General features: G+C 47.1%; 10 protein-coding genes, 2 long non-coding RNA genes and 1 other non-coding gene across 37 annotated transcripts; 6 read left to right on the top strand and 7 right to left on the bottom strand.

The window, feature by feature from the left end:
• Nucleotides 1-98,030: 98,030 nt before the first annotated feature.
• On the bottom strand, nt 98,031-131,333 carry LOC141929153 (uncharacterized). Of its 7 annotated transcripts, XR_012624969.1 has the most exons (13): nt 131,263-131,333; nt 129,415-130,924; nt 129,000-129,206; nt 126,590-126,687; nt 126,053-126,177; nt 124,505-124,734; nt 121,965-122,068; nt 117,696-117,846; nt 105,854-106,029; nt 104,304-104,432; nt 103,201-103,297; nt 100,880-101,110; nt 98,031-100,242 (listed from the first exon to the last, which is right to left on the bottom strand). It is a non-coding gene; the product is annotated as an uncharacterized LOC141929153 (long non-coding RNA). The 7 variants fall into 7 exon arrangements; XR_012624968.1 differs by lacking the exon at nt 131,263-131,333 and having other exon boundaries at nt 129,415-131,210; XR_012624974.1 differs by lacking the exon at nt 131,263-131,333 and having other exon boundaries at nt 98,031-100,239; nt 129,415-131,210.
• Nucleotides 131,334-137,205: 5,872 nt separating this feature from the next.
• On the top strand, nt 137,206-157,403 carry DELE1 (DAP3 binding cell death enhancer 1). Its single transcript, XM_074838318.1, has 12 exons — nt 137,206-137,505; nt 137,644-137,755; nt 137,984-138,104; nt 138,487-138,630; nt 145,221-145,276; nt 146,859-146,952; nt 147,657-147,799; nt 148,562-148,720; nt 149,621-149,713; nt 153,183-153,339; nt 153,590-153,854; nt 157,265-157,403. The coding sequence occupies exons 1-11, from the start codon at nt 137,399-137,401 to the stop codon at nt 153,844-153,846; spliced, it is 1,443 nt and encodes a 480-aa protein (XP_074694419.1). The 5' UTR covers nt 137,206-137,398; the 3' UTR covers nt 153,847-153,854; nt 157,265-157,403.
• Nucleotides 157,277-167,016, bottom strand: PCDH12 (protocadherin 12). Its single transcript, XM_074838317.1, has 4 exons — nt 164,104-167,016; nt 163,480-163,574; nt 162,140-162,291; nt 157,277-157,641 (listed from the first exon to the last, which is right to left on the bottom strand). Exons 1-4 carry the CDS (start codon nt 166,978-166,980, stop codon nt 157,277-157,279), a joined length of 3,489 nt encoding a protein of 1,162 aa, XP_074694418.1. The 5' UTR covers nt 166,981-167,016.
• A 7,241-nt stretch (nt 167,017-174,257) lies between these two features.
• Nucleotides 174,258-177,910, bottom strand: SMIM33 (small integral membrane protein 33). Of its 4 annotated transcripts, none has more exons than XM_074838556.1 (2): nt 177,793-177,910; nt 174,258-176,345 (listed from the first exon to the last, which is right to left on the bottom strand). In XM_074838556.1, exons 1-2 carry the CDS (start codon nt 177,849-177,851, stop codon nt 175,907-175,909), a joined length of 498 nt encoding a protein of 165 aa, XP_074694657.1. In that variant the 5' UTR covers nt 177,852-177,910; the 3' UTR covers nt 174,258-175,906. The 4 variants fall into 4 exon arrangements, with proteins under 4 accessions (XP_074694657.1, XP_074694659.1, XP_074694658.1 ...); XM_074838558.1 differs by lacking the exon at nt 177,793-177,910 and adding an exon at nt 177,111-177,767; XM_074838557.1 differs by lacking the exon at nt 177,793-177,910 and adding an exon at nt 176,883-177,099.
• Nucleotides 177,514-200,251, top strand: ECSCR (endothelial cell surface expressed chemotaxis and apoptosis regulator). Of its 7 annotated transcripts, XM_074838555.1 has the most exons (11): nt 185,537-185,817; nt 189,703-189,738; nt 190,303-190,353; nt 192,332-192,445; nt 192,966-193,013; nt 194,894-194,941; nt 195,518-195,616; nt 196,872-196,970; nt 197,563-197,599; nt 198,965-199,064; nt 199,614-200,251. In XM_074838555.1, the coding sequence occupies exons 1-11, from the start codon at nt 185,751-185,753 to the stop codon at nt 199,620-199,622; spliced, it is 708 nt and encodes a 235-aa protein (XP_074694656.1). In that variant the 5' UTR covers nt 185,537-185,750; the 3' UTR covers nt 199,623-200,251. The 7 variants fall into 7 exon arrangements, with proteins under 7 accessions (XP_074694651.1, XP_074694650.1, XP_074694652.1 ...); XM_074838554.1 differs by lacking the exon at nt 199,614-200,251 and having other exon boundaries at nt 185,532-185,817; nt 198,965-199,604; XM_074838550.1 differs by lacking the exons at nt 185,537-185,817; nt 196,872-196,970; nt 197,563-197,599; nt 198,965-199,064; nt 199,614-200,251 and adding exons at nt 177,514-177,574; nt 179,245-179,411 and having other exon boundaries at nt 195,518-196,859.
• A 2,264-nt stretch (nt 200,252-202,515) lies between these two features.
• Nucleotides 202,516-217,841, top strand: DNAJC18 (DnaJ heat shock protein family (Hsp40) member C18). Of its 2 annotated transcripts, XM_074838142.1 has the most exons (8): nt 202,516-202,650; nt 202,840-202,985; nt 204,155-204,340; nt 207,704-207,816; nt 209,147-209,256; nt 211,294-211,466; nt 212,021-212,105; nt 215,587-217,841. In XM_074838142.1, exons 1-7 carry the CDS (start codon nt 202,613-202,615, stop codon nt 212,065-212,067), a joined length of 813 nt encoding a protein of 270 aa, XP_074694243.1. In that variant the 5' UTR covers nt 202,516-202,612; the 3' UTR covers nt 212,068-212,105; nt 215,587-217,841. The 2 variants fall into 2 exon arrangements, with proteins under 2 accessions (XP_074694243.1, XP_074694242.1); XM_074838141.1 differs by lacking the exon at nt 212,021-212,105.
• Nucleotides 217,842-221,681: 3,840 nt separating this feature from the next.
• Nucleotides 221,682-227,083, top strand: PROB1 (proline rich basic protein 1). Its single transcript, XM_074838296.1, has one exon. The coding sequence runs from the start codon at nt 221,954-221,956 to the stop codon at nt 226,667-226,669; it is 4,716 nt and encodes a 1,571-aa protein (XP_074694397.1). The 5' UTR covers nt 221,682-221,953; the 3' UTR covers nt 226,670-227,083.
• Nucleotides 227,084-227,630: 547 nt separating this feature from the next.
• On the top strand, nt 227,631-229,035 carry MZB1 (marginal zone B and B1 cell specific protein). Its single transcript, XM_074838541.1, has 4 exons — nt 227,631-227,822; nt 228,123-228,229; nt 228,339-228,443; nt 228,546-229,035. Exons 1-4 carry the CDS (start codon nt 227,631-227,633, stop codon nt 228,721-228,723), a joined length of 582 nt encoding a protein of 193 aa, XP_074694642.1. The 3' UTR covers nt 228,724-229,035.
• A 34-nt stretch (nt 229,036-229,069) lies between these two features.
• SLC23A1 (solute carrier family 23 member 1) lies at nt 229,070-233,741 on the top strand. The gene is given in 17 exon segments (XM_074838234.1): nt 229,070-229,107; nt 229,109-229,152; nt 229,155-229,234; nt 229,708-229,779; nt 230,003-230,104; nt 230,221-230,378; nt 230,458-230,546; nt 230,628-230,695; nt 230,776-230,957; nt 231,055-231,175; nt 231,278-231,434; nt 231,630-231,777; nt 231,897-232,002; nt 232,085-232,214; nt 232,453-232,596; nt 232,751-232,846; nt 233,003-233,741. Coding segments are annotated over 17 exon segments (1,971 nt in total). The 5' UTR covers nt 229,070-229,081; the 3' UTR covers nt 233,251-233,741.
• A 1,801-nt stretch (nt 233,742-235,542) lies between these two features.
• PAIP2 (poly(A) binding protein interacting protein 2) lies at nt 235,543-245,172 on the bottom strand. The gene is made up of 4 exons (XM_074838236.1): nt 245,025-245,172; nt 240,479-240,638; nt 237,890-238,069; nt 235,543-236,631 (listed from the first exon to the last, which is right to left on the bottom strand). The coding sequence occupies exons 2-4, from the start codon at nt 240,614-240,616 to the stop codon at nt 236,566-236,568; spliced, it is 384 nt and encodes a 127-aa protein (XP_074694337.1). The 5' UTR covers nt 240,617-240,638; nt 245,025-245,172; the 3' UTR covers nt 235,543-236,565.
• Nucleotides 245,173-248,799: 3,627 nt separating this feature from the next.
• On the bottom strand, nt 248,800-276,996 carry MATR3 (matrin 3). Of its 9 annotated transcripts, none has more exons than XM_074838817.1 (15): nt 276,924-276,944; nt 267,292-268,366; nt 262,722-262,783; nt 262,165-262,206; nt 261,801-261,904; nt 259,966-260,018; nt 259,382-259,507; nt 258,683-258,808; nt 258,342-258,512; nt 256,941-257,072; nt 255,085-255,128; nt 254,221-254,611; nt 252,177-252,570; nt 251,456-251,577; nt 248,800-249,868 (listed from the first exon to the last, which is right to left on the bottom strand). In XM_074838817.1, the coding sequence occupies exons 2-15, from the start codon at nt 268,180-268,182 to the stop codon at nt 249,818-249,820; spliced, it is 2,709 nt and encodes a 902-aa protein (XP_074694918.1). In that variant the 5' UTR covers nt 268,183-268,366; nt 276,924-276,944; the 3' UTR covers nt 248,800-249,817. The 9 variants fall into 9 exon arrangements, with proteins under 9 accessions (XP_074694918.1, XP_074694915.1, XP_074694916.1 ...); XM_074838814.1 differs by lacking the exon at nt 276,924-276,944 and adding an exon at nt 276,751-276,856; XM_074838815.1 differs by lacking the exon at nt 276,924-276,944 and adding an exon at nt 276,747-276,826.
• A 3,367-nt stretch (nt 276,997-280,363) lies between these two features.
• On the bottom strand, nt 280,364-282,106 carry LOC141929413 (uncharacterized). The gene is made up of 3 exons (XR_012625017.1): nt 281,806-282,106; nt 281,324-281,550; nt 280,364-280,653 (listed from the first exon to the last, which is right to left on the bottom strand). It is a non-coding gene; the product is annotated as an uncharacterized LOC141929413 (long non-coding RNA).
• LOC141929542 (small nucleolar RNA SNORA74) lies at nt 280,822-281,026 on the bottom strand. The gene has a single exon (XR_012625056.1). It is a non-coding gene; the product is annotated as a small nucleolar RNA SNORA74 (small nucleolar RNA).
• Nucleotides 282,107-283,359: the final 1,253 nt, after the last annotated feature.

Raw genomic sequence — 283,359 nt, 5'->3', positions numbered from 1 at the left:
CCCTCACCCTCAGTGCAGTTTCTCAGTAGTACCAGCAATGGGCTGGGTATCATTCACAGCTGCCTTTGCCTAAGCATGAGCTGTCCTATGCATAACTAGCATTTAGATTGAAGTTTGACTACATCAGAAGCTATGTTAAAAACCCTTTATCACTTAGTAAATAAGTTGAGATCACTGTGTAATACTGCTGCAGTCCTATTTCATTTTCCTGCTCTTGCACAAAGCCATCAGACTAATGGTTTACAGCCAACTAGCGGGAGATACCCTGTTTATTCCTCCATGACCCTTACACTTTGAAACACTTGGGTGCCTTGAGGGCTCTGAGCAACTCATTAGCATAGTCTTAGTGGAGAATCACTACTCTGGAAATTGCAACCCAAATTAATATTACAGTGGTGTAACAGTAGCAGTTGGAGTGTTCTTGGCATCCCATTTTCCAAAGCCAGATTAGAGATTAGGCCTTTATGTTCCTGAGGTTGATACAGTCTAACACACCAGTGTCTTTCAAGTTCAAATAGATATAAGTTCATCCTTTTTGATAATCTTAGCATCATTCCTATAAAAAGGTTTCACAGCCTCTAGAAAGTCCAAGCAGCAAAAGTACCTATATGGTCAAATAGCATCTTTCTGTGGCCTTATAAGCCCACCAGCTGTACTGCCTTCCTCCACAGCCTAAGCCCTTCATAATGGTGGGACAGGGTCCCTTCATCTAGCATGCAGGTAACAAGAAAACCCAGTTTCTTCCCTACCCCTGTAAACACTCTCCAAAAACTTTCAGCCTTACCCTTTCACTTGTAGGTCCTTCCTCACTCCCCATTCCTTCCTCCAGGTTACAAGTCTAAGAGAAGTCAGATGAGGAGACCCTACTAACCCAATACCTCCTCCCACTCAGGGTTTACTCCCTGCTCCTGCCCCAGATCTTAAGTCAAGAGACATACCCTGGTTAACAACCACCTGGAAGCACCCTAGACCATAATAACACGCACCCTCCCAAAAGACCAGATCTCCAATGTGCCATCACCTTTTACAGAGCTCAAATAGCTGCTCATTAGTAGGGCCTCGGCATTATAAGCTTCCCCTCTCCACCCCCAGCTTTCCTCTCTCTTTCTAGCAGGCAGCTATTATGGTTCACAACGACAAGGTTGCTGTCACCTACAGGTGGTTTCCAACACTGCCCTAAGCCCACCAGGAGCGGGGAAGCAGCAGTGAAGCTCCCACCTAGCTTCCAAAACAAGTGGGAGTTGGTGGCTGTTCTCCTTCTTCTCTGAATATGTGCTACTGGAATTTTAAACAGATTATGTAAGTGGCTCTCATTTAATCCATCTGAACTATCCTCTTTTAATCACATATGAGATCAAAGCAGCTGACTGTGAAATGAGTAGGGAGCAGCACAGGCTCTCCCCTGTGCAAGCTGGCCTGAAACGGGTGAGGAGGGGACAGGTTGTGGGAACACATGCCAGGGCATGATGCTTTTCCGTTTTTTAAAAAAATGCTCCATAGCAATATGGGAAACACAAGTGCTACTGTCACTTTACATGTATTTCTTGTGGCCCTTCCTTTGTGCCTCTGCATTTCGGAGATGCAGAAGGACATGCCTCTGCCATGGATGTGGGGGCATGGTAGCTTGGCTGGGAAGCTTCTCTTCAAAGAGAGAGCAGCTCTCTCTCTGAGATTTATATAGTTTACCTTTTTCATTTCTTCTCCTGAAGCCTGACATTTAAAAATGTGTAATTGTGTTTATCCCTGGCAAGCTGTGAATGGCTCCCCGGGCTGCCCGTGCCTCCTGCACTGCTGTATAAATTACACTGACAACCCCTTATTACAAAGGGAAAAATAAGTTAATGGAAAAGCAAAGCAGAAATAGATGCATAAAAATCCCAAAGTGCCCAAGTCAGCAGAATTGCCCCCACGTGACAGTCATTGCCAGTATTTAATTAAACAGAGATCGATCGCGTGGGTGAGTGTGAGTTGGTGTATATGCATGTGCAGGGGAGGAATTGGTACATTTATACTGTATTTATTTTTTGATAGTAAAGAGTTATTGATATTACACTGAAGGCTACCCTGGCAGGGTGACGAGCAGTGTGGCTTGGGGAGGGAGGGGTATGCACAGCCGGCCTCAGGCAGGTGTCCCATCTCTCTGTTCATCTGAGGGAGCCCCTCCTGGCTGGTGGGGAGCCAAAATGCCTGGCTGCCTCTCGGGAAGAGAGCTTGGGTGCTGCAGAAATGCCAGGACCATCAAGGCTGTGTTCCCTCCGTGCAGGCAGGGCTCTGTGAACTGCAGCGCAGGCGAGGCTTGAAATCCGCCTGCCCCAAGGCACGAGCAACAAATCTGCGCAGCAGCACTGAGAAATAGAAATCACATTGCCTCCTGGAGCAATCCGTGATGCTTTGGGGAAATGGCACATTTAGATGGAGGCTCAGGGAGATGCGTGAAGAGCCATGAGGGTCAGCCGCCCCAAGTCTCTCCTGCAGGATGGTGAACTGGATATTTGGAGAGAAATATTAAGCAACACAAGCTGAGGTGTGGGACCTGCAGACCAGGACCCGAGGAGCTTCAGCGATCCCAGACATCCTGCGGATGCTATAAATAAATGGGCACTGCAGCAGCAAGCTGCTCTGGACCCCCAGGGGTATGTGCAACCCATCACGGCTAATCACCTCCATGGCATGTTGGAGCTGACCCAGGCAACACAGACAGCAGCCCCAGAGCTGGATCAGAGCTGGGGAGCTCTGAAGGGACCCTGCAGGACGGCTATGGGGGGAGAGGGTTGGGAGCAGGGGAAAGCTGTCTGGCTCTGCCTAAGCTTCCTAATTCAGATTATAAGAAAATGCTGGGATCTCAAAAGCTGCTGCTTATGGGATTGGATATTTCCTGTTACTCATGGACAATTTGGGTCTCCCCTGAAAACCAGGGACTTCTGACAAGATTCTGCTCCCTGTGTTTCCCCACTTAGTCGCACAAAACATAACCTCTGGGATAAAATGCCAACTACAGTCCATACCTGAGCAGGCTGCTGGTGAAAATCAGAAACAGATTTAGAAAAAGTGGTATCTTTCAATCAAAATGACTGGGCAGAGGTGGAAATGTTTGGTTGGAAATGCTCACCTCTGCCAGCAGAAGCTGGAAATGTTTCCTCCTGGGACACTGCTGAGTCCTCACCTCGCTCCTCTGACCCTGACAGTCCCCCCATCACTCGCATGGGCAGTGGTCCTTGGCCTTTGGGTTTTGGACAAAATGGTGTGTAAAGCATTAAGTGAAGATGTGCAGATTTTAGCGTGGGCTCCACAGCCAGATCGATTCAAATTCAACCATCTTGGGAGCAGAGCAAAGAAGTTAACAGCTGCTGGAAATTGCACACGGCTCCTTTCATTTCCACACATTTTTCTTGCCTAATTGGAGCGAGCCGAGCGGTCGGGTAGGAGCTGTGAGAGGCTGGGGAGCTGGACACCAGCTCTCTGTGACTCATTCCTGTGGGAGGAAGGGAAGGATTGTTTGCTCCCTGGGGTACCAGTTGCACCAGTCTGCTCTTACTGGGTCTAGAGTCAGAAGAAACCCCTTATCTCATGGCACCCACACATGTCATTTAGAGCACATGGGATAAAAACTACTGGTCTTTCTGATCTCCAGCCCTTCCTCTGGCCATGTGTTCTTGGTATAGCACTGCTGCTCTGATTTTTCTTACCTCCCCCTCTGCAGCAACATCCAGATTTGACTCCTGTAAATGTTAACCAAGAATTCAATGCAAAGCAAATAAAAACCCCCAAACAAAACAAGAGGAATAATTTCTAATTTTGTTCAGTTTTAAGATCAGTCTCATGGCCCTGACATCTTCCAGATAATGACTGAAAATCCCTTCTCCCTGCAGTCTGGACACCAATCAATACTCCACAAGCAATTTCCAGTGCTCTGCTCACTTGTTAAAGATCTGACATTCCCTTTCCTCGAGAAGTGGGTGGCACAGTGAGTCACAGAAAGCTCAGCAGAATGCTGCTTCTACCTGATGCAATGCTTAAGCCAGGATCGAAATCAGAAATCATCCAGAAAAGCTGTTTTCTCAGCCTAGGGCTGAATGTCAGTGCTAGACTAGAGAGGTCTGAGGAGTCTTGCTGCTCAGCAGGTCTTGGAAGGTCCTGATGGTGCCACCCTTCCTGGTCCAGCACCAGCAGCAGAGACAGGATCACAAGCGATGGGGAACCCATCCTGATCTCCAGGGGTTTTGAAATATGCTGGTGACACATGTCCATTGCAAGTGACCACTCCTGCCCCTTCCAGCAGAGCAACGCTGCACACAGCCATCTGCTCCATGCAGAGGCATGTTGAGGATGTATGCAAGATTTAGCAGGGCTGAGGCTCCAGCAGCATCCGTCCATCAGCCTGACAGCCCTGCATGAATTCTGGCCCACTTTGTCGCCCCCACGCTGCCGTGGCGGATGGAGAACTGTGATAAGGCCCTTTGCAGGAGGAGGCACCAAGCTGCCACAGGATCCTAATCCTCCTATCAAGTACAGTGGGTTCATTGGCTGCTGAAGGGGCTTTTCCAGTACCCAGAGCCTGGCCCTGGCAGACAGCCTTTCAGCTAGGATATGGCTGTGGCAGGGAGCTTGTAAAATGCCTGTCTTCCTGCCATAATAAGGCTAACCTTCTCCACAGCAAGGAAGCCCCCAAGGGAGCTCCTCAGGCTGACAAAATGCCTTTCTTTTAAAGTTGCTTTGCTTAATTACTCTGGGACATGTTTAAAAATATGATGTGCCATGAGCCTTTGAAGTTCAGAGAGACTTTAGCAGGTGCAGTAATCCCCTTATTCTAATCCTGATGACCAAGATATGTTGGCTGCCCTTTCTCATGGTCTAGCGGGACTCAGGCAGTTTAAAGCCGGAGTCTTTGTCTGCTTTCCTTGGATGAGACTTTCAGAATTGCGCTGGCCTGTCTTCACCTTTGGGTGGACCAAACACCTTGCTAATGTGTTTATGCACAGCTGTGTCTTATTTATATCTTCCTAAAAATACTCGTGTAAGCATCCAGGAAAACAGTGGTTGTGCACTTTGTTCTTCCAGCTGTGCTTGTACCAGGCTGATTTTGCTGAAGGAGGAGAAAGGCTTAATCCACCCCTTCAAGTGGCCGGACGCGTGCAGCTGGAGTGGGTTGGAGGCTGCAGACTGTAGCATGCAGAGATGCAAGGACCCTCTTGCTCCATAAGCGGTCAGGGAGAGCACTGCAAAAGCTGGGTGTTGCTGCCATCCTTCAGTCAGAGCAAGCAGGGAAATAATTCATTTCTCTTATGCAACCAACAGGAGCTATTGCCCAAAGCACTGGCTGAGTGTAAGACTAATTAAGAGCTGCGCTATGTGCATTAAAGAGCTAAATGGATGTTGCTTTGTTAGAGAGGTCTATGGGCCTGCCTGTCTGAGGGTGGGGAGGCACAACAGAAATAGTCAGAAGCAATCATCAGAAAGCCCAGGGTGGCCAAAGAAACACTTTGCAGCCTTATGTTCAGAGAAAGCAAAGACTGAGATTTTGGGCAGCGCATTGGCTGGGGAAAGAGGTTTGGGAAGTCTGGTGGCATCAGTATCTCCTGCTGCACCAGTACTCATCTCAAGCAAAGTGTAATTTACAGCAATATTTTTGCATATAAAATGAGTTCCACCAGAAATACCTGGCTCTCTCGCAAGCTGCCTCCATATTGGAAATAGCTGCCAAAAGTCAAGTCTGAATATTAGCTAACTACTTCAATCAAATTACATAACAACATGATGTTGAATAAGCTGAGAAATAAAGTCAATTGTGGAGTAACAAATGATGTATTTACTGCAATAGAGGTGCTTGAGCTTTCAAAGCTTACAAAATGTCTTCTCTTTTTTTCAAAATTAAATTTCCTTGAAATCAATGTATTCCCATGGAAATTCTTTATTACAACAAAATGCCATTTAAATGCCATTTTCTGGTGGAAATGCTCTGTTGGTGTATTATTGACACGGTTCAATTACTGCACTCGCACTCGCAGTAGCAATGTGCCAGACAAACAGCACCCAGGGCACATTCCTGTTTTCCTGCAGACAGTCTTTTGTGTCCCCATGGATTCAATGGCTGGACTCCAGGCCAGGCTGGGAGGATTCATCTGACACGTCCTGACACATCCTGGCTTCAGAAGTCCCTCTCTGGGGCAGCTTTCCAGACTCCTGTACCCTCTTGGGTTCATCCAGGACCATTCGCATGATGAGGTCAGATCCTCTCCCAGGACTGGCTCTGCCCAAGTTGGAGCCCATGAGAGATACAAGGGCTCAACACAGCCATTATGTGTGTTGCAGCCTGCTTAAGGAGAGGTACCCAGACCTGTTGAGTTTCTTCTCCAGGCATGGGAGTCATTCATTTGACTCCCATCTCATGCTCCTCTGGCAACGGATTTGCATCTTCTGTGAATGCAAAGGCATTTCAACCATGTGATTTCTCATGCTCTGAGGATCCCACATGCCCAGTAAGGTTGTTACCAGGCTTGTTTATACCCAGCCTGTCTGGTTTTGTCCCAAAATGCCCTGGACCTGTTGGAATCACAACCCTTGTGCATGCTTGGCAGCTTCAAGCTTAAGGCAGCTGCTGTTTGTATTCTTTAATCTAGTAAACCTGGATAAACATCATACCTTCTTTGAAAGGGATCACACCAGCTCCCACCCCATCAGGCACCCACCATTTGAAGCCATGTTGTAGCCATGCAGGCAGAAAACATCTCCAGTATGGTCACTGTCTCCTTAGTATGTGAACTGTTGCATTCCTGGCTAGGAAGAATAGGTGCAGTGTTGCAGAAGTTGCCTGCTCCCCATCTCTAGTGTGTGCTCTGTGGAAATGAGGCAGCATCTTCCCTCTCATACTTGGAAAGTCATTTCTCACCTCCTTCTGCCTGGTCCAGCTCAGACAGTGACATGGCTTGACCCCCACAGGAGAATTTGGGTGTCAGCTCCTGCTGCCTGCTCAAAGTCAGAGTGTTGGAGCTGGATGATGGGACCAAGTGCATCCACCTGGAAGATGGGACAGATGCACCCTCAACAAATTTGCAGATGATATAAAACTGGGGAGTGATTGATACATCTGATGGGTATGCTGCCCTACAGAGGGACCTCTACAGGTCCTCCAATGGACTGATGGGACCCTTGTGGAGTTCAGTAAATGTTCACAGTGGTGCGCAGTGACAGGACAAGAGGCAAGAGGCACAAACTGAAAGACAGGAAATTTTGTCTGAATGCAAGAAGCCATTTTTTACTGTAAGGGTGGTTGAACACTTGGAGTTCACAGGTTGCCCCGAGAGGTTGTCATTTCTCCATCTTTGGAGATATACAAAACCCACCTGGATGTGGCCCTGGGCAACCTGCTCTGGGTGACCCTGCTTGTGCAAGGGTTGGACTAGACAATCTCCAGAGCTGCCTTCCAACCTCAGCTATTCTGGGATTTAGGGATTCTGGGCTTCTGAGTGCTCTGTGACAACCCCTTGGGCAAAGCATGGCCCCAGCAAGGTGTCATCTGGGCTGCTCTTGCCTGTGGCTGCCCTCCTGCCTCCCCAGGCCTCTGTACAGAGAAAAGCTTTTCCCAGCTACCCTGCACTTGAGCAAACACTGCCAACCATCTCAGTACCCCATGTACTGAATTGGACGATATTTGGAAGGAAAATGTGGATCTGTTACCCTGTATCAAATGGGGTAGAATGGGGCTGACCTTGACCTCCCTGCTGAGACCAGGACCCTTGAGTGCAGCAGTGGGGGGCTGCTCAGGGGTGTCCCTTCCTCAGCTGTACTCCTCCTTGCTTTGCTGTGGAAGTATCCAGGGAAGTGGAATAACATTATCTTCTTTTTTCCACTCAGATCATTAAAGTGGAGCACCCTATTTCCTTCCTGAATTAAGCTGATGTACAGTTTGGTGGCCTGGATAATCTCCTAAACACTCCTGACAGGCTGCATGACCCATCCTGTGCTTCCCCATCAGCAGGGGCTCCCCAGGAACAGGGGCTGCAGTGTTTATCCCTTGAAACATTTATTCTGGAAATGCAATGCGTGTTCTCCTGCAAGCCTCCGCTGCTGCTGAGTTGCTCTGGCCCCTCAGGGTGCCACAAGCCCTGCAAGGTGCCAGCCCTTCACTTAAGCTGCCGTTCCTCCCTGCTGCAGAAACCTGCCCAGCCTCCTCTCTGCAAATGCACGTCGCAGCCACCGAGACCCGAATCCAGCCCTGCAGCCATCCCTCCGGAGCCAGGGCAGATGCAGAAGGGATTAATTTTACCCACTTCAAAAATTTGCTTGAAATGGGCAAAACTTTTTTTTAATTTCCATTTGCTATATCTCACCCTGATTCTCTGCTGCAGCATCTCTTTTTCTTGGCCACGGCTCACGCTGGACAGCAAGGGTCTTGAAGTTTGTTCTCACAAATAAACCAAGTAACCTGTAGACCTACGGCAAATTAAAAGAAGCTATTTAGCTATGCAGACACACTTGGCTTCATTTTTTTTTTCAGGTTTGGCAGTTCATTAATAACAGCCCACTGGTACAGAGAAAAATATCACACCAAGCAATCAGCAGCACACAGCTAGGATCCTCGGGATGTTGGCGGTTTTGCTGAAAGGAAAAGGAAACAAAAAAAGCACACTGGGCCACAGAAATGCAGCCTTGCAGTTGCAGGCAGCCAAGCAAGTCACAGCAAACACTTTATTCGATTCATTTAGCACTTTCTCTTCTTATGAAATATTTGCAGTCTTCCTTTTGATCCACATGTATTTGTTGATGAACCAGCTCTGTTAATCATTCGTGTCAAACTACTTCAGCCTATGTGTTCTTAGCCCACTGTTTGCTCTGTTGCTTCAAGAATTGGAAATTCAGCTTCGCAGGCTGCGGGTGACTTACAGTTTCCTTTGTACATTCGTGTGCAGAAAAATGGTCTTGAATCATTACTTGAGGGACCGAAATGAAAAGGAGTCAAAGGAAAAGATTACAGCAGAAAGATTACAGTATGAAATGACTGATTTTTATTTAACGCATTAACCAATATACTTTTTCAAATATAGGCTCAAGCCTACTTAAGGCAAAGTTCAAGTTAATATTGATATTTGAAGGAAGAAGCACTTTCATATTAATCACCTAACTATTAAATATCTGTTATGAGACAGAGCTTATGGGCTACGTCTCCAGACACATTTTCAAATGGTTCAGGCTAACTTTGATCCTTCTTAATGATGGAGAGCAATTATATAATGGGTTCAGAAACACTTTTACTGTGCAACTTGCACGAGGGTTTTTTTACAGAGTTGTCAGATAATATCTCAATAACATTTCTGGGAAGCAAAAATGACCATCCTTAGTTCACCCTTCATTTTTGCTTTGCAGTCTCAGATTTGCAGCCTAATTTGCAGCAGGCCAGAGTCTGAATATGAAATAGCTGAGTGGCCAAAGCATAAGATGTTGCAGTGGTGCAAAGCCCTGCAGGCTTCTCCTTCAGCCAGGGATGCACAGAGTGTCCATCACAGATGGGGAAGGAGCTGGAGAGCGTTATCCTCCACAGGACGGCTGCCGGGTGGTCCAGGCCCTAGGCTCCCACATTGCCATGGCAACCGTATCCACCAGGGCAGCAGAGATGGTGAGAAAACCCAGCTCCAGGACAGCAGCACGGAAAAGCTCGCTCACACCAAACCTGGCACAGGCTGGGCATGCAGCAGGGCCTGTTGCCATGGCCAGGGTGGGAAAGGCAACTCGGCAGCCTGGTGTTGGGTGCAGGAAGGTGGATTTACTCCCAGAGGGGGCTGGGAGGGACCATGCACTTGGGGGTGGGGGTGGCTGTTGGCACATGGAAGGGTCGTAGTTGGAGCCAGGGATGAGCAAGAGCAGAACTGCCCATGGGGAAACCTCTGTGTGTGTGTGTGTGTGTACATGTATGCACGTGGGCACGTGTATTTGTGTGTGCATGTATATGTTCATGTGCGTGTGCATGTTTGTGTACATGTGCATGTGCAACCGTATGGGTGCATGTGTACATTTACGCATGCACACACGTACCTGGGCATGCAGGGGCACAGCTGGGCATGAATCTCCGTGCGTGTGCAGTCCCACACTCCTGTGTGCCCTGCAGGGTGCATGGCTGCGCATCTGCATATGTCTGCAGAGAGGTCAGGGGGTGTCGAAGCCACGCCTGAGCTCTGTCTAACCAGAGGATGATCAAGCACATGTGTTCATGTTTAAAAAAAAAAAAAAGGCAATAGATATTCCTTTCATTCTCAGTGGGGAAAGGCTGCCAACACTGCAAGCAGAGCACAGGGCATCATCATAGAGGGTCAGGCTCGCACTTGTTTTTTTCATATTCCATCATTCCTGTGTTTTCTAGCTGACCTGTGTCTGTGAGTGGGGTGGTGGGAGCCAGTGCCTGCAGGGAATACGGAGAAATGGCACACCCACAGCCTGGGCATGAAAATGTCCGTCCAGGTATGCAAGAGCTGGTGTGCTTTTGAGAAGCTGAAGCATACAGAGAGTGGCAACATCCCCCACCTGCCCTCCTCCGTTTAGCAAACCTAAACATGAAAAGCTGCTGCTCGCCTGTGGGCTGTGGCTAGACCGAGCGTCATGGGTCTGGGAGACACTGCAGTCCAAGGTGTGCATCCTGGCTATATCTCATCCCAATACTGCACTAACATGCTGGGACGCGTCAGCTCTCCCTGTCCTTGGGTTTCCAAAGGGATAAAGCCCAGTGGCAGGGGCTGGGGGACAGCAGTGATGTGAGGGAACCATGGCTGCTGGGGGTACCCCAATGCACATTCAATGTCCACCTAACTGAGGCAGCTCCCTTCTTCCATAAGCCTCTTTCTTTATCTGTCCCTCTTTGCCACAATAGCTGCTCTGCGGTGATCAGGTCCCCATCATACAAGGCATCCACCCAGAAGGTCTGTCTGCATTTGGCTGCATGCACAAGCTGCAGCTACCCGGTCACATCCTGCACCCCTGCAAGCCTCTGGCATAATTTTCAGCTTTGAAGGCAGAATCAGCATAAAGCCTCAGCACCACAAAATAAGTAGGGATGGGTTAAAACAGCATTTCACAGTTCTTGGCCCTGCCCGTCCTCAAGGTAAATGCTGAATGAAGGGAGGTTGTGCAGTGAGTAGGTTGGTACCCAGAAAATTACCTCCCGCTGGGTCAGAGAGCATCTAGGAGGTGAAGTACAGCTGCACAGGGTCCTTCTCTGCTGAGGGTGAGGCTGAACCACAGCTGGTGGCTAAGGCATCATTAGAGTGGCTGTACATCCAAGCAGCATCCTCTTCCTCTGACAAGATCTCTCTTGTCCAACACACGGTGTCACAGGAAGCCTGTGACTATAACATGCAGAGGTGATGGTTGGCTAGATGCGCAGGAAAGTGGAAAGCTTTGGGGGCAAAGCTGCTTGTAAGCAGGAAGACGTCAGAGCTTCCCAGAGCTGACTGCTGCACTTTATCTGTTTACATCTAGCAGCAAGTGTAGCGGTGAACAGAGTAACACGCAGCTTTCACCTGAAAAATGCTGTAGCACATTTGCACGAATCATCTCTAAGGAAGAGGATATGAGAGCTGGGGATGTGCTTCTGGTCCAGAGGCAGACACTAAATGCTGGGATGCCCAGCAAAGAGATCTCCCACAGAGACACACAAATTCTGCATTTACACATGTGTCTGTATGTATTTCTGCTTTTACAACTGCGGAGGTAAGCCTTTCCAGTTAGGGAAACTCATCTCGGTGAATCCTGCGTGCAGGGCAGGTTCCCAGGACTGGCTGGGATTCACAAGAGGGGAAAGAGAAGTGGGTCTGAGTGGAGGGTGGAGGCATCAGGAAGGATACAGAGCACACCAGAGTGGGAGAAAGGTCCATCAAAATCTCTGGCATGGCGCTGTGATGTCCTGGGGCTGAATCCTCCTGCAGGTCCCTCAATCTCCAGTTGGTCCCTAAAGATACCTCTGTGCAGCAAGTGGTGTGTGGGGTGAAACTTGTACAGAAAAACACAGGCACCTGGAAAAACATCTCACCAGGATCGTTGGGACTTAGTGGGGACTCCCGTGCAGCACCATCCTTGCTCTCCTCTACAGCAAGAGCACAGGGACAGCCTGTCTCAGAGCGCATCTGTTCATCAGATTTGGGTCCCAGCTAGCTCATCTCTGGCAGTTACATCACAGAAATGACATAAAACAGGCTGGAAGTACCTCAGGAAGCCACACCATCTAATCTACCCCCTACTCCTTTCCCAGATCTCCAGGTCCACATCTCCCGCTTCTCAAGAGAGGGAGAAGCTGGGCTTACAGCAGCTTTTGGTGAGACATGATGTACAGTTAGATGTGTGGAAAGAAAGGGAAAGTTTTGTAGAGCTGATCACATGAAGTCCTTCCATGTCTGTTCTGTTGAGTCCTTCCAAATTTTTCCTCTTTGAAAATAAGAGCATTTCATTCTGCTCAGTTTCGGTATCTTATTAGTCTCAGGTTTCCTTATCTTGCTGGGTGGCTCACTAGGGAGTGGATAATGAGCTTTCTCTGCCCACTGCTGATAGTGGTTGGTACAAGATCTTTAACAGATATATTGTTTTTTCAAGTATTTCTCAAGGATTTGGTTTAAATTAGTGTTAACATAACAGAACAGGGGAGATGATGGTTTAAAGAATTCAAATACTCATAAAGACTCTTTGTTAAGCAGTGTTTGCCACCGTGGTGTCAGAGACACCTCACTGCACCACCAAGGAAATTTGCAGAGGTACAAATGGTACATAGGTGGCCAGATCCTGCTGAGAAACACCACAACTCATGTGCTTAATGGAAAGCGGTCTCCTGTCCTAAAAATCCATTGGGTTCAGCCAGACCCACTGAAAGTACAAGAATTAAAATCACAGGAGCCTGAACTCCATCCACACTGAGGCACCTGAACAAGCAATCTGGTTGGCAGAAATTTTGAGTGAGCCAGGTCTCCTAGCGCAGCCTCTGCCACTGCTGAAGGCACAAGAGCTGCTCATTTCAACTGGCCAAATTTGCAGAGTGAAGGGAAAATTATGTTTATTAGACATCCTTTTTTGCCTGAAATGCAGCCTTTTATTTAGATAACAAAGAATTCTTATATTATGGGCACTTTCAAGTGTAGCTGTTTGGATAGTGACATCGAGAACAGAATCCCAGCATGAAAAATGCAAAATATGAGATCCTCCATGTGTCATGGGTGTGCACCTCACAGTTCAATTAATTTAAAGCCAGCTCTAACCAATCCGGACCTGACTCAGCTATCCCTCTCAGGACTGCGTGATAGCACAGCTGGTCTGCCTGGGTTGAGAGCTTCATGCTCAAATTCCATACGCAGTATAAATAGACATGTAGAAAAAAATACGTTGCGTTTGTCAGGGGCATCCACTTGCTTCACCTGCTGTAATAGCAAACAACTTTTTTGCCAGGTGCAAATTTGCAAGCCCCAGTTTCTGTGATCTCATCTGAAAAAGCAGGGCTTGGGAATGCATTTTAAGCAATTTTGTTTTACAGCTGCTCTGTTTCTATACCTTGGTCACTTCTCTTTTAGTAGGAAGGACAGAGGAATGCCAAATTAACAAACTCACCCACTGCCTTTAGAAAAACAGGAAAATTAGAAGGTGTCTTGAATTTATGAAAATGTTGTACCCTCTATGGAGTTCAGAACTGTACAAAATGAAGGAAAGCAACATCCAGCCTGTACAACAGCTAACCCATACTCAGACAGGCACTGGAGAGGTGCATGGGCGTTTTTGCCAGTGGAGTTTTCACTCTGAGGGCTGTTCAGGCTGCAGTGTTTCATGCCCATATCCCAAATAGCTGGTTGCAGTGTTTGCAGTCCTTTGAGCCCAGCATTACAATGCAGGGAGCTCTCTCCAGTTGCAAAACCAGATGCTTTCTACAGTGACTAGCAAGTGGATACATTAATGCCATTAACTGTCTGAAAGCATCGGGTGGACATGCCAAGGGTGGACATGCCAAGGGTAGACACAGATACTCTGGGAAGGCCACAAAATGGACAGAGGTTGTCTGATGGTGTCCCAGCACATGGTCACTCCTCTGGTCCCTCACTGCGCTGTCAGTTTGGGGCAGACGTCAGCTTCAGGCACAAGCATCTGCCCACAAAGTCCGAGAGAGTGGAGCAGCAGTAACAGCCCTGTCTGCTGTAACATAAATACAGCTCACGCCTGAGTCCTGGGGGTGTGTGATTCAGACAAGAGGAGCAAGGCAGGATTGCTGCAAGGGCCTGGACACAGAGGCATGCGGGAGTGCTGGCAGCCCTTCAGCTGAACTTGCTAAACTGGCATGGATGTGATCTGTGCAAGACACCAGTGAACTAGGGCCAAGCATGTGATGACTACAGGCTTGACTCGATTACACTAAATACAACAGACTTGCCACTTAGTGTACATTGCTGCAGGGATGTGAGGTGGAAACTGTGGATGCTCTCTGATGGATATCACCAAGCTTTGGACCCAGACTCCTCAAGCAGTCGATTTGCATCTTAGCCTGAACGTCTCATCTGACTTTTTAAGAGAGGAGGAACCAAACCAGTGAGTAATCCTCATGCTGTCAGCGTCCGCCAAGCAGCCACGCATTGGAACCAGCATATGTCACCTCAACAAAAGTAACTTCTTGGGTCCCACTGCTTCTCATGCTACTTGAAGGTGTTCAGATTTAGATATCCTAGTGTGTGCAATGTTATTGGTTGCATTAATCCATCTTTACAAGATGCTGCATCCCGAAGCAGTCCCCCAGCATTAATGTAGCTCCTTAGGAGGGTCTGGAGATGTCTGTACATTAATGAAAGAAAAGTTGCAGTCATTGTGAGGTGCAAGAAGTCCCTGAGCTGCAGGTAGATCAGCCAGCCTGGCCACTGACACCCTCACTCATGGCCTGACCCAGGTGGTGTGCTTCCTCCTGAGCTCATGCGGCCGGGGATCAGCTCACTGGCTCTGCATCGAAGCTGACACCTGCCATCTCTGATGTCTGGCGAGACAGTGCAGAACACTGAGTGTGATGTTGGCCTCCACTCCCAGATTGGCCCTGGAGCTTGCTCTGCCCATGCATCTCCACTGATGGAGCCAGCACCTGCTCCTGTCGTGACCTGAACTGAGACCAGATGGTGGGTAAAACCTTTTGCAACACTGATCCTGCCAGGGCTGGGGTAGAGGAATTCCTGGGGATGCATTGGATCCAGAAAACCTCAGGTGATGCTCTCCATCACCAGTGGCAGTGAGGTGTAGGTCCCCCAGGTGAGACCACCATCCTCATCTCTTAACAGGCACTTTGTGTTCGGAGCTCATGATGCTGACTTTAGGTAGAAGGCTTTGAGGAGCCGAAGCTGCCATTTTCCTCCCATGCTGCTGTGTGCTAGTGGCCGAGATGGGAATGATATGGTCAGGGGAGCGAGACACCAAAGGTTGCGCCTGTGGGGACCTTCCTGGGTGGCACCACTGGAGCAAAGCCCTTGCTGTGTGAGTGATGCACTGCCATCCCTCTGACTTGTACCAGGAGTGCTCTGTGTCCCACATGAAAGGTGAGAGAGCATTTAAGCCACTTTTAAAGCTGTGTAAGACCTTAAACCCTTAGTGTCACATAAGGACTTAAACGCCTTAAAACTGTAACATGTTATAAGAGAGTTAAAGCAACATAAGCCTGCTTTAGCCTCTGTGGTCCTTGAAGGGCAGTCTTACAGCATCCCAAGGACTCCTATTTTAAAGGCCCCACAAAACCAGGCTGTCAGAGAGCTGTACCTTCTGCTAGGCTGCTCTGAAGGTTCCCGTTTCGCCCTGGCTGCATCAGGCTGTGTGCATGTAGATCTCTTCTCCTTCCTTCACCAGGTTTGGATGCCTCATTAAGACAAAGGGCCAGAGCTTCTGGAGCTTGTCAAACTGAGCTGGTTTTTCCCGTTTCCTTGGTTGTGGTTTTGAAGAAGAAAGTCCTTCTGGTGCATCTGGTGTGTCTGGAAGAGGAAGAGGATACTGTAAGATAAAGCAAGAGCGTTCTCCAACTGGAACAGACAGAGCGGTCAGAGCGAAGAGGCAGGAACATGCATCTGATCAGCAGTGTGCAAGGTCAGAAAGAAACGCCTGTGAGGCAGGCAGATGAGCATGCCCTATGCAAACACACACACCCTGATCCATAGGGCTTATCACAGGCTATAAAGACACATTTTGTGGAAAACCCTGTTAAGATACTGGCTGCACATCACTGCTTTAAGCCCCTACAGCAACTTAAACTGGCTATAATGTTAAGCCTTTAGAGTATTTTAAACTGCTTAGATTGCTCAAAAGACCAGCTTAATCTTAAACTGCAGTGCAGCTGCTTAAACAGTTTAAGCTGATCTAAAAGCTCGCAGGAACACAGAGTGCTTGAACTATGCTTAGCCCTGTTTGTTGACTGAAGCACGGTACTGGCCCTGTCACACCCAATGTGACACTGAGGCTGACACATAAGCTGTTTTCCTAAATAGATCTTGCAGAGTCTGGGGGAGAAAAAAGACCTTCTATTATCCCTTCCCAGCACCAGGCACAGCTCCAGGTGTGCTCATCCTTCCCCTTAGCACCACGAGCAGCACCGGCTCCCCAGGGAGAGAAAGGTCTCCAGGCACAACGTCCTCAGCTAGGGAGGGCACTGGTGCTGCACAGCACGGTGGGAATTGTCACCTTTTTTTTGTGTCACACACTATTAGTCTTTGCAATCAGAGTTTTACAGGGAGAGGTACTCACTAGTTGGATTATTAATGGTGCTTTCTTGCAGAGCCCAGCAGGAGTGAATGTTGGATATCATCTTTCCCTAAAATAAGTAATTGCTAGAATCTCCAGCTATGAGGACAGAGGACAGTGCTCCATCCCTGAGCAGGATGAAGCCACATCTAAACCAACACCTTGTTTGCCACTGAGTCAGCCCAGTCGTGTGAATCTCTCCCCAACAGGGCCATTCCACAGAAAAAGCTCAGGGTTTTTTTCATTTGACTTTATTTTTCCAATTTCTTCGTGTTTTCTCTTTAACACCCATGAATGCCGCCAAAGACTTGTGCAATATGTGCATTGGCTTGGGGAAAAGGTGTAATTCTCCAATGTACCTGAAGTCTGGCTGGGAAGCCTACCCACGTATAAGAAAACAGGTAAATGTGGTGGTCAAAGTACAAATTATGTTAGGGTCAGCAAAAGCATTGCCTAGTGGATGAACTCACTTGGTAAGAGACATGTTGGTGATGATTTTGGTCTGCCATGTGAAATTGTCAGTTTTCACAGCAGCATGATATTAAGAAAAAAATGAAACAAAGCATTACCTGCCCAGTTGTACCAAGCACCTGTGGAAAACTGTGGAAACCCTGTGTAATAATCTTTGCCCTCTGGAATATTTAACAGTCATATTTATGTACGTGGATGTCAACAGTAGAGACTGTACAAGTTGCAAAGGAATTTGCACCTTTTTCTCCATGTGCAAATTTTACAACACACAAGCACACAATTTATAACCATTCTGACATACTTATCACTCAGGGAGTTTAAATTGAGCATACCTGTTATTTTGTTATATAATGTGTGTTATACCAGATCTGTGCAGTCTTGTTCCTCCTGATGGTGCTGTCTAACTGACCTGAATGGTCTTCTAGTGCTTTTGTGGCATTATCTATTTCCTAATAACTGGCTACAATACACTCAGCAGCACCATGGTATGGTGATTGTACATCACATGTTGACACACACACACAGACAGGCCATCGCTACTAAGAACAATTCTCCAACATGGGAAAGGTTGCGAAAGGCTGCAGGGCTCTGGGAAACCATCCCATTGTCTGTGTACTTACCCAGCTCTTGAAATGGACTGGAAGTCTAGGCCCATCTCTGGTAACATCTGAAGCTATTTCATAGAGTCTTGTTGAGATATGAAAATCTAAAAATAGGAATCGCGATCTGTGGAAAGGCCTGAAGATACTAGAGAAAAGGCCACCAGTGTCCCTGGTCCTGCTGATGAGCTCACCATGGATTAGATCTCAACACGGCGTCCTCCTGCCCTGCTGGCAGAATTCAGTGCTCATGTCAAACACCTCTGCTTGCACAGAGGGAGGTTGTGTCCTGTGGGAAGTGCCTTCCCCCCTTGTTTTCCTGCCTGCCGAGACACCAGCTACCAGACCCTGAGCTGGGCACCACAGCCCCAACACTCAGCACGGCCAAGATCCCTGTGTGTACTCTGGGAGCTCTCCCTCGTGTGCTGGGAGCATCTGGGACTCGTGAACTTGTTGGCTTTCTCACTCAGGAATCATCATCATTTATTGATAAGATGCCTTTTGCAAGCCTCAGGGCACTATTGCAGACTTTCAGGCTGTGCACATATGAATTCAGTTCACCCATCGCAGAGAAGCAGTTGCTGCATGCAGAGATGTTACAAAACTGTCTTGGCCAGGAAGCAAAAAGCAGTTTCTCAGCATGTGCGTAGCAACTGCAGTAGAATTACTGGCTCACCAGCTCTAACAACATGTGCAGGAACAACACACATTCCCAGGGCTGGGAGCAGGGCTCTTGGGAAACACCCTGGGCTCCTCTCCACTGTGCAGAGCATTAGTTCAACAGCATTATTCCGACCTTATCAACCCCATCCCCAACTCCTAGACACCTCCATCCCAGCCCACCCACACTTACCCTGTGCATTCACCTCCAGGCCAGCCACACCAGTCCTATCCCACACTCCCCGCACAACCCCAAGTGTCCCTAATGGAGCCTCTCCACCAGTTCTGTCAGTCTTCTTTCTACCCTCAACTACCACCACGGCCATAATGAGAGAAACTCATTTTATAATCCAAATTCCTCAGGTCTTTACCTCAAGGGAAGGACTAGGGGCTGTGGTGCATTTTGAGCAGGTTTTCTGGACAGTTTGTAGCCCCGGTATTAAGGCAGCATGGTCTTCATGTTTGATGGTTGGAGCAGAAATGCAACAGGCCTCCTTCTCACCTTGCCTTGATTTCTTCTACAAGAAGATATTGCAGTAGTCAGCAACCAGAAATGGAGTGACTTGGAGAAATGCAACATTTCCAATAAATGGGCAATGAAACAAGCTTGAGGTCAAAGAGAAGCTGCCAACTCTTTCTAATGGGTTGATCCAAAGTGCAGATTTGTCCTCAGGACTGAAGTTTTAAGGTCATTTCTGCCCACTGAAAGCTCTGGGGTGGAGGTGCCAAAGCTCTTGAGGCTTCTGAGATGCCTGATGGAAGCATTTGGACACACTGCAATGCTCATGACACTGGGATGGGTCACATGGAGATAGAGATGACACCCCCAGGTCAGCATGGGGCAACAAGGGCATGGATATGACCTGGAGGTAAGTCAGTACCAAAGGCTGATGAAAGATGTTCTCCTGAAGAATACCATCAAGTTGGCTTCATGTAACCAGTTTAGCCAGCACTTTCGGGAGAGTTTCCTTGAAGAGACTGGGACAGTAGCATGCTTATATTTATTGCAGCCAACACACATTTCTCTCACCCCTGAGAAACGTTTGCCTACCCTGCCACCAGCACGTCGTCTCCCAGGGCCCCAGCTCCTGCGTCTGAGCAGCACTGAGACGATGTCCTCCCCTAACTGGGTTATAGGAGATTGGATTAGCAATTTGTGAGTTAGTAAAAGTCTAAGAATGGAAGATAAAACAAAGTGTGACAGGCTAAGCAGCCCTTGTCACCGGGGATTGATCACAGTGCTAATAGCCAGCGACAGCCGCACATTAATAACACAATAACCCAGCTTTGGATATTGGCACTATCACAACCCTTTAACCTGGTAATAACTCATTGGGAAAATGCTAACAGTGTCATAGCCAACATGTCTCTGCTTCTTACATCCCCCTCTACCTGCCGGCCTGGCAGAGGCAGCAGGACCACCACGGGGTCATCAGCTCTGCCACGTGTACAGGTGTCAGGCGGCCCCACGGTGCCCTGTGCCTGGCTGGGGACATGGCACCAGGGTTCCCTCTGGGGCTGTGGCACACTTGTGTTGGGCGGGGAGAGGAGCTGGGCAGGCAGGGACCGGAGATGTTCAGGGGGGCACCCACAGTGATGGCACGCAGCAGGGATGGGGAAGAGCTGGGCTATGGGGTACTGGTGGAGTCAGGGGACATGGGACTGAGCTCCAGCTCACAGAGGTTAGTAGGGGCATCCGAGAGAACTTGACAAGTAATTTGGGGATTTTTTTTAATTTTTTTTTTTCAAATATTCCGTATTTTCACATGAACCATTCCCAATTTGCCTAGGAAGCCTTCTGCTGCTTCTTGTGGTTGTGATGGGAGAAGAGACACTGGGGAAGTTACAAAAAAATCAGGGTTATTTAGAAAATGGGAAATGAAATTAGAAATCGAGCTAAATCAAGGGAAAGTAAACCCTCTCTTAAGGCAGACAGCATTGCCTTGTTTACAAAGGCTCTTCTGAACACTGCTTGGTGTCACGGAGCACGGAGGGGGAGGAGAGATGGAGAAATATAGCTGCTGTTTCTCCACCTCCAAGCACGAGCAGCAAGAGGCATTTCCCTACCTTGGCTGGAGCCCAGGCTCTGCTTTGGCACCCACCCAGCAGTTGCATCTCTTGGTCGTGCTGGTCAGAGTAACGCTGAGAACAACCGATTTAAGGGATTCAAAGGTCAGCAAATCCTAAGTGCCAGATGCAGGACAGTGGGGCTGCGGCACCGGTGAGACATCCACAGAGGAGACCTTCCCCTCCCAGCAGGGATCAGCTTCTTGTCACTGCATGTGCCTAAAACCCAAGACTTCCCCAGGACAGGTGGGGGGTGCATCCAGGGCTGGGTCTACCAACATCTCTGCAGTAGCAAGAGTCCCAGCACAGGTGGAGTTAGACCTATGAAGTCCTGTCGCTGCCCCAATTCAGCCAGGTCAGCAATCTGGGATTACTTATGGCCTATTACACCCATTGGCTGTGTAGACCATCCTCTGTGTCGTCCTTTCCAGCAGACCCAACTGTCCTCATTTTTGGCTCAGACAATTGTGAGAATGTCCATGTGTGGCAGTGCAGCCCAGAAATGGAGATGGAGATGCTGGTGAAGGAGTGGGGTCCTGTGTCATAGTGCAAGGTCCTGTGTCCCCCGTGTTTCCAGGGGGAACACAGTGCCCCATCATCACTGCCAGCAGAAAGACAGATTAACCCACTCATTCTGTGTCAAGCAATGCAACTTAAGGGCAGATAAATCCCCAGCTTTTATAAAATGCATTCATTATTAGCATGGCATGCTCTGCTCCACCTCTCCATCGATGGCTGAGGTTTCTGTTCAAATCCTCCTTTGGAGTCGTGACCACTTATTGCCCAGAGCATCAAGTCACTACCAGCCAGCAAGGCGGCTGTGGGAGGCAGAGCAAAATCGTGGAGGTTACCTAGGGACACAGTGACATGGCTGTGCCCCAGGGGAGTGCAAACCCTTCCTAACCACGGCTTCCTTCAGCAGGCCAGGAGAGAGGTGACTTTTTCCTTCTTTCCCAGTGGGCTCCTGCCCACATGGTGCCATGTCCCATCTCTTTGGGGCAGAACACAGAGCTAAAAAAAAAAAAAAAAAAAGTGGAAATGCAATCTAGCTTTGAAGGATCCCTGACTAATTAGTTTTGGAGGCCAGGCTGGCTGACATCAGCCATCCTCGCCTGCAGTTATTCTCGCAAGAAAGGACCCCTTTGAGACTTGCTACCAAATGGGAGCATTTCCCCCTGCTGCCTAGCTAAGGGGGCGAGGACCAGAGAAGCAGTCGGGAAAGAAAACATCTTAATGCTCCTGAGCTGACTAGCTGCTTTTTTTTCTCCAAAGGTGCCCCAATGAGGGGGTTTGCTGCAGTGTAGCTCTGATGCATGCAAGGGACATGCATCAACAGTGAAAAAGGGAGGGCTCAGCTTGTTTGCCTTAATTAGAATAATGAAGCTGTGAGCCTAATAGGAGGAGGTTGGGAGTGCTGAGGCTGTAATTGGCAGAGATTGGGAAGCGTGAGGCTGTCGGCTGGCAGCCATATGGAAGCAGCAAAGTGAGGGTAGTGAGTGACAGCCCGAACCTGTGGCGCTCTCATTAATTCCAACAGCAGAGCTGTGATTGATGTGTCAGCTCCCTGCTGCTCTGCGATTCGGGCGGCTGATTCCACCTCACTTCTGGCGATACTGCTGCAGCCCTGGCTGGGGAAGGGAAACATGGAGAGGGGAGGAGAGGAGGAAAGGAGCGAAAGAGCAAGAGAGGAGAAATAGGAGAAAGGTTGTGCAGTGAGATGGATGGAGGGATGGGTAGATGGGTGGGTGGGTGGATGGATGGATGGATGGATGGATGGATGGATGGATGGATGGATGGATGGATGGATGTTATAACCTAGGCATTGCTAGCTGCCAAGCCTGGTCAGCCCCAAAGACAGGCTTCAATTCAGGCTTTTAATCCAGATTCAGGTTTTCAACCCAGGAGTCACTCTGTGTTGGAGTCAGAAGTGTTTCATAACCCCCAGGACCTGTACAACTTTTTTTCCTGCTTGTGCTCTTAGAGGTTTTGCCAGGCTGCAGGCAAATTGGCAGGGCCAAGCTACTCACCTTGGCCTCTCTGCCTGCACAGGAGGATGCACTGCTCCGTCCTCACATGCTCTTCCTGCTGAGAGGCACTCACTCCCACAGGTGCCTGACACATGGACACCCTGTGGGCATGTGCAGCAGCCCGCCAGCTCTCTGACTTTGCAGCATATCCAGTCCTAGGTTGAGACTCCAAAGCTCATGTGTCTGACGTGTGGGTATCTAGAGACCCACAAAGAGTTTACTGGGTAGAATCCTAAATTTGAGGCAGGAGACACTCACCCTCTCTCCCACCATAAGAAGGACAAGAGCAGCCCTTACAAAATGCACACTGAGAAGTAATATGCTGCTCAGATCCCCTTTCTTTTATTACCCTAATTCTTCTGCCATGATCCCGGCAGAGTTACAGTATTGCCAGTCCTCGGTGTGTAACCAGCTAACCAGATTTAGCTGCTTAATCTTTCTGCAATACTTCCACCTTCCCTTCAGCTCCAACCATATCTAAACAGGGCCAGTCCGTGTAGGATGCAAACAGGAGGCTTCACACCAGCAGCAGCTCACTCGTGCCGTTAAGACATATAACAGGCAGTGTCTGCCTGTGCATCCCACATGCCATGCTCCTCCAGACAGCTCATCCGGCTGAGGGTGCAGGGAGGAGAGGACAGTATGCCTGTCCCTGGGGAGGGAGCAGGTCTGCTCAGGGAAATGTATTTGCAGGACACAGCCTGTGGAAGGATGCTGCAAGAGCAGAGAGCATGGCTGGAAAGAGTTTGGATCAGATCAGAATCACGTTTCTGGTCTGCAAACACCAAGCCCGGTCATTCTGAATCTTTTCCATAGGAACAGCTCATTACTGTCGTTCTCCAAAAGCCAGGTTTAGTAGGTTAAATGTCCTTCTACTTCTCTTTAGGGAAGGGAAAACGTCTGGGCAGATCCAACTCAGTGCTATGACTAAATGGGTGTCTTGGCAGAGCATCCAAGCAGTTTTCCCTCATGGAGCAAGTCATGGCTGTGGGAGGTTGTAGGACAGAAGGCCAGGAGAATCCTGTCTGTGTTGCCATGATGTGATGTTTCATCTAGCATTGCTTGCCTGCATGAATCAAGACTTCTCGTCCCTCCCTCTGAGGAAGCAGCTACCCATGAAGGGGAACAGGGGATAAACTGCCAAGATGATAACTCATTTGGGTAAGGCTATCAAGGCTCATTTGTTTTGCCTTGTTGCCTTCGTGAAGGAGCATACGAAATGAAGTATTATCATGTGGAGATCAAAACTTCAGCTTTACCCTCTCCATACATTCCCATAGTCGCAGCTGGCGGGGAGCCGAGGTGATGCTTCACTCCAGGGCTAGCTCCTATACACTGCAAAGCTAATGGGAAAAATGGGTTGCCTTTTTCTCTGGGCAACTCCACTGAAAGCACACAGCTACTCCACCAATTTGAAAAAGCAAGAAAAGCGAGATGGAGAAGGAAAAATTGGGTTTGATTGCAGAGTTCCAGCCTGGAGTTCCTCTAGCAGGAAAAGAAGTAACAGTCGGGGTAGCCAGAAGCTTTGTATCCAGTACAGTCATTTTTTCTAGTAGGTATTCACTTGTACGATGAAGACCATTAGGTAAAGTATCTCAGAATAACTCTCATTTGCAGACTACATGGTGAGGAGGTGGTTTCTCAGCAACTGGTACCTCCTACACAACGACTGCGACTGTTCCTGGAGTAGGACGAGGCTTTTGCTCATGATGATGCTGAGATGTGCTTCATGCAGCTCCTCTCCAGTCTGGGTGGCTTCCTCAATATCTCTGTCATATCTGGACATGCAGAAGTCCAAATGGCAAGGGCTATAATTGAACTGAAGGAAAGGTCTTCTACCTGCTCCCTCTGCACAGAAAAGATGCCAGGCCAACCTTGCTTTCCTAATGCAGTGTCTGTAGCAGAGCCACAAAACCATGGCAAGGTAGTAAGCTTTTCTGTGAGTCTGGGTCAAGCAAGCTGTTCTGCAATCAGTTTGTTCTTCAATAAGTGGGTTTCCTAACAGCTAGTTATCACCTCACCTCCAAGTTGGGCAAAACAGACTGTCGCAAGCTGTTCTCACACCCGCTCTCACAACCTTGCCTGTGCATTTGCTATCAGGGACAGCACGGACCTCGTTACTCTTGGACTGATCATCAGTGCAAACTATGCACAATGTCCGATCCTACCTTGGATGACTACTGCAGGGGCAGGCATCTGAGCTGGACCATCAGCCCGCAGCTGGCTCTGCTCTCACCTGCGAGGGGCCAGGCTGTCTTACAGCCTTTGCACGTACACTGCTTTCTCTCAGATCATTTGGCCCAGAAAGCAGCACACAGGCTTGACTGATACTGGTGCAGAGCCAGGCATACCTTCAGATCCCCACTGGGAGCTCCAGGTCAGTGACACAGGAGTCACTGGGGTTCTCAGACCAAGTGAAAGCATGGCATGCATCCCAGTTCTGAGCAGTTTCAGCAGAAAGTAACACTGATCCTGGACAGGAGCTTTGCTTTGGAAGAGCAGTGAAGAAATTAATTAGAAATATGTGCCAGCAGCCAAACACAGCAACTCTGTCAGATTTTCCCACACATTTCCCTTCCTATAGGTATTTCCAGGGGCTGAAATGCAGAATTAACCTGGCTGAGAGTCTGTGATGCTGTTTCCAAGACTCTGTCCCTACAGCTCTGCATACAGTCAACCTGTCTTCTAGCTACCATAGCTGACCAGATGAGAGGAGTGCTGATGCTTAGGTCTCTGGAGCTTCACAGGTCCTGCATGGGTGGTAGACAACAGAAGGCAACATTTGTTGAGTAGTCAAGAGAATAGAAATAACTACACAACAGCCCATGATTTGTCCTCTGTGTCCATCTCAGCGTTTCTAAAGCTCATGAGCGAGCAGCAGGCTGATGTGCATGAAGAGATGGTTGGTTTGCATTGGCCAAGGCACAGCCGGCTCAGCAACTGCAGCAGCCCTTACATGGCTGGGATGCTCTGAGCTCCCTCTGTGGTCGGTCTGGGGCTGGAGAGTATATAAGGACTCATGGGCAGGGTCTAAAGAGCCCATCATTCATTGTGGCCAACATTAAGAATAATGAGACTGAAAACTACGAAGATGGTTCCAGCATCCCACATGCTGACTCAGTGACAAGCCCCACGTGCCTGGTGATGTCTCCCACATGGCTGCAGGCTCGACATGCACTAAGGGTGGACAGATATAGTGGCCAAGCTAGGACCCCCCTGCTCAGTGCCAGGGATGTGCAGCTGGGAGGTAACAGGTCCTCAAAACCACTGCTACAGCTGCTAAGTGCCAGTGCCAAGCCAAGCTGAGCTGGGGATCTGGCTGTGAGAAAGCTCTTACTTCACCCTTTTCCACCAGTGCCTTGCAGTGAAATGGGGTGGAGAAACAGCACCTGTACAGCAGCTGTGTCTCAGCTGGGAGCTGCAATCTGTGACAAGCAAGATGGAGCAGCTTCCTAAATTTCTGCTCACTGGTAGGAGTCCAGATTAATTCCTTGCTCTTGTCCCCATGCATCCATGAAGGGGAAATGGAGGCTCAGCACTGACATGCTTCCCCTGGCAATCCATCACCCTCGCTCCTGCTTCAGAGCATCCTGTGCCAGAGCTGTCACTGAGCTGCAAGCACTGCACAGTAGCAGACAGTACACACGCCCTGCAGACACTTAAATGCAGGGGACAGAGAAATGAGCACCTGGTACAGTTCAACCTACACAAATTTTGGATACCAGGCACTGGAACATGTTAGCATTGCTGAAGAACCCTGGGATCCTGTCCTGTTTCTGGCCCACGGTGCCCAGAAGCTGCAGATTCATGGGAACTACCACCCAGATGTAACCTGGATCCATTGAGGGACACAGAGCACACACCAGCCTCACTGACCAGGGACCTTCCAGGCAGCTCCAATGGCTTTAGCTAACATCAACGTTCTGCCATGGTTAGTTTCCCCATTTTAAGTTACAGACACAAAAGCACTGGCCTGATCTCCCTGGTCACTATTTCGCCTGGATCGTTTTCAGCAATATTTGTAAGAAGCACCATGTGTCCTCTTGGCAGAGCTCCCTGGAAAAGCTGCAGAGCAAATCCCTGCAGGGACGTCACGTCACGTTGTGTGGTTGTGTGCACTGCTTGGTGAAGGACACCAGGTACAGAGGAGTTCCTTATTCCTCTTGGGTGACCCTTCTTCCAGATATTAACTGGGTGTTGTCTTCTTCACAAAGACACCTTTCGCTGCCAAAATACCTAGACATTGCTAGCTGATCAAAGTGACCAAGAGAGAGACATTTCTTTTTCTACCAGAACAGTGGGGTCATTTTCTATGTTGGCTCAACCAGCACTGTGCTGCTGAATATTGCTTCTTTTTCTCTCCATCATTTATTCACAGCATGGTGTAGTTTCTTCTGCTTTGAGGGCTTCTACACCCAGATGTTCGGAGATAATGGTGCCTTTGTTGTAGCGTAGCTGAGATATGCTAAGAAAAGCCCTGAGGAGGGTCACCCTGGGGTCCAGGACTGGTCAGGGAGCTTAGATGAGAGCTGTCAGGGTGGGTTATGACAAGAAATCTCCATCCTACTTTTAAACCCAAGCATGATTATGGGAAACCATCACCACCTCATTGGGTCTTCCCCACCTTTTCCTCCAGGCACAGCATCCTACAGTGCTGTGATCATCTCTTCTGCAGGCAGAGAATTTAAAGCTTTCCTCTCCTCAGTCTAGGGTTTTATTAACCTCACCTCACTGTGCTGAATAACTTCTGCTCCACGCATCACACTGCCTGCTCGGCTGGCCCTGTTTGGTGAATAGATTAATGCCGAGGTGAATCTGGGTATGGGGACACACACCTCTGCCAGGAGTTGCTGGCCGACCACACTGGGGCTTAATGATTTTCATAATTCAGAATTGGAACTGTTTTGACTACAAACGAGCCATGTGATGTGGATCTGCTTCTTAATCACATCAGACTCCTCAGGTTTCCAGCGTGAATACTCATAAGTTCAAAATTCATGTCTGAAACACATGCTGCTGCATCTTTGTGTAGAAAACATTCCTGTTGGCAAGCTCTGCAGGAGTGCTTATAAAGAACAAATATCAAAGTGTGACAACCACGGCTGATTACAAATAGCAGGAACATTTGCAGAGCACTGCTCTGCAGAGCTGGCCTTGCACAAGAGGCTTCTCCGTCTGCCGTCGAAGCGGAGCCCAGGTGTTCCCCGGGGACAGTCTGACTCTCAGCCTTGCTACCCATGAGCTACAGAGCTGCTCTGACTCACCAAAGCCAGGAAAAATAATGTAAAAGGTGTGAGCAGGGTGGCAGAAATGGTCAAGGGAGAAATATGCACCAGAAAATGAATTCTGAAACCAGAAGTAATATTAGTGGGAAAGCAGAAGAATTCGGTTCCTGCTGTAGCCTGCACAAAGGCAGAATGATGGACGTGAAGAAGTTATTCTTGTGCTGCCTTTTTAGAGCTGGAATGAGGAACAGGTTAAGCAACCTTTTCACATCAGTGCTGCAGAACACACTGTCCCACTCCAGGACTGCAAATCCCACTTCAAAATACCAGAACATGTTCCTACAACAAAATAAAACACCTTATTGTGATTTTTCCGGGCATGTTGGCATGCTAACTTTTAATATATTTGTGAAGTATGCTGCCTGGGGTATTCTATTTGCATCCACGTCAGTATATCCATGATGAACACGGTCTTCCTTGCATCAGATTACATAATGGTCTGTGGGTTTTATGGGAATCATGAGGCAATCCAGAGAATTTCTTTCTGGATATCACCAATAAAGTGGTGGTGATCCAGTAATAGCACCACAGCCTGCTAGCAGTTAATGCTCTCAGATATTAAATAAATGTTCATGGACAATTTTCAGGGTACGTATTGTACCATCTGTCATAGCAGCACTGGTAGGTTTTAATTATGGTTTATACTCTGTCTTCAAGCACCTGGATTCATTTTTTCATACTGTCTATTATTCATGATGATCTGCTAAACAATTTCTTACTTCTGTTTTCTGCTACGCCCTTTCAACAGCTGGGACAGCAACATAAATGGGAAGGTGGCAAAGGTGTGCAATATGTGAGGACAATTCTTGCTCAGGCACTTCCCAGTGTGGGGGCCAATTCCATGACCATTTCCAGATTCATTTTTGGAATAATTTGCCTAGGGACTTACTTGAATAAATGATCTGCAGAGAGAAAATGGATCACAGCAGCTTCCTGAAGAGGAAGATGTCAGTATAGAAGAAACTTAGCCCAGCTCTGGTAATCCTACATGCAGCTAGGCAGCCCCCGCTAGTAGCAGAGCTGCTTGCTTTCTGTCTCCCTACAACCTGGATATTTCAGACCAATTTGCTCTCGTCAACTCAGCCATGAGACAGCTAGTGGTGGAGGTTTGCAGCTCTGTTATTAAAGTTACTGCCTGTGGGTTGTGAGCATCGAGGGATGGCTCTGAAATAATCGCTAAGTTACAGTGAATGATGTCTTCAAACTGCACTAAAGCCATTGATGCAGTGAAGCTGTGTTCAGTGGAGTAGCTGTAATGCTGCTACGGAAAGTACAGCAGGGGTATGGCACAGGTTGGAGAGGACCTGTTATTTTCATGTTGGGGCCAGGTGGGATGGCATCACCTTCCAGTGACTTTTCCAGCAACAAAGTGCAGCTCTGAGTTTTAGTAGACCATGTCCACCACCCTCCACGGCTCACAAAACAAAGGTGTGGCCTCACAGTGTCCACAGAAAATTCAAATCTGTCTTTAGCATGGGGTAAAATAGACACTCAGCCAATTTGCCTGATAAGAAAGTGTCCATGAAACAATAAGGGCATAGACCCAAAAGAGGTGGGGAAAACCCAGGCTGCCAGATATACTTGCATCCATGATATGGCACTTTCAATGAGTAATCACTTGCCAATACATATGGTGTTTTTGTAGATGTGAAATGTCATGGAACATAACGTACTGATATGTTTAAAAATAAATTGCTGGGATAGCTTAAAAAATAAATGACTGAAGTGAAGGGACTTATGGTGCATTTTGCTGTGGATTAATTTTGTCATTTGATTTGAGTAAAGCTTGATTCAGGTGTCAAACTAAGTATTGACTTAATAAACTGGGGGTTTTTTGCTTGCTCTCTGAGGAGTACTGGGGAACGAGGTCAGTCTCTTAATTAATTTATGCAAATTGCTGTTTTCTTCTAATCCGTTTAAATGTTAGTGATACCTGTCTTATCTCCTTATAGCTAATTGAACAGCAACAAATATGTAACCACACGCAGGACTTTAAGTAAGTTACAAGCAGGTACAATGAAAGTCTTAAAATCAGCCCAGAACATCTGCAAAGTGATCATAATAATTATATGTGTGCGGACACACACAGTTTTTAGAGCACTGATCAAAGCACAAGCCACCAAAGTCCCAAACCCATATCCAGTTGTTCAGCACCAGGAGGTGTTATCTAAGGGCGTTGAGACAGCGTATGTCCGCAGCCTGGGCTCCCTCCACAGACCTTGCTCTGTGCATGAAGTAGAGATACCCAGAGGCTATTTGCAGGAACCTCAGGCATCAGGCATGAGCTCCTGGCTGACTGTCACACTGACCCCACTCTTGGCAAGTCCACCCCACATCCCCTTTCTTGGTTTCCCCCATGTTTGTCCCACCTCTTCCTCCAACAACTGTATGATCCTTGCAAATCTAGAGCTTGCCTTCAAAGAGAACCTTCACAGTGCAATTCCTCCGTCCCTACAGCTGTGCTATAAATTGAGGGATTAATACAGGACGAGGAGCTATAAGATGCCATCCAGTCCCTGGGAGAAGCTGTTGAGAGTGGAGTATACAGAAGGGCAGGGTGCCATGGGATGGGCAGGGTGGCACTGCTGGGTTTCCAGCCTGCACCTGGCAGCAGTGTTGTGATCACTGAAATAATAGTGCAAATAGTGCAGATTCCTGCCCCACAGGGAGTAGGGGTAGGGAAATGGGTAGGACAAGGCTACAGGCACTTACCAGCTCCTGTTATTGCAATGGCAATGATGTACCCCACAGCCTGTCTCACGTCCTGGTTATTCCTCCTCCCACCCCCTACCTGTGGGTTATTTGTGGAAGAGGAAGTCTTCAAGATGCCCCCAAAAAATCACACCAGAGTTCATTTTGCTATTAAAACAATCCAGGTAGCATTTGGGTTTGGGTTTTTTTTTTTTTCCAAAAAAGTAATTTCACATGGTTTTGATTAAGGTGCAAGCAAGGAAACAAAGTTAGTACCGCAGGAAACACTCCCAGTGAAGGGAAGGGAGTTGAGGCGGTGTTAGTGCAGCTGCATAGAGCAACCATTGTGGTCTGAATGCCAATTTTGGGGGCTTCCTAATGATTTCATCACCCATAGACAGAGCAACCTGAACTGGCTGCAAGCTGCATGGAGTTGAGTCCATGTAGATACCCTAGGAAAATCTGCCTGTTTTCCTCATGGAAGATACCAGAAAACTGGTCAGCAAATGGAAAATGCTCATTTCCAGGCATTCTAGAGGATAATTTTTCACAATTTCTTTTGGGTCTTTTGTTTCTTTTGTGAGAAAAAAAAAGAGTTACAGGTTTCATTTTTCAAAAAAAACTATTTGGGCACAAAATAGCAGGGTTCTGCAAGAAACCATGTACAGATTTTAAAACTGAGTTCTAGGTTGCTTGTTTGTTCTGTGGGTTTTTTTGAAGAAAATATGTTTTGTACAACTACAAAGCCTCCAGCATTATTTCTAAGAGGTCTTCATGCTTTGTTCCCTTCTTTTTTATTCTTTTTAAGAGAAATATTTGAAAATTTGGCCAAGGTGAAAAAAAAATTAAAATCACAGGAGCCCTGTCTGGCATGAAAGTTACTTTTATTGGCAAAATCAAACCCAGATATGATGACAGCAACATAGCCTTGGCTGTGCAGAAGGGAAGCAGCCTCAGCCCAGAAGGAGAGCTGAAGGTAGGCCCATTACCACTTCTATGGCACAGCAAGTTTCCTACATCTCCATTGCTTTTTGATGAGTGGCATAAATAGCGAAGCTTTTTGATGAGTGGCATAAATAGCGAAGCCACTTTTCCCTATGAAAATGCTCTTTGTTTTTGCAAGTTGCTCTCCCAGACTACCCTCAGGGCTCTGCTCTTGAACCATTGCATTCTTCCCCTGTTTATTCCCAAAGTTCAGCCTGGCTATATTTCTCTCAAACCACCTTGCGTGGAGCTGAAGGTGGGGCTGCAAGTGAGCTTGCCCGCCTGCCTCCTTCCACATCACACCCACAGAGCATAAATAAAAGTCCCCACTCAGCCACGGGTGCTCTGGGCTGCAGAGGGATGTGCACTCTGGTGGCATGAGGATGAGGAGGAGTGACGCAGTTTAGGAAAGCTGTCCTTACCACTGTTAGTTCCCAGCCTGTGATAGGTCCTTACAGGCACCTAAAGGCCAGTGTCCCCACTGTGAGCTGGGGGTCTGGGCTCTCCTGATGGCCATCAGTGGTCCAGTCCTGCATGCAGGTGTTCTCACAAGTGGGTCTGGAGCTGTCGGAGATGCCCTGGTCTCCAGCTACAGCTTCAGGAGTCATGGTCTCTTGTTTGTCTGCCTCCTTGCAAGTGTCACAGGTGCCAGGGACTCTTTTATCAGGCTCTAGACCTCTCCATTTCAGTAATGTCAGCCTGTAAAGTCAGGGGACAGCCCACCTGAAAGCAGACGTGGTCTGGCCAGCCCTGCGGCTTGGCTGGGAGGCTGCCAGTACACCCAGACACCTACGGCTGGACTGCACTATGGAGGTGGCTTAGTCCGGAACAGCATCCCAGCCCCTGCTGCTGTCTGCCTGAGCACTTTGCATCTGCTCCAGAGCAAAGTCAAATGGGTTCACTTAAAATAACTCCCAGCACTGCTGCTGAGCCACTCGTGGATGCCTCTCCTCTGAGATGCGTGGAGAGGCTAAGCACATGCGGGTACCTCAAACATGTAAGAAAATTTGGTGTTCGAGCAAAGTGTGAGACTGTGGGAAGCGTCTGGACCCGTTGAGGCTCCACTGTGACTGGCGGCGAATCGCTACGTGCCAGCCTGGCAGCCAGCTGCCACCGTCCTTATGGCTCTGCCTACATGCATCCCCTCTGCAATGATTTCTAAATGTGCAATATCAACATTGCAGTAGCACAGGATTTTTGCATGTAATTATCCTAAGGTTTATTTGAATAAAAAGATGGTGGGGGGGTGGAAGAGCCCATCTATATCTTGCAGATCATGCAAAGTCTAGCAGCTCTGCTAGCAGAGCTTGGAAATGCCGATAGACAGTTAAGAGCACAGACACGGAGCCATATCTGTATTTGCTTTGAAGCGTGCTGCTAAAACATGTTGCCATTGAGATTCCTAAGCCCCACATTTTAAAATATTCATTGCCACAGCCCAGATTCTCTCCTGAGGAGCAGAAATCCAGGCAGAGACGAAAATCTATCTGGCATCCCCTTGTGGCTTTGCTTCTCCTTGCTGCAATGGGAGGACAAGTCATAAAACCAAAGGACACCCCAGATCTTCATGGATCATAGCCAGACCTCATGGTAGAGAAGAGAGTGTCCTCCTGTAGTTATCTCTTCAATATCTGTAACAAGGAGTTCTGGGATAAGGAATCAATAATGATGAATCCATGATAAGGGTCCTGTAAGGAATATCCATATTCCTATTAAGAGCTGCAACAAGGAACAACAACCAGGCAGTGTGGGTAGACTCCTTTAGTGATACCATCAGAGCCACCTGGGCAGCCCTAGAGACATCCGAGCCAGATGTGCTGCGTCCAGAGGCAGGATGGACACACAGATGTGACACTCCAGCACGGACCATCAGACCTGCTCTTCCTGCAGTTGGGTGCTTTGCTCTGATCCCCTGCATGCTCTGCTTGCCCTTTGGATCTCATTCACTGCCTCCACTGCTGCTGCTACCCAGAGATGTCATGACTGGCTTTACATAAGAAAAATACACACACTCTTTTATGACCTACAACAGTACTAGTCAAGTTCTATTCTTCCTGAGATTTCCCTAAGGTCTTGGTCACAAATACCACATTTTGGAAGGACTCGATGTATAGAGCGTGGCCCCAAGGCAACCACAGCTGCTTCAAAATGACCTTGCTTGGGGACAGGGGTCCTGTTTCAAAGATTCCAGGCGCTTTTCTGTATGCACAGGGACCAATTCAGCAGCAGCCCCATGAAAAGGCTAAGATTAGGAAGTGCCCTGGGGCTTCAAACTGCATCTACAAATTGCAAAGTGCAGATGTTCTTCCCACTCCCAGCAATCTGCAGACCAAGACATAATTTTTGTGGGTCAAATTTTGTTAAGGAAGGCCGGGTGCTTGTAAGACATTTAACATTTGTCTCTGGTTATTGTCCTGGTGATTTACATAATGGATTAGTACAGATTAGCCCAGCATTCGGAGAGTCACTGGGTTGCTTTGCATGCACCATAAGCAAAGGATTCAGGCTGTAAATGGGATGATCTAATAACAAGCATAATTGCTGTTTTATAGACTATAAGTACTGCCATGTCAGTAGCTCATCTAACTCTACAGTGAGGCCATTGTACAAATATAAATCCCTCAGTCACCGAACAGCTCTTCAGAGGCTCCTCCATGCAACAGCTACAGCGAGTGTCCTCACACTGACTTAGATGCACACAGGAAGCTGAATACCTGTGTTATGAGCCACCAGCAGCAAATTAATTGATCCAATCCTTTAAAGCTGGTAGGCTGAGCATCAGAAGATACAGGGCTCCTTTGGTGCAAACATTTCTGCTTTCCCAAGCCCCAGAGCATTAAAACTGAGGCAGGAGCATAGGAGGACCCTTTGGAAGCAGAGCACAGGGTATAGGGTGGGTTTTCCTTATCATACCCCAATCTCAGTGCTTTTCTCTCCAATTCACTGAGGTAAATTCAGGGATCAACAAATAATTTCTCTCAGGTGTTTTGCACCGCTCAGAAACAAACCAACTGGGATTAATATTGCAAAGCCTTTTAGAAAAGGAGAGACTGGCAATTGCGACAGCACTTTTGAATCATTCATAATTTTGCACGGGGGCAACTTCTGTAGGTGTCTTGTTTCCTCTATGTTTCTGTTTTAGAACTAAAAATAACAAGGAATCGCTGTTCAAAATGTAAGTGACGAATTAGAGTTGTGAAGAAACTTGAGAGTAAAACTGTAGTGGAGCACATCAGAGCTTTCCCACAGCCACAACTACAAACCCAATTAATCCTGGGTTAGGCAGAATGAAAATGTGCAGCTGGAGAGATTCGTAGTGAATGCTCTGAAACAGCTTTAACTTTCCATCCAAGCAATATGCAGATAGTGATGAGAAATTTTTCTGAAAATTAATTTGAGCTCATTTGTGACCACAAACACCAAAATGCTGTGATCCTAACCACATGGCTACCTGAGCACCTCTGCTGCGTCCCTGTGGCTTAGCCTATGCATTTCTCAGTAAAAAAGTGATGCTTTGGGGCATCAGAGCTGCACTCCTGCTCCTGCCACATGCTTCCCATGTGAGGCTGCCCCCATTGCTTGGACCAAAATACTGAAATGATTTTAAGCAGCTACTGCAGTTCTTGGATCCCCTCCTGCAGATGGGCTTAGGTCTCCTTGCTGGAGCTGCCTGGGTTCATTCAGTGGCGACAGCGTGGAGCCATGCAGCTGGACTGGGGGATGGGACCCAAGGCTGCATGGGGAGCATGGCCATTGCATGTGTGGAAGCACCGAAGCTTCGGGAAATCACTAGCAAGGCAGTGTGGAGAGATGGAAGTGGGGAAGGCCCTTGTGGTGACACAGGAACAGAGCATGGGGCTGACGACCATGCTCTAAGGATGCTTTCAAATACCTACAAGCAGGGCAGAGGGTGGCCGAGATCATCTTGGGGAGGTGGACAGAGAATTTGCAGGGGAGCATCAGCATGTCCCTGTGTGACCCTGCTCAGGGATCCTGAGATGAGCTGAGGTGGTCTGGGGAGGAAAACCCATCACTGACCCAGTGTCTATCACCAGTGTCCCTGTGCCTGATGTCCCCACTCACCAGGAACGGCACATAGCTTGAAGCCCACTCCAGCCCGGTCACTCTCTTCAAAGTTCATTTTGCTGGTTGCTCTGTGCTGGGCTGAGCCACGTAGATGCTCCTCACCACCTGCACTGGTCTGGCTGGATCACAAAGACCACCTGATCCACCCAACTGGTAGAACCGAGGACCTAAAATGAAGGCCACCCTCTGGCCTCCTGAAGGCCACCCTCTGGGATAAGTTTAGCTTTCTTTACAACAGGTCACTGCCTGTATTCTTCCCTGCGCTTCCTGAGTGCATTGCCATGCCCATCTCCTCTGAGCCCTCCTCCTTTGTAGGGGTCTGCTTAAACTCATTGCCTAATGATTTCCACGCTGAGCTCTCCTCTGAGCCGAGGGGATGAGAAGAATTCACGTCCTGGAAGTTTCAGCCTCTTATTTCAGAATTAATTTTGTAAGCTCCTCCTTGGACCGAGCTCTCTGCGGGCTCAGGCATAACAGGGCCAGTGAGAGGGGAAAGTCATGTTGCTGGTTAAATCTCCAAAGCAAAAATAATCCATTTTAATGAAGGTTCACAATCTGCAATGAATGTGAAACAATGTTGTCAGCTAAGCTGTTGCATTATTCACTTTTATTTGTACAAGGTCCTTCCATTAATATTTGACTACAAGAGAATGCAATTAAAAATTTTCTACTTGAATAAACCTCTCACCACTGTGTTAGTTAAAGGATAAAAACCTTTTACATTGCTGTAGAAGAGAATTTAGCACACTGGCTCTGTGCACGTGGGTCACACACCAACTCTTTTAGCTTCCTGCACCCCATATTTTGTTCTCTATTCCCATTTCTTCATGGTGTCTTCTCTTCAGCCCTCACCTCGTATCAGCTCCTGTGTGCTTCCCTTCTCTCCCTCCTTGTCATTTTGAGTATCCCAAAGCAATTTTTTCCTTCTGAGCAGAGCCAAAACAAACAGGAACATGGGAGATTTTGTGCAGGCAGGTGGGAAGCACCCACAGTCCGCAATTCCCATTAATTTCACAAAAATACTGGTAAGACTGTCTCAGACTGAGACATAGCCCCATTTTGCCAAAAAGAAGTGGGGCTTTGCATTCGTGTGCATGGATGTTTGCTGTCAAGAAGAGATGATTTATTATTTAAATTTTTGCATGCATGGATGGGCACTGAATTAGTTGTAATCTCCCAGAGAGGGAGGAAAAAACCTTCTAGGATCCTGGAAGACAGTTCAGAGAAGACACAAGGTCAGCTTGCAGACTAGTCACAAAAGGGAATACGTTAGTAACAAGGATGATACATAAAGCGTGGGTTTACATATATAAGCATTATGCACTATTTCCCTTTCCAGAGAATCCAAGAACAAAGGGAATTTGGTGAAAAGAAAGAAACAGAGTTTACGTGGGCACAGAAGTGAATATGGTTGGTTCGTAGAGCACAATACAACAAGGCACGGATGAAGAAATAGGTCCGTGTGTGTACAAATTAGTTGCAGAGAAGAGGTCAAACCATGTGTTCTGAGAAGAAGCAAGACTGAAGTATTGGCGCTTTTGAAAATACTTCCTTGCCTCCCAGGTTAATTCAAAGAGTTGTGATGTACCATGAGGAGACAAACAGTTTATCCCATTCTAATTCATCTCCTGGAGTCTCTGACACTACTTGCCTGAGACTCCAGCTTTTGGGAGAAGCAGCTGGTGGCAGAAGGAACCACCATGGTTTAGGAGACTGAAAGCCAGAACTGGATGGGATAGAAAGAGAAAGCATGTGTGCATATGTGGAAGAGGAGCCTCTGGTCTTAGAAAACTAAGGCCAGTAGAGGTTTGGAGCTTTTGGAGTAGAAATTCAGGGGCAAAGAGGGCCAACCTTGGAGGCAGGCATGTGGCAAGGTGCAGGTGACCAAAGTATTGGGTCAGACGCAGAAGAGACACTAGGACCAGGTGAATAACAGTACCTCAGTAAGTGGCTTTTAGGCAAAAAGGACTCCCATGAGAATTTTCACAGCCCCAGGGATCTCTGGACAAGCAGAGGAGCAAACAGAGCCGACTGTGGGGAACAGATGCTCTGGTTCAGCAGGTTCAGGTCCAGTATCCTGTAGATCACAATTGTTTTTCTGGAAGAAGATCTGCAGGGGCACACAGCAGACAACCAGCTGTTCTCAGAGGAGGTATATGATGCCAAAACCTCACTGGTCCCTGTGGGAAATTACACTGACCATTAAACACCACCCAGGAACACTTGTAGATCTGCATCTGCCTCCTTTCAGGACCAGGCAGGCACCCTACCGCTCGGCAACAAAATCCATGCCATGGTACAAGAAGCTACCCGTGCTCTCCGCCTCTTCCTATGATGAACATTTTCACATTTCTGTGACAAACACAGCTCCACAACTAGATCTCCTTCACTGAGCAACTGAGATCTGTTGCTAAGGTTGGAGCAGCCCATGTACATGGATTCAGGGACAGGGGGACACAGCAAACAACCAGTAGCAATTGCAAATGGTAATTAGGGAGTATTCTGCTCTTCCATCTTCTCCTGATCTCAGAGGTGGGGTCTTTCCTGTACATTGGGCAGTGATGTCCAGAGCTCATGGAGAAGCCACTGGCACCATCTGCGGGCTCTTCTGAGGTGCTCTGGCTGTATTCCTGGAGATCTCACATCCTGCAGCAGCTACCGCAAGTGGGGGAATTAAGCTCATCTAATGCTAAGTAATTCGTCCATTGAATACTTAAGCACCACCTAAAGCAGGTCCTCGGAGTCTCAGATTGCACAACCATATATAGAGGAATCTTTGGGCCTTAAATGCTCTATGCTTCAACTCTTCACTGATAAAATGAGGATTAAGAAGCCCATTCATCTCAGAGAGTGTTGTGAAAAATCAGTCCATTAGTTTGCGTCCCATTAATGTTATCTAGGCCAAGGAGATGAATAATTCTGTCCCCAGAAGAAGATTTGTATAGCAAGCAGCATATAAGACAAGGGACCATACCAAACAATAAAGCTAAAGCGAGGTATTGAGAAATGGTTCGTTAAGTGTATGCCATTCATCCCAGCACAGGGTCAGGCTGTGTCGTACAGAAGCAGTACGTGTTTATAAGCAGAGGCTGCAGTGTGGTGCAGGCACACAGGGGCTGCGTTAAAGCTTTGCAAAACACCTTAATTGGGATGTGTCCCACCTTGCCGGTAATCAATTTGCAACCTACTTATTGTTCTGTTTTTTTTAAATGCTGTGTTTTTCTGTCTAATAACTTCAAGAGCTCTAACCCTTGTTAAGTGCCAGCCGTTCACCAGGGAGCACAGGAACAAGCTCGTGGGGACCAGCCATCCTCGCCGGAGATCAGCTGTTCCTGGAATAGCTGAGGCAGCACAGAGCTGTGGTGGGAGCGAGTGCAGCTGCACACCAATCCCACCAAAATAATTTGCTTCCAGTGCTCAGAAATCTTACCATTATCACCCACCTCTGTCCTCTGAAGTGGGGTTGGTGTAACTCCTTCTTACCAAGGCTGCCTGTGAAGGCCACTTAAGTGCTGGAGCTCATGAAGAATACAAACATACAAATCTTTGCTTAAGTAAGGGTGGATGCTGCTAGCTGACTGCCTTCGACCCCATGGACCCAAACACGTCCATCTCAGGCACCCAGGCAGCTCATTACTGTGGTGGTCCTCTAGCCATTGTGAGCAGTTGAGCCCGGAGCCCTCTGTTCCTTGAGGAGGGGACCCTTCGAGCACCCAGGCGGGGGACAGGAGCATCTGCTTCATGGCCAGTGCTTGCTTTCCAACACAAACACAGAGCAGGAGGGGGATTTGAAAGAGGACAAGATCATTCAGTGAAGGGGACAGGTTTTCTGATGCTTCTCCAGGCTCCTGAGGGAGCTTGGTTGCTTTGCATGGCTCCTTGTACTCTCCCATCAGCAAAACCAAAGAGCAACAAAATCCATGGCTTCAAGACTTGTATTTAGAGGTGAAATGCTTAGATTTCTTCTTCTCTGTCCTGCATTAGTCTGTAGTCAGGGAGGACTTTCATTAAAATATCCCATTTTCTTTCCTTTCCCTCCTCAGCTCTGGAAATGTAGGCTTCAACAGCTGGGCTTATATACTAAGCCACAACCACATTTCAAATCCTCTGCACAGTGTGTAAACTCTTTGGGTTTCCAGCCATACCTACCAGAGCTTTTCTTCAATCAGAGGTAGCTGAAGTGCAGTCTCTGGGTGTCCAGGACATACAAGGCAACATGGAAAGACATCTCCACTTAAGCTGTTCAAGTGACATGCCCAGATATGCTCAGGGCTCCACAAATGAGCAACAAACACACCACTCACATTCGAATCTGTTAGTTTTAAACATGTACCTGCTGCTGCCCCAACCAGCTTTAGCATTTCCTGTGTTGTATAGAGTAAATGTAACATGAAATATCTGGCAGTCTCCAAGGTATTCATAGACAAGACTTCTGATGACATAAAGAAATATTTTCCTTTCATTCAAAATACCTCTACTGATTACTAGCTTGCCCTTTTAGCAGAGACTGATGTGGAGAAAATCTCAGTGTCAGAGAGTCAGCCTGAAAAAATTAAAAGCAAATGGAAAAGGCAGTGGCTGAACAGGAGCTGGCAACTAATCTTATCTTCAGTGAGCCCCTCTTGTCACAGGTACAGAGCTGCCTGGGAAGGACTAAAGGTGCTAAAATATGATGTTTATTGAATGATCAAGGAGTACTGCACTGGCTGTTCGGGAAGATTTATTCTCCATCTGTGCTTGTTTTTATTCTACTGGCATGCCTAATAAATATCAACTCTTTTAAACAAAAGCATCTCTATTTGCAAATGTGTTAGCAAACCTTTGGCATTTCCCAATGATTTTGCCTCAAACCTCCCTGCCTGGAGGCCCACGTGCTTATCCCCGTGACTTGCTGGGATTTCTCAGGCTGGAGGTCCCTGAGGTTCACTCCTCTGCTTGTTGCCTGAAAATAAAAAAGCAAAAATCTCTTTTTTTTCCGCGCACACACTTCCAGATGCATACACAGGTGACTACCAATAATCCAAGGAATCTGAGAAAGCAATTACGAAGTGAAAGGCCCATATTACACAAGTATACCAAGGCTCAAAAACCTTTGCTGTGCAACTAGAGAAGAAAAAAAATTGCTAAAAAATAAAAAAAATCACCAAATCCCAGGGCCCTGTGAGGCAGTAAGTAAAGTTTGGCAACTTCCACATGCATAACCCGTTGTTACAAGCTGTTCCATGTGGCTCCCCAGAGGGCTGGTCCATAAAGGATAACAACCTTTGCCTGCTGGGAGCTATTAGCTTAAATGGTAGCGGGCTGCTGCAGCATTTAAGCCTGATTATAATAGTGTCATTGGATTTGTATGCGTTGGGATCCATGCAGATGGATTTCACAAAAATTCTAAGAAATTACATCCAGGAAGGGAAGTTAAAGGGATGTCTCTATGTGTGGCAAGTGCTGGCTGATGAAAATTGCAAATAGAGGATCGCCAGGGAGAAAAAAAAAAAAAAACAAAAAAACCCCAGAAAACCCTGGGTAAGTTAAATGAGGTTCAACACTGTGATGGGGAAGCTAGAAGCAGAAACATTTTCCAGGCTCTGGAATCTGCTAGAATGGGCAGATATATTAATGATCAAAATGCTCACATCTCTCTTCTTCATTTTTGCATCGAATTAATTTTATTTTATTAAGACAGCCTATGGGTACCTGCACTTTCATTAGGTATGCGAGCACATTAAATCATTTGCTGTGTTACACATGACGTTGCACAAAATTTGGCAGGTATCGTAACCCTTCATGCAGGTGTTATCTGTAGATTAGCACTTCTGCCTTCCCATCATTTCTAGGGATTCAGAGGACAGACTTCAAGCCAGGCAATCTCATCAGATCAGATAGGAAAACCCGAATTTCCACAACCTGGAAACACGCTGGTAATTTATACCTGGCTAAAGTACATGACCCAGAAAGGCATAAATTCATGTGTCTGTCTTTGACTTGCAGACATCAGGGCACTTACACACTGCAATCAACTCACCTCAATCTCCCCATTGAGAAGGTAAAGGACTACACTTTTGCAGCACCTTCTGCTCAAGGTTTTTTGTTTCTGTTTTCTTTTTGGGTTGCACACTGAACTACTTAGTGGATCTTTTTGGCAGTTTTCTCACCCAGAGAGCTGCCATAGTGCCCATGCTGTTCCCCAGCTTGCTGGTGGGCCATCCTAGGGCTGCTGAGCTGCGGCCAATGAAGCTGGGCTTCCCCCAGCCATCATGGACGTGTCAGGTGATGCCACAGATGGTCACCTCATCAAACCCGAAAATGCCTGCCACGGTGCAGCTGGGAGGCAGCGAGCTTTCCAGCAGCTTCTTTGTTTACAGAGCCATTTATAAGCTTCCACTTAATTAAAATAATCACTAATAAGCCTGGCAGATTAGCAGAAGCAGTCTGAATTCTTCATGCTGTCGCAGAGGATCGCCTGTTCCCAGTGTCTAAAGCCATTGCCATTGCTCCATTGAGATTTACCAGGGATGTTGGAATGAAGAGAAAGACAAGCAAGAGACACAACTTTAGACTGCCTGAAACAACCTGATGATAATGCTCATTTTCAGAGTCAGAATCCCATCACGTGTCCATCCTTGCAAAGAGCCAGCTGTGGGGCACAGTACCCACAACCCATGCCCGCACACAAGCAGGCAGCCCTCTAATTTCACCCCCACTAGCAGGGTAACAATGATTGACTTTACAGCCTCAGTCAGGGTCACCTACCCAGCTTCAATAGCTTTAACCTCTCCAATCCTCCACCACTTGGATAAACAGTGCCTCCTTGTCCAATAACCATTTTTCAACATTTCACAAAATCTTTCCCTCCTTCTTAAGACTTAAGGAGAACAAAAAAATGAACATTCCTTATTTAGAAACATTCTTGTGATGTTTATTGGAACGGGCTGAAAGAGCTGAGGTTTGAAAATTAGTATCTGGTAAGGAAACAGTGTCCTCAGGGGCCAGAGAACAAGCCGCTCTGGGAGGAAAGTGATGGGACCGGCCTTTAAAGGCTGGAAAATTGCAAACTGAGTGTGCTCAGCAGTATTTTCCTTTATGCAGTTCTTTTATTCTTAAGATGAAAATTATTCAGGACAAAAGCATCGGCCTGATACCTGGGACATTCTGCTCCTTACTCTCCTTTTTCCTGTGAAAATATGTGGTTCTTTGAAGAGAAGAAATGTTCAGCAAGAAGCAAATGCCAATGTGACCATTTTTAATGCAAATTCTCCACGATCTCTCCCTGCTCCTCTAATACTGCATAGGAAATCTGCGACAGTGCCTTGGCAGCGCTGTCAGTCTCAACACCTCTGCACTGCCGGGAGAGGTACAGGGGCCTGTGGTAGTTTTACACTACGAGAAACTGCCTTGTTCATTTTCCAGCCTCTGATCCCACCTCAGCGCAATAGCGAGGGCCTCTTCCACTCCTCTCTGGCACTTGCCATCCAGTCGCTCAGAGGTTTTAATGAGTGGACAAAGCTGATGCTGGTGGTATTGCCATGAGGATGCTCCTGTGGGCAAGGGTGTCCACAGTGCTCCTTGCACAGGTAGGGGCAGGCACAGAGGAATGTCCTGCACCACCATTTCCAGCCTCATGCAGCATGCACAGAGTTAAACCCTGCTCTGGTATTCCCAGGGGGCTCATGCTTTAGCTGCTGCTCTGCTCCCTGCTCCGGGGGACATGGCTGTGACTTTCCCAGCAGTTCTTCCCACACTCGCCCTCCGTCGGGACCGAGCCTTGCTCCGCGGAGCGTCGCACCGACCCCTGACCCTGTGTGCGGGGCCCGGGCTGCCGCTGCTCACCGCCCCCGCCAACAGACAGAGAGGCCGGCAGTTCCCACAGCCCGCGCTAGGGACCAGGAGGCTCAGCCCCCCAAACACAACCCCTGGGAGCGACAAATCACGACAGCCCCCTGCCGCCACTGGTCACTGGCCCCAGCACGGGTGCATGCCCCAGCTGCGAATGCTGTGCTAGCAGCCGTTCTCCTGAGCCAACCCCACGTCTCTCTTGGGGTGTCTGCAGGATTGGATGCATGCAGAGCACATGTGCTTGCCAATGAGAGTGTCTACATTCCTATTCAATATACCCTCCAGCGCCCATCCTCCCCAGAACAGTCCCATGCTGATGGAACTCTGTCCACCCACTTTATTATCATCTCAACACCAGCGTGCAGCAGCACTCAGCATCCACAGCATCGCACGTCGATGCACACAAGTGCACACACCTATAAGGGGATCAGTGCCTTCAGCTGACTGGTCTTCTGACAAACAAATCACTCCCTAATTAACATTCCTCTGTCCATAAACACACAAACTCAGTCGCAGTCCTGACCTGCTCATCACCCGCACCACCACACTCACCACAGTGCAGCCCATCCCTACAGATGCTGGAGGAGCACGGGAGCTCATGCACCATCACTTGGGGGTCCAGACCAGTTTCTGCAAGGCCCTCATGCTAACTGGGGGTGACTCCTCTGCCCCAGAAATGTCTGTCTTGACTACAGCTGCAGAGGGAATACTAGGTGTAAGGGTTCAGCAAGTGACAATTCATCGTTTCCAAGTGCTTTAGTAGTATTAAGTAATTCATACTCATTAATTAGCACCATCTGGCTAGTGACTGAATGCTATAGTATGCATGCAGGAAAGGTCATTTCCACCAGGTGCCCATACACCCTGTCTTTCCCGTGGAGACAACACTCCCAAAGCAGGAAAGTGGTGGTGTGGAGAGAAACGAGCCTGTGAAGTGTCCACTGGTCAACCCAACCAGGAGAGAGTCCTTTCTGCGAGATGAGGTGACTCCATTGCAGACCAGGAAGACCCAAGCTGATTTTCCCACCCGAGATGCACAAGAGGTGCAAGAGAAGATGGGAGGAGAGCCCCGGAGACTACACCCAGTTGCCAGGATGCTCAAGCTGATGGGAAGGCAATAGAAACCTTCTGGAAGACCTCAGTGGTTGGGGAGCTGCCGAGCTGTAATCCAGCACGCTTGGCTATTTAATGCTGCTTATTGCAGCCCTCTATTCTTCCTCTCCCTGCAAGACAAATGTGATCACTGCTCCGTATGCTTCACTAGCCTTCCCCAGCAACATTCAATTCACCACTGAGTTTTGCTGGGGGGCAGGATAAGATTGTGCAGATATAATAACTCCATTCATCACCACCGAGCAGGGGTGGGCAAACAGCACTTTGTAAATGACTTGGGAAGTTTGGCAGCTCAGATCCCACCAATCTCCCTGACAGGCAATACCAGCATGCCCTCCAGCCCCAGAGCAGCGCAGCCGGAGGAGCCAGACCCGCTCCCACCGTGCCAGCGTGGGCCCTGCCACCCCACGGTGCACCAGCCTGGGTGCACGTGGGAGCTGTTGGAGGGGAAGGCTCTCACTGCCTGGCCTCTCTCAATGAAAACACTCAGAGCAGAAGGAGCACTAAGTCTGGGGGTGCCGGTACCCCAGCAGCGGTACCCCAGCCCTGAGGGATGGTCTGAGGCAGGCTGCTGCAGACAGTATGCCCATGGCTCCTGGGGCGGCGCATCTGCAGCCTCCTGTAGACTTTGGGAGCTTTGCGCTTGTAGCCATCAGGTTCCTGTGTCCCACTGTGGATGCTTTACCCATGACAGACTTGAGTATCAAAGGCTTTTGGTGCTTTCCCAGCACACTCACACACACGTGTACACACGAACACACGTGCACACACACGTACACACACAAACACACCATGTATTCACACACACAGCCTGGCTCTGCTGGCCAATGCATCCCCTCCTATTCTATCCTGTCTTAAAGAAATGGCTTCCACTAGCCAAAATATAAAAGAAAATAATGGGTATTTTTAAAATAGAGGGTGCAGACATACATGGCAGCCCCAGTTGCATCTCACACTGCCTGCTCATCTCAATGCCTGGGAAATGCAATCCTGCTGCTGACATGTGGCTTTGGTTCAGTAGCTGTATTAGCCCTAATTCCCTGTACCAATATCCTCTGCTGATCCAGGATCTGTGGGCAAGAAAGCCTGAGACGATATTGCTAATTTCCACAGCCATCCTACAACCTCTGTTGCACCCCAAACTGGAAATCTCTTTGTAAGCAGAAGCTGTTGGGAATTTGCTCCCCATGTGCTGGGCTCACACGGTCTACAGAGAAATCACTGCAGACACATAACTCAGTGAACTCCTGGGCAAGCTGGCTATTAAATGCCCATGGGCTGGGGAAATCGTCCTTTTTAAACTAAATTTTTGGCCTACATCTGTTTCTAAGTTTTTTTGTTTTTTATACTACCAAATTTGTAGCCCTTTGTAGAAATCTGTAGCAATGTATCAAATTTATAGAAGGAGCCCTTTGAAAACCACTAGTTTAGTGCAGGCTTGCTACTATCCAGGCTTTTCAATAGAAGGCTAACATCCGTTAAAGAAAATTCAAGGGGCTGACTTTTTCTTTCTTGACACAAAACAGCCTTTCCAGACCTTAATAGAAATTTGAGTAAGGCGCTTGCTGCCAAGGATGCAAAAAAATTGATTTAGTGCATTCAAGTTCATTCATTATTTTTTGCAAAATATTTTCGAGTGTGAAATTTCCTGTGTTTGTTTTCAGCAGAGTTTGCAGGAATGTGTTAAGATGCTTCTCAGTAGAACAGTGATTACCGATGTTCATTTTCAGGATTAAAAAAAGACCAGGTTCTTATGACTATTTTCATTTTACGAATTATTAGAAAACAGCTGCAGCTTCCTACACAAATGCTGTATTGTAAGTATCTCTCTACAAAATACATAGCACACCTCATCTTGTTTAAAGAGAGAATGAATAAATAAATAAATAAATGACATAAAAATTATCAAAATGCCTTTGAGCAGCATATATTCTGCCAGAGTAATGAAGTCAGGTACACATTGTACTATGTCAAACCAAACAACTCACTTTTAGTATTCCTCCTGTGCTTTCTTGCAAGTAAGCATTATATTTACTTCCTCCGCTTTTTGTATTTCAAGGAACTGGAGTTATGAGTACATTACATCAGGGAATGGAGAAGCATTATCCGGAACACGCAAGTCAACCCATGATTGGATCTACTCTGCAATGCCTGTTCCCATCATCCTGGGAGCACATAGTGAGGCTCTCCTGCCCGAGCATGGTCCTTTGATCTGAGCAACTCAGGCGTACAGCTAGCCGTGCTAGGGACAGTCTAAGTGTTTGGGTTGGCTTCCCTTCCTTAACGCATCAGAAGATTCACAAAGTAGTGAGTAGAGAGGAGAGGTTTTCAGGCACAGGAAGAGGAATTGGCAAGTTCTTCTTACAAACTACTGAAAAGTCAATTTATTGTTGCTATTCTTCTTCCCTGTACTGGAATGGGAGTGAATTACTCAAAAGAGATTAAAATAGGATAAGAGGTGCCATGCTCCTTCAGAGTGAGACCTTCCATGCCAGAAAGTGCTGAAAGTCCTCATCCTTCTGCTTGGCGATGAGTTGGGCGTGCAAACAGCTTGGATGAAGGTTCAGGGAAGAGATCTCATCAGCTGGAGCTAGAGGGTGACCAGCACGGTAAAGAGTGGAGCAGTAAGGGGACACAGCACATAGAGCTGTGTCTGGTCTGAACTGGGCAGACTGGGAGGAATAGCTCAACAGCAGTCAGGACTAGAGCAGAGCTCTAATAAGTCCACACAAAAAATGGCAGTGGCCACAGGACATGCACAGATATATCACATAACAACATGTCCATGAGCAATGAACAATTGGGAAAGGCACATAAAAATCCACATCCTGTGAGCATCCGTGGAAAACAGCAATGCACAGCAAGATACAAGATTCAGGTTACAAAATTCAAGGATGCTTGGCAGGGCAGCTTCATTTTTAAGAAAACTTTAGATCTTGATTTTTATATGGAGTGTACTATGTGCATTTATTGCTTGAAATAGATGAACGCTTCCCTAGGGGCTGTGGTCTCTCATGAGCAGACCAATAGATGCTGGGAACATCATTCTCATCCTGGCACCTTTGAGTCCTGGAGCAACCCGCAAGCAGAGCCTGAACCAGCTAAGGAGAAGTGAGATGGGATGACAACAGGGGAAAATTTGAGGGCCCAAAGGTGGTGTGATACCCAGGACCAACCTGGGGTTGCTCCATTCAGTCTTTGCAATTGTTTTTCCTCTCTTCTCTTCCAGATGCAGCTTCACTGGACATGTGGATGGCTCGTGGACTATTGGGAAGGAGACAGAGCAGCCTGGAAAATCCTTGGATGTGGAGATCTGGGCCAGCAATGGGGTATTCTGAGCAGCAAGGAGCAAGACCAGGCTTCTAAAAACTACATAAATTTAAACAGCCATAAACTGGAAAACAATCTTGTCTCTCTGATGGAAAAGATGAGAATCTCAGAGGCTGCAATGACGTTTTATGCCAATGTCCTAATGAAGCACAAGAAAAGACACATTTCTGACTATGGCTGTAAAAGAGACATTTGCATAATGTTTGTCTGCAGATTGGGGTGTTACGCTATGATAGCTTTAGAGGAAGGACAGGTTGTCCTCTTGAAAGTGTCACTGAAAAATGTGCTTCTCTCAGAGACTAAGGGACAGCATTTATATTCTTCAATCGGTGGGAAATAAGCAGCTCGGTGAGACATTAAACAGGTCACTGTGTGCTTTGGGACAACAGAGAGGGTGTAGAGGGGTGTCCACCACCTTCCCAAGCACATCCCAGTCTGGAAGGAGCTGGGGCCACTGTGCCAGTCTGGTCCCATGAGAAGTGGAAGCAGTCAGGGGGCACACGGTGACAAGCACAGCTGAAAACAGGAGCCATCAGCCCCAGGAAGACAACACTGGGGACAAACAGCCCCGATGCCTTGCATAATGAAACAGCTATTTCTGAATGAGCCTGGGTGTAGGGCAGGAAAGTTATTTGTCAGCCAGAAGCTGGGAGACAGGGAGACAGGCATGAGATGTCAGGAAACGACTAGGGCTGCTGAAAAGGTTGTACAGGTCACCAAGGTGGATGACCACCCATATGATGGCAATGTTGGTTTTGTGGTAAATGATCTTCAGATCGAATTTTACTTAATAAAACTGGATAGAAGCGGCTGGCATTTATGTGCTTGATTGAGGAGTGTAACAGAAAGAGAGCCAATTACTTATTACAACCTGGGGCTTAAAAAACAGCCAGAAAGTTGGTATTTGAAATGCTGCTTTCACTGGCCTGGCTGCTCCAATAGAGCATGGAAAAAGCCATGGCAATACCACCAAACCCATCCTTCCCCATGCTCAGGAAAGGGGACGTGTCCATCCCTGAGCTCTGTGAAACTGGAGGTGTACCCAGCTCCCACTTTTATCTGCTGAAACTGCAGGAGGGCTCATATTTACAAAACTTGAGCTTCCTCATAGATTCTAGCAACAGAAATATAGGAGCTGATAACGGACACCAAAATTGACTTTTTTTTTTAAATTTTTTAAAGACTTCTATACTTAGAAGTCTCCTGTTGGACCTCAAAGTGGACCTGTCACTCTCTGCTCTTTAGATGATTTATTAATTACAGGCAGAGTTACAGCAGAACTGCAGTTCCCTCAGTCCTGGTGATTTGTGTGAGACTGGAAAAAACTTCGCCCTTTGCAGGAATAAACCCCATGTGCACAGCCAAAAAAGGGAATGTAGTCCTTAAAAGACTACACACACACAGACACACACACAAACACACACAAATATCTTTTCATATATATATATATATATATATTGCTTTTGGTGATGTGTTTCATGCTTTAGGACTGAATCTATTTTTACGCTTTCATAAATGACCATGGAAGAGCATTTCAAATGAATCTCAAAGAATAACATCCTTTTGTTCACAGGCACAGATACACACAGAATGGACTTGGCTGAAAAATAAAATAAGACTTTGAAAGAAGAAGAAAGTTACCTGAATAACTACAGACTTAGAGTTTCTTGTCCTGTTGTCAAAGCATTAAATATTTCTCTAATTTGGAGAAAAAGCTCTGGATTCCCATCTTAGGAAGGATGCAAAGAACAGTATAAAACCTTCAAATTCTAAATGAAAATAGGCATTTGATACTGTTTTGGAAGTAGTTAAATGCTGTGAATGCTTATAGAGATGTGTTAACTATGGAGTACCCATTTCTGGCCACATGGATAGTCAGTCATGGAAGATATTTTAGTGCATTCAAGGAGACAGCGAGAGCAGACACACCAAAAACTGAATCAGTAAGTGGACCTTTAGGCTCTTTCTTAAACTTAAAGAGAGTCCAGACTTGGAGGAAAAAGCTGATATTGCTTCTTACTGACCAAACCAAACAGTAGATCCCAGGTTTATTTCTCCAGGAGAGCAGGTACACAGTGGTATGAACATAGCAGCAGGCATTGTGTTCAGGATGCTCACGGTGTGACATGAACATCAAACAGGCTGATGGAAGCAAAAGGTTGGGTTAGAGAATTTTTTTGGTGGTTGTCTTGAACAATTAATCCCCAGTGTGGTCTGTACCCCATCATGCACCATGACTGCTACATGTTGGGTGCAGACCGGGTGCTGAGCTGCACAAACTGCAGGTTGGGAAACGCTGGGGCTAATACAGCCTCAGGGTACCTCTGCACATCACTGTGCTTGGTACCTGCTGCTCCGGCTTCATCTGAGGAAACCGCTCCAGATAATGCATCTTTTTTTTTTTTTTTTTAAGGAATTAAATTTAAATTCCCAAAGAAGTTCAAGGAAACTACATAATAGACAGCACAAAGCCCACAAGCCCAAGTTCCACGTGCCTTCAGACCAGAACAAAATCCATCTTTTCAAACCTCAGGTATTACAAACTGGGAGAAAGCTTTTGTGAGAAAGTTGCCTGGGCTAGAGCCAGGTCTTGAAAGAACAAGGAGGCAGCCTGACCTGTTGTTCCTAAATAAGGATTTAGAAAATACAGTTTCTAACCAAGAAAGCTGCGAGACCCAGAACATTCATACATGAGATCCGAAGTTAGGATCTCAAATTCCTTTTCAAGAACATCAGCAGGAGGAGGACCAAATAAGAACTGTCACTGTTATTTTTCTTGTTGTCATTATATGGTTACAAGTGAAAGCAGAATGGGCCTTTTTGCATCAGAGGATATAATACAATCTGTAGGTGTTGCAGGAAGAAAGAGAAAAGAATAAGCAGAAGGGGAGGCAGGGAAGACAAGTGGAAAGTTACATAAAACTGCAAAGTTGAAGCCATTTTGGGCAATATGGTTATTAGGAAGCTGAAAAACCATGAAGGCTGGGAAGGCTGGGCTTGAGCTGCTGTGCTTGGTGGCATCCATATGGTGCGCTTAGTAACATGGAGAGAGCCTGCCCCTGAGGCTGTCCCAGAGTGGGCATCCTCACAGAGCCTGGCCAGGCATCGTGAGCAGGTTGGGTTGAATTTCTGACTTCCAACAGGAGATAACGAAGAGGATGGGAGCCCCTGACAGGTGCCTTCTGCCTGTCCGCGCTCTAGGAGCTTCAGAGCAACTGAGTCTGGCATAGGGTTTCCAATGCAGCAACAAAGCCAAGGGAAAAGGGGTGGGCTCCCTTCCCTCCAGGGGAAAATTTCTTGAACCCGGATGTGCTAACATCATCCACGTTGCCAGCTGCAATGTGGGACAAATCCTGCTGCCTCTGCAGTGCTCCTCAGCAGGTTGTCTTCTCCAGTGACACTGGGCAAAGAGATGAGTGTTGTCAGAGCCCACACAGCAAACGCTGTATCTTGTCTGTCAGGCAGGACAGGGTCGTGGGTGCTCACTTACGCAGCCAGCGTTGGGCATTAGGGCAGCAGCAGAGATAAAAGCCAGAGTTAAACCACGAAAGTGCAGAGCGTGGCTGAGCCGCGGGGCAGAAGGGAAAAGCACCACGCAAGAAATTGATTCCATTAAAAAGTAATCTCAAATTTAATAAAAGTTATGATTTGATTATAGCCGCAGAACCGGAGGGCAGGGAAGGGAGTGCAGAGAGAGAGCTGGGGGGAGGCACCGGGGAGGGGGAGAGCAGCTCTCAGGTCTGGCCAAGCCTCCCGAAAGGCTCTCACAGCCTGCCTGGGTGCACAGCCTGCCTGGCTACTGCCTGGCCTGTCCCCAAGCATCTCTGCTCCTGCCTCCATCCTCCTCGACCAGCAGCACAGCTCTCTATGCTGAGCTCTTCTGCCCTCTCTATGGGACTCAGGCATGAAAGGTGATGCAGCTGGGCAGGATGGAGAGCATCATGGGGGAGCTCATCTAAATAAAGTCAGCATTTATCAAATCAATGTCTCAACATGCTTGGATGAATGCAGAGAAACCCTTCTGCATCCCAGAAGATGTCCTTGCTTTTCTGAAGCCTGCTGGCACAGCTCCTCTGTGCAAACCCACCTGCTCCACTCCAACCTGGCTTCTCCAGCAAGGCAGCAGCAGCCCCTACCTTCCCCCGTAGATGTCTTATCTTCCCTCTGTGTGCTGGGACTGCCACAGGGGCAGGACAGATGCCACAGGGGCAGGACAGATGCCAGAGGGATCTGCCCACACCAGGACTAGCAGACACTGAACTGAACCAGGTGGCTGCTGGTAGAGCCCAAATGCCAAGGAGGAGCTGATGAGGCTGATACCTTGCATGCCCTCAGCTGTGACACACCTGCAGCCTTTAACAGCTGTCCTTGCCCCTAAGAACTGCTTGGTCTAGAAGCATCCCTGGTCACAGGGTGTCCACTCCTGGTAAGCTGAGGCTCCCCTTGGGGGCATGGTTGGGAGGGATGTGCCAGGGTAACACCGATGTGGGATATGGGGACAGGTGGGTACCAGCCTGGTGTTGATCCAGACCCCACATTGCCACAGGGGACATAAGTGGTTCCCATCATTTTTGCTGGGGGAGGAATGAATGGGCATGGCCTGGGGGGAGTGAGGGACCAGGGTGGGGAGATGCTGTACTGCTTTCTCATGACAACATTAGTGCTGAGCAAAACTGGTGGTGAAGGAAAACAGAGGAACTTGCTTGTTCCCAGAGAGGTTTTTCTTGCATGTTCAGTTAGATACCAAAGACCCATGATTCTGCTGTGCAAAATAAATTAAAAAATACAAATTTTTTCATGTTAGACTAATTCAAAAGCCCAACCCCTGTCCTGTCAAAAAGGAATAACTTGGTCTGTGTGTCAATACCTACACTGAAATCACTGGCTGCCCCATCTCCCATTTCTCTTTTTATATTGATAAGGTTGGCAGCTGGATGACTGCCAATGTCTTGACAGTAAATGTATATGAATGATATGTGTACATATATAATATTGTTACATGTTATAGGTAAAGATGTTTCTTTAAATGTAGGCGACAGGCAGTGGCTGTTAGTGCAGATATATATATGCATGCACATACATAAAGAAGGGAAGAGAGAATAATTAATTTAACACCAATTATCTGGGTTTTACCTTTTAAGATGAGCTATTATATTATTTGAAATTATGTGGTTAGGGAAGTAAAGAACAAAAGAAGAAATAATGTGTTAGGACTAAAAGAAGCCTGATATTAGGAATTAAAAGGAATCTAATGCTGGTATAAGGCCCCCTACTAAGTGGGCACGATAAAATTGATGGTAGCGTTACTGAAAACTCAGATATGTTCCAAAAGTATTTCTGCTTGGTAATTAAAAAAAAAAAACAAAACAAAAAACAAACAACCCAGGACAGCATATTGCAAGTTTACAGAGCTAATGAGATATTTCTCATTTTAAATTGTAACTATGATGGTTATTAAATTGTATTATTGAGTCAAATGCATTTAGATTAGAGATGTCATGCAATGGGCTTCCAAGGGTTTTGGAGAAACTCCTGGGGAACTTGTGGCTTAATAATAAGTACTGTGATAATGTGAAATACTGAGAAAACTTCAGAGGATGTGGAGAAGAGAACACTAGGCCAAAACAAAGAACAGAACTACACTGCTGAAGTTATTTTGCCAAACACTGATCCTACATAAAATAGCAGGACAGTTAGTAAAAGATATAGCTAATAATTAATTGAGAAGAAACCGTTATTATAATAGTATATTATGGCCACTCAGCAGGCTTTTCTGAGTGTTCCTGGTAAATGATTGTAAATCAGTAAGGATACCCATCGGAGCGATTTTTTTGGGTACTCAATCATGTGCGGTGTTGTGTAGCTGGTGAAACAGGAGGGTGGAGGACTGCATGGGGCCACTGTGAGCTCAGGCAACTCTGAAATAGAAATTAAATCCAGGGGTTCAGAGGAACATCCTGGAGCTTCAAAAGCCGCAGACAATCCTCCAACATACTTCAATGTACTTAACTCCCAAGTCTAAAATACTACAAATACTCCAAAACCAATGTGTCAGAGATAGAAAGCAGGAGAGACCGTGAATGTTGTCAGTGTCATGGGCTCCTGAAGCAACAGGGTATTTGCCCAATAAAAATGTCCAGGTGGCCTTTGATAGTGTAATGTCATCTTACAGAAGGTGAAAAATATGAAGGCATCCCTATGATCCTTGATTCAAGGAAAACCTTCTTCTTGATCCCGAACTTGGTGATCGGGTTAATCCTCAGCATGGGAGCAAGATGTATCTTCCCATGCCAAATCCACCTTTACCTCTGGCTGCTTGCTGATGCTGCAGAAGAAAAAAACAAACCCAGACCCCAAGTTACACATCAGGTGGCAGAAATAGTAAACTGTACACCCAAACCTTCATATCACAAGCGGCAATTTCTCACCGTGTCCTGTCTGGAGGAGGAGGAGGGGTGGTGTAGTATGAGCAGAGTTGTCTGGGGTGAGGTGGCATGGGTTTGGGTGCTGCCTGTCCTGCAGAAGTGCTGAGCAGATGAGAGTAGCCACTGAAGGGGAGCCTGGGGGCCACTCACACTGGTGGGAGCTGTGCTGATGCCCGACAGCCCCAACCTGCAGTCATGGTGTCTCAGAGGGAGGCAGGATGACTCACCTGGTGCCATGGTTGGTTTTACCAAGAAACCAGAGAGGGACTTGAAAAGCTTACTGCTGTGTTTCGGGAGAGGAGCAGCTGGTTGCTGCCTGTTCATCATCCCATTTTCTCTTCCTTCTTGATCTTCAGCACAGTGCTGCTCTGCAAAGCTGTCTGACTCACCGCTTGTGAGTGGGAAAGTGAAGCTCGCTGTGAACTCAGGCAGTTTAATTTTCAGATTTTGATCAGGACTCAGTTTATCAGGAAGGCTAGAAGCTGAAGCTGGCTTGTGGGTGCAAGCTGGGGGTGATAGCTGATGGGCATGTGCCCTTCTCCCAAGTCCTCCACACACTGAGCCAGCTCTGCTGCAAGAGTCATCAGCAATGCTCTTAAAGCAGCACAGCTCCTTTTTAAGTTGTGGGATTGTGGGGTTTTGGCATCATGTCAACTATTCTTGAGACTGTTCCCAATTATACTCCTTTTCTTTGTGATTCATTTTTTAAGATTTGTTGGTTTTCTCAGAGTTGGTGTGCAAGTGTTCTCAGTTGTGTGAAATGGGTTCTTACAAGGCTTCTAAGTAAATACTTGTCTGGATGGATTTACACTTTTCTGCTTGTAGCTGAGTCCATTGAAACTGTAAACTGTGGTCACAAAAAAAAGTTTGTTTCTGTTATTTTGTTTTTATCTGTGAAGGTGATGTCTGGTTTAGAGCTGGACATGGCACTCTTTGCATTCAGTGACAGCCCATAATAACTACAAATCCTGCAGTTACTTGAGCCCTGGCAGCAGAGAGTGCTTGGAGAGCAAGGTCTTGGCTCATGAATGTGGCTGGCAATTGAGCTCCATGTTCCTACTGGCCAAAATTAGGTTTGGTTATGTCTAAGCAAGACCCAAGATTAACCTCAGAAAATCAAAGGGCTTTTTCTAGAGAAGCAGGTCAGCCAGCGCAGGATAGCTCTGCCTTACGGTCCCAGAGAGGCACAAGGACCTTTGTGGACCTCCTAATAGTTTATGTACAGGCTATTCAGATGCGAATTGGAACAGTTCCTCCCCATGATACAAACTTTTCAGCCAGTGTGAGTGTTTCACAGAAGCTTTTTGGACTGCTATTTCTTATCATACCTGTTCTCCTTAGCTCTTTCAGGGAGTAAGTATTATTGGTTGCTATATTGGGACCTCTAAAGACAGGTGGAAGAGTTGAAATTTAGATGTGCATAAGCCACAAGTTGAAAATGCCTTTAGCAATTGACAATTAAGTCTTGGCATGTCCCCAAAATGCGGACAGCAGAATGGGTTGCACGTCAGAAGGTGGTTTAGGTGGTACAGGACCAGGGACGTCTGCTGCTGTTCTGCAGCAGAGATCCCATCTCTGGTTTCACCCCCAAGTGCTGCACCTGATGAACTGTAGTCCCATAATTTGCTAATACTCAGTCAGCTGAAGCTGCTGCCAGACACACTAGGGAGCATTTTCATGAACTCGCATGAAAATGCATGTCATCCTTATCTCAGCAGCCTTTGAGCGAAGATGAAGCTACCCTGGTCCTCAGCACAAGCTGTTTACTCCACCCACCCTTGCACCCATGTGCTAATGCAATGTTTTGTCTGCGCAGTGTAGCAACTCTGAGCCCAGGAGATAGCTTTTTATTCAAAAGCTGATCTGTCTTTGGGCTGTGCTGCAGAGCCCTTGTAGGGGGCGTTGAGTTTTTCCTCCTATTTTGCTGTACATTTTGAGTCCTAGGGAAATGCAATGTTTTATCAGGCACTGATTTTGCTACTGAAGCAAAATCTTTGCTGTCACTCACTTATGTGTCATGCTGTCACAACACTTCTGTGGACCTGACTTTTTTATTCATTATTGATCATGGGAAATTGTTTCTAGAAGTGGGATGTAATTTATTTATTACCAAGTCTTCCAGTGGAATGTGATTTGTGCTGAAGTCCTTTTTCCTGAATTGTGCTTTGGCAAATATGATAAGACTCTGGAAGTAGGACAGCTTTGATGCTGAAGAGTCATTCTTAACATCCCAAATACACTGTAGTAAATGTGGCTGTACCCTCCCTACTGTGCTTCATTTCTGCTGGTGCCAGAGGCTCCCCATCTCTTCCTTTTAAAATCTAAGCTGTCTTCCTCCGACATTGGTGCCAATAGGTAGGGCCTGAAGCATATTAGACCCTCTCACATCATATCACATCAATATTATTACCCCTCATAAACTCATAGGAAGTATTTTAGGCAGAATAAACTTTTTTATGGATTGAAATGAGTAAATGAAGTTATATATATGTAAGTTTTATATATATATATAATAAAGACTATTTGCTAGCCAATAAATAGATATTTTAAAGTTCAGACTCTGGTAGGTTATTCTGTTAGAACTATCCATGATTTTAGGATTCAGAATATTTTTATATGTCAGTGTGTTTATCTTCCCCATGAAGTGAGGGACAGTGAGTTCAGGGGAAAAATGGGATTTGAGTACTCCCAGTCAACTAATATTCGCTGACATCCACTGCTCTGAGAGCATCCACGAGAGCCTATTCCAGCTGCAGACGTGTTACGAGCTCCAAAGATAATCTGTGTGGAAGGTGAAAGCTCCTAAAATTGGTGTTATAATCTGTAACACCAGAAAAGCTTTCTTAGTCTAGCCTTGATCATATTTTTTTTTACATAGGGGAATGACATCTCTTTCATTTCCTCTGCTCTCCCTCTCTTATGATTTACTTTTTTCACCCATAAAAGTCTGAAATGTCCTCTTGCACTTCTGCTACTATTGTACCCAGGATTTTAGTGGGAACATTTGAAAAATAAATACTAGCCAAGGAGCACATTCATTTTTATTATAGCTATTCTCTCTGCATATGCAATGGTGAATTAACTCTATTTCTGCAAGTCCCTTGATTTTTATGTATCAGTGGAGAGATGCTAACACCATAAAGCTTGTTTGGTCCTGTAGACAGTTCTGTTCTTAAATATGTAAAGATACCCAAATGGAGCCTATACTGTTCCTCTATTTTTTGTGCAATTCTACTTTAGTGCATGTATTCCTAGTGATTTCCATTTTGTTTAATTCTCTCTAAAAGCTGAAATCTCTCCAAATCTGTTCCTCTTCCTATTTCTGAGACTGCCTGTTATTGTTGCAGAGTTATAGCATGACACTGCCTGAATATAGGCAATTTTCTACTGCAAACATGTTATCATTACTCCGTCAATACATTTATTGCTTCAGAACCTCTGGGGCAGTAGTTGCTTTGCTCTAGTGAGCACCAGAGATAGCAGACACTTGCTAGTCCTAAAGCTCTGAAGTAGGTACCCTGGTCCATATTACACTGGGGCATTTTGGTAAAACCTGTGTCTGCTTAAGAAATGTTTTCCCTTCATTGGGCTTTTTGAGCTGATCCTAACGTATCCCTGAGTTTATAGTGGTGGGATGCTTGTGGATGTACAGACTTGAGCTCAGTGCTTGTTTATTGAGTTACTTTTATGGTAGCTTATATCCTTCTGTCTTAATCTCATTTTATCTCTTCGTTTCCTCTCCCAGTCTTTATAGTGGTAACTGTCTCTGATATTTAAATGCCCACATACATGATCAGTAGATCTTAAGAGCAGTATTTTTATCTCATCCATTTAGTAAATGCTGGGTATGGCTTGCTTTACAAGTACGTTTGGATGATGTGATGCTCACATTGCATGGTCTTTTCTTCAGTGGTCACAACAGTAATAAACAGGTTTACTGCTATTGTCAGAGACATATGTTTTAAGGTCAGCAGGGCCTTTTTGATTATTTGGTTGGAGATTATGGATTGCTCAGAGCAGAATTCAAAGCACTGAGTCAAACTTAATAATGTGAAGGGAAGTCTGCGTGATCTGCATACATCGCTCAGGAAGACACAGCCCTTACGTAGGTGTCACTTGTGTGGTGTGCAAACACGCACTTAGCTTTAGTTGTGTGAGCAGTCATCTCCCTTCTCAAAGTCCACGGTGCTTTCCTACATCAGGTCTCCCAGACTAGAGGTGATGATCTTCCACATGCTCAGAGTTTTCTCTGCAGTGTGAAAAAGTTGCACATTATTTACAGTTTGTATTCTTGCAGCAGCTAGACCTTGGAATGACAGTGTCTGTCAGCAAGTTGGCTAAAGTCTCTTAAGTATTACATGAATCACTGCATCCTTATGGACCTGAAGACTTTATATTTTTCTGAAGGAAGTGCTGTTCCTAGAGATGCCATCTCAAAATGACACGTCTCCCCCAGAAAAGCACATTCCTCAAGGGGTCTTTAGAGCTACTCTGCTGCCATTAGGCCCTGCTGAGTGTTGTGGCTGATTATGATGCTCTGCAAAGAGTTGTTTCACAACTATGATTTTCCAATTACTTAAATCACCTGGAACTGAGAACTAAACCAGAGTTCCCTGTTATTTGTTTTTTCTATTTGCTTTGAGTGGAGATTTTGGTCCTATTTTTCTTCCTCCAGAGAGCATTTGTCTAATGCTTAGTCTTGCTATCTGATGGAGATGTGCAGTCCCACCCACTCTTCCTCTGTAGGTAGGTTTCAATTTAAATTTAGGACATAACTGCAGGTATCTGTATGAGCTAGGTGTCTGAACTGCTGCTAAAATGACCACAGTAGGATTCCACCACAGTGCACACAGACACATCAGGAAGCTAAATTTCAGTGCCTTAATCTCCAGTTCAAACACCCCCTCCCTATATGGGCTGTATTTCTGCTGAAACCAAGTGCGAGGGATGTTCTCAGCACCTGTCAGACCAGCTCTTTGGGGAGGTCACCACCAAAGGCTTAGTAAAGTGACCCAAAGGCACCGCTATATAGACAGCCACAGCAAACAGGAGCACCTCTGCCCATTCCAAGCTGTGTGGCTGCACACCCTGAGTTGCCCAGAGCTTTGAGGTGGATCTGCCCAAACCTCCACCCTATTGCTAGGGCCCAGAGAAGACTCAGCCTAAATATTAGAAAGAAAATACACCGAAAGTGATTGAAAGTAAGCTGATCAGACAGAAGAGAACATTTAAAGGGCTTATTAAAACCTCTTCCCCTGCTCAGGATGTCTTTGCAGGCAGATCCTTGCTTCCAGACTTGGTTTAGGCAAGTCATTCATTGATTTCAGGGTTGCAGCAAACTGCACAGCCACTTCCTGTCCCAGCAGATCTTCCCTTTCCACTTTCTCCTAGGCGTGGCTCTTTTGATCCCTGTCCCTCACTGTGGGGCCTCTGACACTCTTGGGCTGCAGGTTCCAGCACCACCAGTCCAACCCTGTTACCACCCATCCTGTCATCTCCAGCACCTTCTGCCTGGAGCAGGCTCAGCAGTGATTTGCCCTCCCTCCACGGTATCCTGCCTGATCTAAACTTCTTTCAGGAAGGGGAGACAGCTGTGAATGTGGTTTTTTTCCACCCAAGATGCTTCATACAGGTCCTGGTGATAGCAGAGAGTAGGTGGGAGTGCAGCTGGGTAAATTCCCATGACTACTATAAATTGTCTTTAGCAGATAAGGAGGCAAGACTGAATAAGGATTTAATACAAAGCAGTTCAAACCTTTTTGGGAAAGGGAGCCTAATTATCTGAATTTCATAATTACCAGCTCTTTTATAGTATACACTCATAAAAGGCAGCTGGAACTTGGAATTACCTATCCAGAGCTGTTCACCATATTGTTGTTTCTGTGAGAACAATATGTTATAAACCACATACCAGTTAAGTTGTTTTAATTAACCAATTATCTATTTGAAGTTTCTTGTAGCTCTCTTTTTCTCTGTTCTTTAGCTACAGTACAATATGAAAATTAGAGTAAATTAGAGCATTTCATTAGACAAAATAGAATTAACAAAGAAAGTAAGAAGTTACAGTGAACAAAACACAGGCCACCTGATCATGCTTGCAACATGTAAAATGATAAATTTAACTCTAGCTGTTAAAACAGATGAAGCATAATGAATTATATCAGTTAATTCAAGTCATCCTACAGTTGCATTACTGGAGTAAACTGTATCTGCAATCTGCTGGTGGGGCAGATGACTTTTGAAAGAGTGCAGAGCCCCCACCAGCACCGTATGGGCTTACTGTTGTCTGCAGGAGACCTTCTGCACCTGCATGCCCTGTCCCACTCCAGACCTGTGCTGGAACTGGGACCAGGACTGACGGGACTCTGGGCTGTGCAGCCAGCTTGTATCAAAGTGCCCTTAAAGCTATGGTTTCTCCCCAGTGGGACCTAATCTGCAAGTCTTGCAAAACACACACGAGACAACACTCCATACACGACCTATCAGCTGCTGTGTGCTCTCAAACCAGAGCTGGAGAACCCCCCCATGTCTTCCCTCCACGCTTTCTGAAACAACCCTGTTATCAGAGCACTCATCTGGGGCGCAGGGCAAACCCCAGCCTTGCCTGAAGGCACAAACACATCCTCCACCTCCAGGTAGTTTGTTGTTCCCTGGATGAACTATCTAGCAGCAGGCTTGTAAGCAGTGCTTAATAAAGCACCTAAAACCAGAATGGGCAGACAGGACTGGAGAGGGTTGCCTCTCTCCAGGGCTCTCCTCCTGGCTCGGTGTCCTTGTGGGGTAACCTGTCAGGGGCCAGGACCTCTTGGCCACGTTGTGGTGGTTCAGCTGGTTCACAGATGACTGCTGTGTTGAGACAGGCAGTGGCTTTCTGTGAAAGCAGGTTTTTGTCACTGAGAACAACATGTGTGCTGAGCAGGCAACAACTATTAACAGATAAAACCAGGCAACCTGAGGACGTGATTGCTGCCAGGCTTCATGTTCACAGGTTGTTCTTTGCATTGGTTTTGGTCCTGCACAGCGGCAGCTTCTCTCCTTGTGAATCAAGGAGAGCATTAAGAGCTGAAGTCCCTTGCAAGGCTCTAACTAAGGTATGTGCTTTCAGAGAAGTATTTGGACGCAAGGAGTTGTCTTGTCACTTGGGTAAACAAGACACAACTATCAGGCTCAGTTTGGGGCTTATCAATTGGAACCAGCATGAAAGTGAGTTCTCCAGCTCGGGCTTGCAGTTGCAATGACTGGTTTCTCAAGATAAAGGAGTGCATTCAAGTACTTCTCTCTCAAAGTGATATGAAAGTCACATTGTTGTTACTCCACATCTTACGAGCCCGTTCCCTAAATGGGATTTCAGAGAAACAACGTTAATGTGATGCTGGTCTGGGATGTGATTTGAGGCATTACCAGATGGATTGATGGCTGTTACCTCTCGCTGCTCCCCGCCCCGCCCTGCCCCGCGCCCAGCTTTCATTGGGCTGCTTTGTGCTCCAGGGAGAGGAGTGCTGAACAAAGCACCTGTGCTTCGTTCAATTTCTTATGGGCAATGCCTGCTTGTTCCTCTTCTTGGGCAAAGCTGGCACTTGCTAATCAAAAAGTGATCAGATGGGTAAAAATTAGGAGATGCCCACTTGGAGCAAATCTTCTGGCCCTTCCCAGGAAGGGAACAAAGCATATTCTGTATTTCGGCTGCTCTGTGTTCCTGGAGTATAAAAGGAGTTGTGTCCTACCAGTTTGGGTAAGACAGCTCCAGCCACCTCTGACCCCTAATTAATTGTTCAGCTACAAGTTATCCTGAGATGTCTGTTAATTGAGGCACCAGCCAATAATGATTTGTGCAAGGTGCAGACTCAATGACCTGCTAACTGGGAGGCCATCCTGAGCTGTCCTCAAAATCCTTCTCTAGCATGTTCAGACCTCGGTACCGGCCGGAGATCTCCATTTCAAAGCCATAACAAGGTCCCCCGATGATTCCCTTCCTGCTCGCGAGGACGTTGCTGATAGCAGGGAGCCAGGAGTTGCATCTGCCCCATTGCCCCTTCACCCCTTCACCCTGCCTTGCCTGCCTGTTAGACCCAAATTATCATCACGGGTAAAATGGGAACCCCTCTTCTGTGAAGCTACGGATTTATTGTTAGCCTAATTACAGTCTTAAGTCTAATCAAAATATAACAAACAGTTATTATCCCAGTTACAATAATACTAACACTCTGAATTAATATGGAAAAGCATCACTAATAATATAGTGATAAAACCCCTGCTGGTATCTGTCTCAGTTTATGCTCACCCTTCTGCTGTTCCTAAGCCTAGTGACACTGGTCCTCCTGGAGCAGCAAAAGGGTCTGGGTGTCAAATGGGTTGGTGGCATCTCAGGTCCTTCACCAGGATGAGCTCAGGGTGGCTGCAAGGGCCCCTTCCCTGGGGTGCTTGGCGTCAGCTTTACACCTCCTCTCAGTGCAGCCTGCTTTCTCGCTGCTAAAGTTTGCGAGGGGCACAAAAGTCCCCCAGCCCCAATTGATGTAAAGGGTTGTTTGTTATGCAGTTACCACTGAGGTTTGCTTATGTAGCATTTGCAGAACCAAGCTGAAACAAGTTAGGCAATAGCCACTAATCAGTGGTGACTGCAGCCGAAATGAGCTAAAAACAGCTCATGGGCCAAGGCCAGCCCAGCAAGTCCCACCACCTTGATCTTTCAGCATGAAGCCAGCAGATGATCCTCGGCCCTGCATAGCAAAAATCACGTTGCAAAAGCCTGCATTTGGCCATTTCAGTAGCAAAAGTATTAGTGATAGTTAATGGGAAACTCAATGTGTGATAGTTAATGGGAAACTCAATGCAGTAAACAAACCCTTTTACTGTTTCATGAATATCCAATGCCGCTTTGGATATTGTTCCTTATGTTAATAATATTATATTATAATATTAATTTTAGTTCAGTTTAACATTATATTGCTTATATTTAGTAGGTTATATATATTAGAGAAATTAATATAAACATTTTATCTTCCTGCACTTTTATAAGTTATCAAGTATCAGAGCCAGGTAGCTTTTAAAAGATACTTTTTCTATCATAATGCTGTTTTGTCAGAAATGAAGCTTTAAACTGGAGCAGGGTTCTTTAGCCTACTTTAGCCCTCTTTAGCCTATTTGATTTAATCAAGGGAAGCCACGATGATGGCTTTCGGTTTCAAAATAATTTTTTTACAATAACTTTTTATTTATGGACAACTGTAACACAAAGATTTTTAATACTGAAATTATACCAGGATGATTTGTTGCAGATGGTTTAATCCTGTTCTAGCTTTTAAATGTGATAGGTACTGAGATCTTAGAGGTGTAAGGACGCTATAGGAACTGGCTTTTGTCTGAAGTTCTTCTGCCTTTGGGCCTTGAGTTTCCAGCATTAGTAGATGTTCCTTGGGGACCAAGCTCAACTGATACAAGATAATTGTGAAATCTGAAAGGGCTCCCTTATGCTTCTGCTGTTCCACTCCTGCTTTAAATGGCTGCAAGAGAGTTTAGCTATGGCTATGCACTGCACAGAAACTTTCATTGACTCCCTGGTTTTAGTGCTAGAAAGGCCCATTAAATTACATAGTCTGATGTTCTTCTCTCTAAGGGTTGCTATCTGCTTGGGATTACAAAAACTTTCAAAATGCCTGAGAAGTGTTCAAGAAAGCAGTGTTAGCAGCTATTTCAAAGCAGAGGGGTGAGAGCTTGTTTTAATAATATATTGCAAGTATTCGCGCTACCCAGGCATCTGCTAACTGCCCTCAATTTTAGGTAAAAAATAATGGACTTCTTCCAGGGAGAAGTGCATGTTTATAACTGCAGGCAATAATTAGAGGCTGGTGATTCAAGGTACTGCAAAAGGAATAGAGAAAAAAAAAAAAACCTGTGGGGAAAAAGAGCTGAAAACTACTCAAGTACTTGTTCTAGGACAAATTTAACCTTCCTGAAATTTATCCAGACTGAGCTTTTCCCACCTCTAGAGAGACACTGTAGGGTTGTCTTAAGCCAGTACCTGTTCTTCATGACTTCCCTCACCCTGGTCCCACCACATGCACCCAGGAAGCACCTGGAGGATGAGCAAGCCTGTTGGGCAGCAGCTCACCTCGCAATGACATTGCCCTGGTCTCCTTGGCAGCTGAAAGAGGTGAGTGCACCCAGGGATCCCCACCCAACCCCTCTCTGTCCCCTGCTTTAAAGAGCTGGGTCACGTCCCCAGCGCCTTTGGCTTCACCTCCATCAAGCATAACAGGAGCACAGGAGACTCCTCTCATGGAGACCCCGACATCTTGTTGGGTGAATCCTTATCTCCATATTTTCTCACATGCAGCACTCAATCCCCAGGTATAAGATTGATACAGACTGATCCTGTGTGCCAGACACTTTAATCCTTCCCTTGCGTACTACAAGAACATGTTCACAAGTTTCATACAAACTTTTAATAGCTGATCCAAACAGTCTGGAAGCAAGGTTTCTGAACAAGCAGCAGGGCTTGACCAGCACTATTAAATAGTGATTTTATCCATGTGCACACAGGTCTTGGATGAGGGAATGGAGAGTACATAGCATAAAACAGACTTTTTTTTTCTTTTTACAGAAGTGTTAGATTAAATAAGTTTGTGGTAGCTGGTAGGATAAATTAGATACGAGCTGGTGAGAGATAGCAGGGAGGATTAGTGGTCACTTTTAGCAACAATGTAGAGCAGGTCTAAGGTGAGAATCGTTATCCAATATGTTGGGGAGACCTCAGCTCAAAGGGAGCAGAGCTGACGCTAGGCTTGGGGAAGGACTACTCTGAAGATGATCTCTTTTCTATGTGAGCAGTGGTGGTCACCATCCATTTTGCATATCACAGTGTGATTGGAACATCTAACACTCCACTCTGCAACTGGAAATTCCCTTTTTCTTTATTTTTTTTCCAGGGATGTTGAGCAATCTGGCAAAATATTGCTTGGTAAAATTATGAAGAAATCCAGGCGAGAGCATTAATTCTGTATTTCTCTTCTTCATCAGATCACTGCCCTTTAAGTATGCTCATAAACTCATTTTCCTCTTGCATTTCTTGGCAATATCTACAGAGAGAGGTACTTACACAAAACTATTTCTTTTTCCTGTGCACTTCTCCATTGCACTGTTATCATTTGTACATTAAAAAAGTTTGTCCCCCATTTCTCTTAGCATTTCACCTTCACACTTTGAAGGAATTTCTTCAGTCCTCAAGAATATTCTTGTTTGGGGAACACATTTTTCACTAATCCTGTAGATGTACGGACCCTTTTGTTGTGGTTTGAGCCCAGAGGGCTGTTCAATCTCTCCTATATCTCCAGCACTGGGAAGGAGAAAATGAATCCAAAGGCTTAGGAATCGAGATAAGGTCAGGGAGGGGTGTCTCACCCTTTAGGGTTGGGTAAAAGACAGGTTTGTTAGGGAAAGAAAAAGATCATCACTTTAATTCAAAACACTAACAGCAACACTTAACAGACAGAATGGGACAGTGAGAAGTGCTACCACATCTTAAAAACACCTCCCCCCAGCCCTCCCTTTTTCCTGGGAAGTTTCTGATATCTCTACCTCCTCTCCCCAGCAACTCAGGGGCAGGGGATGGGGATTTTCTGTAAGTCCACTGCTCTTTCCTCTGGGGAGGAGGGAAGCACTCCTCTGCATTCCTTCCCCTGTTCCACATGGCGTTCCTCTCACGGGGGACAGTCCTCCACAAACTTTCTCTGTCGTGAGTTCTTCCCACAGGCTACAACTCTTCCCATGCTGCTCCAGCGTGGGTCACTTCCACATGTTGCAGTTCTCTCAGTGCTAAACTACAACAGCGGGGCTTCTTCCTATAGAGACATGGCCTAGCGCAGCTACCTGCTCCAGTGTGGGGTCCTCCACAGGCAGCAGGAGAGTCTCTGCTCCTCTGGTGACCTCCATGGGTGGCGGGGGGGGCAGCCCTGCTGTCCCACCACAGGATACAGGGGGGCTCTGCTCTGGTGTACCTCCCCCCTTCCTCCTCCTTCCTTCCACTGACCTTGGTGTTCACATACGTGTCCTTCTCATAATTCTTCCTCACAAGTCTAAACCCCCTCTCAGGTTTCCCGTCTTAAATACGTTATTGCAGAGGCACAGCCACCATCACTAAATGGCTCGGCCTTGACTAGAGGTGGGTCCGACTTGGAGATGGGGAGCTTTGGAGAAGCTTCTCACAGGGGGCCACTGCTGTAGCCCCTCCCCCACTACCAAAACCCCCCACACACAAAGCCTGCACACCTTTGCAGTACCTATCACTTTTGCTGTCCTTCCTTGACCTGCCTAGTTAGACCACACAAGTCACTCTGTTGTCTATTAACTACTCAAACTCATTTTGGGCCTATTAAATGCAACTATAAACAGCTGTCTCCCTGCTGCAGTTTTTATCAAAGTGTACCTTTCCCAAGCAGTGTTTTTTCTTTGACTGTAACATCTGTGACAACACAGAGCCATTTTCTAAGGAACTTGAAGATGCGCTACAGACCCCTGATGCCGCTGGGCTTGCTTGTGGCCTTATGCAAAGGGACCTACTTATCTAGCGTTGTAGCTCTTTTTAAAGTACTAAAATACACCAGACAAGATCCAGAGTGCTTGTATGGACAGCTAATTTGCGCTTTATAGTGCCTAACAGTTCCTTACTGAGTGCTAGAAGGGTGATTTGGTGCGCTGAAGTTGGGTGATGATGACTAACCCAGAAAGCCATCGTTTCTACCACAGTGCTGACGCTGCTCACCGTTTTGATTGGAACTGCTGCACACAAAGGTTAGAGCACACCTTTTATCTTGCTGAGAAGTTATTCACTCTTTGGCAAGTTGATTTCTTTTAGACTTAGTGTGTCCAAACAACTCAGCACAGACTCAAACCAATGTTGGAGCTGTAGAGAAGAGGGAGCCAGATCATGCTGGTAGTCGGGTAGGTGACACAATGAACTGTGTTCATCAGTGTAAATCAGCTGAAGAGAAGGTGATAGTGGCATTGCTTCTCTAGACCTAGCAACCTTCACATAAAACCTTCTTCCAATGGCAAACCTTGGTTGACCTGTCTTATGACCCCAAGGGATCTTCAGTCCATAATTCCCATAACTCATAATTCTGCAAGGACATGTCCCCATGCTTTTGGTTTGGGAATCCTCTGCACAACACAGGCACAGACCAAGAATAAAAGTAGCACTGTGGTTTTACCAGTGCCCATGGCCTCTGTGTTCACACTGGTGGACCCTCTAGCTCTTATCCCTCTGGTCTGCTTGGGATGCAGTCACAGTGGTGACAAGACAACAAGGTCTCCCTGGCAGAGTCTGAACACAGATACTCCTGGCTGGGTTTTCAGTGCAGCAGTTTTGCAGTTAACAGCCAGGAAACTTGATTCATCAAGGATGTTGGCAAGGATTCATTTGGGCATCCAAGACCAATATGACTAAAGAGTGGTGTGGCCGTATGGCCCCTTGCCCTGATCCCCTTTGCCTTCAGCAGAGGATCTGCCCTTTCTGAAGCGGGGATGGAAGGGCAGAAATTCCAGGTGATAAATAGAGAACAATGAGGTTTGTAGGTAGCACCACAGCTCCACAGCCATGCCTTGATATCAAACCATCAGTTTTCCACCTCTCTTATGGTGTTACTTCATCTGGGGCTGCAGGAGGCCCCTCAAACCTTTCTGTATCTGGGTATTAATGTGGGATTCCCAAAGCTCAAGTGAGTCTCATCTCCTGGGGCATGACGGGCATGACACCAGCCTCTTTCTTTCCATGACACTTATCTCTGCAGGCTGCCCTGACAAGCCAGAGCACAGAAGCTATTTTGGGTGGTGAAAGGCTGGCTTGACACATTCCTGCAGAGAGCATCCCCCAGCGCCCGTTGAACTTGGGCGAGCTGTCGGAGAGAAGCCCGCTAATTAGCAAAGATCTTCGTGCTGCAGCCGGGAGCGGAAAGGGTGTCTCTGTGTAGCTTTGTACACAGCAATGACAGCTTCGGCTTTTCTATTCTGTCCTGGCTTGTTTTTATTGCAACTTCGCATAAATGTGGAAAATGCACAATTAGAGGCTGTTACGTGATTGATTTCTGGGCGCAGGGGCCTTTCCTCCTTGCCTGGAAGGTCTGGCAGGTATTATTTAAAGAGCTAATGAATGTTAATGGGCACATTATTTGCAAATCTTGAAGTGGAATATTAGATCAGGGCTCCTGTGTGTCATGGTAATCAGCTTTCCCTCACTCGCTCTGGCTCGGGGGGGAAACACCCTGCAGTTGCTTTGTTGTACGCTTTTCAGATTAATATCCTTTTTCCAATCCAGCAGCTTTTCTCTGGGTGTTTTAGTCAAAGAAGCAGATGGCTCACATGCTGGTATTTGATGCCTGACCAAAGGGATTGTCCTGCTCAAAACCACCCCGCCAGGAGCACGAAACAAGTTTCCTGTTTTGTCTTCTCCTGAGGGGAAAAAAAGAGTGCTTGAAAGGAGGCTGGCTTGCCCACACCACGGCAGCATGCCTGTGATGGAGGCCAAGGGCGGGGATGGGCAGGCAGCATCTCTTCTGCTCAGTGCCCATCACAGCCCAGGTGAATCCTCCTCAGGACAGGGACTGGCTGTGGGAACCCCCAGATCCAGCCAGGGAGAAGCTCGCATGGTGAGCCTCTTGCTGGACTCCCTGCTGCCGCTCCAAGCTGCCTTTTTTCCGGTGCTTCCCAAGTTTATCTTGTCTGCCACCACACCAGTGCTTCGTCCACACCTCCATCCCTTACCCTCAGTGCCCTCCAGTATGCCCACATCCTTCCAGAGCCATCTGCCAGCCAGTGTGGGGACCACCAACCTGGGTGGAGGTCCCACCAGCCCACATCCTCCTGGGTAGTGAGCTGCTGCTGAATGCACAGGTAAGGCTTGAGTCTTCCCCATTGTGCTTTCAGCAAGAACACAAATAAAGATTCATCTTCTGACTTTCACGCAACTCCTAGAAATGTGTTGATCTGGGGGGGTCTCTGCCCCTCTCAGCTGTGGCTTTGACTGCCTGGCCAGATCAAAATGCCTGGCAGACCACTGAATAGCACACATGTTGTTTCCTTTAGGAAGCCAAACTAGAAGAAAGGAAGAAATCACAGGTGACTTTCCAAATGCCTTTGCTGGAGCCTTTCCTGAGCATCAGACAAAGAAAGCAAGCTGCTGCACAGTGAAAAGTACAGCTCTGCCCTGCATCAGGAGGTGCCCAGGGGAGGGTGTTGTTCTGTAGCATCCAAAGTGAGCCGAAAAAGCGGTGAGCTGTAAGGTTGGACAACCTCTGGGTGACACAAAATTGTGATTTAGGTGTTTTACTTGTTGAGTGTTGCTGCACATGTAGAGGACTCAGGCAAGATGAGCAGCACCAGGGAGCTGTGCTGTGGGAGATGGCTGCTGTCCCAGGTGCAATGCAAGTGAAAGATGGGGGAAGGCAGGCAGTATGCTGTCACAATAAATCAGCAGATTAATGATGAAAGAAGATAAATAATCTAGTTGTATGTTTCCAGTATCCTTCTTGGTGAATCAAGAGGGTTTCTGCCTAAGAAAGGGAAGAGTTTATACTCTGTAGTATACTTGCTCTGTTGCTTCCTGACTTCTCAGCATCTACCCACCCATGCTCCTTAGCTCATTGGTGCCAACCTACTTTGTATTAACAGCAATTCGAATGTTAACATCTGCTGTCCATGTTAATCGAAAAGAAGCTTAATGCAAGTATATGATTACTGTATGAGCATTGTGTAAGTGATACTTGGTTATGTCTTAAGCTAAAATAACAATATACACTTTTATCCAATCCTGGTACGTTTATAAATATATTTAAATGGATATAAATATTTATAAATAGTTTCTGTAATCTTTCGTAATTAGGCTTTAAGCTCTGTGACAGACAGCATCTGTTTGATCTGCGTGTGCTCTCGGCATGTGTGTGTCAGGTTTCTTTAATAAAAGCGTCAGAGTCGGGCAGATGCCTCTGAAGGGAGCAGCGTACCTTGCTCCTTCCCTTGGGAGAAGGCAGCACAGACCTGGATCAGCCTGCTGGGTGCAGGAGGAGGCGGCAAGGAAAAGCCAAGAAGAGAGCTAGGAGTCTGCAACCCATGCCCAGAGGGTGTGGAGGGGAGCAGGGGGGTGATGGAAGGACAAACAGCCCAGGGCCCAGCAGGGCTGATGCTGTGGCTGCTGCAGCTCTGTGAGTTATTGTCAGCTGGAAGCGGGTCTGGGAGGAAGGACCAGCTGGCAAGGACGTGGTGGGTAGGGAAGCTGTTCATAAACCCTTTCTTATTTCTACTCTGTTTGACCTGGTCACTTTGAGCTATCTTCATTTCAGAAGAAAAGAAAATATCCTAACACATAGTCCAACAAAACTGGCCCTTTTTGCTCTAAAAGACTTTTGGGGATGCTCCCTACACAGAGAAAATGGGGCAGATTTTTCTCAGGGCTATAGACACCAGCTCACTCCTTGGAACTGACTGATGAGCACAGTGGCAGCAGGGCAGGACAACCCACAGCCACACAACATCACCAGGAGCTCCCACGGGTACCTCCCATCCACTCAGGTCACAAAGCATCTGCTGGGACAGAGGTGGATTCCTGTCTGGACTGAGCTGTGCTTGTCCTTTTACAGCTTGGGACAGGCTGCCACTGCTCAGATGGCTCCTGGCTCTGCAGGCAACACCGTATAGTAGCTCAAAGCAAGAGGAGGACTCTTAGACTATCCCACATAAGGATCACACAGGAGCTCAGGCACACAGCTGCTGCTTGGTGCCAAGTGGCTTGATGGGTGTGTTTGGTGAGAGAAACAGCAATAGGCACTGCAAAAGTTTTACTGGATGCATTGGTTTTTTTGCTAGAGAACCCTCTTTGGGGATAATGACATAGGCCACACGCTGGGGAGATGCTATTGAATAGTCCCACTCTTAGTGGGCACAAGCAAGATGTGGAGGCAAGGGGAGTTTTCCCGGTCCAGTTCAGATGGGTGCCCTGGAGGGTGCTCCCATGCAAGGCTTTGAAACCTGGAACTGGGAGGCTACACTGGAGAGATGTCCCTGGCTCCCACGGGTACCCCTCTGCCTTCCCCACTACACACGTTGCTTTGGAGATGGTGGCTGTGTCCCCTGCCCTTGGTCTGTTAGTCCAACCAGACCAGCTGCGTAACTACTTCTGGTCCAGCGGAAAAGCATGTTTTATCTATGGCCTTGGGGAAAAAAACTCTTTCTGGGGAAATGGAGGGACCTTTGCTGTCATCCAGGCTGAGGAAGTCGACATGGAGAAGGATGGGGACGCTTGTACATGTGGGATGGAGACAAGTACTGGGAATGGGAGGAAAAGAGAAAGTGGGGCATATCAGAACAAATCCAGACTGAAGCAGGAGTCTGGGGCTGTGTAGGAGTGGAAGACCCATCCAGCAGAGCTGGAATGATTGTACAAAAACACTGGGGTGGGAGGAAAACCCTTAAGAATAGGGACTGACCAGACTCTGGCTCTCCATTTTCAGTCCTGCTCTCAAGCAGGGGCACTATGACGCTCTGTGGTAGATGATTGTCTTTTCCTATTTACATGTTTAAAAATGCAGGAGAACAGACTGAAAAAAAAATCAGATTGCAAACTGAAAAGTTGCAGAATGATCTTTGCTTTGCAGCTTTGACTTGGGCCCTGGCTGTGTATCTTTAATCTTTCAGAAGTCTTTAATCAGAAGAAAATCTGGCTTATCCCTAAAGCCCAGGGTCTGAGCCTGTGCAGTGCAAACAGAATCCTCCAGAGCCTCCGGGAGGAGATTGCACAGAGACAAGCAAACACGCGGCTGTAGCTGTACGAGACACGCACGTCACTGCACAGCAACAACCAGGTACGCCGTCCAACGGGAGCTGCGTTTGGCAGCATTTAAGACTCTGGATGCAGAGGAAGACAAGTGATGCTCAAGGCATGAACAGGGAAGAAATGAAACTGTGACAGCTGTGAATGAATAAGCAGGCTGTGTATTTTAAAAGGAAAAATTAAAAAGCCTGAGAAATGTTGTCCACACTCACCTGGAGGGAACCGTGCCAGTTCTTGTGAGCCTGGATTTATTTAGGGGTGATGTTGAGGATTTGCAGGGGTTTGTTTTTTTTAGAAATGGGGCAGCGTGGCTTGCTCCCAGTTTGCTAAGAGATCACACAGAACAAGTAGAAAACATGAGAAACCAGTGGAGCCTGTGCAGCCACTCTGCTCCCTCTGACGCTGGCTGCACTGCTTCCATGATACAAGCAAAGCCAACCCCGCCAGCACTGCTTTTCAGTTTAAAGCTAAGTGTATCTACTTCAGACCTTGCCGGGACAAATTTTTTTGGCATGAACAAGGCTTTCCCCACTGTCTTAATGGAGAGCAGACTTGCTTTACAAATGTTTTCAGGCTGAGCTAGCCAGGGTAGACGGCGGATCCTGCCGGCTGTCCTCGGAGAAGCGCCTGCTGCCTGCACTACCCACTTTCTGCTGCTGGGTTTCCCTTTCCTCCTCTCCTCCCTTGTTGAATGTTCCTGGCAGTTTTCAGCTGTGAGAAAAATCTCAGAGGAAATGACAAGACCTGGAAATAATCCTGCTTTCAGCCTAAAACATGGGAGTGGGAAAGGTACTTGGATTTTTACAACCTTCCCTCCTGTCGTCACACGCTCCTGGCTCCTCTGCAGCAGGTGGGATGTGAGGGGCCATAGCAGCCTTTGCAGACAATATTTCTGGTCACAGAGTATGATGGCATGTTGCAATACAAAGAGAAACCTGAAAAACCCTTAACATCCTTTACAGAGTTGCATTTTGATTTTTTTTTTAATATTCCCTTAAAATGCAGCCCTGGTTTATAATTTTGTGAACTGAGAAGTGGGGAGGAAGGGTCTGTTTTTCAATTTAGAAAATGTCAAAAACACATTTGGACAATTTTAAATTACTTTTTCTACTCAGGCACAACCTGAGGCTTTTAATTGCTTTTTAATGTTGTCTTGCTTATCTGGAATAATACTTATTTCAACAAAAAATACGAAGTCAGTCTAGTGAGAGGGTCCAGCCCCTGAACAGGCTCAGGCTTTTGAGCTGCCCAGTGCGATGCCATGGGATGAGGCCCTGGAACCAGCTTCCAAGCAAAAGCTGCAGGCTGGGATGTGTTGTTCCTCTGCAGTGCTCAGCCACAGCCCCAGCTTGCAGGGGAGATGTGAGAGAGCCGGGAGGACATGTCACTGCTCAGGGGCTGCAGGAGAGGAGCAGCACGCAGGCATCTGCACAAGTTCAGGTTGCCACAAAAGAGGTCCCAGCCCAAGATCCATGGCTGAAGGAGAGACCCGGGCCACCACCAGGAAAACTTCACAGACATTCTAAAGAGAGGTGAGACCACCTCAGAGCATTTAGGTGGACCATAGTTGCTGTTTCAGGAGAGGCTGGTGTAGTTCCTTGTCCTACCAAACCCTCTACTTCCTGCTGCTGTCCTCTGCGTGACTGCATGGTCAATTCATCCATGGGAGCTGCTCTTGGCCCATGCCTGTGCACCTGGGCTCATTTCCAACAGCTCAGTTCTCAGGTTTTTCTGGCTACCAGGGTCAATGGGACTGACAGCAGGAACCACGTTTGCCTCTGACACCTCCCTCCTGCACCCTGCATCCCCTCCTGTTTCCCCACCTTCCCACCCTGTTTCCCCGCTCCTGTTTTCTGTGCTTCAAGGAAACACAGTCCGAAAGCAAAGATGAGCAGGGATCCATCAATTTCCATTCTGCCCTTCGCAGCGCTGCTGTCTGGAAAGCTGATGTGTAATGGAACAAGAGGCTGGCACTTGTACCGATGGGAAGCTTCATTGCACTGTTAATATCATCAGGGGGCTTGGAACCAGCCGGAGGTGGAAGGAAAGCACCAGATGGCTTAAGTAGCTCCCTGCTACCTTCCCCCAGCCCTTATCCCACTGCAAACTAGGGGAGGGAGAGATTCCTCTTGGAAATGCCAGGGCATGGCAGGAAATGCCAGTCAGGAGGACAGGCAGGTCTGAACACACTTGGGTCTTTTTCACACTGGATGTGCCAGGAGCAGAGTGATCAATGTGTGTCTGCCTCCAAGAGCTCCCAGGCTACACAAGGGACAGAGGTGGTGGTCAGGAGGACCTTCACACCTAGGTAACCAGCACGTGATGGGAGGAGGGGCGGTGGGACAGGACCAGGGTGGCTGGGTACTCAGCTGTGGGGATGCAGAGACAGGAGGGCTTGGAAAGAAAGTGATGGGGTCAGCTTAACGAGTATGTCTGAACCTTGCCCAGGTATATGCCTTGGGGAGAAAGCTGTTCAGGATGCAGCCAGGAACGTGTCCTACAATTTAAGATCAGACAGAAGGGCCAGCTAATCAAGCCATGGTCCAGAGCACACTGAGGAAGAGGTCTTCAACACACACCAACTGGGGGATTCCCTAGTTCTCAGGGTTGGGCACATCTTCAGGAGCTGAAGTGAAACACTACAAATGTCAAAGTAGCCTTCTTCCTTAGGGAAAGCTGTGAGGTTTTGGAGGGGGGGGGGTTGGTAGCCCTTTTAAACTTTGTAATTAGTAATACAAGCTTTCCATCACTAAAGTGAAAAATTATTTCGTATTGCTTTCTCATATAGATTTGTTTGACATCACATATGAATCTAGGTAAGGCTGTGGGATCATGGACATGCCCATCTTTAGTAGCAATAGTTCCAACTGAAGTGGGAAACTCTCCCAGACCTTTATTTTGGGAAAGGGATATCCTGGATGTCCCTTTCATCCAGCTAAGAAGGTCAGTGTGGGACACTACTGAGGTTTTATCCCAGCTCAGGGGTTTTCTGTGAAAATCACAGGGACAGGGTGACCTTCACAGTGTACACAGACCCTGAACCATGAGAACATTGGCATAACAGGCACATCAGACCGGGACAGAAAGCACATGCACCAGTAGGGCAAGTGGAGGAGTGGGCTGGATATTAATTAGTGCAGAATAAGACAATGAACAATAAGTGTTAGAAAATAATAAACCCCCTGTGGGTTTAAATTCAACACCAACGCAAAAGTTTGAAGCTACATCATCACCCACGCGACCAGATGACTCCTAACCATAATAGCCATCAGGAAGATGGAGGGGCCAAGGGCGTGGAAACTCAGCCAATACTGGGGGGACTTCAAATACTCCCATAGAGACATGGATAGATGTGTGGAGACAACATAGAAGATAACTCCTTCTCAGGACAGCTAGGAGAAGCAATGCTAGGTTTAATCTTGAGTAGGCCACAGGGCTAATTTAAAATGTTATTATTGAAGAGTCCCTCTATAAAAGTGCCTGCAATGTACTTAAACTCAGTAACATTGTAGGACTTTAAAAATAAAACTGAAAAAGTTCATTGTGACTTCATTTCAAAAAGGCTATCCACATAAAAGTGGAGAGGCTTGTTAAGAAGAAATTAAAATCAGCCACCAAAAGGGTAAAATTTTTCCAGGGGACATAGACATTGTTTAAAGATCTTCTATTAGATGATGAGAGCAAATCTATACAATTATCAAAAGAGACTTTAAAAGTGCAAAAAATTAGCTGTTCTCATTAAAGGACTGTGTAAAGGAGCCTGTCAGAGGTAAAATAGTATCCTTCAAAAGTAGAAGTCATGCTCAAATGAGGAAAATTAAAAAAAAGAGTGCGAGATGACAATTAAATGTAAAACTATGACAAAGGAGACCAACCCTTTTTTTGATGAACAGCTTTCTAAGGTGTAAAAATCTAATAATAGACCCTTTTTCTCAACCCCTTCAGCATCTATGGAGCCCCCTGGGCTATTCCCACCATGGAGGACCTGTCCTAAAATCAGCCATCGATGGAAGAGGTTGGGGAGAAAACTAGGGAAATTAAGAGTATCAAAAGGAGCAGATGGCATTCACCCCAGAGCCCGAAGGGTGTCCCGTATGAAACAGCCATTTAGCAGTGGTGCGCAAGGGACTGTTTAAAATAACTGTGGTACCAAAGGAGCTGAAGGTGGTAAATGCAATGATATTTAACAGGGCCCCAGCAGCAATCCAGAGGATTGCCCAGCCAATCTCTCTGCTGGGCAAACAGTCAGAAAAATAGAATAAAGATGTCAGTAGGCACAAGAATATATATGAAATAGCGAGGAAGAGTCAGTTCAGGTTTTGCAGAAGGAAGTCCTGCACTGTGAGCCCTTGGAGAGCCAGTGAGCTTGCAGAACAGGAGGCGCATTCAGCAAAAGCTTCAGAAAATTGTCTTCATCAGAGGCTCTTAAAGAAATGAAACTGCTGCAGTGTGAAAGAGAAAGCCCTCCTCTGTCTAATAACTGCATAAGAGTATGAAACAAAAATTAGGAATAAATTAGCAGATTTTTCAGTGAAATAAAAGTGACAAGAGAGGCACCCAGGGACCTGTGGTGGAACATTATCTTCAGATCAGGAGATGGCCTGGAGAAGGAAAGGAAACCAATTAGGGGATTAAGTTGCTGACAATATTTCGATAATCAGAGTTGATGATGAAAAGCTATGGCAGGATCTCTCAATACTGAGCAACTGGACAGTAAAACAAGAGTGAAATACAGTAGCAAGATGTGCAAAATCATATGCATGGGTGAAACGGTCCATTTGTACTTGAACCAGTCATAAGCCTTAAATGAGCTATTACTGCTCAGGAAAGATAACTTTTCCCTTGCATACCCACGTTGCAGGTATTGTTATGAAAACATTGCCTCAGTGATCTGTGATAGCCTAAAAAGTAAATTGAGTGTAGAAATTTTTAGGGAAAAAGTGTTAAACAAAACAGAAGCGATCAATTTGCCATTGCACAGATCAATAATTTACCTGCTACTTAAATACTGTTTGCAAATCTGTTCCCTCCACTGGAGGAAATCAAAAAGATGGAAAAAATCCCTAGAAACTAGAAAAGCTGCAGAGAGAGATGGGAAAGATAAGGGTTGGGGAACAGCTCTGTGGGTGGAGAGATTACACGGACTGAGACTCTTCATCCAGGAAGAAGTGTGAGTGCTGGGCTGTGCGGTGAGGAGCAGCACGGGAGAGATTATTCACAGTTCCCTGCAGTACAAAAACTAGGGGTCTCAAACTATGATCAGGACATTTGAAACAGGCAAGAAGAAATTTTTTTTTTTTCATATTAACTAAACTTCTTCTGCCCAGGGTGTTGTAAGATTTGGATGGGCTGCAGGATAACTGAACAACTTAAGGGAGAGCATCTGCTGGGAGATACAGGGAGATGGTTTGGGCCCCATTGGCCTTACAATACCTCCCCAGGGGGTTGGTTTGCTTTTCTTAATTTTATTTCCGGTTTTAAGCTTCATGTAGGAATCCATCAGGAAGCTCATGAAATGGATGACCTGGGCCAAGATCTAATTTGAGCACAGGGGGGGGGGGGTGGGGGGGGTGTCTACAAGCACATGTTTCTGCATCTTTAGTCCAGACTGAAAACTGAGAGTCTGTCTTTAATACAGGAGGTGGGATTTCAGGTTGAAACATAAGATCTTCTGTATTGTAGGGGACATCCAGCTGCTTCTCTAAGGGGATTCCCCATTGTACATGGTGCTAACCTTCCATTATTGTAAGGAGAGAATCCGGATGATGGTTTAATTTCTTGAACAGCCTTTGAGGAAGACTATTTTTAAAATTCATCTTATGCTCCAGGAAAGCTCCAGTCCTACAAGCAGACGAGCATTGGTGTAACTGCACCCACAGAGGAAGACAGCATCTCTGGGACGAGGGCCACGCCACGGCTTCCCATCTGATCCTTTGCAGAACTGTACTCGATGCCAGCTGAAGGCTGGCAGGTCATCAAACACAGGCAGGGAGAAGAAAACAACAGGGCACAGCTTCAAAGCACATTTCTAAAATGAAGCAGAACTCAAAGCACATTTCCACTGCAGTACTGGAAAAAAAAAATATATATTTTGCTTACGGACTGCAGTTCTGCCACATTCAGGTTTAAACCATCGGCCACGGAGCAGCTGTGCATAACGGTAGCGGTGTAATTTTTCATTCTACTGTCCTGAAAATGGTTAAACCATCGTTTGTTCAAGGTTAAACAACCCAACAAAAGTTACTCTTGTGCTGAGTAGAAATAGGCAGATTTTCTGCATGAAAAGTGAAATACATAAAGTTTTGAATACTTTGCATTTGAATGGAAATTCTTGTACTGCCCGAGCCCGGTGCAAGATGATGTGCTCATAATGAGGAATCAACGCCGACAGGGCTGGGGAGCGTGCACCCAGAGCAGCGACTGCCTGCCTGCGCCCAAATGAGAAAATAATTTATTTTCTCAATCGAAATTTATTTCATGAAAAGCCATTATTCTAAAATCAATGTAAACAAATCAAATGGCAGATGAGAGCAACCCTCCAGCCCGGAGAGCAGCCTCAGTGCATGCTGCAGCTGGCAATGGTGAAGACAGGCTGCTGGCATGGCAGAGCACGTGTGGACCGTGGCATCCGAGCTTACACAGCACCAGGGCAAAGTTTGTGCTGTGTCCTTCTGGTCCGTGGGGCATTAAGAAAGGCACACGCTAATTTTCCCCTCTCTTCTCCTGCACATCCCACAGCATTTCAGCCACGGATGCTCTGGTCAGAGAGATGCGGGGTCAACTTGTTCTGCACCCACCTCTGCAGGATAACATATATTCAGATTTATTAATTTATAACCACTGTAGATCATGATCTAGGAAACTAAGGTGATTCTTGCTGCTGAGACCAGGCCAGGGTGCACAGCAGCTCCTGCTGATGGACTCTGTATCTACAAGAGAGGCCCCGGAGATCAGCCATCCCATTCAGATGCAGTAACTAGGCAAAGGCCCTTAGCAAAATCTGCTGGCCGATTCTCACACACACAGCACTTTTTTATAGCTCTCTCCACTGATTCATTGGAAAACAGAAATTTCTCAAATTCTCAGAGAAATAAATGCCTTTTGTTTCGGTTCCTTCTTGACAGGCGTATTTATGATGATCACAAAGAAAAGATCACAACAAATCCTGGCAAAAAAAGGAAGCAAGAAGAGGGAGCTGAGCTACAGAAAATAAGTAACAAATCAGGAATGGGAGGAAGATAATGGTTGTGATTAAAAATCAGATGCTATGAAATAAAGCACAATGGATATGAGAAGTAAAAGTATCCATTAAAAAAAAAATCCATATCCAAATGTGTTATGGACAACAAGAAAGCATTTTAAATTATCTGGAACAAAAGAAATTCTAGCAAAATTACGATGTTATAGATCCGGTTTTTGATAGTTGCAGTAATGCTGTCAATAATAATGCAGATGCATAAGGGCCCAAAAACCTGCTCTATGAAATGTTGAGGGCGACATGTTTCCAGCTCTTGATCCCCATCATTTTCTATTCCAACGCAACTGTGTAGCAACTTCCAAATTATTAACAGTTTAAAAAATGTTAAGCTGCAACCTTAATTAACTGAAATAATTATTAATTTTTAAAAGCTTTCAATTAATTTTTAAACTCGTTTTCTTCTACAAGACCAGCCAACTTGTTTCTAAATTTGTGAAGAAAATCACTAAATATTTTAAAAGAATGACAGAATAAAGCTGCTGTTGTGATGGTATTGAGAAGAGAGTGAAAAATGGGACTATGGCACATCACCAACCCTTGTGACACCAGCTCGGGTGTGTCATTGACCCCCTAAAGCTTCTCCCCTCCCTCCACACACCCCTACTCTCTTACATGTTCAGGCAGGGTCTACGCTATAAATTACCCTCCTTTGTTTTTCCCCTCAGCATCAAGCATAGAATAATTTTTTATAAGCTCAGAAAAAAATGTGTTTCCAAAAGCATCTTGCAAGCCTGGGGTTTGTCTTTGATGCAGAAGTTTATTGTCCTTGTTATTCTGCAAAAAATTTTAAGACATTTTAGTTTGTTGGTTCGCAGTAGGTAGAAGGTGACATGGAAGACTTGATTCATAATTTTGGATACTCAAGGATTTGGTCTCAGTTAAATCACAAGTTAAGCAGAATATCAGCAAAATAGTTGCAGGGTCATGGTGACACTAATATTATTAGAAATCTTCAAGCAATACAAGTGAACTGATGTTTAACCAGGGAAATGATGCATTCCATCTCTACTGTGAAACATGAGCAAACGAAAGAGAAAACCAGGTGATTTGGTTTCCAAAAGAGCATCTTTAAGAAATAACTCACAGAACCACAGAATCATCTCGGTTGGAAAAGCCCTTGAAGATCCTCCAGTCCAACCATGAACCTCACACTGACCGTTCTCAACTCCACCAGATCCCTCAACGCTGGGTCAACCCGACTCTTCAACCCCTCCAGGGATGGGGACTCCCCCCCTGCCCTGGGCAGCCCATTCCAACGCCCAACAACCCCTTCTGCAAAGAAATCCTTCCTAAGAGCCAGTCTGACCCTGCCCTGGCGCAGCTTGAGGCCATTCCCTCTTGTCCTGGTGCTGGTTCCTTGGCTCAAGGGACTCATCCCCCCTCTCTGCACCCTCCTTTCAGGGAGTTGCAGAGGGCCATGAGGTCTCCCCTCAGCCTCCTCTTCTCCAGACTAAACCCCCCCAGTTCCCTCAGCCGCTCCCCATCAGACCTGTGCTCCAGACCCTGCACCAGCTCCGTTGCCCTTCTCTGGACATGCTCAAGTCATTCAATGGCCTTTTTGGAGTGAGGGGCCCAAAACTGAACACAGTAATCATGGTGTGGCCTCACCAGTGCCGAGTCCAGGGGTAAGATCCCTTCCCTGTCCCTGCTGGCCACGCTAGTGCTGATACAAAAAACAAAGAAAGAATTTTCCAACTCCCTTGGGCTTGTTCTTCCTTCTAGCACAGCACTTGTCTCATTTGGCCAGGCTGGGGAGGCTTTGCTATAGGAAAGGGATGACAAATTGCCGGCAGGACTTTGCTTTGTTAGAATGGCTATTTAGGTGGGAAGGAGTGTTTTCCTGCTGCTGATTCATTTCTGTCTGAGCAAGCCCAGACCTTCCCATGATGACTTTCAATGTGACTAGCTGGAGTCAAACTACCAAAAGTAGCACATGTTATTTAAGCTTTGTCTAATCTCAGCCTAACTGGGCAGTGAATCGGCCTGGAAGGGCCCCTGCACTGTTACAGAAGGAATTAACACTCACTGGGGTATGCTGGCATCTGTACCCCAGAACCTGTGGCTTTTGGCATTGCCAGCTGTCCTGTATTTCAGCAGGGCTTTGCACAGTTGCGTCCTGGCTCATAACACTGAGCGATGGTGGGAATAGCTGGAGGGACATCAAACATCCCCCAGGGCAAAGCCACAGCTGCGCAAGGGCACCACAGGGAGCTTTTACCCAGGAGCACAGTGTGTTCCTCTCCCACTGCCCACAGGAATTGCGTGAGATTCGGTAATTCAGGTTATACAGAGCCAGCAGGCTCTTGGCTACAACTTCACTGAGGTTATAGGTGAGCCCGAGCCCATGCCCAGCTGCAAGCTGGGTGAGTGATGGACAGATGGGAGCAGAGATGCAGGTGCTGAAGCCAAAGCTTTGGCACCCACTGCTGGGCTAGGAGAAGACCTGCCCGAAGTGCAGATGCAATGCTTCTGATCTCAAGTGGCCGCCAGCACCATTATCAGGTCCCCAGTGTTATAGGGCCACCTTTAAATCAAACCAGAGGATGTTCCTTGAAGAAAAATGCATCAACAGAAGCATTAGCCAGAAAGATTCTCTAGGTTTTAGCATCTTCCTTCTGGTCCCTCTCACTTAATATTGAAGACATTCACCACCTTTTAGCAATTCAGTGCTTTCCAAGGCAGTCCAGACATGTGACATCATTCATTTTGATGCAGTACAAAAATCAGAGAATTTTTTTTGTCTTTCTTTGCCATAATGGGTTTCATTTTGAGTAGAGTTTGCTGAGTTGAAATATCTTTCATAGCAGGCTAATGCCTCTTCCTGCACTGAAGCCAGGAGAGGGTGTATTTGATCACCTGCACCCTGGGCTGAAGCCCTGAACTTGACCTGCGGCTGCACTGTCTGCTCACCCTGCTGACAGGGCTGTCTGGTCCCCAGCGGCTGGAGGGGATGGATTAGTGACAAGGGACTGCTGCTCTTTAAGCGAGCCTGGCTGGGGAGTCCTTGAGACATGTGTTTGATAAGGAACCGCGCAGCACTTCATGCTCTTCATCTCATCCCCAAGGAGCATACAGGCTGGGACAGGTGCTGATTAAATTGATCTCCCAGAACAATCTCTGGTGTCTGTAAGAACTGTTGTTCATTTTCTCAGTTTCTCCTCATGACCTATGGCACGCACAAAGCTCTGAAGGCAGAGAGGTGCATTTGCTAGTGCAGAGGAGGTTCGTGGACCTTTGTGGTAGACCCCATTCCTCAGCCATCTGCAGCACAGGGTCACATCCCAGTACGTTTCTAGCAGGGACAGACAAGACTGTCCAGTGTCGCTACAGGTATCGAGCATCCCACCTCCCTGGCCCCAAAGTCGCCCCTGGAGGGAGATGTCAATGAAACCTTTCCCAGGCTAAAGCCCTATTTCAAACCTTACTCCACCATTATTTGAAAACAGGTGGACTGAATAGAGCTCTCATCTCCCCACTTCCAGAAGCCTGGGATAACAGCTCAGAAAACATCAGCTTCTCCATTTCCAGCCTGGCCAAGCTTGTAGAAAAAGCCAGAAAACCATTAAAAAAAAAAAAAAAAAGTTATCTAGCCCCTGCAGCAATAGTTGTTATTCACCATCACCAGTGCATATCTCAGCCTGATCACACACCCTGGAGACAGGCAAGGCACCACCACTCGGATCACACTCGATGCCTGCCTACGTGCCGAGCACCACGCTAGCACACAGGGACAGCAGAGCTGACAGCGTATTCACACCTTGCACGGCACCAACCCTGCCAGACCCGGGTCAGCCCTGGGATACTGTGGTCATACGAGGGACGATGTTTTTCCCTGGCACTGCTTGGGCAGGGTAGATGCTCTCCAGCTGGGAAGGGTAAACGGGGGGACACAGGAACTTCTGGTCCTCATCAGAGCCCTTAAATTCCCACCAGCGGGGCAACACTTTAAAGTAAGTTGCAAAGGGTGTCAAAGGACAGGCTCCCCTTGCACATGTTGAAATATTTATATTGTACTCACAGGGACCTGGCCTGACTTGTACGCCTGTTTGCCTAACTGATGATGGCTTGATAGCTGCAGCGGGGAGCTTGTTAATTGAATTCCAAAGGGACTAATTACGGCAGGAATAAGAGAGCTCTCTGTCATCTCACAGGTTTTTTCACTCATCTGGATTTGAAAGGGTTGCAGGAGCCGGGACTTGTTGGTAAGAGGCAGCTGGAGGAGCCCTGCCGCCCCAGCCTGTGGTGTTGCTGCCCTCCTGCTGGGCACAGAGAGGGGTGATGCCAGGTTTTGGGGAGATGCCATCAGCTGTTTTCCTTCTCCAGGCACTGGAGAGGTGCTCAGCTGGCTGGGGACAGCAGGGCACTGATGTAAGCGGGAGGAGGTGGGTGCAGAGCTCCAGCTCTGAAGCATTTCAAGTCCTGCTACACATCTCCTGTGGTGCTGTTGGGTAGCTCTTGGACAGCTCCTTTCAGCTCCTCAGCTAAAACCAGCACAAGAATAGCAAGCAAGGACCTGCGTAGTCCACCATGCCCAGGAGAAAGGGCATCTCTGGACAGGGAGGATCACAGGCTCCCTTTGCGACAGTGGCCCTCAGCACATCAGCTGCTGCTCGTTGAGCAGCCACACCAGGGCAGGGCTTGGCATGGCTGCACGGCGCTGGATGCTTGCAAGGACCCCCAAAGCAAGACCCCTGGGCTGAGCATCACGGTGGCTGTCATCTGCAGGAGGGCAGGCTGTGAGGGACCAGTCATGTGCACAGGATTTTTTATCCCTACCATGCCAGGGGGGTGACTTGCAGGTTGGATGTGGACTCAAGGAGCCCAAGGGTTGCAAAAACCCGTCCCTGTGAGTCACTCAGTGCACGGGGTGCTGCTGCAGAGAGCGTTTCCCTTGCCTGTGAGCCCCAGCACAGCTCCTTTCCCAGCTCCTGTCCTTGTACTGCATCCTGCAGCCTACCCAGCCTGGCCACAGCAGCAGCTCGGAGCTAAACCCCAGGGAGGTGATGAGAATTTCCTGGGTTTAAAAACACATATTTTTATATGTGCGTATATATGAACACAATCCTTCTTCCTGCTTTCAGAAGTCGACATTAACTCCCGCTGTGCCAGTGATGCAGTTCACAGCACAGACCTGCAGACCCAGACACGTGCTGCCAGAGAAGCGGTGAAGGGGATGTAGCACTTCCTCAATGACCTCGGTGGCTCAGGAAAAAAATGGACCCTGCTGCTACATCCTAAACCAACTCCTGGCCCTGGCAGTTTTGCTGACATACCATGCAGAAAATTATTCTTGGTCATCATATGGTTTTATCACAGTCGGGGGGAGGGTGTCAAATCACAGCAGGGAAATGTATTTTCACCCAGCCCTGGCTACATGTTTTGAGGATTTCGTGGCAGTTTGGGGATGCCTTGGGGCTGCTGCCCTGAATACCATTGCCCAGTGCTGGTGCAACACTGCTGCTGCTACAGTGGTGTAAAATGACTCTTTTTCATATGGTAAGGAGAAGAATCATTCCTCCCATATAACTATATAACTAAATAAAATAAAAATAAAATGAACTTTGGGGTACCCTAGGCACAAAGGATGGGCTGTGCATGTCACCCCCTTCCACCACAGGCAGTAAGGGCACTGCTGGCCCTCAGGGATGAGAAAGGTTGTGATGAGCCATGGTTTGCAGCGGTGGGAGCAGGAACTGCCTGTGGCAGCCTCGGCCATGACCCCAGACACGTCAGCCCCTCTTCTAATTGCCATATGCTTCTCCCCTGGCAGAGCACATGGCCTCCCGTACACTACTGCTATGTCCAATCTCACATGGTGTCTCCATTCCTCTTGAGCAGCAGGTTACAAATGTCTAAATGCCATGAAAAGTGAGTTACTGAAAGGTTTGTAAGGGGTATGGCAGCGGTGATTGTTGTAGACTCTTGGTTCCCTGCCTTCAAATTTTTGGGAAACAACAAGTGCAGGATACAGCCCAAACTGCCTCCAACTGTGTTTCTTGTTTGCGTGACCATGCTGGTTTTTGAAGTACCCAAATGAGGGAGATCTCAGGTTGTGGAAGCGGGATGGGGAACTGCAGCTTCTGCAGTGGCTCTGGATAAACCTCAGGGCAAGACAAGCTGGATAAGCTGTCCCCAGAGGCTCAGATTCTGGCAGAAGGAGCTGTAGTCTGTAACCTGCAGCATGCCACAGACCATGGCTTTGGGGTGCAGGTGTAGACAGGGAGAAGCTACCTGTCTGTAATCACTGGCAGCAGCCTGTTGTGTCCTGGGGTAGAGGCAGAAAAAGGTTTATAGACCTGTACAGAGGAGCTGCAGCTGGATCTGGCACCTCAGTGACTCCAGGACACTCGAGAGCAATAAGAGGGACATATTTCAAAAATGTAGGCAACACCTTGCTGGGATAAAAGAAAGGCAAAGGGTGAATTTACTGTAGCTAAAGTTTAACAGAAAAGGGACTAAAGTTAGAGACAGCTATAGAGAAATAAAAGAAATCAATTTTTTGATGGATTTGCTTATGTTTCAGGCTGGTTCCAAAAAGCTTGAAGTGTAACAAGGTACCAGGTAACAAAGTAATAAGTTGCTGGGATATTTATACTGTTTTGGGACAGGACTATGGTCTGGTGTATTCATTTGATTGTGAGGTGGTGTGTATTGCACATAAGCCTTCATTTATTTCTTTGTGGTTATAATCAAACTCAGATAATTTTTTTTCCCCCAAAAGGATTCCCATTATTTCTAATTTAGGGTTTGTTCCCTGGGGATATCTGCCCCCAGGGGCTATTTCTGGGGGCCAGCAAGGCTGCATGGGGCTCCCAGGGAGTGACTGGGGAATTGCAGGATTGAAAACAAACCTGAGAGAAAGGACCTTCCTGTCAGGGGAGAATATTTCTATTCTGTCTCATTCTGTATTTTCTGTAACTGAAGAGGTTCAGATGGTCTAATAAAACCCAGCTCTTGGGTTTTATGCTTTCCCTTGGGGAAAAGGTGCAGGCAGGCTCTCCTAGAGCCCGGCTCAGAGACCTCACCGAGGTTTGCTGGCTTGTTATCAATAATAGAAATGATGGTAATGAAACATCTCTGGGAGCTTCAGGTTTCATTTCTCCTTCAGCCCTCATGTCTCAAAGGTAAACTATTACATTGCCCAATATTGAGTGCAGGGTTGTTTGAGAGTATTAAGGCTACAGTTCATCAGAGGTCATGTTTTATTCGCTTCTGGCCAATTGGCAGTTCCCTGTGTTTGCATCTGCTCCTGGAAGTAAATGTCTTCTTGGTTTCTGTGCCAATGCCAGCAGCAGCCGAAGGCTTCCCAGGTGCTTGGGTATACTGGGGGGCATCTTTACCCCCACTCTGTCCCAAGGCTGGCAAACAGAAGATGCTGAGCCCCCACCTCTGAGGTCTGACATCAAGCCTTTCCCAGCATCTCTGGGTTCCAGGCTCACATGGAGGAAAACCGTTTGAACGGAGTAGGAAAAACCCATTTTGTGTGCAGACCTCTCAGCTCACACCAGCAATCTTTCCTACCGCTGCCTTCCGTGGTACCTGGCTGATCTGTGCGTGTCCGGTGGCCAAAGCCCCCAGGCAGCTGGAGGAGGGATTGGGGCTAGGAGCTCTCAGCATCATTGTGTGGATGCCTTCCAGCACCCACAATGGTCTTGCACATGCACGGCGTGTTTCCTGCCCCAGGAAATACCAGACATGTTCCAAACCAACTGTCCGTGGACAGTAAGTCCAACCTGAGCACGCTGAACATATCAGGTTTTGGGTCCTGCCAGTGCTGTCTGTCCTCTGGAAGACACGAAAACCCTACAAGATCTTCTTTCTGTGTCCTTAAGAGTGATAGCAGAGCTAAAAAAGATTGATCAGAAGCTAAGAACAGAAGCTTTTCTGCGTTTTCATCTGAAGAGCTAGGTTTCCAAGCTTTGGTTTTCAGATTTAAAAAAAAAAATGAATGTATCTGAGAGAGGCAGGCATATTTCATAAACAGTTCAGTATTGTCCAAAACATGACAGCAAGACTCTATTTAAAATTACCCACACAGACCGCTCTGAAGCAGCCCTGCCGTGCTCCCTCTTCACAGGACTGCCAACATAACTGTGAACCCAAACACCTGGACTGGGAAACTGCCTCTCCATCTCCATTAAGGCTACTTCCATGACACAGGTTATTGTCAGGCACTGTTTGCATCTCTTGCTTTCTGACTGATGATTGTTGCTGTCAGTTTGCTCTTATCCCATCTATTATATAGGTTGTTATATTTGTTTTTATTGCTTCTTTCACCTTTCATCTAATCAAGGTGCATTTTTTTTGTTGCTTTTTTAATCAGTGTAGCTTTTTTGAACACATTTAGGGCATCTTTTTAAATGGTCTTCAACAATTCTAAATTAATCACTCCAATTATTCTGATAATTTTCCTCCCAGTTCCTAAATGTTTTCAGTGGGGCCCTTCTCTGGCCACAGTGTGCACCTGTATCAGTGCCCAGGCATGGATTGTATTTGGACAGAGCAGCAAAATCAGGGTATGGTAGAAAACTGTTAATAAAGAGTTTTGTTTGGTGATCAGTTCACTCTAATCCATTAGAAAAGGGGCTAAACCAGCAATATTCTGAAGGTAATGAACTAGTTAGAATGAGTTAGAAAATAATCAGGGTATGTTTCTGAAGCTTCAAGGATGTGTGATTAGGAGCCACCCAAGATCCCACAGGATCCGTGCCTGGAGCCATGACAGCGCGGGGTGTGCTTATCTCCCCCTGGGTACAGTGAAACCAGTCAGTCAATCTCCATCACTCCCTTTAGGGTACAGTATGGGTACACGAAGGAAAATTCTCCTTTTGAAGAGGCCACTCAAAAATCCCCAGTCCATGTGTGCGGGCTGAGGAGCAGCAAGTTACCGTGTGTGGGGTGTTTTACGGGAGATGCTGGGGGCTCCTGCCTCCTGGCACTTTCTTGGGGAGAAAATAAATCTTGAATTACCTTGTTTTCATTTCCAATAAAACTGCATGTTGGCAGTTGCCTTGGAGCTAATAATCTGACACGGTGCTGTGCATCTGTGAATATCTGTAGCATGGGTGTGCTGGTTCTGTGTTTGAGACTGACAGTGCAGCACTATGTTGTTGTTTTCCTACCACTATATTGTGTTCCCAGCACATCATAATAAAGAGAAACGTGAAGGTAGGCGATTTATCATAATACAAAAATAAAAGGCATAATAATGTAAATTATGCACATCATTAACCCCAACTGTTGCTCTAAAATGGACACGAATTCTGTAAGAAAATCATCTTCAGGTTGAGCCATGGCAATTTTCGCTGAAGGGCTGCCCTGTAGGTGCTGGAAAACCCATGTGTCCTCTTCTCTTGAGGTTTGGAGAGCTGGCTCGGAGCCCTGTTAATGCACTGGCAGCAGTATAGGTGCCTCTTCCTCCTTGGGGCTGTGTTACCCATGGAGGGGCTGCAGTACCCCCAGGCAAGCTCCTGCTCCACCAGTAAATCAACAGCACGTCAGGCAGTGCAGACAGGATTCTTTGGGCTACAGTGGACGCGGACCTGTCACCATCAGCTCCTCGTCTGTTCGAGGCAGATGAAGTCAATGGCACAGCTCATCTCATCCTGCAGTAGATGTCGGATAAGGGTAGGTGAACTACACACCACCCCAAAGTGCAATGTGTCCCCTCTGGCTGTGTAGGAAGCCAAAAATAGCCAGCTCAGATGTCTCACTTTGATGTCTAACATTGCCAGAGGTGAATCCTGTGCCATGCTGCTGTGTTTTCAAGAAATATAAAGGGGGGGGGATTGGTTGAATGCCTCCTCCTTTCCAATTTTTCCCCTTCCTTTTTACTTTTCAAAGAAGAAAGAGTCAGTTTAAACTCTTTGATCAGATCACCCTCATCAAAGACAAGTGGGCTGCAGCCTGAGTGGGATTTCCCAGCCCCCTCCCATCACCCAGATTCCTAAAGCTGGTTTCAAGTCTCTTAAAACCTTCCTGCATAGAATTTTCCCTTGCAAAAATTAGACCTCATGAAAATAAATAATTCCCGGAGGAAATTTCAATTTGATTACAAATATTGACTTGCTTCAGGGAAGTTTTTTTTAAAGAAAAATCCATTTGGAGTCAACATTTTCAAATTAAACATGTATGTTCGCGCTGTTATACTACTTAACTTGGAAAAATACCAATTTTGTTTCCAGTGGTTGGGGATTTTAGGAGTTTCTTCCATCCATATTTTTCTGCAAGAGCTGAACAAAAGAGATGCCTTAAAATTGGGCAAGGCAGGGAAAAGATTTGTTTTAATTTTAAAGGATTAAAAAAATGTAATATGAAAGGTTGTAAATCATTTTCATGCTTCTAAAAAAAACCCATAAAAATGCATAAATATGTATATTAAAGCTGTAGCCCCAGGAGATGCCTGAGCTGCAGAAGCACCAGGCAGAGCAGACACAGTGGGTGTTGTTCCTCTGGCATCGCTCGAATGGTCTCCATCACCCCACTGCTCCTGCTTCCAGCAGGTCAGGAGTGATTTTCCACGGATGTGGCAGCCAGGAGATGTGGGAGATGAGCAGACGGGTGGGATAATCTTGGTGGTCCACCACCTTAGTGGTGGCACCAAGTTTTGCATGCACTCCCTGTCATTTCTGGGTTGAACCCATGAGCATGGGGACCCTCAGCATCCAGTTCCCTAAAGGCATCCAGGCCAGTAGATGTTTGTATGGGTCACTGAACTCAGTTGAGGGCTTCACACCCCACCAAAGTTGTACTTCAGACACCCCTCCGCCCTTCTGGGGTTTGCTTGGCCCTGCTGGACAAAGCAGAAAACCAACTGCTTCGGACTTGTATTTTTGTTTTTTCCCCCCAGATTTTCTCTTTCTCCACTGAGCATGATCCTTGCTCTCGGAAATGCTGAAGTTGAGCTGAAACACTTCAGAAACCTCACACATTTCAGGACATGAGGTACTCAGGTGTGAATGTGTGCTGCTTTTGTCACTTTACGGATTAAAAAAAGGTAAGAAACCAACTTAGCTACATTCAATGTAGGAGCTTTGTCAGGGGAGGGAGACAGATTGTTCTTCATAGAAGAAGACCCTGGTGAGCTCTGTGTCCTGCTTGTTTTTGGAGGAGAAGTAGTGGGTAAGAGGAAGAAGAAGCTGAAGGAACAGCAACCTTCTTGTGAAGTAGACAAGGTCTCCATGCACTAACATTTGTCCTGCAAAAGAGGTATTGACAGGGGCCAGCCTTCAGCCAAACATGTTTCTGCCAAAAATAAAACAAACCCATTTATTTTAAAACTAAAAAATGACCATGATAAGTGACCCTGCGTGGAGCTGGGGGCTTTCTTGAAGCCTGAATCAGGGGGCAGAGGGGTTAAGCTCTCCCCGGAGTGGGGGAACCACCTCAGGTCCCCAGCAGCAGCAGCTGCTCAGGTCCCTGCTGATGATGAGCAAGCTCTAGCAAAGACGCTGCTCGCTGGAGGCATCCAGGTCCCAGCCAGAAATTACTCTAGACAGTGGAAGGGCTTTTTAGAAGCACTTTATTAATAGACACACATGACAAATCACTGATAACAAATGCAAAAAGCCCTTGGCCTAAAGGCCTGTTTGCCCAGGCAATATCCCCACTGAGCGCAGCAGCCATTAGTCGCAGCAGGAGGCACCGGGAGCAGCTCTCTTACATCAAAGCAGGAAAACAAATGCCTGAACTATTTACAATAGCAAAGGTGCAATCTCTGCACCTTCCCAGTCATACCCTAGCACGCACATGAGCAGGCGCCAGGCTTCAGTAAGCGATGCTCGAGCCTGTCTTACACCACACGTGGCACAGCAAAGCCTGGGGAGACCTGGTTGCAGTCCCCTGTGCCTGGTGTTTGCCCGTCTCTGCGGTGAGCAGTGCAGGTGTCCGGTGCTTGCTCCATGATTCCTCAATACTTTTCCCAAATAACTGTTTCAAATACACCATTCCGTGCAGACACGATTAAGCTGTTTAGGACGATGGATGTTGCCAATGAGGATAACCTCTCTTAAGGTTAATTAATCATTTGTAAACCGACCTTTGGATGTATGCATTATTCATCAGTACTCCTGAACTAACGGGCCAGATAATTTTCAGCCACTGTTTTCTTTGTCAAAGTCTTTAGTTATTCCATAACTGAGGGCAATTGCTGAAGTATGGGGAGAGCAACGCCCCTGGGTGCTGCCTCTGCGCAGGATACTCATGCTTGCCCATCATTTAGACCACAGCCTGGGTTTAGGCTGGACCACTGCCCAACAGACGCTTTTCTTCCCCACCTGCATATTTCTTCCTTGAAGCCTGACTGACCTTAAACTATCTTGAAGACTCCTCTCCAGGAGCTTGACATTTAAAAGTGCAGTGACAGAAAATAACTTCTTCTAAAAATATGTGTAACTTATTTACCAGCACGAGGAGAGGGCGAGAAGAATTCAAATGAAGGCATACATATACATCGTGCTGCTCAATTGTGACTTTTCACTGATACCACGTGGTAGCACCGCTTTCTCCTCCAGCAAAGCTGCTCCCTGCATTATGGTGGCCTGTAAGGCCTTTCCCCCATGTCCAAACGTGGACTGGCCAAGCAGAATCAGGGATAAGGAGAGAGGGGATCCCCATGTCCCCTCCCGGGCTGCAGGGAGAGGACAAGGCAAGGCTCCGGCCATCTCACAGCCACCAGAAGTGGAAGGCAGGAAAAGACAAGCCAGAATTTATTGAGAAAACACCCCATGGATCATTCTTTGTCAGATTACATAAATGAAGAAAAAAAAAAAAGAGAAAAAAATAAATCAAAGACTAAATGCTGCACAAGTCAGTGAGCTCAGTACTTGGGAAGCTGCTTTATCTCCGTGGGGAAAAGCCTCCTGCACCCCATGTCTCCCCAAGAGAGAGCAGACCCTGCCCAAACGGGCTCTTCACCCCCTTCCCCACCCAAAACTACAGCGTAGCCATGGGGGAGTCTCCCGAACGTGAGGCGTTCATGTATCTTTAATTATTGTTTCAGCCACATAAATCCATGCTGAATTAAAATTCATGATGGTTCTAGGGTACAAGTGCAAACAATTTGTTCAGTAAACTTTGCTCTAATTGGCATTCTGAAAATTTCCTGTTAATCAAGCCCCTTGGGCTCGGTTTACCAATGTAGTTCTGCCTGCGAATGTCAGTGCTCAGAGGGTGCACGCATGTATGCCGATTTCAAGGGTCTTTATACGATATTAACTCATACACCTTGTCCTCACATTAATTTGCAAGTAATTTTTTAACAACCTTCTGTGGCCCTGTCTTTTATCTTGCTGCTTCATTACTCGAGGCAAGCAAGCGAGCGGAAGAGCATTTGTAAAACCCGAAACAAAATTGCACTCAGAAACGTCTAGGATTTGAACGCGAAACACCCCCAAGGGCACCTGAAATTCCTCCCTGCAGGAGCCGCCTTTCCAGTGGCACTTGACTCCAAGTGGCCACAGGAGAAATGAGAAAATATTCAGGCCAGCACAGTAAATGTCAGGTGTGTGAGCGGTGCCGCTGCACAGAGGCTGCAGCCAAACGCACCCAGAAACAGGGCTACGGAGGTGGGTAACACTTTGGTCCTCTTGAGCTGGGGATAAAAATGTCACCTGAAGAGACAAGGCATGAGTAGAGCTGTTTTTTCATCCCACCCCCATGTGTGTGGAGAACATCAGAAATGACTGCAGGGGACGCCAGGGTCTGGGGGGTCTGGGCAGAGCCCCGCTGCCCACATACCATCCAACATAAAACAATTGGCCAATTCTGGATCTTTTTCCCCAAGCCTCTCCGCAGTGATGCCCAGCCAGTCCTACCTGGGACCATTGCCAGGAGGATTTTAGGAGCTTTCAGTGATCCTTCACTTCAGTTTTGCAGCCTTATCAGGCTAGTGCTTAACTTATATCCCAGAAGATTTGGGAACAGGAGAAGCTATGTATATACCTGAGTGCCTCTTCCCACCAGCACAGTAAGACAGAAGAATAGAAATAACAAAATAATGAGAATCTGACAGAGATCAGGGAAGCAGTGGAGAAGTTCTCTTGGATGGAAATACATGGGAAGGAAACATATGAGAACTGGCAGTCCCCAGAAGGGACCAAAGATGGTGCACAACAGCAAACTGCTCCCCTGTGAAAGCAGATAAGAAGCATAATTAGATGGCGTTACGGCGGCAGCAAGGTCTGGAAGCTGGAAAGAAATTGTATGGAAAGTAGAAATGGGCACGTGCCTGGGGGGAGAATAGAGGAATAATATAGGTTCACAGCGTGAGAGCGGCCAAGTCTGCACGCACAAGGTTTTGGAGGCAACCAGCAAGAGTCTGCAAATAAATTAGATGTAAAATGGGAACAGCAAGATGTGTAGGGGTGTACGTGTCCAGGGAAAGAGAATAGACTGAGCGTTCAAAGCAGGAATTTGCCCCGTCTCCCCTGTTTCAGTCCTTGTAAAAAGGTTAATTGTGAATGAAACTTAATGAAACAGGCTTTGAAGGGAACTGTAGAGAAGGCGAGCATAAGGAAAGAAGTTTAAAGCCATTTGGATATGTCAAAGGTATTCAAAATGAGAGGATCTGATGAAATGCACCCAAGAACATTGAACCCTTGGTGGTTATCTTCAAAAATTATGAAGGCATAGATGTCCCTGGAGATGAGAGAAGCACCTCTTTAAAGAGGATACTTTAAAAAAAAAAATTAAAAAAAATTGAATAATCATCTTAATCTCAATTCCCTGAAAGAGGCTGGAAGAAAGTCTTAAATGAGTAACTTGTAAGATGTAAAATGATGAATAAAAATCAAAGAACATGGGTTTGTCAAGAACCAGCCATGTCAACCCAATTTAATTTCCTTCTTTGATAAGGCAACGGGCACACTTGATGATGGGGAAGCAGAAAACACATGAGTGAGGCTTTTTGCGTTTTCCCACTGGACAGCCTCAAACAAGCTGAGAGAACACCGTCTGAAAACAATCAGCTCAAGTGGCAGAGTAACTACTCCCGAAGAGAAGTGATCAAGGGAGAAAGAGATTTCTCCAACCTCCACTACAGCTCTAGTGGAGGGGCTGTCAACCTTCCACCCCATACAGATGATGGGCTGCCTTTCTCCAATTTGGCAATCCACAGCTTTGCCCAAGGACAGCTCCTTGCCCAAGGAAAAATGAGACTAAACCTTTGTTATGTTGATTTCTAGCATCTCATGTTGGTTTATCCTTAATTTCCCCATGACATCAGCATCCCCATGCGTATTTAAGTAGAAATATTTTGATGCAGCATTATCCCATATTAACTTCAGATCCTGGCATCAAGCTGAGATGCTTTTGGTGGGGCTTCAGTCACTCCACCCCGTTTGGAAATGGTGCAAATCCGTACAAGGCAGCTGTGAAGCCTGTGTGTGAGCATGGAGGCTTTGCTGCTCCGCTCCCAGCCCTCCAGACGGGTGGACGGACGGATTGATGGATGGGGACCCTTGCAAACCCCAGTCAAGGGACTGTGAGCTGTTAGAACGGCTGCTGGAGGAATGCAGGAACAGAAGCTTTGGATACAGTTTCAAACAATGTGTAATTATCAGGTAGCTGAAAATTAGCCCATCTGTGCCTCGGGGAAAGACAATGAGAAGTTATGTGTTACTAATGGCTGAAAAGCACTGGCAACACAAAACAGGAAATTTTCCATAAACTTTTTTCTTGAGGTAATGTAATTACACGGCATAATCCCCAAATCTCCTGACTTTTTGGTGGTTTTTGATAAAGCTCACAAGGTCTTCATCCTCTTTTCTTTTTCCTCTCCTCATTGCAGCAGCATGGTCTTTGGCATTTTGAGCAGTGCCAGCCGTCTGGCCAGGCCACCTAAAGCAGCAGATGTGGGTAACATAAACTGCCTTTACAACGGAATAGCTAACGACATGTATCAGGTTTTTCTAAAGCAGATTGTAAATATCCACCATGCCTTTGCCACAGCCTCACTATCTGAATGCAAAGCACCCGAGCTTGTAATACTATTTTGGATAAAATTTTTGTGCCGGTCGAGTTGGCCGGCCAGAGTCTGGGTCTCTGATCCAGGTCAATGCACACACAAGCATCAGCATGATTCAGATTAAGGACCCCTTTTGTTTTCTCTGCTTTTGGTTCCTACTGATCTGGAATGCAAAAAAAAAAAAAAAAAAAAGCATGCTTTCTTTAAGTGCCTTGAAGATCCCATGATAAGGTCTTTGGGGGTTGGTGAAGCAAAACTGGAATAGTGTAAAACTCATGCAAACAGTCCAGGCAGGGTAAATAGCTCATGATTTTTTTTTATTCATACTTTTGTCTGTGGAATAACTGGGAGCAAATTGCTTTTTCCTTTCCTAGTCCAAATTATTCAGAGAATTTTTCTGCTGATTTTTGCTATTCTCCCTTTAGAGAGCGTTTGCTCTCGAAGATGGCCTGCTTAGCTCTGAATGGAAAGCAAATGTTGCCTTCACCTTCAGTGAACTTTGAAGCAATTGATTTTTACCGGCATAAAAGAAGAACTGAGAAGTGACAGCTCGTGGGCTTTGCGGAGGATGAATTTTGCCATTTCACGACTGTCCGTGCAGGAGGATGCAGGCGTCCCAGAAGAAAGATGACAGATGCTTTTTCAACTCATCCCCGCTCAGCCACCAGCCCTGTCCTCTTTCACACGTGGGGTCCCTGGACTGCCAGCTTCTCTGCAGCCGCCGTGCAGACGCTTTAAGCAACCCGTAATAGCGAGGACTCCAAGGAAAATTATTCTTGCTAGCTTTTGTCTGGTAATCTGAGGTCAAGAAAACAAACTGCTTCCTCTCTGCTCTCTCCAGCACTGTGGCGAGAAATGCAGCCAAGCTCCGGCACCGAGAATAAAGGCAGAGCTGGCACAAACACAGGAGCTTCTTAAATGAGTTTGCCATTAGCCGGAAGGGCTGCAAATTGAAGCGAAGATAAGCCCCTTAGCATTTCCCTTTTTTAATCCAAGCCTCGTAAAAGCAGAGATGTGTTCCTATTCAGTGGGCTTTATACTGAGACAGGTATTTCATTTACCCAAAAAACCCCTGGATCGGATAAATTATTAATGTTATTTATAAAGGCAATTCTGCCATTCAGCAACTTCTTTTGGATCCCTACGCTTAATCTCACTGCTTAGCATAAGATACACTCCAGTTAAAAGGCAAAATCACATTCCCTTACAAGGCCTGCAAAATAACGGAGTGCTGAGGTGCCTGAAAAAGGGTTGTAGTTTAAATTCCTCTATAAAGACTAATACATTTATCAGTGGCAAACACAAGTCCTGATTTCCACTTGCTTGTACTCTCCCTGTGTGCTGGATGGGGCCTCACTCACACGCATCAAGAGCCGTCAAAGCTACTCAGCAAAAACGGTGGAGATGCAAAACAGCCAGTGCTTATACAGCCTCTGTAGGGCTCTTTGGTGGCTGGGTGGAACTGTGTGGTGAGACAGCAAGTAACCCTGTCCTCTTCTGTAACCTGTCCTGTAACACGTCCTATCGTGCTGCTCTGGGACACCCACAGCCTTCCTTTGGCTTCTGCAGCCTGCACCCTACACCCACCCCATGGACCAGGGCGTCATCAAGGGCAGAGACACCAGAAGAAACGTCCAAGTGTCTCATTGAGCACTGGCAGGGGCTCCCACGGTTGGGCAATGGAGTCAGGATGCTCGGAGTCCCAAAACAGGTCCCCAGAGACCCTGGGAGAGCTGCCACCACAGTGGCATTGGAGATCTCAGCCCCAGCAAAACTAGCGTGGCATGTAACCACGAGGAGCAGGGGAACAAACACGAGAAGCTGCAGTCCCGGTGCATGGCCAACATCGCCATTTCAGGTGCAACAGCGGGACGTGATTGACTAGTTTCCACGGTGAAGCGCCAGTGCTGACAGGTAAAGCAGCACCCCTCCCATCAGCAGGGTGGAAATGGGTATTTGGGGGTTAAATGCCCATCCTGAGAAAGAAGAGAGCCAGCATCTCCCAAAAAAGATGTGCTCAAGCCTCTAGGAGGGGAACAACGGCTCCTCGTTCCCACATCAGGACCACATGTGGAATAACAAACGTATCTCCCCTGCAGCCCCACGTACATCCCGAGAGTTGTCACAGCAGCCATAAGCTGTCCCCCTGATTTGAGGGCAACACACATGTTGAATGCCAGGGAATGGCAGTGCATGGGAATTGCAGGGAGGTTTGGAATAGTTCTCACGAAACGTTTTCTCCACACAATATGTATGTTCCCTGAAACCCTTTTTTCAGCATTTTCCTCTCCAAAGGCTGCACAACAAACTGTTTAATTGAGCAGCCAGCGCTGGCTGATGTTTTGTTTCAGCACAATTTGAACCAAGGCAAAGTATTTTTGTTTGCTAAACTTGCTCAACCTTTTCACAGTAGGGTTACGACAGCAACGTGTCTTTTTCACAGACAGCATCGCCCTTAGGGAAGAAGCACTCAGGACGTTCAGGATCTGTTTTTTCTCCTGGGCTGGGTGCCGGGGATGAGCAGCGGCTCGCGGGTGGCAGCGTGGTTTGCCTTTGATCAGCCATGAGCAGGGAGGGCTCCTGCAGCTGCGCTTGAAGCTGGAGATGTCTAAGCTACGGGCACTGCAGAGAAGCACACTTTTGTGTCAAAACGACTTATAATAAGATTTTAAGTTTGTTCAGGGAGCTGGAATGAAATATTTAAACACAGCATCATAGTAGCATTTTATTCTCATGAAAATGCTGAAATGCCATTTGCAAATCAGAAATGTTTTAAAATTTGCTTTGAAATAGCAGCATCTTTATGCAACTGTTATGTTTTTTTCTTTCCAGGAAGAAACAAATGGGGGGGAAAAAAGCTTAGCTATTGGCCATTTCCTCACAAATGAGACGTCTGCTTTTCAGTCTGTTCTGGTGAGTCTGTTTGGAGCCATCATTCCCATTTGGAGCAGGGAGAATCAGCCTCGAGAGCAGCCTACGTTGTTGCATCCAGCATTCAAATTACATTATCTTTGTTTCTTACACTGATGATGAGACATTTAGGTTGAAGAACTCCACTGGGCATTGTTGCTGCTCTGAAGGGTTTGCATGATTTGAAATAAATGTCATAAAAGAAATAGCAAGTTCTTGTATAAAAAGCACAGCTGTCCTACTTTTTTTTTTTTTTATTGGGGCAGTTTTCACTTTCTTTAGGTACAGTTTTTTCAGTTCTTAATTTGCCTATGTATATATTATATCTTGTTAAACACAAGAAGCCAGCTTGCTTCAGTCCCTCTTCAAGACTTGAACAGTTTCTTATCTGACTCCTTGCTGTTCCCAAGCAGCGCACAACTCCAGGCAGGTAGCCCAGAGCCACCCAAGCTCTTTGGTGCCTGGGTCTGTGTGGTGCCGGGGCCATACTGAAGTGAATTAAACTATTTTCCATGGGAAAAGCAGTTCTTTAGGCAGTTCTGGCCAAATCAGGCGTTCAACATTCAAATTGGTAGTAACAAAGAGTTATTCTATAATAGTGACCAAAATATACTTGAATTCAGTATCTTAGCAGGATCAAAAAGCCCCAAATCCCTTAAGATGATGCCTGACTTTAAAAAAAAGACCTTCTGATTTGTATACAGTTTGTTCATAGGGTTTTTTAATACAAAATTCAAAGAACTGTAAGGATAAAATGTTGGCAAGCAGCATAAAAAACTGCTTAAAAATAACATATGAAAGTGTCAGAAGAAATGTATATCATTTATCCAAAATACTAAGGATCCAAAATAGCTGATATGGTTGAAAAGAGTAGAGTAGGCATAAGAAAATTCCTTCTGAACTGAAGGCAGGTCTAAACGGAGAGTGTAGACAGAAGCGTGTCTTGGCCAGTTAAATGCACAATGATAATGCCAGGCTAGCACAGGATTTTAAGGCACAAAAGGCAGCTTTCTCAGCAGCTGGCAGGGGTAGGACAGACCTGGGAATTGTCTAGTCCCCAGCTCTAGGGGAAGCTATGGTGGTCCTAGGGGCTTCCTTCAGATCAAGCTGTCCTGCACGTAACCAATATTTAGAAAGCCAGCAGATCTCCAGCCTGCAAACATTGCTCTTCTAAATCCTGAGATTTGATCCAAATGAGCCATTGTCTCTCTCAAGGTGCAGATGCACTGTAAAATAAGATAAAATCAGCCTCTTTCAGCAATGCAATAATCGGGAGCTCACACTGTCTCCAGCTGATCCTGATTTCCCATTAGTTCACCAGATCATTGATGGTTCTCACTGATGAAGCTCGTGCAGCCATTTCCAGCACCCAAGCCTGCACCAGCCTCTCTTGCTGCTTCTCTGAGCCCACCTGTCCACACGTATCTCCCAGGCAAGTAAATCTGGCTGCGATTTCTCATGCCCTAAAAGCATATCCTAATCAATGACGTTCCCACCATACGGACGGAACAGCACTTAAAATGTAGCAATGCTTGGAAACCTACACACAACTGATGGCCTGTCAGCCACTGCTTTTGGCCGTGTGTCCTCCTCACTCAGCGGCTTCTTGCTGCCACAAACAGGGAGGCAAAACTCCTGTGATCACTGTGCAGGTGATTAGAGAAAATTGCATTGCTGAAGCACTCTGTGGCTGCAGCCATGCTCCAGCTCTTGCCTTGCCTGCTGGTAAGCTGCCAGAGAGAGGGAAGTGTAGGCATAAAATGAATAGCAGAAGAGATTGCAGGTAATTATGTTTCTTAAGCTGTTAACAGGATTGGCCATTTGATAAATGAGAGGATTTGGGAATGTTTTGTCACTGACAGCCATTGTAAGATCCGAGTGGAAACGGGAGCGTTTCTCTTCCGTAGCGCGAACAAGAAGGAAATTCTCCTGGGATGCTTACGCACCATGAAATTCATCTGAAACCTGGATGCCAGTGCACGGAAGCGAAAGGACAAATATAGGACTCCTTCTGCTGAAAAAAAAAGAGCCAGGTCTCTTACATATGCAACTAATTTGGTTTTGGTGCCCCTCTGGTGTTCCCAGAAGCTTCTGTCCTTTTATGGTGCTTCCCCGTCCCTGCGTACGGTTTTTGTTGCCACAATGGCCCCTCAAATCCCTCCATCTGCTTTACAGTGCTCTGAATCCCTCTGTCTCCCCTACAGTGTTCTCAGCCTCTTGGCTTGCTTTTGTGGTTCCCTAGCTAGCTGGAGAGGAGGGAGGGAAACCAGCACTCCTCTGTTGTCCTTCTGCTCCAACAGTGCCCCTTGGGGTGGTTTTGGGTACCCCTGGAGCCCCTCTGTTTCTTTTCCCTCAAGGGCCTCGGTGTGCCTTCTGGGGTGCTCCAGAGCTTTCAATCTGCTTTTTGGTGCCCTCCACCCCCGGAAATCCCTGTGCTCTGGTGCCCTCAGGAGTCCTCCATGTGCTCTGTGGGCCCTCAGGACTATCAGACTACCAGTGAAGGAAGGGCAGGACCCACGGTCTGACAGCCATCTGCATGGGGACAGGACGCAGGGACACATCTTTTTAAGCCATTTGCCAATGAGTTGGCCTGAAGCAGAAGGGCAGGATGAGAGCTGGACCTGCTCCAGGGGAGGGGAACCAGGACTCACCCCAGGAACAGCACCCAGGAGGCTGGTGTGAAGGGTTTTGCTCTGCAGCGAGGGAAGGTGGCGTCAGAGTGAATCGCTCAGTTTACAGTCATGTTAAAAATCATCTCAGATGTCAGTGCTGTGTGGCCACTGGCTCCAGGCATCTCCTGTGGACGTGGTCCTCTCTGATGTGACCCCCTGGAGCCTACATCCTGCCTGGTACAGATCCTGTCTTCATTGCAGAGCCCAGCACTGGAGGTCAGAGAAAATGGTAAGCAAAGAACAAATAAAACTCCCTTGTGCTGTTTTCTGGGGCTGCCTTCCCCAGCCAGGGCAGGTTCCTTGCAGGATCGGTGCCCAAGGCAGCCCCTGTTTGTGTGCGTAAGCAAAGGGAGAGGGGAAGGCTCTCCCAAATCTCCATCACAGCTTTTCACTGTCTTTTAGCAGCCAAATCCAGGTTAGTTCTAGTGTTTTGGTTTCCCTGCAGTTAGTAGCAGGGAAAGGTTGCTGGGAGGAGCTGGTGCCTCTCAAATCTCATTTTCCCAGCAAAGCCTGGGCAATGGGCCGGGGAGACACACTCCTTGATTCAGTCCTGAGAGCACTCTGGCCAAGGGCTGGGTGCCCAAGGAAAAGAGGCAGGATGGGGGCAATGAAGCCGTTTTGTTTTCTTTGTAGCACATCCTGCACTGGGAAAGTGAGAGCAGAAATTCATCCAGGCAGCCCAGATATGCACACAGCCCCACCTTCTTCCCAGAGACAGGATGAGCCTCTCCAGTGTCCCTGTCTGAAGAAGAAGCTTCTGTGATCCTGCCTGGTATTTCCAGCAGGCACTGGCTGCCTGTCCCTGAGGAGGTAGGTAAAGCAGCAGCTGCCTCTTTGGGAGATTTAGGTAGTAGGAGACACAAGTACAGTTTTATATTTGAGCTCTTCTCAAGAGCAAAGTGGTGATTCAGCCTGAAGAGATGTATTGGGTAGGAAGAAGAGACACGTTTTGACCTCAGCTGCATTAGTTGGTAGCAGCATCCCAGAAGGACAAAGCCTGGGTGGTTCTGCCCTGGTATCAGCTCCCCAAGCAGAGCAATGTCCTGCCCGTGAGTCATGCTGCAATTAGCCAGTTTCTGTACCAGCTGCAAACATCTCCAAAAATTGCACAGGGATTTCATTTCGGGAAATAGGTTTGGTCTGTTCACGTACTCTGCTCCAGCACCCAGGGCTCTTAAGAACTGCAATCACTGCAGAGACTGGGTTGTGTGGAGAACAGAAAACCTGAGTGGCATTTTTATCCTCACACGACTCATTTGGGCTGCAGAGTGAGGTCTTGTAGCCACTGTCACACCCTGCCTCAGCCACTCTGGATGGGCCTTGCCGCATTCTGGCAACTTCTCTGTGGGGGCCTGGCCCCCACCCACCTCTGCAGTTACACCTCATCTCATTACCCTGTAAAGGAAATCTTTTTAGAGACTTCTCTGAAAGGCTTCCTTACAAATGAAGTATTTTTTAGAGACTTCTCTTAAAGAGTAACAAGATGAAACTTAAGTGCAGAGGTGGGCTAGGCCCAACCGGAGCAGCCAATGCTGCCAGACTTTGCTCCCCAGCCTGTATGAATAGTGTTGGCACAAAAAAGCCACTCAGGTTTTCTGCCCTCACTCAGCTCAGTCTCCGCAGTGAACACTGTTCAACTTCCAATTAAGTTGGGGTGCCCTTGTCTCTCCAGGTGTCCTACTATCCTTCCCCTGAATAAACACTTTCTACCCTCTGTTTAATGACAACGTTTATGAAGCACGTTGGAACAAGGACTTCAGCAGCTGGAGCTGTGTTTGCTGGGCCCTTGCTGAAATAGAGTAAAGAGCAAGCTAGGCTGAAGGGAGCATCTGTGAAAGCAGAGAAAAAGCCCCTTCTGGCACTTACCCACTGCAAGGAAATAAGAGCTGCCTCGGCAAGACAGCTGTTGGCTGCCCCCTTTTAGCTCCACCAGCACAGCAACAAGTTCTTTCTGATGTAGGAGCTGTGGGACAAGCTGAGGATGAGGAGCAGGGCAAGGTCTGCTCCAGAGATCTGTTACCAGGCATTAAGTAAACAATGCGTTGAATAAACTGAAAGTCACCTTGTCTCAGTTGTAGCTTGCTCTACTTTTTATTTCCAAGAGCAAAACCAACACAGCATGTTGCTATAATGTTTGATTCCTGCTCAGCACTTCCTGCGGCGTGGCTCCCCAGCGAGGGCTGCGGAGAGCTGGCAAACACAGGCCCTTTCCTCCCGTAGCAGCTCCTTAAGGGGTAACTGAAGGCAAAATTCAGTTCCTGCTCCTTCAAACACCATCGCTGGAAAACAAGGTCACTTACTCTTTGCAGCTCAAGCTGAAGTCTAAAATGGTGGCCCCAAGCAGCTGGTGGAGGGCAGGCAAGAGGTGAAACAGCAGTTATTCTTAGCAATGAGCACCTAGGAAAATAAAACAGAGAAATAGCAGGAGGAGAAACTCCAGACACTTTGCAAATAGGACTCAAGCCCCTGTTTTCACCCAAGCAGGGGCAGATGCACAGATGTGCACACTGAATTTGTGCCCCCTTGCTCCAGCAGCCCAGCCAAGGCCCAGGGCTTCACTTCACACACAGCAGGAGCTAGAGCTTCAGCCACAGCTGGGCAAGGCAAAATCTCTGCCAAGGCTCATCCGAGAGCACAAGGCAGCCACAGGAACACAACTGCCACCTTGAGCAGGTTGTAGTTCAAGCAGAGAGATGCCTGTTCTTGCCAGCACATTTAGGAAAGGAAGATGGTTTGCCAACCTGCTCCTGGGGTAGATGGATGAGAAAGACTTCCCAAAGGGCTGACCCACAGTGGCAGTCTTTGCCATTTATAAAACCCTTGCCAGACATGGGAACTAGAATGATCAGAAAAAGCTCTACAACTAAGAGCATCTGACAAGGGAAGGCCAAGCCAGCTGCTACCTTTAGTTCCAGCCAGCCGACATGCAACCCCAGCCCCACGAAGATGATCACAGTCCAGAAGCCAAACCTGCTCCAAACAGGCTCAGCTCAGCAGCTGATCCCCGCCCCGCTGCAGCCCTCGCACCCCTGAGAGGGAGGCACCAGGCCTTCCGGCTGTTCCTCTCAAACACTGACTGGGAAACAAACTCTTCAGCTCAGGTTTAACTGTGCTCCTGATTGTTTGACCCACATCAGCCTTTCCCATGGGTAGAGTCCATGCTCCTGCCTCTGCAGTGCAACACTCTGTGCTTTCATGGCAGAGCCCTGAAAACAGCCCCCCACCGCCACCACCTCAGACATGGAGGGCCCTGCAAAAGCACCTGGGATCACCATGCCTCTGGCTAACAGCAAGGGATCCTCTCCAGGGGCCCCTGCCTGGACCTTCTGGGCACAGCCAACCCACCAGGAATGGGGCACACAGGCCCCCAAAGCCTCCTTGGGGTTTAGCTTTAGTCACTCACCACTTCGGAACACTTATCTGACATCTCCCATGCCCACATCCTCCCTTGCTCCCCATATTGTCAGGGGACTCCTGTGCTCCTCTCCAGGGACTTCTGATGCTTCATTGCAGCAAAACAGCAACGCCTCTGCTGAAAGAAAAGCTCCTTGTGAGTAAATAAGGGTACAATCAGAGCAACACAGGTCTGGTCCAACACCTGAGGTCCCAGGTCAGTCTGCTGCCCTGCAAACTCCAACCTAACAAACACTGTTTGGGAACTGGCTCACTGCTGACAAAGAGCCCAAAATCCCAGCAGCTTCCCAAAATACCCTGACAGGGAATAGCATGAACCGTGCCCCATCTGATGGCACATCACCCTGCCCCACAGACCCACAGGGGATATGTGCAGGGACCACAAATCATCCCCGCACCAGGGCGGGAACAGGCATGCACTTTATCTCTCCTCTTCCTCCAGAAGCCACACTTGGGGGGATTTTCGTGCAGGGACGAACAGCAGCAGCACATCTCAGCCTTTGCACAGGGATCCCCCCCTGCTATCAGGACCCTCGTGCCCACAGGCACCCCACTTCCAGCCACTCTCTGCGGGGTCTCCGCACACCAGTGTTGGGGACAGGCCGCGGGTGCTGCAGAGCTCAGCCCCAGCAACCAGAAGCTCTCCCACTCCAGTGCAATGCTGCCCTTGGTGGCTCCATTCCCATTTTGGGAACCAGACCAACAGCCCGTTTTTGGAGAACAGGCTAACGCTCCTGGTGCAAGTGCTCCCAGTCTCATCCACCCTCCTCTCTACCACATATCCCTGCAATCCAAAAACGCCCACAGACCCTAACAGAAGACCAAGTGATCACACACACAGAGGAATGAAACTCCCCATCTCCTGAGTCCAGCTGGGAAGAGTACACACCAGCAATCTCTTTGAAGCCCCCCTGAAACCCTGGCACTACAGCCCCCACACTCTTCACCAGCACATTTGAAGCATGCTGCAGAGACCAGGCACCTCTGCAGCACCTGGAGACAAACCCTGGAGAAAAAGATGAGGGGGCCAAAGAGCCTGAGTCAGGGTGAGTGCTTCACACCACAGCACAGGATGCAAAAAGCCCTTGCGGCTGTTCTCCATCCCAGCAGCCCTGGGCAAGCGCCTGTGGCAAGGCAGAGGGACACCAGTCCCTGGGAACAGAGAAGCTGCTCCAGCTCCAAGGAAAGATACTTAAAATTATTGAAGTTTCCAGAAACAGAAAGAAAAGGACCAGCATGGCCACTTGATGTTGTACCTGCTCCGGAGGGGCAGTGGGAACTCAGGGCAGGGCATCGACTGATGTGAGAAAAGCAGCCAGACAGCAAGGCCTTAGAGGTGAGACCATGCAATGTTACCAGTTCATTTTTTACAGAAAAGGAAAAGGCAATACAATAAAACTTGCTTCTAACAATACATAAAAAGAAATACAAGTACTTAAAAGGGTGCAGGACAGACTTACAGACATCTGTGCTATTCTTTAGTCTGTGCTCTTTCCCTTCAGAAGATTGTTCCCAAAAAAGAAGGCAAAACACCCTCACCTGTAGCTCTTCCACCAGCTCCAGGGGCACAGCAGCACTCAGCCAGCCTGGCTCCTTCCCCAGCAGCCCTGGCACAATCACAGAACAAACTCGGCTCGAGGATGTGGCTGCTTCCTCCAGCCCTCGGCTGCCATCCTTTGCTTCTCCTCAACCACGGCACCACTGGCTCCATCCTGCTAGAGAAATCACATATTCACTTTCTACTCCTTTTTGGTAGAACAGATGTAGAATAAAAAAAAAAAGACCTGAAATTAAAAAACCCTCTTTCCACCCACCCCCCCCTCCCCAGCATCTACCAGAACCTCAGCCAATCTAGCTTGGTGCTGGCAACCTCCAGTCTCTTTTAATTATCCTTGTGGTTCTGTTTAAATGTGTGAGTTCCCTCGCTTGGGAAGTGGTTAGTTCAAGATTTGTGGTGTGAGTGCCTTTCTGCAGAAAGACCTGTAAGTAACCTTACCAATCTATTTATAATTTTTTTAAGCTGCTGACCAGGTTAACCTCCATGTAGCTATCAGAGCCAGGCACTAAGATTAAGGAAGGACCGTGTTTCTGAATGCTCACAAAGACAAAAGGGAGTAATTTATTAAGTATTACTTAAATTTCAAGTGACTTTTCACAGAATCAATCACAGAATCATCTAGGTTGGAAAAGACCTTGAAGATCATCCAGTCCAACCATTGACCTAACACTGACAGTTCCCAACTACACCATATCCCTCAGCGCTGAGGCAACTTTACTCTTAAACACCTCCAGGGATGGGGACTCCACCACCGCCCTGGGCAGCCCATTCCAACGCCTAACAACCCGTTCTGTAAAGAAATGTTTCCTAATATCCAGTCTAAACCTTCCCTGGTGCAACTTGAGGCCATTACCTCTTGTCCTGTCACTTGTCACTTAGTTCAAGAGACTCATCCCCAGCTCTCTGCAACCTCCTTCCAGGTAGCTGTAGAGGGCGATGAGGTCTCCCTTCAGCCTCCTCTTCTCCAGACTAAACCCCCCCAGTTCCCTCAGCCACTCCTCGTACAACATGTGCTCCAGACCCTGCACCAGCTCCACTGCCCTTCTCTGGACATGCTCAAGTGATTCAATGTCCTTTTTGTAGTGAGGGGCCCAAAACTGAACCCAGTCATCACGGTGCGGCCTTACCAGTGCCGAGTACAAGGGTAAGATCCCTTCCCTGTCCCTGCTGGCCACGCTATTTCTGATGCAAGCCAGAATACCATTGGCCTTCTTGGCCACCTAGGCACACTGCTGGCTCATGTTCAGCCGGCTGTCAATCAACCCCCCCAGGTCCCTCTCTGACTGGCAGCTCTCCAGCCACTCCTCCCCAAGCCTGTAGCGCTGCTGGGGGTTGTTGTGGCCGAAGTGTAGCACTTGGCATTTGGCCTTATTAAAACTCCTCCAGTTGGCCTCAGCCCATCGCTCCAGCCTGTCCAGATCCCTCTGCAGAGCCTCCCAACCCTCGAGCAGATCAACACTCCCACCCAGCTTGGTGCCCCCTGAAGCCTTCCATGCGGCTTTCAGTACTAACCAGAGCCCTCTGTTTGGCTTTCAGTGCTCCCCTCTGTGCGCACTATGGTTTTCAAAACTTGTGTATGAATTTTTTTTTATTTTTATGCCCCATGGAAAATGCTGTATTCATGCATGGGGAGGCTCTGTAGGTACCTAGACCAATGTCTGAGTGTTTCAGCTCCCGTGACCACATCACAACAGCATCATATAGAGATGCTTATGGGCACAGCACAAATCAGACTAGTCAAAATGTACAACTCTTCCCTCTGTGCTGCCTATTCTGGGTTTTGCATATTCTCACTCCTCTGCCAGAATAACATGTGCTCAGCTGCAAAAAGTGTCTTAAGGCTCCATTACTTGCTAAAAACCACAACCCCTGTATGACAGATGAACCAGAAAGCAATAAGGAGGTTTTACGTGCATAGAAAAAAGTAGTCCCAGCAAACAGTGCTGGAAGCAGCAGCAGCAAAGCCTCCCTGCTGGAAGAAGGCTCAGCAAAGGCAGCATGCCTAGTACACCATCTCTCTTCCAACCACTAGCCCCAGTGTTCAGCCAAGACTGGAAAGGACTGGATGGTCCATGTCTTCAGTACCCCAGCACTTGACAGAATAACTGACACTTTCTAGTTAATCTAGTGGAAAGAGTTTTGAAGCAACTTGGAGGAAGCAACATGAATATGCAGCAAATATAGTCGAAACCTGCTGTCTATTGAAATGGCTCATTAATACTGCACAGACAAAGCAAATGACTGATGCTTACTGCAGAGTTACCAGTGAACATATCTGTGCTTGGATTATCGAAGCAGTGCAGAATATTTTCACCCCATATGGTTTGCCTGAAGAGGCTGTTTCAGATAATGGTTCTCATGTTGTTTCCATGGAATTTCAATATTCCCCAGAAGACACTCGCTGGAGCACTCCAAAGCAACCTTGTGTCATTTGGTGCCACGTGAACTAGCAGAATGCTGGGTACTTACAATTAAAAGTGGATTACAGAAAAATAATAATGAAGTTCAAATTTGAAAAAAAGGGAGCATGAAATGTTTTCACTGGAATCAGGTTAGTAAACCTAACTTTCAACATGATTTTTTTAATGAAAGTGTCACTCACAAAATAATTTTATGTACATGGATAAAATTAATCAAAATCACTGAAAGAAAAGTAGTGCAAGATTAAATATCCACAAAATATGCCTAGGCACCAGAGATCTCTTGGCAGAAAGGACGGAAGGAAAGAACTGGGACTCATGCACCATCTGCTAATAATGAAGAGATACAGTGGTGCGAGTACAAGAGAAAGGTTCACTAAGGAAAAGCCCTTCAGATTGAGAATGCTGTAACTGTAGTTATGAGAAAAGAAAAACACTGGGCTTTAAGGTACAAAGAAACAAAAAACATCCTACTCGGACAAATCAAAGGGCTATGAACTCTCTCTGCTCACATCTTGTGACCTGTAGTGGGTGCTATGGAAAAACCTTACAGCATAGGATAAATATATATCCGTTTCCTGGATAATTTTCTGAATTGTCAGTTAATTGTCTACGGTCACCGAAATTTACAGTCCAAAGCAAACACAAGTAAAGAGAGGGAGAGGATACAACACTACAGCAGGGCTTTGTTAGTCCCTGTAGGATTAGCTACATGCGTGTAGCTCTACATGGGTGTATTCTGCATGCTTCCCTGCCCATACACTCCATCCAGGGACAGCACAGTGGCGTGAGGAGGCTGGTGTGAACAAGGGAGAACAGCTCTGATGGAGGAATGAGGATCTCTGACATATGGTGATGAAGCACAAGGTATACGAGACTCTGGAGAACATTAACAGCTTTTGAAAGAGAGGGCAGATTTGCCACCTGAATTTCAGTGATCATGCCATAATCTATAAGCCCTCTTTTACTGCTTGCCCTACCTCCAGCCCTGCTGATGTTGTATCAGGATGCCTCTCTAGATGGAGGGAGCCCTGCCTGGACAGAGGTTTTCCCCAGATACTGCTGCTGAAGACGACCCCATTCTGGTATCCTCATCCTCTTCTGTGACCCGATATCTACAAATAATGAGGTTACTGGTAAGAGTATGACACTGTCATCCTTTATAAAGACCTTAAGTAGACTGAGTCTGAACACACACGCTGTGCTGGTGGTTTCATGTATTTGCTGCCAGAACCGCACAGGAGGCACTGTGTGGTGCTGGGCTCCCTTCCACATTCTTAACAGGCAACACACTTGAACGAGCACTGATCTTTCCACCTCTACCCTGTAGACGTTCCCTGGCCCACCTGTGTGTGTCCAGATATTTTTGCATCTCTTCCTACCTTGTATCTGTTTACCTTCTAAGTCCTCCCACCCGCCTTGCTTCTGAGGTCTGCCGGCACACACCAGCTCCTCTGCTGTGCACTGCAGGTAAAATCTTGCTCGTGCCTGAAGTGGTGCTTGCTGTTGGACAAGGTCTCTGTGGAATACATAGCTGAACGCTAGCAAGTCTCAGCTGAACATACATAGACTGACATGGTGAGAGACTCAGGACATGTCAGATTCCAAAGGAAAAGAAAAAAGGCACAACTTTCACCAGGGTTATTTCTTCCTGAAATTTCAAGCCCTTAATTCAAATATTAAGACTCTATCTTGGCAAAAGTGGACTATATGGCATTGCTATTGTTTTTTTTATTTATCTATATATAAATTCAATATTAAGCATATATTACAAAGGTATACATATGTATTCAAAACATTGGAAAAATGGTATCTTTTTCTTAATATGTTTGCCATTTTACCTGACACTTTAAAAAAAATGTGGAAAAATATCAGACCGAGTCAGACACTCAACACAAAATCTTAAACCAATTGACTCACGTGGTTAAAGTTTAGTAGTGATATCAGCAAAGAAAAACAAAGACAGAAATGTCAAACACTAATACTGCATAAAACTAGTTGTAAATCAATAGCCAGGAAAACTCCTGACCTAGATGAACAGAAGCACGAAACAAAGAAACCTCAGAATAAAATCCATGGCTGACAGAGCTTAGCGCAAGAAAGTTGTGTTTGCAAAAGAAATCCTAGCAACAGTACGGGGTCACTGCTTGGTGCAGACAGGAGAATTGTGAAGGATTATGCAGAAAATGCAAAAGTGTTCAGACTTTTATTTGGTATTTGGAAAGAAGGATGATTTGCTTTCATTGCTTGAAGATGATGAAATACTTTCCAGACTATTAGTAAGCGAGAGAGATGTTAGAATCTATCAGCAATGAACATTTTTAAATCAGCAGGCTCAGAAGCTCCAGCATAGTCGGCAGAGAAGCTCTCGGGTCCACTAACACTGAATGTTAATAGCAGCAGATCTGTAAATGCCCAACTTATAAAAATCTATTAAATGAGAAGGGAAGCAAAGGGAATCAATGAACCATCAGAGAAAAGAGCAACTCTGGGTCAAAGTAAGGGAGGGGCTTTTTCCATCCTATCTATTGTTTGGGTGGTCAAGGGTTCTCCTAACACACTGGAGCCACCATCTTTCCCATTTAACCTGATGGCTCTGATGTACACACTTGTCACTTGGCAGTCACTCAGACCAAAGTTTTCTTCTTGGTAAGAAAGCTTTGACTTCTCTGTTAGCTTGAAACCTTCTGCTGGAGTTAAGAGAGAGAAATGAAAAAGGGTAAAGAGATATGGGCTCAAGCCCGGCTCCCTGTTATTGCCACATGCAAGGTCAGCTGGTTTTCTAACCAGGACGTAGGTTTTTGTGAAGCTTTTCCTTAGGTGTGTACTTCTCCCAGTGACCGTGCGTGACAAGTGGCTGGCTTGTGGCCATGTAACGTTCCAAGTGGGCACACAGAAGCTCAGGGAGTAGCATTCAGGAGCGCAGCGTTGCGATGTGTCTGGCTGAGCCAGAAGCCCAACCTCTCCCACACCGCACAGCCATCCATGCCTTTGCTGGCTTCAAGTGACAGCAAGAGTCCTGCTTTAAACAAGCTTGACTCCCTCTTCTTTGTAACAAGTTGCAGTTAGAAGTGAATTAAGTTAGTGTATACTTTGTACTACTACATAAGCAAATTCAAACAACTGAATGGGGCTAGAAAGCGTTATCAGGTACTGGAAGCCATTCAGGATAGCACCAAAATACATTATACATGTCCAGCTGTGCACCAAACTCTGTCTTTGGAACTTACTGATATTTTCAACTCCCAAGAAAAGTGTTGCACTAAAACTAGTGCATAGTGGAAGTTGTAATACACTCTGTGTGATCTCCCATTTAATGTAATGAGGCTTCACTGAAAAAAGAAGAGCAAAATAAAGATTAATCAAAATCCTATGTGAATTTATTTATGGATCACAAAAAATGTTTCTAGAATATCCAAGACATGGTCGAGGGATAAAGTTAGATGAAGTTAGGATTTATCTCGATTACCTAACCTGGCATTAAAATCCTTTCCACTGATCAGCAAACAGAGGGATAAAAAGATTTCAGAGACATTATGTAGGTCTGGAATAATTCCCAGTACGAGTTCCTATAAGAAGAGGAATTGTAGGAGGAATACAAATATTAATCAGAAGAAAAGGTTCTAAATTGGGAAACTGCTCTGGCAACGAGACAAAAGTTTAAGTCATTAGTGTAACAACCTCTAATCCCTATCAGAGCAGCCAGTCTCATGACAAAGATGGACGTGAAATGGCTTTCTCCATAAATATTTCAGTTTTGATTAATTCTAACATTCTGTGTCTGGACGTAACAAATATGTTGTCAAACATATCATGAAAAAACAGAACCATTTAGCTGAACAATCCAAAACCATGTAGAAAACTCATTTTCTAGGAAACAGAGAAACAAATTTTAAAGCTGCTTTCTTCTTAACTCAATGCATAAAATTCCCCAGTGTCCAACTCTTTAAAATAACTTCTCCCCACAAGAGCAGCCTATCTAATTAAGTCCAGAACCATGCTACCGTTTTGACCCTGATTTCCATTGGCAACTCCCTGACAGGCACCAAAATACCTTATTAAATTTTTCCAGGGATAGCAGTTCTGCTTTATAAAAAAAATAAGTAAATATTTTCTAGGTCAGAAAAGGCAAGAAATGCTAGGAACAATCCTGCGGTCACAGAATTCAAACGGAGCATCAGGCAGTAAGCTCAAAGTCCTGCTATGGTGACAAGCACTCATGTAAAGCAGATCATCCCTACCCAGAGACTGAAGAACATACATATGCATACCAAAGCTCTGAGATTACTCACTCAGAGCACTCTCTTTTTTGTGTGTAATTACAAATCTTTTCCTTTCAGAGGCTGTGCCAGTATAAGAAGCTCCTGTGACAGCCTCACGGTTGTGACAGTACAACTGTGTTAGGGCTACATACACAAGTGGATCAAGGTGGATCCCAGGTAAGGATAGCTCTGTTTTGGGAAAAGTATTTTTTAGGCAGCCTCATTCTCTGCCCCAGGTTCCGGGGCAGCCTCAGCGTGATCAGAAGGGACTGGGGACAGAAGGGGGCGCGAACTGCTTAAGTCTCATACTGGCACTGGAAGAAATGCACTTGTAATCATGGTCTTTGGTTGAGATGCTTAATAAAGCAGGAATTTCATGTAGGAGCAGGAGGCTGCAGTGTTTTGCTACCAGACACATGGACATGAGGCTCAGGCCCTTGGGTTGTTCTGGGAGAGGATGGTACCTCCTCGGTCAGCTACAACAACTCCCACCAGAACTTGCACATTCTTACAGTAAGTTTCACTTTGAGTTAATGAATAGTTTCAGACTTTAAAAAAAAAAAAAACACAAAAAACCCAAAAAAAACCCTCAAAGTACTAATGGATTTTACCATGTAGCAGCTTGGCATGCTTTACAATAAAGGATATAAAAGTTGCCATCAAATTTACCCTCATTTAAAGGTTTCCACTTCTATGTTATTATGGGCTTCTTAAGTAATACTGAAGTGTATTTTAAAAGACAGCTGCATTAGATTCCAATTTTGCTTTTAAGTAGTGCTACCAATCTAATTAAATCATCATTCTCTGAGTTCGCACCCTGCAGATGAGCAATACTGCTTTCCAGAGTACTCCGAGTCCTTCCGAGGTCTGTGGAGTCAAATTCATAGCTACCCAAGCACACAGAAAATTCCTGCAGCCATGTAAGAGCCAGGTGGAGATACCCTGGGGACAGCCAGCAGAGTAACTCAAAACAGAAACAAGTATTTTTCTAAAGCACAAAATGAATTATGAAAATATACCCAAACAAAATGGAAAGTGAAAGCAGGACTGAAAGAGAAAAGTTTGGGACCACTATACACAGCTTTATACTAAACTAAACTTATCTACAGCAGTAGCCACATTCATAATTCAGTTCTTCCCCACATCAGAGAGCTGGAGATGTTCTCCAGCCTTACTCCACAGCCCTGCATATCTTGTTAGCTATTCCTCTGAGACAATCCACCCAAACTGACTGTGTTTGGGTCACTATTGATTGCGTTCAGGATCCCATCTGCAACTTCAGTAACGACTGAAGCACCGCTGGTCAGTGAAACCCGGGGAGTTTGGACAGAGTGAGATAAGCTGGGCTGAATGTGGTTGTCTTCAAAAACCACTAGAGTATTGCTCTACTAGAGACTAGATTTAGCAAGTGAATTCTAGTACCTGCATTTCAAGTCCCAGGCAGGAGTGTAACCAGCCGCAAGCCCTGGGAACAGCTGTACTGCTACTGGTTTCTAGGATTTTCTTCATTCAGTCAACTCTGAGGTGCTGAAGATCATGAGCTATGAACACTGCTTCTTGTTTCCATGTTCTGGACATTACCTGTGTTAATGGCCATATGTTTATCAGCAGTCTCCCTCCTTTTCTAAAATTTCCGCACAGGATTTCTCTCCCTCCCTCTTGCTCTCCTTCCCCCAAAGTCTACGTTGGAGGATACCACACTTTCTACTCCTGAGATCCCAGTTGTGGTTCTCTCTTCATAGTGTCCCATTGACCACAAGAAGAGCTATTGGTGGCGTGCACACCAGTTTCTCACTCATGATCTCTGTTCTGGCCTAGAAATTGCCTTTATTGTCCTACTTAGCTGCCTCGGAGCCCTTCCCATGTACCTCTACCTGGCTTTTGACAGTTGAATGAGTCTTCATAATTCTGTTTGGCAGGACACTGACTTCCCATCAGCCTTCCAGAAATTCTTAATTCATTTATACTTTTGACCTACACAGCAGTCTCTGGCAGTAAGTTCTACAATTTAATAAGTTATATGAGAATGTATGACTTTCTGGTTTAGACCTGATGCCTCATAATTTCATGAGGTATCCTTAACTTCTCCTATTCTTAAAAATAATAGCCATCCCCTCTTCATTGTTTCCTAGCTAGCTAGGAGATCTCAAGATCTCTGTCCCATGCCTATCTTCTCTGTCCTGATACAAAAACCATTCTGTCCTCATCCACTTTCTGTGGGTGGAATTCAGATTAAAAAGCTTTGATTTAGTGTTGGAGTTTAGATATCTACCTCATAGATCGACACCTACAGGTAGAAAACTAAATTTAGGTGTCTAAATCTCCAAGCTAAATAACTCCCACCCATCCTTTTTAGTTCTATTTTATTCTTTGTGAAGACAGGATGAACAGAACTGCACATATTAATCAATACGTGGGTTTGCCAAACATTTATATAGTGACATAATCACATAATCGTGTTTTTCTTCTCCTTTCTTCCTTTTCTAAAAATTTCTCTCATTCAGATTGAATTTTTTATTGCTGTGGTCACTGCATCAATGTTTTCATAGAGTTATCCTACAGCAGCTCTATTTCTGAGTGATAATAACGTAATGTTCAATCTGTAATTGAGTAAGTATAATATATAATTGAATATGTATGTTTCCAGACAAACTACTTTGCATTTATTAGCATTGATTTTCACATGCCATTTCTGACACAGTCACTCACTGTCATGAGAACCATCTGCCTCTCTTCTCAGGGTCAGATTTGACTATCTCAGCTAATTTTGTGTTATCCACAAACCTTGTCACTGCAATATTCAGCCCCCTCTCCAAATCATTTATACAGATATTGAAAAACACAGGTCCTAAATCAAACAGTTGCATGACTAAGCTGTAGAGCTCCTTTCACTGGGAAAACTGATCTTTTCTCCCACTTGTTGTCTCATTTTGGCTCCATCTTACTTACTTACAAGAGGACATCTTATTATCTCATCTTAACTACTTTAAGAGTCTTTGCAGAAAGACTTATTGACATTTGTTTGGAAGTCCGTACACACTTTATCAACCAGATCAGCCTTACCTACAAGCTTGTTGACATCTTCAAAGAGTTCAAATAGATTTATGAGACATGGTCTCCTTCTGCAAGAACTGTAATGACTTTTTCTAAATAAATCACATTTATGAAATTGTCTACTGGTTCTCTTCTTTATTATTGTAGTTTTTACCCACTTATTCAGTTTGGAAGTGAGATTTACTGATCTGTGGTTTTCCACATTTGTCCTGGAGTCCTTTTTCTCAAGGCTGAAGACACATTTGCCACTTTCCATCCTTCTTGCAGTGTGGTCAACTTAAATGACACTTTTCATGCTACATTTAGCTTTCTCTTAATCTAGTGTTTGAGGTCTTTCAGAACTCTTGATTGAGTATCATCTTATCTTGGTGCTTTCTTACTGTTCACTTTATTGATTTGTTCCAAAACGTCCTCTGCTGAAACTTCATTTAGGGACAATTCCTCATACTCTCCACTGATTCACCACTAATGTACCCCTTTCCAGCCTTCCTCTATAATTTGTTCCCTATTATTACAGTTTCCTACCCTTCTGCCAAGTTTCTGAGGCATTTATTATGTCAATAACTTCCTTTAAAATCAGACAGTCTAGTTCACCTCTTTTAAGCTTCAGAGTTGCAGCATTTGTATAGATATATTTCTACATTTTTTATTGATCTAGTTGCCCATTTTTCATGGGGCCTGCTTAGCTGGGACTTTAATTGCTGAGACCATTCTTTCCTATTTCCTTCCTCAATGTTATTGATTTCAGTTCCTTCCATTTTTCTAAATTACAAGAATTTTCTTATTTCTCAAGAGAAGCTGCTATCTTGAACCATGTGCTCTTGCTTATTTGGTGAGTTTCCACAACTGTCAACTATAAAAATACCTCATTGCTTTTGAATGTTAAAACCTAGTTTGCAATCTAGTTTCACATTGATTTATATAGCTTATCTCTCTTGTTAAAACTACCTCACCAACAACTAAGGATCTGCTTGTCTGGTAGTGTGACAATTTATAACACTGTGATTCCACTTTCAAAATTTCTTTCCTACTCATTCCTCTGTCATCAGTACTCACATCATTCACAACACCGGCTCCCTCTAGCACTAAGTGTGGACACAAAAATCCAGCAAAGGCCTCAACAGCACTGCAGAAAATGAGACTTCCTCCCATTTTTTAATAATGCATTTTATTAACACCTCCCAGTATGAGACTGAGATGACTGGGTCACTTTCTCCAGTTTCTCAAGACCATGAGAAGTCTGAGGGCATGTTGGTTTATCCACAAATTTTATGAGTTCTTTGTTAAATCATACAGGTCATTAATTAAAAAACTGAACAGAACTGGGCCCAGGACATATGTCAGCAGGACTCTAGTCAAAATAACCTCCCAGTCTCACAGTGCCCCACTGCCACCCACATTACAGTAATATCATGTACCTTCTAAATTACGAACCTCAAGCTATGAACTGCACAGGGCCTGCCAGGACAATGAATTTGGCTGTGGTCTCCCTCGCTCCTTTCTGGATCCAGACTAGAGCCCATAGGGAGGAGGGCTGCCCACTGCATGGGCTATTTTGAGTACCCTGCAGGCCATCTTTGCTGGGAGCCCACTTAGTGCCTCTGTTCATGGCACTATGTGAATCTGTCCACACATAAGCAATAAATCTCACTGCCCCAGGAAGCACTGGCTTTTCTACACTTGCACAATACAGTTACGCATTAGAGGAAGGGCTGCAACATATGGTCTCTTCCTTATACAGAAACAAGGTAAGTGTCTCACCCAGCCAGAAATACTGGGCACACTGATACAGACCATATTTCTTTAGTCTGCTTCTGAAAGAATCATGTGGAACAGTTTCAAAAGCTTTCCTAAAGCAAAATATGTCCCATCTGCTGCCTCTTCTTTATCTACTAGACATTATTTTCTCAAAGAAGGAAATTAGAGTAAGATCACATGATTTATTCCTGGTAACTCTATGTCTTTTTTTTCTTTTTACCTTCTATTTGCTTTAAATTGATCACGTAATATTTTTTCAGACTTATTTCTGGGAAGAGTGGTCTCTAATTCCCTGATTTCTCTTCTTCAAAAAAGTAAACTGTGTTTACCTTTCTATAGTGCTCAGTGATCTTGCCTGCCTTCCAAGAGCTTCCAGGGTAGTCACTAATGCTTCAGTAATTGCTTCAGCTACTGTCTTCATTGCCCACAGGGCTCTCTCACAGCACATACCCAGAGCAGTTTGAGGCCAGAGCTGCTAATCTGGAGAAACAAAGAGAGAACAAATATAAGGCACAAAAACAGTGTAAAAGGACATGAGGGACTAGGCCAAGCTCAGACTGCTTGCTCTCCTCTCGCCTTGAAGGAGGCTCAGCCTCCTCTCACAATGGATAGTTTAGCATAGCATAGAATAGCATAGCGTAGCACAGCATAACATTAACATAGCAGGAAGCTGCCTTCCAGCTGAGGAAAAGCAAGCTGACAACTCCAGGAAAGCTATATCTGAAAATACATTTTCAGTTGAGAACTTTTGGTCTACTGTGCTGATGGGAATTTAAATACCAGGAGCATACCAGCAGCCGCACATGCAATGACAGAGATTTGCTGACTTATAGGCAGAATATGAAGGGGTCTTTTATGAGACACCAAGGTGAACGCTAGAAAGTGCTGGGGAGGAGCATGAGGTCCTACTGCATGTCACAAATTTTAAAGGGAAATGCAAGTGAAGGATCCTAGAAGGCAAAGTCAGACTGCTGGCTAGAAGATTTAGCCCCAGGGTACTGTTGACAGTTTCTCTGAAATCCTTCCAGTTATATGCACAACTCCAGTTAGGCAGAGGGGAAAAAGAGCTATCGGGAGCTGATGGTCTCCATCAAAAGTCAAAAGTGAAATCAGACTTTTCACAAGGAAAACATATATGATGTGTTTAATTAAGTGGGAGTTGGGGTAAATCTGTCATGAGCTAAGGCAAACAGATTGCTAAGAGTTGGTAAAACAAAAATACTCTGTGTATCCAACTAGTTCAGAGAAAAAGCTTAGTACAGGGATAGGAACAGTTCATAGATGAAATTTTATTACATCAAAACGACACTGAACTAAGAAGCTAAACAAAGGTGCCCCCCAAATCAAGAGCTATAAATGCATGTATATAAAAACTTTTTTTATTAATTAAAATAAAAGCTGTATGAAGTAAAACACAGGTAATAAAATCAGATTTTGACACAGCAGGAAAGATATACCATAGTATGTGGCTATAAACTAAAGAAAAGAGAGTATAAGTCATAAAAGTGAAAGACTTCTTTTATACCAAAGAAAACGTTTTAAGGAATCTAGTCAGACTAAAATTCTTACTGGAAAAGACTATACACTGAAACTGTCTGGCAGTAAGAATGTAAATATATGAGTAGAGTTATCCCATCAGTCACCAGAGAAAGAAGACTGAATGCTTAATGCTAAGAGGTGAAATAATAAACATTGGGACCTCTATTATTCATAAATAAATCTATATAATGGCACAAAGGAAAAAAAGGTTAGAGAACCAATTTATAGAAACACAGTATGACTGCTGTTCGGAACTGTTAGATCCTGAACATCCAAGAAGAGAGGCTGCTCTCTACTTAATATTATGCAAGATGCAAGAGGAGTAAGTTCAAGAAGAGGCAGTCAATGAACCAACAGAGAATATGGGCTGCTCTTACAGAACAGAAAACTCTATCTTGGAGTGCAATGGTTATGACTTAAGAGGTCTTAATGGGCAAGGAGCTCACCACAAGCGCTCAAGGTAAAAGCATGATGAAATGGGAGAAGTGATTAGAAATAAGGAATCCGTTCAACCTCTGGGTACAGCATCATTGAAACCACTAGTATATCTAATTCTGATGTTCACATTTAAAGCTGTTGAAAGATTAGATCGGGGGCAGAAAAGAGCCATAAAAAGTATATGAGGAGAGAAGAACATGTAACTGGGAAACTTAAACAGCTCAATTGTGGGGCGATTCGATAAATACTTTCACAAGGGGAAAATATCAACCAACACTTTTTAATCTAGCAGAGACAGAAGAAAGACTAAGGGCTGAAAAATGAAAGTGATTCAAACCAGAAATGAAACACACATTTTTTAACAGCAGTGATGATTAAATTTGGGAACAAACTACCACCTGAAGTGATGGATTTTGCAACTCTTGACATCTGGAACATATGTTCCTGTGAAAAGTTCAAGTTTTGATAAATAAGATTTTTTTTTTTCCCCTGAAAAACAATTTTGTCAGAAAATTCTTAGCCACTGTTTGGGTTTCTCGTCTACTTTAAAAGGATATAAGATGAACCAGAGAAACAGCTTTGTACATTGAAAGTTGGTCAAAATGATAATTAAAAGCAGAATAATGGAATTCCTAGATAAGGAGTATGATATGGTGTAGGAGCTAATTATCACAGTGTCTGTAATGAAAATTTTGCATCACTAATATTTCAGAATGATTTGAAAATATCTTTATAATAATGATCAAAAGGGAACTGCTTGACATAATCTACTTGAACATTCAAAAGCCTTCTGACAGTCTTTCTCAGGCAGGGCCTATTCCACAAGAATCCTGCATGGCCACATACTGCGGATGCTGCAGAAAGCCAAAGCCCAGACCAACACGCAAAGACTACGCTAACAGCCAGAGCACTGCCTGCTATCACTGACAGGTATTTCACTACAAGCTTTGGCTTTTATGTGGAGGTGCTAAGTGGCATTATCCCAAGTATACTTTTTGTAATTGCAATCAAGGCACCAAGAACTCTTGCATAAGTGCTTTTAACACACTACAGGAATGGAATATGACACCTAAGGCACTGACAACTTGTAGAGCATCGTTAAACATACCATGACCATTAACAAATGTGTCAGGGAAGGCTAATACATCTGTATGTAAGTCAAGCTGAGGAGTTGGGATCCACGTGATTTTTTTTTTTTTTTGAGTGAAATACTTTAGAAGACTCCAGCTTACCCTGAGTCAATAGAACGTGAAGCATCACTGAAAAAAAAATCCTCTTGGGATTTTTCATTGGACTGAGAATTGTGGCACTTCTCAGTAAATGTCAGGCTTATCAGTGTTGTGAGTAAGCATCAGTTAGCTCTCAAACAAGCCGACTCTGTTCATTTTTCTCAGAACTGTATGTAATATTCTCCTGGCAAGAAACAGCTCTTTTAGTAGACTGCAGCACAAATCTGTAAAAGAAGCTTGCCTCAGCTCTGATCCAAAAACCAAAAGAAAGCTAGAATAGATTAGATGACTGTAGAAAGATCTGCTTTTTGACTACAAACCCTGGATCATTTAAAGGGATGCAAGAAATACAAATTTCTCCTTTTCAGATCATAACAGATGTACTACTTGTAAGAAAACTTTCTTCTTAATACTTGTTTACCTACTTCAAATTACATCAGGAGCTTCAAGTATATTTTTGACCTCTAAGTGGTTAATGACATCAATATTTGCAATACATTTTCATCCCTTTATAAAGATCCTTTCTTTATTTTCACCATGTAGCTTTTCTCTTTATATTGCTAGAGGAGACCTAGCAGCATCATGGGGAGATCTTCATTAGCATTCAAATAAAAATTCATTGTTTGCTTCTATAGTGGGGAGATGAGTTCAGCATTCACTGTGCAGTGTTCACTGTTACCATCAGAAGTGTTTACATTCATATCTATGTTTCATTTTCTTTTGACAGAACATAACAAAGCACAAGAAAGGCTGCACTGGGTCAGATCGAAGGTTCCTCTACCGCAGCATCTGGTTTTCAATACAGGTGCCTGAGGAAGGAGTTTAAGAACATACCAGGCATGAAGCAGTGCCTTCCTGGAATATTATTCTGTTTCCCAACAATATGTGTCTTGGGACTTCTTGAGTCACAATCCTTGGTTTTACTATTTAACAGGTTATGCTTTAACTTCTCTCCATTAACTTTTGCTGTTACCCCCGGAGCACAAGTAAACTTTGTGCATCCATATCATCCTATGGCAAGGGATTTTACAGCTCAATTACAAGTTTTGTAAAGAACCATCAACCAGATTAAATTGATTTCTAGTTGTTGCTTTGGAAGAGACACTAAAGAGGTTTCTCAGTTTGGAGAGAAGGTGGCAAGGGGGAATACGAGTGAGACATCAAATCATGGTCACAGCAACAACAGGTGGACAGTGCAGGCAGATGGACCACTGGTCTGACCCACTAGACCATTTCTTATGTTGTTATGACTGGGTCGCCTAAGTTGCATCTTCAGGACCCTTTCATGAGCTCTAACAAATTTATGAAATGTGGTTTCTCAGTAGAAAAAACTTTCCCTAATATGTTGGGGTTTACCCATTTAATAATTTCTTTCTTATAATTTCTACTCACTTGCTCAGTAGACTCCGGTGTGACGGTCTGCAGTTCTCCACTCCTGGGGACCTTCTCAGGAATTGTTGTCACATTTACCATCTTCCCTCCCTCCTGCAGGGAGACTGATTTAAGTGACGGGTTACACACTATAGTAGCTCCATAATTGCATATTTGTTTTCCTCCAGAGCTCTTGAGTGATTACCATATGGTCTTGGCAATTTCTGACTCTTCATCTTATCAATTAGTCCTAAAATGCATTTTATTGTCATTTAATTTCAGACAGTTCCTTACACTTGTCCTCGTAAGTTTGGCTCTCATGGGAGAATAACCTACCTCAACCATAGTGAGCACCAGCACAGAGCTTCAGTTTACTTTTCAACAGCAGTTTTCCTCTTTTACAGTAATCCTTTTAGAAACTGGTCATCTGTTGACCAAATCTCTGGAAAAGTACCTGATTCTGGCAATTTTGGAAATATTTTTACTAGTATTTTTATTATTCCTTTAGTGATTTTGCACCTGAAAATTGTCCCTTGCCTGCCCTACAGATTTAGCTTCACAGTTAATGCATTCTTCTCTTTTTTTTTTAAATAGTTTTGTTATTTGCTCAGAAATCCCTGATTTTGAATACTCTCTTCCACTCTGCTGTTAGAATATTGCCTTTTTTGTCCCTTGTAGAATTATTTCACTTAGTGATATATTGCGCAGAGCTTCAGATAGGGTGTTTTTATCTAGTTTCTCATCTTCTACATCCTTATAGGAGCTGCTTTTAATTTCCTTTTAAGAAGCTCCTACCCTTTTTTAAGTCCTATTTTTAAGTTAGGTATTACGGTGAGGTAGTTGTGGAGGAAAAATCAAATACTCCTAAGATACTCTGTCATGAATCCTTCTGAAAAAAAAAAAAAAGATAGATATCCATCAAGGTGGTTTCAAAGAGGGGAGGCTTTGGAGGAAAGAGGACATCTAATACCTCCGGCTGGAAGGGGAAGGGTGGGGAGGACGCTGCCAGAGCACTGCAGGGACGCTGGGCAAGGCGGGCAGAGGAACCTGTAGCACCAAGCTTTCGAAAGGGGCTGCGAGGAGGCTCTATCAGGGTCAGGTAAAAGACAGGCAGGGAATGTGAAGAAGCAGCTCCCAAAGGAATTCAAAAAAAGCAGGAATTGCACCTGTGTCAGCAGAATGACGTGAACTCACTTGTTCAGGGAGAGAAGCTGGAAAGATCTTCTGTTATTACAGGCTCTCTGCACTCACACAGGCGGTGTGTACAGAGCAGAGCTGTCATACGTGGCCTTCCTTCAGCACGCCATGTCTCTCTCCTGCTAGGCAGGCTCTGGAGAGGCTGCAGGGAGCTTGGGGTGAAAGCCTGTATGCATTTCCCTATGCCACGGCTCCCACCTCTGCTGCAGTGCTCAGTACCCTTGCGACTTACAGGAATTAATGATTCATGGATGATGGAAAACCTGTGTTGTTTTTCTGGGTGGCTGTTTCTTTCAGGTGAGCTGGATGCCAATCTCACACCAAAAAAAGAGGGGCCAGCTCCCATGGGATGCAGCTTGGGCTGTGCACCTCTCTCTGCAAGGGCAAGCATGCAGGCAGGACAGCTCCCTGGGGGCTGTGTCACTGGCTGGCGTCACCCCACACCTGGATGGGACAGCAGTTGGTCAGGATACTGGTCCCTCCTAGGACACTGGTCTGTCCAGGCAGCTTTTTGCTCACAGATGTAGGTGTCCCAGCACAGCAGCACCCTGTCTGTGGGGACAGGCTTCCTCCTCACGCAGACAAGGTTTACAAAATGCAATGTAAATGGAATATAAAGCAGGCAGCTGGCAGAGCCCAGGCAGGCCTGCAGACCCACGACGACTCACAGAAACAAATCTACCAGATGTTTCAGCCTCACAAGGGAGCCACATGCCTGTCCTACTGCAGGAGTTGTGTTTTGCCTCCTGTTGTGTTGGCTTCCTGCAAGAACACTGGAAAATGGTGGTGGTTTGAGTTACTTTCCCCTCCTAAAATTGGTGCTACCATAGATTTGTGTAGTTAGTGAATATCAACAAGAAATAAATCAGAGCTTGGAGAAATGCTGTTCTCCACTCTTCCTCCAGTGTGGCTGTTTACACTGCTGCGCTGCAATCTATAAAATGCCATCTATAATGAATACTAAATAGTGGGAGTCTTTTTCTCAGCAATGTGTTACTAAACCTGATTGCTGTGCAGTATAATATGCTGGGAGAGAGCGGGGGCTTGGCTGTGTTTCTCTGTTTCATGCAGTCATAGAAACTGTCAAGCTTAGGTGCCTCTGTGATCTCCAAGCAGCATGTCTCCCTACACCCCTTCCTAGCTACCCATTTATTTTTAAAATGTTCCATTGTTACTGTAGCTCAGTTCTTTCAGCCAATTTTAATGTCATTATTATTTCTGTCTCTTTAAAATTTATCTAGTTATGCAATTTTAATCTTTTTTTTTTCCCAAACCAATTCATAGTAATATGTTAACAGCTGCCTTGTAGTGGAAGTCACCTAGAGTTAATACTCAAAAGTCCTCACTATTAAGAAATGACTCACCTCTGTGTTATAAAATCTGTACTGCACTGCCTTGCAGTCCTGTCCTTAGTACATTCACATGTGTCTCTGCTTCATCACCAAGAACATTTCCAACCTTGCGGTGAGTACCTGCCCGTGGAGGGTACATGCAAAACCAAAGGAGAAAGCAAGAACACTTTTCCACATGCGAATGACTTCCAGACTACTTCTACAGCTCCTTAAGCTTAAAGGACCAGGAAGCAGAAGGGGATCTGTATTGCAGAAGATGGTAAAAAAGGGGACGAAAGAAGAAAGAGTCATAACAGGGCCCCTGCTCACACTTCAGAATTCCTGCAGACAACATGGAATACATCTGCCTCTATTTTGGGAGTTTGATGACACTTTTGATTTCCCTCCTCTGCCAGCAGTTCCATCTTCCAAACAGCTCAAGGCACAACCATGGTGATAGTTCTACATAACAAAATACAATGGTACTGACCCAAAGGCTTGTTAACACACAGCATAGATAAGAGTTTGCTGGGTGGTATGTTTTTAACCTTTAGAATACTGAATTCAGACAAAAACAAAGTTTCTGAAAAACAGCAAATTGTTCATACCAATGCAATGCATATTCTTTCTTCCTTGACTCATATACTTGAGTGTTCATATAAATATACATACACTTCCTATACACACAGTACCAAACACTCCAGCAGGAGCGCTACAAGACAAAGTATAACACCTTGTTTTGTACAATCGAACTTACAGTCACCTGGGTACACTGAACAGGAGATACTAGAACTTATCAGACACGTGCTTCTCGTTGAGCTGTGCAAAGGTCATTCTGTTCTGCGAATAAGCCCGTGTCAACAGTGAGCATGTATTAGAGTTCAGAAAACACTTTGCTGAGGAGATCCAGGCTTTCTGGGTTAAAAGGTTATGAAATTTAGTCTAATCTCTATTCCTATTTTCTTAGATGTTCACTACCAATCTATTATAGGCAAAGAAGTCAGTGCAGCCCAAAATTAAGGTTTCCCAACTTCTTCTTTTACATGACCCTGACCATATTTCTACAAGACTGTTACGACTTGTAGTTAAAACTGTCCAGAATTCTCAAGCTAGCCCGAAATTTCTTTTCTAAATTAAGCTGATTTGCATCATAATTTCTCAGACTGAAATAAAATAATTTCTTTTTGTTAAAACATTCCTTCCACCACTCTCTTGAGAATCTTTTGTGTCTCTGTGCTTTATCACAGGAATTTCAGATGTGGCACAGAGTTTCTCCTGGTGAGAGGTTTGTATCTGCTGCCTTCACAACTGTCCACAAAGTTCTTACACTTTCAAACAACTGGAACCACTAGCAGTCATCTACAAGTCAAATAGAATAACTAAGATAACAAAAGATTTAACGCCCAAGAAAAGAAAAAGACCAGAATAATCTGAATGACTTCTAAGTGCATACAAACTAATAAGGAGATGCGTACTTGTCAACATAAATTCCTCATAAACAAAACAAGCTGACTTAATCTAATTTCACTCTCCAAAGGATGAGACTTTGTGGATAAGGAAGAAGCAGCAGATACCACACACCTCAATGTCACTGAGGCTCCTGACATTGTTCCATATGACATTCAAGAGTGCAAGAATGCTCTGGCTGAAGTCATGTCACAAATCGGGTTGGAATCTGTACTCCGAGAGTAGTTTCCAATGGTTCACTGTGAAATGTAAAGGACAAATTGAATGGTTACTCAGCTGTTCATAAGTTCCATTCAATATTTTATTGATAGCCTGGATGAGGGAATGGACTGTGTGTTTATTAAATCTGCCAAGATTAAATCTGTGAAGACTGGCTACAAATACATGGGGGATAGCAGTATTAAAAACTTTCGACAACTTGGACAAGTTGTCTATAAATATAGGAGTCATCTCAATTGTAAAAAGCATAGTGTTTTAACTTAGGCAGGAGTAAAGTGCACAAATACAGGATAGACATCAGCTGAGCAGAAAGCCGTCTGGAAAAAAGAAAAAAAAAACATCTGAAGGTTCTGATAGATCACAAGCTGAACAGGGGTTATTGTCCTGAGCAAAGAGAAAACACTACACAGATATTTTTAACAGAAAAATTACCTGCAAGACATCTTGCAGGTCCTTTTGCTGTAGTCAGTAATACCTCAGTGCAGAGGCATGTCCAGTCTTGGGCACTGCTCCTCAAGAAAGGTTGAAGGCTAAGCACCAAGAATAACAGTAACAGTTAGAGGTCTGGGAAACATGACCTGAATCAAGAGACTGAGGACAGGAGGTGCTCAGGAGAGAAGACCATGGAGAGATTCAGTAACAGTCCTGACAGAGTCAGGATCAGTGCACTAACAGTCCTGTAGCAGATAAGTCTTCTACAAAATGGAAGAGAAACAACAGTTCTGCATATTGCCAAGAATGTCATAAGCAGATCTGATTCTGTTGTGGAAGAAGGCGATGGACTAATTGACCAGTTGAGATTTCTTCCAGCTTCACTTTTCAATAATTCTGTGCTCAGCTGATACCAATTAGAGTTTGTCTGTATTCAATTTGTCCTGATGTACCCCAGTGACTTCATACAGTAATTGCTCATGCACATTTACATCATTTCTGCATTAACATCATCATTAAGGTTACAGTGTTTTACGTTCATCTTACCATCTTAAGACTATCTGTCTTACAAATACCTTATCAAAATGCTATTTGCCAAACCAGCTTGACTCACAACTCATTAATCAAGAGCCATTTTAATAATTAGTCCTCAAATAGTAATTCAATAAAATCTTTGTATCTTGCTTTTCCTTTCTAACCAGCGCAATGGGCAAAAGGGTTTGTAATCCTTTGGCACCACTACTATCAGACTCAAAGAATCCAGATTAGAGCTGCTGGTGCCAGAGTCTCCCATTCCACTGCCATAATTTTAGAAACTATTAAAATTTTAGAAAAAAGTGTAAACATCTTAGGCCTCTCAGTTCCAGATTCTTATAGCACTGCTGCTGCCATTAGCATCCAGTCCAATTCCTGGCACAAAAGCATGACCAGCACTACCTGTGTCCATTCTGACATCGGAAGAGACGTACTTAAAATCTTCGCCAGGTTACCCATTTCAGTGATTATACATCCTATATTAACAACGTATTCCTAAAGTCTCTGTTAGCACAGCTCAGCCTGTTATCTCCAGCCATTTCCCCAGAAGGCATGGAAAACAGTTTAAGATGCAGTGCCCAGGCAGGGCAGCTGACTAACATGACTGCTTCTTAGTCACAGTTACTTCTCAGGGTGCCAAGGGAAAGCAGTGCTGCCTTATCAAATAATTATAGTCAATTACCAATATTGATCAGAACAAGCTATAGCTGAGCTTCCCACAAGATCCATCAAATTAAATGGTTGCGCTGAAGTATTTCTGGAAGGAGAACAAAGATCCTTGTGAAGCTGTGCAGATTCTAAGATTTATGAAAATACAGCTCAATTTCATCTGCATACAATCAGTTAAATCAACATTGTATAGAACTGGAAATAATACAAGCCATAGACCTTGTTGGCTCTGTATACCCTTACACCAGTGTTAAATTCAGTTGATATGTCAGAGAGTGGAAACCCAAAAGATACCGGATTTATCATCTTAATTCTTTACGTTGCTTCTCAAGAATTCACACTGCTGTCATTTTCTCTTCCATTCTGATTACCTTCTTTGTAACATACTGGCTTTCTTACTTTTACTGAATAATTCCTGGTCTATTATATCTATAATTATACTAATAATTAAGCATGCCTTTTCATCAGCTAGCAGCTAATTACTTCTGTTCCTACCCAGCTTGCTCAGAAAACAGTCAATTCATCTGTATCCATATCACTCTCCCTGTTGCTAAGCAGTCCATGCCAGTCAGCAGTTGCACTGTAACTGGCGTTGTTTGGTTCACCCTGGCTTTACACGTACTTTGCAGTAGCAGAGTGCTGATGCCTTTCAACCTCAGAGTAAACGTTTTTCACTGGTAAGGAAGCTTTGGCCACATGTTGAAGTGCAGCACCTGCTTGGCAAAGACTGCTTATCCCAACAGTTTCAGAGCAGCTTTGGAGCTGTTCGCAAGCAGCTACTATTTTTTTGCAAGGAGGAGTCTGTAATTGGAGAGACCCAAAAAGAATCAGCAACCAAACCAGCCTCTACCAAGTGCAGTCTTAGTCCTTTTTTGGTCAGACTTTATCCCAGATTTTGTTATATGCAAACTGAAGTCATCTAAGCTCTCGATTCTCTAGCATTATCACAGTGAAGAACTACTTGCATTCACACACTGTCCTTCCAGACTTCTTGGTATACCAGATCATTCCTGTGTCTGCTAATGTGAGAACTGGACATTGTCATCATGACTCTGCTATCTCACTCTGGTTCCCACCAGCACAGCGTAGAGAGGCTCTGCCCAAAAACACTCAAGCTAGTTAAGTCTGTGTGGGCTGGCACAGGCAGAACACAGGAACAACCACAAAACCACGGATGAAGTGCAAAGAGTAAATTTATTTTTGTTACCTCGCCAACCAGGGGATGCCCAAAGCAGCGACCGAGGGGACAGGCACCACGGAGCTCGGTCCATGCTTGAAGATCACCAAATCTGCTGCTCTCGCCATATTTCAGAGATTCACACAGGCGTAGTTTTCCACTGTGCTTTGACCTTTCCCACAGCAGGGCAGAAATCTCAATGACGCTCGATAAGGTGCCTCTGAGTCTATCACAGACCTATGTTATCGAAACACAGATGTTCTACTTGTCCAACACACAAGGCTAAACAACAATTAGTATGATATATGTGTTTTTCTACACCTCAGCTGCAGGTCACTTGAGTGTGTTTATAGTCCTCCTCACCAACCTTCCGTTATTCTCCCACAGTATCAAACTTCAGTGATGTGGCGACAAATCAACCCAGGTTGCTTTTTTTTCCAATTACCTGTCATTTTGTCTGTTGTAGGTTGAAGAGAGAAACTGATGTTCCAGGGCAGGAATTCCCACCATCTCCAGTCCTGGAAAGCCACTTCCTTCCCTGCTTCTCAGTTAATGAAATTAGTGAAATTAACATTAGTGAAATGTTAATGGCTGATATTTCCAGGCTTCCTAGAGACTGGGCTAGGCCAAAACCTTTAATCCTTTTATCTGATTCATGACTGCATACACTGAAATGAAGAAATGTTGGCAAATGCAGTGGTTGTGCTTGATTCTAGAGGAAGGGAATTCAAAAATGAGGAAATTTGTTAAAAAAAATGCTCAGAGTGGCAGCCAGTAAGGTAAAATGTTTTCAGATGGCAGGCAGACTATTTTAGGATTCTATATTGGAGGCTCAAAGCAAATGCATATAACCTGTCAAAAAAGACTTGAGAGAAAAACAAAAAGCTAGCATCATAAAACAGCAGGATCAGGGAGGCTGTTGGAAGTTAAAAGGTATCCTGCAAAAAGCTGAAGTTGTGTCTGAGAAAGAAAAACTAAAAAGAACATAAATTCTGGCAGACTAAATGTAAAAGCACAATAACATAGACTGAAGAAAGAGTTTAGAAGCAGTTTGCTAAAGAAATAAAAAAAATAATGTAATAAATCCGTCTTGAACACATCAACAGCAAGAAGCTTGCAAGAGCCAGTGAGCTACACAGGTATGAAAGAAGCACTCAGAAAAGATCACGCCATCAGAAAAAAATCCCAAATTCCTTTTTTTAAAAATCTGTTCACCTGGAGAATCTCGGAAAAACTCAAACCAGTATCTTGTTTATAAGGCATTCACAGAAGGCTTGTCTTCAGGTTGTTAAGAGTAGATTACAAACCAGACAAAATGAGTAACCACATATCACTGGGCACAGATGATATTCATACAAGATTTTTACAGAATGTTAAATATGAATCATCTGAGCTAATACCCTTAGTATGTAACCTTTTGCTGAAAATTGCTGCAGTTATCAAAGGACTGGAAGGTAACTAATAAGAAATCAGTTTTTAAAAATAAATCCAGTGGCAATTCAAGAAACCACAGATCACTAAGTCTAATGTCCATATTGGTCATATTGGTTAAAGCTCTAGTAAAGAACAGAATTAGTGAATACATGAATAAAAGTAACACACTAAGGAAAAGTAAACATGACTTTTGCAAAAGGAATCTAAGCCTCCTAAATCTGCTGGAATTCTTTGAAGGAGTCAAAAGCATGCAAATAACAGAAATCCAGCTGAGAAATTTTCCCTGTATTTCCAACTCACCCCAAGCTTCCAGAAACCTCAGACATTGAAGGTCTCATCAAAGGCTCTTAAATAAACTAAACAGCTGGGGACTACAGGTAAGGACCTCATAGAGTTAAATAACAGCTTAATATTGGGAAAAGAAGATAAAACTAAAGGATGAGTTTTCACAGTGGAAGATGATCATCAGTGGAATCCCATGGGGATTAAGGTCCATGGTGTTCAGTGTGTTCAGAAGTGATCTGGAAAGTAGGTGGAACAGTGAAGAAGATTTTGGATAAAAACTAAATTAATTAGGGTAATATTTACTAGAAAAACAAAGATCTTATGACACTGAGCAGCCTCATGATAAAGTGGAAGACAAATTTCAGCCCTGACAACTATAATCTGGCTATCCACGAAAAGCAACATTACCTTTACACACAGAGTGATGGGCTCTGAACTAGTTTGCACAATTTAGGAAACGCATCTTGACGTTATAATAGCTAGTTCCATGAATATATCACCTCATTCCTCAATAGCAGTCAAAAAAAGAAAATCAAAAGTTCAGAATTCTTAGGAGAGAGAAGTATGACTTTACCACTGTATGAATTCATGATGCATCTGCGTCTTGAATACCAAGTGCAGTTCTGGTACCCTCTCCTCAAAAGAAAAAAAATAAAAAATAGAAACTGTAACAGGAAACAGAAAAGACACATGGCAGAATGACAAACATGGCAAGTACAAAACTGCTTCCATGTGAAAAACAAAGTTAGCATGCAGAAGTTGAATAGGAAGTGATCACTTGCCATTTGTCTTTCCCAATTGCACTGAGCAGGCCAGGTGCCAGAAAGGGGAGACAGACATCGTACAAGAGCTCTGTTGTGTGCCTTTCCATTCAGCTGCTGAAGCCTTCATATTCTGTCAGACAAGAATTCCAAGGGACGTGTGAGAATTGCGACAGCCAGGTTTCATAAGCAACCCCAGCATGTTTTCAGGAAAAAATAGATGTGGAAAAGGGAGGAACAAAAGACTGCTGCACTTGAAGTACTTCTTGTTTCCATTACTTCTAAATCATAATTCATTAGAGGTCTCCACTTTCTTTCCCATCTGCCCTCCGCAAGCTACAATTTCAGAATTAAAATAAAAAAACACTTAGGCACCATTTACTAAGACCTGACTATGGTAATCCAGCCATTTTGCTTGCCAGCCTCTATAGTGATGCATTTTAACACAGCTCCTCTCACCTTTTTACATTTCTCTCATTTTTCAAACTCCTTTGAGCATTGTGGGTTCAGGTTGTTAACTCAGTTCCTTCAAGGACAGCACTACTTTTCATTCAGTCGTGCAGCGGCTAGTACCAATTGGTCCCATACCTGATAACAGCCTTAAACTACTGGAGAGCTATTAATAACATGCAAGCAATCATTTTAATTGCAACCGGGTGTCTAGAATTTAGGAGCTGTACGAAGAGTTCCTTCTATCTAAAATATTATTGTCCCATTGTGCATTTTGGAGTTTAGCTCTCATTAAAAGTAATAGAGGGAAATAGTCTGTAGCAAACTGAATGTGTTTGTTTTCACAGTTCACCTCCTGCTCCTCTACACTAAAACACACTCTCACTCGGTGACAAGACCACAGCTGTTGCCATCTTTTACTTACCTGCTGAGTGCAATATTTAGCTTGAGGGACACTGAAGTTTTCTGTTTGTTAGTTATCAGGTCAATAACTCTCACCTTATCACTTCAGTTTCCATTCTGTTGATAAAACCTGTCAGCCTTCCTTGAGTGGTTCCTGGCCCTCAGAAGAAATCACATTAAATTGGCACAACCAAGTAAATCTGTAAGGGATGTGCTCCTGACTTACCAAAGGGAAGGGGGGAGGGCTTGAACGTCTCTCCCTCTTCCTCCTTGCACAGCCTCAATGTCCAAGTGCTTAGAGCTGTGTTGAGATCCTCCCTACGGATTCAGCAGTTCAAGTCAGCTCAGGTCTTTGAATATGGCCCAGAGGAGATGTCTGTGGAGCCAAAATTGATATGTTTAAGTGCAAGAGACAATAATCATTTCTTCAAGTATAAGCTAAAAATACCCAGAAGTGGAATTCATAATGGAGATTTTAAAGATCTGTGACATACCAAAGTCTGCACAAGGGTTTTAATGAGAGAGAAGCCAATTTAATTGGTCGGTGCGAGCAGATGCTTTGCTGGGTGAGTGGGCTATAACATCGCACATTCCGGTTTAATGCCAGGAGCATCACCGCTGTGCTTAACATGGCTGCGACAAGCCCATGTCAGAGGAGCGCACTGTCAGAACCGGGAGGAACCTCGATAATCAACGTCTCCTTGATAATCAACGTCTCTGGGTTGTCAGATCACAGAGCCGAGCCACAAGGAGAAAGCACTAAAAAGAGGAGGCAAAAGCTGACAAAGGAACGTTTCTAAAGGTAATTGCATGACTGACCATCTCCGGTTGTCATTTGTTTCATTATTATGCTAGGCATGAAGCTAAAACAGCCCGTTAAGTTTTAAAGTCTGTTAAGGCTGTGTTAACAGAGAGTTGCTGAGTACCAGGGTTAAAATCTGCAGGCCTGCCCTGTGAAAACACTTCTGCAGTGTATGTCACCGTTCACAGGAAACCCAGAAATAACTTCCGTGGACCATTCAATTATAGGCAATCACCACACAGCGCTCCCTCTACTTGTGGCATGGCTCATCAATCAGGTTTTCTGTCACCATGTCTCTTCTCATAGCAGTCACCAGAAGGCTCTGAGCTCCCTACGAATTCATGTGACATTTACTGTCAGGGGCTGTCAACACCAAGAGATTCTCCCAGGGCCTCCGAGTTCATCACAAAGCAACAAGATATATCCCCAAAACACGCTCCCAGTTCCAGCTCTGGATTACAATGACTGACTGAGGGGCTTTGCTGCAGTCAGGGAAGAGCGAAATGGCAGCGTGAGCTACAGCTTATGCCCAAACACCTTCCCTTTCTTATTTTCTTGTTAGAAAAATATAACCGCATTAAGAGAGGTTTTAGGCCTATGATTAATGAAGACTTCCTCAAAAATGCCCTTTATCAACTTATTAAGAGAAAGATGAGATTGTTTACTTTGAAATTTAGCCTTCCCATCTTTAGCATTGATCCTGCATTCAACGTCTGTTTAACAATACAGTGACCTAGTGGAAAAAAATTTATAAAACTTAATAAATTGCAGTTGGCAGTATTGACAGTGTGTGTATATGCACATTTGGTTTTGTATGAACATATTATAAGAAATCTAATAAAGTAAAACAAACATTTTCTTTGTCTGTGAGCTGTGAAACTACATCATCTGTAACTACAATGTTTAAAGCATACTTGGTCAAAGTCATACAGCGAGGGTTTTTCAGCCATATATTTCCAGCTTTAGAAAAAAAAAACATTGTGTATCAAAGTTTACATGTTCCACTAACTTACTTTGCTCAAGATGCAGAAAAAGAAAAATGCAGATGAAAACCTAAGTTACCAGAAGACTACTACAAGACAAGAGGAAACAGCTCCAGCACCCAGGGAATAAAGTTCCAGTGGCAAATGTGCCTCAAAGAAATAATCAAGAACTTGGAGATACATTGATTTTGACTGGACTTTAAGGTGGGGACTGGCATTAACGAGTGTTTAAACCAGTGAATAAGAGAGTGCTTTCAATTGCAAATCTTTAAAAGACCTCAGAATGTGTATAACCTCCTAGAACTTCGATGTTTGTTTTTAACTTGCTTTCTACAACCAGTTTGGTTTCCTCTTTCCACCAAAATAAATATATTTCTTAAGGAGCACAGTATTTATTTCCCTAAGGAGCAAAGTGTTTATTTTACTAAAATTATTGTGTGATAACACACAGTTTTCTCAGCCCTCTTCTGTTACACTCTGTGTGCTAGCCCACTGATCACCATCACCTGAGCCCAACAATCCAGGCAATTTTCCATCCAATTTGTAGTCCATTTATCCAATCCATACCTCACCAGTTTGGTAAGATGATACTATGGGAGACCATGTCAAAGGCCTTGATAAAGTCAAGGTAAACAACACTCACTGCTCTCCCCTTGTTCTCTGAACCAGTCTCATCACAGAAGGCAATCAGGTTGGTCAGGCGTGATTGCTCTTGTCAAATCCATGCTGGCTGCTCCCCATCACCTTCTCGTCCTTCACAAGCTTAAAACAAAGTTTCCAGGAGAAGGTGTGCCATCATCTCCCACACAACCCGGCTAAATAGAGTGTTTCAGAGTGGCCCAATCCTTCTTCTTCCCCTTCTTGAATGAGGATACAATATCTGCCCTTTTTCAGTATCAGAATCCTCTCCTTACTACTGTGACCTTTCAGAGTGGCCCTGCAATGACATCGGCCACTTCCCTCAGCACCCCTGGGTGCATGGAACAAAATCTCACCACCACCAGTCAGAAAAGCTGTAGCGAGACACTCTGCACCTGCAGCAATTCCTCACGGCTTATCGTCTCTTCCTCCTCAATGTCCTTTCCACTCTCTGACTGCAAGCTGCAAGGACACAAACTAGCTGAGCTGAAAAGGCAGAAGCAGCAGCCCTCGCACAGAACGCGCTGTCCTCCCGCCCACGTAGCTCAAGTCATTTCTCTCTACGACATTTACTCCTTCAGCCATGTTACTCCACGACAGTCTACATCTCTGATCTTTGTTATCTCAACTTTGTCTTGCTCTGGACAGTCTCCTTCCTCGTCTCTCAGAGCCTCCCTCTCGTCTCATCTTCGTTCAGCTATTGTCCTTCTCCAGAGTAAAAGACACAAACACACAGCAACTGCACAACGGACATTGTTCAACTCCTGTGGCATCCTCACGATATGAATCCAAACAGATTAGCTCTGCTATTGACTCGCCAATCGCAGAAGACAGAGAGCCTCGCACACCAAATGGCTGGGGACTTGAAAGGAAACTGGGATTAACAGCATTAAAAATACAGTGATTAGCTGAGAAGATCTTGGATGAACCAATACCAACGAATGCAGTTTCAGTTTTCGGAGCATTAATTACTCATATGAACTTGACGAGCAAGAAAATTAAGGCAAGATTATAGAGATGCTGATACTTGTATTTTGCATGTCATTTTCATCCCCAAACAAACTGTAGTATCTTAGGAAATACCACTCTAGCCTTCAAACATGAGACAATTACAGACACATTTACTAAAACACACAACGAAATGACTTTGTAATTAAGGTATTAAGCCAAATATGGGGTGAAAAGGATAAAGGATTTGTGTCCCATATGACACTACAAAAAAATAAAAGCTATGGAAAACCAAAAGAAATATGATAGTTTAAAGCAAGTGTTTAGGCTGATGAAAGAGAGCTATTACAATCTCCTGCAAAGCCACACTTGGAGCTAAACTTGCAGCCAGACAAGCATAAAACATGGATGATACTGAACAAGAACTACAAGTTCATAACAGGAATCGCCAGCAAAGAGAACACCATATTCTGGAAAGAGAAGCAAACTGCCAGAATGACCAAGAATTTCTGTGCCTATGGAACAAAGAAATAAATAAGAAAGTACACTGTTCAGCTGGAATGAGCACAGGGGCGGCAATATTCATGCTTCTGAAGGAAACCACCAGGGTAAGGAGAATATAGAGCATATCTTTTTCTCACACTGGCATTCCACATTCTCGATTGGGAACTCTGCCATCTCCTGTTACAACACTGTTGAAACAAACACACAGACATACAGTAGATACAAGCCAAGACCTCTGAGAGCACGATCAATCACAAAATCAGGCTGACTGCCGATAAGAGGTGGATGCAGGTTCATACGCAACCCAAACCGTAACTGCATCTTAATGCATTTTTTACACATTTCCATTCACAAATGTTTCGCATTTATACCCATTTCCCAAATACAATTAATCACATCACTGATTACAGGAAGATTAACTGAGTTTCTGATCATACCTGAAATTACTTTTTTGCTATAAGGAAAGTACGTTGCAGAATGCAATTTCTTGTCTAACCCAATTGCAGCACCACCAAATGCCCATCTACCCTGCTGTGACAGGCCATTCTGGATGAGGAAAAGGCACCTTTTATTAGGGAATCACAGGTTTAGGGACACTTCAGCACTCCCCACTACTAATTTGGTTCCTACGTTGTAAGTCCGCACCTCCGAGGCTTATCTGTGGGCTCAAAAACTCCTCACAGAAACCCCAGACCTGCAGCACAACCGGCTGCCCCCCCCCAACTTGTGCTTTCCCAGGGGGCTTTATCCCCCTGAGCTACAGTGGATCCCCAGGGGTCCTCTCCAGGACACCCCGACCTACAGGGGACCCCCAGCACCCACTGGGCCTACAAGGGGACCCCCAGAGCCTACACAGGCCCCTCCAGCGCGGGGACGCCCGACCCCCGCCCTGCAGCACGGCCCTTCCCGGGGCGCAGCGGCCGCCGCGCCGTTCCCGCGCTGGCCGGGGGGCGGGCCGGGCGCCGCTCTAGCTCCTCTCTATGGTATAGCGCCGCTCTATCCCTACCCGCCTGGTGGGCTCGGGCCGCCTGAAGCCGCTCCTCGGCGTTTTGCCCGTGTGGGCTCCGCTCTCCCCGTAGCCCGGGGCGGGGGCTGCTGCTGCCGCCACCGCCCCGCGAGCGGCCCGCCGGAACTAGCCGGTCCCCTTGGCCGCTCCGTCCTCTCTATGGCCCCGGCCGCCGTCGCTCAGCAACGCGCCCTCTCTATGGTCCCGCGGGCGGGATGTGGCGGCTGCTGCTGGGCCGCGGCCTAGGCCGCTGCTGGCCGCCCCCCGCCCGCCCCGCCTGCGCCGCCGAGCCGCCCGACGGCCGCGGCCCCAGCCCCGAGCGGTGAGTGCGGCCCGGCCCGTCGGACCGCGGCGCTGGCCTGCAGCGAGATCGGGGGGGGTCCCCTTGCCCCAAGGGCGCTGCTGAGGGGGCGGTCTGAGGACTGATTTCTGGCTTGACGGTGTTTTCTGGTTGTTTTAGAGCCCCCGGTCGCCAGGATGGACGACCCCGGAATGGCTGGGAGCGAGGAGGAAGGCAGCAGCCGCTGCCCGGCCTGGTGCCCCGCTATTCCGTGCTGGAAGCAGTCACCTGGGTGAGGAGCAGCAGGCAGGGCCGGGTGTCCCTGGCCGGGAGCAATGTCGCCAGAAGACCTTGGGGGTGTGAAAGGGGATGGGAGCTGCGGGCGCTGCAGGAGCCCCCGGGGAGGGGAGCCGTGGTGGGAGGCTCCCCGAAATGGAGCCGTGGGCAAGCTGCTGCATGGAAGCAGGACAGAAGGAGGGAGTGGGGCTGTTTTCCTTGACTTGTGTCTTCTTTTCTTCAGGGAGCACTCGGTGCACTTCTTCTGCAGCTGGTCAGACAGATCTCATGGCTGAGATCGCTGCCGGATGCCAGGAGAGAGCACAGATCTCTCTGGCTTTCTTCGTTGCCCTCTCAGCAGACAGGTTAGCAGCTCTGGCTTGTGAGAAGGGGCTGTGGGAGGGCCCGGCTGTTGGACAGGATTGCTGCCTCATGACATGTTAACTAAGACTGGAAGAGAGCTGTTGTGAGAAGCTGACAACCAGCTTTCAAGCTCTCTGGGGAGAGTGAGGGCTGGTATCTGTCAGGGGAATCTCACTGTTTCTTAAGGATTTGATGCAATCCCACTTTTCATCCCACATGCCCTTACCTTTGTTTTCTATTCTGGACTCCACTCCCTAAACTTCCCTCCTGCTTGGCTTTGTGGTCAGAGCAGAGAAGGACACTGGGTAGATAAACAGACCAGTGTTGTCTCCTAAAGCAGATGCTGCACAGCTAACGGGAACTGTTTTGTGCTCTATATTTCAGTGGAGACTGAAGCCTCAACCAGCTGTCCTAGTGCACAGCTGGGGTCCCACTTCCTGCAGAAAGCAAGTGCGGAGGTCATACCAGAGAATTCATCCTCGGGCATCCCCTCAGGGCAAGGAGAGAGCCAGCCCTGGGCAGAAGTAGGTATGTGCAATGTGCTGCTGGTCAGAATATTTGTGGTAGAAGGACTTCTGAGCCTGAGTTTCCCGAAGGCAAAGCTAGGAGCTAAGAAGTGTATAGCCATTTATTGACACTTGAAGAGATAAGTTAGAGTGGAAAGACAGAACTTCAGAGAGATGAGTCAGAAGTCCAGAGACGGGAGGGAAAAAATCTCCTGAAGGCAGGGAGCAAGCAGCCTGTGCTGTAACTGCAGGAGCAGACATCAGCTTTACCAGTACTGGGCTGCCTTAGTGACCTGATTACAGCATCCGGTTTCTGTTCTTTTATTGTGGACAGATGCTTGTAGTCAGAAGACTTCAGGCAAATAGTGCACCAATGATCTGGGAGGTTTGTACACACGGTGTGAAACTAAAGGAATTCTTTTCTTCCTGGAAGATGAGGATGTATTTCCAAGCAGTGATGCTGTAGATAAGACAGTGGAAGGAGGTATCAAAGACAGTCTTATTAAAATGGGAAGATATACTTAAAAAAATATGAAGTCTTATCCAGGAAAGCATGTCCTACATGTTAAATTTAAATTCTTGTCAAGGAAGATCCAATGAGGCCTACAACAGGGCTACTCACTGGGTATAAACACTAATAATGGCTTCAGGAAAATTGTTAGAAGCAGGAAGCCTGCTGGATCAGGTAGTAAGGGGGACAACATATGATTGTGGTGTAGAAGAGGTACATAAAAAAGCCAGAGCACAGATACTGGCTAGATAATGTAAGGTGTTGCAGAAGAGGTCAGAGGGGTTCCCCATTCTTTACTTTTTTCCAGATTTTTGGTTTTCTTCAATGCTGTTTTAAGCTACTGCCCATCACTGCTTATCAGACCCATCTCCTGCCAAAGGTTACCATCCCCATCAGTTGGCAAATGAAGCATTTTGTTTCCATGTCTCCTAATTAGCTCCAGGAAAACAGCCAGGTTAATTTACCTAAACTGCCAATTAGACTGTTTAACCCATCTGCTTTTGCCTGGAGCATATTAAGAAGCACTCAGACACACTGCCTCGCTGGCAGATAACTGGACATGGACCTTTGGGAGAAGTGGTGGGGAATAAGTGAAGACAGTGATGCCTTCACTTGGCACTGCTGAACATTCAGGAGTGAATGTGTGTCTGTGTCTGACAAACAGTTTCCTACTGAGAGTCAATAGGAAGAGCTTTTAGGCAAACTGATAAATTGACAAGTCACCAAGGCCACATGCTCTTTGTTCAGATGTTCTTCAGAAGCTATGAAATTGTTGAGCCTCTAAGGATGATGTGTAACCCAATGCTTAAGTCTGCTGTATGACCAGAAGAATGAACACTGACAAACTGGATGCTGGCCTTTAAAAAGGGGGCTTGTTTGAGCTGCAAAACTGGGAAAAAAAAGGTAATTCCAAGTTGATAGAAACTGTGTTACAGAATAGAGATGTTAGATACCTGGATGAGTGTGCTATATCAAAGAATCAAAGGTTTTAGGAAGCCATTTCTCAGGCCAGCTTGATCCATTGCAGAGACTTAAGAGGGTTGTAAATCTATTAAGAGTTCTTTGGAGAAGTCAACAGGTATGTGGAGCAAGATTATCCAGCTTTTAGCTTTCTGAAAATCTTTCAGCTAGGACCTAAAACAAAGCTATCTGAGAAATAAAGCTGATGTGAGGGAAGACAGAGGGGCTACTCTTGGACTAGTAACTCCTTAAAATACAAGAAATCGTTTTCACAGTGGAGAGCCCTTACTGGTGGATTCCCTTAAGTCCTTTGTTGAAACCTGGTTTGTTCAGCACAGTTGGCAGTGATTTGGAAAAAAGAAGTGATGAGTGAGGTGACAGAAGAAACAAAAGGTAAAAAAATTATTCAGGACAGTCAAATCTGAAAGTCACAGCAAACAATTGCACAAAAACTAAAACCAGGTTAATCCCAAGGTAGGTTAAATTAGTATACGCAGGAGAATGTAACTGTAAATACACATACAGAATGAGGAGTGTCAAATGAATAATTACATTGCAGAGGGAATATTTAAAGTCACTATGGATATGTTTTTGATAAGGTTAAGTCAGTGCTCAGCAGCAGTGAGGCCAATTAAATGTTAATTATTGTAAAGGAAGGAACTGAGGACGAGACAGTATCGTAGGTTTGTGTAAGTCTATGATGCAGCCACAGCTTGAACACTTTAAGGAAAAGACTGTCTTAAAAAGAGTAACAAGAATGGCACAGAAAAGGATGACAAGGAGACAATTACATACAAAGAGAGGCAGACTCTTCAGCTTAAGAAAGAAGTGGCAGAGGGTGTGCTCTGTGAAACAAAAAGTGTTGAAGGAAGGTGAATAGGGACAATATTTTTCAGAATACACATATTAATAGGCAGCACAGGTAGCAAGTTTGAAAAAAGGCAAAAGACAGTAGATCTTTGGCCGGGGCACAGGTAAATTGTGGAACTCATTGCTACAGGCCAGAAGTATAAATGGGTTCCAAGAAGTGATTGGGTAAAATTACACATTCAAATTAGACTTAATTAGTCCAGTCAAAACCTCCTGCTCAGAAGATCACAGAACAGCTGATTGCTGGAAAGTTCTGCCAGGAAAAGCATGACTTGATAATCCCTGGTTTTTACCCTTTCTGCCCAAGCATCTACAACTGTCAGTTGTCAGAGATAATAAATGTCAGAAATAATTTGATTTTGCTCAATACATAAGTCCTCAGGTTACATTCTCACATTATGCTGTGCATCCATTTTGTGGGAATTTATTGAGAAAAGTCAGAGTGAAGAGATTCAGTAATTTTCACTGAAGAGTCTGAAAAAATGCATAGTTTTGTAATGTGAGAACTCCTGTGAATCTTTCCATGGAAAGTTTCAAAGTGAAGCTCGGTGATGCCTTGGTGATACCTTCCTCTCGGAGTATGTTTTGCTTTCTACAGAAAAAGATGCCTAAGGTTTAGGATTTTTTTTTTTTTGGGTGTTTAGCTACGGAAAGAGAATGAGGCTGGCTAAATCAGAATGCAGCAAGAAGCTGGGGAGAGCAGAAGGGAGGGGAGGACAGACGCCTGGCAGATGACGCAGAGGATCTGGTAGCAAAGTCTTGCCATTAGAGAAGAGACCTCCAGAACTTGGGGTGGAGCAGATTGTACCTTCACTTCTCCAGTTTGCTGTTGCCAGCAATGGCAAAGGACCTTCTAGAGAGAATTCCATGTCCTCATCCTTCCTTTCAGTGTTTCAGTTAATTTCCAGACTTGCTTGTGCTGGTCTACATGTACAGTGACAATCTGCTATTGCTGTCAGCTACTTCGTTACCTCAAATAGCAAAGATCTTTGTGATGGATCCAAACATCCCAGCTTTGCAGATGAGCCGTTCCAGTTTTAACATAACACAATATGATAGAATATATTACTTTTAGTGTGTTTAAAAAGAAAACTTTAGGAAATTCATTTAAAAGTTGCTTTAAATAGCATTCTGGATATTACTGTCAGCAAGTCCTCAGCTGCATGATTGCATCCTATTTTTTTCATGCAATTCATGCCTCACTCAAAGCTTTTTTGCCGAAAAGTTAAAGGCACATAGTGAACAAGCAGGTGATTACAGCCAGTCTCAGTGTTATAGCAGCTGAATGCTGCCCTGGGGAGTTGTATTTTACCCCTGGCAGAACTGTAAAATTCGTTATTTCAATTCTGAGATTACAGACATTTCAGAAGTGTGTTTTCATTTCAAAGCACAATGAAACCAATTGGAAACACTAAAATTTTCCATGAGGCAGAAATCCTGGATTTTGTCCAGCTCTTGTTGTGAATTAATTCTTGTGAAGCGTTTGGATGTTTTGGGATGAGCAATCTAGACTGTCTATGAGAAGATTATTAATTTCTCATTTGGAGCTAGCTTTGAGCAACATTTGATTAGTACAGGATGAACAGTGGGGAAATACCAAATATTTATTAGCTGCTGAATATGTGAGCATCGGGCATCCAGGGCACTGGAAGCTGCAAGATTGCGTGGAAAAAAGGATGCATAGTCGTGTTGATTCGTAGCACATGTTTGAAGAAGTAGAAATAAGGTTGCGCAGAAAATTCCAGCTGTTACCAGCTTTTGTGTGCTTTGAACATATAACCTTAAGAATAATTTAACATGGTTCTGTGTGTGCAGTATAGCAGTGAATTTGTTCAAAGCCTAGTTCCTATGAAGTTCTGCTGAAGCTTGACCATTCTTTAGGAAGTAAGAAACAGTTGGGGTGAACTTGTATTAACTAATGTCGGGTTGAAGGTTAATCTGAGCTGGTCATCTCATTCTGCTGAAGTGGGATGGGATTCTTTGCTGCTGGGGGGTGCTTTTATTTCTCCATTTACTGCTGAAGGAACCTAAGCGATGTGTTTAGATTGTGTGCCTAGTATTGAGACAGCTGCTCTGAAACAGGAGAGCCTTAAAAATCATGATATTCGTGACGAGATTTGATTTGAGGCTTGCCCAGCCTCAAAGGGAAATTCCGAGAGCATTCAATAATCTAGCTCTTCAGGAGATGGGACTGGGTGTCAGGGTCAGTTGGTCCCTGTGTTTTCTTCCAAATGACTCCCCAGGAGTGGTTTGCTCCCTGGGAGTGGTAACTCTAATCTGGGGAGATTACTGGGATTTGAGTGAGGAGGGGTTTCCAGTGGTAGAGGGGCATGAGATGCTTCTGGAGGCTGATAGAATTCAGAGTTAGTTTCTGGGTTTTTTTCATGGGGTGGTGGTTTGTCCAAATTACAACGTGTTTTCTCAGTAAATGACGAATCTCTGATTTAGGAGTAGATGTCTATGCAAAATGTAAAGTTTCTTGAAAGCATGAATATATTAATGTTGTTTAAACAAATAGTTGGGAGAATTTTTAATACAGACAATTTTTTTCCACGGGACTTGCTGTTGTATCTACAGCAAAAAAACAAATTACTTCATGAGGGAGATACCTGAAAAAGAGATAGACTCTTACAGTGAGAAAGATCAGATAATTTTATGCCTGATCTGAAAATAAATGTAAAGTGCAACTAATAAATTCACAGATTATATTACTTTTGGTGGAATGACGAATAGAAATCATGTTCGCCATAGCGATCTTGCTTGTTGGGTGAGTGGGGCTTGTTCAGATAAAATACATTTTAACACAGCCAGAGGGGAACTGTTTATCTGGGAATAATAAGGCTGCAGCTGGAACACAGGCCACAGCTTCGTGTGCATTGTAAGACAGGGCAGGCAGTGCAAGAGGCAGTCCTGCCTGTGCACACTCATTTCTGCCACTGGGCTGGCACAAGTGCTTGTGTAGCCATATCGTGCCAGGAATCAAGGAATCAGGCCCTGGAAAGGACTGGTTATTCCCTCGTATTAGCTCCCTGCTCTGCAGCCCCGCAGCTTGAGAGGGGGACAGGGAGACCTGGGGAGGGCACAGCTACATCTTGTGTTAGCGGCACTGGCTTGGAGTGATCCAGGCTCCAGCACCTGGTGTTAGGTGCCAAGCGGGATCCAGCTGCTTATGGTGATTCAGGTTAAAAATAATTGGCCTCAGTCAGCCCTCACCTGTTTGTCCTCTTTGCTGGAGGTTACCATCCTCTTAGAGTAGCTGGCCTCAATGCCTGTGTAATCACTTCCTGCACAATTCTGTTAAGAGCAAGGTGGCTTAGCTTTAGCTGTACATGTCTTCGTTAGATAATTCTGAGTGAAACTGTCCAGGTAGTGGCTGAACACGTGGTTGTACCAGCGTATCTAAAAGGGCAGCAGTGAGCGAGTGGGGCACATTGGGGTGACAACCTAAGCCTGCATCCAGTGCAGCCAGAATAGCACGTCTGATCATCCCCTTGCAGAAGCAGAACTGTACCCTGGAAAGAAATTACCTGGAAAAGGAGCTAGGGAAGCAAGCACCTAAGCATGAGATCTCGGTGTGATGCCCTGGGCAATGGGAATTGGAGCACAGTTCTGATACATGCAAACTAGGCAGTTACGGATTCGAATAAGGAGGCAATTTTACCCTTCCTGTGACACTGGTGAGAGGGTCCGCACTTCAATAACAATGTTGAAAACTCAGGAATAGTGGCAAAAAGTCATAAAATTAATCAAGTCAGGCAGAAAAGTACTTCAGTTGAAAGACATGAACAGCACAGTCTGTTTAGAATCACAGACAAGAATCAAGAGGGGTTGATTAGTCGTATCAAGACTTTCAAAAGGAGAATGGGCTTTTTAGTAAAGAGGAAAAAAAGCCTAGAAGAGCCAGCGCCTGGGAGCAGAAACCAGTTGTATTTTAATTTGAAATGAAGCACAGAGGTTTAAAGCAGCGATTACAAGTTGCTTCAAAAGCAGAAGATTCTCTAACTTTTGGTGTCTTCAAATGAAGACTGGGGGCCTTTCTGGAGGAGGTGTGTTGGCCAGCTGCAGATTACAGGACTGTATTCATGTGGCACTTGGTTCCTTTTGATACAAAGGTCAGATTGGTCAGTGTTCCTTCTGTTCTCAATGTCCCTGACTGAGTGGGCGATCAGTCCTCTAGGAAGAAGCTATGGAGGAGAGAGGATGGGAAGAGGAGGAAGCAAAGATACAGCATTGCTTAACCCTGCTTTTTATGTGCTTTTTTTTTAATGTAGGGGAGTTCCAAATCCCTGAGAGCTCCAGCTTGGGGCCGGTTCTCCACAGTGCAAAGGTACACTTTCATTTTTCTCACCCTCCATCTGCACCTGAGGCCCCTTCCCTACAGGAAGACATCTCAGTGCGACCCCAAGCACAGCCTGAGCGATCCACTCACCTGCAAGACTGTTTTCTGCCCTGCACAGCTGGAGGCCAGGAGAAAGAGAGATGTGATACGCTGCCCTCTGCTTTAGCCAGAGCAAAGTTCCAGGAACTACAAACTGGCATCCCCGTCCTTTGAGGTGTCTGTGGAGCAGGAGTGCTAGTAGAGAAGCACTGAAAGAAAATGGAAAAAAAAAAAAAAACAACAAACAAACCAAACAAAAACAAAAACCCCTATTCAGTAGCACCAGTCTGTTTCTTCTGTATTTGCATTTTGATGCAATCTTTCACTAGGTGATTACATGCTGTTGCTATTTTGGTTTTTACCAGACAACCCATGAGTGGAGAAGGTGGAGTCACTCCTCCTAAAACTGCAAATCAGGACTGGCTCCTGTCTGTTATAGAGAGGAAGAGGGTGCATCAGCTTGAGAGTCACAAGGCCATAAATTGTATTATTGTTCTTGTTGTGATTAAACCTGCTAATTCCTTGCTATTCACAGTCTTAGGTGCAGACAATTCCCTATTTTAAAAATCAGTCAGCTGAGCAGTTGCTCAAGGACACTGTGAACAGAGTGGAGGTAAATTGAGTATTTATAGAGTGGGTTCCTCACTTTGACACGGCAGTGACCTCTGCTTCCCCACCAGAAAGGCATTTGCTTGATCTGCTGAGGGGCTGGGCATCGAGCTCCCTGTCCTAGAAGGTGCCACTTCTGCAGGGCCTCGGAAGTGCAGATCGTGGGGCAGGTCTGAGGAGAGGAGGGGAGTTGGTCCACGTCTCGTCCTCTTGCGAGCAGCTTGGGGTGCTGGCTGAGCAGCAAGGCTGTTGGGTGACAAGGGACATTTTTGCCGAATGACTTCCCGCAGCAGAGGCATCTCGGCCATGTGCAGTGTGCACTGCTGCCACTCGATGGCACTGCATTTGTACGCAAGCTGGGAAGCTAAAGCAACAGGCCAGGCTCATCCTGCTCCCACCTCCCAGAGCCGTGGTAAAGTAAAAAATAATGTTCATTACAGAGGAAGAAAAGATACTGTCTGCTGTGCAGGATTTTATTAGGAGTGTGCAGTGTTTGGTAAGCTGACAGTGTGGGCTCAGCTTGAATTGTGTAAAGCATATACAAGTATGTCAGTGCGTGTTTGGCAGAGACTGTGCTGTTGACGTGATGCAGGACAGTGAACAAGGGCTAGTGTTACTTTTGAACGGAGTTAGAGTGGTATCAGGTATTTGCTAAATTCTGAAAGGTCTGATGCTGTCCAAGAGGCTACGTCAAGCTCCCCGGTCAGAGAGGAGGCGAGCAATGTCCATACAGCTTCCCTAACTAGATGGCTATGTAGGACAGGGAGATTTTTTTTGTGGACACATGACACCAGATTACATCACCCTCTTGATAACTATAGTACAGTACAAATGTGTCTCACTGCTCGATTTCCAGGAAAGAATCTCCTATAGGGTTTGTATGGTTTTGCTGTCTTAATAGCTTTCTTCTTTAACTCCTCAGGGTGACCCAGCTCAGCGAGGGCATGTGGAGGAAGCTGCTTTCCAATTGCAGCAGATTTTCCGGATTGACATTTCCATTGCATTGAATATCCTCGGTAATGTGGACTTGGATTTGTTTTGTCCTTAAACCACACATTTCTCTTTTTTGGAGGACCTCCAAATCGTTGCAGGTCTTGTGTGAAGGCAGAGATGGCATATACCCAAGCTGAAGCCTCCTTTCAGCAATTTCAGCTGTGCTTTGAGAGATTTATTGCCCTTTGTCCCATCCTGCCACCTGATTTATATCAGCATATTTAAATCCAGGCTTGGTTGAAGCCTGCACTGTTGTCCTGACATCTGTAGTTGGAAATTAAGCCATCTCTGTCTTTTTTGCAACACGACATGTCGTATCCTTGTATCCTTTTTTATTGTCTGAGATCTCAGTCTTCTTGACAAGCTGAAAAAGCGGTTGCAGAATTGCAACTCTAAGAAGAGCTGAAGGAAGATGCAATGATCTAAAAGTCCCTGCCCTATATACACCACTAGTTGCAGCACTAAAAAAACGAGCCACTTCTGTGCAAACCATACATTGTGATCCCTCTTTGCAACGAGGCTAGAAAAATTCCTAAAACACAGTGTTGCCATTTTTCCTATGGAAACTTTGGTCCTGTGATGTGAGGGTTGGTGAGCGAGCTGGAAGTGGGGCGGAGCGCTTGGCATGGGCCAGGGAAGGTCTGGTAGCTGTGGGGGAGGTTGCCGCATTTGAGGCTGCGTTCTGTCCGTTTTCTTTTCCCTGGTTTTTATATTGTGTTCTTCTCAGGGATTGAAAGTATGAGAGCGGGCCATTACAGGATAGCCTATACCTGCTTCAAACTAGCAGCAGATCGAGGCTACAGCAAAGCCCAGTTCAACGTGGGTCTGTGTTACGAGCATGGCAGAGGCACGGAAAAAGACTTGGAAAAGGTATCTATGGCTTGAAGGGTTGTGTATGTGCAGCACAGACCAGGAGGGTGGCCTTTGTTGGGTGTGCAGGCGCTTTTCTCCTCCTGCACGGGTGTGACAGACTCTGAAGTCTTGTTAGAAAATGCTGAAAATAATATTAAATGCAGATTTGCAGTGCTAGCTTCAGTGTCATAGATCCCCTCAGAGATGTGCTCCTGAAATCCCCCTTTTCATAGCTTCTGAGGTCTTCTCCTAGGTACGCAGGCTGTGCCGCTAGCACCCGGGAGAGTACCAAGGAGAAACCTGTCATGTTACTGTATTTAAAACACCACTGCACATCCCAGGGCTTCTTTACAGCTCGAGCCGACCAGTTTGAGTACCTTAACTACAGCCTGCCACCTAGTGCGTGCTGTCCGTAGTCAGCACCTTCGGGAGCTGGAAAGATCCGCAAAGGCGGCTTGAGTCGAGTAATTGTGCAGATCCCCGTTGGCACAGAGTAACCTTTGGTATTGCTGGCCCAGTGCCACACCCTTCAACATGCAGGGAGTTTTGACTGGAGAAGGTTAGAGGTTAGAGGTCTCTCGTATAGTCACAGTCCACTGTCTCACTTCAACAGTCTCATGTTCTTCAGTGGGGAGGTGTGGGAGAGCTGCTGGGGTAAGAGTGTGCAGCTTATGATAGATCTAGATGGAGAGGTTAAGCCAGTCCTGGCCACAGGGGAGTCATGTCATGTTTGTGGGCATGTATTAGCTGAATCACACAAGTGTGTTTCTCTTTTTCCAGGCAGCTTTTTATTACTGCCATGCAGCCAGAAGCTGTCACCCCATGGCACAGTACCGCTACGCTAGATACCTCTTATGCCACAGACCTGAAAATGAATGGGACAGGCATCAGAAGGCAGTGACTTTCCTGGAGCAAGCAGCAATGGCTGGGATTACAGAGGTCAGTGCCCACAGCATGGGAGCTCATAGGAGAGAGCCAGCAGAGAGCCCTGTCTAAGGATTTGAACCACAAGACATCCTGGAAAGCAGCATCTGTGGGACTGGAAGCAAAATTCTTCCTACATATTTATACTCCTGTCAGTGTACAGGAGACAGCCCTGCCTGCACATGGGAGGCAGCTAATTGTGTTGGTTGTCTGTTTTGCTGTTGGGCTTTTTAATGGGGTTCTTAGATTAGACACCTAGATTAGAGCATTGGTTTAGGAAAACTGACCTACAGTTGAAAAATGTAGCTGTGTTTCATCTCTCTCTGTGTTACGAGAGTACAGGTTGCTTTGGTGGAGGAACTTCCATGAGATGCTTGAAGTAAGAACAGATCCTCATATTGTATCTGTGACTTTTCAAGATGATTCATCTGCATGGATCTGTGTACCTTGCCCTCCTTTCCCACTCTTTAGGCGATGCATTTAGGCATGTGCCATCTTGTGTTGCGAACACCAGTCGTTCTGGCAGTGACTGTGTCTCATGTAGCATGCTGTTCCAGGAAGTGCATCTGCTGTATCTTATGGACAGCTCACGAGTAGGAGCCATTCTCTGGCTCTGACTTCCACAGTGCTGTTTGAAGTGATATTCTGGGTCTTACGGTGTTAGTATGATGATGTTAACTCCACGTATAGTGGAGTTCTATAGATCAAATGTGATTTTTCGTGTTTACCATATCAGGCTGACTTTTCCTAGGACAGCCCCCCCTTCTCTCAACAGGCTTTGCAGCAAGCAGGGTACTTAGCACGCTCGTCTTGCCGCCGTAACCCCACCATTTGAGCAACTTGCAAAATCAGTAGAAGAACTGAAGTAATTAAGGGAGAAGATCCTGGCTGATTTGTATCGTGGTTTTGTTGCAGGCACAGGCTTATCTTGGAGTGTTCTACATGAGGGGGCTGCAACCTAAGGAAAAGAGAGGTCTGAAGTACCTGCTGCTGGCAGCAAAGAATGGCGTAAGTAATCCCTTTGCAAGCTGTGGTTGTTCTCAGTTTGGGATCGTTGCAGGTTACAGGTCACAGATTTCAGGGCTTCTTGGAAATGGGAGCGAGTGTCAGGATTTTACCTCACAGTCTGAAAGGACAGGGCGGAGCCTTGGTGCATCTTGGAGAAGAAGCAGGCCCTGGGGCGCAGACCCTACAAAACATGAATGTAGAAACAGCCCTATTGGGTTGGAGCAATTCTTACAGCACTAGTGCTTATATTCATCTAGCATAATTTTACAGGTTTCCCATTACGGAGCATCTACACGCTCTTCAGTCAAACTCCTTCACGACTGTATCATTTTCAGAACTTTGTGTCTGTCTTGAATCTGTTCTTCAAAATTGGCCCATTATTTCCTGCTTTCTGTAGAGAGGATGAAAAGACTGTTTCTTTGCAGGGGCCTTCAACATACTTCAATACTTGAATCCCCATTCAGCCTTCCCCCATTGTTTGAGTTTATCCTCACACGTCATGTTGTCCAGATCCCCAACAATTTTCTTGTTCACTGTTGAAGTTTCTCTGAGTGACCCAGGCTTATTTGTTTTGGAAGGGCGGTGCCACAATCTCAGCATAGTGCTGCTCCTGAACCTTTACCAGCACTTAGAGTAGTGGAATATGACATCCCATGTCTCGCAGCCAGGTTTCTGCATCCCGCAGTTTTGTTTCTTTACAGCACTGTGACATTGTTCACTCATTTTCAGCTTGCACCGCATTGTAATAGCTAGTATTTTCTGAAGAACTTGTTCATTTTAACTTCAGTTCCCACAGCTTTTGTATAATGGAAAATAATGAATAGCTATTCCCTCTTCTTCTGGCTAAGACTTCTGATTCTGTCGCCCTTCAGTATGTCCTCTCTGAGTCATTTCTTTTGCAGGCTGCAGAGTGCTAGTTTAGTTTGTCTCTCCACATAGTTAAGCTGTTCCATTTTGCTTGTCAGGCTTCTCTCTATTTTTCTAAGTCTCCTTTGACCAATTTAAGATGCTTGGACTAAAACTGGACTCAAGATGGAGGCATGCCAGGGATCTGAATTAATGAGATCCTCTGCTTTGTTCCATATTTCCTTCCAATAATTCCTAATATTGTTTGCCATTTTGCCTGCCACTGAGCAGTGACTTGATGGTTTCAGGGAGCTCTCACAGTGACTCACAAATTTCTTTCTATAAGCACTGCTTTGTGTTTGTCAACACCAAGTTTCCTCTCTGATAGTGTTGCCCACTCTTAGTCCTGCAAGATCTTCACTAATTAATTCTTTACAGTAAATTTGATCACTCTGGGTGACACTACATCACTTGCAAACTTTACCACTTCAGTTTTCACCCACTTTTAAGAATACACTGTCAGATCACTGGTGAGACTAGACCTGACTAGCACCAGCAGCTCAGACATCATGTTCATGATGGTTGATACAGTATTTAATTCCAAATCTGCTAAAGATCTCTCATAAGCTGCATCATTGACTTCTTTCTTCCAGCCTGATGTCAGATGCGTATGCTGCACAATATAACAATGAATTATCTCGTTAAATAGATGATTGTCATTTATTGAATGCCTAGTAAACCCTTAACAGAAAATCTGGCAGGTAACTGCAGATCCCAGGGGTACCCTGCCGTAGATCACTGTTTCAGTCCCAGCTGGGACAGTTCTCAGAAGCCAGTCATATTTCCCCATCTCTGCTTCCCGATGGATCCTGGCTGCAGATGTACCACAGCCTCGTCTTTGGTGACAGGCTGGTGCGTAGGCTCCCTGGGATGTACCCCACGCCTTCTGCTGGGAGAAGGGCTCCCTGAGTATGTTCTTCTCCCATTACCCTCGAGTATGAATTTATGTTTAGTTGGTTAAAAGAATACTGGATATGGGTGAAGCAAGGACGGCACCATTTAGCTACAACTCCAAAAAAGGGAAAACAGGCACAAAAAAGTCATGGGTTCGGTGTTTCTCTCCCAGGTTGTTGCTCTGTGCTAAAGCCAAGGGGGAAGCTCTGACAAGTGTTCTTCCAGATACAACGATGCTTCAGAGAGCTGCGTTTTACTTTGGTTACCACTTCTTATCCTCCCTTCTTTTATGCATGCAACCATAGACTATAAAAAAGAGTAGTGATGGAGAACTGAGTCTGACCTTCAGATTTCAAAGCATATCACAGTCACTTATGCCATGCTAATTTGGGGATCTCTTCTTGTGGTCTTGTCTTTGAGGCGTTCATCAGATAAGAGACGGCTAGTGGAATACTTCATACTTATTTAACCCTGTCTCTTGTCACATCTGAAGTGCCAATCCTTCAACATGTTTATCTCATCTCTGAAGAAGTTTATTGCTGTCATAAACTGGGACTTGCAACATTTTGCAAAGCACCCACTCATTAAGTTCTTCGCTTTCCTCTACCAGCTACATCCCAGGCAGCAACACTTGCAATATGTTCTTTTCTCATGGCTTTATTAAAGCTTGCTACTTACTTCCCTTTTTCTTTTTTTTTCTTTTTTTTTTTTTTTTTGCAAAGCCTTGTTTAGATCATGTTTCTGGCAATCATACCCTTCAAGTTATGTTGCTGGCTTTTTTGCTGGAAAAGGTCTGTGTGACCACTAGCCCATGTGGTCTTTTCAGTGTCTTCAGGACCATCATCTTGGTTTCTTGCTATCTGTGAGACCCTCTTCCTCCCATTGGATCTCAAAGATAAAGTGCACAGCCGACATGTAAACATATCACGGGTTTGGATTTGGCTTCACTGCCCCATCTGCAGTGGCATCCTCTACTTTATAGTCCATTCTTAGCAGTTACAGGTGTCTGAGTAGTTTAGGTGTCTTTTCTTTACCACTTACTTGCTTGGCTTCATTTCTGCTGCTTGAGATTTCTTCTGGAATATAATTAGGTGGGGCTGAGCAAGATAGGGGTACGCTGTTATGTTGAAGGCCCGATGGCCTGATGCTGCCAAGGGGAATCTTCCAACTCTTGGCAGCAATTACCTCTGTGGCATTTGTTATGTTTTTACAAGACTTCTGCATGAGCTGTAGTAGGGCAGTCCATAGGGCGTGCTCAGGGTTTGGGTGTGATCAGGATGTGGATGCAGTCAAGGCTGCCCAAGGCCTCTTAGCTCTGACCCCTAAGACAATCGGGATGCTCTGAGGAGACAGCAGTTCCTTTGTCCCTGTGACACAGACCTGGATGTTGAAAGGAAATCAGTGAATTTAATTGGAAAGGGATACGAGGGAGCAGAGTCAGAGATAGCTGGTAAGAAATTCTGCTTCACTATGTGCTCGGTGAAAGGACTAAATTGTTGAAGATACAGTCTGAGGGACCAAAGAGAGAGGAGTAAGCTTTAAAGAAGGTGACCAAAGGTACAGCATTAAACTTTAAAGAAGGTGTTAAAGACTCTCTGTTCTCCTTTTGTGTGCTGTCGTCACATCTCTGTCGTGTGGGGCTCATTGCTGTGCTGTCTCCTGTGGCTAGGATGCCCAAAGCAGGTATCACGTGGGCGTTTGCTATGAGAAGGGCCTTGGAGTGCAACAGAACCTGGCAGAAGCGATGAGACACTACCGACAGTCAGCTGCTGCTGGGAACAGGAACGCTCGGGAGAGGCTGCGAGTGTTAGAAGAGGAGGTGGAAGGTACCGCGGGCTGCAGGGGAAGAGGGTGTGTGGGACTGCACGGGGTAGTGACCCCATGAAAGTGGGGCCCATATTGCCAGAGGAAAGGTAGCACAGGGCCGTGGCAAGAAGAAGTCCTTCTTACTGAAGGGGCCACTTTTCTTTATCAGCCCTTTCCACTTCTTACCAGCTATTTCCAGTCGAGCTGAAGTGGAGAGCCCGTTCCTATAGTATGATGCATCATTAATATCTTGTTTTAATGTACTTCCAGATGTGCAAACAAAGCATTCGTTCCCTTCTGGAATAAGAGCTTCTTCCTCCAGCCCCTGTTTCTGGGCTATTGAGCGTGTGCCTGCAGGCTTCCACACCACCCAGCCAAGACAGTCTGCCCTCACCCTGCCCCACTCTTGGAGCACAGACGGACTCCACACGATGATGCTCAGTGGTGCAGGATGGAGCCATGCTCTCGGAAACAGGGCAACACCACTGGAGCTGCAGTGCTTGGAGCCTCAGCGCTGCCGTTACTAGAGCGGTTGGTAAGTGAAGTAAGCAGGTGGAAGGGAAGGCAGCCCTTCTTAGCCTGTGTGGAGCTGGAAGCAGGCTAGCAGTGAGTGGGAAGAGAAAGCTTTCTGTTAATGGAACAGGAGCCATTTTTAAATATCAGGGTTTTGAGAATAAACCTTGTGATATCTCCTATGCCACCATGTCATCTGGCTCTCTACCTTCCAATACAAGGACCTTCCTTACGCTCCTACGTTTCCATACAGAGCTACGTGTAGCCTTCCACCATGCCACGGTGGTATGATTTGGGGCTATAATTCCAGTAGCCCTGCGCATCTTGCACATGGTCCCCCAGTGAGGTTTACAAGCCATCATATGGTGATATTGGCAGCTAACTCTGTGATGGGCCTGGCCTGCACCCTCTGAGGCAATTTGATCTCACTTCAAGGCTAGCTGTTCCCACGGTGATTCTGCTACCAGCACAATCTGGGCTTCTCTCTACGTTGCCACTGTGGCAGTTTAATCTGCTTTCAAACCAGTGCAAGCAAGAGAGTGAATTCCAATTATTAGAGCACAGGTGTTTGTGGGATATGGCTTATGGATCCACCTGAACCGGTGAAAGTAACGGCTGTCCTCAGCCATCCTGCACTGTTGTCAGTGTCCTTCGGTCCCCAGTTATTATTCCTTCAGCTCTGGCAGTGAGCTGCTCCCACGGGTACACCCCTTTGAGTCACAATGAGCAAGGTTTGCTTCAAAATTTATGTTGTACATGTTTGCTAAGCATGCCAGCTCATTTTCACTGAAGTGGCTAAGGGATGCTCCCAGCGGGCAGTAACCACTGTCAGGCAGACAGCGGCAAGCAGCTGGTATGATAATTTCTTCCACTGGGGCAGCTGAATCCAGAAAAAGACATTTGTCCACACCAGTTTAAACTGGTTCAAGGGCATCTGTACAAACTGTCCAGCTTCCTGTAGCCATGGGGCTCTGGTGCTTTGTGTAGATTGAGCTCTGAAAAACAAAGGCAATGGCCCCATCCTGAACTTGCCATGGTCTCCATTCACCAAGGGAGGGGCACAGCCAGAGCTCAACACATCTGATTGTTCTTCTAGTCTGGTCTCTCTTTCTGCTCAGACCAAACTTTCTTAGACCATTTCCTTTATCAAGCAGGATACAATTAGCAGGAAATTCCTCGGGTGGATTTCCTATTCTGTGATAATCCACAGCATGCTTACACATTGGTCAGGACAGGACGGGGGTAAGGCTTGGGGGGTTGAAAGCAGTTTGCAGGAAATTGAACCAAGAGAGAGGAATTTGTCTGCTTTTTAATCTGCTTATTATAATGTATTTTTCTGTGAAAATTGTCCCTTGACAGGCACATCAAAGTAAGTTTGCAGAGGAGTATGTGAGGTTGTGCCGTGTATTTGTCCTCTGTGTGTCCCTATGTTTGTTCCTCTGTCCCAGGATGCAGAGGAATCCCTTAGGCCTGCACCTCCTCACACTCACACCTCCCTTGAGGTTTGCCCAGCTGCATCTCAGTTAGAATTTGGCTCACTGGCATCGTTTTAGTGCAAGAGCCTGTTTGTGAAACAAAACAGCAAGATACTTCTGTTAGCAGCACAGCAGTATAAGCAGGCTGGGGCCAACCCTTCAGTGTAGTTTATTGTCAGAGATGGGGTCACCTGTAAAGCACTTTGGAGGCTCCAAATACAACAGTGGATATTTTGGGTATTAAAGAGTCTACCTGGGGAAATCTTACTCTGTTGCTTTTGTCATTTGGTCCTGGGAGCAATAGAAAGGGGTAACTTTCTCATTTACTCCATTTTAAATTATCTGTATGGTTGTCTGCTGCTGTGACTTGTGCGTGTACACACTAAAAGCAGGGGGCTGTCACCTCTAGGTGCATGGAAAAGGAACATGGGTTGGACAGTGGAGATGCTCCAGGATCATGTCTGCTGGGTCAGGCTGCCTGTTCTTCTTCAACTTAACAGTAAAACAAAAGCCAAAAGATCACCCAAAGACACCTGGTGCGACAGCCCCGCCATAAGCAAATTAGCTGTGGAGAAAGCTGTGTTGTGAACTGTGGTGCCTGTGGAGTATTTTTAATGTAAAGGTGGTGAAGGAAAGCAAGCAGTGTGTATGCTGCTGGCCTGCAGTGTGACGGAGGGGAGGCCTTGCTGTTGTAGTCACTCAGCAAGCACTGTGTGCTGCTAGCAGCGGGGTGGTGGCTTACCCGCATTCCCATAGCCTGACTCTCCTCCCACCCGTACAGCCACTTTGCCACCATGCCCCACATTTGTTCTGGTGTTTTGTATCGTAGTTGGAAGGCACAAACTATGGTACTAAGAGAGTCCTGTGCTTGCACTGTCCAGAAGCACTTACCTGCCATCCGTGCACCGCTGCGCAAGCCTACAGGTGTGCTCCAGATGCTTATGCCATTGTTGTCTTTCCATTCTCTGTGAGCGCAAATCCCCGTGGTTAACACCACCTGTGTGCTTCTTTCTTTGTTACTAATATCCACATTTTAGTTTTTTTACACATGCTATTATCCTAAAACTGCCTTATAGCTCACATACATACAGATCAAAGTGAAAGCCCATAATATGGTTGAAGCTTGTGACTGAATATTTCTAAACGGTGTTTTCACGCTTCCCTTTTCCCAGGTTACCTTTGGCAGACTCCAGCCATCTGTTGTCTGCTTCTGGGCAAGGACTACGCTCCAAAATCCAGTGGCCTCGAAAGAGAGCATGGAGAAAGAAATTGTGGGCACCTAGTGCAGCCATAGGAGAGATGCCAGTGCTGATTTTGGGGTGTTTTACAAAATACCACGTTCACAGTGGTAGAACCACAAAAGCTGAAAGGATCAGCGGGAGACAACCAGCAGATCTCCTCTTTTTGAGTTGCCATTTTAGGCTTTCTGCAGATACATCATCATGTCAGCTATACTGCATCTTGGTCCAGAGGTGGTAGTGTTAGGAAAAAAACAATTTTATTTAAATAAGAACTGAGATTCTGGAGCCCAACTCTGCAGCATGTTGCAAAGTCCATGACTGTGATATTTTACCGTCCGTGGTGCACAGTCTGTGATCAGGTGGATGTAGCTGACTGTGTTGTGCTTGTGGTTAATCCCACACCCCCCCCCCCCCCCCGCCCCAATCAGCCTGCCCTGGGAGGAGAGGGCCCTCCTGCTGGTGTGTGACTTGAGTGTGATGGTAAGGTGAAAAATGAGGGTGGAAGAGGAGGAAAGCTAGTAAGGCAAGAACAGGCAGGTAGAAGGGAACTAAACAAGGTGAAATCAGTCATGGAGAAATTTGATGGAGTGAGGCAAAGGAAGAAATATGCCTGTCGTAATCAGTCTAGAGATGGATGATACAATGACCCTGTTAAAGCACATGTGCGCCCCAAGTGCAGAAAGAAGTTCTGTCTGACTCTTATCTCCTTATCACAGCCGCCAAGCTGCCTACAGAACAGGAGCGCTGTCTTCCAGTCGAAGGCTCTTCCCGTGTGCCGACAGCTGCCGCAGAAGCCCCGAGCCTGTTTCATTGTGGACTTGGACCTTCTGGGACAAAATCATTTCAAAGAGGGTGCTCATTTCAGAAAGGAAAGTGCTGGCCAGTCTTGTCCCAGCAGCATTCGTGTCAGCCCCAGCACCTTTGCCAAAGGTCTCAAAGGTCCTTGGTTTCTCCTGCTTTGCAGCTTCCTCATCCTGAGGTGAATGCGGGGAGTCGGGGGAGAAGATGTTGTCCTTGTAACTACTGGTGAGCGGCAGGGAGAGCCGAGCCACCCATTCTGGGTCAGCAGCCGTCAGCCTCTTGAGGGCCAGCTCTGGAGGGAGTGAAAACAAGAACTGTTGGTGAGACATAGAGTAGAGGAGACCACAGGAGAGAAGAAGGAAAAAAAAAAAAAAATTAAAAAAAAAAAAAAATTGAGAAATGAGACTGCTGAAATCAGCTGTGAGAGGAGTGATTGTAAACAGGTCTAGAGATAAGCTACCAGCAGCATCATTCAAACCAGCAGCTTAAAAAAACCAAAGAAACTAGAACTGGTTTAAAACTACTGGGGTTTTTGTGGTTTTGGGTTTTGGTTTTTTTTTATTGTATATTAGGATCACTTTGCTTTCTCATTTGTTGCAGCCTCAAGTGGCACCTCACTAAATGGTTAGCAAAGCTAGAGAAAGTGAGGGTCTAGGACTGGCTAAAGGGGAGACAACAGTGGAAAGCTTTCAAATGAGAAGTGTTGGACAGAAAGAAGGTCACTAGTGGACTTCCCTTAAGGGTCACCCTAGGGTGGGAATTTGCTACTAAGCAGGCATATTGAGGCTGAAAAGAAATGGGTTATTGTGAAAACAGTAACAGCAGAAGTGGAATGAAATTCTGGATTATAAAATGCACAGCTGGATGGTTGAAGACTTGTAACAAAAAATTGAGCTATAAAGTAGTTGTTTGTCAATTGGAAACAGATGAGGAGCAGTGGGAGCCTAGTGTGGGTGTTGGCTGCAGGCTCGTTAGTGTACCAGTAATGTGATTCTGCCCCAAAATGAGCAAATGAAATCATACAGTGTGTTGGTCAAGGTATTCCCTGTTGGCATGAAGACATATCTGTGGCATTGTTACTAGGTCCGGCGAGACCTGATTAGGAGTATTACATACAAATCTGATTATCCATCTGTAGGAAAGAGGATCTGAAATGACAGAAGTGCAGAGAAAACGATTGAGATGAAAACGGGAGAGAGTCCAGGCTGACGTGGTAGAGACCCCAAGAGATAGAGGTTGGTTAGCCTAAGGAAGCAAATGCTCACCGGGGACCTGACTGCAACCTGTCGATGAGATAAGCACCGACAAAGGAAATCTTTATGCTTAAAATAGTGTTGGCAAAAGAAGAAGTGATTATAACTGTCCATGAATAAACATATACTGGAAATTAAAGGAAGGACTCCATAGCAGGGGTGAGCCTGGAATAGCTTCCTCATCAGACGGCAGGAAAGGAAATGGCAGTTCTTGTTTTTTAAGGTAGAGCTTTGCAGTTGGTAAACAAGACTCCGTGATGTGCTGCACAGGCGCTGCCTTCCAGCCCCGCGTGGCTTCATTTGCAAAGAGTAACCAAGAACCACCGGGAGGTGCGAAGCGACCGCCAGGTTTGTGAAACACTTAGAGAGCAGCAAAATAAATAACTGGTGTTTGGTAACAAAACACAGCAGTCCCGATCAGATGGCAAGAGCTGCTGTCAATAATTATGGGGCTTTGACTTAGAAAGCGACCTCCGAAAGGAGGGTCCCTGTTCTAATGCACTTATCATGCTGCTTCCAGAAGATAATCGATACCCTGCCACAGCCTGGGACACACAGTCCTTGGTCAGTGGCGAGTCAATCACTGAGACAGGTCTCCTTCCTCAGCCAACTAAGTAATTAGTCCTTTTCCTTTGAAAACAGCCATGTCCTGGGGTGGGATGGGGGTGAGTGCTGGGATTCAAACCTGGTAAGGATTGAAGGGCAGAGACATCATTTAGAATTTGTTTCAGCTGAAGCCCCAAAATTCTTTTGTGATGCTTAACTTCCAGGCTTTCTGCAATCTCAGTATTTTCTTTCAGTCACAGTGACTGTTCCTTAAGAGATCTCCCAAGTGTGCTGAAGTCCCATGTTTTTTCTGTAAAACATCCACAGTTCTCCTCCTCAATCTGCAAGAAGCCGCTGCATTCCCTGAATATTTTGATACTTCAGCTCTAGAGCAGGGCACAGCAGTAGTCTGCTCGCTGCAGGGAAAGCCAAGACGCCGTGAGCTGATGGTCCCGTGGCCATGAAACCTTGTAATTAGGTATGTTTAATTTGACCGATAACTCTTTACTGCCTTATTTTAATGGTGTTTCGGGAGCAGAGGTTGTTTTTATAATCAATAAAGTTATATCTCTCATCTGCTGCTGGGAGCGCTCTGTTTCGCTGGTGGGAGATAGGTGTTAATAGGCAGTGCTGGGTGCTGAGAGCTCACAGCATAAACAGCCAGAGAGCTGGTTGGGACAGATTATTCGTGCAGTTCCCCCCCGCTGTGAGTAGCACAAAGGCCCAGACAGCCTCAGCCAGCTGTTATGATACTCCTGAGCACAAGCAATGCTTCCTTCCTCCCTCTCTCAGGATGCAAGTCCACTTCTCTGTTTGTGTTTGGGAGAGGAGGAAGGAGTCCAGCAGCTCTGTCGTCTGCGCTCCGTTGCCTTTTTGGGAAGGTCTGGGCTCATGGTTAAGGTTGTTTTTCACTGCTGAAACAGGGCAGCCTCTTTTGTCATGTCCAGCAGTACTGTGTGGGCAGGAAGCCACGCTGGCATAGCCTCAGCATGCACCGCTGGTGTTCACTCTGAAATTCCAGTGATTTGGCAAAAGGGATTTTTTTCTATCAAATGCAAGAAGCATAGGAGATGGCATTTCATGGCTATGCCTCCCCATAGCACAGATTTTCTAGGATGCTAGCTTTCTGGGGAGGACTGAATCTGGGCAGATGTGCTGAGCAGGTCAGCCAGTCCCTTTACTGGGACTAGTGCGTGCCAGTACAGCCATGGGATGGAGCTGGGCAGCCTGTTTTCTCCCTGCTGTTGGCTGCAGGAATCTGGGGAAGCTTTCAGCTCTCATTTCACTCAGCCTTTCCCTCGTTGGCTCCTTATTAGAATAAAAGGGCAGGAAGACAAACAGACAGAAGCAGCATGGTTCTCCCTCTAAGCGAGAGCACAGAAAATGCCCAGCTCTGGAATTAAAACAACCACAGCAGCAAACCTCAATGAGTTCCTCGTGCTGTGGAGGAGCACAGAGGCTCCACAATGAAATTTCTGCTACAGGACATGAGTCAGCCCAACTCTTTCAAATTGAAATGCCAGTGGAAGAGATTTTTAGAACAAATCAATAAAAGGAACATGTAGAAAATGTCAGACCCAGATGGTATTCACCCTGGAGTGCTAGAGGAACTCAGATATGAAATTGCTTGGTTTATTAACTGCTGTTCGTTAACTACTGCTTCAAATGAATACGGTATCAGAGGAGGGGAAGGTAGAAATTGTGACATGAGTTTTTATGCACGTGAAGGTGAATCTAGTGCAGGCAGATTCATAGAAATCATTATATGCGAAACTCAGCAGATAGCCGAGTACCTGCTATTTGGACAAGAACTGAGGTGACATTTGCAAGGCAGGGAATTGCATTTTGCAAATTTGTTGGCATCTTTGGAAGAGGTGGATGAAGAGTCCTGGTTGACAGAGGACACCTGAGCTTGCAGGAGTGCACCAGCCAGGCTCTCAGGGGACGTGAGCTGTCCCTGAATTAACAGCCACGTTCTTGTTAAGCACTAATATGTGTTAAAAGCTGGGAAGCAAGGGTAGGAATAAATAATCTTCCCCACAAAGGGAGGTCATTAGTGGAGTCCTAGAGTATCTGTCCAACAGTGGATGACGTTGGTGTTGACTCTACTAAAACACCCAGTGACATAAAAGCAGAATGTTGCTGAAGGACCTAATGCCATGAGCAAAAAGTGGCTGGTGGATTTCCGTGTCACCAACTGCTGGGTAATTGTCACGGAGAACAACACATCATGTATTGATAACTCTCCACCACACAGAGGAGGGATTCGGGAGTCATTGTGAAGTTTGGTAACAGAGCTCAGCATGGAGCTTGGGCAGGACAGGAATGAAGAACAAATCAGAAGACCTCCTTATACCACCAGCATAGATGTATCCTGAACACTGCACACAATTCTGGTCACCACGTCTCATAAAAGATACACTAAAATTAGTATCAGGTTGGTCACAGGAGATGAGACTGGGCCAGTTCAGCCTGGTAGGAAATAGGAGCCTGATGGGGCTCAAAGGATATTTAATATCTTGAGGGGCTTGATGAGGACAACTCTTCACCTTTCTCACTCTGCATGGACTAGGAGACCATGAAATGAAGGGGCTCAGGTCAGCATGAGAAACAGGTCACATGCTGCGTAGTTAAACTGGACTTCACCCCTACGCAACAGAGGTCAACCACACAAATCCACTGAACAACAGCAGATAGATCCATGGGAGGAAAAATCTACCAAGAGTGATTAAACACATGAAAAAATCCAACGTGAAGCTCAGCAAGTCCCTGTGATGTAAACTGCCTGGTACCAAAAGCATAGGATGGTCCATACATGCTGTCCCAAGCATCTGCCACAGTCAGAGCCAGCCTAGGAGATGAGCTGTCACCTGGCTTGCTGCAGCCCAGCCAGTTTTATCTTCTGAATGGGATTAGTGTGTTATTTGAGGAGATCCTGCTGCTGGAGCCCCCCACCAGCCCCAGCATGCTCCCAGTATGAGGCCACCTCACCTGCCTGTGGCTCCAGGAGGGTCTCCAGCTCCTCTCCCACCAGCTGCTGCACAGAGAGCTCAAAGCCGCTCTCCGAATCGCGGTCCTCTGCCTCGCTCTCGCCGTGCCCGCTGTCCTTCGTGCTCAGGCAGTCAGCATCCAGCCCCGCAGCCCTGAGAGGGGGCCAAAACACTCAAGTCACACTTCAACGCTTAATACGACCCTGCCTCACCGATTGCTTTGAAGGTGGTTGTCTTTATCCCTCATAAAATGACCCAGAGGTGGGGTGTGGGTGTCCTCTCAGTGCATCGTTCACAGTACTGAAGGTATAATCATTTCAGTCCCTGCCAATTAATGAGTTTTGGTTTTGTTTTTTTTTTTAAAAAAAAACACCACCACACACACATGAACAAAAGCACTGACATCAGGAGTGCCATGGACCCTCTGAAAACTGGGCCCTGGCTGGGCGCTGGGCTACACATGGGGCTGCTCCACATTTCTTGCCCAAGAGGGTTTTTAGCCTTCTGCAGGGAGATCCTGAGCAAACGGGGAGCTGCTGGCTCTTCCCCGTGAATTCGGAGGAGCACCCTGCCCCAGCAGCCCCAGGACAGCTCTCCCTCCCTCTCCATCCTCAGCAGATGGAGATGATGATGAGAAGGGTGGAGAAAGCTGGGTCTGCCCATGGCCTGGGCAGGTGGGGTCAGGGGGAACATGGCGAGGCAGTGATGAAGCCCTGGCAGCCTCAGGAGCCTTCATCCAAAGATGTCAACAGTGTAATTTAATAGGAATGCCATAAAGTTTGTCTCTGGGAGCATCTTCAGCGCACAGCTGGGATAGCAGTCCTCGTCCCTGCTAGCAGTGTCTCCCTCACTAACCTCCTGGCCCTGAACTCATGTCAACAGGCAACAGAATCTAAGAAAGTACCCGGAGCCATGAGAAAACTCACCCTCATGCTGCTACCTCCAAAGCTGCGACCCTCTGTGCTCCTGAGTGTACCTTTCCATCACACTCAAACACATCAGTGTTCCCCCAGCAAGGATGGGCAGATGGTTCGTGGCCATGGAGGAGCTCAGGTGAGTATGGAAGGAGCTGCCAAAGGTGCCCCAGGAAGGAGACAAAGAGCAGCTCTAGGAAATCACTGGATACCAACAGTGAGCCAGGACCAGAACAGCACAGCCATCCCCTGACGGGAGGACCTGCCTCCCAAATCTTGGGTCAACAAAACTGGGGACAAGGTTTTGCCTTGTGTGCCTGCTGCCCTGGTGTCTCGAGGCTCTTGGGGCCAGTGGGGCTGAAGCAGAGGCAGCAGAGGCGTGAGGGAACGGGGCGTGGGGAAGGGCAGGGCTGAGAGCCAGCCTTACCTGCTGCCGTTCTTGGCCGTGTACTTGTTTCCCCTGTGGTTTGTTTTGGGCTGGAACTGGCCCTGGTGCAGCAGGGAGAGCAGCTGGGAGATTTGCTGTAAGGCAGGAAAAGCCTGTTGAGCCCCGGCGATTGCCACTCAAGCTGCTTCCTGCCAGGACGTCCCCTCCGAACACCCCCCCCACACCCCCCGGCCTTTTTATAGCGTTTCCTCCTCCCGCAGATGGTTCAGCATCCCCACGCAGGAGGAAAAACAAGGGGCTGGGCAGCCCACCTGGCCCCAGCGCTTCCCCTGCGCCGTCCCTGCCAGCCGTTCCCTGCCAGCCTGCTGCCCTGGGGAAGCGAGCGCGGGATTGTCCCCGTCTCCCCATGACAGCCATCCCCGACCCCAGCTCCCAGGGTGTCCTGGTGGGCGTGGGGAGGGCCTGTCCGTGGCGGGGCGGCTGTTCATCCTACCCAGCCCCTACTGCTGGGGCACCTCTGCCCAGGGCTGGCAGGAGACCAACCAAAGTCCATCGGGTTGCACATTCCCACCACCCCAGGGTGTGCAAGACCCGGGCAAGGAAGGATTTGGCAGCGGGGGAAGGGGGACACACACCTCTGTCCATGCGTGGAACAGCTCCTACCTGCACCGGGGGTGACTCCATCGCAAACTCTCCGGTGGGGCTCTGCTCTGCCAGCGCCACCAGCGATAGCCGGACCAGGCTCCTGAGGATGTGCTGGTGGGGCTGGGGCTGCCCAGGTCCCCCGGCACCCACGGGCTGGTGGGGTGGCAGGGGGGGTTCTCCCATGGGCCCCTGCGATGGCTTCACCAAGCTCTTGCAGTGCGGTGGTGCATCCGGGGGGCTCACAGCCTCTTTGGCCAAATTTTTCGGTCTGTGGGGCTGGCAGGGCCGGCGCTGGAGGACGGGCAGGTTGAAGGTCCCCTGCTGCTCATCTGAGTCTTTTTGGGTCCTCTGATTTCTCAGGGTCCTGTAGAGAGTAGGGGTGAGGTGGAGGGGAGCCTGCAGGGAACCCCCTGGCATGGGGGTGGCTGTGCCAGGCAGGTCCTCCTGGCAGGGATGGCGGGGCTCAGCCTCCCGGGGCCGGCCCCGGAGCAGCGGGACGAGGTGGATATCCGTCTTCTGGATCTGCCTGTGCGGCTTCTTGAGCTGCTGCTGCCTGCGGGCATCCTCTGCTTCCCTGCAGTTGTAGGCCATGCCGTCCTTCTTCTCCTTCTTACGCAAAGACAGGGTTAAAGCCAAAAGGAGAAGGCACCCGCCCAGGAGAGCAGCCAGGCAGATAACAGCCACCACAGAGGGGCTCAGCCACCCGGGATCCTGGGCTGAGATTTTGGAGAAAGCCCCATGATGCCGGAAAACTAAGCGGACCCGGGCCAGGGTGTGCAGGGGGATGTTCCCCCCATCGCTCACCTGGATCACCAGCTCCCACTCGCTGCCAGCGAGGCTGCTGGCATTGCTGGCGTTGAGGAAGACCTGCCCCAAGAGAGGGTCCAGGATGAAAAGCCCAGCATCATCCCCACCCACCAAATCATACCGGAGAGCCCCGTTGATGCCAGAGTCCACGTCCCTGGCTGTGACGGTGAAGAGGAGGGGAGCACTGGTGCATGACACGAGGGTTGCATTGGTTACCGCTGCAGTCCCTTGAGTGCTCCCGTTCCCAGGGGCCACCCAGAAGCACCCCGTGTCTGCATTGACCAAGATGGAGAACGTGGCCATGCCTCCCGCCAGCGCTGGCGCAATGATGACAGGCGCGTTGTCATTCTGGTCAAGCACAGCCAGCCTGACAGAGACATTGGACGCCAGCCTGGGGTGACCACCATCCTCCGCCGTCACCAGGAACTCCAGGCTCCTCATCTGCTCATAATCAAAAGCTTGGAGGGCAAAAACATCCCCAGTCACGGGGTCGATCGAGACCAGACCTGAAGCAGAGGAGTCCAGGATGCTGTAGGTGATTTTCCCGTTGAAACCCAGGTCAGGATCACTGGCACGGACGGTGAGCAGGAAGGCAGGTGCTTCGCTGTTCTCAGCAACGGCAACCTCATAGGTGGCCTTCTCGAAGGAGGGGGCGTTGTCATTGACGTCGCTGATGCAGATAGTGAGGTGCTTCAACACAGCCAAGGAGAGGTCACCCTGGTCCCGCACCACCAGTGTCAGGTTGTACTCGGCACGCAGCTCCCTGTCCAGCGTGGCGTTGGTCATCAGCACGTAGCTGTGGCTGTTGGTCCTCTTCAGCCTGAAGTGCTCATACCCTTGACTGAGGGAGCAATGCACTTGCCCGTTGCTTCCTGAATCGGGGTCGCTGGCCGTCACCAGAGCCACGAAGCTGTCTTTGGGGAGGGCTTCAGAGAGCACAGGCACCCGTGCAGCCCAGGTGATGTGGACATCGGGAGCGTTGTCGTTGACATCCAGGACTTTGACCAGGATCTTGCAGTGCGCTGGGATGGGGTTGGCACCCAGGTCCCGGGCTTGCACATCCAGCTCGTAGGCGTGGGTTTCCTCATAGTCCAGTGGGTGCTTCAGGATGATGCTGCCTGTGCGGGCATCGATGCCAAAAGAGCTCAGCACCTCCGGGGGCGCATGTTTGCTCAGGCTGTACTCGATCTCCCCGTTGCGGCCCTGGTCAGGGTCAGTGGCCGTGACCGTCACAAGGAGGGTCCCAGGCAGAGCATCCTCCCGAACCTCTACCATCAAAGAGCTCTCTGCAAAGATGGGGCTGTTATCATTGGAGTCAAGGACGATGACTTTAATTAAAGCGGTACCTGATTTTGGTGGCTCCCCATGATCAGTGGCTGTCAGCACGAGGTCGAATGAAGAGTGCAGCTCCCGGTCCACTTCTTTAACCACGACGAGCTCCGCGTGCCTTGTCCCATCAGAGCTGGAGACGACCTCCAGAGCAAAGTGCTCGCTGGGGGAGAGGGCGTAGGAGCAGTGGGCATTGGGGCCGGCATCGGCGTCCAGGGCTCGGTCCAGCGGGATCCGTGTCCGCAGGGATGCACTCTCTGACATCTCCAGCTCCAGCTCCGGTGTGGGAAACCGCGGCGCGTTGTCATTGACATCCAGCACTTGAACCTCCACGTGAATCAGAGCCAGGTTTCGGGCAGCCAGCACGTCAAACGAGACCCAGCAGGGATCGCTGTGCCGGCACAGCTGCTCCCTGTCCACCCGCCCGGCGGTGCTGAGCACCCCATCCCCACTCCCCACATGCAGCGGGAACCTCCCGGGGGTCTCCATCAGCTGGAAGGTGTCCGCTGTTTCGCCACTCTCACCCCCCTCGAAGTGCTCAGCCAACATCCCTATCACCGTTCCCGGCGGCACTTCTTCGAACACCCGGTACTGCACCGTGAACGTGGCCACCTCCTGGGCGTCAGCGGAGAGGAAGAGGTACCACCACAAGGCTGGGAGATGGAGAGCGGAGCGGCTCAGCAGCAGCATGCTGTTGGTGAAGCCCACCACCCTGCTGCCCCAGCACGCTGCCGCGGGCTTGTCCGCCTGCCGCCGCATACCCGAATGGTCCTTACGGCGATCGCAAGTCCTCAGCATCCTCTCCCATCTCCATGTCCCACAAGCACCAGTCACTGGTAGGAAAGGAGGAGAAATAGCGAGCGAGTTCAGCAGTTGTCCCCCGCCCTGCCATCACTGGGGGACAGCCGGGAGAGCCAGCTGCTCCCTGGGCTGAAACGCTCAGCCTGGCGCAGAGGGGATCACCACCACCGCAGCTTCAGCCGAGGAGCAGCGTCCGGCCGGCCGGGCCAGGGCTGGGAGGTGGACCAGCCGGGTTTCCTATGGAAACCCCACCTACAGGAAAAGGGAGGACTGGGCTGGTACAATGCCTGGGTGGGTGGGGGCTCCTGGACTTCCCAGCTGGGAGAGGGGTGTGGGAGTGCCCTCGGTTTCCAACCTGCGGGGACCATCACCACTGCCTGCTGTCACCTGCAAAACGCATTTCACAGAAGGCACGATTCCTGCAGACGGTCCCTAACCCATCTTCAAAGCCTCATGTGTGCTTCAGGAAGATGTCTGCAAGGACCAGCGATGACGGACTTCTGCTCTTGCATTAACCTAAAGACTTGTTCCCCACGTTGTTAGACTTCTGACTGACTTTGATTTATTCTCATTTTGTCTAAATCCAGCATATGTCATCCCTGCTCCTTGCTCTGCCTTTGGCTGTCAGTTTTGAGGGCAACGCACCCACGTCACCTTTTCCAACATATGGCTTTTGATTATGTCACTGCTTCATTTTCATCTGGACACACCAAAAGGAGCTAATGAATCACTGGGAGAGTTGCCACGTCAAACACAGGCAGGTGGGCACAAGGGAAGAAAGGAGGCTGTAGCAGATGCGAGCTGTGTCCTGTCAGGCCTCTCCCTATCCCCTATATCTGTCTGCCCTGGCCAGCTCCCCCCGTCTTGGCACATGCTCTATCCCCAGCTTGGCTCTGCTTTTATTTCCCCAGTGTCACTGCTCGCCCAGCACTGATTTTGCATCACCATCCCTTCTTTGCCTTATTTCAGCACCTTAGTCCAAGCCCCCACCTTCGAGCAGCCCACGTGAGGCCACACAGCCGTACCACCCGCTCCCTGGCTGGCTGTGCACGTGTGCGTGTGTAGCACACAGCCTGAAGTGCTTCATGTATTCCTCCTAAGCAGGCAGCAGGCTGCCTGCAGAGCCCAGTTACCTCAAGCTGGGCTGTACTTTGGGTCTCAAGGTGATTTAAGGCACTCAAGACAGGGAAGGTCACTACAGAAGTTTCCTTGGCCATCACGGAGAGCTTCACCTTCATGAGGTGGTTTGAGTCCCACCAGCCACATCATCTTTGTTTTGGCCCCTACGACTCCAGCAGCCCTGTGGCTTGCCCGCCTTGCTCTCATCCTGCTTTTCCAGCCTTGATGGGCACCCTTGTACCCCCATCCTATTCCCATCCCTCCCTCCTCCCCCTCACAGCTCTGATTTTTCCAGTTGAAGCTCCCCATCACCTGTATCTCTGCTCTCATCACTTTTCTTTATTAGGGTAAGTTTTAGTGCCACAATTAACAGCAAAAGCAAAACCACCCCAGTGCCGACCATCTGTTTCGCCCCAGGGTGGGTTAGTGCTGCTGCTCAGCACACCAGGAGAAAGGGCCGGTGCAGCTCAGCCATGGTGGGGGGGCAGGAGACCCGGTGCTATTCCTGGGCTCAGCCCCAGCTCCAGGTGACCTTTGCCAAGTCATTTCCCTGCTTTGTGCTCACACTTCCTCCTCAGCTGAGCAAAGCCAGCCCGCGGGCTCTCCCGGAGGGATGCTCTCCCGCTCACCGGCTGCCCGCAGAGCTGCGGATGGAGAAGCGGATGTCTCCCAGCCCATGCCCTGATTTTGGGGGGTGGGGAGGCCACTTCCTTCTGGGGGGAGTCTCATCCTTCCACCTCCCTCTTCTCATGCCTTTCCTTTTCAGGGATGGAGAGGAACAGAAGAACCACATTAAAATATCACCAAGGAAAGGAAATAAATGTTATGCCTGAGAACTGTGGGGTTCCCAAAAGAGCCCTGTAAGAGGTATCCTTCTCCCCATCACCTCCCAAGCCAACCTCAGCAAGTGCCCCACATTTAACCCACCACTATTGTGCCAGGAGCTATATACCCCCCGACACCAGGACCCTGCTTGGTGCAGCCCCACCCCGCCAGCTAAGAGGGAGGATGCCCCTTCAGGCTGCTGCAGCCCCGAATCCCAGAATCAACTCGGTTGGAAAAGACCCTGAAGCTCCTCCAGTCCAACCATGAACCTCACCCTGACCGTTCCCAACTCCACCAGATCCCTCAGCGCTGGGTCAACCTGACTCTTCAACCCCTCCAGGGATGGGGACTCCCCCCCTGCCCTGGGCAGCCCATTCCAACGCCCAACAGCCCCTTCTGCAAAGAAATCCTTCCTAAGAGCCAGTCTGACCCTGCCCTGGCGCAGCTTGAGGCCATTCCCTCTTGTCCTGGTGCTGCTTCCTTGGCTCAAGGGACTCATCCCCCCTCTCTGCACCCTCCTTTCAGGGAGTTGTAGAGGGCCATGAGGTCTCCCCTCAGCCTCCTCTTCTCCACACTAAACCCCCCCAGTTCCCTCAGCCGCTCCCCATCAGACCTGTGCTCCAGACCCTGCACCAGCTCCGTTGCCCTTCTCTGGACACACTCGAGTCATTCAATGGCCTTTTTGGAGTGAGGGGCCCAAAACTGAACCCACTCATCGAGGTGTGGCCTCATCAGTGCTGAGCCCAGGGGTAAGATCCCTTCCCTGTCCCTGCTGGCCACACTACTGCTGATACAAAATCGCTCTTTTTTTCTCCCCAAAGGCAGGCAGGTAGATGGGATTTTGAGCAGCAGTTTGCTCAGCCACCATAGGGAAGGGCTGATGTGACAGTGCTGGTGCTGGGAGAAGTCACAGTCACTGAGATGAGGGCTGTGACCCCCTCCTGTGCACCATCCCCCCACTGGCTGTGCTGTCCCCATCTGGCTGCACAGATACCGGCCCTGGTGACAGATCTGGACTGCCCAGGAGAAAAGGAGCTGGAGGAGCTAATGCATTAATTATTATGATGCTTCAGGAATAAATCCCTGTAGACTAGACCTGTGACCCCAAGCCATCAGGACATTAGCAGTTTGCACAGAGGATGGCTGCAGGATTCTGCAAAAGCATTGCTGAGCTGCAAACCACGCCAGCTGCATCTCGGTGGAAGATGGGCAGAGTAATGCTGACAAAGAAAATAGAAAAGAAAAATGGGGTTGAGCTGAGACTTGTCAGAAGTCCAGACAGTAAAATAAGATCTGGTGCTAAAAAAAAAATACAACAGTCTCCTCCTGTTTCCTGTTCACACAGAGGCAGGTTTCCAACGTGCAGGTGCTTCAAGACCTCCATAGATAATGTGTCTATGAACATAAAATTTCCCCCCTAGGAGGGTGGCTGCACCTAAAACCTTTCATTTAAACCTCAGAGCACCAGTTATATTCAATTATTGTAGCAGTATTCTTCAGCTTCTGTGTGATGCTGTTAGTGCCTGAAGCAGATGTAAATGCTATTTACTGGTGTGAAAATGTGGCTCCTCTGAAGCTCAGCTGCTCTCCAGGCTCCACAGACACAGGGGACACCCCAACCTCGCAGGGGTGCAGAGCTGTACTCGAGGCTCCACACCCTCGCCGTCCATCGCATGGCAGGGCGCAGCCCGACCATATTATTTTGAGCTCCACCGCACAGCTGGAAGCCTTCAAATTTTGTTTGTCATTTTGGGTTGGCTTGGCGTTAGCTGGGAACCACAAGCTGTGCTGCACACCTCCAGCAGGGTGCATAGGGCAACACAAAAATGAGAAGGGAAGTGAAATTTTTTTTCAGATCTAATAATGAAAAACCTCACCAAAAGGAGAAGAGTTCAAAATCAGCACAACTAAAGACACACCAAGATTTGGCCTCGTAGTGTGCTTGGGGCTTACTGCATCCTGTGGACCACTCAGGGAAGCAGGACTTGGTCTCACCTCTGCCCTACAGCTGCTCCATGGGGTGGGAAATGGAGTCTGAGGGTCAGGACACAGAGCCCAGGATGCACCCCGAGGTGGGACACTTCCAGGCTCAGCTCTGTACCCCGGAGCACCACCCTCAGCAGGAGGACAACTGCAAATCTAGATGGAACAAGTGGTGGCTGCTTCTCTTCAGCTGGTGTCCCGACACCAGGGATCATGCTTTTTTCCCCCTCAACTGTCCCAATTTTCAGCCCTTCAAAAATAGGCTTTGCTTCTCTAGAAGTGTCGCTCGCTTTTCAGCAGGAAAAAAAAAAAAAACAAAACCTTGTTTTCTTTGTGCATTAGATGTTTCAGGAGCTGGGTGCAGATGCACAAGGTGGCCCAGGACCTGCCCCATCCCCAGCTGCCTGCAGGGCTTGGGGCGGCTCTGGAGGGACCTTTCTCAGGAAGAAGGAAATGATTCCCACTCTCACACCAAAGTACACAAATCTGCAAGAGGTGGATGGCCCTTCTCTCAGAGGGCCCTGCCTCTCCTTGTGCTCATCTCCTCTGTAAAATCGTAAGGTGACACTGGCTGAAAGTGACCCTTTTGGGCTGGGTTGCTCAGGTCCTCACTCATCCTTCACCACAGCCACGGCTTCTCTCTACCTCCTCACAGCCTCCTCCAGCCACGCCTTCCTCCCCTCACCGGGGAGCCCAAAGCCAGGCACATCCCCCCAGACACAAGCTCCCCCCAGCTCCGTTCTCCCCAGTGCTGGGGAGAGGCAGGAGCAGCCGCCGCCCCGACTTGCTGCCTGCACCCCTGCCTGCACTTGGCTGCCTCCGCCACAAGAGCCCACTGCTGCTCCGCGCTGGGCTCTGCCGCAGCCCCCGGCTCCCCCCGACAGCCACCGAGCCCTCGGCCAGCAGCAAACCCCCGGCGAGAGGGTCCCTGCCCACCCGCACCCCAAGGCTGAGGTGCCGGCGGGGCTCAGCGGGCTCCCAGCGCTGCAGGGGGGCACTGGGGGGTGTCGCAGCTCCCCTCCAGCCTCTGCAATGCTCTGGATGCCTCCCTCAATTTTGCACCATTTTAGGCAACCCTGCAGCAGCATAAGCAGAGTTTCACAGAATCATCTCGGTTGGAAAAGCCCTTGAAGCTCCTCCAGTCCAACCATGAACCTCACCCTGACCGTTCCCAACTCCACCAGATCCCTCAGCGCTGGGTCAGCCCGACTCTTCAACCCCTCCAGGGATGGGGACTCCCCCCCTGCCCTGGGCAGCCCATTCCAACGCCCAACAACCCCTTCTGCAAAGAAATCCTTCCTAAGAGCCAGTCTGACCCTGCCCTGGCGCAGCTTGAGGCCATTCCCTCTTGTCCTATTGCTTGTTCCTTGGTTCAAGAGACTCATCCCCCCTCTCTGCACCCTCCTTTCAGGGAGTTGTAGAGGGCCATGAGGTCTCCCCTCAGCCTCCTCTTCTCCACACTAAACCCCCCCAGTTCCCTCAGCCGCTCCCCATCAGACCTGTGCTCCAGACCCTGCACCAGCTCCGTTGCCCTTCTCTGGACACGCTCGAGTCATTCAATGGCCTTTTTGGAGTGAGGGGCCCAAAACTGAACCCACTCATCGAGGTGTGGCCTCACCAGTTTCCTACAGCCCCAGCTGTAAAGTCCCCACTAAATGCTCCTGGGAGCCCTGTGCCTGTGCAGGGTTATCCAGGTGCTCCCCCTGAACACCCCACTGAGGAGGGAAATAAAAGGAGGTGCAGGCAATCCCTAATCAGGGCAGAGTTAATAGGCGATGTAGCGGCTTTTAAAGGCTTCCTAAGGCAGCAATCTGGCTTTGAGAAAAGCAATGAACTGCAAAGTCTCTGCCAGCTCCTGCTTGCTGTGCTCCAGAAGCTCCCCTGTGTAGAGAGCATGATAAGGAGAGTTATTGTTGCTCTATGTTCATAAAAAGATTATTGTGAAGGAGGGGAAAAAAGTTATAACTGAAATAAACTGGAACAAGCTTGGTGTTTGAATAGAGAGTAATAATGTTATGATAATTTGCATGCACAGCCTCTACCACTTGAGAACCCTAACACGTTTTATAAAGTCTTGTGCTACAAAGAGCAATCCTATAAGCGGATAGCAGTAGAGCTGGCCAAATATAAAAGAGGGGAATCTGTAAAAATGACATTTTATTGTGTAGGAGAAAGCAATGAGAAGCAGAGTTGAAATTTAACCCTTGGTGTCCTTTTGGAGGAGAAAGCTGGCAAAAGATTGTTGCTTGCTTATATGATCTAGTTTGCTATTATGAGCCTTACAGTAATTTTTTTCCTCTATTTTAGAAGGGTATATCTAATATCTGTCTGCAAATGAAAAATAAGGAAAAAATCCTGAAGGCCAGAACTTCAGTACTAGATCTTTCCAGAAAAGGTCATCTAGAAGACGGGGCTGCTGATGGTTGCTGGGCTGTGCTGGAAGGATCAGAGCACAGGGCAACTATGGGAGAAACTGGAGCCCCACCAGCACCACCATTCACTGCCAGTTTTCGTTGCTTTTAGTTTGACAACCTGAAATACCTGAACAATGGCAAAGTGTTTTGCAACAGTGGGGTTTCCACAGCTCCTCCACTGTATAAGTGATAGATCTAGGCCACAGCACGCTGTAACATAAATCAGACCTTTACGAGTCCCCAGCGGCTGCAAATCAATGAGTTCTAGTAATAATTACCCATTTTATCTTTCTCTTTATTAATATTTAGACATTTTTAATCTTTTCTTTGCAAACACAATGTTTCCCTGCTGCGGCTGTCCTTCAGTGGGAGCTGCCGTGAAAGCTCCTCTTTCTCCAATTAAAGACTTTGTCTTGAACCAAGCTGCTGATCGGAAATGACACAACCACGACAGCCAGGTGACAACTCCGCCAATTCACCCTGGAGGGGTGACACCACCCCAGCGCACAGCTGGTGTCCAGACACGGTGTAGCCAGTCTGGGTACCACGATGCAGGTTTTGCAGTGGTTGTCAGGGGTTTCTTAAGCTCTTAGACTGCGCCCTCACCCTTGGCGTGGGTGACCACCCGGGTTATCACAACCTACAGCCACCGTTTAAAGAGATGTCCCTGGAAGGTGGTTAGTTCTTCAAGTGATGCTTGCTCATTAGCGATGTATAAATTAAAAAATAAACCCTGTGTTGACATGCAAAGGGAGGGGGGATTCTCGGTGATTCTCAGTTGAAATGACAGACCTTATCTCCTCTAACACAGGCATAGGAAAGCTGATAATGTACTATCACCTCTGGAAAACAAAAGGGAAAAAATCAAAACAGAAAACAACCCCCAAAAAAGTAATATAAATTATGTTTATTGTAAAGACCAAAATTTTCCAGCAAGTCCAACCACTACTTAGCTTTAAAGTAAGTAAGTGAGAAAAGAAGCTGGAAATAAGTGAGACAAAGGATGCTGGAGCATCTGCCATGTCAGAAATACCTCCAGTGCCCGGAGGAACAGGTAAAAGACCCTTTTCTTGTCCGACAGTGCACAGAGGGATCTGTGCAGAGGATGCAGCTTAGGATGGACACAGATCTGGCTTTTCTGTACTGGGATGTGGAGGGGAGAGGCAGGAACTGTATTTTGACTCCTGGGACTATCCAGCAGAATAAATCCTTGAGGGTGATCCCAGAGGCTGTGCTCCTTCTCCAGTGACTGTCCTCCGAGCCCACGCACTGAAGACAGGCTTTGATGTCCAGCTTCCACCAAGTGAGGAGAAACTGAGACCAATTTCTTCTCCAAAGAGATAGCCAGCACTTCCGGCAGCAGGAAGACTCCCAGGGCTGAGCAGGTCACCACGGTCTGCTCCCACCAGGAGCCTTACGGGGCTGAGGCTGAGGATGATGGTTTACCCCTCCATCTGCTCCCTCTGTGCCGCCCAGGGTGACCAATCCACATCAGCGTCCATCCCAACGGGGCTATGCCAACCCCACCATCGCTCCCTCCTCAGCTGGGACATGCCCTGCTGCTTCCAACGCTGGGATCACCCAAGTCACCAGGTCCCCAAGCAGAGCTTCCCTTGGCACAGGGACTGCAGACAGCGATGGGGACGGTGAAGATGACTGCAGTGAAGATGACCTCAGGTCTCCCCATCGTGCCATCGTGCATGGAGACGCTGCAGGCTCTGCCCATTTCTCCTCCAGTGCCAACACCTCAAGATGTTCGGCCAACTGCAAGGGGTGGCCAACGTGCCGTTATGACCTCTCCTGCCAATGCCATGTCACCTCTCTTCTCTCACCCACCTGCACCGGGGCACTGGACATGTCCTGTGCTGCTGGCTCCACCACTGAAACACCAACACAGGTTCAGGCGCTGCCTCCTCTCCTCTGGCTGCTTGCCAGGACAGGCTGAGCGCACGGCCGGGGCTGGCAGGAGGGAGGACAGCGTTTCGGCCCTCCAACGGAGGGAAAGGGGCTGTGACATGGAGGAAAAGGGGCTGGAGGCTTTTCTGTGCCATATAAATGGCATAACGAGGACACTACGCATGTGGAAACACCTTTAATCTGGAAAGCGATTCCAGATGATGTAACATCCAGCTCCTGCCAAGGGGCTGAGCATATGCCCAGAGCTCCACGGCTGGGGCAAGGACCAAGATAGCTCTCCTGGGCACTCCCAGACAGCGTGGGACAGGTAAAACCAGGGTGAGACAAAATAGAAGAGATGCTAACGCTGTCCCATGTAGGCTGACCCAGCCCCAGAGTCTGGGCTGGGGACCCAGCTCTTGCCTGGGGACAGTGGTCCCCCTGGGCTGGACCTCTGGGGGCTAATGATGGGTCACTGCAGTGACACAACCTTCTATCCGAGCCCACCTGGGAAGAGACATAATCCCGGGGGGCTAAAACCTCCACGTGTGGGAACCGGTGAGTCTTGGGCTAAGCTAACATGCCAGTCACTATTTTTCCAGTGGGACATTGTCCCTTGAGTCCTGCCCAGGTGGCTCACAGCCTTGTCACAGGTACGTGATCTCGATGACATCGGGCTCAGCACTCCCGCAGGGAAGCTGATGCTTGCAGGAGCACCGGCAGCTCACGCCAGCCGCGTCCACACCGCCCGGCTCCCGCAGGCAGGGCTGGGCAGGCAGCTTCTTCTGGGAGCCCAGCTTCTTCCAGTCCATGAGGTGCACCCCATCATCCAGGTCCTGTGGCATGGGCTCGTGGTAAAGGGTGATCTGGACAGTGCGGAGGTGGGGGCCGTAGTGCACCACAACAATGATGAATATGGCCAAGAGGACAAAGATGACGACGATCATGGAGATCATGGGCAGGGCATCAGATTTCTTTGTCACACTCCTGACAACAGAGATGGGAGTGAAGGCAGCTGCATCCTGGGGCTCAGGCTGTCTCAGCTGGCTGCCGGGCATGGAGGTGTTCATGGCTGAGCAGGCTGACCTGGGACAGAAACACGGGGTGGGAAGCGGTGACCACCAAGCAGAGACTGTCCGATGTCCTTATCTCCTGCCCTCGCGTCAGCACCTCCTGCCTGCACGTGCAGCTGCGGGGGAGTGGGACCATCTCCTAAGTGCTCCCTCCCTCAGGCTCACAGCACAGGATGAATTTTGGTGGTTATAGCTGGGGTTGTAGGGCTGGCGCCCTGGATGCATTCAGCCAGGGAGGTGATGCCCTGCGGCCCCTTGTCCTGGACACCTTCGGCGTGAGGGTCTTCCCTCCCCGCTGCACCTCACTCCCCAGCTGCAGCCAGTGATGGGAACAGGGAGCCCCCGGGGAGGAACCCTCCACCCTCCCCTCTTCACCCCCAGCCCCATGCTGCTAATCCAAAACCAAACCCCACCGGGACCTCCCTGGGAGACCCAACCCCACCAAAGCACACCACAAGGCATCCCTCGAGATGGAGCCAGCACGGGTGGGAGCAGGGGGCAGCAGGGGGAGAGGAGGGAGGGACAGCCCTCCCCAGCCCCGCAGGGGTACCTCGGCGTCCCTGCTGCGTGGGAATCATCATCTCCAGCGGCGAGGCTGGGAAGCTGAAGGCAGGACCAGCAGGAAAACCTCCAGGATGGTTCTCCAGTGTAGGAGCAGCCAGACTTACCTCAGCGGCTGCCACGTCACGCCTCGGCCCCACACACCCCCGGGACTCCCCGGGGCAGAGGAGGAAGTGTCTGCTCATCCCACGGGCAGGAGAGGTGCTCCTTTACTTACCCCGGTGCCACATCAGCGCCGCCACCCCCTCCCTCGCTATCACACACCCTCGCTGGAAAAAACCTCCTCTCGCCCGCTGCAAGACAAGCGCCCTTTTGTTTGGGGGAAAAGGACCTATCACCCTTTCGACAGCACACATGCAGCCCCCGGATGCCTAACTGCAGGAAACCTCCCTCCTTCCACTGACTCGGCGTTAAAATTTAATGCGGTTAAGAAATGGGTGTTAAAAATCACCCTTCCGCGTGGGAGCTCTTTGCACAGCCCAACAAAGTGTACCCACACAATGCTGCGGGCTGGAAGGACCCTCGTCCCAAGAGGTGATGCAGCCCCAGGGTTGATTTTCTCTGCCGGGGGGTCCCACTGCTGCAGAAGGACCATTTGTCAGCACTGCTGTGGCCAGCAGCGGTGTGAGCCCACGGCAAAGCTCTGGACCCTGGGACCCGCTCGGGAGGAGCCAGTGCCAGGTCAGTGCTCACACAGCTCTCCTCTCGCACAGGGATGCTCTCAATTCCGGCAGCATTCACCCCTGCCCCTGGGCCAGGGATGCCGTGTGGTCAGACCCCTTGCCACCCGGAGTGACCCTGAGCACACCTCAGAGCAGAAAAGGTGAATCCTCTGGAGTTTTAGCCATTACAAAACATGTCTCCCCATCTTTCTGTCCCCAAAATAACACTGCTCTTACCTGGAGGCTCTCAGCAGACAAGCTGGGGTGAGTATTAAGGCTCCGTCTTTCCTGCACATGGGGAGGACGGGGTGGGAAATGCCTCTTCCCCCATCCAGCCAAACCAGAAGAGATCTGGTTGCTTCTGGGAATTTGCACTCATTTCAGGATTCAGTAAAACCTTAATCTACAAGCGTAATCTCTGAGCACGACATCTGTGCGAGAGAGAGAAAAAATGATGGGGGAGGCTGCTACCAGAGGCTTTGTAAAAGCAAAGGCGGCTGTGGGATGCTGGCTGCTTTTGGCCTGGTGGTTTGCTGCGCTTTTTGGAGGTGATTGAAGAGACCCACTGAAATGCAAGGAGCTGTGCAGTGCACAGGAGATCTCTCCCTCCGTTCCTGCCACCGTCTCCTGGTCATGGAAAGCAAGGACCTTGCCAGCAGCATATGACACCCCCTTGATGTGCTCCACGCAGCAAAGGAGCAGCCCCATTGTCCTCGGACATGGCTCTGCAGCTTTCCAGGGGGCTGTGGGAGGGGGCTGGACCAGCCCCTCGAGCCAGGAGACACAATCCTGTGGATTTGCATCCTAAATACCCACACAGACCCTCCGAGACAGAGGGACACGGCAGCCTTTCCCATGCGGGGACACAAAGACCCTTCTCCTCCCCCCAAACACCCATTCACATCCAACACGGGGCAATTTGTTACCTCTGAAATTGAAACTATGACAGCAGGGGACAGAGAGACAGACAGGACATGCATAGACAAGTGCATCACAAGGTCAGGGCCAAGAAACCAAATGCCCCGAACCCCTTGGGCTGGATGGGGGGCAGAACCAGCCCAATTTTCCAGTCCCTCCCCTTGTCAAGGAATTGGGGTCAGGGTAAGTCAAAGCCTGCTGTGCACTGTTTGTCCTGTGGGGAAGGATGCTGCTGTTACCTGAAAAGCAGCATCCCAAAGCCAGCATCCTAAAACCAGCAGGTGCTGGTGCCCAGACTCGCTGGAACTGCACAGGGAGGTGCAGGGCATGGGGCAGCACTGCCTGCTGAGATAACCTGGCCCCACGAGGAGCAAATATTTCCAAATCACTTCTGGAGATGTTAAGAAATCCTCTCTCGGTTGGGAGGGGAGGACCGGCTCCTCCAGTAGCTCCTCGCCCAGGAAGGACCAGCACAGCCTGCAGCCCTCACGGCTGATGTGGAGCAGATTGGGCCTGGGGTGCACATCCTCACCGCAGACAAAGCGCCTCCCAAAAAAACCAAGCACCATCAAGAAGCTACTGAGGCCCAAAGCAGGGCAGGCCCGCTGTGACGCTGCTCTCCCCCGCTATGAGAGCCGAATACCCCAACAAATTGATGGCGAGGTTTCCTTTGCCGTCGGTAAGCGATGTCTCACATCCTCTCCAGCCATAATGGGCTAAAAAACACAGTTCCCCTGTGGATTCAGCCCGTTTCCTTCTATTCTTTAACAGGAAGCTCTGTGAGAGTCAGCCCAGGCAGGCAAATCGCTCCTCACCCTCCTGTCCCTCCCGGGATGGACAGAGCCTTAGCGGGGCTGCAGAGCCACAAGCCACCGAGAAGATGCTGGCTCCGTCCGTCCATCCGCTCCTCTGGCTGCTCGGCTGCGCGCTGGTCCAAGGTGAGATGCTCCGCTCACACCCTGGGCAGGGTGAAGCGGTGCTGGGTGGGGGGATTTGGGGAGCCCAGCTTCATCGGAGGCACCAAAGGGAACCGGCCAGGCGTTCGAACCTGTAGTAGCTGCCATCAGAAAGCTCAGCCTAAAAATTCAGGGGTGGTGGGTGTCAGGTTGCTGGGAAAAATGCGGCCATACCAGGTTTACAGGGTTTATTTGATGGCACTGGAATAAAAGGATTTATTTCCTGGTTAACAAAAGGAGTGTTTCTGCTGGGGGTTGTGATGCTGAGTCATTTTATAGTGACTTTTGTCAAATAAGCCTAAAGGTAGAACATTTCAATGTACAGGACATTATTTTCCTCAAAGGTGTTTTTTCTTTGGCTGATTTTAATTTTTCCTCTCATTGACATCAATATAAAGACCATGTGCAAGACTCATGCAGAACATGCCTCATACTTATTGTAATAATTCTGCTCCTTTGTGATAATTCTGCTTTAACTTCATCCCACGTGAGTCACGGTGTGGGATGAAGGAACCGGTTTCCTGCTCTGAAGGGTGACAGGTTGTTTTTTCCTGCATCATCAGGCACCTCTTGTGTTGCTGACAGCTGTAGTAGCTAGGACCTGAAAAGCATCTGAAGGAGCATAGAAACAACATCATTGCTGCTTCTAAGAGACAACACCTTAAAAAAAATGTGTCTCCAGTCCAAAGTTTTTATCATTAAGCCATAAAGTTGCCTATGGGTTACAGCCACTGTGCTGGTAATAATGAGATTTTTAAAAGGCAGAGAATACAGAAACCAATTCAGTTAGTAGCTGTGTAATTCCGAGAAGAACACATGGATTGGAAAACTCCTCTCTTCCTTAGGGGCGATACTGCTGGCTTCAGCAGAGGGGTGAATTGTGCCTGGTATCAGACAAAAGGCTTTGAGACCCCTTGGCCATACTGCGATGCTCCCTAAGGCCTGCCCAGAATGCTTTTTTTCCTCTTAAAACTACTTGGTATGGTTTTCACGGGACAGGAATGCCACCGAGGTTGTCAGACACCTTCTCTGGCTCGGCAGCATCACGCCCAGCCCCCTTGCCCGGCACAGGACCGCCGGCTGCGCTGCCTGAGATTCACCTCCTGGGTGGGTCCGGCTGCTGCAGCGTCAGGTGGAATGGATGCCAGCCTCTGTCCTTGGGTCCCAAACACACCGCTTCGTCCTCCGCAGGCTGCTTCTAACGATGGGGCAGGGCCCGTTCCCACGGGACGTGCGCGCCGCTGCCTGCGGATGGTGATAACGGCACTGCTGATGCTCACGGTGCAGCCGCTGCTGCTGCCGTCGTGCCCCTCCGGCTTCCCTCAAAACACCCGGCCTTCCCCCTTGGCATCTACGCTGTCTCACTCTTCTGCATTGATCCGACAGTTCTGAAATGGCTTTTTTAATTTCACAGCAAAGTCACTAAGGTGGGGTAGTACTTGGGGCGGGGGGGAAGTTTCTGCGCAAGGCAGAGCAGCAGGCTTCACCAAAGGGGCAGGGATGGGGCCAGTGATGCTGCTGGTTTCCCAACACACAGGCAGCTGGAGAAGGGAATTACGGGGCTCTTGAACAAGACAGAAGAGCTCAGAGGTCTCCCTGCACCTGAGGAGATAGAGGTAACTTTGCAGGAGAGGCAGAATTTGCTTTGGCTGGGAACTAATACCTGCCTGTTTCCACACAGGCCTTTTTCTTTTTTTCTCTTTATTGTGTGCAAGTTCATTAATTTATTAATGAATTTATTATTTCTTAATTTAAACTTCTAAGCGCGCACATTTATTTCTAAAGGGAGGTTCAAATACTGTTATTTTAAAATTGCTGAAGTGGGAAGGTTTGGAACATTTCCTCCCCCAGAAACACTTAACAGAAAATTTGTCCAAACAAACCTCTTCCTATGAACCGTTTCCATTACAATGGGCAGCCATTTTCCAGACAAAAGATTTCCACTGAAAAATTCCTCCCTGAAGCTGATGAGAACCCAGCAGGATTTTCCCACTGTTGCTCCATCCGCTGTGTCACTGCCTGTCAATGGATAATGCCATGAGAAGCATGGCATATCAAAAACATTTATATATGTTGATATATATTTTTGATACAACCAAAAACATGGGGTGCAGCTAGAGGACAGACATTCAGCTACCAGGAGACCTTCCAGATACAGTACTTGCATCCTTAAACCAGGGCATCCAGTGCTTCCTAAAGCACTAAAGGAGACGCCAGCACAACCCTGACTTGATGAACAAGGAAGAGAAAGCAGGAGGTGGTTAGGAGAAATGTTTGTTCACAAAACAAACTGCTCCCTTCTAGTAACACGAAACCCTACAGATCACTCTGCAATTCTGACCGAAGCGGCTGGAGATGGTTTCCAGGAATTATGTCCCATTTACAATAGGTGAGTCAACAACAGGTGTCCTTGGAGGAGACAGTGCTGGTAACCAAACACCAGGAACGCTCCTGCTGGGAAAGCCAAGGCGTGGGCTTAAGCCCGAGGCTGGAAAAGGGAGATCTGTGCCTTACAAAGGCCACCACTGCCAAACCTTGGCTAGCAGGTCTCGTTACCTCACTGCCCAGAGGAGCCCTCTCAGCATGACCCAACCACAACGAGGAGGAACTGCCCATTCGGGGTTTTTTGTAGACTAATGGACTGGGGCGGGGGGGGGGGGGGGGGGGGGGCGGGGCGTGGTGTGCTGGTTTTACCTTTCAGCTGAATCATCCCAACACAGCAGAAAGAAGCAAAGTCCTCTCTAGTATCTCTGGCTGCGGGGGTGTTATAAGATATAAAAGTTTTAAGGAGGCTTTGCCCCTAATGCTGGTAGCTGGTGAAATTTCCTACAAACCTGGTAAAACACCAGGGATGCAGTTAAATGGTGCTGCCTTACTAGCAGTTGGATTTCACGGGTTAGGGAGAATCTTCTTACCTCTTGCTGGTGAGAAACCACGGGCTTGGGACCCAGTTCCCTGAGGCCAAGGTTGCTGATCCAGGACACAGGGACAGGACAGGGATGCTGCAGTAGAGGACCAAAGCTAATGGCTTGCCACCCCATGCGAAGAGGGGGCAGAGGGAGCTCAGGTGGAACTCTTTGTTGCAGCAGTGTGGAAGAGGAGGCTGTGGAGGTGTGGAGCATGTCCTCCCACCCTCTGGAGTGAGCTGGGCAAACCCTTCTGGCACCGGGAACAGCCACTGGGCACAGACATCACTGGTTCTGGGGAAGGGAGGGGACCCGAGGTGGGTCTCCCCCACCTTTCCCACCACCACCAGGCACAACCACAGCCCCTGCACACTCCTGAGGGCAGCACAGCCCTTGGTAAGCAGCTCCAGACATATGATTCAATAAGCTCCTCTCGTGTGTTAGCTAGAAGTGACTGGAGTAGATAAAAATCCTGGAGTCACACTGGGATTAGTGGATTAGAAATGAGGGAGAAGCACATCACAGCTGACAATGCATCAGGTGAGGACACAGGACCACCGGGCTTTGTGTCTGCCGCTTATCACAGCCACATAACACTCCTGTGCTTTGCTTTCCCCAGATATGAAATAGGGATAATAAAAGTACCTCTTCCATAAAGTGCTTTGCAAACTGGGAATAAAAGTGATATCACCAGGGTCACTCACCTGAAATCTGGTCTCAGATGAAGCTTGTCAGGCCAAGATGCTTTACCTGCTCTTTGGCTGCTGCTTCTGCAAGACTCAGCGCTTTGGGCAGCAGCTGCACGGTGCCTCCCTGGCACTGGTGCTCTGAAATGACTGCAACCAGGCAGGGACATCCTTCAGCCGCTCCCCTGGGGTTCAAGACAGAAAAGAAAGTGGAAAGAATAGGAATTATGAGAAATTCTTTTGCCACCAGCCCCCTTACACACCTTGTCTCCTGGGTCACTAGGTGGGAGCTGAAGCGATCCCAGCAGATCACGTTCCTGCAGGGTGGTTCACAAACACTGCGCAGCCTGGCTGCTACCAGCAACACCCAGATAAACCTGGGAAATCTTGGAATTACTGGAAAGAATAATAGATTTTTGAATATGCTTGGAAATGTAGTCAAAGCCCTCCATGAACTTGGGGGAAGCAAGCTGTATCTGGTAGGCACTTACCGCTGAGCCACCACATTGGCTGTGGTGCCGCAGGGGATGGTAACGCTGTCACAGGGCGCCTGTCCCGAGGTGCAGCGTACAAGCAAATATAGCAGCTGGAGCACTCAACATTGGGAATAAAATCATACAAAATGATGAGGACCACCTACAAGGTGGCCTGTGGAATGGTAGGACCTTGGTTGGTAGCCTCACCAAGGTGTGAAAGCGGCACTGCTGAACTAGCCTGCAACTCGTGACACTTCCTCTGCGCCTCAGTTTCCCCATCTACAGAAAACAAAGCATAGCTAACACTACCCTTCTCCTCTGTAAAGTGCTTTGAGATCTGCTGATGAATAATATTATTTTTTAAAAAATGTAGGCAGGCAAAAAGCACACACTGGGCTCCAGCTCCCATTAAGCCTGGATAGGTGGTCCCCCACCTTTCATTTGAACTGGGCGTGGAGTGATTTCCTTCTCCAAAACCCCAGACCCAGCGTCAAACCCTAGGAGCAGCGTAGCCAGAAGGGCAGGACCCACGTCACCAGCACTGCAGAGACCAGGAGCAAACACAGAGCTCTAAAACAAGCAGGTCGCAGAGGAAACTGGAACCTGTAAGCAGCTGGGAGGGTGACGGCACAACAGCCTGATGGGTGTTTACTCCCCAAACACCACGGAGCAGAGGTGGTGCAGCCAGGAGAAAAGCCATACTGCTTTCCTCTTCCATGAGCAACCACTTTTTGTGGAAAAAACAGACCTCAGCATGCACAGTGATGTGGCAGAGCCCACACCGTGCATGCGGTTTCCCCACATTGTTTGTCTCCCAGCTTGTTTTCTACATTCAAGTGGGTTTTAATTGACTTCCGCTAAGATCTGCTTCCAGAACAGCTCACCAGAGAGGAGCACAGAGCGTGATGCTCAGAGAGGATGCCCAGGCCTGGGTGCAGCCTTTGAGGAGGGGCAGAGGAAGGCTAAGATTAATTTTAATTGCTGACAAGATCCGGGTTTAATTCCCGGCTCTCTAAACTTTCCATAACACTTTGGCCAAGTCATTACAATTCAGAACCACTTGGCAGTGAGCTGCCAAACCCCCCATGTCATCTGGGAGTTAGAGGCTTAAATACCTCTGTGGATCTGGGACCTGATTAGGCTGTCAGTTATCCAGCCTGCATAACGACACTTTCTCTCCTCCCCAGGAGTTCTACCTTACATTTCTGCTGCCCCTCAATGCAGAGACACCTTTTTTAGGTGCTTAATAAAATAGGACCTAGACTTTTGCAGAGCTCTCCGCTTTCCACATTTCCTAACACAGGATTTTTTTCCATGTGAAAGCCCTAAGAATTGGTGGTTGTTGATCTCTGCTGCTTCAGCAGCTGCTGTGTTTCACCCAGGAAACAGCTGCGTTGTGTTAAGCGGTCAGTATATTTTTGTCATGGGTCATTTGACAGAAGTGGCAATATATGAATTGAAAAGTCTAATTTTAGGTGGCTAGGTCTCTTTTCTGAAAGCGTTTATGCAACCTACAAGCAGAGGGTGACGCCGAGGTTGGTACAGCAAGGCTGCACAATGTCCCCAGGGGCTCTGCAGCTCCCTGCCATGCAATGTGCTACCGGGGGCATCACCACATGTCCCCCCAAAACTGCCAGGGAAGGATAAGAGTCCAGTGAGTCCAGGGCTACACGTCATCAGGGATAGACAGTCCCTCTCCATCACCAGTTCTGAGCGGACAGGACCAGTCCCCGTGCCTTCATACTAGTGCCAGCGATCCTCCCCTGTGGCTCCATCCCTCTATCAATGCAGACAGGACAGCACAAGCCCTTCTTGAGCCTCATCCAAACCCTGCTGAAATGTTTCCAACTGCTGGCGCAGGTCTCTGCTACAGCAGTGCTGCTATACAGAGGCTCTGATGTAAAGTTTGGGATTTTTTACATGGCAGTGCCTCTCTCTGGTCAGCAGCTGGAGAAACCACTCTCTAATTAATTGCCAAAAATAATACCAAAGTAGAAATACCTAAAATTCACATTTTTTTTGTTTCACATCCTTCTCTTTTTGTGCTGAGGAGTGAGCAGAGTGAGCTGCTGGCTCTGGGAACATCTCAGCTGCTGTGAAAGAAGGCTCCGTGGAAAGATCCCTCTGCTCTCAGTCTAACACTCACATCTAACTGCACAGAAGAACTCCTGCAAATAACAGAAATCCAAAATTCCCCTGCTCATCCTCTGGAAAAATTAACCAAAAAGCAGCTTGTGCTGAGTCAGAGCTGAAATGCACCTGCAGCTCCGACGCACTCCTCTGCAGCCCCGACGCGCTCCTCTGCAGCCCTGTGGCTCTGGTGGGTAATCAGGGGTTTCCCCATTACAGCAAGAGCAGAAAGCTGTATTTCCCATCATAAATCCCTCAGCAAGCTCCCCGTCTCCACCTAGAACTGCAGTCTGGCTATAAATCACTTGCACCCAAACACGCAACAAATATCTTGGCAGCGCTTACACTCAATGGCGAGTCATTAGAACGGCTTTGATGTTTATTGCAATTACAGCTGCGCTGGCTGCCTCCTGATTATTATTGTTAGCTGTTTATACAGCCAGGGCCCTCTGTGGAGGGGAGCAGGGCTGTGCTGGCAGCAGCACCCGGAGGAAATGGTTTCCAGCACTGTTTGCACGAGAGTCCCCCGGGATGTCTGCAGGGAGCCACGACGCGTGGCATGTTTTTGTTTGTACCCATCCTGCTGCCCAGCCCCACGAGGTGACTTGGGTCTCTTCCTGCTTTGCGCACGTCCGTCCCGCTCCGATGTAATTCAACCAGGATGCTAGGCACCTTCACCAAAAGAAAACACCTAATATTTGATTATTTGAGTTGGCAGGGAAGGCATAACAAGCAGCAGTGGCCAGAAGTCAGAGCCAGACCTGCTCTGCTTTGAAATAACGTTCAGTTGTGTTTAGAGAAGCCAGGACCATTTATTCCTGAGTAAAGTGGCAAAAGGGGATCTCCACCCCTTGGCCTCTTCACAGCAAGAGCAGTCACTTCTCCACAGCAAAGCTCAAATGCAGCAGACCAGGGCGAGTATCTGCTTGGCCAGGCGAACTCCAGGGACTGAGCAGTAGAAAAAAACCTGCTTATTCATCTTATTTACAACAACTCCAAGGTTTAGTTTTGCAAACGGAGAACTCCTTATGAGCCAGTGCTCTGGTGTGACCTTCAGCGAAGGGCTGAGCTGTGGTGGAAGAAAGCGTTGGGTACCATCCTCTTCCTCTTGCCCTAGCACCAGGGATGCTGGAGCTAACCCACAGGACGGTCCCATCAGTGATGGCAGTACAGGGCAATGTCATCTGCCTTGGTCTCACCTTCCTCCCCTCCCTGCAGGCTCTGTTCAAGCTCTTGGATTTCTCCTCAGCTGCACCAAAAATGGTGGAATAAGCAGCCAGCTCAGCACCTTTATTACCCTTTTCCTTTGACACAGACTAAGCGTAGACAATAGCTCTTTCTTCAGTGATTCTTGATGCTTTCACATGTCATGTACAATAAAAAGCACCTGTGATAAATTAAAAAAGAAAATGTGTTACAAGCAGCTACTCCTCCCCATGAGAAAATAAGACAATGGCTTCTGCAAGGGAATTTTGGAGAAAGAGGAGCTGATTGAGCTTGGCAGCTGCTAGAGGATACTGGCCCCCATGATGATCTCAGCACATTATTTTTTGTGCTGAATGTACAGAGTATCTTAAGGCATTTGCAAACCGATGTCCAGAAATTGTGTTGTAAAGCTGTTTAAGGAGAGGAAGCCCAGTGACAAAGAGAAAACTTGGCAAAATCTTGGGATCAATGGAACCAGCCCAAGTCACCACATGTTCTCTGACTAGCTGGGCCCCTGGGGAGCAGGCAGTGCCCCACAGCATCCCAGGCAACAGGGCTGCAAAGGGGTGCACCCCTCTTCCTCAAAAGCAGCATCTCTACCTCTTTAAGAAGGGCAACTGTGTGCCCAAAAGATCTTTTTTTCCATTATATTAGCTGATTTACTAAGTGATGTTACATCTATCCATAATCCTGTCTATGCTACTAGACTGATACTCATTTAACCTGCTCTTCAAAACCTGCAGAAGTTATTCCATGATTCTCTTGCGCAATCACTCCTAGCAACTCAGTCTCCTTATGTCAAGGCAGTTTCCTATTGCCCAGCCTCCCTTTTCCTTGTTGCAGTTAAAGTCCTTGTTTTCTGGGCCTGTTCCCAGTGGGTTTAGAAAACCAATTAGTCCCTTACTCTCTATGTAATTAAAGATCTGATCATATCTCCTCTTTCACGGACTGAACAAGACAGATTTTGCCAGCTTGCTGCCCAGTAAGCTAGAAGAGAAAAGCATGGAAAAGATCTGAAGAGTCAGGTCTGATTTTCACAGCCAAATCCTATCTGGAAAGAGACCATGTTTTATTATGTATTCACTGTGGTTTACACACTGGTTTGGTTCCTGTTTGGCTGGGATCATTGTCATAAAGCCTCAGACAAGAAAACAATTATGGCTCCCACGCAGTTATGTGAGAAAAATGAGATCAATCAGGAGCTCACTACACCCAGGTGGTCCCAAGGAGGGGGCTCTGAGCCAAGCCCTGATAACCCACATACACTGGATGCTAAAGATCTCATTCCAGAACCACACCACTGTCAGGGCATTTATCTGACCTCTTTCAGACACCTACAGCATAGGTACCTCCCGCAAAGTTCATCACCTACATCACCTCTACAGCTCCTGGTAAGAAATGGGTTGTTGCAGGCTGTGGCTCCTCTAGCCACAGCTAGAGTAAGGTAGAAATCTGAAATAGGTAAGGTAAGGTGGAGATCTGAGATAGCTCAGAGGGTTTTGGAAGTGCCTGGTCCTCTTTGGTGAGAAAGAGACCCTGGAGATGAGCTCTCCTGCAGGCTGGCAGATGGATCTCACACACAGGGAGGACAGATTCTGGCTGTAAAGGGGCACACAAGCACTGCTCTGGATAGCACTGCGTTGCTGGATCTCCCCTCCTGCCACCCCACGAGGCGCAGCATCCTGCAAAGCTACGTGGCATTACAAGGGGACAGCAAAGCTGGAAGCATTCAACCTTTACTGCTATACCTTTTCATCTGAAATCTTTAGTGCTCATGGGTCTCTGGTGAGATGGATCACCAGTGGGATCAGATTCAGCTGATTTCATTAATCTTAACTACAGACAGCACCAGGATCACCAGCAATAACCATTTAAAAATACCAATTAGGATGTGCATTTCCAAAACAACAGACTCAGAGTCACCTTTTCAAAGTTAAACCAGTTGGGTTTGATTTGAGCATTTAAAGTGCATTTTCTGGTTCTTGTCCCCAGGCATGGGAACTGGACATTTCTTTCTTCTGTTTTAAATGGTAGCATTTTTAATTGGCATCTCATCTAATCATATGAATCCAGGAGCTGGGGCTTAAAGAAAAACACCAGGGATCCTGAGAGTAGGCAACATGGGGGACTGGCACAGGGATGCTTTGTCATAAATCCAAAACAAAAACAACAAAAAACCCAAACAAAAATACCTTTCAGTTGAGAAACCAGGGGCTCAGTGCAACACCCAGAATCCTGGGAGAGCAAAGCCTTGCACAGACCCACAAGACTACCCGGGAAGGCAGCTCCGAGTCAGCCCCGAAGCTGCAGCCCCCTCGCTGTGTCCAGGCTTACACGGGCACAGGGCTGCAGCCAGCTTCCCAGGGTGCAAACACACGGGACAGCAGGATCAGAGGTAGGAGACAGGAAAGAAAAACAGTCTCATCATCTCCTAGAAGCCTTTACAAACCTCATCAAGTGTGTGTCTTTAACTCTTTAAACAGCCCCAGAATAGAGGTCAAGCAGCCTTTCTCCACCAAGACTGAGCTGGAGGTAAACAGGTCACAGGGAGGGAACGACCCCACTGATTTATATGGCCTTGCACATTCCCTGTCAGAGAGGAAGATGGCTCCCTGAAGGGCTCAAGCTCCATCTGGGAATGAGGGCATTTACCCTGGCTGAGTAAACTCCAGTACTAATTTACTCAGAACCTGATAGTTTTGCACTCAGTGTTTGCTACTGCTTCTTTGCTAATGCCTTTGGGGAAATCATGTATTTCAAAGTCATTCCTACAGAAGATGAGGAAAACCCAAACCACACAGCAAGAACACCAACGCATTAGTGACAGTCACAGATTAGCACCACTAATACTCTTTTTCTTTCATTTCAGGTACTACAACCTCCACCTCTGCCCACGCTGTAACAGGTACCTCCTGAGCTGTGAGCTGCTTTATGTGTCTATTTGAATGTGGATCCACATGCCCATGTGGGGATGCAAACGGAGAGTCCACAAATGGGAACCGGATAAAACTCCCATCTGCTGAAGCACGTTCTCCAGGACGCTGCGTTGCCCACCTCTGCCTGCCCCATCTATCATCATTCACCCCCAGATCTCCAGGGGCCATCAAGGGCACTGCACCCCAGAGGATGATCTTGCCTGACTCCCCTTTTTGTCTGGAAGGAGCACTGCAGTGTTCCAGGAATCCTAGTGAAAGCAGAGGGATCCTGCCTCATCTTTGCTCCCCATTTCCCCCAGCTATTTCCTAGCAGTTAGTGTGCTCCCCTCCATGGATCCTCAGAGCCAAGGCCCCTATGGCCACACCAGTGACAAACTCCCTCCTTAGCATCTCTTGCCCCCATCACCCTTTCAGCTCTCACTGGCTACAGTGACCCCTTTCCGGACAATCCTTCAACCCTTCCCATGGGGACACTGCCAACAAGGAGCACGTATAGGAGACATGACCTCCGTGTCTCTCTGCTTGTGTTACAGGTCAATCCCAATCAACAACACAAAGCTCTGAAGTAAAGAACAATATCTCAGGTAATGCTCATCTGGAGACCTAACAGTGCAGCTCAGGGGCATCCTGGCTTGTAAGTGGTCTGACTTTCAGTCCAGCTGGGCCATCTGGCAATAAATGGGGCTGTGCAGCTGCAGGTTAGATGAGAACAGTGGTGGGGAAGAAGCAAATTTTGTGGCATAAGGGCTTCTGATCCAGTCAGTTCACCCCAGAGGGATCAAGGCACAGAGGTGAGCAACAACAGGGAAAAAACCACCAAATTGAATAGGGAGCAGCAGGGTCAGCAGGTCACAACCCAGGGAAGTCCCTGGGCTTCGCATCTTGGGCACACAAAGGATGCGACTGCCCAGAGCCCAGGCAAGGAGCCAGGCCGGGCGCTGTCCACGTTGGTGCATCCTCCCACCTGGTGTCACCCGCTCTGCTCCGCGGCAGCTCCGCGCGAGGACCGCCGGGTGTGCACAGCACCTGCGAGCACAGTGCCCCGCACGCCAGGGCTGCCCTTGGCTCCTGCTGCTGTGACAGAAATAACAGCAACGAAGTCATTGTAAGAGCTTCCCTGCATTACACCTACCCTTCAATACTGCTCTCTTGACAAGCCTGGCCACATTTATTTTTATAACTACAAACTATTTATTTTTATAACTACAAACTTTCAGTGCTTTGTACACCCTCAGCACCTTCCATACAACAGGTCAACATGTTCCCCATTTCTCCAGGAGGAAAAGGGGAAGCATGAAGAGGCTTGTCCTGATCTGAGCAATGTCTGTGGCAGCACAGGGACCAAACACTGCCTCGGCTCTAATTTAGTTATTCATGCTGGGGATTTTGCTTTGTTATCTACCTCCATGGAAACAGCAATCACTCATAAGGACAGAAAAATATTTAAAAGTAATATGAACCTCTGAGGAGTTCCCTTACTTCATTCTCTTTTTTCTGCACTCTTCTGCTGAAACCAGCTTTAGGACACTACCACATGTACATGGTCACACAGAAGCCCTGGAAGTGGGTGTAGGGAGGTGTTAGCAGAAAGTTACATGTTTCAGTCTGAAAATAGACAAAACCAAATACACAAGAAGGGATCTCTCCAACTCCAGATCCACCTCTGTTAGTCCACTTGAATCTTTGGAGACAGATCTCTTCCTGCTATGTTGGGGGGGGGGGGGGGGGGAATCTTTCTGCGCATAGCTACCCCTCCAAAGGGACCCCAAAAATATAAAGGAAAAAGATCTCAAAAAGATCTCAGATTCTGGTTTCATGCCTTGCAGAATAAATAAATGTATTCCTAAATTCAAATATTTTGGTGAAGCATTTAGATAAAAGGGAAAAAAAAACAACCTACAACCTTAAAACATTTTCACTCTTTTCTCATTTTTACTGGAAAGCCAAGAGAAGCCTAGACAATGAACTTGCCTACAAATTCCAAGCTGGTGATCCACTCTTCCTTACAGAGGGCTTATTGAAAAATTTTTCTTCACACATCTTGCTGTGGATCATGTTCTTGCTATGCAGCTTTGAGCAGCAGGTTGAGGAAGATGACAGAGCCTCCAGACCACTGCAAGAACTAAATTATTTGTGTTTAGAGACTCTCAGTGAAATGAAACATATGAGTTAGCATTTGAGATAACAAGCAAACACACACGGGTGTCAGGCCGCTCTAGCCAGTTAAAGTGTCCAGTGATAAAAATACCTTTGTTTTCAAACCAGAAAAAAAGCAGTGGCAAAAAGCAGACTTTCTCCATGTGTCTCCTGAGCTCTGCCAGCTCAGCACCTCCATATGCTAAAAAAAAGCAAAAGCTAATGCCGAAGAACAAGAACTCCCCAACTCTGAGCAGGACAAAGGCTATTTCCTTGTCTACTCATGCCCGTGCTTTCCCGAGCAGATTATCCATAACTCCCAAAGAGTTGGAGGACTCTGCAATAGACACACCCTCCTCCAGGCTGTTTTGTAGCGAGCTTGTGGTGAGCAGAGCTCTTTGAACTAACGCTATGCTTCCTCTACAGAGCCTTTAGTAAACTCAACACCACCAACCAACTTGAGTCTCACCTCTGTGGGTCAAGCTACTACAGCCAAATCCTCTTCCATCACTACAAAACTGCTAGAGCCGACTGTGCAAGGTAAGTATGGAAAACTCAAATTTTTGCTCAGGCAGGACTTGTTTACGCATCCCTCCTCATCCAAGCACAACTGAGGGCATCAGAAAGACTGGGCTAGCCCATGCCATGCTACTTATTCAGTAGCAGCAACTTCTGAATCTCTTTGAGTCTTTGCTAAAAGAGCAGCTCATTCCAGCTCCCCAAGAGCACAGGGCTGGACACAACTATGACCTAGATGTGGCAGCTGCACAGCAAGCCCCTGTCAGAAAAGCCAGATCGTGCTTTACCAGGTAATGTTTTGTGGAGGAGCTACAGGCACCCCAGCCTCCCTAGAAGACCTCTCCCAAGTTCACTCTCTAAACTGACTGCACAGCTTGCTAGCTAGACATCTTGACATTGGTTTGTCAAGTCCCAATGTCTTGGGAAGGGAAGTCTCATGCAAACAAAGTTTTTTACCCCATGGAAACCCAACAGTTCTCCATAGCACAATTAGTAGCAGCTTTAAGAGTTAATTCTCCTTTCCCATGTTTTCTTTATCCAGATGATAAGACTAGTGGAAGCAGAAGCACAGCAGCTTCATCACCTCAAGGTACTTTGTCCTTCTATAGAGTAACAATAAGTTTAGATAATTTCATGGCAATTAGCTTACTTGGTTCACATGGTGCAGGTTATCTAAGCACTAGTCTTTATCTTAGGGTTGAGCCATCAGTAACACCCAAAATAATGTTTGGTATCCTTACAAGCAGTGATAAAACACAAGACCAAATGCACTTAACATTCTCTACCTGGGATGAACTTGAACAGTTGAAAGACTAATCTATGTTTAGGAAAAGGGACCCTTTTAAACACCCTTTTTAAAAAAAAATAATTTTGCTTTTGACAGTTTAACGCACCCTGTAAGCAAAAATTAGAGAATTCAGTAAGAGTTTTCTCAGAATCCAAGAGAGTGGGAAGACTGAAATCTGACAACTGAGCTGATTCCCCATTACAGATTCAGCCTCAAAAATCTGCAGTGGTCAAGATGGAAACTGCTTTGCCTCTCCAAGTACCTCTCAGATCTTCTCTAACACAAGCAAGGTTAAAAACCCGTGGTCAGCTCTGCCTGCACAGATGTCCAACCAGCATGCCTGTGCCCAGCTAAGCCAAGAGCCCTTTGCATAAGAGCAGATTGCTATTAATTATAACCCTGCTTTATATCTGAAAAGCTCCATACATCTTTGACTATAGAAATGTTGCTGATGCTTCCAAAAGTGAAGTCTCCCGTTGTTTAAAACCCAACACGTCCCAGGGATGGGGTATCCATGCCAGGCTCAGCAAACCACGGCTTCTGCCCACCACCTGTGGCTCGAAGAACAATTTCAAAATGAAACAAAGGGTTTGATGACTGGTGAAAAAATTGCACAGACCCTGCTTCTCAGGACTGTTCTGCTTCATGTGGTTACCCATTTCTGAACCAGCTAGATTTGTTATTTCATACTGATTCCCCTTTTTCTTCTTGCTTTTGGCAAAATTACATTTGAAACAGTAGTGTTTTCTGCAAGACAGGAACCCCAGTTTCAGCTGCATGCCCCGCGGTCCACTGCAGAGTGCCAGGAGCTGTTTCACACTTCTCCAGACAGCACATACTTTTGGCTAACGCTGCTATTGGGAATGTGGGGATGGGAATGGAGGAAAGACGATCCTACGTGACCTACTTCTGATGATCTAAAGTATCATTTTTAGTCTCCTGACAAGGCGTGTAGCTCTTCATTAAGGTCAATGCAGATAATCTGGCCCTTCCAACACACACCCAGGAGGCAGCAAAGGGTTTTTTCCTCTGTACAAACAAAACACACCGGTTAGCTTTAAATTTGCTTGCACGGGCATTGGAAGCAGCTGTCACAAACCAAACAGCTTCATATAAGGCAGTTCATCCCATTGAGAACTCGAGTCCTTGCTCGAACAAACCTCTATGCTGCCACAGTTAGACTACATATGGTGTACAAGTTAGCCCAACTCAAACTAGCTTAATTATTTCTAGATAACTCAGGACAGCATACGCACTAACTCAACTCCAGGGACAAGCTGAACAGTCAATCCACACCCATATTCTGCAGAATTTCTTCCCCAAGCAGACTTTTTTTTACAGTCTCAATGGTTATGAGCAATAGCAAATCTGTAACCTTCCCAGTTCCCTCTTTCAGTATTCAACTGCTGTGCCTGCCCAAAAACTGCATCTGGGACTGCAGAACCTAAACAGTTTATATGAGGGTATTTGAATTTTGGTTCCCTGAGTTTCTATTTGGACATGGAAAATAGTACAAAGTATGTTTGGTGGGAAGATTTTTAGCCCGAATATTAATTCCATGTGTTCCCAGATATCATGAGCATTACTGTGAATCTGTTCTCCTCTCCAGAATGTCCATTAATTCTTTTGGTTACTAGATTACACTCAAGGACAAGACTCCCATTCTGCGTTTCTCTATGCAGGTCAAGAGCCCAAGAGAAGTGAGAGTGCCACAACACCAGCAACTCAAGGTGCTTCCTCCTTTCTCAGAGACATGGTTATCGCTAGATGCTTTACAGCCCTTTTCACAGCCAACAGCAAGGCCACCATACTGCTATCTTCAAGGCAGCATGGTGAACAGCCGATGCTGGCCATCCCATCTAGCCCTTGAAAGGCCTGTAAAGCTCCACAGAAGGAGCACATTGAAGCAACCTGTTGAGCCTGGGAACAGTGGTTGTGGGTCACAGCAGGAAAGGTGACACTATGGCAAAAGGTTGTAAAATGAGTAAGACGGGACAAGCCTCCCCCTCAGATACACTGCCAGATCAGTCCTTCACCTGCCACGCTCAGCTCCATCACTAGGGCCCCAGCAGAAAACCCTGTGGGTGTTCTCAGACTGTCGATAAAAGGGGCCACACCAAGGCAATCCAATTCCCACACAGGTCTTGGTCACTTTGCTGTTAACGTTGATGGGGCTGACCATGATCCGACATCATTCTCTTCAACAAAGCACAAGTGAGAGTTGGGTCCTTTAGCATTGCTAGGAATCCTCTTGCCAACCTTGGAAGAAAGACTTTATTTAAAACTACCTTTTTTCCCTCTTGTAGGCACCTCAAAGCCAGTCACCCCAACACCAAAGTACTCTGGCCACTTGCCTGAGCCCACTCCGACAGATGAGAAATCACCACTGACAGTGGCTGCTTTTGGTAAGGTCTTGTGCAACCTGGGGAGAGGAGGGGGATCAGTTGTGACAGACCACACTGGTTTGGACACCCAGCTTCAAAGATGCTTCCCGGGAGATGGCTCCACAGTTTTCTTCTTCAGCATGCCTGGTCCTGGAGTTTTCAGAGTGCAAGGGAAAACCCTTGAGAAAAAGTCTTGTCACCAGAAGGCAATAAAGCACCTAATAAATACTCCCAGACATGCCCAGTATACAAGGGACAGACAATTTGGATGTCCATCATGGCTACACCTGAGCTTGGGATCTTGCTCCCAGCACCATGTTAGGATAAGACCAGGGCACAAACGATCCCATGCTATGCCTTTGTTTCCCTGATAGTGTCTAGAATAAATACACTACCCACCTGGAAGCTTAGACTTTTTTTTTTCCCTGCAAACCTGCTGGCACTTCATTCCCACCCTGCCGTGCTGCCTTCCCCTGTACAGTTGCACCCTGCTTGGCAGGAAGCAGTCAAGTCCTCTGCATCCTTCAGACCATGGAAGGATGGAGCGAGAGATGCCATTCCTTAACCTGGCAACAGATTTGAAGACAGGCACAGGGTAGATTTGAGAGACCCACTCTGCCTTGGGTGATACTGTCCCCCTCCTCCATGAAGACAAGCAAAAAAACCATTTTTCTCATTTCTATCACACTATAGGAAAAAGTGTTATTTCAGAAGCATTTTTAAAAGCCAAGTGTTAACTCTGTAAGTATCATTTGCTTATATCCTCCAAGGAAAGCCACGAGAAGTCCTGAAGCGGTCTTAACAGGACAGGATTCCCATGCAAAGAATAATTTGATTTACTGAGGCCAGATGTCAGAATCAAATCTGCACTTAGCCACTGGTTAATGAGACAGATAACATCATTCACAGTCTTTAGCTTGTCTCTCCCCATTATACTATGTATTCACCTGACTTTATACACCTTTAGGATAACTGTAGTAGGGACATACTGACTTCAATCAATCCCCAGTGTAACCAGCTGACTCCTGCCCTGCTGTCACTGCCTTGCCAATTAAATAATCATCAGAAGCCCTTTGAGGCTAAAACACAAGAGGCTAAAGCCATTTGCTCTAGTGACTACTTACTTCTCTGCCTATTATGTACCATACTCATTTTAATGAAAATACTGATTTCCTACCCAAGTTTTGATGACAGTCAAAGTCTTTCCACTACCCCTGAAGCCGAGGACAGGCACGTTGTTATATCCATCACAGAGAGTTCTTTCCTCCATCCCCAGGTGTCATCAGCTTCATAGTTATCCTGATAGTGGTTGTGATCATTCTGGTCAGCGTGGTCAGCCTGAGGTTCAAGTGTAACCACTCAAAGGACTCAGAAGGTATTTGCCTGGGGTCATCTGTCTTTTTGTAATCAAACAGTCATCAGTTTCTACATGGATCTGGCAAATCCTAAAAGATGGTTTCAAAAAGCTTATACAGTGGGGAGGGTTTGAAGCCAAACTGGAACACAGATCCAGCAGTTAGGGATGTAGCATGACCACCTCTTTAGAGCCCCAGCCCAGACTCATCTGGCCGAAGGGAACAGTCTCAAGTTTGCTGCAGTTAAATGTGCAGAATTCCAGAGGTGGGCAGCTCTTACAGCAAAAGACACGGAGCTTTCCCTCGGAATCGCATTTCCCACTAAGCAGTGCCCACTAGAGGGCAAGGCTGCTCTACAGCAAGACGGTAACTGCCAAAAGACCAAGGGATGCTAGTGACTAAACAGGCAGCAAAGTGTTCAGTCCTGCCTGGATGTGTTAGTTGAAGAATTTTCTCTAATCAACTCTCAAATATTCCCCGTGGTGTCTCTAATCTCATTCGGATTTCATTCATAACCCTGTACAATGCAATTCTGAATATAGCTGACTTATTTTATTGCTTAGCTGTGATGTTTTCTCACCTGTCCATCATCAACTGTCCTTCTCCCTCCAGACAAACAGAAACCAGGAACCTCCATGGTATCAGAGAGGTAAGGCTGCTCACACTATTCACATCCTATTGAAAATGACAATTTTATTCCAGAACTAATTTTAGCAAGGAAAAGAGGCTGCTTTGGTTCTGTCAGGCGGAAGCATTTCAAGACTTGAGACAGGTAAAAAAGCAAAATGAGCGTTGACAGCATCTCATCTTCTGCCTGATCGAGTCAAAGGTAGAAGTTCAATATTTAGTGGCCTCGTTTCAAGGCTGCACTGATAGATGTGAAGACTAATCACCTTCCAAAATGAGTTTGCTTGTCTTTTTTTGCCTAGATACAGGCTTGAGGTCTAAACTTGGGTTTCTGGATCTCAAAGCAGCCTCAGTGAGATGAGATCAAGTCACAAAAATACCTTCCAAGATGCCTATTACTGTTATCTAGCAAGAGCAGGATAAGGGGGACCCAATCCAGAGACCTTTGGGAGAGAAGCACCAAGTGAAGGATGGGCCATGTGAACCCCATGGTCCATCACTGCTACCCAAGAAGAGAGGCTGCACGTGTGGGAAAGCAGCAGGAAACGAGAGCTGGAAGGGACCAAAATATGTTGCTTCTACTTTTCCACCTGATAGTTTCCTACTATCAGGTAATAAACTCTTCTTTGGAAAGAGGCAAGGGACACCGGGAGCAACATCCCTAAATATTTGGGTCCCAAATTTGCATCAACATCAATGGTTCCCAAATACCCTTAATGACCGTGATCTGCAGCCACTGAGGCAGAATTTATCAGAGCAGAGGACAATGCCCCCGAGGCACCCTAATCCCCAAAATCATCCAGCCTTCACTGGCACTAAGTGCACATCCCAGCCCTCAGGGTAGGGAGAAAGGGGAATTCCACTTTCCTAACACTTGTAACTCTCACTCTTAAAAGGGACACTGGCAATACATGAGCAGCAGCAGCATGGATGTAATTATCCAGGGCTCCCTTTGTATGACAAATAAGGGCATAGGGCACAGGGACACGGTAATGTTTCCTTCTGTTGCAGTTCTGGTAATGGCTGCAGGGCTAGGTGGTCATTCAGGCACTGAGAACCAGATCCAAACTGCTCCTTGATTCTGCCTACAAGCAGTAACACGGGTGACAATGGTGCTTTCTGTCAGGCAAACACCGCCCATCCAAATTTGTCTGAACACACTGCTTGTTTCCCCAGAGGTCTCTGAACCTGTGTTCAGACAGGGGTTGAGGAATTTGGCTCTAAGGATGGGCCTCAATCAGGACAGCAGTGCAAAGGGCAGCACAAGTCAACCCTGGTCCCCTGTACCAGTCAGCCTCAGCCTTTCCTGTTTGCCTCCAGTTGTGTGGACAGGAACTCTCTTCTCTCATTTTCCAGAGTAGTTAATACTGCCTTCTCTTCTTGACAGCTGCTCAGCAGGCACAAGCCAGAGGGATAACAGTATCACTCTGATCTCCATGAAGAACATCAACATGAACAACAGCATGAGTTATCCACCGTCAGAAAAGGTTTCCCTTTTAAGCCTTGTTTTTTAGAGAGCTAGCTGGGGATTATTTCTCTTGCTGGATAAGAGCATGCCTTTGAGGTATTTCTTTGCTCTCTTACTCCTTCAGAAAGGTAATAAAAAAAAAAGCTGCCATCAAACTCCTAAAGGTCCAGACTGGTTCCAGTGAGCCTGGTGAAAGTTTGGGTGCCCATCTCAGGTTTATCCAAGCCGCCTGAACTCAAGGCATCAAGTATACCTCACGTATATAGGTGCCATCACCTAGGGGCAGCCATCAGAGCTAGAGTGGTTTGTCATTAAATGAAGAGGTAAATAAGATAGCCTTAGTGAAGTCAAGGTCCCACCCTCTAGTCCAAGCTTACCACGCTCCTGCTCCACAGGTGATGTTGGAGCACGGGCCCATCAGGACTCTCAGATCCATTCCACACAAGTACTTCACATAATCTGAAGTGCTAAACTAGCACTGGGACTGGGTTTGAGGAAACACACTGCTTAACTTCTTTTGCCAGCCCAAACGTGCTCCTTGATGCACCATATTTTGTTCCTTTTGCAGGTGCTATGAAGCCAAGGGCACAGAGCTTGAAGCTGACTCGTGACAACCAGCAGTGACTTTCTAGGTTCTTTTTTTTGTTTTTCCTTGGAGAAAGAGCAAGGGTGGACTTTATATATAAATTATTATGTCCTTTCTGATCAGTACATTTACAGTAGCATCCCACATAGCTTCCTTGCCTGGGGTCTAAGGGCTTTCTCCAGTTACAGCCTGCCATACTCAATGGTTGATATCTAACTCTATTTTTTATATGCCTTCAAATCCTCAGATTATTCCAGCAGCAAGAAGCACCAAGGAACCATCTACTTCGCTAATAAACTGCTGCCTTAGATTACTGGCCTTTATACTCTGTGCCAGCCAGTCACAGGCTCATTAATCAGTATAGCCCCACATTGAGTCAAACCTGTGCATTAGAAAAGCATGATCTGAAGCTGAAGGCCTAATGGGATGTAAATGGCCAAGTGCTCGGCCAAATCCCAGCCCGACTGCTCCAAGGCCCTTATCCTTGGTGCCCTCGTTGTCCCCACAGTGGTGGGGATGATCATAGCCACCTACCTCACAGGGTTGTTGTGAGGCTATGGTAATCAATGTCTGTAAAGCATTTGGAGAGCCATGAATTAAAGGTGCTGCTGAAATGCAAACTGCCGTCGTAAATACTTTATTATTAGTAACTGAGCTTCAGGCAGGCAGACTGCTATCTTCCCACAGGTCCAACATGCTCAAAGAAGACTCATCTTAAGTAAAGAACAAGGTCTCTGCACAGACAGGGTTTTATCTGAGTGTGAAAAGCAGTGGCCACAAGCAAAATGCTGAGCTACTTCAGCTCCTGAAGTCTGGCAGCCTGAGTTTGCTGGGAGAGCTTCTATCTTCTATACCACCGCTTCCAAAAGCTTCCTGATAGACCAGAAAAGCAGATGCCTCTTCCAGTTCAGCCAGAGCACCCACCTTATGGCAATACCAAGAACCACCAGCACCCCCGCCCCCCCTGCCCCGAGTCCCACGATAATGAGAACAGTCCTCCATTAGCCTTCACAGTGCTCACGTCGGGAACCAGCTGGTTCACAGCCTGAGCTGGCTCAGATCCAGCTGCCAGTCACTTTTACCACCTACAGCAAAATACTTACCCTTATAAGCCGAGTGACCGAGGATGATGGAGGCGTCAATACCCACCCTCCATGTGACCGTAAGAGAAACAATGCACTGTTGGGTATTTCTGGAGGTCTCAGCTGCCTTATTCAGCAGCATAACATACTAAAGCACTAACTCTGCAACTGCCTTTGCCCATCTTCACTGTGACTCCTGCTCGCAAGCTTCACCAGCTCCACAGTCAATACAGACCTCCAGAACACCTCATCTACCCGGCAGCAGCACGCTGAGATACTGCCTTCTCCTAACATGAGCATCAACATCCATCAACCCTGAAAGTAAACTGTGAAGCCAGGGAAAAAAAAGACCTAGCCAAGCACTCAAAATAAGTATTACTGCAGACATTCCCCTGCACAGTTCAATGAAACATAATAATTTAGACTGATTTAATTTTATAGGATGGATAGGAGATGTTTACTGGAATGTGCAGTGCTAGAGGTAGCTGTGCTTTGCTACAGTGGTTATCCAGTGGAACTGGATATCCACAATGGCAATGAAATGTTCAGCAAAATAAATGCAAAGTTTTCACAACTCCTGCTAAGATCCAACATATTTTCTATCTTTAACATATGCACCAGGATAGGTTATTTTTTAATAATGAAACTTTTCTGTTAAAATTCCTGAAAAATAAAATGACATGACTCCATTTACCAGCCTCCACCAGACCGGTGAATTTGCTCAAGCCCAAGATCCCAGGTGATTCCCAGCTAGGTGGATCCAGATAGCTCCAGACCCCAGAGGCCTGTGACTTGGTGCATGGAGCATGACAAGTAGGTTTTTAGTCCCAGGAAGACACCACAAAGGCAGCTGGTAAGCACCTGTGATATCAGACACTTCAGTGAGTGTCAAGCTTTAACTAGTCTCCCCTCCTGCAGACAAGGAACAAATTTCCCCAGACCTCTGAAGACTGTCCCATGGGATCTCACTACTGCTTTTTTTTCCTTCCTTTGACCTCCTTCTTCCCATAGACTCTTGAAGCTCTTGGCAAATAACCTAAACCTGCTCCATTCTAGAAGTGATCCATATGCAAAAGCAAAGCTCCAACCTCGACCTTGTTCAAAGGAAAGACTAAATAAAAAATAAACAATGGAAGTGATGTGACCCCTAACTTCCAGTTGCTGCTGCTCACATGAAAGGAGAGATCTTCTCCAACCTGCTGTGCTCCTACAAAGCACACTGGTGGAAGACAACAGCTCCCTCACACCGTGACTCCACCTTCCACCACTCATTAGCCCAGCTTTAATTAGCACGTGAGATGAGGGGAAACAAGCAGCGGCATTGGCAATGCATGACTGCAGCTGGAGGGAGTTGCAGGACAAGCCCTTGAGGGGTTTCCAGCCAAAGCTTGGTCGGAAGGCGTGAAGGAGACATTCCTGCACACTCCTTCCAGTCTCAACACGACGGCCCCAGACCGCCTCCCGCGGCCCTGCCAATGCAGCAGCGCTGCCAGCAAGGAGCCTTCAGCACCGACACAGCCACGCCACTCCCTGAAGCCATCGTCCTCGTCACAGCACTGACCTCACGCGGCGGCGGGGAGGCGAGGGGCCCCCACGGGCCACCACCGCAGCTCTGAGGGCACCCGACGGCGCTCCCGCCGCTGCCCCTCGCCCACTCCCCTCAGGGCGCCGCCCGCCACAGCCCCGAGCCGCGAGATGACGTCACGAGGCGCCCCGCGCGGTGCCCGCTGGGTACTGCAGTCCGCGCGCCGCCGGCGAGGGGCGCAGGACTCCCCTACCCAGAGGCCCCCGCGCGGCCGCCGCCTCCGCGCACAACATGGCGGCGCGGGCGGGCCGGGGCGGCGGGCTGTGAGGGGCGCGGGGGGCGGGCGGGCTGCCCCGGGGCCCGCCGCGGCCGCCATGACCTACACAGCGGAGCAGCTGGACGGCGTGCGGCGGTGAGCGCGGCACGGGGGCTCCGCCAGGCCGGGGCTGGGGGAGAGGAGCGCCTGACGGAGCAGCGGGAGCCGGTTCGCGCGGGGGCCGCGCGCGGTGGCGGGGGGCGATGGGCGATGGGTCTCTGGTGGAGGCCTGCGGCGGGCTCTGCGGGGATAGGCCGGTAAAGATAACCTTGTGTGCGCTTCCAGAATAAAGCGGTGTCGGAACTACTATGAAATTCTGGGCGTGGAGAGGGACGCCAGCGACGAGGACCTGAAGAAAGCCTACCGCAAACTGGCCCTGAAATTTCACCCTGACAAGAACCGCGCTCCCGGAGCAACGGAAGCTTTTAAAGGTGAGGTGGGGGCTGGCCCGCTTTCCAAAGTCGTAAAGCAAGATCAAAACGAGGACAGGCTGCCTCAGACTTACAGTTCTGCGCCTTATGTAAAGGCAGCATACGGGCCTATATAGCTTGTCATTTCTATAGACAGCTTTGCGCATCTCCACAAAATCCCGCAGCTGCCCAGCAAGGTTTGCCTTTTAATCTTTAGAATACAGATTTCCATTATAAGCAAAGGGAAACGTATCCCAGGTGTCATTTCTAGGTACTGCTAAAGGTTCAGAACAGTGCTTGGAAATTATACTGCCCGTGCAGGAGAGGGTGGTGTTGTGTAATCAATAACTGCTCTGTGTCATAAAAAAAAATCTCATATGCAAGCATATGAAATTTGAGGCCAATATTCTGTGTCTGGACTTTTAAGTAATGTTGCAATCTAAGCCTATATCAATGATGTTAACATCTAAACTCTTACATCTTTTGCCTTTTCTGTGCTGTGTTGCAGCTGTCTGCAACAGCACTGTAAGGCAGCACGAGGAAAGTAAGATACTCATTTATAGTCTATTAGAATAAGGAGCTTTTGAAGGGTTTTATTTTTTTGTGTTAGAGTTGTATTTCTCTATGAAGTTGTTTACAGCTGTGTTCTGCCAGAGGTCAAGGAAGATGATGAACCAAAGATACTTCTGGGTGGTTTGACATAAAGTGTGAAATAGATATGCTATACAGCTTCACAAGCATCTCTGACGACAGAAAAACTTGGAAGGTGGTTCTGCATTTTAATTAGACTCTGAAGTTATTAACTTTGTATTAACTGTATATGCTATATGGAGTTGCACTTCTATATGAGTTGCTTAGTTTGATCTGATAAAATGTTACATTCTCACTCAATCTCTTGACTGAAGTGACTCTCTCACCTCAGTTTTACAAATATTTCAACTCTCTCCATATACTTTTCACACTTTTGTCTTTTTCCTGGTATCAGTGATAGCAGGAAATAGGTTCCATCACAGGTAATGCCAGTGTTACAACACTTTTTTTACAAAGTCAGTTCTTTCAAAAGTAGCTCAGTCTTTGGTCAAGCACAAATTTTCAATGCCTGTTTGGGCTTTTTTGCTACTCTTATAAAAGTCTGAGATCTGGAAACACTGTGTGGTATGGCTGTGTAACACTTTTAATTCACTCTCCAGCAATAGGCAATGCTTTTGCAGTTCTGAGCAACCCTGAAAAACGATTACGATACGATGAATTCGGAAGTGACCAAGAGCATGTCAGCACTGGCCCGGCCAGGCACTATAATTACTACACAGAATTTGAAGCAGACATCACACCAGAAGAAATATTCAACGTGTTTTTTGGTGGGCACTTTCCTACAGGTCGGTATCTGTCTGCAGTGTTTTTGAAATGCAATGAACTGACACTAGACTGTAAAGGAAGCTCAGCTTCTCTTGGTACAGCTCAGAGAGTTGATTATACGTTTGAAAAGAGCAAAAACTTTCTTGGATTTACTCTCTTCTCTATTCCTAGCTTTTTGTGCCTGGAAAAGCTCCCTTAATGGTTTAAATTTGAGATTTTTAGCAACTTCATTCCCGCAAAAATCTTGTAAAAGCCCAGCCTTGCTGTCCAGGAATGCTCCTAGAAGAGAGAGCTGCCAGTGCAGTAATGGCTGTTGCTGCTGGGGCAAGTTCCTAATCTCCCAGCCTCTCATGAAAATTTCTGACAGTACTAGTTAGGGGTAAGAACATTTTAGGCTGGCAAGGGATTAGGCTGTTTGATTCTTAGGCAGGCAACATTTGAATACCAGCTGTAGCTGAAGACCCTTATTTTTGTTGCTGCTTTTATTCCCTCTGTTGTCTGAAGCCAACAGTGATATGGTAGGTAAAATAAGGTGTGAATGGGAAAGGATCAGAGGTATCTTTGCTGATGGTGGTGTTCTTGAGACACCTTACCGTGTTCCAGTACAGTGTGGCAGCAGCTCCTGGCGTCGTGGTCTCAGTGCCCTTATAACTAGGAAAACATAGGGGTTCATTTGGCTTGCAGCAGCTTGCATGCTCTAAAGAAATTAAAACTCTTTAGCTCAGAAAGTGATGCCTGCCAGGAATGGCTGGCTGTTACTGGATATATACAGTATCCAGTAACAGAACAGTAGATCCCTACCTGTAGTAGCTCCGAGCATATCTCAGTCCAGCCTTGGCTTTTGTATTTGTAGTAAAAATAGACAGATACTGCAAGAGCAGTGGAATACAGGTTTGGATTAAAAGTAAATCTGAAAGGTATGGTGAGCTCGTCTTCCTGGCAGTATCTCAGAAATTGCTTTAGCACTCTTGTAAACTTTTTCACCTCCAAAGCATGGTATAAAGCAACATACATGTAAATTACTACAGTGTAAAGCCACAGATACAGGTAATTACAAGTTCCCTATAACCTTAGTCTGTGTTGTAGCATCTTGCAGCTAAGGGGACCTCAAATTGCTTTCAGAATTTGATCAGTACATGTGCAAAGTGAGCCAAACTCAGTGTGGCATAACTCCACACTGAGTTTGCAAGTTTTCCATTTCTGACTTTACAAGAAATTGCACCTGCATGTGCCTTTTGCCTCAGCCACTAGTGAAACACATGGAGTGTGACCACTTTGTAGCTGTGGGCAACAGGGAGGTGTGGAGTTGAGGACAAGAAATTGAGGAGCTGCAGGAGGAATTTGGGTACTGGGCGTGGTAGGTTTAACAAGTAGAGTGGTATGAAGAAGTAAATGGGAATTTTTATAAAAGTGGCAGAGAATAAGAAAGTAAAAATATAATTTCGTAGTAATAGGTGTTGGTAGTAAACAATAGTTTCCTCACCAGAAAAATCATAGAATTGCAGAATACCAGGTTGGAAGGGACCTCAAGGATCATCTGGTCCAACCTTTCTCAGCAAAAGCCCAGCCTAGACAAGGTGGCCCAACAGCCTGTCCAGCTGAATCTTAAAAAGTGTCCAGTGTTGGGGAATCCACCACTTTCCTGGGGAGATTATTCCAGTGGCTGATTGTTCTCATGGCCCTCCTCTGGACCCTCTCCAGCTTGTCCACATCTTTTTTTGGGTCTAAAATGTTTGGGTCTAAGTTTATGCACGTTTTCCTAATCTAAAAGTGAGTTTTAAATTACGGAAAATCATCAGTTCAGTAGTTTTCCAAATAGTCAAAGCTAACACAGTTTCTACTTAGCAAGAGAATTACTAGTAAGAGGATGCTCAGATAGTTGATACAAAGAGAACATTTTTTAAACTGTCATAATAAGTAGGACTTGCATGCTGAAGTTTGTGCTGAGCTGCGATGTTGTGCTGGTTTTTGTTTTGTGACACCTTGCTATCACCAGGCTTTCTGGAAGTCTGAGTAAGAAGTGTTGGTATTAGGGTAAACTCATTTGTATAGCTTTTGTGGGCAGGTTTATAGCTTTGGTTTTACCGTGCGTTTTTCCTCTATGGATATTCAGTGGAAAAATACTAAAATGTTAAATGTCATAAGTCTTAAAAGGAGACTCTCTACATGACATAGTGTGCAGTTATAATGTGTAGAGTCTACAAGTTGAACTTCCTTCTCATAAAAAATAAACACATATGGAAGGGAAGAAACTGCTAGCAGAAATTCTTAGAATTTGGGAAAACTTTTTTCTAGGCACCCAGCAAAAGCTATTCTTCTCTTCCCACACTTGCTTCTGTTTTTTCACAGCTTGATAAAATATTGTCTGAGCAGTGTTGAATGCTAGAAACAGACTTCCTTTTTCAAGTAAGAAACTTTCCTTCTTCCAGCCAGCCTTGTTTGGCGCTCTGTTGGAGCCCTGACTGCAAACGTGCCTAGACCCTCGGAAAAATCTTTAAACAAGCAACGAAACAGATGTTTTGACACGGTAGCAAAGGTCATTTCCACCCACGTTTCCTTCAGAATTCTTTGGGAAATTCAGAGAAAGGACGGTATAAGAGTGTAAAATAATGTGACATCTTTCCCAGGGCTTAAAATAGATTTGCATTTCTGTTGTCATAAGGCCATAAATTTTAGTTTTCTAATACAAAGACATTCAGAATTTCAAAAGAGGAGAGCACAGCTATTATTAAGATATTCATATGATGATAAAATCAGAGCTGAAGCTTCAAATCGAAACAGCATATGCAATTCTTTCCTCATTTTAGAATTTTTAAAAATAAATCAACTACATTCAGTGTGCAAGAAAGGAAATCCTGAATTGTACTTTTTTTTAATTCATCTTTAAAAATATCTTTCCTTATTATAAAAGTGAGTGAAACTATTAATAGCTTGAAGGAGGAGGAAGTAGAAATGAGTGTAGAAGACCATATTCAGTAATTATGGGAAGCCATAATTCATGGCCTGAATCTGGTGAAGCAAATTCATTTTCTTGCTTAGAGCCTGGAGATGCAACACAAGCTACGGCCTTGCAAGTGAATGTGACAAAACCGGTGTTAAAATACGAGATACAATAATAAAAATTATAGCATGTTTCTACAGTTTGATTGAAATTAAGATGAACTTGGGGCAAACTTTACAATTCTCTGGCATACTTTTTGGAATGACATATTATTTTAACATTTGAAGATGAAGAGTGTTTGTGCTTTTAAATCTGAGGTCTCACAACTGTAACTCAGGCTGTGTAGTATAAGCCTGGATAATCCACTAGAAACTCTGAGAAATACAGGTGAGTACCAGCAACTGTATGAAGATCATGACTCTCTCTTGGTTTCTTTTAACAGGAAATATCCATATGTTCTCAAATGTAGCCAGAGATACGCACTATTATCCACGGAGACACCGAAATGAAAGAGCATGGACACAGGAGCAAGAAGAGGAAGAAAACAGGCCACAGGTAGCCAAGAGGAGGGATCTCTTGAGCTTAAATATCTCACCAGGGTGAGGGGTCCGCTTACACATCTGAAGCCAGAACAGACTTTCCCATCCTTAAATGCTCAGCATTTATTCTAAAGTGCTGCAGCCAAAATGGATGTTTTCAAAAGTAACTGCTTTAAAGATACATTGTATATAGGATTGCAGGCCCTGGAGTCTCTGTCACTGAGTGTTTTGCAGGCGCTTCCTTTTTGCAAGCTCTAGTGGTTTAGTATCCAACAACGACTAGTCCAAGTGAGGACTGATAGTGGATACAGAAGTATTGACTTGTCCTCATGGCACATTTAATCCCTCAGTAAATTAGCACACAACCTCTGCCCAGGTGCTGCACAGGCCCCTTCCTGCCCAAGGCAGGATGGGTCTGGGGTACATTTCTACCAGCTGAAACCTCCACATGAGACTCAAGGTGTCATTTGTGTCTAGTGCACATACAGGCATGCCACCTGCCTTGGATAAAATCTTCCTCCGGAGGCAGTCTTAACCTAATGAGATTGTTCTCCAAGGAAGATGAATTTTTTCCTGTGAGGCTCTTGCAGTCAGGCTCTGAAAAAAACCTGATACAGCCTATAGACAGCTAAGCTAGGGCAAATGAATCCCACCTACCACTGCATCAGGTTGTTGCTATCCCAGGGCAGAGAGGAAAGCCTGAATAGCTGCATATTTTATTTTGCTCCTGATCAGAAAAGGCACTTTAGAAGCCAGTTTAGAAATCAAATGAAAGCAGAAGATCTGTGTTTTCTCTTTGATATTTTTTTCCCACTCTTTTGTTCTACTAAATTCATTCAAACAAATAACCAAATGCTTGCATCCTGTCCCAAGCTACACTGCATGTGGTCTCTTAACCCTTTACTTTTCAGCCATTTTATCCAGTGTTTGAACAGAGATAGAGATTTTTAGAACGCATGTAGCAAACTTCAGAAGATTCATGGAAAGCCATAGGCACAAATGGGAATTGCAGTGTGTTCCTTCAGCCTGGATTGTCAGCTGGTCACTGACAGGTACAGCGCTGTGGGCATCTGTCGCCTTGTGAAGGAGGATGCAGATGAAAGGAACGTCATGAAAATATAATTGAAAGAAAATGGCTTTAAAGACTTTTCTGAGATTATTAATAAAGGTTATGTTGAAATTAAAATGCCATCCCTCTCAAAATTCCAAAGTTTTCCTCTTTTTTTTCTTTTCAGTTTACATTTAATACATTGTTGATCTATGATAGATAGCCTGGTCTCTGTGAACAGATAATCCTTTTTCATCTGTATCTTTTCTTGACTACTAATTATTGTTGTTCTTTTCAGAATTCATATTCTGCATTTATACAGTTGATGCCAGTTTTCATAATAATAATAGTGTCAGTTATAACTCAGCTGATGGCCACAAACCCACCCTACAGCCTATTCTACAAATCGTAAGTAATTTAAAAACACATTTTTCTGGTCTTCGGTGTTTGCGATAAGGAGGTAGACGGTTGTTGGACTTGATGGCAAAATGCATGTTATTGTTCTGTTCTGCTCTTTCTAGAAAGTGTTATCAATTTGTAAATAAGGAAATACCAACAGTCTCTATTGACGAGTTCTGCTGAGCTTTATCGCTGTGAAGTTAACTCTGGTGTGCTTTATTGTACTGTGTGCTGAACAAACAGAGGCACTGAGCCAGAAAGCTTTCTCAACTGGTGTGAAATGTTTTTGCACAGTGATACAGTAGCAGGAATGTGGGTGTAGCTCAGCTACAGTGCTGATCTGGTCTGCCCGCCCCTAGGGATCTGTGGACCACCGCTGAGGTTCCTCTGTAAAGTGATTGAAAAATGAAGCCTGTGGTTCACAGTTTAAATCCAAATCTGCTCTGGAGCCTGAATTCCACTGGAAGAATTGTTGACCTCCACAAATCATTAAAGCCTTGAAATGCCCTGGTTTAACATCTGGAAAGAAGCAGGACCCCAGGGTTGCAGAGGGCAAACTGAACTGGTCAGCTCTGGAAGCAGAAGGAACGGCACCAGACCTGCTGTAAGCTGAGTTTGTGGGGCAGAGGAAAACCCACTTGCCCCTCTCAGCATCTGGTGTTGGGAGGAGGGAAGCTCTCTGGTGGGAAAGAGCTCAGTTCAGTCTCCTTCCCTGGCTCTTACTGAGGTAGGAGTGGGAGTCAGCAGGTTTTGGAGAACTTCCTGCAGTAGCAGAGTGCTTCAAACACTCCCCTTGCTCCCTTCTAGGAGTAAAACTACAGTTTAGGCCCATATCCTCTCCACTGTCATAGTAGCCCAACACCCTTTACTGTTTTTTGCCAGGAGATGTCAGTGTGTAGACCTAGCATAAGAACAAGGGGGTGGTTGTTTTTGGGGTGGGTGGTGGTTGGGGTTGTTGGTTTTTTGGTTTTTTTTTTTCAGAAAGTGTTTTTGCTATCTGCCAGTCCCATGTGAAACCTCCCACACTGCCCCCAGAACAGCTAATCTCTCCTGCTTTTCTTCACTACCTCCCCTGTTGATTTGAGATAGTCAGGCCTGAGCCTCGTACACAGTTATGCTGTTTCTCTAAATCATATCCTTAAAAAAAAATAACAGCCTAAAAACTAAAATAAATTGTTATATAAAGAGAGCATACACCTCTGAGACATAGTGAGAGAGAATGAAATGAGGAGTCCAGGAAATAGAAGGGGCAAACTGGATTCCATTGAGTAGAGTGTAAGCTTTGTGTTTTGGCTGCCTGCCTCTTTCTCTGGGCAGTGATTTGAAAAAAGGCCTGGGTATCTTTGCTCAAATAAGGAAATTCAGAATAAGAGTATAGTTTAATCCAGTGGCTGCGTCAGAGTGGATAATTCTACCTACAGGATATTCTTTGGGATATTCCATGCCCCACTTCGCTTAGCGATGATTATAAAACCCTAAAGGAAAGTGTAACTAGAATCTCCCCGGCTAATTTTTATTTCTACTAAAGGATCCAGAAATTGGGAAAATCCAGATACAATTGCATTGTGCCCTAAGCAATACTAGGCTCATATGCCTTTCCTGTAATCTCTACATTCGTTGTCAGTTCCCATGGATTTCTAGAAATGACCAACAAACAGAAGAAAATGTGTGGAGCTTCTGTTCACAGATAAAATTTGCTCTTCTGTTTTGGAAGTGGCTTGACTGAGCTGTTGAGAACAAACACAGTATTTGGAAGGAACAGTGTCAGCTCGGAGTCAGTTCTTTGTAGATATCTCCAAATAGTAGATATATTCCTGTGGTTTTTAGCGGGGGGGTGTGAATTCTGTTTGTAGTGCACAGCTTGCTGTGCCTGAGACTTGTAATTTCCTTATTGGATGGCTGAGGGAGCTACAGTCCTGCAGGAAGTAACTGTAAAGAACTTGTTGTAAATACTGTCCTCTGGAAATGCTAATATGGAGAAACATCTATTGATTTCTTTATTTTTGAACTGCTAAAAAATCTGTTTTCTCCATGATGTCTTCACAGGTCCATAGGCCATGTTATTAGTAGAGAAACAGAGAACTTGCAGGTGCCTTACTATGTTGATAAAAACTTTGAAAAGAATTATCAAGGAGCAGAACTTCAAGAGCTAGAGAAAACCGTTGAAAAAGATTACATAGATTATATTCAGACCAGCTGCTGGAAGGAGAAACAGCAAAGTAAGTTATTTTTGTTACAAGTGTGTGCCTACAACCCATCAGTAGTTGTATGGTGGCTATGCTTCACAAAGCATTGCCATTTTTAGCCTCATTTTCCGATGCTTATAAATTCTCAAACCTTGCACTGGTATTTCTCACATCTGCTCTGAATTTGCTATTCTTGAGGGTCTGTCAAAATTCATTTTAGGTGATTCTGAGACACAAGTGGAAAGTAGACGTCACCATTTGAGACGTTTTTTCCACCCCATTTTTATGCTTGAATAATTTAGTGATGATGATTTAAACGTATAATCCACCACATTTATCTAGCTCTGACAGGACCAGCAAAGATCTGAGACATCACCTTTCCTTTGCTGGAGCAGAATCATTTTTGCTTTGACTGGCTCCACAAGAAGGTTGTGTAACTTTTTCTTCAAAACTTTATCAGCAGGAGAGCCCATAGCCTATTCAGGTGCTTTTGGTAATCTTGCAGTAGGCTGTGTTACTGGTATCAGTTTTCAAAGAGCGTGCTTCTGTGGTTGTTTTGTGCGCTTATTTGCATTTTCTATCTTTAGATGAGTTTGAGATCATGTTTTTCACCATAGTCAAGATTGTCTTTTAAAAACAAGAATTGAATGCAGAAAGGGAGAACAGAAAAATGTGAGCATTCAAAATCATTATTCTCACGTCAGTCCTAAGTGGATCAGTAGCACATATAAAGGCATGTATTTTAACCCCATATTGTATTACTTGGTAATTACTACTAATCTAGTTCATTGAAAACAGGGCAAATCCCTGCTTCTTTTGGAACTGTAAAAATAACAGAAATCAAATTACAGGGACTAGCTGAAGTTGGGACATTGTGACTGATATTTTTCAGCTAAAGAACTCATCACCTTGAAATGAGTAAACACAAACTACTGCTGTGCATAAAGGAAACCGGAAGAAGTTGTTTCTCTGTAGATGTTTAATAGTAGCAGGCAAGCTGCTTTCACACACCAGTAGGGCTTTCTTAATTGCTCTATGTAAAACAGGCCTCAGCACACTACTAAAAGGTGACTTTGCACATGTTTACAGTTTCTTTACCAGTTGCATCATTATGGAAGCATACACTTTGTCTAAACAAGACTTGTTTAATCCTGTGCTAGAGGTAACAAGCATTGCTGACTCCAAACTATTTACAGGTGTTTGATGGGAAGGGTTGTTTTGTTTTCATCCAGAGACTGTTTTGTTTTATTTTATATAAAAGTTACCAATCTTGCTTTTAAAGCGAAATATACAGATGTAGGCTCTGAAGTTAGAAAAGAAAAAAAAAAGTGATAAAAAGCCATAAAAATCGCAAAAAATCCCTTCGGTTTTGGTGTGCTTGACTTGTGATCTTTGAGCACCTGTGGCTGGCAGTAGCAGCCCCTAGGTATAATATGGCTGTTAATAACCATAAATGTAGGCTTCATGTGTAGGCTTGCTATAGGGATAGAATTAATTTCTTACAGAAAAATCCTTTTAATTGACCTTGTGCAACTGAAAGTCATCATGTTTTCTCTTTCACGTAGTCCCTGAACTAAGGAGTGTCGTGCCCCAAAATGGGCAATGGAGTTTGCAAGTCAGAGAGACTGGTAGTCCGAAAGGGGGAGATGATCCAGCATTGAATGACAAGTACTGCCTACAAAACAGTGCTGCTCCTGGAGCTTTTTACACTTAGAGACCATATTAGTCACACATCTGCAAATATATTTACAACATCCACAATTAACAGTAGCCTGAGGACACCACTGTAATTAAAAAAAAACATTTTCAGAATGATTACCATCTAGGCCAGCGAGCAGGTAATGAGCACAGCTGAGACTGTGCTAACTTTAGTACAGATAAACTGTGAATACAAGATGGAGTGCTGGGGAAAAGTCCTCTGGAGATGTTGAGACAGTTCTTAGTCAGCTGTTGTTTCATAACTTTGGTCCATTAATTCATGTTTAAGTGTCTAACTTCATGTAGTCAGGTTTTTTTTCCTCACTTGGATGTCTATTAATAGTAAGTTTTTGTTTACTGAAGGTGCATTTCTCTTTAGCACCTGCAAAATGGACATAGATTAGGTAGGAACAGATTGAGTTTTAAAGTTCTTGGCTTTATGACTTGAAAAGTGTTACCTGGTGTTCAACTACCTTAATGAAAACTTCAAAAGTAACTGATATATTGGTATCTTGCTCAGACAGTCACTTTTATACCGCTATCAGTAGACAGTGTTTCTCTCTTCACAGCAGAATAGTGTGTAAAAGTTATGCTGTGGTTTTTGGTCTTCTGAAATCTTTGATACAGTTAAGTACAAAAAGCACATCCCAGGTTTTTACAGGACATTGTTCAGCTGTGATAGCACAACTGTAAAGTAAGACTGCAGAGAGCTCTGAGTCGTAGAAAATTACAAAGAGGCAACTGAAAACAGAGAGAATAAGGATATGTAGTTGGAATTTGGTATTTTAGGACTTCCTTAAAGAGAAAAAGTTCAAAGGAACAACTCGATGTAAAAGATTGAACAACCCAAGGAACAGACGTGACAGAATGAATGCTGTCAGAAGTGTAAGCGTTTGCAGTGCATAATTTTGCCCAAGTGGGTAAGTGTAAACTGAGATTCTTCACTGCAGAACGCCAGGGACTCTGGACTTGGAGACAATTACCCGAATCTAGTTTTGCTGAAGGCTTGTCAAGGCTATGTGCCCAGCACTACTTGAGTGGCATTTGAGTTATAAAACCTGAAAATTGATAACTAATCTAAAATAAAGCGTTCATGCCTGTCAGTTTGTAAAGCTTTTCAATAAGTTTAATGGTTAAATGGCTTTAAATTTCAGTGGGACAGGGGCAGAGGATATAAGGCATGAAAGGATGTATTGAAGTTCTTTCCACTCTGAATGATTTTGTAAAATGAGGGACTTGTAAGGTGTATAAAAGCTCTTTGAAAAATTGAGTGTCATCAGGTAGCCTGTGCTTAGGGAAATTTTGACCTTTTCAGAAACAAATTACTGCTATTCTCTTGGGTGCATCTAATCCTGAATCTAAATTGTTCTTCAGGGAGAAAGCAATATTGAAGACTTCCTTAGATAATCAGCAAAAGAAACTTCTCTGAATTACTGAGGGGAAATAATTTAAACAATGGGATTATTTCAGTTTTATGTTGCTTTTGAGAGGAAGGGGAAAAAAATATGCAAAGTACATTTGAGATTGTATTGTTAATGAAAGGGCATAGAAGCCTTTCAGACAAGTCCCTCAGCTAGCTGTTCACCTTCCTGTAATCAATACCAAAAAAAAAAAAAATTGATCATGCCTTCTGGGCAAACCTGTGGCCAGACAGAGTTTGAATTCTGAGAAGTGCAACATCAAAAAAAAAATTATCTATACCTTAAAGTATATATTTGGATGGGCCCTTGCAGAATGGATCTGCCAGAAAATTGTGTTTCTCAGTTACATGGGCAGGGGTGTATGTCTTGTAGTTCCTGCTTAGGCTGCAGACAGCTGACACAGCCCCAAGGCAGCGATAGGAAAAGTAGTGGTGAGGCTCCCTTTCCTTCTGGCTTGTCACTTAAATACTGCTGATGGGTGTAGAGTAACCCCCCTCCCTGTCTGTGCCTGGTGATACCTCAGTAAGGATCAGGGCAGGGTGAGATGAGTCTCATTCAAACGTACATAGCGGTATCACCTAAGACGGGTGCTGTGTAGCAAATGGTACCCTATTAGCCCCTTTTTATGCACAGTTAGTTTAACTGTATATGTATATTTGAAAGCAGTCACCTATTCTTTAGATCATTAACAATTTTAAATCTTACGTGACTTCTAAGCTATACTTTCATAGTTTGTGTTTTCTCTGTAGACAGTAATAATCGGTCATTTTTAGTTTTGGTTATTGTCCTACTAGTGCACTGGTAGAGAGGGTTATAACTGAGTTTTCAAGCAATTATGAAAATACTTTAAGTAGCTAGCCTGGTTAAACCTGATGGCCTCTCATTAAAGAAAGTTGTTAACATGCCCAGTTTCACTGAAACAAGTTGCATTAAAAAAAAAAAAAACATGCCACGAGAATAACAAAGCACTGAGAAACACTTATTTAAAGTAGGCTTATGGCTTGATCCTAATACATATTTTTTTCATCTTTCAGAGTCTGATTTGTCAAATTTGGCCAAGCTTTACAGAGATGAGCGGTTAAAACAGAAAGCAGAATCACTGAAACTTGAGCACTGTGAGAAGCTCTCCAGTCTGATTGGAATGCACAAAGGGGGCTGACCAGGACACACACATTCTGTAGTTTTATTTATTGCTGGTTTAACTTATGTTTTTATTTTCCTTTGTATAAAAAGGGAAGGAGTCTATTGTAAAGAGTCTGAATATTTAAGTCCTTCTGCATATAGTGCAGAGATGGGCCAACACAAGCCGTAGAGCTGGTGTTTGCTGTAATATATACTGTACACTATATTTGGTTCCCAAGGACCAGTGGCACTTTGTAAATTAATTCCCTGGGAAACGCTGTTAGTTTGGAACCTGTCCTCATTGGTAGTTTGTCTGCCATCCAAACAGTATATGCTTCCCAGGAGAGCAGACAAATGTCTTTGCTTTCTGTATTTTATATGGACCTGCAGTTCACTCGATCATACGAGCAGCGTAGTTCTCGGTATTAAGTGCGCTCGCCTTCTCATACTGATACCAAGCGGATGTCCTGGCTCCTACAGTGCTGCGTGCTGCGAATGCAGATGGAAGGCAGCGTGTTCCTGTGGAGTGTCATACGCAATGCTGAATTCCGAGGAGTCAAGTCCCTCCCTCAGGTGAGCACTTGAGCAGCTCCCAGCCCACCCCCCCCCCCAACCTGGAGGGCCAAGCCCCTTCTGTTCCCTGGCGAGACAACACGCTGAGACGCCGACAGTGAACAAGAAGATGAGAGTCTGTGAATTGCACCAATTCCAGTGTCTGCCAAACTGTAGAGAAAGGACAACTGTATTTATTTTCTCATATGTTTTCAGTGGCATATTTTTAAGCTGGCTGTTTTACTCTGATTTTTATCTGCAAACTCTTCTCCAGCTCTTACAGGGGTCCTGCTTTTTCTGGTACAGTTTTGATGTAGCATATTTTTACTCTGTTGAGCAGTTATGAATGTTTTACTGTAGAGATTAGTATTGCAAAGAAAAAGATCCATGTGGTAGTGTCCTGTTTTTTCTTGCTCCTCCTTTACGAAACCAGGCATTTAAAGGCAGGTTGAGGATGGGTTGTACTCAGCAGCAGCAGAGAACAGAGTGTAGCTCCCACTGAGCATCATTAACCTCCCAAGCCAGTTTCTGTGGTGGGCTGCCGGGGGTGCGTGCCACACGTGGAATGAACTATTACAAAGGACCTTTCCCAGCAGTACAGGCACTGGAGGCACAGGCTTCTGCCCCCCCTCCTTGGTGTGGGGACTCGGCAAAACCCCAGCAGAGGCAGCACTCACCTCTCTGACATGGAAGTACAGGTCCACTAAAACTGAGCTAGTCTCTGGTGTTGCCCCCATTCCTCAAACTCGCTGCGAGTACCGCAGATGGCCTTGGCTTAAACCTAGGAAGCAAAGTGCTCAAAAGTTTTGAGAAATGCCAGAATTAAAATTGCCTTTAAAGCTGAGACTTCAGGTCTCCACCTGCCTGGAGCAGTCACGTACTGGTGCTCTGCCACGTGCTGAGGGCGTCCCGTCCGCACGAGGTGGCTGGTACTGCAAGCGGGGAGCTGGGACCACAGGTACCAGCAGGTGACCCCTTGGTGTCCCTGTCCCATCCATTACAGCAGTGGGAGGTTGGGCACCAAGCGAATCCGGGGGCTGCAGGAAGAGAAGCTTTTCTGGTGGTCCGCACTGGAGCGGAGGTGTTTGCCTTGGGTTTTGAGACTTGGTGCTTCTGCATGTAGAAGCATTCATCCATATATGATGAGGCCATTGCAACTACAGCAGTATGGTTGCTATGAAATGGTGGTGTGTTTAAAAAAAAAAAAAAAAAAAAAAAAAACCAAAAAAAAAACCCAAAACCCAACAACATAGTGACTCCTTAAGATAGTATTTTTATGTTAACCTTTGTGCCCCATTGGGAAACTTTGTAGGAGTGCCTGGGGAAGTTGAGCAGAGTTTGTCAGCCGCTCAGGATGGGAAGAGTGCCAGTGAAAAAGGCGTTTAGAGGGGGTTGTTGTGAAACACCTTTAGTGTGAGAGTCTGTAAGGGCAGAAATGTTCCATTATTCTAGGCTGGTAATGTGGCTGGCAGTAAGACAGGCAGCCTTAATTCTGCTATTTCCCAGTTTTGAGCACATGAGTGTGTAAGAAAAGCAAAATTCTTTTAATGTTGCTTTTTATATTTAAATAGTTTGTAGAATATATTTGAAATATATTAAACTGGTTGGACTTTATTCCAGGTTTGGTATCTTCCCTGTCATTCCTGTTTGATTCCTGTAGCTATAAAGCGATATAGGTGGGAAGACCAAACATGACAACTTTACTGAAGCTGTACGGAGCTTGAATTCATATGTAGTGTCTTGCACTTAAAATAGATTGCACCTTTCATCCAAAGATGTCAAAGTGCTTTATGGAGGTGGGAGGCCTCCTGTGAGAAGCACAATAATTTTAAGAGTCTTTGCAACGAGAAAAAAGGCCAGGATGAAGCAGAAGATGAGACTGGAAGGTAAAAATATTTCAAAAAGCAATAAGATGTTCGTTGTTCCTAATCGCAGTCAGGGTGTTACAGATGACTGCGTGCTGGTGGTGTGCACTGTGACTAAGGGCATTTGGCGCTAAAACGTCTGCAGTGATAAACATAAGTAATTATTTTTGTAAAGCACTGGCATCCTACTCGGTAAGGAAAAAAAAGGAAAATCGTATCATGCCGGTGGCTGTTGAAATGCCTTGCTGTCATTGACCAAAGGTTATTTGCCAAAATGTGATTGACTTCTGATTATTTCTTGGGTCTCTAAAGGTAGAAAAAGCCGTTCTCTGGGCAGGCCTGGGTCGCTGGGCCCAGCACCCCGCGCTGCCTCCCCGGGGCTGGCGGGGCGGGGGCTGCTTTTGGGCCACACTTGCAAATGGGGTTTATATATATATATATGTGTATTATTTTTTTTTTTAAATGAAAGAGTTGACATTTCTGTGCCTGTCTGTACCGTGGTAAAAGCCTGACTTTGAAACGAGCGATGATTGTGCCGTCTGGGAGTTTGTTCCGTGCGAAATGGCGGCGCGGCAGCATCCGCGGGGACGGGCCATCAACTAATCGCCGTCCCCGCGGCGACAGCCCGCCCCAGGCGGCGGCTCGCCCGGGAAAGCCGCGGGTACTCCCCGGGGCCTGGATGGCGGTTGAGCCCTTCCCCGGGGCTGCGGAGCCCCGGCCCGGCCCCTGCCCCGGCGCGGCTCGGGGGTAGAGGACGCCGGGGGGGGGGGGCGGGGGCCGGCCGCGGCCCCTTTAAGACGGGGGCGGCAGACGCGTTGCTAGGAGACGGGAAGGCCCGGCGCCGGCGGCCGCCATTTGCCGCGGGGGTGCAGGAGATGGCGGCGGGCGCTCAGGCCTTGGCGGGCGCAGGCGTCCCGCGGCGGGGCCGGAGCCGGGGGCTCTCGGCGCGGGGGGGCCCATCTCCCCTCTCTGTCACAGGGGCTGATCCCCGGGGGGGCTCGGGGTGCGCCTGTGGGCCTCGCCTCCCCAGCCGGGCGGGGAGGGGCCTGCGCAGGCCGCGCCCCCCGGTCGTCGCGGGTCCCGCCGGTGTCGCTGCCCGCCAGCCCCGCGGGTGCCGGCCCGGGACAGCGTGTTCTGGCCCCAGAATAACGCGTATGTGGCCCGGGCCCGCGCTCTGGGAGCGGCTGCGTGAAACCGCCGTCTCGACAGGCCGGAGCTTCTCAGTCGCCTCTGGCGTGCGGCCCCGGGCACCTGCTCGGGCATCGGCCCAGCTCGGGGCCGCGGCGGCGGGCGGGAAAGCCTCGCCCAGACTCGGAGGTGGATCACTTCGCAGGCTCGGGCCGGCCAGGCTGTTCGTATCTGCCCCTGACTTGCCCATCCCACCCTTGGTAACTGAAGCGCTTGAGGCGGGTTGGAGCTGCTGGCCTGTTCCGCCTCCCGCTTCCCTTCCGAACCCCAGAGGCAGCTTGGAAAAACCTCTGCCAAGCTGGGCCAGTGCTTCCTGCTCCTCTGGAGTTGCAAAAAGTAGGTCCCGCGTGGGAGAGGCACGTCCTGCTTTTGGCAGCTACTAGCAGCCTTCATCTTCCTCCTCGCTGCCCCTCCCAAGGTTGCTGGTGTTGAGAGGCGAGCACGCACAGCGCTGGCACGAAAAACAAGTTAATAAACAAATGCAATACTAAGTCCACAGGCAGTATCATGCTGGCTTGAACATAAAAGTAAATCAGCATTTAATTAGCAAGTCTGGCACAGCCTGGGTCCACCCGTTGTTTTTTAACATGCTTACGCCTAACAGGCTGCTCCCCCACACACCCCGACCTGCTTTGGGTGCTGGAAGACAAGTTTACAGCCTCTTAACCTAAAATGGCTGTATTTTGGTTAGCAGGAGGACCGCGGGGATCTCTGCCATGCCCTCCTCTTTCCTGTTTAGAAATCCCAAGCCACGCCGAGGAGGGGGGATGCACCCCAGAAGCAGGCGGAGGAGATGTGGGCGCTGGAGCGGCTCTTGCTCGGCGGGTTGCAGCAGCCCCGGGCTGCAGCCGGGGCGGTGAGGCAGGACTGCCCAGCCCGTTCCCTCTGTGCCTCAGCAACACACCCAGACAGGCTGTTCGTGGCAGCCTTGGGAACGTCAGAAGAAACCAGCCGAGCCGGCAGTCCTTGCTGCAACCTGGCCACGCTTTTCCACAGAGCAGGGAGCGTACGGGGCCATCCCGCCTCCCGCAGCGCCGAGGGCGGGTGCCGGGGAAGCGGGCGCATGGCTGGGTGTGTGGCGGTACTTTCCAGCCACCCTCGCAGCCCCCAGTATTGTCACCCCACTTGTCGCAGCTGTTGACGCTCTGTTTCGGTTTTGGCAGGAGCTGGGTGTCAGTGAAAGATGCAGCAGCAGCAGGAATTGTGCCCAGCGCGAGTGCTGGGAAAAAGGGAGAGGAAAGGTTTAAAGCAGTTATACGAGTTGTTGCCCTAAATGGGCCTCACGCCCACTTCCAGGACAGCAGGACCCGTAGGCAGTATCACAAGGATCTTTCCCTTCATGCCCAGGGAATGCTGCAGGGATCCTCCCACGAGGCTGATTATTTTACCTTATCCAGAGCTTCACCAGCTCCCTCAGCCCATGTTCCCCTTGTGCTTTCTCTGCCCCCTGTAGTGGTACCCTGAATACACCACAGGCATTGGCAGAGCACCCCAGGGAGGCTCAGCAGGACACTGGTAACCCCAGGCTGGACCAACCTCCCTTTCCCACCAACTAGCAGTGGCCTTGGGACGCTGGGCATGACCCTTGGTGGAGGAGAGGGAATGGAGCAGCATCTCTCTGGGATCTGGGCAGGCTGGGGACCCCCCTCATTGTGGGTCTGCACATGCCCCCCAGCACTGCAAACCCAGCAGCGGGCGGGGGCTGCGTGCACGTCCCTGCGGTGCTGCTGGCTGTGCCGTGCCAGGGCTGGTGCCAGCAGTGACTCAGCAGGCGCCCGCCGGGCTGCCGTGCCACCGGCCCAGGCTGCGGGGAGCTGGGTCCGGGGGGCTCGGGGTGCACCCAGCCAGCCCCAGGCTGAGCACTGAGACCCCCCCTCACAGGGGGACCATATGGTGTTGCAGCACCCAAGCAGCAGCCCAAAGTTTTGGGGTGCAGCATGCCATTCAGGCAGCATGGAGAGCTCCTCCACTGACAGCCGAGTCCCCCTGGCTCCCTGCAAAGCCAGGCTGTAGGGTTTTGGGGATTTGAAATCCCCCACACACACACTTGCACAAGGCCACCACGCCAGCAAATGCTGCCCACAGCAGGTCTCCTCCGCTCCCCGTGGGCACAAATGCCACCTGCAATCACAGCCCTGCTCAGCAGCGAAGGGTTAAGCGTGAGGCTAGCTGTCAGGGAAGCTTTCCTCTCCTCCTTTTCCTTGCCAAGGTTTAAATTTAGTCCCTGTATGAACCCAGATGACTTGGGCATCAGGTTGCTCCAGGACTGGCAGCGCTGGGGAGCACCTGCTACCGCGGATTCACTGCAAAAATCCCCCTGAAAGCTGGGGCTGAGCTTCGCCAGCAGCGGTCAGGGCCGGCAAGCTGCGGAGACCCTCGTGCCATGGCGGGTGCCCTGGCCACTTGCTTTGGGTCCCCCTGAAAAAGGCAAATAGTAGCCGTCCATCATTTGGCTCTTGTGAGTCCTGGAGGTGCTTGGTGCCCGGTTTGGTTTCGAGCCTTGAGTTTGCTCCTGGCTGCTTGCGATTAGTTTTGGGGGAGCTGCTGCTTGGGGCAGGGTGGTTTTGGATGGGGACACACCATCCCTGCAGCAAGGCGGGCAGAGGGAGAGTAGCCATGGGAGGGACAGAGTGGCAGCCCGGGGCCCAGCCGTGCCCTCTGCACCGGGGATGGGATGTCCTGGAGGGGTCTGTGGGTCCCCCAGCTCCGGGGCAGCCCAGCCCACTGCACCGGGGGTTACGGCCCGGGTACCCCTGTGGAGTGCGGGGACGCCCTGGCACCTCGCCTGCGGGTTTGGGGAGCAGTGGTGCAGGATGAGGGGGCAGGGGGTGGTGCTGGCAGCCCCCCGGCAGACCCCTGCGGCCGGGGGCGGCGGTGGCAGCCCTGCAATGCGCTTGGCATCGCCTCCCCCCGGCTGGCGCTCGCTGACGTCCATGTGATCGAGGGGCTGCTCCGTCCCGCCGCCGGGTCCAGCCGCCGGGACAGCGAGGGAGCTAGAAGGTCGAGCCGGCGTCCCCGGCGGAGCGTCCCCAGCTCTGAGGAGGGTCCCCCAGCACCGGCTGCCCCCCCCCCCCGGGTTGTCCCAGCCATGATGCCCCGTGGGAAGAGGGACCCGGTCCTGCTCTCCCATGCCGAGTTCCCCGGCACCGACGGCGAGCGTCCCCGCAGCGGCGGCGAGAGCCGGAGGTCCACGTCGGAGGAGGAGGGTGGCCACCTCCCCGGCCTCCCCCGCGACGACCTCCCCAAGAGTATGTCCGGCTCCTCCGTCTCCTCCTACCACTCCGCCCTGTGCTCAGAGGGGACAGAGACCTTCAAGGACTGCCTGGAGTTTCTGGATGAGGAGGGGACACCCCCCCGGGACACGGGGCGGCAGGGCAGCCATGCCGAGGGGGCTGCCCCGGTGTGCTGGGCTCCGGCGGGGGCCCCGCGCGTCCCCCCGCTGCCCGGCCCCCTCGCCCTCCCGCAGCAGGCTCAGCTGTCCATCGCGGCTAAGAATAGCCCGGTGCCGCGGCCGGGGGGCAGGATGGGTCTCCTCGGCGGGGACCGGCAGCCTGCCGCTGCTGCCACCACCGCTGGTGGGGAGCTGGCTCTGCCCCGGCAGCCCGGGGGGATGCTCGGCGGGGCGCCCAGCGATTCGGACGAGGCGGACGGCGAGGTGCGAGCGCTGACGGCCAGGGCTTTCCGCAGCCTCTCGGGTCTCCCTGCTGCTCGTCTCGACATGTGCAGCTCCCACACCTCTTCCAGCCTCTCCAACTCGCTGTCGGAGGACGGTGGGCGGCCGCGGCGGTGGCCGGTGGCCAGCAGCGAGCCCCGGGGCACGGTAGCAGCCCTCCACGGCAGGATGGGTTGGCCCTTCCCCGTCGGCGCGGACGGGGAGCTGCTGGGCTTGCTGGGGAAGGAGCAGTTCGAGTGCGTGGACGTGGAGCTGGAGAGCGGGGAGGCCAGGAAGGGCCACTGCAAGAAGAGGACTGTCCCCAAGCGCCAGATCCTGCTGAAGAGGAAGGAGAGGAAGGAGACAGGTTTTGGCCCCCGGGGGGACGGCCCAGCCCCCCAGCCCCTGCCCCCCGCCCGGAAGGAGCCCCTCAGCAAGGGCAGGGCCGTCGGGGAGGACTTCAGGCTCAACTACAAGCAGTTCATGAAGACAGCCTCCCTGGACACCGATGCCAGCAAGACCAGAGCGGCTTCTTGCCTGGTGAAAAACGTCCTCGCCAAGAAAATGCAGTACGAGCAGAGGATCAAGATGGAGCAGAAGGGGCTGTGGGGCAGCTCGACCTCCTCAGGGCCATCCTCTGCCGGCACCGACATGCTGGGGGACGGCCTGGAGGGCAAGTCCAGCTCACTGTCCCGCTCGGACTGCAGCTTCTCAGCCGAGGACCTGCGGAGCGGCGGGATGCCGGTGGCTTCGGTGACCACAGTGGCCGTGGGGGACGCCACCACCACCCATCCCACCAAGGGGGTGGTGCTGAGTGAGGCAACGAGGGAGAGCGTCTGCAAGCTGAAGAAGACTTTCAATGAACTCAATGAGAGGATGAAGTATCGGGAAGTGCTGGAGAGCCACCGGCTGCCCAGCGCCACTGAGGAGCCAGCATCGGGGAGGACCCGTTACCGGCAAGCGCGTGCCTTGTTTGAAGCCCATCCCGGGGTGGGGAAGGTGCTGGATGTCGCCCGCAAATTTGAGAGAGTGCCGAAGCCGTGGCCCAGCTTGAAGCAGCGAGCCATCTGCCCCAGCCACCCAAAACTCCTCCCCTTCGAGGCTGACAGCCCAGTGCTCCACGCCACGCCGCCACGCCGCCTTGTCACCTCCTGGGCGCAGGAGGTGAGGCTCTTGCCACAGAGCCGGCAGGAAGAGAAGCCACCGGCAGTGCCTCGCCAGCCACCCAGCCCTGGGACCCTGGCCCGGGGGTCCCCGCCAGCCATCCCCCCCAAGCCAGAAGAGAAGGGGAAGGGGCGCATCCCGCAGCCCCGGGATGTGCGCAAACTGGTGAAGAGCAGCTACAGCCTCTGCTTTGGGACTGCCGGTGCATCCCGTGGCACCACGGCACCAGCGAGTGGTGGGGAGCCACTGCCGGCCACCCCGCTTGTCATCCACTGCACCTCGGTCTGCCGCCGGGAGCCAGCGACGGAGCCGGGGGATGAGGAAGTGCTGGCAGCTGCCAGCCGAGAGCCAGCCCCGGCGTGTGCCGAAGGCCCCGCAAAGCCCACCAGCAGCCGGCCCTCGCCCACCCAGGGCTCCCCCGTCCACATCACGAGGGTTCAGGCCACACGGAGGGAGGCGGCCGCCACGGAGGGGCCACCGGCATCTCCCCCACGCCGGGAGCGGAGCGAGCTCAGGGTGCCGCCGTGGGTGCCGGTGGCCGAGGGAGTGCCGCACGTGGAGACCCACCTCCACGTCCTGGTGGGCCGGCGGTCCCCGGCAGCGGCCCGGGAGGGCTCCCCGGCTCAGAGCAGTGCAGTGCTGCGGGCAGAGAAGACTGTTCTCCTCCCGCCACTGTCACCAAGTCCCACGGAGGGAAAGGAGGGACGTGGCCATGACGGCACCGGAGGGCTCCATGCTGCTGAGGGGCCTGAGCCAGTGGCGCAGCAGCGTGGAAGCTGTGACAGCGGGGACCCCCGAGCCGGACCCCCGGCTGGCGGCAGCACGCACCTACAGCCTGTGAAACCGGCAGCAAGAAGCGCGCCAGAGCCAGCCGCAAGCGAGCAGAGGCAGAAGCAGCCAGGCAGCTGGCTGGCGTCAGCGGGGAGCGGCGGCTCTGCTGGCAGCACCGGCCCTGCCGCCCCGTTTGAAGTCAGGGAGGGCAGCGAAGGTCCCTCTGGCCGGCTGCCGGAGCGGAGGGAGGCTTGGGAGCATTTACCGAAGTGGCCGGCAGGCACCGAGCCGAACCTTCCTGCTGCCCCGGCGGAGAACTCCAACTACTTGGCAATTCCTGTGAAAGGCCCCAAATCCTCTCCGATGCCAAAGCTTCCCTCGGTCCCCAACCCAGCCAGTATGTCCTTTGGGACCTCTGCAGTCCCCAGCCCGGCCAGCGTGTCCTTTGGGACCCCCTTGGTCCCCAACCCAACTAGCACATCCTTTGGGACCCCTTTGGTCCCCAAGCCAGCCAGCACAGCCTTTGGGTCCCCCACAGTCCCCAATGTGTCCAACTCATCCTTTGGCTTCCCCTCAGCCTCCAGTGTGGCCAACACACCATTTGGGACTCCCTTGGTCTCCAACCCCACCAAGTCTTTTGGGACCCCCTTGATCCCCTACCCAGCTAGTGCGACCTTTGGGACCCCCTTCATCCCCAACTTGTGTGGCACGTCCTTTGGGACCCCCTTGGTCCCCAATCCATCCAGCGCATCCTTTGGGACCCCTTTGGTCCCTAACTCAGCCAACGCATCCTTTGGGACCCCTTTGGTCCCTAATCCATCCGGTGTATCCTTTGGGACCCCCTTGGTCCCCAATCCATCCAGCGCATCCTTTGGGACCCCCTCAGTCCCTAATCTGCCCAACTCATCACTGGGGATCCCCTTGGTCCCCCACCCAGCCAGCTCATCCTTTGGGTCCCCCTTGGTCACCAACCCAGTCCCTGCTTCCCTTGGGTACCCATTAGTCTCCAACGTGGTCAGCTCATCCTTTGGATCCCCTTTGGCCCCCAACCCGGCCAGTGCTTCACTGGGGACCGGTGTGTGTCCCCTGCCTGGTGGGGAAGCGCCATGGAGCAAACCCATCCCTGAGCCTCCCCTGCCCCAGCCCTCCACGGGCCCGGCCGCTGCGGAGCATGCAGTGCCACTGCCCCCAGCCCAGCCCCAGCCTCACCTCGAGGATGCTCCCCATTTCCTCAGGAGGACTGAGAGCGCCCTGCAGAGCAGTAAGAGCACGCCAAGCCCCACCAAGCCCTTCGCCCCCCACCTGCCTGCACACCGGAGGATGCTCGTTGATCCCGACAGTGGGAAATGCTACTACATGGAGCCACCACGGCAACCCCAGCTGAAAACACTCTATGACCCCGAGACCGGGCAGTACCTGGAGGTGCTCATCCCACCAGTGGCATCGCACACAGGGCTCTACCAGGCTCCTTTCAACCCCCTGGTCATGGCCCCGGGGGTCTATGGCCCACCCTACATGTCCTACAGCAGCTTCCCGGGGCTCCCAGCACCCCCGCCACCCTCCGCTCCCTCTCCTGCGCACCCTGACCTGCCGGCTGCTGAAAACCCCAGCTTCTCCGGGACCTTCAGCTCTGCCTCCAAGGGCGAGGGGCCACCTGCTGCCGGGGGTCCTGATGGCGGGTACCTGGAGAGCCTGTACTACATCCCCACGGGGATGCAGGCCAGCCCCGGCCCCAGCCCCGGCCAGCCCCCTGCCCGTGCCAGCCCTGCCGGGCCCGACAAGGAACCGCTGCTCCGAATGTGACAGTCCTTGGCCAGGGAGGGACCCATGTGGCATCTCCCTTTAACCCCAAAATCAGCATCACCCCCGGCACAGGAGAGACCCTCTGTCCGCGGCTGAGCTGGCGAAGCACCGAGGGGTAACAGCCACCAGCTGGACATCACCGGCTCCTCATGGATTTTCCATGGTATGCAGGGTATTTTCCAGTGTGAGCACCTGGCAGCCCTGAAGCCATGGGCCCCGGCTGGCAAAGGGACCAGATGCACGGCCCCCGCTTTCCCTCTGTACTGTCGGTCCCATCCCAAGGGTGACCTGGGCTGGTCGGCACAGGGAGACGATGGTCCAGTCACCACCAGCCCCCCCACAGCCATGGCTGCAGCACGGACTCCCTAAAATAGTAATAAAAATGCTGAGACTGAATTAAAACCTGCATATTCATCCTGTGTTTGTGTAGTCTGTAAAGAGGGGGGTGTGAGGGGCTCATGCAGTCCCTTTGGGGGAGCTGAGGGGCTGAGGCACTCGGACCCCACAGTCTGTCCATCTGTCCTAGAGTGTCCACTGGATGAATCCCGGTCCCTGGGAGCAGGAGGGGGCTCTGCAGTCATCAGCAAGCCCTGAACCCCAGCCCTTGAACACCAAACCCCAGCCCTGAGCCCTAAGCCCCAGCCCTGAACCCCAAACCCCACCCCAGCCTCAGCCCATGTAGGTCCACACCACCCCGGGGAGGATTTGGGTCGAGGAGGAGGGGTCTGGTGTTACAGGACTGAATTAAACCAAAAACCTCCCGGAGAGGGGGGTCTCAGTCGGGGACACCCCACGGACACAGACACCACCCCCCCGCCAGCCCGACACCCCGGGGATGGTTGGGGCCACGTCAGCCGGATGCAGGTGCGTCAGACGCGCCTCAGCAACCGCTCACTGGCCCCGGGGGGGGGTTTATAGTCGCCCCGAGCCTCTGCCCCAGCACTTTCAGCATCGCGGCAGGATGCAGCCGGCGCTGGCGGCGTGGCTGGCCCTGAGCCTGCTGGCAGGGACTGGGGCCGAGGAGATGTGTGGGGCCCCCCCTGCCAGCCCGGTCCGCTCCATCCCTGCACCCCAGCTCAGCCCTGAGGAACGGCTCTCGCCCCACATGCCCGAATCCCTGCGCTGCGACGCCTGCCACGCCATCGCCTTCCAGGTGGGAATCAGGGAGACAGCACCTCGAAGCCAGGAGTGAGAGCCCTCGCAGGGATGCTCCGGCCTGGGGAGATGCTGTCTGCTTCCCTGGGGCACCCTGCTGATGGCTTTCCCTGGTGGCACCCCGAAAAAGCCCTTTGGGGCCAGCAAGCCCCCTTGCAGCTGCTCATGGACCCACCACCTCATGCAAAAGTGCTGCCAGGGCGGCAAGGAAGGGGGTGCAGACCCCATCCCCGCTTGGAGCAGGGTCACGGGAAGGCTGCCACCCTCACTGGCTAGTTTCTGCCCTTTTTCACCCCAGATTGAAGAGCAGCTGCACAGGGCGGAGGGGAAGGTGGGCAGGAAGGCGCTGAGCGAGTCTGACTACGTGGAGGTGCTGGAGAGGAGCTGCTCGCAGGGCTGGGAGAGGTGAGCGGAACATCCCCAGGGACAGGGGTGTCCCCAGGGATGGGGTGTCCCTGGTGACAGGGGTGTCCCCAGGCACTGGGTTTTCCCCAACCCCTGACTCTCCCCGCAGCTACGGGGTGCAGGAGCTGGACGGGGAGAAGCGACTGGCAGGGCCGGGGCTGCCGAGACAGGAGCCCATGAGTGTGATGGTGATGGGGGGACCCTGGCCGGGCAGGTAAGTTGAGGCAGGGGTTGGCCATGCGGGGGGGTGCTGGGCACTGTCCCCTCGCCACCATGGCAGGAGGATGCAGCGTGACCCACACTCGGCTCCTCGCAGGCTGTCCAAGATGTGCCACAGCTACGTGGGCGAGCAGGGAGAGGCACAGATCTACGGGGCGCACCGGCGGGGCCCGGCTGCCCTGCGGGAGCTGCTCTGCCAAGGGGAGAAGGGGGCCTGTGCCAGTGGCAAGGTCAGGGGGCCGGCCCCCCCCAAGGCGCTGCAGAACGAGCTGTAACCCCGGTGCGGTTAATGCTTAATGCCCTGGTGACCTTCGGAACCAACTTCGTCCCCAGCGAGAGCCAACACATGCCGGGAGGAGGGCGCCTTCCCGGTGTCGCCCATCTCCAGCGTCGTGACTGTCCCTCAATGCCCAGCCCAGTGCCAGGAGGATGCTGGCAGCAGCCGGTGCCCCGCGCTGCCGGACCCCCCGCGAGCCGGGAATTACTCTGTAACCTGCCAGCTCTAATGTTTTACCAACGTGGTGCTCAGGGCGGGAGTGCCCTGGCCCTGCAGGTGGTGCCAGCCCTAATTAAAGGAGTTAATAGCTGATCAGTCCCAGAGGCAGCACTCCCTGGTTTCACAACCCGCAGCCAATGGCCACCTTCCAGCCTGCTGCCCCGCACCATGGCCTGCGTGGTGACTAAAGTCCTTCCCACGGCCATAAAATCCCTCGTGCAGTGACATCGCCGCCGGGGCCGCATCGCTGGAGGATGGGGACCCACTCGGGAGACCTGGCTCAGCCCCAGGTGAACACAGCCTCCATCACCATCCCCATCCGGTCCCCTCCTCGGCCATATCCTGGGGCAGTGGAGTGGGAGGGGGGTGACCGGGGATACCGACCACAGTGATGGCCAACTTGGGGCCCCCACCAGGGATGGCAAAGGATGGGGTGAGCTTGGGGACTGCGGTGAAGCCCAGGACCGAGGGGACATGCCGGGATGCTGTGGCTGAGACCGGCTGTGCCATCCTTCATGGCATCCACAGGGTGGTCCAGGCATGCCAGGGCCAGTGGGGACCCCCCTCCACCCTCCCCTGGGGACAAACCATCACGTAGGGACTGATGGGATTTGGAGACCAGACTCCTCTTGGGGTCAGAGCCGGCACGGGGTGAGGCTGAGCAGCCGCAGGTGCCGAGCAGTGGCCATGCAGAGCCCAGCCCCGTTCCCATGGGACACCCGGGACAACACTGATCTGGCTCCTGCCTCACCCTTGCTGCCAGAACGGGAACTTGGCTCTCACCCCCCCTGACCCCCCACGAACCCCTGGAAAGGAGCTGCCTGCAGCGGGCAGGGTGAGTACTGGGGCACCCCACGGGCAGCATGGCGCACACCCCAAATCCTTCTGCAACGCACCATCGGATGGAGACCCACCAGCTGGGACCCTTCCCCATCCCTGAGAGAGCAGGGGGTCCCATGGGGCAGGCTGTGCCACCTGAGGGGCAGTGCGGGGTGCCCCCCCCCCCCATCCCCAGCCCCCAGGGTGAGCCGGGGCTGAGCTGTGCCCCCGCACACCAGGACCCCGCAGCAGGCACTGGCCCCCCCCGGCCAGAGATGGACATGCTCTACAGGATCGAGGACGTGCCCCCCTGGTACCTCTGCATCCTGCTCGGCTTCCAGGTACAGCCTGGAAGGGGGTACCCCCCCCCCATCGGCAGAGCCCGAGCCCCTGCTCCCAGTGGCGTGGGGCACCCCACAGCAGCCCAGCCCCGCTGACACCCCCTGCCACCCCTCAGCACTACCTGACCTGCTTCAGCGGCACCATTGCCGTCCCCTTCCTGCTGGCCGAGAGCCTGTGCGTGGGCAAGGACCAGCTCACCGTCAGCTACCTCATCGGCACCATCTTCACCTGCGTCGGCATCACCACCCTCATCCAGACCACCGTGGGCATCAGGTAGAGCCGCGGCCCTGGCGGGGACCCCCCTGCCCATCCCCAGGCCGCGGGCGCAGGCGTCCCCTCTCGTCCCCCCCAGGCTGCCCCTCTTCCAGGCAAGTGCGCTGGCCTTCCTTGTCCCTGCCAAAGCCATCCTGGCCCTGGAGAAGTGGCAATGCCCGCCTGAAGGTGAGGGCAGAGGGGGTGCAAGGGGGGGGTGTCCAGCTGCTCCCCCTCCCAGGGACCACCTCACCCCCCCTCCATCCCCAGAGCAGATCTACGGCAACTGGGTGCTGCCGCTCAACACCTCCCACATCTGGCAGCCCCGCATGCGAGAGGTATGCGCCGCCGGCACCCCCGGAGGGACCCCAAAATCCCCAGTGGGCTGCTGAACCCCCCCGCAATTCATGCTCTGCAGATCCAAGGGGCCATTGTGGTGTCCAGCCTGGTGGAGGTGGCCATCGGGCTGCTGGGGCTCCCCGGGGCGCTGCTCAGCTACATCGGGCCGCTGACCGTCACCCCCACCATCTCCCTCATCGGACTCTCCGTCTTCCAGGCGGCCGGCGAGCGGGCCGGCTCTCACTGGGGCATCGCCACGCTGTACGGCACAGGGACGGGCAGATGAGGGGGAAGGGGTGTCCCCTGTAGGGCCAGGAGGGCACCAGGGGCACAAGGGACATCATCTCTCTCCCCCCAGCACCATCTTCCTGATCATCCTGTTTGCCCAGTACCTGCGGCACGTCGCTGTCTGCCTGCCCGGCTACAGGTGGGGCCGTGGCTTCGTCCTGTTCCGCGTCCAGATCTTCAAGATGTTCCCGGTAGGGACTGACCGAGAGCTGGGGAGTCCCAAAAATCCCCCCTTTTTCCATGCATGGGCTTGCAAGCAATGTGGGGTGCGTCCCTGAACTCTGCCCCTGCAGATCATCCTGGCCATCATGGTGGTGTGGCTGCTCTGCTACGTGCTGACGTGCACCGGCGTCTTCCCCAGCCAGCCCGAGGCGTACGGCTACAAGGCCAGGACAGACGCCCGGGGGGAGATCCTGTCCGTGGCACCCTGGTTTCGGGTCCCCTACCCCTGTGAGTGCCAGGCAGCCCTGCGGTGCACAGGTCCCCCCAGTACCCCTTCGCCCTGGGGGGATGCAGGGACCTGGTGCAGCATCACCAGGGCTGGGGAGCACCTGGGGGGGGCCCCAAAGCGGCACCAGGAAGCACCAGGGGGGCCAGGTCCTGGGGTGACCCCCACCCTGACACCCCACTCTGCCCCCCGGGCAGGCCAGTGGGGTCTGCCTACAGTGACCTCAGCGGCTGTGCTGGGCATGTTCAGCGCCACGCTGGCGGGCATCATCGAGTCCATCGGGGACTACTACTCCTGTGCCCGGCTGGCGGGAGCCCCCCCTCCCCCTGTGCACGCCATTAACAGGTACGGCCAGCTGCCCCCCACCCCCCGTAACCCTGCCCGCACCGTGGCAGCCCTGGGGACCGGGCAGGGAGGCTGCAGGAGGGCAGTGGTGGGGACCAGCCCCTTTGCGTTTTCCCCAGGGGCATTTTCACCGAAGGCATCTCCTGCATCATCGCGGGGCTGCTGGGAACTGGCAACGGCTCCACCTCCTCCAGCCCCAACATCGGCGTCCTGGGCATCACAAAGGTACTGGGGCCGGGGAGGGGTCCTGGCTCGGCCTTGGTGGGGGGGGACGTAACTGTCACCCGCTGCCAGTCTCTCCGTGCAGGTGGGGAGCAGGAGGGTGATACAGTACGGGGCCGGGATCATGCTCGTGTTGGGGACCATCGGCAAGTTCACGGCGCTCTTCGCCTCCCTGCCCGACCCCATCCTCGGCGGGATGTTCTGCACCTTATTCGGTAACCTCGCCGCAGCCGCCCCTCCAACCCGCACCACTGTTATCATCAGCCCTGAGCCATTTCCCTGGAGATTTGGGGGCTGGCGAGCCCAAGGGATGCAGGGCGGGCTTTGAGGTTTGGGGTTGAACCGCTGCTGCGTTTGAAGGCCCCTCGCTGCCTTTGCCAGGCAGCCCCCCCCGCCGCGGCAGCAGCACGGGCACCTCTGCCCGCCTGCAGCGCAGCCGCTGTCTCTGCTCAGGCATGATCACGGCCGTCGGCCTCTCCAACTTGCAGTTCGTCGACATGAACTCCTCCCGCAACCTCTTTGTGCTGGGCTTCGCCATGTTTTTTGGGCTGACGCTGCCAAATTACCTGGATTCCCACCCCAAGGCCATTAACACAGGTACACGCCCACCATGAAGACCCCCGGTTTTGGGTGTTTAGGGAGAGAGCAGGGCAGATCTCGAGGATGCTTGCCCACCCCGGGTAAGCACCAATTAATTAGGCAAATCTGGCTTATCGCAGCAGGGCCCAGCTCAGTCCCCGCTCTCTTGCAGGTGTCCCTGAGCTGGACCAGATCCTGACGGTGTTGCTAACAACAGAGATGTTCGTCGGGGGGACAATCGCCTTCATCCTAGACAACACCATCCCGGGTAATTAAAGCAGAGAGCCGGGGGGAGGAAGCAGGAGGGTTGGACGCAGATTCATTTTGGTTCAGAGCTGCAAGAGGGGATCGCAGGGCGAGGGGCGGCTGATGCTGAGGGCACTCAGGGGCCGGGGCTCGGCTGACACGGTGCCGGCTGCCGCAGGGACGCAGGAGGAGCGAGGGCTGGTGCAGTGGAAGGCGGGCGCGCACTCGGACAGCACGGCCAGCGCCAGCCTGAGGAGCTACGACTTCCCCTTTGGGATGAGCGTGGTGAGGAGGAGCCGGTGGCTGAAGCACGTGCCCATCTGCCCCGTGTTCACGGGGTTTAAGGCCCGGGTGAGGGGCAGCGGCGCGGCGGCCGTGGACGTGCAGGAGACCACGGATGGGCTCTCCGTGTGCACGAAGGTCTGAGCGAGGGGAGGACTCGCGCCCCAGCGCCGGAGAAGCCGAGCCGAGCTCCCACAGGTGCTGTCAGAGTTCACTAGCACCCGCCAAGTCCAAAGCCAAGGCTTCTGGTGCTTGTCTCGAACACAGGGCTAGGGAAACTCAAAGTTGCCTTTCAGGGACATCCCGAGCTCCTGGGGTACTAGTCTGGGGGCCACCAGCCCCCGCATCATGGCTCCATCTCAAGCCGTAGCTGGCTGAGACTCGATCGGCGCTTGCTGAAGCTCATTAGCCACTGGCTGAAGCTAGTTAGCCACCATCAGAACCAGCCAGAGTCCCCAAAGCCACAAACTCCCATCTGGGGCCACAAATTTCCAAGCTGTGCCCCTCAGCTTCAGCGGGGCTACCCAGCGGCTGAAGCAGGCTCTGCGTGGGGTACAGTATCCAGGCCAGCATTAGGATGCCTATTTTAAGATCATACATTAAAAATAATAATAAAAAAAAAAAATTCAAGCCCACTTGCCCTACCGGTGTCTTCGCTGTGTCCTGCACCGTTCCCTCAACCCTTCTGTGCTGCGAAGGCTTCAGCAGCTTTCCAGGCTTCCTCCCGGGCTGCCCAACGTGGAGACACACCAGGTTTCGTCCAGCCCCAGTGACCGTGAGTTCGGTGGGCTTCTGCCTGCACGGCCCTGCAGCCGGGGAGGTGGCTCAGCACAAGGCCTTGGCGTTGGGGACGCGTCCGGCTTTGGGGAGCGCTGGACAGACGGCTTGACCCCGGCCGCTGAAGCACTGCCTCGTGCGGCCGGTTGGCTCCCAGCAGAGGGTACAGAAAGGCAGCCGACGGCCCCACTGCAACAGCTGACGGAGTCAAACGCGTTTGTGGACTTGGGTTTAGCACCAAAATCGAAAGTTGAAGCCAGCATTGCGTGACCCTGTCACGGTCTGTCCGCGCTGGCGCGGTGGCACAGCCACACACCCGCCCCCCAGGCTGAGCAGGAAGGGCAGACTGAGAGAACCTGTGGGTTGAGACAAGGACAGTTTAAGAAGTGAAGCTGGAGGGGGAAATACCACCAAAAAGACCCAAGTGATGCAAATACACTCACTCAGCAGCTCCCTCGAGCACGGCGGTGCTCAGCCAGGCTGCTCTGCTGCTGTCCGTGGCGTTACACAGCGTGCAGTACCCCTTTGGCCACCTGTGTCCCCCCCACAGCTTCTCGTCCACCACCAGCCCACTCGCTGGGGCTGGAGCGAGAGCAAGGGCGAGCCCCGACGCCCAAACAGCGCTGCGCTATCAGCTCCGCTGTGGCCACAAACCCAAACAAACACAGCAGGGCAGGGGCCGCGGTGGAGGACGGCAGCTCCATCCTAGCAGAGGCCATCGGGAAGTTCACCTCTTCGCTAAACCTCCCGCTGTTGGACACTTGGCCGGGATACAGCAGGGATAAAACAGCGAAGCAGGCGATGGGCTGGCTGTTTCAGCAGCAGCGTTCGGCTGGCAGTCACCCCCAGCTAATCACCCCCGGGCTGGAGCTCCAGAGGAAGCTCACCGGCAAGTGACGGCTGCCCATGCGGGGGTTCTCTGGTGAAACTCCCACTCCAGCTAAAAATAACCTGGGGCACAGTAGTATGTTATTTCCTGACCTTCTGTCTTTAGGTGCTCGAGTCTAAACTATCTCCAAGTCAGTGGAAAAGCCAGAGGAAGGCCAGGTCTGAGGTTAGGGAAGGGGACACAGCCAGGAGCCTGGGATAACAGCAATTACCATTCTGCAGAGCACAGCAAAGCGAGTTGGTCCGACTGAACCCCAAGAGGGGTTCTTCCCTCTGCGGCGAGACCGCCGCAGGGATGTGGTTATGCTGTAACACCCGGTAAAGGCTTTGTCTCACCTGCAGTACCACGTAATTTCTGAAGTGTTTCCATTTGGTTTAATTGGAGGTTAAAAAAAAAATATTAACAGTGAGGCTGGGCAAAGTTACAAAGCAAGAGTGGATGCGAGTGGTGTCCGAGTGCTGCTGGAGGCCGCTCCTGCAGCCTCCACACAACTCGCCCCCCACGTCGTGGATCCAGGCAGCCCCCCCCGGGCTTTACACGGTGTCATGGGCTGATAACCAGCACTGCCCCGCCGCAGGGGAGCTGGACCCGGGTCAGCAGCGGCGAGAAGGAAGGAAAATGTGCCCAGGCAAGCGCGTAAAGCAGGAGGAAAGACATAAACGAGCAGTCGGAGCCCAACCTCAGAGGAGCCTTTTGGGCTCTCGTGTTACAGCCCTTTCCTCTGCACTGAGCCTCCATGCGAGATGCATATTCATGAGACAGCCACCACATCAGTTCTACTATTATTTATTTTTTTAAATATTTTTGAAAAAATATAATTTTTTTACAATATTTTCAACTTAAACACTATTCACACTGAACACGTATGGCAGCTTAACCTACCCAAATATGAAGTTTAAGAAGCCAAAACTGTTCTAGCTTTATTAAAAGAAAAAAAAAAAAAGTTGTTGTGCTGTAGACTATTGTGTAGTGATGATTAAACAAAGCAAGGGAAAAGCACCACTCAAATCACTAATGCTAGGGTTTTCTTGGTTAAATCCAGCTATAATAAAGTTGTATGCTAAAAGTTACATAGGCAGTGCTATGTATGTATCTGGGTTCTTGGAAGAAATTGTGATGAAACTCACATCTCCTTTAACATAATCAGGAAGTGAACGTTTCTGACATGATAACATACTGCAAAGTACAGGGAATTTCTTCCTTCCAATCGCTTGGATGTTAGTTCAGTAGCTGAGATCTACGACTCTGTACAGGTCTGTAAAATTTCTGTTAAAGCTCACGCTGCTTCAAAGGAGCATGAAGTTTTTTAAGGGGAGAAATTAACATTAGTAACAATACTGATATTTCAAAGGAAAGTTAGCTAATTTGCATAACAATCAGATATCCTTGCTTTCATTTTTAAGTTAAGGCATTATCAGGTGCAAACTAGCACCAGTTAACACATCTTTAGTTAAAAACAGACCATCCTTAGCAAATTCCAAGTCCTATTTAAAAAGACAGAGTCTGCAGAAGGTTTTATAAACTGGTACTTTGTCTCAACTTGACTGGTGCTTCTTACCTCACTGCCTCCTTTGCAGAGAGCCAGGGCCCAATTATGTTTCCATTAAACTTTTGACAGATTTACTTAATAACAGTCTCAGCACTTTTATTGAGCATGCAAGACTAACAAAACTTTGGCAATGCATAAGTGTAACACAGTGACAAGAAGAGAGAGCTTTTACAATTAAATCTTCTAATACTGGCTTCACAGTGTGGAAATTGTGCTACATCCACCAAGAGAGGGCCCAGTCTACTCAAATATTTAAGTACTTCACCCCAGGAACAAACTCCTTTGCGTTTGGATTCAGATTACTCTTGACCTGAGGAAAGGAAAAACAGAAGTCTAGTTGAATCATTATTTTCATCTTCCATTTTGAAGCTGAATACAATTCCAAGCAGACAGCATCAGGAACAGTTTACAGATTTAGAGTAACAGCCAGGCATGGCATGGGGCTTTTGCATATACCAAAAGTCTCTATAATCCCTAGAAAACCCCGCTCCTCTGTGCTAGTACCCAAATTATCCATCCTTCCTTGGCACCACCTGGACGTTTCAGTCAGATGAGGGCTCAGGGAGCAAGAGACAAGAAACCCACAGATATGCATCACATACAGCAACTTCGCTTAATGCTGAAGTAGCTTTTTCTGAAGTTGAGCTGTTAAAACGTGCCGTGAGGTTTTTAGATCTTGCTTATTTAAGCAAGAGGAGACTTGTTCCAGGAACTTAAGCCACTTCCGGGAATTTAATATATATGAGCACTGTACTGATTTTTTACATTTCTATGTCTGTGACTACCCAGTCCTCCCACTTGGCAAGCTGCTACTCTATACTCTGCTGTTATAGGTAGGCAGCCAGAATCTCCAAAATGAGCTCTTTATCATAAAGAAATGGAGGATTAGGCTTTTGTGTTCTTAATTGAGACTAGAACTGCTGCCTGCAGCTGCTTAAGCTTGGAAAAGTAGGGGTTTGCATCAATCTCACAGCAGTTGTGAGACACGGCAGGTTTTTGCACTCTGTATCAGTAACTTTGTATTTTGTTAGGGAAAATATGTACACACTGCTCTTTCCTTTTAGTTAAGCTCTGGACAGAACGCACACAGCAAGAAAGAGGGAAATAATCACTGCTTTCCCCTTCCTTAGGATTTCTACAAAGAGATCTGCTATGGCCTGCACAATCCAAACCAGACCTCAGAACATGGCTCGTACCTACGCAACACATAACAGATGCTGAATTACACTTCTGCAGTCCTGTCAGCAAACGGCACTCCACAGGGTCAGCGTGCTTCGCCCACTGCCTGCCTTTCGTAACACAGAATGCCTACCCAAAGCCACTTGAATTTATGCCATGGGCTAGGAAAGGCACCGTGTGGTTATGAAGAAAACCACCGAGGAAAACCACATCACATCATTTGAGGAAATATCCCTACCCAACCGTTTCACATCTCCCCCTCCACCAGAGCCAGGCACGGTTAAGAGCCTACGTGTAAAGGATTTTCTTTTGCCATTACAGCAACAAAAATCAGCCTTGGACAAAGAGAGATGGCAAGCTTTTAAAATATGACGAGAAACTGAATTTACCACCAGATCCTCCAGTGATGAGCTGTCACTGATAACAAGGTCATTGAACTGGTCCTGGATTTGATCCATTGTTTGTGGGAGATCACGGGCTGGAATAAACCATTCGTGTTCCTCCTCTTCTTCCAGCATCTCCTGGAAACAGCGCTCAATAAATTCTTCTTCCCACAACTCCTCTTCGATCTATACAATGAGAAGAAACCGCTTCATCAACAAACTTACTGAGAGCTTGCGTCTTCATTCCAAGGTTTGTGCACCTAGCTGACCTTCTCTGTAGCTATGCAATAGGGCTTCTAGCAGAACACCACGCTTGTGCCGCAGGAAGGCAAGCAGCTTTGATTTTTTTAATGTAGAGAAGTGCTTTGTTTGTAGAAAAAGCACAGGAACTTGGGCCGCAGTTAAAAGGGAATAAGCAGGAGAACTCTCCAGCCCTAGTTGTTGCGTCTGCAGCTTGTTACGAGCTCAAGAAGGAAAACGTGGGTTTCAAGTGAAAATTTCACTTGTACCGACTAGTTTGGACTGAATTCACTGCAAGTATGAGGAAGGGAACCAGGGACAACACGTGCAGCCAGGCACAGTCCCTAGGAAAGTGTCCTGCAAGACTCCTGGGGGGAAAAAAAAAAAAAAATAACCACTGCCTGTCACCTGGAACGGGGAACAAGCAGCATCTCCTCGGCTGTCGGTTTTGCATTCACCCTTCTCCTAAGGACCTCCACAGATCTGAGCAGTTGTTAAGAATGCTGACCTGCTGCACTATAAGCAGGACAAATCAACTGATGCAGAACTGACATGCATTGCAAAGATTAAAGGAAAGTTTTGCTTGGTTGTTCAGTAAACAAGCTTTGGAGGGAGCTCATCCTCACACATTTCCCATGTCCTGCATTGCAGTGCTTAAGAGTGGAAAGCAGGGAAACAGAAGCTGGTGTGAATGACTTGTCAGACATAAGGGAGAGGAAAAATTATTCAGGACAGATTTAAAAGTTCACTCAATTGAAGCTCTAACAAGTTTTCCTATCTATCCTCCACCCTGAAATCAAACACATACTCGATCCTAAAGTGGAAATTCAGTTACATACCACAAATACCAAATCAAAAAAGTTAAAGCCAGAGTTCAGGATTCCTGTAAAATCCAGGTCCCCTGTGCTTGGGGCAAACACACTCACCAGCTCACTTGGTGCTCAAGATGCACAGCTTTGGGGAACAGGGACTCGTCACCATATGCTCTAAGCCACTGTCCAGACAATTCAAACCCCGCATGAAACACCGATTTAGTAATTTCCCCAAAAAGCACTCCAGCAAGGACGGCAGTCTCCAATCAATCCAGCGAGGCACCATCTCAGCATGCGGGTAAAAGGCAGCTGTGGGCATGCAGCCATGAGCTAGTATTACAGCAGGGGTTGCCCGGCTTCAGGTTTTTTGTTACATGGTTGTACACCTACAGAAGCTACACGGCAGCTCCAGAAATACTAAATAACGTTTAACTCCCCAAAGGTCTTGAAATTAATATTGCTTGTTTGTATTTTCCAGCCCAGGTTTAACTTCCCACAGAGAGATGTGCCTGCAGCGGCATGCGACCAGGCGGCCACACTGTGTTTGCCTGCCTGAATAAGACCATTCTCCCTCACGCTCCCACCTTTCCTCTTCTCTGAAAATGGAGTCCATGCCTGAAAAATCATTTATTCACGGCACAACTCTCAGTTTTTTCCCCCCAAGAACTACATGTCCTGTATGCTAACTACAGTTTTCCCCAGGAGGAAAAACCCACCAAACAGGAAACAAGACAGAGACCATCCTGGCATATGCACAGGAGAATTTAGATTTTGTGAGCAACTTGAATTTCAGATTAGCTTTGTGGCCTGCTGGCACCCTGAAGAGAGAGCAACAGACGTATCCTATTTCGGAAGCTCAGACTTCAGCACAGCCATACTGTGCTGGAGTGCAGAGAAAGCAGCTACTTGAGTACAAAGATCAAGTTTTGATCAAGAAAGGAGCAGTGGAAAGAGGTAGGCTGTTCCCAGCCTCCTCGGGAGAGAAAACTGTGTCCAGGTGCAAGGTGAAAGATGAAGTTAAGGCTTCAATCCAACCTGATTGCGAAGGCCAGCTGTAAGACACTGAAGTATTAAGCAACGTAACCAGGACCGTCACTCAGCAGCTATGTCCACCAACTCCCTCGGGAGCAGTTGACAAGGCAGGTATGCACCTGGACGTATCCAGTTCAGAACAGCCACAGCCGGCATGTCTGCACATGTAACACCTCGGCAGCCTAGCAAGACCCGTCCCTTCCAAAGAGCCACATAAAGTCTGTGAACTATATTTTTCTTCCTCTCTCCTGCCAAAGTAGGGAATTAATAGATGCATTAGAACATGCTGCACTTCCCGTGTTTTCCACCAAGATTATAGAAAATACGTATTTATTGCCAGAAAAACTGAGATCTGTCTGTTCCCCAGGATTATTCTAGCAAGCCTATCTGAAAACTCTGTCTCTAAAGGATTCCTAGTCTTGTACTCTGGTTGCTAAGCCACAGCACCTCTCCCTTCAGCTAGAAAATGGTAAACCACATCACAAGACATTTATTGAGGGAAATGACTTGCCTGCCTGTTAAATTCCTCTTCGTTTTCCATCCACATGTACTCCGCAAAGGGATTGTCATCTTCATGAGAATGACCATTTATAATCACATCTTCACTGATGATGCTTGGGCTAGTACTGCTGCGACTTGGATCTTTCATGGCTGCGTCTCTGATTCAAAGTCTGCAATTAAGAAATGCAGTAATTAAAGACGTGCAGATTCACTCACCACCCTGCTTCTGCATAAGCCCGGCCCAAGGGAAGGCTGCAGGTAGCCTTACTGTGACTGCAGCAGAGGAGCTCTGCTAATCGCAACAAGAGTATCAGAAATGCCATTTCCATTGTACGCGGATTCGAGTGACAAAGTAATTTCCCTAATTAAACCTCACCAAATCATAGCAAATGCCAAGCACCAAGACCAATGAAAAGTGATGGAAAAAAATAGAAAGCACATGTACTCACCAGCAGAAAAATATTTAAGGCGACGTTCAAGAACCAAAACTAAAATTTGTTTTCCAAAATACTTTTAAAGCTCCCACCTGAATTTCAACAAACTCACATGGAAACGAACTGCCCAGCGTCCGTACTGTTTCAGAGGCAGTGGGCAACACTTCAGGGGAATTTCCAAGGATACCCATGGTAAGGGAAACTTCAGCGTGACTTTTAGCCTACCCAAATTCAGTTATGGGATGTTTTACGGGATTGCATGAACCAGCTTTCACAGCCATTTCACTGCTGGGAAACCTTGCAAGCAAGGCAGAAGCCATTACACGCTGATTCCTCGTAGAGCCAGGCTGGCACAACAGCTACTTCGTTAGCAAGAGCCCACTGATTGGGAAGCTTCAGGTAAAGACACCACCGTAACGCACTGGAAGACAGTACGTGCTTGCCTCTCACCCCACTTCATTAATATGGATTGAGTCACGTCTGGAGAGCACTCAGCATTTCTGCGTGTCCATGATACGCGATACCGCGACGTCCTGAACTCAAGGAATGAAGGTACAGTTGGGGAGCACGTTTGTTCCAACTAACCACAACCAGAAGCAGGACAGAACCTACACTCGGTCTGAACCCTTGTCACACGAATGGTATTGCAGCCTTTCTGTCGGGCTCGTAAGCCTCTGTGAAGCTTGTAACTCTTGAGTTCAGAGACCCGAGGCTGCTCACAGCCGAGGTTCTAACTGAAAAATCTTATTTGTGTTGTAAATGAGACAATGCTGCTGGTTTTCCCTATAGGATGTTTAAGTACCTACACCAATACTGGAAAAGCTGAGTATTTTTAGGTACTAATACTGGCAGTACTGAATATTTTGACAACAGTACACAAAGCATGTGGGGCAATGAGCTCAAAAAAAAAAAAAATCAAACTTCAATGTTTTTCTAGTGTTAAAAATTTGCAATGAAACAGCGCAGCAGTGACTGAAAATATTTTTATTTTATTTTCACGTCAATGTTTTAGCTCATTGTCTGCATATCAAAAAATGACTTACTTGGAGAAGAGGATATCAAAATATTGCCTCTGTTGTTATTAGAGTACAAGGTCTTACCACATAGCAGCTCGTATTTTCTCTTTATATTTCAGCTGGTCTTATTACTTATGGAATTCATGCAAGTTTTGGTTCAAAACCTGTTATTGATAATACCAAGTCAAAAACCTGCTACATCCAAATGATCAATTAAGAAAAGCACAAAGAAAAAGGAACTTGCCTGGTTTGCTCTATTCAAGGTTTTTAAATCAAAGGCAAACCCAAGTACGGAAGTCACTTTAGCTCCCTAGGAAGTACAACAAACGAGACCAGGACTCGGGTATTCTAGCAAGAGAAGACAGGTTCTTTTTGATGTTCTTTCAAAACAAACTTGGAAAGGATTACTGGCAGCATTTAACATAAAACAGGAAGACACTGCATTTAACATCCCAGTTCAAGCTTGAAATTAAGTTAACTTCAGCTGTTCAGAAGCTAACAAACAGGATGGACTAAAAGAAATAAAACACCTCAGAGCCTAAAAAGCCTAATTTCTTCTTTTTTCACCTTTTTTTGGTGGAGTGAATCTTGCTATTAATATTCCACCGGGCTTTCTGCACACCACCAATTTACACTGCAGGTGAGTAACTCCCCATTAGTAAGGTACTCAGGCCAAATTCCAGGCACCTTCTGTACAAATGAGACAACACCTAGCCAAGTCCATAAAGGCAAAAATAATAATTAAAAACACCCCTACTTGTTTGTGTAAAAGCTTGAAAGGTTAATTTGTTGAATCATGTGCAAGTTTTCCCATTTCTTAAGTGTTCCCATAGAACACAAGCTACTTGCTTTAGCAGGGAGGGAAGTGCAGTGTTTCACGTTTGGACTGAAATAACTTTTTCCATTACTGCCCAAGGACGATGTGGATGATTATCTTCAAGAAAAATCTGAGGCTCAACCTGAATATCTGAAGTTTATCTGATGAAGCCCTAAGTCCACTAATGTTTTCCCACAGGAAAACATGTCAACAAACACTTATCCTGCATGAACAGTTAGGAAGCCCCAGGCCAGTCCCTTACCCACAGCACTCCTTGTAATTTCTTTTTTGCAACTTGTAATAAAATACACTGTATAGGGAACTTTCCATTTTGCCGTTTCAAGATACAAACCAGTTGGCTTTCTGTGCTCATTTGCAAGGACAAGATTAGTCTCGTTTCGCCACTATTAGATACAGGCTTTTTAGTCATGAGCTACAGGCAATTCTGAGGAGGAGGGCCAAATACCACTTTAGTCTTGCAAAAAGTCACAATCTAAGAAGGCTGCTGCAGCAAACAAGCCACAGTGACAGGCCACACTACCGTTGTGAATAAAAATAATACATTCTCCATCTGGGAGTAGGTGGAAAGCAGAGGATCTCTAAGCTCCTTACATTAGAACAGGAAATAGAACATTAGTAGTGCTAAGAAACAGAAATATGGAGAATTCTGCCATAGTGATATGACTGGAGATCCAGCCCCAAATTATTTCAGGATTCTGGCGAGGAGTGGAGGTGATGCAGGAAGCAGGGTCTAAGTGCATAAGGGAAGACACTAAAAAAATAGGATTATCTTAGGAATGAAGTAAAAAATTAAAAATCCTATAACAACGGGACTTTTGGTTAACTCAAAGTTTTTTCTATATGAGGAGTGGAACCCGTTACTCCTGAACATCACTCATTTACCTGTTTCTCTGAATTTTACTGCGTTTATAGCAATGAAGACCCCTAGACCAACCATCATTAAAATTCGAAGCCTTGTGATTAAAGATTTTACATTTAAATCTTAACCAGAAAGAAGATTATCTACTGTCTACTTCCGAAGGTAAGGTCAACAGGCCTAATTCTGCATAGCAAAACCCAGGTCCTTAACCCTTGATTAAAAAAAAAAAGGGGGGGGGAAGAATTAAGATATTTGCTTCAAGCACCCAAAACCAACAGAGAACAGCAAGCAGCACGTTAGGATTTTAGTAGCAGCCGAAACTTAAGCAAAGCTGATTTAGTGCAGCAGGGAGTGATGTGAACTTGTGCAGAAGATGGTGTTATTTGTTTATTAACTGGTGATTACTCTTGTGAGTCAGGAGCACTGGCCGAGTTTGTTATCTAAGTAGATTAGCAAGTGGCAGTTATCAAGTAAACTGATTATACTCCGTATAATAAATACATTTCTTAATCAAATTCATGAGGGATGCCGATGCTATCTCATAAAAACACTTCAAAGCATCGCACTGGAGTTTAGTTGAAAACAGCCGACTTACTTACATGCCAGCACCGAGGCTTAAAACCAAAAAAGTTGGCTGTGAGGAGCAGAGGCCTCGCAGCGACGCGCAGCTCCGCCGGGAGCCCGGCAGGCCCGCGGGCTAACGAAACCTCTCGGAGGGGGTACGGTTTGCTCCCCAAGACACCACTCTCGGTGTCGACGTTTTCCGTACCAGCGAGCGTGAACGCCCGCGGAGCCGCTTCGTTTCAGCGGGAACCAGGCGAACCTGCCGGGCCGCGCCGGTAAGCTCAGCTCCGCCGCTCGCTCGCCGCTGATACCATCGGGGTTACGGAGGCGGGGCGGGCTCTACCCCCGCCGGGGGGCGGCCGCGGCCCCGCCGAGGCGATAAAGGCGCTGGAGTCGCAGACCTCAGCTCCCGGTGCGGGTGCCCTCAGCCGCCGCCGCCCCCCCCGGCGCAGCGCCGCCGCTCCCCGTCAGACCCGCGGCCGCTGGGGCCCAACGGGCCCCAGCGGCACCGCGCCTCTGCGGCGGGAGCCGAGGCCGCCCCCGCCCCCCCGCCCGCTTTGTTCGCCCACAAGGGCCGCCCCCGCGGCGGGGGCTCCGTCCCGTCAGGCCCCGCGCCGCCGGAGCGGCCCCCCCTCCCCAGGACCCGGATGGAGCTGGAGACAATAAAGACGGCGCCACGGGGCGGCCCCGCCGCACAGGCCCCGCCGCCGCCGCCGCCGCCGCGGGGGGCAATGGGGGAGCGCCGCCGCCCGGCGCTGCCTCAGGGGAGGGGGCGGCTCCCCCCGCTCCCCCCACCCGCAGCGGCGGCGGCCCGGGGCTGCGCGCCCCTGCCCGCGCCGCCTCACCTGCGCGCAGAGGGAAGGGCCGCGGGTGCGCACGCCGGCTCCGAGCTACTCCGCCGCCTCGTCCCCCGCTCGCTCCCGGCTCCGCTCCGCTCCGCGCCCGCCGCCCCGCTCCCCTCCCAGCGCCGCAGCCCGCCGGACGTGAAATCACTTCCGGTACCTGCGTGACCCCGCGGGCGCCGCCCCCCCTCCCCCGGAAGCGGCGGCGGCGGCGGCCGCCCTGGCGGGGAGGCGGCGCGCTGCATGCCGGGACGCGTAGTCTTCCCGCCGCCGCAAGGCATGCCGGGAGCTGTAGTTCCGCCTGGCTGCCATTTCGCGCGGCGGTGGCGGCGCGGGGCACGCCGGGAAGCGCGGTCCCGCCGGGCGGCGCCGGCCGCCATCTTGTGGCGCCGGCTGCGACGGAGGCGGTACGGGGCCGGGGCTCTGGCCGGAGGGGGCCCCTGAGGGGCCAGTCGCGCTAATAAAGATGTAGTCCCCAAACACCCTCCCGCTTCCAGCGGCGGCTGTGCGGGGAGGGCAGTGCAGCCTCGCCCCCGCCGGGCACATCAGCGGGGAGGGAGAAGGCCCCGGGGAGAGTTATCCCAGGGGGAAACTGCCGCGCCCTGCCTCAAGGAGTCCCGGTTTTTCCAGTGTCCCTCAGGATACACCAGCCTCCGTAGGGAAACCACTAAGCCCTGGGCCTCACTGAGGTTTAAGACATGTAATACTTTCTGAAAAACCCACCTGTTCCCAAAACAAATGTTTCAGCATTAGACTCGTGCAGTTTTAAGGCTCTGTACTAGGGAACAAGACATAATGCTCTTTTCTGAGACATCAGATGCTGACGCTCCAACCCTATTTACAAAATGGGTCGAAAAAGCAGATTTTTATTCTCTCCTTTGATTCTCCCTTTTTCTTAAAGGTAAGGTGGAAATTACTCTCTCCTTCAGACACTACCTGTTAAAACTAGTGCCCAGAGGTTTGAGCAATGACCAGAGCCGTGCTTCCCACCTTCCCAAATACGCTGCCTAGCTACAAGCTTTTCCAGTCCTCTGACCTTCACAACCTCTTAAAAAGCAAAGAAACCAGACACCACAGAGTTAAAAGCCCTTTGTTCTATTCAAGCCACTGATGAACATAATCTGACTTGAACTGGAGTCAAAATGCAGCGTGGCCAAACCACCTCCACTCAGTGCCTGCCTCAGTACCATGGACTTGGAAGCTCAAAACCACAAAAAGCAGGAAATCTGCCCCAACAGCAAGTTGGGAAATGTATGGCAGAAGAATGTTTCCATGTGCAACTGCAAAGCCCAAAAGTGTAACGTAACCCTGGATAACCCTGAAATCCATTAGTGGTTGAAGAGTCCCCACACGCGAGCAGATTTTTTCAGACTCAAGAAGAGTTAGTGAGCTAGCACTGTACAGACCGACTTGCTCTGCTTAGCTCTTCGCATTACACCACCTGTTAGGCTGGAAAGTGTCCTGTGCTATCAAAACACTCGCGTGGGCAGCCTTCTAAGCAGGAAAGAGGCTATCTAAGGATAACAATTTCATTAACATTTCTCTGCTCAGACCTTTACTTCCTTCCTCCTGAATTTTAGTAAGGGATAACCAACTCTACAGAAAATCTGGGTTTTCTTAGGTTTTGTGCGGACTTCAATCAAGCTGTTTATACTGATTTTATTGGTCACTACTACTAACATGTTTCCAGGCCCTAAGAGCTTTCTCTAGGGCCGGTCATATGCTCACTAAATGCTTAGCTCCTAGCCAGGTACAACCTTCAAATACCCCTGCAAAGATCATCCTTACAAAAATCAAAACTACTGTGCTCTTGCTACTCTTATTTCCACAACTGTTTCCAATTCTAGTTTAATAAGTCCAGCATGACACATGGCTTTCTCATCTATAATGGAGGCTTCTCTTTCTACTTGTTTCCAACAGCATTCAGGAAGCCAGAGCTGTGTTGCACCTCTGCTGAACTACACACATGGCAAAGTGGTAACAGCCTCTACGGTTACTCTTCTGAGTTGAAATTAATGTATGAAAGCTGGCATCTAAACTGCAGAGCCTGTCTAATATTTCACTCTAGTCCCATGCCGCATGCTTTCCCATCACCCCTCCACAGTACAGATACAGTTATCTCCAAAGAGTAAGCAGCCCCTGGCAAGACCACATATCAATCTGCCACCAAAGTGTGTTCCTGGCATCTGTCCTCAAGATCAAGTTATTCTGATGCCTTCATCAGAAATTAGTGTAAGGCATGTATTCTTTCCCTGCCCTTTGCATGTAAACAACATTTTTCAGAAGCAGATTAGGTTTGTTTGACTATTTTCTGATGGATAAAAGCATCATGTTGCACACATACAGGTGTGAAGAATTAGATACAGCTATCAGGGCTTTGAAAGTATATGCATTAGGCATCTGACATCTGCTGATACCAGAAACTGAGTGTTGAAACGTCTTAAGTTCAACTATGCCACAGTCACTTTATGCCTGGGAATTCTTTGTTTAGACACTAAACATGATGTAACATTCTCCAACAGTTCAATCCCTGGCAGTTACACAGGTTAGCATTTACAACAGGGAGAGGACAGTAGGTGCAGGATCAGTGACCTACACAGCTATTTAAGATGCAGGTAATAGCTGAGGAAAGGCTACTTTAAAAATAAGACATACAGACCTCTAGTATTTTAATACGTTAATCTTAACTGCGTGTTGTAATGAAACTGTTAAAATGCTTGGGGGAGGTAGAGACCTTCAGAATAAATTTTTATGAACCACCTTCAGAGAGCAGGGGGATGACTGCCAAACATGGCCCCAGCGCTCTGAAGTCACATCCTCTGCTTGGCTGATGAACTAAGCAGCCTCTTGGAGACAGATGAATGACAAATGTCATCATAAGCAAGTGGCCGTCCAAATACATCCTTGTGACTAGTCAAAATAGAACTGACTGCAGGGCAGCTGTTGCTTGCACTTTCTTTCAGGGGCCTAGGAAAGCTGTAGAGTCATTTTAAGACTATATCACTGCATTACATTTAATAAATTTAATCCAAACACAAACAAAACTTTGCATACTAATGAGTGCCATGTACAAAGCAGTAATTTATCTTTGTAAAAGTGCAAGAATGAGTCATTGCACGGTAAGATTTTATAATGGGGATATGCTATTTAAATAAAGTCTGCAGCCGTAGCTACTTATTAGCATTTCAACATTATACCAAATCCCCAGAGAAACTGCTACCATCACAGTATGAGATGTTGGAAGTTTTACTTAATTCTTGCACAAAAGGGATTTCACACCTTCCCTTTTTTGAGGGTGCAACAGCAGAAAGTTACAAGACTTTACTTCCACAAAACACACCATCTTGTGTCTATCTGCTTAAGTAAATGAACTTCATCAAGATTCATCCTCCTACATTTGAAAACCTGTCTTAGCACTGCAGCCTCCCTGTTGGCCATGAGGCTCAACAGGTTGAAGGAATTGTCCCTAGTCAATTTATCCACGTGAACATGATGTAGCTTGAACTTCAGCTTTGATGAAAATACCATAAAACTCAAGAAATAAAAACTGTCAGCAGAATATACCTACCAGTGTTTTAACAAGTGATATTTTAATTTGTTTGGAAACGAAAGAGGTTTTAGGAAAGAGAAAGAAAAGTTATGCAGTAAGCTGCTAAATCACAGGTGTTAAAACATGCAAATTTTAAAAAGACAGCTAGAGTTTCAGTGTGGTATCATGAACACAGGAGTAAAGAGTTCAGTAGACACATTGGTTAACATGCCAAACATCTATAACAAATTACTGTTGCCTAGCCTTGTTTATTGGTAAATCACTTTAGTAACCTGAATTCACAAATAAGCAGTAAATAACAAAAACTACAGATAAACACAGGTTACACATGCAAATTCCTGTTCACATCTCACATGTGCAGGTACATTAAGAGCACAGTTCTAAAGATTCTTGACAAAACCAGATTTTAACCAAAACGATTTTAAAATGCAGGTATGAAAAAATTACATGTGAAGAATATAAAGATACCTTTTTACATTTCAGGACTCAAATGCTGCTTCTGAATATACTAGAGATGTATGACAGCTACAAGATTCAAGTAAAAGCAGGAAGAGCTCAAGGAAATAATACTGGTCAGAGGAGAATGGGCATTTACTTTTCACTAAAAATACAAGGAATAGCTGAATAGGGAAGTCTATCAAGAGCTAAGAAAAAAAATCACAAAGTTGTAAAGCTGACTAATCACTAATTGTTCTATTTGCTATACAACAGCAATGACATTAAAAGAAACTGCAATTCAACATTTAAAAATGCAACTTACATTTAAAGACGTCTCAAAAGTGAAATGCAATGACAGCCTTACACACTCAAAATTAAATATCTGCTAGGCTCAGACAAATATGGAATGTTCTAGATAAAATAAAATACAGTGTTACTTTTTAATTTTTATTGAGAATGGAATTGAAAGACAATTTCTGAAGCTTGAAAGCAGTAAATTTCACTTAAATGAAGTCTTCTTCCCATAGATGAGCTATCCACGAGGGTGTAAGATTTTTTTCTTTAATAGCTTGAAGTGTCAAAACAAAAACTTGTTGCCATTCTCACATTAAGAACAAATTTTTTGTCATTAACTTAACTGCATATGCTTTTTGCTACAACATTTAACACGTGAACAGACCTATAATGCCTACTGTATTTCACTAAAACAAAAAAAGAATACAGTATTTCCGTCTACTACTTGTACTGCTTTTAAAAAAGATTAACATTAAAAACAAAGCCACTGTTTTCCTTACATCCTTCCTTCCTTTTAAGCTTCTTTCTTTTGCCTGTGGTCTTCTGCCATTTTATCCAGAATTTTCTGTTAAAAGAAAGCAATCATATTTTGGATATATTTAAAGAGTTTCTCAGTCATGCCATCAATAATAGAAACAGAAATTCAATTTTCAGGTATTAACTGCAAAGGTCATAACTACAAGACTGGCACTTCTCCACATACTGAAGTGGAGCTCCTCTGAAGCACCACCTTATCCAGCTTGCCACTAGTGAACACCAAATGGCAGCCTCTGCCTGCCGTTAATGCCTTCCCCCCAGGCGGGCAAGCCAAAAGAACTACTTTCAATTTTGTCATGGACTTGTGACAGCAATTGTGCCACTTACCTGGTTGGAATTAGCCATCTATAAAGCCAGGGACGAAATATCTCCCCTCCCTAGAGAAGGGTTATTTTGGAAGTTTAAGGAATTTGTTATCATTTTGATGACATTTGGTAGCACTATCAATTAATCTGTTTATTTACTCATTTGCTCTCAAAGTGAGCGAGACTCCCAGCTAGAGAAGTGCCTTGCCATTGTGAAACAAAAGCTGCATTCCCCACTTTCCTTCCCTGATTCTAAAACCACACCAGTGTTACAAAGCCATTCAAGAGCAGCTTGCTAGTCATTTGTGCCATGGAAAAAGCAACTCAAATCATGTTTCACTGAAGTGAGAAAGTTAATAAACTGGGACTATTTCCCCCACTTCCCCTTTTACATCAAGTCTTTAAAGTCTCATAATCAGATACCTCAATGGAAAAAAAGAAAAAAAAAAGCTATGGGTGATGGATGAGGTGGGTTTTTCTTACTACAAGACTCTGCATGATAACTGATTTTCTGATCTACTCCTTCATAATGTTGTTTGCTTTGTGACATTTGTTTGTGCCATTTGCCTTCCAGGGCCCTGTACTTGTTTAGGGTTCCCTATTATTGCAAGGAAGAAAGCAAACACTTTGAGTCTGAGATGCCACCTTCTTTTCTATGGAACCCCCGGGGTTTGTTTTCAGCTCAATAATCAACTGATATGAAATCAATTTATGTGAACACTGCATTATTATTAGAATTTTGTTTAGGATTTCCCTTTCTTGGAGGCGATATTTAAAAGCAGCTCACAGTACACAAAGATAGAGCAGCAGCATTATCATTCGTGCCATGCAATCATGTGATACCTAATCCAATTAGAAATTGTAAAACATGCTCACAAAGTCAGAAGTTGCAAATATGGATTTTTAAATCTATAAAAACTTCAGCTTAAGCTCTGTTGACTGGTTAAAAACATTCTCAAAGGGACAACTGGAAGGGATTTGAGTCATCTGTATTTACTCTGCACCACTACTTCTACGCCTGGCCTTTACTCCAATCAGAGCGCCCTCTTTAATCCAAATTTACAAAAAAAATGCTGGAGCCCATCTTTAAAATGTGTATCCTGTGTATTATTTTCACAAGATGAAGTTTTGGAGAGGTCTAACTTGAGTTAAGTTATAGAATAAGCCAATTTCCACTTCCTGAAAGTTGGGGTTTTTGGGTGTTTTTTTGTTGTGGTTTTTTTTTTTTTTTTCTCCTCAGTCCAGTCTCATTCAGATCTATTCCCCAGGAAAGAATCACGCCATTTAAAATGAACAAGTTTTTGCCTTACCTTCAACTTTTGATAATGAGGAAGGCTGCTGCAATGGGTCTTTTTTGCAACATCTTCATTTGTGTAGAACAGGGAACACAATTTGCAATAAAACCCTGTTTTGGGTACCACATAATTCACACCTAGAGAAGTAAACACCACAAAATAAACTAAGAGATCTACTCTACATCATTTCTTTTAATGTCATATGTCATTTCAGCTAAATCTTAAAACCATAAGTCACTTTACATTAAAAGCTGCTTTATCTTTAAAAGTCCTTGTTTTAGTTTAGTCAAGCCAGGGCCTAGTAATAACTAAATATGTGCAGACTTTTTTTTTAAATTTAAAAACAAACTTTCAGATTAAGGGTCCATTTTATTGGTTCCTTCAAAAGAACTAAGAACGTTCTGTGATCAGTTTCTGAGTTCTGAGTATTTAGGATGAAACTAAACTATTACCACTACTGTGATTTGTGCTATTAATTGAATTTGTGTTGCTGAAATATACCTCTTCCGATTTAATTTCTGCCTAAGGAAAGTGTTATGGAGAACTGTATGAAAATAAGGTAAAAAAGAATGAAAATACTAGGGTTAGGGGAAGAGTGAAGAAAGGGAGAAGAGTGGGAAGCCCTATAATGAAAGGCTCAGAGGCAATGTGTTGCCAGAAATAAAAGTCAAATGAAATGAGAAATGCTACTGCAATGCAGAGACACGTATTTGAGAAGAAATGGAAGTAGCCTTACCAACAGGAATGTTTGGCTGGTATGGCCCAATCCTAAATTCATCTGGAACAAGAGATTTCTCCTGGACATTCTTTGTTTCCTGTTCATCCTGGGTGTCTGTATTTTCATGGGCATTCTTCTCAGTATCCTGTGCTGCTGTGGTATCAGAAGCTTCAACAGTTTCAGCCTTCAAATTGTCTTCGGTTTTGGTTCCATTTTCTAACGTTTCGTTTTCCTGCTCTGGCTCCTCAATCTTGTCTACCTTGATTTCTGCCAAACTATCATCATTTTTGCCAGCAGATTTTACTGCCAAACCTGACTTGCGGAGTTTTTGATGATCCGAGTCTTCTTCATCGCCAACCTCATCTAGAGTGACAAAACCTTCCATGCTCCGCGGAAAGCCACCCACGTATCGCTGTTGAGAAAACGTTTTCCTTATGTCAGCTTATTCTTAAACGGTTCCCTCAAATTGTCTTAATTTTCAGAAGAGAAACATCTTCTCCAAATTCCCTGGAAAAATGCTCAAATTCTTCCTTCAAGACCTACCTCACTCATTCAAAATGTTACTCAAGCATGCAGAAGTGTAAGAAGCTCTTTTAAAAATGTACTCCACTGTCCCAGAATCAAGTGCTCAATTTCAGAATATTTTTTTTTTTTTGCATCATGAGGGTCCACTGTTTTATCCTATCAACATGGGATCTTCAACTTGAGAATTTCAGTATTTTTTTAATATTCTTACTTTGAAAGTCCTTCTAACATAAGTATTTTAAGTGGAAGTCATTTTGGAATGCACAAGTTTTGTTTCTAAAGACAGTCCCACAAGATCCTCAAATTTATGCCTGTGTAAAAGGTAAAACCTCACAAGAACAACTCCGTGCTCACTAACAGTATGAAAGTTCATTTAAAGAAATTAAGAGCTCTTTTTTCAACCAAGAGCTTAGAGCTTTTGCATTTAAAAAACCCAACCAAACCAAAAACCACCCCAAAACCACCAAAGCCATGGAAGTCTCTTAAAATCCAGCTTCATTAAAAGTGAATCTGACTGAATTGTTTTGTTTTTAAACATTCCTGCTGATACAGAGACATCAGTATTCCACATGCTTAACAGCAACCTTGAGTAGTACTGAAACAGCATTAGCTTTATATCTGTGCTCTAAGAATGTAGGTCTTCAAGGAAGCAAGTTTGGGTTTTGAGGCAGTTTATCATAACATACCCACATAATAACAAGTAACCACTGCCGTTTGCATCGGCAGTATTAATCCCAACACCATGTACCTAGCTTTCTGATAGAAGGATCCCCCCAAATTGAAAACCATGCACACTTCATTCATTAAGAATAAGGAACATGCCTTACTTTGTTGCAAGACAACATACCAAGTTCATAAAGTTACTAAACCTTTGCATGCTACTCCACATAACTGAGTGTGATTAAAAAAGCAGCTAGTAGGACATAAAAAACCATGAAAGTGTGGGATCATCTGGTGAGAAAAAGGAAATTCAGAGCAAGTAGCCTATGACTGAGGACACCTTGAAACTATTTTTTTTTCCTCCAATTGGAAGTGGGCCTTAGCTAACCACAAATGGACTTGCCTACCTTTCTGGCTAAGCATAAAATGTAGTCGTACATACAATTTTGTCCAAGTCTAGATTAGCCTCAAGTCCCAGATAAATAATTTTTTGAATGCCGTTGTTCTGCTCTGTGCTCAAAAGAGTAACTACAGCCAGTCCCACAAGAAACTGCTCAGGAGAAAGTAGTTCCTGGCTGCTTAGTACTAGTCAAAAAAGGGGTGAAGAGAAAGGCAAGAAAAACCCCAGGAAGCGATATGGGTAGAAGGTTAACGGTTTCTGTCAAAACAGAAACAGTGACTGACTCCATTTGCAAGTTGCATCCAATGGGATCTTCCATTTTCTTCACAGGAGCTTTAACAGCTGTTTCTCTTCAGACAGGTGTGCCATGCATGTGTTTAAAGACCCACAGAAAAAGATCTGAAATAGAATGTACTGTGGTGTGCTACTGAAGTTACATAGGGTTTTCCACACTCAGGTACCTTGCTATATGATTACCTTTTTAAGCTTTTTCTTTGCTGCTGGATTGGCCACAACATTCCCCTCAGTTTTTACGGTCACATCATCAGTTGTGTCCTTTTTTTCTTCTGTAGTCACATCTGCTAAATTGGCAACATCTGCATCATCTCCTGCTGAGCTGCCACTTTCTAACAGTGCTGCTGCTTCCTCCTCGTCCACTAGCAACTCATCTTCAGATTCAAGGAGTAAACTAGGCTCATCTTGGTCTGCCTGTTCACTACTCTTAGTGCCCGATGGCTCAGCAGCATCATCTTGTTTCTCCTCTTTCACTTTATCTTCTACACTGCCACTTTCAGGTTTCTGAGTAGCGTCTGTTTTAGACTTCTTATCACTTGGAGAATCTTTGCTGTCTGGAGAATATGTTCTCTTTCTGTAAAGAACAAAGAATACTTGCTTGTAAACCTGAAGAGAGCCCAGAAATTACTAAAAAAAAAGGTAGGTAATTTTTCTAGACAAGCCTGGAAAAGACTGTGTTTTAGTTCAGAAAATGGAAGGTTGAGGGAAACCTTGAAGGATACCATTCTTCAAATATGCAAAAGGCTGCTGCAAGGAGGGACTGTCCTTACAAGAAAGGACAACAACTGCTCATGGGTTTAAATTGCAGGAAGGCAAGGCTCATTAATGACTGGAAAAGATTTCCTGAGGAGCCTGAAGAGGCTGTGAAATCTCCACCATTAGAGGAAGAGGGTAGGTAGCATATCAGAAACAATTAATCTCAAGGCACAGCAAACAACAATTTGATCTCAGAGCTTGCCTCCCGTCTTCTGCATGATTTCTACACTCTGGATGAGGTATTTTCATATTTTTTTTAAACAACATCATGCTTTAGCAATAGGAAATTACCTAGTTTTATCCTTTTTCAGCAGTTCAACTCCTTTGTTTGGAATCTAAAATAAAATTTAAAAAAATTTCAAGTCACAATAGAGTATTTTTTATACAACTGTTGCAACACCAATTCAGACCAGACCACACAATCCAGCCAAGCACTTCCAGTTACATTAATCCACAGGTACTCTTTTACCATGCCCACCTACCAATTAATAAACTGCTATTATCTTAGACAAGACCTTACCAACCTAGAAAGCCCATGTCTTTATTCACAGTAATTATCAGTTATTCAATACAAAACAAATGGGATGTCCTGCTCCAAAAAAATCGTATACAATTCTCCTTTTGTTTATGAACTGATACACTGTGGTGCAGGCGATGGCACAAATCAGTCTTAATCCATACTCTTCTCCCTATCATTAGCACTGAGCTACATGGAAAGCTTTAGCAGACTCACAACATTTCACTTATTTATGAGTTACTGAATAGGAAATTCCACTTGTGTGGCAGTAACATGGAAAACTATTCAGTGCATTGGTTAAGTATTTGAATTTGCCACAAAGTGTTCATTATTGGTGCATGATCATGTGCAATAGTAAGATTTCTTCATACTCCACAATAGAAAGCTTTTGTTTTTGAGACAGCTTGACAGTTCAGATTTCTTCTGTCTTTCTACCTAGTGTCCTAGTCTGATGGAGAATGTCTTATAATTGCAAGAGTGGTAGCCTGGTGTTACGTCAAAAAAAGCTATCAGCCAACCCTTCTGTGGGAATATAATGGAAGATTGGCGAGGAGACTCGTAAACACGCTGGAGTGACTTGCAGCTGGGGTGTAGCAAAACACATGTATCATACTACTTGTTGTTTAGTTTTTTAGGTTGGACAAGTAGAACATCTGTGTTTCAATAACACAGGCCCTGTGATAGACTCAGAGGCCCCTTATTGAACATCCTTAGATTCCTGCCTTGCTGTGGGAAAGATCAAAGCACGCTGGAAAACCATGTCTGCAAAAATCCCTGATATATACAGGTGAAAGCAGCAGGTTCGAGATCTTCTCTCTCTTCTCCTCTTTCTGGCTAGCAAGGACTGAGCTCTGCGGTGCCTGCGCCCCTGCTTGCGTGCCTCTGCCTGGGTGCTGCTGCAGAGATCCCCTGGGTCACAAGGTAGTGAGAATAAATTTACTCTTTGCATTTCATCTGTATTTTGTGGTTGTTCCTGTGTCTTGCCTGTGCCAGCTCACACACCTTCCCCCCTTTATATGAAATGCACATGCAAAAGTGCAGTTACATTCTAAGTTTTGACAAAGTTTATTCTTAAAAAATAGATCATAAGACAATCAACCTATCTAGGTAGCTGGGGTTAGCATCCCCAACAGGGATCAAAAAGCTTTCTGGTGCTAAAGAAAAAAGGTTTTGGATAGCATCTAACAGAGGAAACACATCCTGTTGTAATACTTCATAGTTTAAAAAGGCATCCCTAAGAACCTTTTTCTTTTTTCTGTACACAACAGTATGCGTACAACAAAATGGACAAACTGACCAGCAGCTAGGAAAAGAAAAGCCAAGAATTAAGCACACAATGTACGAGTACATAGTTCTGCCACCCAGCTTGATTTTACTCAACGACCATTTTCAGAGGAGGCTGAGGAAAAAGGAACCCACATTACAGAACATACTAAATGGAGAAATTTTAACTTTGTTCTAAGCCTCATAACACTACACTCATGCTAAGTAACTGCACTTAAGTAGCCGGAAAATACTAAAGCAAATCCTTCCATTTTACAATTGGCATCAAATTCTCAGTAAGTGACAGCAGTCTTCTACTTCACTTTACACCTTCAACTACAACTAAAAGACTAAAACCACTACTTACCCTTAACACCAGTTTCTTGTATTTTTCAGATAAATCCACTTTCACACATCTGCCTTGGAACCAAAGAGCTTTGTTGGCACAATGCTCAACCATAGCTAAAGCATCTTCTCTTGTCTCCATCTCAATGAAAGCCTGAAAAAGATTAACACACACACATTAAACTGGTATGAAATACACAACACTTTTGTAGGCAAAACTACTTAATTTAAAACACAGCACTTCCAAATGCTGAAACAAAATTATGAGATTCAGCTATATCCATCCTCTCAAATTAGCCATGCTTTTAAAAGTTTACCAAAGTGCTCTATCTACCCCAGCTTTTCAATTCTGCAGTATCTGTCCCATAGAGAGCTCTGAAGTTAAACAACAGGCATTTAAATAACCTGCAAAAAAAGGTCACCATAAAGTAAAATATGATTCCAAATAAAAAGCATCTGGACAATGAAATTAATATATTTGGTGCTTCAGTATCTGGGAATTCCAGGGTAGCTAAGAAACTACCCCAGTATTTTATTTTTTTAAAAAAGCCTGAAACAGAAAGGCAGTAACTGCTGGTCTGTAAGCCCTGCTTTGCAAGATGTTCCTCCAAGAAACAAGCCTATGACACACGAAGTTTGATGAACAAGCTTTTAAAAACACATCTGGGATAAAGTATCATTGGCAGACAGAAGAAAGCTGTTTCTGCATCCAACTCAGACAGCAAGGGATTTTATTTTTCTAGTGAAATAAGGTCAGGGAGGACTTCCTAGGGGTCATACAATATTCTAGTAATTTTTCACTTCACGAGTGTGGCATTAGGGGATTCAGGCACTCATCTCTGAAAAAGTGCTGGAATTTCCTATTTAACTCAAGGGAGCAACAAACTGGGACAGCAAAGCTGAAAAAAAATTGAGAACTAAATATTTTAAACTCCTGTGTATTTATAGAAATCATGTACATGCACATCCAAAGCATTTTACTATACACATGCAATGCACTATCTTCAAACATCATTTTTTAATGTTAGGGAGTCACAGCAGGGCTGCTTTTGTTTAGTTTTGAAGAATGAAAAGTAAAGGGTAAGTGAAGGAAATGTGCAATAGCAGAATATATTTGTTAGTGTTTTTTCAGCCTTAAAGTTTTAAGACTCCTAGAAATCTGCATAACAAAAAAAAATAAGCCTGAAAGCTAAGTATACCTTCTTCACAGCTGAGGCCTGTTTCTTTTAAAGCAGCTCACGTTACAGTAACATTTCCCAGTAAGCTAGATAGCAGAACACCACCTACAGAGGCCTCTAATAATTTTCATATCTGCTAGAGCAGGAAGTCTACACATGCACCAATTAACGGCACATCATTTCTTCCCAGTTAAAAACCTTAGTTTCAAATGTTCACACATGTAAGTGTTCCTATGGTCAGTTACCTGGCTTTTCATTCTCATGAGGATGTAGTTCTTAATTTTTCCATACGGTTCAGCCAGTTTGAGTACTGCGTTGTCAGAGTATCCCGAATGAGGTAAATTGCTGAGGTGAATCACACGACCAAGTTCTGGTTTTGGCGGCTCAGTTTTTTGGTCAGGTTTACCCTCAGGTTTCTAAAATTAAGAGGGAATATTTTTTTTTTAAGTATATACTATATAAAATATACATGGGTGATTGTCTCAAGTTCATACAGCTGAGAAGTACATAAATTAAAAATAACTTAAATGCAATGACCTCATAACACTGACTGCCCCAGATTTAAAAAAAAGCAGAAGTGTTTTACCTTTATTCTTTTGTATTTCTGTGACAAGTGGACTCTGACTGGTTTACCAAACACCAGTGCAGGTGTTGTTGAATAGTATTCTACTGCAGCCTGGGCATCTTCAGTGGTTGACATTTCAATAAATGCCTGAAATCATATAAAAACAAGTTAAGAGCTACTCCTTCAAGAATCAGTATTTTTGTTTAAAATCTCAAGCTCTTCCTTGCTTTCCCATAAAAATAGCTGCATCAAAAATGAAAACTGCCTTTTGGTTACAACATTAACTGACCTGCAGAACTTGGCATAAACATCACATACTTTATTTAAGTGCACAAACAGAGCTATTTGGTTTGTTTACACTCCACCTAGATTTGGATTCAGAACATTCAACTGCTTCCTGGTTTTTCTCTTCTATGATACTGGCTTTTTCCACTCTTCAAAATATGACACTGTATAATACCAACTATGACCAAGTAAGTTTTCAGAGAATATTAGAAGAACAGAATTTGCAAGCATACTGTATTTTTGAGAAAACTATGAACCACCAGCAAGAAGGATTTTTTAATGATATTTAACTTAAAATGCAGTACTACAGAATTTCTGGAAAGAAACATACTAGTCACTCTTCCTTTCACATATGTGACCTTGGTGACACAGGTGTTACCACATACTAAAGACACCAAGCAGTGCCAAAAGCAGTACTGAAGGGCTTAATCTCACCTCATTGATCTTGTTTAGAATCAGATGATTTGTAATTATTCCAAATGGTTCAACAAGCTGAAGCAGCTGATATCTCAAGTTCTTTCCCCTCTGGAAATCCATGATGTGAACAACTCTGCTTGTTTCCTATTGAAGACAAAGCACGTATCCACAACATGAAAAGAAAAATGTGTATCAGTTAACCTAAAAGAAAGGCTCTGTATAATTTTTTTTATTTATTTTTTAAATTTTCAGTGGTAACCAACACAAGGCACGAACAGAAAAGGCACAGAACCTCCATGGATCTCCAGAGGAAGATGCCTGCCATGCCGAAGCTGCCTTTCTGTACGTTCACATCCCACAGCTTGATCATAACAGAATGTTTAAATAGAGTCTGTACAGTTTTGGAACAAATATTTCATAGAGTACTTGGCACAATGAAACACCAATCTTATTCCAAAGCTTCAGTATTTCCACACAAATAAATCTTAAAATCTCGCTTTTAAAGACAATCCATTAATTAAAAAAAATATGAAAACCAAACAAAAAGTATGTAATAAAATTGTAGCTTGTTTAAAAAAAATGAACAAATTTTTAATACTAACCACTCTGCCCTTCTGCATGTGTCTCGGTCCTTGCATATTTCCATTTCCAGCTCCTTTAAGAAATTAAAAGAATGAGCAAGCTTACTTCAGCTTGTAAGACTGGTATTAAAATGTCTGTCCGTAAGTTCTTAAGAGATATACAAGTCACTTGTAATACTAAAGCAGAATGACATCAAGTTTTAAAAAAATAATTATTTCATTACAGTCTGAAACAGCTATGTGCTGGTTTTGGCTGGGATAGCTAGTTTTCTTCACAGTAGCTAGTATGTGGCCATGTTCTGGATTTGTGCTGAAAACAGTGTGTGGTAACACAGGGATGTTGATGTTGTAGTTGCTGCTGAGCAGCACTTACACAGAGTCAAGGCCTTTCCTGCCTCTCACCCCAGCCCACCCGCGAGCAGGCCGGGGGGCACAAGGAGCTGGGAGGGGACACAGCCGGGACAGCTGACCCCAACTGGGATGTCCCAGACCATACGGTGTCATGCCCAGCGTGTAAAGCTGGGGGAAGGAGGAGGACAGGGGGATGTTCACAGCGTTTGTCTTCCCAAGTCAGCGTTACACATGATGGAGCCCTGCTCTCCTGGAGATGGCTGAACACCTGCCTGCCATGGGAAGTGGTGAATGAATTCCTTGGTTTGCTTTGCTTGCATGTGTGGCTTTTGCTTTCCCTATTAAATTGTCTTTAGCTCAACCCTCAAGTTCTCTAACTTTTACTCTTCCGATTCTCTCATCCATCCCACTGTGAGGGGAGTGAGCAAGTGGCTGTATGGTGCTTAGTTGCTGGCTGCCATTAAGCCACAACAGGCTGTTAATTTATTTCAGAGCTTTTGTAACTTGAGGTCCTCCTTCCTGATCATTCTGTGCAGTTTAGAGAAAGAGCTGCATTTACTAACATGCAGAAATAGCAGAGAATAACTAAAGCCTGCTGAAAAAAAAAAAAATCTCTCCTGTTTTAGAGTAAGATTTGCTATAGCAAAACGTTTCCATACAAAAAAGACGTGAGATCTCTTTAACTAAGATACACTTTTTACAACTGAGGTTTTCGGTGTAGAAAAAGATGCCTAGTTTTGGTTCTAAAACACACCAATTCTATCATAATGCCCATTTTACTAGCAAACACCTGAAAAAAGCCTTTCAGATAGTTTGCCTCAAAGTCAAGTTTGAGATGTTTTGAAAAATTAACAGTATTATTTTAATGAAATCAAGGATGAATGCATCTATCATCTAAAAATTCCTTTAAGTATCTGAAATACTTGTAGTCTGCCAGGATATCTAGGTATATTAATTAGTTTTGCTCTTTTAGTCACTCAAACTATTTAAAAGGTAGGAAGTAACAACTTCAGGCAAGAACCTGATTCTTAGCCTGCCTGCCTGTGAAGAAGAGGCTTGCATCATCTATCTTCCCATTTGTCAGTTGCTATTCAAATTTATTTGCTGAATTCATTTGAAATTAAAGGGGAAAAACACTTAGGTCATTGAATTCTTGCAAGTTTCACAAAAAAAAAACCCACCAACATGTAGCTAATCAGAAGATAAAAAAAAACTTTTAGACAGGAAAAATACAAGTCCAAAACACATGTGGATTAATCAAACACATTTAAAAAAACAGCCAAAATAATGCAGCTGGTAGTTAGCAGATGGTAGAAAGGTGAAAGTGTGGGATCTGAGTACCAGTCTTTGGCCAGGGATGGACTAAAGTATTTCAGTTCCACTGCTCTGAAAAGTGACTGTGTTGTTGTGCTGTTCTAAAACACTGGTAACAAATTAAAAAAAGAATAAGAAAAAAAAAATCAAGAATTTAAAGTCTTGTGAAAGTAGGTGCCTGTTGATGTTACCTCTTGGCCCAACAGGAGGTCCTCCAAGGTGAAATGGAGGTGGTGGTGGTCCCAGAATTCCTGGTGCAGGGTTTGTGGACTGCTGTAACATAAAGGGATCACCCCTAGAAAGAGGGGAAAACACACCTTAATTTTAAACCAAAAAACTGTGAATCTTTCATTCTCAAAAAAAGCCTAATTTCTGCAGAGCATCTAAGGAGATATCAACTTCAGCTACTTTTACGGCTGCTCTTCAGCTAGTAGAAAACAAAGGGAGGTATCAATTTGAAGAAAAGGAGGTGTGTTGTTTCACATAAAATGTTAAGAATGTCCTCTGCTTCAAGTAAAAAAAGTTACAAGTACTTTAAAAGTCGTAACTACTTACATTCCATGTCCTGAATCACTGTCAGGATTCCATTCTGGGTATCTTAAAAGAAACAAAAAAGAGAAGGTAAGAAAAATACAATCTCCTCTACCTATGTAGTAACTTTCATACAAGCAGTGATACCATTCCATCTTAATACAGATAAAAAAGATGGTAATACTGCCCACTGCAAGACACACGAGCAGTTTCTATCGACAGATCAGAAGTGCTATTCTTAATGAGAAACTTCATACCCTATATGTAACATGTCTGCCAATTTATAAGCCAAACTGCACAGTATGTTTCACCAGGAAAATTTACAAGTTGGTGTGACTAGTAAAAAAAATTACAACGGATTCTCAACTGTTAAGATCCAACTCTTTACATATATATCAGCAGGATTTGAAAGCTAGGAACCGAGATCCCTTTTTTGTCCTGAAGATATTCTTTTAAGTTGTTTTTATTTCCTACAAGGCACAGCATGTTTTCTAAACCTGCTTCGTGCAATGTAGTTGGCCATTATTTAGTTGTACATGCCCTCATGCCACAAGAACGTTTACTGTACTTCAAATTCATACATTTCAAGCAGCAGCTGACAACGTCGGCTGTGAGTCGCTCCATTGATATGATGGTTCCACTCCTGCAGCAAAGTAAATAATTAAAAATTAACAGCCACATATGGCAAGCCATTTTTAACAACATAACGTTGTACAGCGCAGTATCTTCTCTTCTAAGCTGAAGTCTTGCAGGTACACAGATAACGAAATCTCTTTTTGTAGTGCTTTAAAGAGACACTGAAATTGGACCTACCTCAACTCCTAACCTGGGTGAAAAGGTGTCTGATGAAAAATGTCTTGCAATCTATGGGCTTGACCCTGCCTCAGGGTGCAAATCTTACCAGGGGATAACTGCTACAGCATACATGCATGTCATTGCAATTTCAACTTTTAGAACTGGATGCTGAGATTTTTTTTTTTTGTCTTCAGTATTTTTAGAATTTCCTCCACTCTCTCTGCTTCATTCCTCAGACTTTTAAAGATTAACGTGAACTAAACACTCAAGTTTTTAGAACCATAAAGCAGCCAAGAAATTGCAAGGAATTCAGAAAGGAAAGACTAAAAGAAATGAAAGTGCATAGCTAGGACAAACTACAAGTATACTGGTGAAATATAAAAATATATGACCATTTGAGGGGGATAATAAAGAAAAAAAAAAAGGAGATCAAGATGGTACAAAGGAGGAATAATGGAATTAAACCAAATCAGCCAGGTAAAACTCCTTCTGGTTCTGGTTTTAGCACTAGAAAGGAATGAGGGCTTTCCACTTTTTCTCTGCAGACTGTTTTGATTACAAAGGGTTATTTATTTCAAGAGAGAAGGCATGGGGACTCCTCCTTTATCAAAGTACACGGTGCCTGATCTCCATAACCTTACAATCTTACAAGTAACAGCATTAGTTTGTGCTACATTTCCATTTGTAAAGTGACAGAACTTTGAAGTTTCACTGCTGCACATCTGTGAGCCACAGTCTTAATTTCCACTCTGCTGCTCTTCAGTAAGCAAAGAGATCAGCAGAGACACACGGGGCAAGTTTGCTTTAGGTTCACAGAGAAATGAAGGGGAGGGTAATTATAGATCTTTGGGGGGCAGTTTAACAACTAAAGATTTTCTCTTACCAACTACATTTTCAACTGTGAACATGTATACTGCACTGGCCAACTGTTTTACATGTCTCTTCTTACACATGTATTTCTGCTCAGCACCCACAAATTAGTTTTTCCTAGTCTCTCATCTTTCCTGATTTTTAATTTCCACCACACTGTAGCCATCCTTCTGGATACGAGACACTCCTGAGGCTTACTGTAGTGCTTCCATATGCTAAATGCCTACCTTGCACTTCCCACAAAGCAGAAAAGCCTGGATTTGAAGTCTCTCAAAGTACTGTCATTAAGCTACACTACAATATTACTCCATGATACACAGGATATAACGTGGAGCAAGATCAAACCTTCATTTTATCAAGAAGCTGTAATATGAGAGCACCACTTTTTCTTAACTGCACAAGACGTAGGCTCTGCAACTATAAATTAATAAATACGCTGGCAATTTAGCATGAAAAAACCCCACCAAAACCCCCAAGCAAACCTATCCCTGAAACACTCAATACTTAGAAACAAAGTTTCTTCAGTTTAAAACTTGTTAGCAAGTTTTAGTACAATACTAAGGAAACCAGTCCTTTGAACACTAAAAAACTCTCTAAATTAGGGTGCACAATCTGTAAAGCCTCAGTGGATGATTCTGCTAGATATAATGTGCTTTGAAGCTGTCTTAACACATAATTTAAAAATATTATAAACAGAAGTAGAAGTTATCTGCAAACTAGAGCCAAAGTCTGAGAGATCTAATTCTCATTACACTTCAAATGCTTTTAAATTGGCGAAACAGGGAGATCTGACATATAATTTAGGATTTCACCCCCCGCCCCAGGAAAGTTTTCAGAACACTGGTTCATCTACGTTATTAACGTTTTATTAAATACAATTCTTACTCTGGACTTCCCTTTAATCCCTGCCTCTACCCAGTCTGGAGCACTACTCCTCCAAGGTTTCAGGGCACTAGATATTTACAGACACTAGTTAGCATGAATGCCTGAAGTTAAGCTAGAGAAAATCTGAACTGAGTTTTTTAAAACTCAGATTACCTCTTCCCTCAACTGATGCAAGAGGACACACTGCTCTTCAAAAAATTAGGCCAAACTTAAGCACCTAATTTTAGATAGCCCTCTATTAGGGACATGGCCCTGTTCTTCCTTTGAGATGTATCACCATTTCAAGTGTTTAACCTCCAAATTCTTCATCTGCTCATGTTGCATCAGCCTTTTTCTTTGGCAGGGAAAACAATCCCTCCACGTCAAACATCTCATACCCTGATAAAGGGATCAGGATTGACAAAATGGCTAAAAAGCTGGGGCACAATTTACTTCATAATTAGACAGAAAACAAACTGGGTCTTAAAATACATACACATCAAATTAAAGAAGCAATTAAGAACACTGCTAAAAAAGAAAAAAATAGAGGACTCGTCTGCCAGCTTAAGTTACATTAAGGGTGTTTAACCTCTTGCTCATGCTTAAAATACACATTGCTTTATCATACACTTTAAAAAAAAATCTTCTATGATATTTTTATTTGGAGGTGGGGAAAATGAGATTTTGATACTGCAGTAGTAAGTTTACATTGTCCCAGCTAAGAAAAGCATTCCCTTTCTGCTTTCCATAAGTCTTGGTTCAGATCAGATTACTTTAAAAGTTAAGTTCTACTTGATTCAATTTTGTAGGTGACAAAATAAGAAATTCTGTAACTGTTAGGTATGCAAAGCAGAGGAAAAAAGGAGAGAAAGAGAAAAATTCTTGCAGTGACATGATTTCTGAAATTAGAAACAAACCCCAAACTTGGGTCATAAGAAACAGATGATCCAATCACCAATTTTATGGTGTACTAGCAGTTTAAGTCAAAGCATATTCCTAAAAAAAAGATGGGTTTACATGTTACAGAAGAAGTCAGCCACGTAAGTTATGCTGTCAAAAGAATTTGGTATTTCTCATACCTGGAAAGATACTTCATGTTGGATATCCTTTCAATAGATCTGCATACCAAAGCAAACTAAGAACCATGAGGCTTTAAAATAAAGTGCTAAAAAGAACCCTACTTACAGGATTACTGGTTGCCATCTTCAAGGGCCTCAGAAGTTTATGTTTGCAATCTAACCAAATGAAGTCCTTTTACAGAACTGAGCATGGTATCTAAACTGTTAACACTTAAAACCTTTTATGAAAATAAATGTCAAATACAGGAGACAAGAAACCCGGATTACTGTGATTATTTTGTATGCAAAGTAATTAAAGCAACACAAGTTCATAAACTGTCAGATCAGCTGCAGTCATACAGTTGTGTGCTCTAAAACTGGTTTGATCATTCCTTGCAGGAACAGAATAATTCCTGTGTTTCAAAAAGATTAGATGTACAGAAGCAGCGCTTTTTGAGAGGTAACTGTAAAGAAATGGTTAGTAACAGCAATTCCACATTGTATCAATTTTACAGTAATAGCATGTATTATATTTTCAATTGAAGGCCTTCAAGCTCATTAGCCACTAATTGTGACAAGAGGGGCATTGTATTAGCCAATTAGCCAATTAAATTGCCTAGTATACTGAAAATCAGCAAGATGAGTAAAATTGGAAAAGCTGAAAGTGAGAAGGCTCTGAAAATAACGTCTGAATAAACAGGCCATTTTGAGTAACCTGCTACCTTTGCAGAGAGTTGAACTACTCATGGATAAACTAAGAGGGAAGTCTCAGCATAACCGAATATACCCGAAGATCCACTCTACTGGCGAGCCAAGAACAGAACACTACTAGGAACACAGAGCAGGATACTGCAACAGCAGACTGATTGCTCGGAGAGTCTACAGGGATAGATGCAACATGTGACAATAAAAAGTGAGTCTGAAGTGTCTAAGAAAGTTGTGAAAAGGAGAAAAATGACGACAAATTTCAGCCATAGTATGAGATAGAGTGTTAAAGTGAAATTAAAAAGGCAAGAATGAGCTAATCTAAAACGTGGTTTTTTACTTTTGCAAATAAGTTCCAGGGCTCTACATTAACTCTTTCCCTTTGGACAGGGAAAAAGCAGAACTGTGCAAGAATGCATCTTAACTACATATAAATCAGCAATCAAGATAGATGTGGAGGAGAGCTGAACTGGCTTCCTGAACAGCACAGTAGACACACTGCCAAAAAACCCAAACCCAACAAAAAAAATAAAAAACCCACCCCAAAAACCTCTTGAATGCCAGATGTTTGTGGTTAAGAGAACATGTAGATGTAAAATATAAATAAGATATCCCAGTAGATGATAGCTGTTTGACTTGAAGTTAAGCAATCTGGGCACACAAAATACATTAATGTAAAGCCCTGGTTTACAATGTTTGTTAACAATTACCTTGTAAATAAACCAAGTGCCTTTTTCACTCTCAAACCAACTTTCAGATCATTTCAAAAGCAACCAGGCTATAGAAATAAAGAAATAGGTAAAAACAGAACAGGTACTACAACGTAAAGGAAAATAGAAGTATCTGGTGCATAACTCACCTTATTAGAATGAACTGGCATATCACATATAGAGCACAGATGGGGATAACCCTTCGGTAAGAATCCATGGAAGTCTTCAATATTGCTATTTGGAGGAGCACCTCTCTTTTTCTCAAAGAGAGATCTCTCAGGACCAGGACCACGACCCATTCTGTCATACTCACTGTCAAATTTATGATAGTTATGCGAAGTCTCACCATAGAAAGATTCATCCCTACACCTTTCTCCATCTCTTAATCTGTCATCTTCATAATCCATTCTGTCATAATAACCAGATTCTTGAGAACGACTTCCATGGTCATAGTCAACCACTGGGTTGAGACTAGGACCACGATCATCAAAGCTATCTCTTCTAAAATGCCTTTTTTCTTCCCAATCATCCCTAGGTACTCTGTACGGTGGTTCCCGTGTGGATGATCTGCCATCTCTACCATAACCTTCTTCAGCTCTCCTCCTTTTAAGTTGTAGAAGGATCTGAGGCAAGTTTTCAGGAGTAATCTTGTCCTCGGGATAGCGACTCAGTTCATCTAAGTCTCTAGCAGACAGACCAAAGCTGGCCAAAATGTTAGTGGCCTGGTCTGCATCTCCACGGTGCTGAGAAGACAAAGGGAGCGGACCTCTACTTCCAATGTTAAATATAGACTGCAAATTATGGGAAGAGGTACTACCAGAAGACAGTGCACTATGAGATCCTTGTTGGTTCAATGAAGAACTCATTCCAAGATTCATTAAGCTAGCAAGGCGTGCAGTACCCTGGTTCATCCTTCCAAGAGATGCTGGCATATTTAAAGACTGGGTAGCAGCAGCAAGAAGGCCTATTCCTGCAGAGAGGTCACGCCCATGACCTTGTGAATCCCTACTCAGAGATGACTGCTGGAATGACTTGGACATTGTAGAACTATAGTTTGTCTACTTTATGGATCAAAAAAAATTTCTTTTTTTTTTTTTTAAAGATGGCTGAAAAGAGAGCTCACACTAGAAAGCTAGGCAAACTTCACTTCAAAAATGGTAACGCCAAGAAAGAGGATCAATAATGACTGCAGATCTTCTTCAAGCTGAGAAACACCAGACAATTCTGTAGAAAAACAAGCAGTTTTAGTCATAAATCCCTTTAAACAGATGCAGTTTTAAACTTATGCATCATGTTGATCTAAAAACATTAAAGATCTCAATCTTACAAGGCTTTTATTACATAACTTAACAGATTCAAGAGGTACCCAGAACCTACATATATTATTTCAGATAAAAATACAGTAGTGTTTCCTAGACATACTACTCTTCTTCTACAAAAACCTACTTTCATACCGAAGACAAGTGAATTTCAGAAGTTTGGGATGTCTGAAAGCATCTAAGGTTTACTAGCATGTAAGCCCTGATCTCTGGTTAATGGTTTTGTTTATACCCTACATTACTGTACTGTGTTCTATGAGAAGACCATAAAAAATAAACTTAAGCCCATAGAATCCAAGATGACTTTGGCATATAATACATATTTGAAAATGAAACCTATACCACCATAGAATAGGACGAGAGGAAGTTAAAAGTAACTGAAGTTTGGGCAAAAAGTTTCTGCTGTAAGATCTGGTAAATGAGACCAAACATAATATTCAATCTTTATGCAGTAAAATTCAAATTACCGATGTGAAGACAGATGTGAACAAGAAAAATAAGTTTTAAATTTTGCAGGAAGTAAACAAGACCTCTTGCTCAAATTGCAATTATAGGGGTAACAGCACTTAGGAAGTGATTCTTTATTCTGTTATACTGCAGCCTTGACATCAGCCTGTACTCGCAGACCTCAAGCTAAACAAGGTCAGGCTTAGTACTGGGATGGGAGACCCAAGGAAAACCCTGCTCCTGCAGAAAGAGACCCTAGGTGAGTCAGGAGATGGCACTGCGCCCCCAGCCAGCCCTGTACCACAGCGGCGTCCGTGTCTCTTACCAGCAAACTGCTTCTCCCTTGGTTCAGGCCTGACACTTTGATACCATGACCACATGTGGTAGTTAAAGATCCTAAACCAATACTTGTAAGAGATAGATATGCGCCCCATGTCCCACTAACATACTAACCTTCCATTTAAATATTTGGTTCAATGGTTCTTCACCTTTTAACTAAACAAAGTATCAATATCCACAGTATATTTTATAGTGCAATGGATATATTTCATAAAATATTCTTTTTTAGCGCAGAGCAGAAATAAACTGTAATACTTCTCCCCATACTCTTTCAGCCTTGGGATAGATACACAAAATTTAAAGCAATTCAGCACACAGAAAACATTCCACCAGGAATACGCTGTTCTTGGGTCCCTGATGCGGTAAATCCCTTTCAAATCTCTGCAGAGCAGTTTTGCTTCTCCAGCACTGCCACTCAGATGCACATAAAACATATAATCACTTGAAAAAGAAACAGGCACAAATTGCATAGTTCCAGATGAAATCGGCTTCTAAGAGAACAGGTACATTTGGGGAGGAATGGAAAGGACAAAATGAAAGCAAGGATTTTTCCTTGAAGAGACCAGTTCTGCAGAAGGCAATTTCTCTTGTACTGGAAATAGAAGAAAAAAGGTCAAGGTTATGAGCATGTCTCTATCCCAACTTCCTACTCAATCCAGAGCCCTGTTTCAACAGGGCATAAAGTTTTTTCTACTTCAAGTTGAAAAGCACTTGGGTTTTCTTTCTTGGTAGCAGTGTGTTACAAAATTATGCATTTATGTAGAAAAATAATGGATTCTATGAGAGATACATAAAGGACACAAAACCCACACAGAATTCCATCATTGAAACGTCACTGCTTTATACAGTTTGCTACATATTCTGTTATCAGTACATCTGAACTCGTATTTCAGCTGTGCTTTTGAAATCCACATATGTTGGAGTCACTTAAAGCAAGCTTAATTGTGAAACATTTGGTTAAGAATAAGAGATTGAGAAACGTGGGGATGAAAATAAGTTTAAAAGTATCTGAGGCAGAAGACAGAAAAGCACTGCAGAAAGCTTCAGACAAAAACAGTAAAACAAGAATATAGGGAGAGCAGACGAGGCAAATTCTAAGTGAGATATCCAGGACAGGCTGACCACACTAAAGAACACCTGAACAGAAAGAATTTAAGAGCTATATTGAAAAAATCCACAATGAACATGAGAGAAACACTAATATTCACCTGGGTACCATGTTTCATCTTACATACATGCAGTAACCTTCAAAGTACTTTATGACAGTTTTACAAGTTAATCCTTACTCCTTCCATTTTTACAGATAAATTTCCTTCCATTTCATTTACACACTTACAGAATGGTTTGAAACTGAACTTACTAGGTTCTTCATAAAATCAGATATTCCGGAGGGCTTTACAAACCAGACCCTGACAGTGATTCAGCAGACAACCACATGGTCAGGAAAGGCTCTGTGAGTCCTGCTGTTAATGCAAGGACCTGCACTATTCAAGTTTTCACTAAATCAGGAAAGTTCTCCACTCTTCAAAAATACCCTTTCTCTTTGAACAGATGCTCACTAATCCTCTTGTCACAATTTTCAATTGGCAGCTCATTGTCCACTGCTCTGGAGAGATTAGCAGAGAACAAAACCCATCACATCGCAGTCTGGCACAGACCTGGGCTGCAGAGAACCTGATTACATGCCATGCTTTGGCCCCACATACACATGGAGGTTTTACATAACCATACCCTGCTGCTGCAAATGCTCCTAAAAGAAAGCAGCAAAGGGAAACAGAAAAAACAGGAAAGATGGGGGGGGGGGGAACACAACGGATGGACACAAGACAAAAAACAAAGAGGGACAATCTTATGAAAAAGCATGATGTGGGACAGTAAGACACCTGTATGATGAAAACAGAATATGACGTTGGCAGCTGGTGGGCTAGCCAGTAAACTGCCCTACACCTCATTAGGTATTCGAGTGGAATACTTACAAAAACTAAGTTTATGAGTTATCCTCAAATATCACTATTGCATCACTGTCATTTTACATGCTGTGGCACTCTATTCCTAACCATGCCCATTCTTTAAGAGCTGATGAAGACAACAACAAAACAAGATGGGGGAAGAGCTCTAAAAATCATACCAAAGAATGTTTAACTTCCACATGGTCAGGTTTAATATGTAATTCTAAGCATTTCTTGCGTTGATCACTTCCGAGAGATTTCATGTCAGTATCTGATAGAGACAGGTTCCCAGGGACCAATGCCAGCTTTTCAGCGAGTGTGCCATCAACTGAGTCACAGCAACAAGATGAGTATGACTGAACAAAGCTGTCTAAAGATCCAGACATGATTTAGCAAAGTTGAAAGTGTTATGCTAATTGTTATTCATGTAATTTCAGCTATAATGGGAACAGACAGGCTTTCAGAGATATATTTTTAAGATCTGTGGACAGAAATTTGGTCATATTAAGATTTGGAAATATGTAATATAAAGCAATCTTGAAATAAGTTGAAAGTCAAAATGTTACTAGATTTCCAGACAAATGTGGACAATGAAAAAAAACTTTTTATATCTACAAGTTGCAAAAGAGCTTTCTGTAAAGGCAGACAACAAAAATAAGAAATTTGAATCCTACAGAATACACTGCTAACAAATAAAGGCCAAAGTGAGGCTGATTTTCAAACACTATAGAAGGTTTTTCTTTTTGTGTAAAACTGATTATAAACTCCTTTCAATAAAACTTATAGAACTCTTGCTCCACATAAATATTAGTTTTGTTCCTGAAAACAGTTTGATTCGGTGAATTCTTGGGATACACTGATCATGCTGAACATAACCTTCAATTACTACCATTTATGAAACAGCAGGCTGAAAATAATTACCTAGCTCCCTATTCCTTTTTTTTTAAACTGTGCATATATATTATAGCTTTAATATTCTTGTTCTTAGAACGACTCATTTTTTTACCCATTCCTCTTCCACTATTTATAGAAAAGTCTCAAAAATGAAAAATGTTTTCCCCTTCTAGTCAGTTTCACTTTCACTTCAAAAACAAAATGACTCAAAACACATTGAATGTAATAAAATTAACTCAATTATGGTAAAAACATGAAATAATCTGCAAACTGAAAAACACGCCCTCAGTTTGTAACACAGTTTTTGAAGACCTTTGGGAAAAAAGTCTCAAAGAACTTACACATGCACAATCCTTGCTCTTTGAATAAAAACCTACAGATTTTTCTCCTCCCTGATGCGTTACACTCAGTGCAGCACTCCCTTTTGCAGCAATCTATTCTGCTATAGAAGAATTCATATGCTTCTTGGCAAAACCGTCTCCAACACATCATGGCAAAAAAGGTTATCAACAGAAGAGATCTGGAAGTTCAAGTGACAAATTCAGACAGGCAGCTCCCCATGTTGCTCTGAGAATTAACAGTAGTAAAAACAAGAATTTGCAAGGAAATTAGAAGCAGATGTTATCTAGCTGCTGAATGACCAAGCGTAATGGATTTGAAATCTACGGGACTACTTTGCCTTGGACAATACAGAAAAGGCCAGTTGTTCCAAAAGCAAAGGAGGAATTGTCTAGCAGCCTTAGATAGAGACAAACACAGACTATCATCCATTTCAGGTACCAGTATTCAGAGTGGTTATTTAATATTGCTGTTTCACACACAAGAAAACAACTCGTCTGTTCAACTGATCTTCAAAGGTCATGACCTCAAAAATTTAAGCAGCACCTGGCACACTGGATGCATGCAGTTTTTTGTGCGCAGATCAGACAACCTGTTTCAGGGCTTGCAGAACTACTGGAAGAGTTTCGTTTCTTAGGATTATGTTCAGCTTCATCTCAGTGACTTGCTTGATCAGAGAAGCACATGATAACCTTGAGATCTGAAGTTACTGTTCAGAACAGTGAAGTGTTACATATGAAAAAGACTTGTTTATAAATGGGGAATTAAAATGACCACTTTAGCAATTAAGAACCTTAAGAGAACTTACAGTTTTCAACATCTGAATGCAGAAAAGAGCACTGTAAAAGACACCGATTTCCATTTCTGGTCATTTAACAAAAAAACAAGCATCTTTTTTTGGTAAGAAGTGCATGGGAAAAAGTGCATTTGTTCCTTAACAGAAACAAGAGTGAAAAAAGGGTCCAAGGAACAGTACAGGAAGAGTGGAGCAGGCAAGAAAAATGTGCATTTTTAGAGAGGGGAAATATAAACAGCCCAGAACATAGAGTAACTGCCTTCACGTGTACTGACCGCTCCGTAAACACACGATTACCTCTATGTCTTCCATGCACTCCTTCCTACTACCTGTAAGTCCACTCTTTGTCACTACTTTCAGAGCTCCAACTCTACAATAAGATGGATGCACACAGCTTCCAGCACCTACGAAAAGCTCCATGAAGCCATTAAGACTTGGTTCGACAGAAGGGATCTGCCAAAACCAAAGTCATTGCAGAATGATGTAGGATCTTAGACTGGAAGCTCTGGTAATAACGACAAAGTGAGGAGACAATCACTATTCACTCACATCAGTTCCGGAGATGAACAGCCTCACGGGCACCAAAGCTGTGGCAAAACCCACAGAACATACCATAATTATTTTTAAAAAAATAAATACGTCTTACATAAAGTGATCCAAAGACAGACCAAATCAGAGAGTTAATCACTGTAACAGAGAACCAATTTTACCTTTTTTTTTTTTTAAAAAAAAGCCCCAAAACAGAACACTTCTGTATTCTGATCTGGTAAGTGATTAAAAAGCCTTCTGAACGTAAGTCTGCCTCTAGGCATTTCCAGAGCTGGGATAAAATCTCATTCTTTCCCAGATGAAATGTTGCATGAGGTTGTTGAGACGTATTTGAGTTGCAGAGAAGAATCAAGGGACTGTTTGACTGTTTTAGTGCTCAAAATAAAAACTCTCTTGTTTAAGTTATGACTATACAACATGGTACTTAAACACTTGCAAAATAAATTAGTTCAGAAATATTATGAGGTATTTGCTTTTGTTTTCAAGACTTGACTTAGAGCACTGAGGAAGAATGCAAGCAGCAGAGAGGCTACAAAAATAACACTCATAAATTAACAAACAAACTGAATGGACATAATTTCGTTGCAGCTTTGCTTACAACAGCTTCTCCCTCAGATTTGCTGAGCTACCCTGAATACTCTCAGGTATCAGACTACAAAGTATCTTTGCATTCACCAAAACCCTCAGAGATGTGTGCAAGTCACAAAGAAGGACAATAGGCAATATTTATTTCTTTATTTCCCACCAAATTAATGAGCATTTTTATTTAAGTGTAGTCCTGAATAAACCAGGTGGTGATCATATTTCATGTATGGACCATAATACCATGGATCTTTAATTCAGTTCGGAGCCTCAAAGACTGACTCTTCTTCCCTCCTCCCTTAATTGGTTTTTAGTTTTTACATTTAGAAACATGGATATTCACGTTTTAAGGATGTATTTAGGAATTTCTCTTGGTTATACTTCCCATCATTTAGTGCTGGGATGTATATAACACCTAGGTACATACAAACTGCTGAAAACTGAAGCTTTCAATACACAGTAACTTCACATAGCTTCTCTAGAACAAACACACAAAAAAGACTCATGACATTGCAAGCCTCACCAGAATTATTAAGAAGCAATCAGAATTTCTGAATTTGTTTTTCAGATTTCATATCCTTACCTAGTGCACAACGTAGAAGTACAAATATTGGGTTACTACTGAACAAACACATGTACAAGGCTCACTCAAATTTAATTATTCCATGTAATTCAGTAAAGAAATATTTAAAGTCCTTTTGAATAAAATTCACGACAGAAGTTCACTAATTTCTCAGCAATAAATTAAAAATGTTAATATATGCTACACTACATTAAAAAAAGTGATTTAATATATTAAAGTTTTCAATGTATTAACACGTTTCAAAGTTCAGAAAGACCGAACAACTGGATCAACAGATTCTTTATAAAGTAGTATCAGAAAAAGCTCCCTTTTTGTTTTCAGAAGCATGAAAACTACACAGACCGTTTTAAGAGACATGTTTTCAACTTGAGCTGCTCCCTGCTTATCCTACTCTAAGAAGTCAGGACCACCTACTCCATGATAGTTCAAAAAACCTGAAGAATTTAAGGTTGAGTAAAAAGAATAAAGACTATTCAATTATTTAAAACAGTATCAGATACTTTTTTCCCAAAGGTATGCTTTATGGAAAGGAAAAAAGCTACACATTTAAAATGAGGATTTTTCAGCTTTCTTTCTACAGCATAAATGCTTCATTTATCAGAACAAAGCAGTTCTTCGGGTTCCCAGAAAGTTCTCTTTAACTTCTGCTTATTTTCAGCATAGGTGAACCTTATGGCTCATTACTTTGACTCTGGAAACAAAACAGGTACATAAAAAAATATAAGACATTATTAATCCAATATAGGAGGAAAAAACCCACATCCCTGCAGCATGATTTATAACCACAGCCTAAATTATATGAAAGTGAAACTGAGTAGAAAGAGTCGTAAAACAGATGCTGTCAGTATTCTTAATGCTCAATTCATTAATTCTTAATGCCAGATAAACATCAGAACCAGCAGTTTTTGAGAGTAACGGCCTTCAGAGCCGTTAAGGCACGTCACTGACATGCTGTTCAGCTTCCGAGCGGACGTTCTGGGGGGCTGGGGAGGAGAGCGACCAAGTCTGAGGCCTCAGCCGGAACCAGAAGCGCTAGCAGGGCGCTCCGGTGAAGTTTCAATCAGCGGGCAGAGCGTGGTTTTAGCTGGGGTCACCCCTGAAAACACGTTTTACGTGCCGAAACCCCCCGCCCTACCCTCACCAAGCGCCGGGCAGCGCCCAGGGGAACGGCCCCCGACAGCACGGGCCGGGCAGCCCGGCACCGCCGCCCGGGCCGGCCTTTCCCGGCGAGCGGCCGGAGGCGCCGCAGCAAGGAGAGCCGCGGGGGGCCGGGCCGCGGGGCTTTGTTCGGGCCCGCCGGAGGCCGCGCGGCCCGGCCCGGCCGCAGTACCGCCAAGTGGCGGGCGGGGGCGCCGGCTGCCGCTGCAGGCGGCCCGGGAGGCAGCGGCGGGGCCGCGGCACCGGCCCGACCGGGCCCGCCGCTCCCGCATGCGCGCTGCCGCCGCGCGCCAGCCCCGCTCCCCCCCCCCACCTCCTCGCGGCCGCTCCTAACGGCCGCTCCCCGCCCCCCCCCCTCCTCGCGGCCGCTCCTAACGGCCGCTCCCCGCCCCCCCCCCTCCTCGCGGAGCGGCGGCCGCCAGCGCCGGTTCCCAACATGGCGGCGGGCCGGGGGCGGCCGCAGCGCCGCTCCTACCTGCGGGCCGGGGGCGGCGGGAAGGGAGCGCGGCGGCGCCGCCCGTTCGCTGTCGCACCAGCGGCGGGGGAGGGGAGGGACGGAGGGACTGAGGGAGGGAGGCGGCTGCGCGAGCCCCGCGCACGTCTCGCCGCGCTCGCGAGAGCACCGCCCGCCCGCTGCCCGCCCGCTCACGTGCCCAACGGCGGCCGCCCCGCTCCGCTCCGCGCCGCGCCGCTCGCCTCCGCTCCGGGCCGCTCCGCTCGCTGGTGACGGCCGCCCGCCCCGCCCTCCGTGTGTGGATGTGGCCGGGGGGGGAGGGAGAAGGAGGCGCCGCCGGCCCGGTTCTCGCGAGAGGTGGGCGCCGCTCACCCAGGTATCGCGAGAGTCCGGCCGCGCTGCGCGGCGCCGGGCCGCCGCTCGCCCCCAGCTCATTGTCCGCGCGCTCCCGCGGGGGCGGATGGGAAGGCGCGCGGGGGCGGGGCTCGGCGGCGCCCGCCTGGCCCCACCCCCCGGCCGGCGCTGGGGGAGGCGGGGGATGGCGGGGCCGCGGGTTCGCGGCCGCCCTCGGCGCCTCCCGCCCGCCACTGCCGGAGCGGCGCGGGGTGACAACCAGAGGGACAGTCCCGGCGTCGGTGCCCTCTGAACCCCACGGTCCCACAGGAGGAAACGCGTCCCCGGCCCCAGCAGAGGGAAACCCTCCTCAGACAGAGCCAGGGCTCCCCTCAGGGCCCACGCTGGCCACTGCCTCGCCGGCTTTCCATGACTGGAAACAGAGGAAGGGCTAACGCTAGCCAACCGCTTTGGCATGTATTTGCCCAAGATAATAAGGGTTCCTCGCTGCCACTTGGCTCTTCTAACCCTCACAGCATTGTTACCTTTGTAATAGGGCAGACACTCATAGTCCCTGCAGGTCCCTAGGCCGGGCTCCTGGCAGCCAGAGCGGCCATGCTCTGTCAGCTCAAGCCTAAGGACTGCTCTCCTCAGCAGCATGAAGATGTTACCATCTCTAAAATATTTAAGACAACGGGCTCTCGATGCCTATTAAGTTCATTAGAAGATTCTGGTAAAAAAACCCTACAGCTTATGTGCCAGGCTTTCCTTTTCATCTAAGCCAATATTGCCACCTTGCGCTGGAATGAGGAAAGTTCACTTTTCCTATGCTATCCTTAAATTGGTTGATTTTATGGGCAAAGTAGTACTCATACAATCGGGCAAATACTATCTACGATTTGAAATCCCTTCATAGTCAATATATTTCTTCCCAATTTAATTTTGTGGCAAAAGAACCAGTCTCTCCATCATCTTGGAAGCTGCTACGTTCCAGAAGCTTTACAAAGGTGAGGGTGTGTAGCTGAATTTAGTCTCCAAGGGAAAGGAAAAATCCGCCTTTTTAATTCATCACAGGCTGATTTTTCTTCTCTATATGTGGCTGGAGAGCACGATGAAACAATAACACAGAAGTTCTTTGAAGAAAACAGGGAATTGGTACAAAATACATGTTGAAATAATATGAAAGTTCTGAGAACAACCACAAGAAATTCAGCTCTCTTAACAAGCGCAGCATAAAAAACAATTAAGTGCTCAAAAATAAACTCATAAATCTAAGTTAACAATACTTCTGTGCTCCAGTACTGCAGAGCAGTAAAAGCAGAGGAAAGCGCCTTGATGAAATAAATGTAAAGCAATCCAGCCGCTTTTGCCCAGTAAAAGTCATATATAGATTGCAAAATGTACAGTGCTAATAAACAGAATCATAAATCACACCAGCATTTCCCAGGTACAAAAGCGTGTCTTGCTCCATTTCCCTGGCTTTATTTCAACGCCAGTACTTTGCTCCTCTTGGACCACACGCGTTCTCTCTCAATTTCCTTTGTTGTCCTCTGGTCAAGGCACCAAAGTGGCGGCGAGGTGAATTGTTTTGACCTTTATTGATTGCATTTGTGCTGCAGAAGGACCCGTACGGCACTGACCGTCGCTCCCCTGCTAACACGGCTGCTGTGGTAAGGCACGGAGCTCTGGTGCCCTAAGCCTGGACTTGTGCTCATCACTGGAGAACGTTCATGACATTCCTATGTTTGTTCTTTTCCGCTATGTGCACAAAGCCTGGTGAGTTTGGGGAAAAAGTGGTACCTCTCCAGCTGCCCGAGAGTTGCGGGGCCTCAGGAGAGCTCGCGTGGTGCGTCAGGCATGCACTAAGGGCTCTGCAGCAGTTCCCAAGCACTCTGATGGGATAATCACTGCTGCCAGCAGACTTTCTCCATCCTTTTCTACTGCCTTTTTTGTTATAGCACAGCCGGGCCTACAAGTCCTGGGTTCAGCCCTGAGACAAATGGAGCAGAGCTTTATCACAGAAACAGTTTTTCAAGGAAAATAAGCGAGCCAGCATGTATTTATTGTCCACATAGCACCTGCTTTACGTGGTTGACAGTATAGCCTATATTCCTTGTTTTTTGCTGATTTCAGAAACACCTGCTGCAGAAGCAGAGACCCCTGACACAGCAAGCATGTGTCTTGGCAGCCAGCAAGCAAAAACCCCTGCCCACCCTGAGGGCAGCCAGCCACAGGGCACCCATCGCTCCTCTCCTGGGAAAGAGGAAGATTGCTGGACACAACATAAATCCCTAGGAAATCTGGTTATTAGTTTTGCAGGGAGAACTTGTTCGTATAGATGATCAGTAAAATTATATTTTGTATTTGTCATAGACTTCAACTAAGAAAACACCTTTTCCCAGTAATGTTGAATACTTTGACAAATATTTCCACGTGGAGCATCACAAACGCACATTCAGCGATCAGCAATGTTCAGATAGCAGAAGGGCTCACTTGAACAGTGCCAGGGACATTTAAAAATTAGACGAGCCCTGAAAACATTCAGCACGGTAATTCATTTATACGAGCTACATGACAGAAGCACCTATTTGACATAAACCATCCGTAACTTGTGAACTAATCCAACGTGTGCCAGTATTTTATCAAAAGCCTCACGTTTACAGGCCCCAGCCACTAACAACCTAAACACATTGACGTTGTTACACTCCTGCAGACAGCACGGCGTACAACAGCAGGCTCGTGCCCATGCTTCGGAGTTTAATTTCTGTATAGACAGCACTGTAGCTACAGTAGCATCTATGACAGGATAATTGTAATGTAACGTGACTGAAGACCATTGAACCATTTTTTAAAAATTGAAAACAGAAGGTTTAGCCTAAAAAACTCCTAAGTTTGGGTTATTTTACAAACACGGGGTTCTCCAGAAGACTGCGCTGAATCCAAATGGGTCAGGTATCTTGGTGAGAGCAATATACTCCTTTGCTCCAACTACAGTCACTTTTGAGTTCAAACAGCATTTTTGTTTGAATATGCAATGTTTGTCTTTCCCCTCCCCACCAGTTTCAATGTAATTTACATCTAGGGCAGCCTTTTCCAACGCCCCCATCTTTTGTGGGCTTCATCTCCCTGCAGACCCAAGAAAGGGAGGTAATGAGAAAGTTCTTTCGAGTCAGGAACTGAAGCATGGGAAGGGTATCTTGTGAACTTGTACTGGCTGTGTACGCAGCAAAAAGAGGAATTCCAGACCTTCTTTCCTTTGTGGAAAACTTTAAACATCTGATCACCTTCAGAGTGCCGGAGGAAAGGAAGCTGCCCTTACAGCAGAGGCTATGGAGGAGAGCAGGGGTGTGTGGCAGGAGGGGCACCAGGCACCCTGTGCCCCACTCCTGCCCCTCCAGTCTCTCGCAGACAAGAATTCAACGTGACTTTCAAATCCTGCTGTACCCCGCAGCCTTATAATGAAAACCAAAATGAGCAAGTTTAAATATAAGGAAGTTTAATAAATAGAGGTCACAGAAAAAATTACCATTTTAAACAAGCAGTGAGAAGGGATTAACAATTAACAAATTGTATATGTCATTTTTGTTCAACCTTGCTCCCAACCACCTCTGATGTGTCAGGTTACAAGTACTTCTCTAGTAGTTGCATTTAAATTGTGGACTGTAAGTTCCCATCTTCTCAGATCTTTTTCGAATGGGGATTTTCACAGCAGCTCCAACAGCTTATTCCTTTTCTTCTGACAAGGGCTGCTGCTTCAGCAAGCCCCCACCTGCAGCAAAACATGCAAACCATTTGCGTGTAATTAAAAACCACAAAGACAGTTAACAGGAGTAAAAGACCCCAAATTCAACCCTTAACGCTGACCTTCATTTTTATATAAAAGATGCAATATTGAACAAAATGTCTGCAACAGAATTATTAAATTTTCTGACTGTGCATTGTCTGCATCCAATCTAGGATTAACTCCACCGAGAAGGAGTTACTCCACTCTCAGGCATGCAGAGCGCTGCCAAAAACCTGGCACCATCTAATGCTAGAACAGCACTGGCGGTGCCAGGAGCGACTCGGCAGCGCGTTTCTCTCCCAGCAGCATAACACTATCCCAGGCACTGAGCAGCAACGGCTAGCTGACTACCACTGGATGAAACACAACTCAAAACTGAGTTTTTAAAGGACAGAAGGAAATAGAGGCCCAAAAGTACATCCCTCCGGTGATGCAGGCCCCACTTCCAACACCTCCTCTCATCAGGACTTCCTCCAGCAACTGCAAGTGCTGTGTGCTTCGCTAGATGAAGCGGGTTATTATTTCCACCCAAAGCATGGCAGGCTGGCACAACAGCCCATTCACAAGCCATCAGAGGCCATTTAGTTTACTCAGTATGGCAGAACCAACAGTCTTTTCGCCCATCTCCCCTTGTAGAGAGACCTCACCCACGTACCTCAAAAGGCTCCTGAGCTCTCCCTGGGCCTCATGTGCAGGTTATTCCTTTACATCTCCGCTGGCACGGGTCATGCTACGCAAAACTCGGGGGGTTTCACAAACGAAGGCCACCGGTGAGGGCCATTACCTGAGGGCTGTATCTTCCAGACAGCTCTCTGCCACCCGAGACCTCTGAGTCACAGCCATTCTTCACACACGCTTAAGCTGCGTTATCAGCTGGAAGCCCTAAAGAGAGCACAAGAGAAACATCATTTCAGATATTCAATTAATTAAATCTGTATTAACAGAGCTAAACAGCTGGGATCTGTCTTGCTGAAGGAAAAAAAAAAAAATCAAACCGAATAATAGGCAGAGAAATTACTTCTAAACGGCACAGCCTGAACAAATTACCCTCCGGTCCCAGGGCCTCAAAGGTTATCAGCTAGCACGGGACGCCGCGCACGACCGCCTTTCGGCTATTAATAACAATTAAAAATATACCGGGGACTATTTCACGTGGCGTTTTCTGCTTCCAGAGCCCTGGGGAGGGGTGAGGTACCCCCCAGGCCTCCAGCACCGGTGCCCAGCCCTCATGGCGGCCGGGCAGGGCGGGAGGCGGCCCAGCGCCTCCACCTCCCTTCATGGCGGCAGGGCGGGAGGCCGCCCGGCACCTCCAGCTCCCCTCATGGCGGCCGGGCAGGGCGGGAGGCGGCCCGGCACCCCCACCTCCCCTCATGGCGGCGGCCCGGGCCAGCGCCGCTGCCGTCCCTGGTGGCGGCGGGGGCCGAGAGAGGCCGGGCCCCGCCGCGCGGCCGAGGTGGCTCCGCAGGCGCCGCCCCGCTCGCCTCGGCCGCTCCCCTCGGGGCGGGCCCGGCCCGGGGGCGGTGGCGGGGCCCGGGAGGCCCGGGCGGCCCAGCTCGGGACGGGCAGGGCTGAAATAAACTGCTCATCTCGTGAAAGAGAAGAAGCAGCAGCAGAAGCGGCGCGGCGCTCCCTTCATCTCCTCTGTGCGGGGCGTTCGCTTGTATCCCACCGGAACACCGACAGTGTGTGACCGCCTCCAGCCCCCAGCAGTGACAGACCATCGCGGTTATAAAAGTGCTTTTCATCAGAGCCCAGCTAACCCCAAAGCTGCTCTGCGCTCGGCCTGGACGTTACAGCCACGGTACGTGCGGCAGCAACGGCCGAGGGAAGCGGGACTGGCTGACACAGCACGTTTACAGGACCTTTTTTGCAGCGATTTACTGAATTTTCTCCCCCCTCCCACAGCATTGCTCGCCCGTTTGCTCCAGGGACTGTCCGTGCAGCGCAGATGCTGTTGAGCCGTGGTCCGATGGGTACGGGGGGATCATGGTACCGAGCTGGAGAAGAGCAGGTGACACGGGGCAGGGAGCAAGTCCCCGGGCACGGGCGGTTTAGGAGCTGAGGATAACAGTAAAGCATCGATTTTGCTGTTGCAGAGCTCCAGATGTCAGTCTGTCCCATCCTAGGCTTGTAGCACACATATTTTTGAAGCACTACAGCTCCTTGCTGCTGCAGGTCCCTCGAACAGATGAGCTGTGCCTGCAGAGAGTGGTTCATGTCCTGATTTAACCCATTCTGCTGATTTATGGGAGCAAAATCTCGCCGATGCGATCCCTCCTTTTGTTCTGTAACTGAGCATTTACTCAACAGGGGTTAAACAGGCTTCTGGAGCCTCTTGAGTTGCTTTAAACACAAACTGCAGGGCTGCGCTGGGATGCAGGGAGCTCGGGGGGGGCTGTCTAGACTAGAGGAGCTCTTCTGAAGGCTGGCTGTGCTTTTGTTTTATGGTAACGTCTATCTCTAATCTGGCTTGAAACAAAGTGTCTCAGTCCCTTCAGTCCCCAACACTGCACTTGCAGGAGGGCAGGAGGATGTATTTAGCTTCCACCAAGCTAAAATAAAGAACAGGCCAAGTAGGGATCTCCGTATCAAAGAACAGCGTGATGTTTGCTGACATCGGCTGTGGCCTGGGAGAGACGGAAGGCCAACACAGCTAGGCAGATAAAACTGCCATGAAACCAGCCCTTGGAC

Source organism: Strix aluco, chromosome 13 (genome assembly GCF_031877795.1).
Source record: "Strix aluco isolate bStrAlu1 chromosome 13, bStrAlu1.hap1, whole genome shotgun sequence".
Lineage (NCBI taxonomy): Eukaryota > Metazoa > Chordata > Aves > Strigiformes > Strigidae > Strix > Strix aluco.
This window is presented reverse-complemented; position numbering and strand designations above follow the sequence as displayed.

Bases quoted from the DNA above. Each gene is read 5' to 3' on its own strand.
- PCDH12 (XM_074838317.1), bottom strand. From the start codon at position 166,980: ATGCGGCGGCAGGCGGACAAGCCCGCGGCAGCGTGCTGGGGCAGCAGG. The intron at 162,292-163,479 runs GTAAGGCTGGCT...GCCCCCTCTCAG, and splicing joins ACGGCCAAGAACGGCAGCAG to GGCTGCGGGGCTGGATGCTG. The intron at 157,642-162,139 runs GTGAGGTGGCCT...CACTCCCTCCAG, and splicing joins CCTCCTGGAGCCACAGGCAG to AGCTGGCCCTCAAGAGGCTG.
- MZB1 (XM_074838541.1), top strand. From the start codon at position 227,631: ATGCAGCCGGCGCTGGCGGCGTGGCTGGCCCTGAGCCTGCTGGCAGGG. The intron at 227,823-228,122 runs GTGGGAATCAGG...TTTTCACCCCAG, and splicing joins GCCACGCCATCGCCTTCCAG to ATTGAAGAGCAGCTGCACAG. The intron at 228,230-228,338 runs GTGAGCGGAACA...CTCTCCCCGCAG, and splicing joins TGCTCGCAGGGCTGGGAGAG to CTACGGGGTGCAGGAGCTGG.
- ECSCR (XM_074838548.1), top strand. From the start codon at position 185,751: ATGCACCTGCAGCTCCGACGCACTCCTCTGCAGCCCCGACGCGCTCCT. The intron at 189,739-190,302 runs GTACCTCCTGAG...CTTGTGTTACAG, and splicing joins CTCTGCCCACGCTGTAACAG to GTCAATCCCAATCAACAACA. The intron at 190,354-192,331 runs GTAATGCTCATC...CTTCCTCTACAG, and splicing joins AGTAAAGAACAATATCTCAG to AGCCTTTAGTAAACTCAACA.
- PROB1 (XM_074838296.1), top strand. From the start codon at position 221,954: ATGTCCTGGAGGGGTCTGTGGGTCCCCCAGCTCCGGGGCAGCCCAGCC.
- SMIM33 (XM_074838556.1), bottom strand. From the start codon at position 177,851: ATGTGCAGGAAAGACGGAGCCTTAATACTCACCCCAGCTTGTCTGCTG. The intron at 176,346-177,792 runs GTAAGAGCAGTG...TTTCTGTCCCAG, and splicing joins TGTCTGCTGAGAGCCTCCAG to GTCAGCCTGCTCAGCCATGA.
- PAIP2 (XM_074838236.1), bottom strand. From the start codon at position 240,616: ATGAAAGATCCAAGTCGCAGCAGTACTAGCCCAAGCATCATCAGTGAA. The intron at 238,070-240,478 runs GCAAGTCATTTC...CTCATTGTATAG, and splicing joins AAGAGGAATTTAACAGGCAG to ATCGAAGAGGAGTTGTGGGA. The intron at 236,632-237,889 runs GTAAATTCAGTT...TCCTTTCCTCAG, and splicing joins CATCACTGGAGGATCTGGTG to GTCAAGAGTAATCTGAATCC.
- DNAJC18 (XM_074838141.1), top strand. From the start codon at position 202,613: ATGACCTACACAGCGGAGCAGCTGGACGGCGTGCGGCG. The intron at 202,986-204,154 runs GTGAGGTGGGGG...TTCACTCTCCAG, and splicing joins AGCAACGGAAGCTTTTAAAG to CAATAGGCAATGCTTTTGCA. The intron at 204,341-207,703 runs GTCGGTATCTGT...TTCTTTTAACAG, and splicing joins TGGTGGGCACTTTCCTACAG to GAAATATCCATATGTTCTCA.
- DELE1 (XM_074838318.1), top strand. From the start codon at position 137,399: ATGTGGCGGCTGCTGCTGGGCCGCGGCCTAGGCCGCTGCTGGCCGCCC. The intron at 138,105-138,486 runs GTTAGCAGCTCT...TCTATATTTCAG, and splicing joins GTTGCCCTCTCAGCAGACAG to TGGAGACTGAAGCCTCAACC. The intron at 148,721-149,620 runs GTCAGTGCCCAC...GTTTTGTTGCAG, and splicing joins CAATGGCTGGGATTACAGAG to GCACAGGCTTATCTTGGAGT.
- MATR3 (XM_074838817.1), bottom strand. From the start codon at position 268,182: ATGTCCAAGTCATTCCAGCAGTCATCTCTGAGTAGGGATTCACAAGGT. The intron at 261,905-262,164 runs GTAAGTAGTTAC...CCCTCTTTCTAG, and splicing joins AGTGATTCAGGACATGGAAT to GGGTGATCCCTTTATGTTAC. The intron at 257,073-258,341 runs GTAACTGACCAT...AATCTTTTTCAG, and splicing joins TCATGAGAATGAAAAGCCAG to GCTTTCATTGAGATGGAGAC.